Source organism: Rhizophagus irregularis, chromosome 4 (assembly GCF_026210795.1).
Source record: "Rhizophagus irregularis chromosome 4, complete sequence".
Taxonomy (NCBI): Eukaryota; Fungi; Glomeromycota; class Glomeromycetes; order Glomerales; family Glomeraceae; genus Rhizophagus; species Rhizophagus irregularis.
Genome location: NC_089432.1, coordinates 3,063,450 through 3,302,451, shown reverse-complemented (window position 1 = coordinate 3,302,451; position 239,002 = coordinate 3,063,450). Strand labels below are relative to the sequence as shown.

General features: G+C 26.3%; 45 protein-coding genes across 45 annotated transcripts; 18 read left to right on the top strand and 27 right to left on the bottom strand.

Moving 5' to 3' along the window:
* Positions 1-10,670: 10,670 nt before the first annotated feature.
* On the bottom strand, positions 10,671-14,766 carry OCT59_024030 (uncharacterized protein; the record flags this gene model as incomplete). The annotated part of the gene is made up of 12 exons (XM_066135124.1): positions 10,671-11,568; positions 11,659-11,727; positions 11,822-11,889; positions 11,992-12,206; positions 12,306-12,408; positions 12,491-12,634; positions 12,735-12,906; positions 13,003-13,351; positions 13,462-13,558; positions 13,631-14,079; positions 14,191-14,305; positions 14,410-14,766. 12 exons carry the CDS (start codon positions 14,764-14,766, stop codon positions 10,671-10,673), a joined length of 3,036 nt encoding a protein of 1,011 aa, XP_065991178.1.
* A 9,434-nt stretch (positions 14,767-24,200) lies between these two features.
* OCT59_024029 (uncharacterized protein) lies at positions 24,201-24,497 on the top strand (the record flags this gene model as incomplete). The annotated part of the gene is made up of 1 exon (XM_066135123.1): positions 24,201-24,497. One exon carries the CDS (start codon positions 24,201-24,203, stop codon positions 24,495-24,497), a length of 297 nt encoding a protein of 98 aa, XP_065991177.1.
* Positions 24,498-24,734: 237 nt separating this feature from the next.
* Positions 24,735-25,434, top strand: OCT59_024028 (uncharacterized protein; the record flags this gene model as incomplete). Its single annotated transcript, XM_066135121.1, has 3 exons — positions 24,735-24,818; positions 24,903-25,096; positions 25,266-25,434. The coding sequence occupies 3 exons, from the start codon at positions 24,735-24,737 to the stop codon at positions 25,432-25,434; spliced, it is 447 nt and encodes a 148-aa protein (XP_065991176.1).
* Positions 25,435-25,859: 425 nt separating this feature from the next.
* Positions 25,860-28,732, top strand: OCT59_024027 (uncharacterized protein; the record flags this gene model as incomplete). Its single annotated transcript, XM_066135120.1, has 17 exons — positions 25,860-25,982; positions 26,275-26,352; positions 26,471-26,512; positions 26,588-26,626; positions 26,709-26,773; positions 26,993-27,057; positions 27,133-27,189; positions 27,271-27,313; positions 27,399-27,439; positions 27,525-27,540; positions 27,871-27,913; positions 28,012-28,052; positions 28,116-28,155; positions 28,239-28,275; positions 28,350-28,390; positions 28,463-28,494; positions 28,582-28,732. 17 exons carry the CDS (start codon positions 25,860-25,862, stop codon positions 28,730-28,732), a joined length of 954 nt encoding a protein of 317 aa, XP_065991175.1.
* Positions 28,733-33,774: 5,042 nt separating this feature from the next.
* On the top strand, positions 33,775-35,016 carry OCT59_024026 (uncharacterized protein; the record flags this gene model as incomplete). Its single annotated transcript, XM_066135119.1, has 5 exons — positions 33,775-33,783; positions 33,855-33,989; positions 34,059-34,170; positions 34,618-34,911; positions 34,994-35,016. 5 exons carry the CDS (start codon positions 33,775-33,777, stop codon positions 35,014-35,016), a joined length of 573 nt encoding a protein of 190 aa, XP_065991174.1.
* A 1,175-nt stretch (positions 35,017-36,191) lies between these two features.
* OCT59_024025 (uncharacterized protein) lies at positions 36,192-37,707 on the bottom strand (the record flags this gene model as incomplete). Its single annotated transcript, XM_025329371.2, has 3 exons — positions 36,192-36,244; positions 36,324-37,167; positions 37,249-37,707. The coding sequence occupies 3 exons, from the start codon at positions 37,705-37,707 to the stop codon at positions 36,192-36,194; spliced, it is 1,356 nt and encodes a 451-aa protein (XP_025171413.1).
* Positions 37,708-39,276: 1,569 nt separating this feature from the next.
* Positions 39,277-40,911, bottom strand: OCT59_024024 (uncharacterized protein; the record flags this gene model as incomplete). The annotated part of the gene is made up of 1 exon (XM_025332485.2): positions 39,277-40,911. The coding sequence occupies one exon, from the start codon at positions 40,909-40,911 to the stop codon at positions 39,277-39,279; it is 1,635 nt and encodes a 544-aa protein (XP_025171412.1).
* Positions 40,912-43,124: 2,213 nt separating this feature from the next.
* On the bottom strand, positions 43,125-45,272 carry OCT59_024023 (uncharacterized protein; the record flags this gene model as incomplete). The annotated part of the gene is made up of 5 exons (XM_025332484.2): positions 43,125-44,092; positions 44,171-44,516; positions 44,616-44,800; positions 44,883-44,946; positions 45,030-45,272. The coding sequence occupies 5 exons, from the start codon at positions 45,270-45,272 to the stop codon at positions 43,125-43,127; spliced, it is 1,806 nt and encodes a 601-aa protein (XP_025171411.1).
* Positions 45,273-47,873: 2,601 nt separating this feature from the next.
* Positions 47,874-50,527, bottom strand: OCT59_024022 (uncharacterized protein; the record flags this gene model as incomplete). The annotated part of the gene is made up of 5 exons (XM_025331198.2): positions 47,874-49,336; positions 49,411-49,741; positions 49,810-49,994; positions 50,107-50,179; positions 50,303-50,527. The coding sequence occupies 5 exons, from the start codon at positions 50,525-50,527 to the stop codon at positions 47,991-47,993; spliced, it is 2,160 nt and encodes a 719-aa protein (XP_025171410.2). The 3' UTR covers positions 47,874-47,990.
* Positions 50,528-51,104: 577 nt separating this feature from the next.
* OCT59_024021 (uncharacterized protein) lies at positions 51,105-51,436 on the top strand (the record flags this gene model as incomplete). Its single annotated transcript, XM_066135118.1, has 2 exons — positions 51,105-51,130; positions 51,193-51,436. The coding sequence occupies 2 exons, from the start codon at positions 51,105-51,107 to the stop codon at positions 51,434-51,436; spliced, it is 270 nt and encodes an 89-aa protein (XP_065991173.1).
* Positions 51,437-54,759: 3,323 nt separating this feature from the next.
* Positions 54,760-55,408, top strand: OCT59_024020 (uncharacterized protein; the record flags this gene model as incomplete). The annotated part of the gene is made up of 2 exons (XM_066135117.1): positions 54,760-54,924; positions 55,046-55,408. 2 exons carry the CDS (start codon positions 54,760-54,762, stop codon positions 55,406-55,408), a joined length of 528 nt encoding a protein of 175 aa, XP_065991172.1.
* A 3,149-nt stretch (positions 55,409-58,557) lies between these two features.
* OCT59_024019 (uncharacterized protein) lies at positions 58,558-60,866 on the bottom strand (the record flags this gene model as incomplete). The annotated part of the gene is made up of 5 exons (XM_025332483.2): positions 58,558-59,687; positions 59,762-60,092; positions 60,162-60,346; positions 60,453-60,525; positions 60,651-60,866. 5 exons carry the CDS (start codon positions 60,864-60,866, stop codon positions 58,558-58,560), a joined length of 1,935 nt encoding a protein of 644 aa, XP_025171409.2.
* A 3,529-nt stretch (positions 60,867-64,395) lies between these two features.
* OCT59_024018 (uncharacterized protein) lies at positions 64,396-67,803 on the top strand (the record flags this gene model as incomplete). The annotated part of the gene is made up of 6 exons (XM_025327418.1): positions 64,396-64,780; positions 64,908-65,168; positions 65,244-65,276; positions 65,352-65,612; positions 65,691-65,723; positions 65,816-67,803. The coding sequence occupies 6 exons, from the start codon at positions 64,396-64,398 to the stop codon at positions 67,801-67,803; spliced, it is 2,961 nt and encodes a 986-aa protein (XP_025171408.1).
* A 752-nt stretch (positions 67,804-68,555) lies between these two features.
* Positions 68,556-69,004, top strand: OCT59_024017 (uncharacterized protein; the record flags this gene model as incomplete). Its single annotated transcript, XM_025327417.1, has 3 exons — positions 68,556-68,615; positions 68,690-68,869; positions 68,951-69,004. The coding sequence occupies 3 exons, from the start codon at positions 68,556-68,558 to the stop codon at positions 69,002-69,004; spliced, it is 294 nt and encodes a 97-aa protein (XP_025171407.1).
* A 344-nt stretch (positions 69,005-69,348) lies between these two features.
* Positions 69,349-71,779, bottom strand: OCT59_024016 (uncharacterized protein; the record flags this gene model as incomplete). The annotated part of the gene is made up of 5 exons (XM_066135115.1): positions 69,349-70,598; positions 70,674-71,004; positions 71,074-71,258; positions 71,364-71,436; positions 71,552-71,779. The coding sequence occupies 5 exons, from the start codon at positions 71,777-71,779 to the stop codon at positions 69,466-69,468; spliced, it is 1,950 nt and encodes a 649-aa protein (XP_065991171.1). The 3' UTR covers positions 69,349-69,465.
* A 6,212-nt stretch (positions 71,780-77,991) lies between these two features.
* On the bottom strand, positions 77,992-80,310 carry OCT59_024015 (uncharacterized protein; the record flags this gene model as incomplete). The annotated part of the gene is made up of 5 exons (XM_025331197.2): positions 77,992-79,139; positions 79,214-79,544; positions 79,614-79,798; positions 79,906-79,978; positions 80,083-80,310. 5 exons carry the CDS (start codon positions 80,308-80,310, stop codon positions 77,992-77,994), a joined length of 1,965 nt encoding a protein of 654 aa, XP_025171405.2.
* Positions 80,311-84,733: 4,423 nt separating this feature from the next.
* On the bottom strand, positions 84,734-86,569 carry OCT59_024014 (uncharacterized protein; the record flags this gene model as incomplete). The annotated part of the gene is made up of 8 exons (XM_066135114.1): positions 84,734-84,939; positions 85,041-85,340; positions 85,414-85,531; positions 85,612-85,740; positions 85,825-85,955; positions 86,090-86,168; positions 86,262-86,321; positions 86,531-86,569. 8 exons carry the CDS (start codon positions 86,567-86,569, stop codon positions 84,734-84,736), a joined length of 1,062 nt encoding a protein of 353 aa, XP_065991170.1.
* Positions 86,570-92,510: 5,941 nt separating this feature from the next.
* OCT59_024013 (uncharacterized protein) lies at positions 92,511-94,677 on the bottom strand (the record flags this gene model as incomplete). The annotated part of the gene is made up of 6 exons (XM_066135113.1): positions 92,511-93,514; positions 93,585-93,933; positions 94,039-94,223; positions 94,315-94,366; positions 94,447-94,466; positions 94,533-94,677. The coding sequence occupies 6 exons, from the start codon at positions 94,675-94,677 to the stop codon at positions 92,511-92,513; spliced, it is 1,755 nt and encodes a 584-aa protein (XP_065991169.1).
* A 5,964-nt stretch (positions 94,678-100,641) lies between these two features.
* Positions 100,642-102,501, bottom strand: OCT59_024012 (uncharacterized protein; the record flags this gene model as incomplete). Its single annotated transcript, XM_066135112.1, has 5 exons — positions 100,642-101,441; positions 101,516-101,759; positions 101,848-102,032; positions 102,113-102,176; positions 102,268-102,501. 5 exons carry the CDS (start codon positions 102,499-102,501, stop codon positions 100,642-100,644), a joined length of 1,527 nt encoding a protein of 508 aa, XP_065991168.1.
* Positions 102,502-104,779: 2,278 nt separating this feature from the next.
* On the bottom strand, positions 104,780-106,603 carry OCT59_024011 (uncharacterized protein; the record flags this gene model as incomplete). The annotated part of the gene is made up of 5 exons (XM_025320413.2): positions 104,780-105,534; positions 105,612-105,855; positions 105,952-106,136; positions 106,210-106,273; positions 106,358-106,603. The coding sequence occupies 5 exons, from the start codon at positions 106,601-106,603 to the stop codon at positions 104,780-104,782; spliced, it is 1,494 nt and encodes a 497-aa protein (XP_025171401.2).
* A 3,339-nt stretch (positions 106,604-109,942) lies between these two features.
* On the top strand, positions 109,943-113,235 carry OCT59_024010 (uncharacterized protein; the record flags this gene model as incomplete). Its single annotated transcript, XM_066135111.1, has 9 exons — positions 109,943-110,163; positions 110,557-111,928; positions 112,260-112,386; positions 112,554-112,653; positions 112,724-112,751; positions 112,835-112,856; positions 112,938-112,995; positions 113,076-113,117; positions 113,202-113,235. 9 exons carry the CDS (start codon positions 109,943-109,945, stop codon positions 113,233-113,235), a joined length of 2,004 nt encoding a protein of 667 aa, XP_065991167.1.
* A 580-nt stretch (positions 113,236-113,815) lies between these two features.
* OCT59_024009 (uncharacterized protein) lies at positions 113,816-115,939 on the bottom strand (the record flags this gene model as incomplete). Its single annotated transcript, XM_066135110.1, has 5 exons — positions 113,816-114,888; positions 115,093-115,204; positions 115,292-115,476; positions 115,553-115,619; positions 115,706-115,939. 5 exons carry the CDS (start codon positions 115,937-115,939, stop codon positions 113,816-113,818), a joined length of 1,671 nt encoding a protein of 556 aa, XP_065991166.1.
* A 2,546-nt stretch (positions 115,940-118,485) lies between these two features.
* On the top strand, positions 118,486-118,967 carry OCT59_024008 (uncharacterized protein; the record flags this gene model as incomplete). The annotated part of the gene is made up of 3 exons (XM_066135109.1): positions 118,486-118,496; positions 118,688-118,895; positions 118,965-118,967. The coding sequence occupies 3 exons, from the start codon at positions 118,486-118,488 to the stop codon at positions 118,965-118,967; spliced, it is 222 nt and encodes a 73-aa protein (XP_065991165.1).
* Positions 118,968-119,229: 262 nt separating this feature from the next.
* On the bottom strand, positions 119,230-119,587 carry OCT59_024007 (uncharacterized protein; the record flags this gene model as incomplete). Its single annotated transcript, XM_025327413.1, has 2 exons — positions 119,230-119,507; positions 119,575-119,587. The coding sequence occupies 2 exons, from the start codon at positions 119,585-119,587 to the stop codon at positions 119,230-119,232; spliced, it is 291 nt and encodes a 96-aa protein (XP_025171397.1).
* Positions 119,588-126,007: 6,420 nt separating this feature from the next.
* On the bottom strand, positions 126,008-126,928 carry OCT59_024006 (uncharacterized protein; the record flags this gene model as incomplete). Its single annotated transcript, XM_066135108.1, has 1 exon — positions 126,008-126,928. One exon carries the CDS (start codon positions 126,926-126,928, stop codon positions 126,008-126,010), a length of 921 nt encoding a protein of 306 aa, XP_065991164.1.
* A 7,772-nt stretch (positions 126,929-134,700) lies between these two features.
* Positions 134,701-135,118, top strand: OCT59_024005 (uncharacterized protein; the record flags this gene model as incomplete). Its single annotated transcript, XM_066135107.1, has 2 exons — positions 134,701-134,764; positions 134,928-135,118. 2 exons carry the CDS (start codon positions 134,701-134,703, stop codon positions 135,116-135,118), a joined length of 255 nt encoding a protein of 84 aa, XP_065991163.1.
* Positions 135,119-135,886: 768 nt separating this feature from the next.
* On the bottom strand, positions 135,887-138,112 carry OCT59_024004 (uncharacterized protein; the record flags this gene model as incomplete). The annotated part of the gene is made up of 5 exons (XM_025330657.2): positions 135,887-136,959; positions 137,023-137,359; positions 137,467-137,651; positions 137,727-137,790; positions 137,870-138,112. 5 exons carry the CDS (start codon positions 138,110-138,112, stop codon positions 135,887-135,889), a joined length of 1,902 nt encoding a protein of 633 aa, XP_025171395.1.
* A 1,398-nt stretch (positions 138,113-139,510) lies between these two features.
* On the top strand, positions 139,511-141,026 carry OCT59_024003 (uncharacterized protein; the record flags this gene model as incomplete). Its single annotated transcript, XM_066135106.1, has 4 exons — positions 139,511-140,079; positions 140,148-140,520; positions 140,590-140,826; positions 140,904-141,026. The coding sequence occupies 4 exons, from the start codon at positions 139,511-139,513 to the stop codon at positions 141,024-141,026; spliced, it is 1,302 nt and encodes a 433-aa protein (XP_065991162.1).
* A 32-nt stretch (positions 141,027-141,058) lies between these two features.
* On the top strand, positions 141,059-143,315 carry OCT59_024002 (uncharacterized protein; the record flags this gene model as incomplete). Its single annotated transcript, XM_066135105.1, has 5 exons — positions 141,059-141,322; positions 141,392-142,331; positions 142,401-142,649; positions 142,717-142,863; positions 142,939-143,315. 5 exons carry the CDS (start codon positions 141,059-141,061, stop codon positions 143,313-143,315), a joined length of 1,977 nt encoding a protein of 658 aa, XP_065991161.1.
* A 2,512-nt stretch (positions 143,316-145,827) lies between these two features.
* On the bottom strand, positions 145,828-148,046 carry OCT59_024001 (uncharacterized protein; the record flags this gene model as incomplete). The annotated part of the gene is made up of 5 exons (XM_025332480.2): positions 145,828-146,867; positions 146,943-147,288; positions 147,392-147,576; positions 147,649-147,712; positions 147,804-148,046. The coding sequence occupies 5 exons, from the start codon at positions 148,044-148,046 to the stop codon at positions 145,828-145,830; spliced, it is 1,878 nt and encodes a 625-aa protein (XP_025171393.2).
* A 717-nt stretch (positions 148,047-148,763) lies between these two features.
* On the bottom strand, positions 148,764-151,081 carry OCT59_024000 (uncharacterized protein; the record flags this gene model as incomplete). The annotated part of the gene is made up of 11 exons (XM_025320410.2): positions 148,764-148,889; positions 148,973-149,124; positions 149,198-149,354; positions 149,427-149,567; positions 149,641-149,813; positions 149,894-150,005; positions 150,082-150,270; positions 150,344-150,438; positions 150,507-150,648; positions 150,731-150,807; positions 150,907-151,081. 11 exons carry the CDS (start codon positions 151,079-151,081, stop codon positions 148,764-148,766), a joined length of 1,539 nt encoding a protein of 512 aa, XP_025171392.1.
* Positions 151,082-160,274: 9,193 nt separating this feature from the next.
* OCT59_023999 (uncharacterized protein) lies at positions 160,275-162,427 on the bottom strand (the record flags this gene model as incomplete). The annotated part of the gene is made up of 5 exons (XM_025323690.2): positions 160,275-161,281; positions 161,351-161,702; positions 161,782-161,966; positions 162,043-162,106; positions 162,182-162,427. 5 exons carry the CDS (start codon positions 162,425-162,427, stop codon positions 160,275-160,277), a joined length of 1,854 nt encoding a protein of 617 aa, XP_025164166.2.
* Positions 162,428-169,754: 7,327 nt separating this feature from the next.
* Positions 169,755-170,363, top strand: OCT59_023998 (uncharacterized protein; the record flags this gene model as incomplete). Its single annotated transcript, XM_066135103.1, has 2 exons — positions 169,755-169,944; positions 170,218-170,363. 2 exons carry the CDS (start codon positions 169,755-169,757, stop codon positions 170,361-170,363), a joined length of 336 nt encoding a protein of 111 aa, XP_065991160.1.
* A 519-nt stretch (positions 170,364-170,882) lies between these two features.
* Positions 170,883-171,655, top strand: OCT59_023997 (uncharacterized protein). The gene has a single exon (XM_025320409.2). It carries the CDS (start codon positions 170,953-170,955, stop codon positions 171,481-171,483), a length of 531 nt encoding a protein of 176 aa, XP_025171391.1. The 5' UTR covers positions 170,883-170,952; the 3' UTR covers positions 171,484-171,655.
* Positions 171,656-186,762: 15,107 nt separating this feature from the next.
* Positions 186,763-187,038, bottom strand: OCT59_023996 (uncharacterized protein; the record flags this gene model as incomplete). Its single annotated transcript, XM_066135102.1, has 1 exon — positions 186,763-187,038. The coding sequence occupies one exon, from the start codon at positions 187,036-187,038 to the stop codon at positions 186,763-186,765; it is 276 nt and encodes a 91-aa protein (XP_065991159.1).
* Positions 187,039-187,104: 66 nt separating this feature from the next.
* Positions 187,105-187,440, bottom strand: OCT59_023995 (uncharacterized protein; the record flags this gene model as incomplete). The annotated part of the gene is made up of 2 exons (XM_066135101.1): positions 187,105-187,225; positions 187,307-187,440. 2 exons carry the CDS (start codon positions 187,438-187,440, stop codon positions 187,105-187,107), a joined length of 255 nt encoding a protein of 84 aa, XP_065991158.1.
* Positions 187,441-191,348: 3,908 nt separating this feature from the next.
* Positions 191,349-191,768, bottom strand: OCT59_023994 (uncharacterized protein; the record flags this gene model as incomplete). Its single annotated transcript, XM_066135100.1, has 1 exon — positions 191,349-191,768. The coding sequence occupies one exon, from the start codon at positions 191,766-191,768 to the stop codon at positions 191,349-191,351; it is 420 nt and encodes a 139-aa protein (XP_065991157.1).
* A 5,015-nt stretch (positions 191,769-196,783) lies between these two features.
* Positions 196,784-198,286, top strand: OCT59_023993 (uncharacterized protein; the record flags this gene model as incomplete). Its single annotated transcript, XM_066135099.1, has 1 exon — positions 196,784-198,286. One exon carries the CDS (start codon positions 196,784-196,786, stop codon positions 198,284-198,286), a length of 1,503 nt encoding a protein of 500 aa, XP_065991156.1.
* Positions 198,287-199,998: 1,712 nt separating this feature from the next.
* OCT59_023992 (uncharacterized protein) lies at positions 199,999-202,281 on the bottom strand (the record flags this gene model as incomplete). The annotated part of the gene is made up of 5 exons (XM_025328181.1): positions 199,999-201,077; positions 201,148-201,499; positions 201,633-201,817; positions 201,897-201,960; positions 202,039-202,281. 5 exons carry the CDS (start codon positions 202,279-202,281, stop codon positions 199,999-200,001), a joined length of 1,923 nt encoding a protein of 640 aa, XP_025167735.1.
* A 3,472-nt stretch (positions 202,282-205,753) lies between these two features.
* On the bottom strand, positions 205,754-207,879 carry OCT59_023991 (uncharacterized protein; the record flags this gene model as incomplete). The annotated part of the gene is made up of 5 exons (XM_025332746.2): positions 205,754-206,724; positions 206,797-207,139; positions 207,221-207,405; positions 207,488-207,551; positions 207,640-207,879. The coding sequence occupies 5 exons, from the start codon at positions 207,877-207,879 to the stop codon at positions 205,754-205,756; spliced, it is 1,803 nt and encodes a 600-aa protein (XP_025167736.1).
* Positions 207,880-211,687: 3,808 nt separating this feature from the next.
* On the top strand, positions 211,688-213,380 carry OCT59_023990 (uncharacterized protein; the record flags this gene model as incomplete). The annotated part of the gene is made up of 4 exons (XM_025330839.2): positions 211,688-212,206; positions 212,298-213,165; positions 213,246-213,284; positions 213,367-213,380. The coding sequence occupies 4 exons, from the start codon at positions 211,688-211,690 to the stop codon at positions 213,378-213,380; spliced, it is 1,440 nt and encodes a 479-aa protein (XP_025167737.2).
* A 5,666-nt stretch (positions 213,381-219,046) lies between these two features.
* Positions 219,047-220,835, top strand: OCT59_023989 (uncharacterized protein; the record flags this gene model as incomplete). Its single annotated transcript, XM_025329523.2, has 1 exon — positions 219,047-220,835. Exon 1 carries the CDS (start codon positions 219,084-219,086, stop codon positions 220,833-220,835), a length of 1,752 nt encoding a protein of 583 aa, XP_025167738.2. The 5' UTR covers positions 219,047-219,083.
* A 3,988-nt stretch (positions 220,836-224,823) lies between these two features.
* On the bottom strand, positions 224,824-227,030 carry OCT59_023988 (uncharacterized protein; the record flags this gene model as incomplete). The annotated part of the gene is made up of 5 exons (XM_025309600.2): positions 224,824-225,882; positions 225,953-226,304; positions 226,394-226,578; positions 226,649-226,712; positions 226,782-227,030. The coding sequence occupies 5 exons, from the start codon at positions 227,028-227,030 to the stop codon at positions 224,897-224,899; spliced, it is 1,836 nt and encodes a 611-aa protein (XP_025167739.2). The 3' UTR covers positions 224,824-224,896.
* Positions 227,031-230,498: 3,468 nt separating this feature from the next.
* On the bottom strand, positions 230,499-231,247 carry OCT59_023987 (uncharacterized protein; the record flags this gene model as incomplete). The annotated part of the gene is made up of 2 exons (XM_025311850.2): positions 230,499-230,756; positions 230,846-231,247. The coding sequence occupies 2 exons, from the start codon at positions 231,245-231,247 to the stop codon at positions 230,499-230,501; spliced, it is 660 nt and encodes a 219-aa protein (XP_025167740.2).
* Positions 231,248-235,843: 4,596 nt separating this feature from the next.
* Positions 235,844-238,254, bottom strand: OCT59_023986 (uncharacterized protein; the record flags this gene model as incomplete). The annotated part of the gene is made up of 5 exons (XM_025328184.2): positions 235,844-237,114; positions 237,200-237,524; positions 237,614-237,798; positions 237,895-237,967; positions 238,036-238,254. The coding sequence occupies 5 exons, from the start codon at positions 238,252-238,254 to the stop codon at positions 236,045-236,047; spliced, it is 1,872 nt and encodes a 623-aa protein (XP_025167743.1). The 3' UTR covers positions 235,844-236,044.
* Between the last annotated feature and the right edge of the window lie 748 nt (positions 238,255-239,002).

The window sequence follows — 239,002 nt, the reverse complement described above, 5'->3', positions numbered from 1 at the left end:
ATGTATTTTGCTAGATTACTGCCATGTTCATCATGAATAAATTCAGCAAATGAGGAAATTTCTTTCTTTGTAAAAAGACATGAATGAGAGATATAAGTTAATCCACTTGTTTAAGACAGTATTGAGTGGTCGAATGAGAGCATCACAAATCAAGAACTTTCATTTTATCAAAACTCTACTTTGATGATGTAATTTGTTAGTATACATTAAAAAATAACAAAAAATTTTATTGAAAAAAACGAGAATTTACCAACAGCAGGAGCTATATTCTCCTTTCATTATGCTTATTTTTTTTCTTTTTTTGGACTCCAGACTTTAGTATGATTCCTCTTCCAGAATTAGCATGAGAAACTCATAGTAATGTGACTGGATGCTCTCCCCATATCTGCAGTATACGGAGCATATTATACTTACTATGTTTGTTACTTATGTCCTTCTTTCATTTTTTATTTGAACAACACTTGCAAGGGCACTGTAAGACTACAGCTTTTTTTCATTTGTTTCATTAGAGCATTTTTTAAGTATTTAAGTAATACAAGTCCCATGAAACCACTTCCCCCTCTTTACTTCCAATATTTGGCATGTTGAAGTTTCTTTAGGATTTTTTCTGTTAACATCATTAAAAAATAACAGTGACTCGTGCTATCAATTGTTGCGTCTGGGAATACCTGATCCTTTTGGCTTTTTACCATTTATTACCAATGCAAGTTCTGGAACACAATATTTTAGTGGCAGAAAATTTTCCACAATTACCTGAAGTACAGGCTCATCTGTTGAAGATAAAGACATTTGTGACCTTGTCAATAAAAAGGTTTTTAGAATTTTAATGAAAGGTACAACATTGCCTGCAATAAGGCTTTCATATGCTGAAGCAACAAGAAATTGTGTTTAGACCCAAAATATGTACTATTATTTCAAAGTTCGTTTGATGTTACGAAAATAAGCACTCCTTAATTTCTTAAATATAACAAAAGGCCTCAGGTTACGTAATCCACGCAAATCATTAGCCTGACTTGATATTTGATATACTGATATATATTAATAAATTTTTGAAAAGAATAATTATTAAAAATTTATTTCAAAATATTTTTGAATATTTTGATAATTCAGTAAAATTTTGTTGAATTTTCAATACATAATTGAGATATCATTTACATGACAAATAATTAATATAATTAATTTTTCATACAAAAAACCAAGCCATTAAAATCATTAAATAGAATATAAATAAACTCATGGCTGATTGACCTGATTTTATAGTGTGATCATGAGAGTCTAATAAGTCCATATAATTTTGTGTTCATTAAATATAAGGGTATCGGAATATCTCTCCTTGTAAAAAAGTCAATTCGTTTTTATATTCCATCTTTTTCCGTAAAAGGCTCATATTTCCGGAATTAATAACCTTATATGATTTATATATCATGTTTGAATTATCCACATTTCCGTGAATGGATCCTTGAAAGGCTCATTTTTACGAAGTTTTTATAGAAATTACAGATAAAATTTTTTTAGTCGGATTAAAAGGATCTTCCTTGGCTTCTAAACATAGTTTATAACGCGAATAGAAAACATTTGACAGTGACACATTTCATGACTGTTAAAGTTTCATCTTTCAGGATCTCATTTTTCTGAATACAACTTTAAAATCTCAAACGGAAAATGTACAGTACGTGAATTCTTGTATTTAAGGTTCCATGTTCTCCAAAAAAGTGTCATCGCCTGATCTGTAAGAAAAATTTTTACCACAACTGCACACAGAACGAGTTCTACTTATTCCCTATTTTTGTATCCCCGTATGCGAGAATACAGGTGATTACCAGAACATAAGTCAAGGAGAACAAGTTGTTTATAGCCACGCTTAAAATTATTCATTTCATTCTATGATTTCTTAAAAGCACATCCCGAACTGGTATTCTTTCGAATATTGAATGAGATTCATGTAGTAAACCTCCACTTTTTGTCTCTGACCGACGTCAAAAAGGTACCAAAAAAAAAGCAATTATAACATGATCATAGGCTGATTTATGGATTGTATTTCGTATCAATACTTGTTCCTGCGTTTTAGTCTGAAAATTAATTTGAAATTTTGTTTTCAATGCGAAGAATTTTAAAATCTCAAAAACATAACTAAAATGTCAGTACTTAACGTATGTTGAAAGGCAACGGACAGAGACCGACAGACTATTTGGAAGTCACAAATTTAGTCTTCACAACTTCTACCATAAGAGCGTCATTTCCGGATTAACAAACTCATTTTCCTATCTAGTATTTTTTCAGATTCCACTTTTTTTACACTTTGTATCTTAAGAATTCTTTATTAATACAAGTAAAAAAATCCAGCCAATAAACTTACACGAAAAGAGTGTAACGTGACCTACTGCGCCACTACGTCCTCCAAAATTTTTTTTTTATTCATAATTCCGGAATGACTTAACTAATATTAACCAACGTGATCAACATTTGTGTAATGCGCGTAATGATTAATTGATTATAACGCGTAAACAATTTTACATCATATAATCACAATGACTTACAGTATATATTTTAATGATTTTTCCCATGAGAAATAAAGTCACTTTTTCTTTTCTCTCCGTCTCCAAATTTTTTTTCCTTTTAATATTTATTATAACTTTCTCAAACTTATATTTTATATACAAGATTTTTATTCTTATTCATTTTTGTAAAAAAAGCCTTGGAAGACTTTTACTTAACATCAAACAATGAAAATAAATATTCTTGGACTTTTTATTATTTTGGTAAGTGGAAATGACTAAGCTGGGATGTATAAGGGAGTTGTGCACCTAGAGTGCTTTGGTTATCCTCCTCTTCTAGAAGTCTGGTTACCTTAATGAGAAAAATAATGGAAAAATAATAATAATATCTCAAGCTATGTCGCAGACTTCTGTATGTGGGGCCCTTCCCTTTGGTGGTGGGTCTCATGTCTTATTATCAATGTGGCAGTACCTCTGCACGAGTTTGATCACTCACGATATATCGTTAATGTCAGTTGATAGTAGGCATGGGGGCTTGAATCTGTCTTTTCTACAAAGCTTACTTATCGAGTACTCGAGTCTTCTAACATATTTTTTACCGTATATTCTATTTTTTAGATTCCATGATTTACATAAAGCTTTAACCTTCAAATCTTGGAAATTTATATTTGATCAACGGAAATTAGCAGTGATAATTTATTGATTTTTTACTAATTTGGTAAGTGGAAATGACTAAGCTGGGATGTATAAGGGAGTTGTGCACCTAGAGTGCTTTGGTTATCCTCCTCTTCTAGACGTCTGGTTACCTTAATGAGAAAAATAATGGAAAAATAATAATATCTCAAGCTATGTCGCAGACTTCTGTATGTGGGGCCCTTCCCTTTGGTGGTGGGTCTCATGTCTTATTATCAATGTGACAGTACCTCTGCACGAGTTTGATCACTCACGATATATCGTTAATGTCAGTTGATAGTAGGCATGGGGGCTTGAATCTGTCTTTTCTACAAAGCTTACTTAGAGTACTCGAGTCTTCTAACATATTTTTTTACCATTTAATCTATTTTTTAGATTACTTAGGCAATAAATAACCTAACAAGAAAGTTTTGGAAATCTTTCTAAATTTGAGGAATAGTTATTTTACAAAAAAAATGAATTTTACTATTGAAATAATGTGAGATTTTTTTAAAAAAAATCGTGCTTTATTTGTAATTATTAACATATTAATAAATAATTCAAATATTATTTTAATATTCATGCAAATTTTTATTCATTTTCGTTCTGAAAGATTGCAATTTACAACTGAACGTATGTTTAATTTGTTTATGCTCATGATTTTATGATAATAAATATTAAATATGTTAATATGAAGAAATATTAATATAGTAGAAGCCGTAGCAATTTGCTGTATGTATAGTAGCTTAAGAGAACACTACTTCAAAGTTCTGTAAATCTAAGTTTTATAAAGTTTTCTAAATATTGTTATATGTCAGTTCTTTGTATGCTTAAAAATAAGCGGCAAATTAAATGTAAGCAGAAGGATTAATAGGGTCGGAAATTAACAGGATCGGCGTCAATCTTATACTAATTTTATTAATTCAATGTAAATCCAACGTAAAATCCGATCAAATGCGAATATGGTATAGCTCTCCAAATACTAGCCTATACGATCAGTCGCAAGTAATGGATTAAGCTAAACAAATATAGACAATGAATACAAAAAAAATGTATAAGAAATAGCAACACGAAAAATAAAGTGTATATAAAAAAAATAAACTTTATTAAATGTTTGTAAGGACTGTTCGTTAATTTTTATTATATTCTAATTGTAGTTATTATTTTCCAAAGCGCATTTACGCTGTCTTTTTATAACAAATTTTTCTAAAAAAAATTATCTAATAAATCCGATAGATGATATATATTTGATAAATGCTATATATTCGATAAATGCTACATATTCTACATATCGAACATATCGAAGTGTCGAACATATTCGACATTTGCGACATTGATCAACATCACGGGTCCGATTATACCACGTGATAACTGTGTGATATTTTACTGCGTAACAATATTCAAGCAATTTTTATGATCGTTGACTGCGGCGATGATACAGTGGATTTAGCAACACGTGAATTAGTAGAAAAAATTCAATTAAGTGGAAATTGGAATTACTGAATGAGCTGGAGACTTTTGTAGTATTTTCATTGATAAAGAATTTATTGAACTACTTAAACGTGAAGTTGGAAATTCAGCTATTGATTTGTTTAGTGATAAGCATTATGGTAAATTAAAATATTTAGTTTATGAATTCTGCCAAATTGTTAAGTTACCATTCTGTAGAAATAATCTAGATTTTAGTTATTAAATTAATCTCGAAGCATCTGCTTCATAAAAATCATATTTATGATGGCCATTCTAAATAGTTTTAGTTCATTTATCGAACTTAAACTCGTTAAAAACATCGGTTTATGATTCAGTTTCGAGTTATACAGAAGAAATTCTTCTATTAAGTCATTAAACCTTTACTGACTGATACTTTTCACTAATTAATCTTGCGTTCTAAAATTTGTAAATTTATCTTATAGTCAGTGAGAATCCTTCTCACTTTGAAACTTGGAATCTTAGTCGAGCTTTTCAATAAAACAAACGAAAATGTTTCCGAATGAGACATAACTCAGATTATTTAACTGGTATTATATTCATCTCAACCTAGATGTTTTATGCTCATTGACTGAAAAGAACATTGCATTTTTGGATTAAAGCCTAAGAATCTAGTTTTAAAGGAAATTAAGCTTCCAGGCTCCTGTAAGGAATCGTTCTCTTCCAAAGAACTCCGGGTTTAAAAGATTGGACTTCATAACGGTCCATAAGTTACTAAACATTTCACTTTACGTTTTGATAAAATTAATTCAAAAATCCAATTAATAATCGGAGCATTGATGCAAAATATTATCGCACGGTTCTATATATAGGATCATGCTGATTTTATTTGACCGATATTTTCATTATCGTACAATGTTGATATTAATAGTTTATTTGCTATTTGCGTACAATATTGACATATATCAATAGTTTATTTTTATATACAATATTGATGTTGTGCCCAGAGTTGTGATCTGTCCAAATTTAATAATATGTTATTGAACGCTTGTACCATAAAATTCCATTGTTTAAAGAAATTCATTGATTCCGACGTTTTTGTTACAAACTCGTGAAATTTTTTCGACTTTTTACGCCATCAATAGCAGAGTGTAAAAAAAAAATGAAATCTCACCTACTTTTTCCTTGTCTAGAAACTGCATTTGGGACGTTTAAACCTTTACATAGAAAACAAACGTTTATAAAGGATACAGAGAGGGACCAAGTAAAAATATGTTTTCTTGCATTCAGTATTAGCCTTAACTTTCCGATTCATTTTTCGGATTTCGAATTAAAGAAGAATCTGTTTAGGGATTGGGATCGATTCTGCCAAAATCAAATTAATCGAAAATCCGATCAGTCGATTATCGCTGTTTTCAATTTGGTGTGATCATAGCGTAACACCCCTAAAAATTAAAAATTTGTGAATACCCGTGATTTTTCTAAATGGTTGATTACCTATGATTACCGGGGGAAATTATGGAAAATTCCAATTATTTGGGTAGTTTACTTATAAGTAAGTTTTTAACTTTGTGTTACAATAACAGTTTTTAATAAGTAAATTTACTCGAAAAAATAAGATTTTTCACTGGTATTCACAGGTTATCAACTATTTACTAAATGATTTTTTAGAAAAAATAATGGGTATTTACAAATTTTTGATAATCATATTTTTTATAGGAGTGCTAGCTTTCATCGCACTAAATTGAAAACAGAAATCGAAACTATAGTGCCGGCCCGAATTACGAAATTATAAATCACGTGACATTGTGTTACACTAAAGTTTTAATTCCGACCGGAATTATAAGCTTGGCCAGAGTTACTGCCGATCACTGATAAAAACGTTTATTTTAAATACAAAATCATAAAATTTTAAATTTGTGATATTGGAAATTTTACTGCCACAAATTTAATGATGCACAATCGATTAGAAACGATTAATCGAAATCGAAAATCGAATTTTAGAATCGAAATTTGAGAAAATTCTAATTATGGGAATTGATTCCAATCCCTAAATCTGTTATTGCTAGAATACTATAGAAACGAAAACATAAATTTAACGATGACCATTGCAAAGAAACGTGTTCGGTATTTGCTTTTTAGAAATAAGGGCATGTCCGCAGATTATTAATTCGTAATTCGTTTGTGAAAAGATAAAAGCAAATCTGAAACTTTCTACAGGAACAATGGAAATCCAGATTTGGCTCTTTCAATCTTTAATCCGGTTTATGAGAATATGAGAAACATGTTAAATAAATTTTATTTACGTTTCTGATAAAAATAAATAAACTGTTTTTAGCGTTAAAATTCCGCAAAAATTCCTAACTCTAAATCTACACTAACTCCAAGTTTATATTAATTCCAATTCTACACTCTTATCTAATCTATTAACTAATCAAATTAAGTTATGAACCCTAACGAATAGAAAACAAACAAATTTAAATGAATCTTAACTTTTCTGGCAAAATTATCAAACCAGATTTCAAACTTGTAAATGTAAGCCCTATTTTTACCAAAGCCACTGTAAAAAATGTTGATCCGTGTTTATATTTCCTCTCTAACACGGATATCCGTGAATGTATCATTTTCACGGAATTTTTACAAACGCTACGGAGAAATAATGGAAATATTCGGATAAAAATTTTTATAGAGAAGGGTCCTCCATTTCTTCCTATCAATTCGTTTCATCACTTGTACTGAGATTTTATCGAGTTGAACACGGTTTATATTTCATGTATCATTTAACGACGCTAAAAAAGTATGTCAATATAAAAAGCGAGATAAAAAACGGTAAAGGAAAGATATGAAGGTATTTGTTGATCAAACCAAATAATATTTATAGTTTATACTATTTTTACTACATAATAATAATCATGTAATTAATTCTTAAATTCTTTTTTGCGCAGTAATTAACACGTGATTAAATAAACTATAAATATCACATGATACGACTTAGTATATGTGAAGAATAAATATAGCTTAATTAGTTTTAGTATGAAGCTTTTCATACAGTATATTAGACATATTAAATTAGGAATCTTACATTTCGATGTGAGTATATCTGATATGGTACAGTGAGTTAATCCTATTTAATTTTTATATTAATAATAGTATTAATTCCTATTTGTCGCATTAACTGAAACTTATTTTAATGGATCTTTGACCAATATTTTATTCCACCCAATAAATAAACGAACGTGGATTATTGAAACATGTTTCAGAACACAATTTAACACATTTGTAAAAGGATTCACTTTTTTTTATAATTATTTTGACAATCAACAAAAGTAAATCTTACAAAATTATTCTCAAAATATTATTTATAGTATTAGTTTGCGTTTGAAATAATGATAATCCAATAGATTACAGTGCTTACAACATCAGATGATAATTTAGTAATAATTATTTAGTCTTCGTAATCATCGTTTAATCTTTCTTGTTCTACTGTTAATCACAATACTAATATTTCTCGTGCAATGATACAGGTAGGATACAAATAGATTCTCAAATGATATTTTATGGCTTAATAATACTTGGATCTTTGGATGAATTCTTTCAAAGATACGTTTCACCATAATGGTATACTCGAATACTACCCGGTTTGCTCAAAACTGACTTGCAGAATAAAAGCTTTGTTAATCTGCCAAGATTGGAACAATACCCATCACTTTTTCCTTCGTATTAATCGTCGAACCCCGAAAATTTCTCAAAATTTTTTCCAGAATCAAGTGAAGTTAGAATTGTATTAGATGAACCTAATTTTTGATAAAGTTAATTAAATGAAATCAACATAAAGCAAATAAAGGGAATTTCCTAAAATAGTGAATTTTAAATATTTACATTTTTGTTAGTTTGTACTTTGTAATAGTTTAAGTAAAAATTGGTCCGATGATTATTAACAATTTAAAGTTCAAATTTATATATTGAAACATTATATTATAAAATAAATATTATTTATGATTTTTTTTTATCAAACACACCAATAGTTTCCTTTCGATAAACTAAAAAAATAAACTAAATAAAATATCCAACCATAATTAATTTATTTGATTTGTTGATATATCCAATCATAATTGAATTTTTTTTTATTTCTTTGAATACAAAAATAAAATAATTGGTCCCTCTTTTTTTTTCTACATCTTTTGTAATATAAAAATTTTAATTGTAAATTTTTTTTTTTTTTACCTCTTCACAGAGTCACCAGACCAAACTTTTTCGTTAAAAAAGAAAAAAAAAATTTGTAATTTGTCAAAAATAATGATTTTCATTGGACAAAAGTTTGTTTTAATGGCGTTTAATAAATGTTTATCCGTTGAACTTTAAAAAAATCGTTCACATCTGTGTACGAATGTGGTGCGTACTAATTAGTTAAAAAATCTATCATGATTTATATTACCTGTTACAATGCAGTAACGATATTATTAAAAACACGAAAAAAAAAATAAATAAATTATAGTGAACTAATTATGTAGTATTTTTTTTTACCCGCAGGGTAACTGGTAAACTGGGTAAATTTATAAAAAAAAAAAATTAAAAATTCAAATATTAAAAAAAATTCCAAATGTTAAAAAATTCAAAAAAATTCCAAATTTAAAAAAAATTCAAAAATATTAAAAAACTCAAAATGTTAAAAAAATTTTAAAATATTAAAAAATTTCAAAATGTAAAAAAATTCAAATAAAAAAAAATAAAATATTAAAAAATACAAAAAAATTTGGGATATTCGGTTTAAAAAAAATTTCAAATGTAATAACTATTATAGTTACTATAATTTTTTTTAATCGATAGTTACCCGATAGTTACCCGTATCCAAAAGAAACCATTTTTGGAAATAAATTGCATAAATTGGCATAAATTATAGTGTGTGTTACGATTGATAAAAAAAAAAAATAAGGTTTATTACTGATCTACGTGATCGTACAAAAAATTCTTGGCAAAAGGATACTTTTTTTAAATTAGTATTTATAGGTTGAACTTATATAGGTTTAAAGTTCTGTGCGCAAAAATGATTTCTATAAGTTGATAAGATCTGTAATGTTGCAATACTTGCACACTAATCACCAGACAATTGGAAAAAAAAGAAAAACATCCCGCAGATCGTGTTAAACTATTTTTGATATACAATAATCATTTTAAAAAAAAATTCGAAGATTCAAATCATATACATCATAAAGATATTATTTCAAATTTATACGAGAAAGCTTTAAATAATACTATTAGTTAGACAAAATGAAATTTTTTATTCCTGGTGAGTGATGATTGGTTGATTTTTTAAAATCGCGTGAATAATAATGATGTTATACAGTATTTAAAAGTCACGTTTATATGAGAATTTTTTCCTACAAAAAAAATACACGAGAAAAAAGATTGGATCACAGAAAGAAAGGCTGTGATGCATTTTGTGGCTGACGATATTGACATTAATAATTATTATTACATAAAACTATCTTTCAATTGTTCAAAGTCATGGTTTGCACGATCACAATCGGATATCGTGATCAAAAGCTTCATTATTGATCGTGAATTTTTTTCGCTTTTTCTTTATTTATACAAATAAAAAAAAAAATTTGATATAAAATCGTTAATTTCGTTTAAATGGCCTTCAAAGAATTTAAGAAAAATTAAACACGTTAATATAATGTACTATATGATTGTATAGATGTAATGGATTTATCAAATTTCTTTATTTACTGCAAAAATATTCAATTATTTTAATTATTTACAAAATAATAATAATAAAAAAATAAAAAAATAAATTATTATAATGCAAATTACATACATTATTGTATATATATATATATATGAGTTTTCTATTTAAACTAAGAATTTTCTAAAAATAATATACACAAAAAGTCTTAGCGGTAAGTAGAATATAATAAAATTTGAGGCAATTAATTAATTAGACCTCATGATATTAAATTTTATTCTTTTCTTGTTGAATTATAGGTTTACAATTATCCCATACCGAAAACAAAACAAATATTACTTTTAAGCAATTAAAATCCTTTTTTTTTTCTATTTAGTTTAAATCTTCTCTCACCCAATTCTATTATTTATATGTATTGAATTTCTAGCAGCGCTCGACGAGTCCAAAACTACCTCCTCTTGTTCATCTTCAGTTAACCATTCTCCTTCTTCTTCTTCGTCCTGTATAGGATGGGAATAATTAGGATTGGTTACACTGACGGGAGATATTGGACTAGCCACTTGCGTAGCTGGTTGTGAAACAATGTCTTGTGATAATGGATTATAATTTTGTTGAGATGGTGTTATACCCATCACATATGACCAATTATTATTTGACCTACCGCTACTAGATTTGTCATTATCATTATCATTATTATTATCATCCTTTGTAGTGGAATTACCTTTTTCTTGTGGAATCACCTCCAACTCTTTACGTCGAGACTTTCTAGGCTTTCTCTTTCTAATGTTGTTGTTATTGGTCCGCGTCGGATCCATATACATAGTGGTATCAGGTGGAGACTGCATAATAGTAGTAGTCGATATCATATTTGCAGAAGGAGGAGGCGATTGTATAAGTATAGATGATTGTAATTGATCATTCGTTTGAATATTTGGTCTATGTTGCATATACGGCACACCTGGTGTTGATGATTGTCTCATAGCTTTTGGTCTTTGCGGTTGAACAAACGATTGTAATGTTGTTAATGGTTGTACATTGCTCTGCAATAAAGGAACTTGTTGATTATTGTTAGATGTCTGAGGTTCCGGTTCATCATCATCGTCTAATATTATTATAGCAGCAGAAGCTTTATCTGACTTTGACGATGTTGAAGGAAGTGATGATCTCTTGGAATTCGCATCAATTTGCATAACATCATCATCGTCAGTTGTATCTCCGCCGTCACCTTCATCTTGTCCTACAACTGTCCATTTTCCACTAGAATCCATCTCAACAGTATTAACATTTCTAATTTTTTAAAGGGAACGAAAAAAAAAAAAGATTAATTATATAAAATAAATCTCTTTTCGATCAACGTGATTTTGGATTATAACTTACCCTGGTATCTGTCTTAATAAACTTTTGAAATATTCATCAATTCGTAATGTCTCCGACGTTACTCTATCACTAAATTTATTAAATAATTTAATATTTAATATATACATACATATATCATGTAATCCAAAATTATAAATAATTATTGAAAAGAATTTAAACATACTTGCACTCGGGACATCTCCATTTGCAATTTTTCTTATTCACGTCAACGTAAGTTTGCAAATCAAAGCACTAAATGATAAAAACAAATAAATAAATAAATAAACATATAAAATATATATATTTTTACGTTCTAATTTAAATGACGAGTTTTATGAATCTTTTTTTACTTACACCTATGTGACGACAATTTTGTCCTTTCGCAGGTTCGGAAATTCTTAATAAACTTAATGGACAACGTAAACTAACTTTCATTTTATTAACCGTTATGTCACAATCATCATCAATTAACATAGCAACATTGTTCTGACCTGTTCCAATCGATGAAGCTGGACTCGTTGGTTGATTTTGTTGATTTGAGGAACTTGGACCAGAAATTAATCGTTTAACTGATTAAAGGGTAAAAAAAAAAAAATTTTTTTTTAAATATTAAGAAATTATTAAATAATAAATCATACAAGGATAAAAAAGATTTTTCAATAATTTACCAATTTCCGTTCCATGTTCTATGGTAAGTGTTTGACTACGTGCATTACGCAACACTATTTCTTCCGTTTCTTTCGCCAAAATTTCTATCGACAGTATATGTTCCTATAAAAAAGGATGAAGATTATTATTGTTATTCTCTTATGAATGAACTAGTAATAAGGAAGGAAACGTTAAAATGACTTACACTTAATTGCTGTCGACATGGTTCACACATACACTGGGTGATTTTAATCCTATTGACTCCTGCAACCAAGTATTGGACAATATCGACCGGTTTATCAACTCCAACGAACGAATACTGGTTTTGCTTGATAGGAATTCGTTGTTTCTATCGAGAAGAAGAAAAAAAAAAAAAAAAAAGAACCGATTTTAATTTAAATATTCAATAAAATATTTTTTTCAAAGTATAATTTATTATGAAATCATACTCTGCTCAATTTAATTTCCGAATCATTGATATGTATTTTAAAAGTTGCTTCCTCTGGAGGCCAATCGCACTTGTTATCTTCATCAAGATTACTGGGTTTACGTGATATTAACCTGTAACTAATTGGTAATTTATTTGGATGTACGTGAACTGGCGGGAAAGGAGTTTCTGGTCTTTTTTTTTAAAAAAAAAAAGAGAGAGAGAGTTAGAAATATAAATTACTTCTGTAAACTCAACAAAAACACAGAAACATTGAGTAATTTACTAACCTCCATATCCTTTCGAACTTTTCGTGAGGGACATAAAAGGAATTTATAAATTCTTGTTGAGATTGATGTTGATTGATCATTTGCGATTCATAAGGAAGCATAACATGACCCCAAGCTCGATCGATTATTCTGGAAATCCAATTTGCATTCGCTTTTTCAATATCTGTAGAGGGTCGTTGTTCAATTCTTGGTTGGCTTACAGGAACGCTTATTTGCTGTTGTTGTTGTTGTAGTAACACTATTTGCTGTTGCTGTTGCTGTTGTTGTTGTTGTTGTCTTAAAAGATTCCTTGTGCTAGAACGTTGAGAGCTACCAGGTTTGACCTCATTGTTCCATCTTTTAATATGACCTTTTTTAAGAAAAATATATATATATATATATATATTATATTAATATCTGATATTTTTTATTTTTTATTTTCAATGACGCCAAAATAAATAAAATATTTAAGACACAAACTTTGATTGTTTAGATTAAATCTGCCGATATTAATCATAGCACTCTGAAAAACTTTTGATGCTGCCTCAAAACCATACGAGGCTCTATTTTTTACACACTAATAATATATATATAAAGAATTAGAAACGAGTTTAATTGATTCATTTATATTATATATACAAATACGTACCCTTAAACACTGAACCAACAGTTCTTGATATGAATTATATACATTTCCATCTTGCAAATAATTATAAAGTTCATCACAATTAGATTGAAAATAATCTTTATTGTCTAAATCTACCTTTAAACTCTCTAATCGTTGATAGATATGTTGTATTGAATCTTGTGTTGATGAAATATTAGGCGTAGATATGTTATCACTATTGTACATTGGATTATCCATTATTGATGTATGAAGAGGTTGCTGAATCTGTGGTATTGGATACAAAGTAATCTGACCGGATGTTGAAGGCCTCAATATTTCTAAAGAAATTTGTTGCATTTGACCTTGATTGTTTCCGTGCTGTTGTTGTAACATTTGTTGTTGTGATATTTGTTGTTGAGTATTATTATTACTAATTTGTATCTGGTTTTGAAAGCCTATTTGTTGTGGTATAATTTGACTTGAAACGGGAACTGTATAAAAAATTAAAATATCAACAATTGCGAGTAATAAAAATCATTAAAGAAAAAAATAAAATAAAATAAAATAAACATTTCAAAAAAAAAAATAAATCAAATCTTTACCATGATGATTATTTTGATTTGAAATAACCTGATTGGAGGATTGCAACGCCTGTGGCTTATCAGAATTATTAAAAATGTTATTATTTGAAATTGTATGGGATTGTGATCTCTGACTCTGATTTTATCGCAAACGAAATAGTTTTTGTCATTTTTATTTGTTATCTTTAAAAAAAAAAAATTTTTTAACAAGAAATTTAAAAAAATAAATTTAATACATACTAAAGCATCGGCAAATGTTAATGGTTGAGGTCGTAAAATACTACTATTATTTCGCACCGTTATTGGTGGATTTATACTTGTTATTGGACTAAAATAAAGTGATGATGAAGGTTGAATGAAATGATACGGTCCTTGTTGCATATAAGCTTGATCGGATTGATGAGAAGGAGGATTCACATAAGTACTACCACCACTCTTTCGTCTCTTTGCTGATTGATTTCCTTGATCCAACGTAAATTCATGTGGCATCGTTCTAGTAGTAGTACTAGGTCTTTGTAGTATATTATTAATACTAGCTTGATTCGATGATCCATGTTGTTGCGCGTTTTGTTCCGGAGATGTAACGTAATTATGCATTTTTGTCCGAATTGTATATTATTAATCAATTAAATTCTTTTGTTTTGTTTTAATGAAATATGTACAACGATGATTCTTTTTTTTTTGCTATGATTTTTGAGTATTGTTCCTTTAACCGTTCAAAAAAAAAAACCTAATTGATTGATTGAAAAAGGAAAAAATGTGTGAGAAAGAAAATAAAAAATTGATAATTTGATATATTGATATATATATATATTGATTAATGATTGAGAAGGTACACGTCATCCACTTTAATTGTGATTGTTAAAATGAAATCACATTAACAATATTATAAAATTAAAACATCACATTTGATCGTCACTGTTCCACAAACTTTAGCTAAAATGAGTCATTAGGATGATCAATTACTTTATATATACCTTTTTTGTAATTCCCCTTTTTTTGATTCGCCCTTTTTTTTTCTAGATAAACTATTTACAAAAAAAAAAAATTTTCGTACAAATCACTAAAATATAAAAAAAAAATCAAAAAAAAGAAAATTTTTTTCAAAAAAAAATTAGATTTTATTTAAAAAAAAAAAAAAAAATGATTTTTTTTTTTGATCCTTTAAACGGATTATAACCCGCAGCATAAAAAAAAATATATATATAATAAATTTTTTTTTTTTTTTTGTGGCGCCAAAATATTGGATCAATATAAAAAGAACGCCAATTATTTACAAAAATGACAAAGAATATAAAAAAAAAAAAAAAAAAAAAGACCCGGTTTAGTTACCGGTTTATTTGCCGGCTTTTTTGTATTTATAGCTTTTTATATAAATCCAGTTTTTTTTTTCTTGTGAAACACGGCTGATTTTTTAGTCGGATGAAAAAGAAAAAAAAACGAAAAAACTAATATAAAGCCGTTCACTCACCCTATTTATACTTTAGAAAATCATTTCAAACCCTTTTTATGAAAAAAAAAAAAAAAAAATATTTATTGTGTGTAAAAAAATGATTTATAAAAAAAAGCTGCGATTGAAAATGCTGGACAATTACAAAAATGTAAAACAAGTGTCTCACAAACCCCAACAAAAAGCATAAACAAATAACACAAACGGTAAATAATCGTCAATATCCAGCCAAAGTTTCCTAAAAGGGAAAATTTCATATGAAATTTACCAATATGGGATCATTATGATTGATTATTGATGTTGCACGAAATCATGTAATATGCAACGATATGTAACACTAATGTCACACGATTTCAGCCCAAGGTCACAAGGTCAAAGATAACGCCAAATTTAGCATTTTTGTTTTTGCCCCTTTAGAAACAAATGCAATCTTGCAGCCCCTTCTTGTGAAACTTATGTAACTGTAACACATCATTCTGTGAAACGGTAACACCTTTGTGAAACGGTGACACTTGCAAATCTACTATTCCAAGTAGAAGCTGATGATCCGCACAACTTTAAATAAAGCGCGGGAAATTTCCTAAAATCTTAAATAATGGTTTTTTTTTTTTAATCGACAAACGCAATTGGTATTTCAATGAACTGTAACAAAAATAAAAAATAAAAAAAATAAAAAATAAAATAAAATAAAAAAAAATATTTTGAAAAAAAACAAATAAAGATTTATCATTGACAGGGCGTCCCAAATTTCCAAAAATAGGACAATAAAAAAGAGTTTCTTTACCATCTACGCCGATAACAAAAGCAAAATCATAAACGTTACCATGAAAAAAAAAGAAGAATAAAATTAAGTTCATAAAAAAATGAGGCGTTGATATTTTTTACTTTTTATCATTATAATAATAAAAAACCCGAAAAATTTTCAAAGCCATAAAAGTTATATGAAATGACGGGATGTTTCGTAATAATTAAAATGGGTAAAAAATTCTTTGTGTTAAATTAGTAATAATAACAATAATAAGCCATTTTGTTATTTTGTTTCATTTGTTTTTGACAATGATAAAGATTACGGTACGCCAAAAAAATAAGTATTTAATTTTAATATTAATTAAACGATAAAAAATTTTGAAACTTTACTTTATACGAACTAATGATCTCTTTTTTTGGCCTTTCCTTTGAGTCAGTAACATAAATTTCCGAAGTTCATGTTTATTCTATTTTTCCCCTTAATCTCCTTCCAGTAATATTCTGCATAAATTATAATTTATGCAAGTGATTAATAATCAATAAAAATAATTTACACAAAGAAAAATGATCCTATATAAAAAAATAATTAAACCTTATTAATGATTATCATTAAACAAATGAATATTGTATTATAAATTCAAATAAACCAATGAAATTTATTGTTTGACAAAAAAAATCTTTTTTACCGTTTAATATTCGGTTAAATCTCGTGAATTTCCCGTGTTACTCTTTTTTCATGTTGTGCATTGACCATGTGATCAACTAAGATGATTACACGAAGTTTGAACTATAAATAAAAATAAAATTATCATTTAAACTAAAAATAATAAACTTTTTGTTATATAATTTAATTTGGAAACAAGTTAATCGTCTTGAATTTTATCTTTTTAAAAAAAAATTCTTTTTATAGTTTTTTTTTTTTTTAAGATTTACTTTTGAACTTATATTGCAAATAATTACAATTATTAATCGATAAGCATTATGCTTTTGTCGCTCGATTTTTTCATTGTCTTTCACCGGGCGTTGAATCGCCAAATTAATCTCTAGTCCCACCTTAATCAAATATACTGTATTTAGTAAAAGCATATGTCAAAAATGCAATCCAAATTTTTAATTTATTATAATAAATTTTTTTTACATGTATTATTATTAAAAAATGTTCTTAAAATTTTTTTATTATTTTTTTTTTAAATATTATGTTGTTTTTTTTTTGTTTTTTTTTAAAAAATTATTTTTTTTATCGTAATTCCCCCTTCTTCTTTTTATTGTTAAAGACTAATGAAAGAAATGGTCATCATTTCCTCATAGAAATGAATGAAATATGGATGTATTTATATTTTTTAAATTTTCTGTGTAAATGTTTTTTTTGATCCGCTGATTGTTTGTTGTACTATAATATCATCTATTCATATTTTACTAAAAATTTTATATCGCGAAACGAAACTTGCAGCCTTTCCTTTAGGGGCAATTTAACAATCATTTAATCCCATTACTTTTTTACTATATTAAAATATATAATAGAAAATTCTATTATAAAAAAAAATCTGATCATTTCTTTAAATGTAAAATAAAGGATTACATTATGGCGTGCATTAAAAACTGATTCAAATTTCCTTTAAATTGAAATATTATTTTTTTTTCCTGTATAATAAATAATACCTGGTACAGTATTAAAGTTATGATGCGGCTATATTTGAACTAATCTCAAAATGATTTACTGCACATATTAAATCACGGACTTCTGCACTTCAGCCTGGCTCCGATTTTTTTTTTTGTGTAATCACGTGATTATATAACTTTCTCACGCGTGATCTGCTGAATCCGCAGTAAGTTTATTTTACAAAAGTTCATTATAATACTTGATAAAAAATATAAATTTGAATGGCGCCATGTGAAACAATCAAATGTTTTATTGGTATACCAACCAATTATAATAAATCATATATATTATAGTCTGGATAAATTAAAGATTATCCTTATATAATAAAATTTTAACAGAAATTATTAAACAATTTTTTTTTTGTTTCAGTCATTAATTTAACTATCCAGTTAATTATTTATCCATTATACTTATATTATCTCTTTTAATAAAATAAAATAAAAAAATAATATATTATTTGAGTTTTGTTTTTTAATATATATATATATATATATTCACATCTGCAATACATAAATTTATACATTACACCCTAATTACCCTGGGCAAAATTACGTAATGCCAGGCAAAATTAAAATATGTTAAAACATGTGACATTTAACTATTAAAGGTGTGAAAAATGGATTTTTTACAACTGAAAAAATTCCGTTTCCAGAATACATATAAAAAATGAAAAGAGAAGGGGTGTGACACAGATGACAAAAAAGGATGTGATGCATCACAGGTGTGATAAATTATAAAATCCACATTATTTATATTTATAAGCAAATTTTAGATAAAAATTGAAATTATAATATTATAATATATATTAAAGTATTATAATTATAATACTTTTTATCACAAAATTTCCATTATTATTTTATAAAAAAGATTACTTAATAGTATATATGTAGGATATTTTATGACTTATGAGTATGACAAGTAGTTTCAGATTAATTATATTAGAATAGTTTTATAATTTTATATGTATTTTATGTTAAATAAATTGTTTTAATAAATTTATAAATGTATTGTGATAAAACTTAATTTTAGTTTTATAATATATATCTTATATTTTAGATAAACTTAATTGTAATACCCTATTATATATCTTATTTATAATATTTTAAAATAACATTTTCTTCATATGGGCCGATCCTTGGAATCTAATTTTTTTACACAAAAATAATTTTATTAAAGCAAATATAAATTATCATTTATATAAGAATAATAAATTTATACCAGATAATGCAAAAAAAACTAATTAATTATATAATTTTTAATTTTTTTTTAATATAAGATATCATTAAAATTTAAAAGATCAAATATAACTCTCATGACAAAATCATTGATAATTCTTCGTAGAAATAAGCTATACAAATAAATTTACATTCATTTGAAAGAGAAAATCGAGATCTATCTAATGAATCTAAAATCAAGTGAATTGAATCACTAGTTGTTCAGTAATCACGTTCAGTATATTATTGAATTTTATCTAAATTTGATCATTAATTACTTCACATATAGTGATTCAATTTGAATGATCTTTGCTCCCTAAGGTGATGCCAACTTTTATCTTTAAAATAAATTTAAAATAATTCGTTTATTATATGTAGATGTTTAGGAATCATCAATTATATTATTAATATAAAATTTTATAAGTTTGATAAAATCTGATATAAAAAAATTTATTAAATACCTGTAGATGCAAGCTACACGAATGAAATTATATTCATTTGAAAGAGAAAATTGAGGTCTATCTAATAAGCCTAAAATCGAATGAATTGAATCACTGGATTGTGAATAATTACGTCTAATATATTTATTTTTAATTTTTAAATTTGATTTGACTTTGATCGTTAATTACGCCTCATCCAGTGATCCAATTTTCCTGATCTTTGATTCTTACGATAGAGCAAATTCTCAGCTTTCAAATGAATGTAAAATGATGACGTTAGCATATCTCCAGGAATAATAATGCACGATTTTGTCACCTGCATAAAGTCCGATCTGAAAATTTTATTTCTTACCAAAAAATGCTTTCATAAGAGAATCCCAAATTCTTTTACTTTATTTAAAAGATTTTATTTGCAATTTAAGGATTTTAGTAGAATAAATCTAATAAAATAATTTTAAAAGATAAAAAACAAATATATAATTAGTTATTTTGAAAAAAAAGAATATCTTATTATTCATTTTACAACTATTTTACATCATAATTATTTTTTATTTGCATGTATTTTTTACAAAGAAAAAACAATAAATTAAAGCTAAAAATTATGAAAAAATATGTCTTATCTATGTATATAAAATATTAAGTTTTTTCTTTTACTTACCACTTAAAAATAACTGCTATATTTGCTTATAAACTTTTTTGTCATATTTAATAAAAGTGAATAGAAAAATGATGGAAAAGTGATGGGAGTGATGGGGAAAAAGAAGTGGTTATTACCGTTATTTTTGAATATTGATTAAAAAAATTTTTTTTATTTTTTATTAAATCTGAGTTACGTAAATATGTAACACATATTTAATTTAGATTTGTGTAATGTTAATCTTACTAAAATATTAAATTTTTATAAAAATCTTAATTTAGACTAATTCCAAAAATCGGCACATATGTTGCCAATTTTTTGAAATATTTTTATAGATCTAGATACAATGGCTTTCAAAACAATTGTACAATTATTTTGTAAAATTTTTAAAATATATTAAAATATATTTAAAGTATTTTTGAAATTAAAATATTAAAATAATATCAAAGTTAATTATATTATAATGATAAAATAATAATAAAAGTATTAAAAAATTATTATGATATTATTTTGAGTTATTTTTATAAACCTAAAGTTCTAGATACAATATAATTACAAAATAATAACAAAAGTATAATAAAAACATTTTGATGTATTAAATGTATTTAGTGTTCCGCATGAACCAAATTTCTTCTCTAAAATTTGATTCAATTTGGACTTGATTCGAACTCAATTCAACCTCCAAAAATTATTATCTTAGGATCTAGCAGTGATGTGTATTGGAAGATTGGAAGCTATTGGAATCTTTCAATTTTTCCAATTCCAAGCCTTCTAATGCCAACAAATTTTTGTTGAAAGCTTCCAGTATACATAGAATATATACAATATACATATATATATAAACTAATATGTATTGAAAATTATTGGAATATTGGAATCTTCCAATTCTTCCAATTTCAAGCCTTCCAATTCCAATAAAAAGTTATTGGACGCTTCCAATGCACATCACTGGATCTAGTGATCCAATTTTAATAATCATTTTTTTAATCGATGGGTCTCGTTGACCTGATCAAAATAAAAAAATCATCAAAATCAGACTGCTAGATCAAAAGTTATTCGCAAAATATGTTTTTATTATTCAGAAGCAATCAGGGTCACACCGTATCATGAATCGATTCGTGTGGAATACTAAATGTATTTTAGTAGTATTTTAAAATTATTACAAAATCATTTTAAAAAATTGGCCATTTTTAGTAAAGTTTTATTGGTCAATTTATGTTATGTAATATTATATAAATCCCAATAAGAAAATTTTACTCCTAGTAAAAATTGAAATTTAATAATAAAAAATGGTTTTTATCAAATAAATCAAAAAATGACATTTAAAATCACTTTTATTATCTTAAGTAAATTTAAAAAAAAAGTAAAAATACATTTTATTACATTATTTTTTAATATTATATATTGATATAAATTTTTTTTGTAATTTTATTTTAAAAAATATTATAAATAAGATATATATATATATATATATATATATTTGTTGCAACACATTTAATAGTTTATTAAAAAAAATTTTATATTAACACAATATATATAATCAAATACAAAAACTAATCTAATTTATTAACTACTAAACCACTTGTCATTCTACAAGAGGATCTTACATGTATATTGTCAAATGAATTTTGGAATAAGAGTAAGTTTTATGTAAAATATAAGCTTTTTTAAAGGGAAATCTTTTCTTTTAGTCAACATTTTGGGAAAAATCCAGTAAAACCTACTGCAAAATAACAAAAAAAAAAAGGATTTTAACAAAAAAAATAGGGTAAAAAAAAGGTTTAATAAATATAAACTAGGTAGCGAATACTTTACATCCTAAAACTTCATATTTGGTCCAGTTCTCCTATCAGTTAGCCATTGATTTTAGTAATACTCAAATTTTAGCCAGAATTGTAAGTTTGTCATTGTCATCAAAGCTTTTATGTCTTAAAGTAAATTGCTTCTTAATTTCTAAAGACTTTTCCCTTCTGTTTCTGTCTATCAGTAAAAAAATTAGTCCACTCATATTATATCAAATCATGTGATTTATCCTGCTTTAGATGATTCTCTTTTTTGAAAGTTTGCATAATGTCATATGATATATTGATATTTTTCGTTAGGACGGACTGCAAATAAAATGACGCAATTATTAATAATTATGTTACAATGATGATTAGATCGCAAAAATTACAAATGGAAAGGCAGTTTAATGGAAAACCTATAAAAAATAAAAAAAAGAAATGTTAATATTAAAGAAATTCCAAATAAATACCCACCCACACATACCTATATCCTGGAGGAATTAGGTCCTGGAGGAATTAGGAAGCCAAAACCTACAGAGAAATAAAAAGAAAAAACGTTAATATGTTTCTTTAAAGAAATTATAAAAATAACAACACACAGAGCATACTCATGTCTTAGAAGAATCCAGGAAGCCGAAAATGTTTCCCTACAAAATATAATAAAATAAACGTTATTAATCTCTAAAAAAAGCAAATTTTAAAAAATCTCTTACCTTTCAAGTCGAAATTCCAACCCGAAAAAGTACAAGTCCTATAAAATAAGACAAAAGAAACGTTAATAACGTTTTTAAAAGTAATTTTTTTTAAGAAAAAAGGCAACTTACCCAAGATCCGTATTCTTGATCTTAAAAAAGTTGCAATTCGGACTTCAGAGTAAATAATTATAATAAAAAAAAATAATTTTTAAAAAGAAAAAAAAATCAGTTTAAGAAACCGAAATGTTTTTTTAAAAAAAAATATAAAAAATAAATATTTTAAAAAACGAAAAAAAATCGGTTTAAGAAAACTAATTAATAAATAAAAAATAAATAAATGATTTTAAAATTTTGAAAAAGAAAAAAAAATCGGTTTAATATTTTTTTTTTTCAATTGGTCTGAAAAAATATATCTTTCTTTTAAAAAAATTGGTCTGAAATATCGTTTATTTTTTAAAAAAAAAAATAAATAAATCAGTTTAAGAAACCGAAATATATCATTTTTTTAAAAGACGTTTAAATTGTTTAAATTAAAAAAAAAATGAGATCGAATTTATGGATCTGTGATTTACTGATTTGTAATCATCGGAATTATTTCATTATTCGACGTAAAATATATATATATATATATTTTTTAATAAAATGAATAATTAATGGTTTACGAGTCAATTTTAATTGGACGTAATTAGGAATTATAAAAATTGGGGAACGTCGCCGGGGTGATTGTCGCCTGGTTTTTTTTCAAATATGTCACATGATGTACAATATATAGAGTAAATTTATTAATCAGCTGAAGGCTGATTTTTTTAATTTGGCTAATTTTTGATCGGTTAAACTCAAAATTTTATCGACAAAAGATATTTTAAAAAAAAACTTTTTTACAAATATATTTATTCAAAATAATCTTATTTAATGAAATTTTATTTGCAAATATGAAAATTTAAACCACACATTTACGATTTTAAAGAAAAAAATCACCATATTTATTTTTAATGAAGTGATACAAATAAAGAAACAATAACAATAAATAAAAAAGATAAGTAAATTACAATGATCAAGGAGAAAGATGCTAATAAAAAAAATGAAATAACAATGGAGTAATGAAAAGTAATAGAAATGGAAGAGAGTAAAAAAGAGTAATGAGAAGTGATAGGAAACAAAAAGGAGAAATAGGACATGAGAGTGATGGGAGACGAAAAGAAGTGATGAGAGACGAAGAGGAGTGATGGGAGATGAAAAGGAGTGAAAAGAGTGATGGGAGACGAAAAGAAGTGATGGAAGACGAAGAGGAGTGATGGGAGATGAAAAGGAGTGATGGGGGACGAAAAGAAGTGATGAGAAGATGTAGAGGAGTGATGGGAGATAAAAAGGAGTGAAAGGAGTGAAAGGAGATGAAAGGATGTGATGGGAGACGAAAGAAGTATTAATTTTCTACCGTATCCGTTGAATACTCCAGCTCTTAATACAAAGTTCTTTAACCTTTTCCTAGGATTTTTGGCGAAACTAGGTTTCTCCTATTTCCTCACAACGCCCTGTGAAGCTTGGGATGCTCTTAGGTATCATGAAGAATGGCGTGCGTCTAAACTTCCAATGAACAAGACGAAGATTACAACATCACTTTACAAGCAACTTGACTGGTTCGAAAATGAGGGCTCGGAAGAAGAAAGGAAATCAGCAAAAAAAGATGTTGCAACAATTTAAGGTAAAGTCATGCTTTTGCGAGTTATGTGGCGATTGTGTGACAGGAAGCATAGGGGACTACGGTTCCACCCTGTTACAACTGGGATTGAGCAAAACCACTAGACTACGGTTCTTGAGTGGCGATGGTCCTTTCATAAACTTACAGAAGTGTGGCTACCTCTATTTGTGGTTAATTAAAATCTATTAAAAATTTTTTATGGCTAAAATCGATTCTTATACAGGATGGTTTAGATACTGATGGATGCATTTATGAGTTTTCGATGGCTGAGACATACAAACTTAGAAGAGGCAAAGGTTACTACAAAAGTTCATGGATTACAGGTAATGGAAAGTGTTTCTCTTCAACCTTCATTTATAAATTTCTGGCCATTTAATTCTGGTCCCTTCTTTGTTTCCTATGAATAGGCAGAGCAACATTTAACATTCACAACTGTCGCAACAAAACAAATGAAACATTACGCACTATCAACAACTCGCGATAGTCATGTAAAGCAGGAAATCATCAACTCTTTAGTGGACCATGAATATGAAATTGATGACGACTTTAACAGTGCAAAAAGATGTTACGATACAAGCTCATTGTCTCTCTCACGAAAAAGGTAATGGCTCAAAATTCGCCTCCCATCTACTACAAATGGATGGACATCTATCATGTAAGTTGCGGTCGAAACAAATGTTGTAAAGAAAAACAAGATTAATGAACTTTTTGATGACATGAGAAATCGATATATATATATATTTTATGCGAACCGTTCAGACCATTATCAGAAACGGACGCGGAGGACCGTTCGAGATGATAGCTCAAAACACTGCTGTTGAGGTTGATCTTCCTGAAGATATCAAGGAATATCTTCATTGTTTGCTCAGTGGAAATATTAAAAATGCATTGTCAGAAGTAGAAAAAACACTTGATGAGAGACGGCCATTGATGTTATGAACGAGAGAAGTCTGTCGATATTTTTTGTTTTACTACTACTATGATGGCTTGCAAACAGACAGCGATGAAAAAACTTGGTCCAACCAAACGGTCTATCGAATTTTGGATCTATTTTCGATGTTTTTTGGATTTTTTTTTAATAAGATTTTAATTTAAATTAAAATTGACATCAGGAATTGCCTTGTAAGCCTTTAATCTTGTACTTTTTATTTTATGATGAATATGATGAATTGATACATATCTTTGATTTAGTGGAGAAATCATAAACAAAGCACACAAAGATAGAGTTTATAACATAAATGTTGACCAAAAACCATCAAATTCAAGAGAGACGATAAGAACGATGCTGTCTTATATCAGGATGATAACGCTACAATTCTATATGAATAGTCCTTTGGGCCCACGGAATTTACTCGACACATTATATGGGAGATATAACGAAATTAGCACGTAATGAAGTGGATGATTTAAATTATCACTTCTTACAATATTGCAAATGCTCCGTAACAACAGCGAAGAAACTCAAATCTGTGGCATCCATGGATATAGTAGGTATTTTCCATTTTTTTTTGCTTGGGGTGTTTTACAGTAAAACCTAGCCAACTTCTATGTTTTTAGAATATTTATATTAATTTACCTCACGGGCCTCATTTGTATGAAAACGTATAAAATATATGAAATATTTAAGTGTAAAATTCCCAACGACATATACAATCGATGGCTCCTAGCTAAGTCGTAATAATAGGAGTTCATTTGGAGGTATTTCTATACTAGACTGTCTAGACATACAAATGCATCTCATTTGCTATTACTTATTGTAGGTTCATTTATCTTTTATAGACACTGCCTACGGTAAGACTGTCTGTGAAAGGGGAAATGGGCATGGAAGACACAATCAACGATGATGGTCCTTATTGTGTACGTGATTGGAGTAATACCAGATAACACTTCAGAAAACAAAAGAACAAAATGAAGTCAGATATGTTATATTTCGTAAAAAAACTTTTTTTTTCGTAAATATTTCTTTTTTTTTTAGGTAAAGGAAGCCGAAAACGAGTTCCGGACTTCCATATCGAAGGTAAAAGCGATTATTTTTTTAATTAATTTTTATTGAACGAACGTTAACTAACGTTCGTATTTCTTTTTTTTTTAGGTAAAGGAAGCCGAAACGAGTTCCGGACCCATATCGAAGGTAAAACCTTCGAAAAAAATTAATTTTTTTTTTATTTAATTTATTGACGAACGTTAGTAACATTCGTATTTCCTTTTTTTAGGTAAAGGAAACCGAAACGAGTTCTAGACTCCCACAAACGGGAAGATTGGCAATTTTCTCCCTCCAGTAATAAAAGACACTATATTTGCCAGATCGTATGATTTTGAAGTATTTCCCGCATATTTGGATGTTAATACCATGGATGCATTGGTATCACTTGCTGGAAATGCTAATAAGAATTATAATCCCGACAGAACTGCATATCTAGGAATTCCCCTTTGGGGTTCTCTTGCTCAAGCGGGTGTTAGTCTTATAAACCTTATTCATCTTTCTTCGCAATTTTAGCAAAAACGACAAAGATTATCTTGCCAACTTTGCATGTACAGCCTGCACCATAGCCCATATCGAAGGTAAACCTTCGAAAAAAAGTTTTTATTAATTTATTTGACGAACGTTAGTAACGTTCGTACTTCTTTTTTTTTAAGTAAAGGAAGCCGAAAGACAAGTTCCGGACTCCCATATCGAAGGTTTTCATATCGAAGGTAAAACCTTCGATTTTTTTTTTTATTATTTTATTTAATGAACGTTACTAATGTTAACGTTCATTTTTTTACTTTTCGTAGGTACAAGAAACCGAAAGGCAGGTTCCGGTCTCCTATTTCGAAGGTGAGGCTTCGAAATTTTTCATTTTACTTTTTTTTCTTTTATTTTAGCGTAATGTTTACCAACGTTTCGGCTTTCTCTTTTGTAGGTCCACGGCTTTCCGGACGCTTCGTGGGCTCCATTTCGAGGGTATATCCTTTATATCCTTCGAAAGTGTTTTTTTTTTATTAGATTTTTTTACGAACGTTAACTAACGTTCGTTTCATTTTTGTAGGTCCAAGACGCCGAAGGTACGGGACTCGATTTCGAAGGTAAATAACTTAAAAAAAAAGGAGTCTTTTTTTTTTAACGAACGTTCACTAACGTTCGTTTTTTTCTTTCTTCGTAGGTCCAGGACGCCGAAGGACTTAATTTCAAAAGTAAACTTCGATTTTATTTTTATTTTTTATTTATTTTTTGTTTATTTTTACGAAGCGTTATTAACGTTTCGATTTTCTTTTTTTATGTTCTGGCTCTCCTGAACTCTCCTGGACGGAATTTCGAAGGAAATTTTTTTATTTTTTTTTGTTTATTTTTTACTTGAACGAACGTTGACTAACGTTTCAGTTTTTCTTTTGTAGGTTTCCAGCTTTCCAGTTTCGTCTGGACAGAATTTTCAACATGGTAAGTTTCGTAACGAACTTTTCGTTACAAAACTAATATTTTTTTTATTTTTTAAACGAAACGTTATTTAAAGTTTCGTTTTTCTTTTTTTTTTGTAGATTTTCGGCTTTCTTGGTGCCTCTTGGACGGAATTTCGAAGGTAAAACTTCGAAATTCTACATTTTTTTTATTTTATTTAAACGAAACGTTTTTTTTTTGGTAGGTTTTCGGCATTTGGTCACCGCCTGGATGGGATTTCTAATGTAAAACTTTGAAATTCTTTATGTTTGTTTATTTAACGAATGTTCACTAACGTTCGTTTATTTATTTATTTATTTTTTTGTAGGTCTACGGATTTCTGGTGCTTGGATTGAATTTCAAAGGTAATTTCTTTGAAATTTTTTGCTTTTTTTTATCAAAATGATTTACTAACATTTCGATTTTCTTTCTTTTGTAGGTTTACGGGTTTCTGAATGCTCATTAGACGAAATTTCGAAGGTAATCTTCGAAATCTTCATTTTTATTTTTCAAAGAAACGGTACTAATGTTTCTTCCTTTTCTTTTTGTAAGTTTCAGACTTTCGATAGTGGAAAATCGAAATGGTAAGTTTCGCAATACTTTAATGTTGTGAAACAATTTTAAAATTTTTTTTTCAAGAAACGTTACTAACGTTTCTTTTTATTTTGTAGTTCTAATATTCTGTACTCTAGTGAATGTGCGCAAAGAACTTTGGATTTTTTCTATTTTATTTGTTGTTTGTTGGAATCGAACCAACTGGAACAATGTCCCAAACCATTAACAACATATGAATTTGATGTAAAGAAGACGACGGAACTTTGATTTTAGTGCATTTAATAAAATCTTTTTTTTCTTTGATAACTTTCAACATGTAATATGTACTTTTTTGTTAATTTTGTAAATATTATTAAATACAGTTTAATAAAAAGATTTCAATTTATAAATGAATTAATTAATGCAGTGTCCAATACTAAATTTTTTAATATTCTGAAGAATTTCACAGATGTATTTTAAAAATTCTGCGCAGATTTTTTTAACACTTGCAGATCTGCGCAGAAATTTCTTCGCAGATTTTTACCTTAAAAAATTTACCAATAGTCATTATAATTCATATTTAAAATTGTGTTTAAATAAAATATTTTTAATAAATATATAAATATATTTTTTTATAAATGGTCACAAAATAAATTGCTTAGTAATGTAGAAAATCTTAATGTCATAATAAGAATTTGCTTAGCAGGATTGTAAATAGTTTGAGTAAATTTTGAAATTTTCATCTGACCTATATACACTAGAGGTCTGCATTGACCCCTATTTTACAACCCGGCCCGGCCTGCAGGACCGAACCTGGATTATTATTATATCATTTGTTGTAAAAACAACAAAAATCGGCCAACTTAATTTTAGCCCAGTTTAATTTCGGCCGGAATTAAGACGATTTTGGCCAGAATTACAAAAATCTGGGTTTAACGAAAAATCATGTGCCGGCCCGGACCCGGCTTGGGTGAATTTTGAAGAAAGTTTGCCGGCCCAAACCCATCTAATATACTGTGTATATATATTGTTCAGGATTCTTTTACAGTACTAATCCAATTAGTTTTACCAATATTATACGTATGTGAATATTCAAGAAATTTAGTTGTTTGATTATTATTGTTTAGAATAATAAAAAATTATAGTTTTTCAAAAAATTAATTAATAATTAATTATCATTAAAAAAGAAGATGGAAATCCAGTGTCTATTGATTCAATTAAATTCCATTGCTTTTATTAGCATTAGTAACCAATAATCAGAAATTCACATTATTTTTTATTCCACAATTTTTGACAAAAAATAATATAAATATAAGTACCAGTTGATCGTATGGGTGGATGACCCCAGCATTACCCAAAAATTTTCACCTATATGACTTAATGCCTGAATTGTCAAGCATTTATTAATTAAATTTTGAAAAATATTTTTATAATTAAACAATTCATGATCTTACCGATCAGTGACAAAATGATTAATTAGTATGTGGACAAAATTTTACTGAACACTAATTAAATTTGGAAAATTGCAAAAATTAGCCATTATTAAACATGATCTATATTTCTAAAAAGGAGGTGGCTGAAATTCACATATAACACCATAACCATGCACCTTAATTGGAGTGTTTTTTTTTGTTTTTATAACTTTATATTTTATTTATTTTATTTCAAACCTTTTTTAATAGTGAGAAGATTGGCAAATTATAAATATTTTTTTTTTTTTGTTTCAAAGTGCTATAATTTATTTAAAAACGATATTAACAAAACTAATATGAATGATAATCATTTCATTGGTGCTTAATAATTACCTAAGACGAAAAGATTAACCAGTTACTGCGATTTTGTAATAATTGATATACATTCCGGTTGTGCAAAATTTGTTTGTCATATATGCAATGATGCAATGCTTGTAATTGTAATTAACACAATGTATTTTGTATAAATATTGTTACCATATTTATTTATACTAATAAATAAAGGCATTTTAAAAAAAAGAAAAAAAGATATTTACTTCTTTTCCAATTAGGGAGAATTTTGATATAGTAATGGATCAACGTATTAAAGGTATCAAACAAACTCAAACTGAAATATTAAGTTTTTATTTATAAATAATTCATGTTTAATATTTTACATAGTTCAACTAATTATATTTAACTAGATTGTAAGTAATATATATATAATTTGCATTTATATTATCTTTATATCTAACTAATTAATAATTAATAATACTATAGGGTGTAAGTTATATGATATCTATATTTATATTATTTATATAATTTAAACTAACTAATTTCTTTATTTAAAAAATTATTTTATAGATGGTAAGTTATTTATTTAATTCTATTATTACTTATAATTTAAACTAACTAATTTCTTTATATATTTAATAGACGGTAAGTTATTTATTTAATTCTATTATTACTTAGTGTTATAATATTTACATATAATTTAAACTAACTAATTTCTTTATTTATTTATTTAAAAGATGGTAAATTATTTATTTAATTCTATTATTACTTATTGTTGTAATATTTTTATATAATTTAAACTAACTAATTTCTTTATTTAAAAAATTATTAATAATATAGCATGTAAGTTATTTATTCAATTCTATTATTACTTATTGTTATAAAATTTACATATAATTTAAACTAACTAATTTCTTTATTAGATGGTAAATTATTTATTTAATTTTATTATTACTTATTGTTATAATATTTACATATAATTTAAACTAACTAATTTCTTTATTTATTTAATAGATCGTAAGTTATTTATTTAATTCTATTATTAATTATTGTTATAATATTTACATATAGTTTAAACTAACTAATTTCTTTATTTATTTAATAGATGGTAAATTATTTATTTAATTTTATTATTACTTATTGTTATAATATTTACATATAATTTAAACTAACTAATTTCTTTATTTATTTAATAGATCGTAAGTTATTTATTTAATTCAATTATTACTTATTGTTATAATATTTTTATATAATTTAAATTAACTAATTTCTTTATTTATTTAATAGATCGTAAGTTATTTATTTAATTCTAATTATTACTATTTAAACTAACTAATTTCTTTATTTAAAAAATTATTAAATAATATAGGGTGTAAGTTATTCATTTAATTCTATTATTACTATTGTTATAATATTTACATATAATTTAGACTAACTAATTTCTTTATTTATTTAATAGATTGTAAGTTTTTATTTAATTCTATTATTACTTAGTGTTATAATATTTTTATATAATTTAAACTAATTAATTAATTTATTTATTTAATAGATAGTAAGTTATTTATTTAATTCTTATTACTTATTGTTATAATATTTACATATAATTTTAACTAATTTCTTTATTTATTTAATAGATGGTAAGTTATTTATTTAATTCAATTATTACTTATTGTTGTAATATTTACATATAATTTAAACTAACTAATTTCTTTATTTATTTAATAGATAGTAAGTTTATTTATTTAATTCTATTATTACTTATTGTTATAATATTTACATATAATTTAAACTAACTAATTTCTTTATTTATTTAATAGATCGTAAGTTATTTATTTAATTTAATTATTACATGTCGTTATAATATTTACATATAATTTAAACTAACTAATTTCTTTATTTAAAAAATTATTAAATAATATAGGGTGTAAGTGATTTATTTAATTCAATTATTACTTATTGTTATAATATTTACATATAATTTAAACTAACTAATTCCTTTATTTATTAATAGATGGTAAGTTATTTATTTAATTCTATTATTACTTATTGTTATAATATTTACATATAATTTAAACTAACTATTTATTTAATAGATCGTAAGTTATTTATTTAATTCTATTATTTTTTACATGTAATTTTAATTAACTAATTTCTTTATTTAAAAAATTATTAATAATATAGGGTGTAAGTTATTTATTTAATTCTATAATTCTATCATTACTTATTATTATAATATTTACATATAATTTAGGCTAACTAATCTCTTTATTTAAAAAATTATTAAATAATATAGGGTGTAAGTTATTTATTTAATTCTATTATTGCTTATTGTTATAATATTTACATATAATTTAAACTAACTAATTTCTTTTTTAATAGTTCGTAAGTTATTAGTTATTTATTTAATTCCTATTATTACTTAGTATTGCTATAATATTTACATATAATTTATGCTAACTAATTTCTTTATTTATTTAATAGATCGTAAGTTATTTATTTAATTCAATTATTACTTATTGTTATAATATTTACATATAATTTAAACTAACTAATTTCTTTATTTATTTAATAGATCGTAAGTTATTTATTTAATTTAATTATTACTTATTGTTATAATATTTACATATAATTTAAACTAACCAATTTCTTTATTTAAAAAATTATTAAATAATATAGGGTGTAAGTTATTTATTTAATTTAATTATTACTTATTGTTATAATATTTACATATAATTTAAACTAACTAATTCCTTTATTTAATAGTTCGTAAGTTATAAGTTATTTATTTAATGATTCCATTATTACTTATTGTTATAATATTTACATATAATTGAACTAACTAATTTCTTTATTTAATAGTTCGTAAGTTATAAGTTATTTATTTAATTCTATTATTGCATATAATTTAAACTAACTAATTTCTTTATTTATTAAATAGATTGTAAGTTATTTATTTAATTCTATTATTACTTATTGTTATAATATTTACATATAATTTAAACTGACTAAATTTCTTTATTTATTTAATAGATTGTAAGTTATTTATTTAATCCAATTATTACTTATTGTTATAATATTTACATATAATTTAAACTAACTAAATCTTTATTTAAAAAATTATTTAAAAATATAGTGAGTAAGTTATTTATTTAATTCTATTATTACTTGCTTATATAATATTTACATATAATTTAAACTAACTAAATTCTTTTAGATCGTAAGTTAATTATTTTAATTCTATTATTACTTATTGTTATAATATTTACGCTCATATAATTTAAACTAACTAATTTTTTTATTTAAAATTATTTATGATCTAGCTTGTAAGTATCTCTATCATTATATATTTTATATAATATTTATTTGATAACTGAATTCTTTCATTTGAAAAATATTTGTTACTTTAGTTGGTAAGTTGTAAATTATAGGTTGTTATATGTATTTATCCAAAAATTAAGACTTATATTATATTACGTTAAATGCCTATTTAAATTTTAGAGTAAGTAATAATTTGTTTTGTGCAAATTATAATACAATCTATATATAATATTTATAATATAATTTTAATTATTTAAATTTATAGATATGGGAAAAGTGGAAATACAATTATAGATGATTTTATTCTTGAAAAAAAATTAAGATGGATTCCTTATAACAAATTTAAGAATGTTGAATATCTTAATGAAGGAGGATTTGGTACTATATATAAAGCTACTTGGTTAAATAATAATAAAGATGAAGAAGTAATTCTTAAATGTCACAAGAATTTGAATGAAAATTTAAATGAATTTTTAAAAGAAGTATGATAGTATATTATTTTTTATTTTTAATTTAAACTAAAATTAATAAATTATTATTATTTTTTTTAGTGGAAATATCATACAAGCGTTTCAAGTTCGGATGATATTATATTTTTTTATGGATTTACAGAAGATCCAAATATTTCAAAATATATGGTAGTAATGGATTATGCAAATAAAGGTAATTTAAGAGAAAATTTAACAAGAATAGTAAAAAATAATTGGAATCAAAAATTATATATGTTGTACGAAATTATTTCTGGACTTAGTGATATACATGAAAAAAATCTTATTCATTGTGATTTTCATGATGGTAATATTTTAAATCATAATGATGATGGCAATAAGGATAAATTTTATATTAGTGATTTAGGATTATGCCAACCTGTAAAATCATTTTTGAAAAAGTATGATATTTATGGTGTAATTCCATTTATGGCTCCTGAAGTTTTAAGAGGCAAATCTTATACTCCAGCTAGTGATATATATAGTTTTTCTATGATTATGTGGGAACTTACATCCGGGATACCACCATTTAATAATAGAGCACATGATATTCAACTTAGTTTGAGTATTTGTAAGGGTGTACGTCCTGAAATTCTTGAAAATACTCCACAATGTTATGTAGATTTAATGAAAAAATGTTGGAATGAAGATTCATCAAAAAGACCATCTTCTAAAGAAGTGTTAAAAATTATTAAAAATTGGATTTTCAATTCTTATGAAGACAGTGAAGAATTAAAAAGCAACATTATGGAATTTATAAATGCACCAATTGGGCAGCATAACAACAATCTTGTTACTGAATCACATCCACAAGCATGTTATACAAGTCGTTTACTTGATTTTACTAGTAAAAAATTGAATGAAATGATAGCAAGTGAAGATTTGAGTGGATGTATGGTTAATTTGAAGTCATTAGGTATGTAATATAGTATATAAAAAAAATTAATCTTTCAAATTATTTATATGAAATTAATTTTATTTAATATTTAATTATTTAGATATTAAAACAGATGAAAATTAACTAATCATTGTTTGTTTTTAAAAAATTTATAGTTTTAATTTTTAAGTGATATTTGATATTACACATTCAAAAGAAATTGTTTTTCATTTTATTCTTTTTAAATTTATTTAAACACTAAGGCTAGAGTAGTAAAATATTTTACAAGTTTCTTAGTTTGTAATTTAAATAATTCTTTTTTTTTTAGCTTATATATTTATATTCACTTTTTTTTTATTATACTTAGAATTATTTAAAACACTAAGATTAGAATAGTAAATATTTTACAAGTTTCTTAGTTTGTAATTTTAATAAATCTTTTTTTATAACTTTTCCAATTATGAGTTATAAATTATCAAAATAATAATATAAAACCATTTCCAATGATAATGTAAAATTTTTATACTTATTTCAATAGCTAATCTATATTTGTTGACTTTTATTTTAAATATAATGCATCAGTTATTTTTTCTTCTTGATAAACTAAAGTTTTCTAACTTTATTCTATTTTAATGTAGTACATGCTAAAATGAATATACATATTAATTTATTGCTTAGTATAATCAAATAAAAAAAAATCAAATGTGCAATAATTACTATGTTACAAATCACAGTAAACAATCCACTTGTTTAAATTAAGCAAAGTTATGCTTAACTGCAAGCTCTATTTTAAGTATAATCTGATGATAGTATTTAATAGCAAAATTATCTATATTTTGCCCAATATTAACCATAAGTTACAAAAATAATATTTTTTTTTGAAAAATAAATATTAAATCAAAAAAAAAAGCTTTAAACCAAGATGATTCTAATGATACTAAAATAAAAATCTTAATGATAAGGAGTTAAAAATTCACAAAAAGTTTCCCCACTCTCACCTAACTTTAAAATCAATTATAAATTTCTTTACTATTGGCAAAAAAAAAACAAAATCATACCAAGTTTTGCTTAAAAGTTCTAAACACTTACACTTCTCTCAACTTCACTGCATGTTAAAGATTTTATGAAAACAAAAATAAATAGTTCCTAATTATATTTAATGTGTAAATAGCGTGAAATTGTCACCTATACCAAAACCATTGGAATCTTAAAAATCGCATTGTTTATGAGCATATTTTTTATTTTTTCAAGTATAAATTTTTTTTTTTTTTTTTTTTTTAATCGGTCACCATGATAAAGATAGTAAGTTATATTCACCTTTAATTTAATGAGCTAGAAATCTCTAAGCCAGCTAATTGAGAATCCTGACAACCTATTATAATAAATAAGATTTAGTTATTATTATCTTAATTATTTTATAAAATTTAAAAATGTAATATAAAATGCAATACCTTCATTATCTTCTTCATTAAGATATATAGTAGCAATAAAAGTTGAATTAATTGGTTTTAACAAATTTTTAAATGTAAATGCTCTACTAGTATAAATAGCATCCGGATCTTTTTCATGTAAGGTTGAAATATTTGGTATTTCCTTATTAGCTTTTTCAAATGCAATTCTAACCTCCTCTCCTTTATATCCATATTTCTCATTATCATCATAATAATACCAACATTTTAATATTTCATATAGTTTACTGGCTGTTGGTCTTTGATTTGGATTAGCATCCATACATCTATGTGCCAATTTCTTATAAATTTTAGGAGTTCCCTTTCCAAATTCTGGTCTGAGACCATTATATATTTCTAATGCTAAACTATTATCATGTTTTCTTTTATGAAAAGGTGGTTTTCCAGATGATAACTCAGCCATAACTACACCAAAACTATAAATATCTGAAGGTAATGTATATGGTTCTCCATTTAAAACTTCTGGGGCAATATATGGCAAAACACCATATATTTTATCTAATTTTTGTTCATTTGATGGTTTAGATAATCCAAAATCTGATATATAAGAAGTTACACCAATATTTAATATATTTCCACTATGAAAATCTTTATGAAAATATCCTAGTTTATGTAAACTTTCAAGGTCTTGTGTTGAATCCAATAAATAACCAATTTTCTTATCCCAAAAAATGTTGTTAAAATTACTTGAAAGAACATTTCTCAAATTTCCATCTTCTGCATATTGCATAATCATCATAATTTCTTCAGTTTCTGGATCTTTAGTTATTCCATAAAATGTTAAAGAACTACCTTGTAAGAAATTTAATTTCCAATGTGTTTTAAGCTATTATTCAAATTAAAATAAATTTAAATATATTTTCAATAGTTTATAAGATTATAAAATAAGTGCATGTGAAAAAAATACCTCATTTAAAAAATCAGCTGATATATTTTGTGATCCATTCAACCTTTTCAAAGCAACTTGTATGGATTCAGGTTCTCTTTTTATCCAATTTCCATCATCTTGTTTAATATAGTTTGTTATACCATCAATCCAAGTTGCAGAATAAACTTTTGCGAATCCACCTTCACCTATTTGTTTCATATCTTTAAATCTATCAAATGGAATCCATTCAAGAAAAAATGGATAAATATAATGATCATTTGCATTATAAATCGTATCCTTGATAAATTTATCAATATCATCATTTCCACTGGTCCATCCTTCAACTATGCAGCGAGGAACACATTCTTTACACCAAAATTTTTTATTATCTGGGTCATAACAATTTTTATGATTAATTTTCACGGAATTAGAATCTTTATCAGAAATATTTAATTTATTAAATTCGTATACTAATTGATTTTCATTAATAAAGCACATTTTATAATATAAATTCTGTTAAAAAGTTTGTAAAAGTCGGTGTTTAATACATGATTTAATTTGGATATTCAATGAGGACAAAAAAGGAAACAATAGTTTGCGTAGAATCAACAAAACTACGTGTAGATCCTGAATAATGCCAGGCAGCATTATGTAATTCTGGCCCCGAAGAGATTCGTAGAGCTAATAGTAAATGGGTTAAAAATAGAAAGTTTAATTTATTATATTAACTTCCGGAAAAAATTATCTAGAATACACAACCTGAAACATGAACCATACAATACATACAAACTAATTTTTTTTTATTTCGTAAGCAATTAACGTCTTTTTGTGGAAAAGTAGTTATATTCTTACTATAAAAATTGATGAATTTTCGTTAAAAAATAAACTATATTTATAATAAATTTTCATTTAATATTTTCAAATAATTTTTCTTTTTGATGGACAAATCTAAAAAGCATTTCAAAATTTAGCAATAATTACGGTACAGTATTACATAAACTTTGCAAAATTTGCTTAAATGTTTACTCATTTAAATATTCCCACTTATAATAGTAAAAATTTTGTCGAATAACACATTTTTAATAAACTTAGATTTTAATTCTATATATAAAAAACTAACTCCAACAAAATTTTAAATACAGTAGATGAAATAGATAAAATTTTAGGTTTCTTTTTTAGTTATATGAATATGTTAAGTTATCAAAAGCTCAAATAAATCATAAACTTGTATCATCAATTTGAATTATTCAAAAACTCAATGGTCTATTTTATTTCAATTATTATTTAAATGCCATATTTCAATCCATCAATCCATTTTGCTCTATTACTTTCATATACATTTTGCAATTTTTTAATATTATAAAAATATCATAAATTAATCACTAATACAATTAGTACAATACTTCCCTAGAGCTTAAATCTTTTTGTCGATTTTTGATTTTGCGTACATATTTAGTTGTCGGTATTAATGCTGTTTTTAATAAATAGTATTATAAACTTGAAGTTCTGGAACACGTAATCACGATTCATGTCACTGGGACGCATTATATAAATTTGACCAGAATTATGGTCAAATTAGTTTTAACCGGTTAACCTTGATTTTAAGATTCCTTAACCGGTTAATTGTCTTAATTGGTTAATTAACCAGTTATCATTAATCCGTTGTGCTAAAATAAAATTAAGATAAATAATTTTAAATTACGTAAAATAATGATCAAAAAAAAAAATGTATAATGCTTTACGTTTAAGTCTTTCATATTTATATTTCTATTGATTAAATGATCAATCCATATTTGATATTCATATTTAATATTTTTGAATTTTTTTAATCTTTCATCAGCTTTATTACATTTAATTAGTAAATTGAATAAAACGCATTATTAATATTTGAACGGAGAAACTTTTCTCAATTTAACTTTATTTTTATTTATTAATGTTTTTCTACAAAAATAATTCTTTTATACTTAATTATACAATATAACTAGAATATGCGCACTTCATCCCATGATTATACAGTATACGTATATGTCATAATACTGTAAATTGCATAACTATATTACTATATAGCTAATAAGTTTCTATTATAAAACTATAAATATCAATAACAAAATCATCATAATTTAAAACTTGAATACCATATAATTCAAATTCCTTTACTTTATCTTTCGAAAAAAATAAGTCTTCACTTTTACTACAAAGAATTTCTCTAATAGCTAAATACTTAATTCGTTTCTTTTTCATAATATATTCTTTTATATATGGAAAAATATTATTTTGACAATTTTCATTCATTGTATTTTTAATTAATAATTTTTTAATAAAAATATTTTGAGAATTTTTTAAAAAGAATCTCAAATCATTTGTATTAATCAAATTAAGACATAAATTCAAATATTCTAATTTAAAAGGAAGAATTTGTCCTAAATTTTGTAATATAGTTGAACTAGTATTATGACCGCGATGATCAATTGAAAGATAATTAAGATTTTGTTTAATATTTTCAATTATATTGAATAATAAATAAATAAACTGATTATTCGTCCAAATAGGAAATAAAAATTTAATTTTGTTACAATACTTAATAATTAATTGTAATAATTTTTGTGATCCATCGTGATAAAATCCAAAACTTTCTAAATAATTACCAGACTTTTGCATTAATGGTTCTAATAATTCATAATTCACTCCATCCAAAAATAAAGATTTCAATTTAAATGGTTTAATAATATTATTAATTTGTTGAATAAATTTAGAATCTAGATGATAACAATAAACAATATGAATTGATTCTAAAACATTTAATTGATTAAATACTTCACTTAATACATTTATATTTTTAAAATTAATATAATAAAATATAATTGTATTTAATGTATTTGAACAATTAAGATTATTTAAAGATAATAAAGGATGATATAAGGAGCATCCATAACCATAACCAAATGAAATCTTTTTAAGATTTTCTTGAGATTTAATTATTTGTGATAAATATTTTTCAATTATTGGATAATTATTATATGAAGGAAGTGGAAAATAAAGGGATGAAATTGAATTACAATTAGAACAGAGAAATTCTAAAAATTTTATTATGTTATCATTTGCTTTATCAAGTTTAAGTGCTAAATTTTTAATATTATAAATGAAATTACGATTTTGTAAGATTAATTCAATAATCTCATTACTATATCCAATACATGTTGTAACTTTAAAACTATGCAAATTGGCTTCATTTTTAATGAATAATAGAATTAATGACCAAAAAATTAATTTTATAATTTGTGAAAGTGATAAATTTGCATTTGTTATAGAATAGTTTGAATGTTGCTCTTTAATTGTTGAATTCATAATAGTTTTAACCCATTTTTCGATAGAATTACTAACTTTATATGCATCTAAATGTTTAATAAATCTAGGATAATTAAATAATGTGTTTAAAGGAAACAATTCATTATGAATTATATATTCATTTAATTTTACTTTATCATCATCATTCAAATTATTCAAATAAATTTCAATAAAGTAATAATTTTTAGGAAATTTAATTGAAAATGGATCTTCCCATAATAATGGGATTGCTAAACGACACCATAATCTATTAACAAATATACATGAATGTAGTGTTTTATAATCATAATGAAAATATTGAATAATTTCGTTTATTAACTCTGGTAAATCTCCTGAAAATAACTTTGAACATGCCATATTGAGAGTGAGGGGAAAAGGGGAAAGGTATTGGAAGTTACGTCAAAATATGGTAAATTTATTATATAACTCGGAGCGACAATTCATATATATATATATATATATATATATATATATATCCGTTGGTTGCACAAAGTTATTATGGGCGTAAAAAGAGAGATTGAAATGATTAGATCATTTCCAAATATATTCACTTTTTCGCTCAATTGGGATATTTGTTGTACATTGATATAAGCACAGAAAGGTTGATGAAAAATCATCATGATGCATGATGATTTTTCACCATGTTGCATAATGACTTTTCATCATATTGCATGATGACTTTTCATCATGATTAATGATGACTTTTCACCATGTTTATGTGATGACTTTTCACCATGTTTAGTGATGATTTTTCATCATGATTTATGATGACTTTTTACCATAAGATGAATAATTTTCACCATGTGACAAATAATTTTCATCATGTTTTGTTCAATAGCCAAAAATAGCTTACCATATGGAAAGCCATCCTTGACAAAAGGTTGATATCCAGACATCATGTTGGATAATGTGTCTTAGACATCATGTTATCAAATATAGTAAATTTTATTTTGTGTACTTATAAAATATACTATATTTGGTAATTTGATCAGCACGATGTCTAGACATCATGTTAAATAATGTACAAACATCATCCTACATATATCAAACATAGGGAAAGCCATCCTTGACAAAAGGTTGATATCCAGACATCATGTTGGATAATGTCTAGACATCATGTTTGATATATGTAGAATAATGTTTGTACATCATTCAACATGATGCTCAAGCATCAACCGACATGATGTCTTAGACATCATGTTACCAAATATAGTAAATTTTATTTTGTGTAACTCATAAATATACTATATTTGGTAATTTGATCAGCATGATGTCTAGACATCATGTCGGTTGATGTCTTTCACATCATGTTAAATAATGTACAAACATCATCCTACATATATCAAACATGATGTCTAGACATACCATCATGATGTCTAAATATTATATTTCATGATGTTTGGATATCAACCTTTTGTCAAGGACGGCTTTCCATACAAACATGATGTCTAGACATACCATCATGATGTCTAAACATTATATTTCATGATGTTTGGACATCAACCTTTTGTCAAGGACGGCTTTCCATAAAAGGATCGGTAAATTTCCAAATTTGTAAAAGAAAATCTTAAAATTTACTAAATTTGCAATATAAAAAACCAGTGGCATGGTAAGCTATTTTTGGATATTGAACAATTCTGTATTAGGAAACATGATGAAAATTATTCGTTACATGGTGAAAGTCATCATAAATTATGGTGAAAAGTCATCATTAATCATGATGAAAAGCCATCATGCAACATGGTGAAAAATCATCATGCACCATGATGATTTTTCATCAACCTTTCCGTGCTTACGGCGGGCCATACATTGATAATTCAATCTAGAAATTATACATTATAAAAAAGTTTGTTCTTATACCAATGCGACCATTTGTGCCACTATCGTTGAGCGATCAAATAGGAAGAATTTTATGACAGATTGTGGATCTTTAAAAAAAAATTAGAATTATCAAAAGAATTTTATTGAATATATTACTATTTTATTTAAATTATTCCGTGTAACAAACTTTTTTTTTTATGCTTTTTTTTATTATAAAAATCCGGTAGAGCTCCGAACAGGTTAAGGGCTCTGATCAATAAAGTTTTTACATTGATTTGTTAAATTTTTTAATTAATTAATAAAAAGTTTTTTTTTTTATTTTAATAAAGAAAAAGGTCAAATTTTTTATAAATATAATAAAAAGAGGGTTTTTTTATACGGTTTAATAAGTATAAATAACCAAGGGTTAAAAATCATGTTATTACAAAAAAATTGTCCAAACCTGTGGAGTTGATTTTTAGAAAGCGTGGAAACTCATAATTATAAATTATAGATATAAAAGTTAGCAAACAACTTTTAACCAGATAGTATTAAACTATTAACGACCTAAAATTCCAGCCCACACTTTCAAAAAAAATTTTATAATTTAAAAATTATATGAAGAATAATAAAGTGGATCCTAATCGCAAACCATCGAAATCATGATGACATCATACCGGTTGATTTCTAGACATCATGTCAGATATAATAATTTGTCAAGATGGCTAAATATCTTTTAATTTATTATAAACCTGTAATTTTTAAAAATTTTACAAATCTAGTAATAATTCATTTAATTTAATTTGAGCATCTAGATCTCCTTGTTCAGCAGATTTATTATACCAATAAATTGCTTGATTTATATCCATTTTAACCACTTCACCATTTTCATACATTAAAGCAAGATAATATTGAGCTTCATTATCACCTAAATTTGCTGCTTCTTGATAATATTCAAATGCTTTTTGTTCATTAATATTAGTTCCAATACCATTTTCATAACAATAACCTAAATTACTTATTCCAAGTATATTTCCTAAACTTGCAGCTTCTTCATATAATTTAAATGCCTTATTATTATCAATAATAGAACCAAATCCATTTATATAACAAGTACCTAAATTATTCATTCCACGTGGATTTCCTAAATTTGCAGCTTTTTGATACATTTCAAATGCTTTTTGTTCATCAATATTAGTTCCAACACCTTTATTATAACAATATCCTAAACTAGTTATTCCAAATACATTTCCTAAATTTGCTGCATTTTGATATAATTCAAATGCTTTTTGATTATTAATATTAATTTCAATACCAAAATGATTAAATACTCCAAGTAAAAAAATTGAATTTGAATTATTCTGATCATTTAATAACCAATTATAAATTTCTTTTGTAGTTATATTATGATTATTAAGATAAATAATAATTTCATATTTTTTTCTTTCTATTACTATATTTTCAAGAAGAAGAATCATCTCAATAACTATTAATTCAAAATCATCTATAATTAAATTTGATGAAATTGAAGGTTTTATTTCTTTTACATTTATCTTATTAAAATTTTGAATAATTTGAGATATTTTCCCATTAATAATAGTATTTTCAGGTACTTCAATATTTGATTTAAGTAGTTCACTTGATAATTGAATATCTTCTACATTAGAAATAATTACGTTTAATTTAGTAACAACTTTGTTGATATTTGGACGATCATCCGGTTCATTATTCCAACAATCTAAATATAATAAAATAAATCTGTAAATAATAATAATACTATTATAATTAATCATAATTAAATTTATTTGTATTTTACCAGTATATATTTTTACATAATCTTTGGGTGTATTTGGAACAGATGATTCTCTGAGACCTTGTAATATTTCTGTAGCCAAATCAACAACATCTGGTTTGTTATAAAAAGGTGGTCGTCCACTAGATATTTCCCATAAAAGTACGCCAATACTGTATATGTCGCTCTTTTTATTTAATGAATATACTTGTATTTGGTTATTGCTGTCATCTTTTCTATTAAACATTTGTGGATCAATGTAGGCGACCATTTCAAATAAGTTTAGATTAAGTAATTTTTTAATCCTTTTTGACAATCCAAAGTCAGCCAATTTGATTGTATTCTTATGAACTAAAATATTATTTGAATTCTATTATTAAATATAATAAATAAAATAAATAATTGTATTAAGTATATAATCTTACAATGTAATATATTAAGTCGTAAATAGGTACTGTATATAACCTACCAAATCATGATGCATGATTTCTTTATCATGTAAATATGATATAGCATCAGCTAATTGAAATGCCAGATTTAATTTATCATTCCAAGTGAGATTTTCAAAACGTTCACTTAAATAATTTCGAAGGGTACCACTATCGGTATATTCCATCACTATCAAATATTTTTTTGAATTATCACTTTGGTTTTCTTTTGAAAAAAAAAAAATAATAATTTTAGATTTTATTCATCTTTATAAAATAATGATTATAATATTTTTGTAATACTGTACCTGTTGTAATACCATAAAAATGAATTATATTTTCATGAAAATCCACTTCACGCTGAAGTTTAAACTAAAAAACAAATAAAAATTGTAATTAGAAAAGCAATGTACATTATCATATTATAAAGATAGAAATATTTATATTATAGTTACTTCATTAACAATTTCCTTTGCCGTGATATCAAATTTAAAAAAAGATTTTAACGTTAAATAATCATTAGAATTTTTCCAATTTGCGCGATAGACCTTTCCAATACTTTCAGAACCAATTTCTTGAATATTATTAAAATATTTATAATCGTAATATTTAATTTGTTCTTTCTCAATAGATTCATCAATCCAATTAATCCATTCATTTGAATTACCAATAACTTCTTTAAGTTCAGTATTAGACATTTTATGTTTTGTTTAAGTATTTAAGTATAAAAAAAAAAATTATTTTACTGTGTAAATTAACTTTATAAAGAAAAAAATAATTTGTACTATTTTATAAATATTCAAGTTTGTGTTAGTGGCACAAATTTCACAAAATTTAATTTGTGTAATTTTTTGAGTCACGCTTATGCAGCATAAAATAATGATTACGTCATATCGTTCGTTAAGGCAGATGATGCCAAGAAATTTTTAAATTTTTATCGTATTAGGCAGGTATGTGTCGATCATATATTTACATTAAACGAGATTTATTTCAATATTTAGTAGTTTCATTAATAACATCGAATTCGTTATTGGGAAAATTTAAAATTTTTTTTTTTTATATTGTAGCTAATAGTATTTACATTTAATTGTTTAAAAATCAAAATATTATTCGAACATCTTGAAATCGTATATGTCATTATTTCTTAGAATCTTTTTTGTTTATGTTTATATTTGTACATGATGATATTTTTCTCTTGCTTTAATAAGTTTATATAATATACTGGTAAGTTTATATTTAAATAAATAACAATGGAATCATTGATTTTATTCGTTCTAATCTAAACCTATTTTCATTTTCTTTGTTTATGTACGCCGTAATAGTTGCCGCCGTGATAGTTATGATTATAATCATAACGGTTTATTACAGATACTGAACGAGAAAAAAATCTACCACGAACCATTTAAAATATAAATAATCTAAAAATTGGAATTGTAAATTGAAAAAAAAAGTACGTGACAGTATATTTTCATTTAATTTAATATTGCTAGTATTATATTATTAAAAATATTTTTAATAATATATTAGTTGTAATCTGTTGCGTTTCAACAGGATTAATGAATTTAATCAACATGATGTAATTTCTGATATATATTTAGGAAAATTGGTTATTACATAATGTTAATTCAAAATTTTCATTTATTTATAATTATAATGTGAATGAAAAATAAAAATTGATTAAAATTTTATTATATTAAATAAATAAAATTATATAAAATATATTCATTTAAAAGAAAAAATTATTTCGATTACATCGCAACACTGGACAGATCAAACCTAAAGCAAAGAACAAAATAAAATTAGGAAAAAATAAAATATTAGTAAAAAGGTGCTTTCGCAATACTACATTATCGATCCGATCATGATTCAAATTTAAAGAGTTACTATATAGGTTACAAAGGGAAAAAAATTAAAAATCGAAATACTGTATTAAAAGAAAAATCGAATAAAGAAAAGAACCTGAAAAAAAACAAAAAAGATTTCGGTTTTAAAAAAAGCGAAATTTTTTCACCGTTCTTGCTACGGCCGATCACATGATGAAATATTAATAAACTAAACTTTTTCGTTAGAAAAAATCCGACAAAATTTCATCACGTGTACATAATAAACAGATTTAAATTATTTACGTGAAGTATCATACCAATACATTACTAGGTTAATTCCTTTTTAACTCATCCTAAAATTATTTAAAAATTTTGTCTTATACCAGAATTTATTGGTGAAATCTTAATAATGGACTAAATTCCAAATCAGTTAAGGTAAATTAAATGGTTTATTTAAAAATTTAACATTATGTAGATTTTTTACGTTACAGTATATTATCGAAAGTTTTCATTGTAATTGATAACCTGATATACAGAATTTTTTGCTTGAAACAATAGTTATAATAAACAAAAAGTCACAGTGTAATTATCGATTTGCATGAGGCTTGCGTGGAAGTTTATAGAATGAACATTAACATGCAGCAGAAAAAATTCAGTAACTGTGACATCACGTAAATATTTATTTTTAAAAAATTGTTAAAGAATTTTGACTAATAAACTTTTTACAACACAATACAATATATAATTCATTATAAAAAAGCTGTTCAAAGTAAATTTATTTTGTTATATTATTTCATTCCGATAAATTATTGTCATTTAAAACCAAAAATTTATGTTATTATATGTACTTTAAATTGCTTTTCAATATAAATATGCATCAAAGTCATAATCGGTTATGCTGTAATTCGCAGTTTTGCGAATACAATTAATATGTTAAAGTTATCATTGTTGAAAATAAAATTACTCGTGATTTTTTTTTTTCATACAAATTGAATTTAACTGAATTACGTGTTGCTTACATCATACTTGATTGTCATTATTAATACTAAATCTATTACGGTATAATATATGAATTTTGACCCAAAAAATTCAACCAAACTCTACTTATTGAAATGGTCCTGTAGAATTATTCGCTAATAAAATAGTCAAAGTAAAAAAGTTGGAATTTCGGGAAATGCTATTGTTGCACATTAGGTGCTTTATCTTTACATCTTTATATTTCAAGATAATGTGATTATTGTAATGTAAGAATTTTTTAAGAATATTAAAGATATGTAATCGGCTATTTAGTTAAAAAGTAATGAAGGTATTTTGTAAAGATATCAGAGGTTTTTCACAAAAAATAATTAATATTTAATTAAGGCTAAACAATTTTTTTTTTTTGAGGAGTACAATAGTTTTAAACGTTTAACTTTAACAAGAATACACATTTATTATATTCAATTTAATATTATAAAATTTAATACTACGTAATTTAAAAAATACTAATGTTTAAAATTACCGTGTTTATTTTCCTATGTAATGGTACAATTATAAATACAATAAAAAAAAATTTTTTCTTAAATAATTTACATCATAAATTTGTTTAGAATTCTAATTTTTCTTGAGTTCTTTTAATCTAGTTTGAGCATCTATATATCCTTGTTTAGCTGATTGTTCATACCAATAAATTGCTTTATCTAAATCTTTTTCAATCCCAACTCCTGCTTTATACATGTTTGCAAGATTATATTGAGCTACCTCATGTCCTAAATTTGCAGCTTTCTGATATAATTCAACTGCTTTTTGTTTATCAAAATTAATTCCAATTCCATTATCGTAACAATAAGCTAACATCATTATTCCACCTGAATGTCCTCCTTCAGCTGATTGTTTGAATAATTCAAAAGCTTTTTGATTATTTTTATCAACACCATCTCCATCTTTATACATGTTTGCAAGATTATATTGAGCTACCTTACTTCCTAAATTTGCAGCTTTCTGATATAATTCAACTGCTTTTTGTCTATCAATATTAATTCCAATTCCACTACCATAACAATAAGCTAACATCATTATTCCACCTGAATGTCCTCCTTCAGCTGATTGTTTGAATAATTCAAAAGCTTTTTGATTATTTTTATCAACACCATCTCCATTTTCATATGAGAGGCCAAGGTTATGCATAGCTTTTAAATGTCCATTATCTGCAGCTTTTTCATACCAATACACAGCCATTTTTAAATCTTTATTGACACTTACTCCATTTTTATAAAACCAACCTAATTTAAATTGTCCATTTGCATAATCTTTATTAGCTACTTTTTCATAATATTCAAATGCAAGTTTTTCATTTTTTGTAATTCCATTTCCAAATTGATAACATAGTCCAACACAATATTGTGCTAATGTATGATCCTGTTTTGATGCATTAATAAATAAATTAAATGCTTTCTCTTCATCTTTGGTTGATCCAATTCCCACATAATTAAAATAACCAAGTAAAAAAATAGATTCTGAATTGTTTTGATTATTTAATAACCAATTATAAATTTCTTTTGAATTTACATTATGATTATTCAAATAATCAATAACATGCTGTTTTACATTCCTATTATCTTTAATGTTTTCTTTAAAAATAAGATCAACTATTTCGTTAATCACAATGCTAAAATAATTCTCAGACGAAATATTTTCATTAATTTGTTCTTTTGTAGACATACTATCTATTTCACTTGTATTCATATTAGTGAAATTTTGGATCATTTTGGATAATTCTCCATGTGATGAATTTCCTGCACTATTTGGAGTTAGATTTTCATTTGGCGTAGGATAAGTTTGATCAGATATGTCATTCTGTTGATCAATTGTTGTGCTATTTGAATCTGGAATAAATACTCCTAATCTATTAACAACCTCATGCATATTTGGTCGTTTACTTGGTTCATTATTCCAACATTCTAATAATTAAAGAATTTGGTTAAAATAATGACTTTAATAAGTAAAACAAATAATATAATGAAACAGTATTTACCAATGTAAAGATTTGAATAATCATTAGGAGTATCAGGAATAATTTCTTCTCTTCGTCCTTGTGAAATATCATAGATTAAGCCAATCCTATTTTTCTCTTCATGAAATGGTGGTTTCCCACTTGATATTTCCCATAATAAAACGCCGATACTATATACATCGCTCTTCTCATTTAATTTTAAATTATTGCTATTCATCAATACTTTCGGATCAATATAGGGAACCATACCAAGTAACTTTGACTGTGAATTCGATGCTTCATCAATTCTTTTTGATAATCCAAAGTCCGCCAACTTGATGGATTTCTTATGAACCAACACATTACAAGAATGCTATTATAATATACAAATAATATTAATTTAGTTCGTAAAATATTTTAAATACTTTATAAAAAAAATACCAAATCTCGGTGAACGATCCCTTCATCATGTAGACATAATACAGAACAAGCTAATTGATGAGCTAAATTATACCTATCATCCCAACTAAGTCTATTGAAGTTTTCGTTTAAATAGTCACGAAGGGTACCACCGTTAGCGTATTCCATTACTAACAAATAATTCTTTGTTTGGTCAATTTTATTTTCTGATAAAAAAGAAAGAATCGATTATTAGTTTTTACAAAAAAAAAAATAAATAAAAAAAATAAATAAACATAATTTTATTTATTATGATGATATTTATATATTTACAAATACCTGATTCAAATTTTGTGATTCCATAAAAGCGAATAATATTGTCATGAAAATCTACTTCTCGTTGAAGTTTAAGCTAGATTATAAACGCATAATAATTAGAAAATTAAGAAAATAAATAAGTAAATAAATACGAAAAAGAGTATACGAAAAAATAATTTTTTTTTTAAAAAAAAATGAAATTAAAATATTTGATTACTTCATTAACAATTTCTTTTAAGGTAATATCGTTTAGATTATAAAATGATTTTAATGCTAAATGACCAAAATTTTTCCAATTTGCACGAAAAACCTTTCCGAATGCTCCGGAACCAACTTCTTGAACATTTTTAAAATTTTCATACTCATAATATTTAATATGTTGTTTAATAATAGCCTCCTCAATCCAATTTGTCCATTCATTTATATTTTCGTTATTTTGCATTTTTGTTATTATTTTTATTATTAGAAATAATAAATGAAATAAGAATAAAAATTTTTTACGGTGGAAGTCCGGAATAAAAAAAAAATTCTATTTATGGATTTGTGTAAATCATACAATCACTCGTGTGACATAGTGTGGTAAAAAAAAGATTAATTGTCAGTATTATTTCAGGATATGATCATCATAAAAATTATGAATAATTTTGGTAACCATAATTCCCAATTTGAACGTAGGAACCTTTATATATTGTTAGTATAGATGAAACTAACCTTTTTTTGTTTAAAAAGGAAATCACTTGCTATTTTTAATTTAGCCTTTTCTATTTTTGAAATAAAATAAAATTTAAAGATCATTGATTTTATCATTTTTTCTTTTTTGTAAAAAAAAATATTCGTCTCAATTTTGTTAAAAAAAAAATTGGAAATCAATTTCCATTTTGAATTCATCTTTTTCTCTTTTTGTAAATTAAATTTATCTGAAAAACTCTTTCTTGTCGATCCTCTGACCAAAAATTTTGCAGAGTGAAAGACCAAAAAATATCACAAAATAATTTAAAAAATTTAAATAAATATAGAAAATGGACCCTTATTTAACACCGAAAGAGTTCGTTAACACTTATTACAAAGATATATTTAGTTTCTTATCAAAAAACTTTAAACAGATAGGTACAAGAAGCCGACACATATTCAAGAAAATGTTGAACGGGTGTTTAAACAAACAACAATGAGCAGAAAGGTTTTTGATACCATAACTCAAGAAATAAACATTCCGGTAGAAACAATAATGCTTTTATTAGAGAGTAGCGTGGAAGTTGCTCATAAAATATATGTGGACAATATGAAATGCATAGGCAGAGAAAATGAGAAATTGCAAGGACGGGCAAAGCGAATGCACGGTCATGTAAGATGATAGCGATACAGGAAGGTGTGATAAAAGCATAGAATGAATGGTTGAGCAGTTGCATGGTACAATATGTCGAATAAAGCAAGTTAAAATGAGTTGGGGAAAAACTTTAAAAAATCAAGGCTGATAAGAAGAGCACATTTAAAAAATCAGAAAATAGATGTCAGTCTTCAGAAAAAGGGAAGAAGGCGCCGATTGTGGAGATTCCAGCGATAACAGAGAAAAAGAGATAGTACGGGACATGTTTTTTTATGATATTCTGCGATATTGGAAGGAAGAAGTATTTCGTATTCAAGTGAAACAACAACACAAATATAAATTTGCAAGAACATATTCTGTTGAACGAAAATTTTGAGAAAACTTGACAGAAAGGTTCTTTTGGAATAGGTATTAGTAAAACTTTTATATAATAGTACGATGCCGCAGCAGGTCTCAAAGCTAGGCAAGAACGTGACAAATGGCAATTAATAAGAGACTTAACAGAGGATGAAATGAAGGAAGTTACGAATTCATTAAAAAACTACAACAAAAATACACTATCGCTTTTGCCAAGGTCATTAAATATCAAAAGAATTGGAAAATTATAGCATATTTTATTGATTCTAAAATTATGGAATTAGCGGTAGAAGCTTCATTTAAAGAAAGAGATATAAAGAGAATATGGAGTGTACGTAATTTTAAGACGATTTTCAGAGGAATAGAAACGGAAGGAAGAAAAGAGATTAACAAGACGGTCAATTCATCTACGGTAAATTCTACACCGCGAACGCCTCAAAACGTGGGGTTAGATAAATTGCAGATAATAGAATTAAAAACAAAACGGTAGAAAGATTGAAATCACTGATAAATGAAGAAAAGGTAGTAGATTTGATCAAAAGATGGAGGGTAAGAGAAACATCAGAAGAATCAGATGCAGATGAGGTTAAAAAAGCAGAGCTGGCACTTATGAACTTGTTGAGATAGACAAGATGATATTATGTCCTACGAATGTGAAAAAAATGGTAATTCACAAAAAAATGTTCTAAAACGGGATAATATAGCGACCGAAGAAGTAGTTGAGGTTATAAATAAATATCGGCAGACGAAAAAATAAAGTATGAACAATATAAAGACCCCGAAAATATGGAAGAAAACACAGAAATGACAGAATCAATTAATCGAAAGTTAGAGAAGTTGGGTGATATTTTCAAAGCTACCTCAAAGGAAATAGAATGGGAGACGATCAGAAGCCATCAAAGACATTGGATAGGCGTATGGACTTGAGAAGATAAAGTATTAGACTGGGTGAAACAAGGAAATCAATATAATGTATTAGGTCGTAATATCATAAGTTTAGTGGAAAAAGTGATATTTTGAAATATTACACCATGCTAAATGAAGACTTTACAAAATGCCTAAAGAATGAAAATAAAGTGATGGATGGAAAAGACATTGGTGATAAGAGAGTCAAGAATAGCCTTCTGGTGAAAAAATTTTAGAAGCGTTGGAGAGTAGAGGATAAAGTATAAAGAATCTTAGGCCACGCAAACTAATATTTTTGGTTCACTTCACCCGGCCGGGTCACTTTTTCAAAATTTGACCAAAAAATTTTTATATGTAAAATTTTTTTTCACGTGTTTTCAAGTGATTTTATTGGTTAAATCTTAATTATTATGATTTATGAATAGTACTTTAAAATCTGCTTCCCAGAAATTAGATGACAAACATGAAATTGATATATCATTAGAAAAATCCTTCATTTTTGTCTCTTTTTCAACTGGTAAATCTTCCCAATCTTTTAAAGTTACAGAGTTGTAACTTATTCGTACATGTACAGTATGATAGGTATTTTTAACAAACTGGAACGAAATTCATCTAATTATAAACTAGTAAGTTACGTGACTTATAATAAAAATTTTTTTTTTTAATAAAAAATAAAACCCGGGTCCCCGGGTCAATTTTAAATTTTAATGTTACGTGAACCAAAAATATTAGTTTGCGTGGCCTTAGAGAAGTCACGTGATTTTACGTAAAAAATTTTCTGGTAACAAATTCATTTCACAATAGTTAGTATTTAGGTTTTTTTTGTAGTTTATGATGTAGATTTGTTTATTTTAATTGTTATATTAATAGGATTAGCTAGCCACGGGATGATAAAGCAGGGTCGAGTATTGGGTCGAGTTTAGTTTAGTTATTTTACATACCGTTAGGTGTACTTTATAACACAGCATAGAGATAGAGCTCATATAGGATTTGCTGCTAACACGGATATCCGTGAATGTATCATTTTCACGAAATTTTATGAATGCCACGGAGAAATAATGTAAATATTTGGATAAAAATTTTTCATAGGGGCTTGTCATGATAAAAAACCTTCTAGCTTCTCAATAAACCTAGTTCTTGTTAGCTTGAAGATAAGAATGCCGAAAAGCTTGTGTAATGTGTTTAACTTTAATAGTAGTATTGTTTTAATAAATTTGTTGATCATACTAACCATGAAATTCAATATATGGTTAGTTTGATGCCCAAATTTAGCTTAAACTTTTCCAGCATTTTTATATTAAGCTTGTGAAGCTTGAAGCATATACTTAAGTATAGGCTTAGGCATAAGTTTCAAGCTTCAAGCTTCAAGCAGTTAGCTTCTCCACGGATGGCAAGTTAATATATATTTTTTTTTTAAAAAAAAAAAAACGTGATTCTTTTCAAAAAAAAATGACGATCATCATGTACGTAACAAAATGGTAAAAGTGATAAGCGTAATTATTTATTAATAATAAATTTACTATGATAAATAAAAAAAAGTTTATGAAAGTTATCAGAAAAAAATATATATTACCATAAAATAATATCATAAAAAATTATCTCAAAAAATATTTTATTTTTATTAATTAAAAAAAAATCTTTATCTATTCTTTTACCATTATTGGTTAAACAAATGAAAGATTACGGTAAATGTCAATCATTATGTAATCAAAATTTCCCATTTAAAGTTAAAAAAATTCGGAGAAATGTTATAAGATTAAATAAACAAATAAATAATATATCTATAAAAATAAATAAACGTAAATATTTGATCATAAAAAGTAAAAATGATTTTATTTTTTATGAAGAAATATTGACTTCATTTTTTAACTCTTAAAAAAAAATATTTAATAATAAATATCTATTTTTTTTTTGAAAAGAAAAAAAATATCGTTTAAGAAAATAAAAAAAAAATATCTATTTCTCTACATAATAAATAAAAAAAATAAATAAATACTATGCCAGCAAAACTCACTTTAATTTGTTTAATTCATTCAATTGTTGAATGAGAAAGTAATAATTTTATTATAAAAGAAACTATTGGTATTATGAGAAAAGAAGATAATACAACAATGAATATAAAAATAATTGCCTTTTTTCCAAAAAATCCATCAGTTCCGAAATGGATTCCCGATTTTGCATCTGGCGATGTAGTTAGGTTTACAGGAAAATTTTCTCTTAATGAAGAGCTTCCTCATGATGATATTTTGGAGGTAATTTTTAATGTATTATTTATGTAAAAAAAAAAAATAATACCCGAGATAAAAATAATTATTGATTCTTTTTTTTTAAAAAAAAATAAAAAATAAAAATAAAAAATAAACTAGATGACAGCTAATGTTGAACCTTACGAAAGATAATCTTCCGATTAGTTCAATCTCCGTTTTTTTCATTGGTTACATTATAAGACAAGTACAAGATGATGATGATTTATTTAAAAGTATCAAACTTAATGTTAATGAATTTGTTGGAAAGGGAAATGTTGCTGACAAAATTAATATAAAATGTAGATACTTAAAAGCAATTGATAATAAAGTGAAAAAAATCAGAAAAAATTCAAATGTAATGATGTTGGGAGAAATGATTTTTGTTGATTCAGAATGTCAAATCGAAATTCAGGATATAAATTTTATTACTATGATGAATACAAATATTGGAAATTCAACAGATGATTCAATTTCTTCTCTATACACTTGATCAACAACATCTTCAAAAAGATTATCAGCTCAATCAATAACTAATAATCGGACTGAAACTCTTACTGATACTACATTAGAAGAAATATCAAATTCTAATAATGATATTAATAGTAAAATATAAATAACGATGATGATCTTCCATCAAATTATGATGATGATAATAATAATAATAAGAGGAATAAAAGAATATCGAATTCTAATAATAATGATGACGAAAATATAGACAATAATGATGATTTCCCATCAAAATATCGAAATAATAATAGAAATAAGAATAAAAAAACAAGAAAGTCGTAATTATACAGTAATATAAATTTATATAATATCAATTTGTTTTATTTTTATACAATTATTTTTGATGATATTAATTATTTTAACAATTCTTTTAAAATATTTTTGTATTGTTCCTTTTATCATAATTAATCAATAAATTTATTTCTCTCTATATATTTTTTAACTAAAAAACTAATTTGCATATAATATTAAAATTTCTCTCTAATCTTATTCAATTGAAAAAATTTACATATATAACGTTAACATTTTATTAAATAATCATTTATTACTAAATTTTATTATTAATATTTTTTATTATAATTATCATCTAATTCTATTAATAAAAAAAAAATAAAAAATCGTACAACAATCAAAAAAAATATATAATTTTTCCCAAACTAAAAAAACTAATTTACATATATAACTTTTATTAAATAATCATTCATTAGTAAATTTTATTATTAATATTCATTTTTATAATTATTATCTAATTATTTTTTACTAATAATTATTATCTAATTAATTTTTACTAATAATTATTATCTAATTAATTTTTATTAATAATAATTATCTAACTATAAAAAATATACTATATATACGAAAAAAAAAATATACAAAAATAAAAATTCCTTATCAGTTATTTACATATAATTATTTTAATTTATTACAATATAATAACAAATAATAAATATAATAAATAATAAAAAAAAATAATATCAACATAAAATCTTATTCTTTTTTACATTACTTTTTTAAATAACCATGTCTAATTTTATATACAATGAATATTACATAGACCTTCCTACGAAAATATAATTGATCCATTTTCAATTACTTCTAATAACACATCAGAAGAAATATTATTTTCCCCTGATCAAACAAATAACTCTCAACAAATTCAAATTACCCCTTTTACTCCTAATTTATGGAGACCAAACCAGTCTTTTCAACGTACAGTATATACTCTAAATTTCAATCTACTTTTTTCAAAGAATATCCCAATACTCCTTGTGTTTACTGTGGAAAATTATTATATAAAGATAAAGCTACTTGGATTCAATACAGCCCTTCATCAGATCTTTATCCAATAGAAGAATCAAATGAAATTAGTGTATTAACTTATGCTACAATCAGATGCGGAATCCTTAAAATTCCCACATGTTTTTCTTGTCCACGCCCAAGAAATAGATTACAATTTCCAATATTAGCGAAAATCCCTGAAGAAATTGAAGCCCTTCCTTTACACCGTAAAAAATTTTTATGCTTTAACTGTTCATAAAACTCAAGGTTTTACTTTATACTATATAACTATTAGTTTAGATGAACAAATATTTGCACCTGGTCAAGCATATACTGTTTTAAGCCGATGTCCTAACTGGGATAACATACAAATAGCAGCACTTGATAAAGCTGCTTTTAAAACAGACCCAGATGTAATTAAAGAATATGAACATCTTGAAATACTAGCTCAAAATCCTTTACCAATTTAATATTAAATTATATAATTATACCAAATAAAATTGATCTTTAATATATAAAAATAAGTATAAATTAAATTTATTAATAATAAATAAATTATTAATTTATCATTAAATAGTAATACAAATAAATATATAAGTTAAAAAAGTTTTTCTTTAATATAATCAAATACATGAAAAAAATCTATAAAAAAATTATTTTCTCGATATATTACAAACAAAAACATAAATACACAACTCATAATAAATAACATATTAACTGAAAAATAAAAAGGGTGTGCCAACTAGATTCCTACGCCACCCTAGTTGATGAATTACTTTTTTTTGAAAAATAATTAGGATCTCATAAGTGTCCACACAATTAAAATTAGTTTGGTTATTACTCAGTATCATATAATATAAGATTTAATTGGTCCCGGACTGCTGATTAACATTTAATTACACAATGATCTAAGATGTCCCCATATTAGTCTTGTCACATGTTAAATAATAAATTATTGCTTCGTGAGTCCGGACTTAACAATTTTATGGCATGAAAATTTTATTAAAACCCCTGAAAAAAGGCGCATACCTAACCAAATTACTAATTTTTAAAAATACTGATAAGCGATTTAATGAGCGCAAACATGCAGCGTATATTGCTTATAAGCGTCAAACATCAAATGCTTTACTGTCATGGTATCATTATCGATTATTATAGGACTTCTCGTTTTTACTATTATTGTTTCAGTTTTTATCGACTAAATGTTGAAGTAAACTTAAGATAATTATGCTAATAAAGATAAAATTTTACATTTTAACTACACCACTTTCGTTAAATGTATTTTTTTATCTGGGTTCAACAAATGGAGGTAACGTATATTTTTGGATAACTGCTTTTGGCCAAAAGATCTACTTCGACGGCCTTATAGAATTAGCCGAGTCAAAGTAAAAAATTGGAATTTGGGAAATATTATTGATTGCATATTATGTGTTTTATCTTTATATCATTTTGTATTAAGATACTAATGTGATTATTATGATGTAATAATTTTTTTAAAAAATTGAAGATATGTTAACCTGCTATAGTTAAAAAGTAATGAAATACTTTATAAAGAAATTTTGTCAGGAGATTTTCTCAAAAAATAATTAATATTTAATTAAAGCTAAACAATTTTCTCAACAACTTTTAATCATTTATTCCTTTTTAAGAGGTACAATAATTTTAAGCGTTTAACAAGAATACAACATTTATTATATTATTCAATTTAATATTATAAAAATTGATACTACGTAATTTAATAAATACTAATGTTTAAAATTACTGTGTTTATTTTCCTATGTAATGGTACAATTATAAATACAATAAAAAAAAATTTTTCTTAAAATAATTTACATCATAAATTTGTTTCTAATTCTAATTTTTCTTCAGTTCTTTTAATCTAGTTTGAGCATTTTGATGTCCTTGTTTAGCTGATTGTTCATACCAATAAATTGCTTTATATAAATCTTTTTCAATTCCTTCTCCTTCTTCATATATAATAGCAAGATTATATTGACCTACCTTATGTCCTAAATTTGCAGCTTTCTGATATAATTCAACTGCCTTTTGTTTATCAATATTAATTCCAGTTCCACTATCATAACAATAAGCCAACATCGTTATTCCATCTGAATGTCCTCCTTCAGCTGATTGTTTGAATAATTCAAAAGCTTTTTGATTATTTTTATCAACACCATCTCCATTTTTATATGAGAGGCCAAGGTTATGCATAGCATTTAAATGTCCATTATTTGCAGCTTTTTCATACCAATACACAGCCATTTTTAAATCTTTATTGACACTTATCCCAATATCATAAAACCAACCTAATTTAAATTGTCCACTTGCATAATCTTTACTAGATACTTTTTCATAATATTCAAATGCAAGTTTTTCATTTTTTGTAATTCCATTTCCAAATTGATAACATTTTCCAACAAAATATTGTGCTAATGTATGATCCTGTTTTGATGCATTAATAAATAAATTAAATGCTTTCTCAAGATCACTAATTGTTTCAATTCCTAAATAATTAAAATAACCAAGTAAAAAAATAGATTCTGAATTGTTTTGATTATTTAATAACCAATTATAAATTTCTTTAGAATTTACATTATGATTATTCAAATAATCAATAACATGCTGTTTTACCTTCATATTATCTTTAATGTTTTCTTTAAAAATGAGATCAACTATTTCGTTAATCACAATGCTAAAATAATTCTCGGACGAAATATTTTCATTAATTTGTTCATTTGTAGACATACTATCTATTTCACTTGTATTCATATTAGTGAAATTTTGGATCATTTGGGATAATTCTCCATGTGATGAATTTCCTGCACTATTTGGAGTTGGATTTTCATTTGGCGTAGGATAAGTTTGATCAGATATGTCATTCTGTTGATCAATTGTTGTGCTATTTGAATCTGGAATAAATACTCCTATTCTATTAACAACCTCATGCATATTTGGTCGTTTACTTGGTTCATTATTCCAACATTCTAATAATTAAAGAATTTGGTTAAAATAATGACTTTAATGAGTAAAACAAATAATATAATGAAACAACATTTACCAATATAAAGATTTGAATAATCATTAGGAGTATTAGGAATAATTTTTTCTCTTCGTCCTTGTGAAATGTCATAGATTAAGCCGATCTTATTTTTCTCTTCATGAAATGGTGGTTTCCCACTTGATATTTCCCATAATAAAACGCCAATACTATATACATCGCTCTTCTCATTTAATTTTAAATTATTGCTATTCATTAATACTTTCGGATCAATATAGGGAACCATACCAAGTAACTTTGATTGTGAATTCGATGCTTCATCAATCCTTTTTGATAATCCAAAGTCCGCCAACTTGATGGATTTCTTATGAACCAACACATTACAAGAATGCTATTATAATATATAAATAATATTAATTTAGTTCGTAAAATATTTTAATTACTTTATTAAAAAAATTACCAAATCTCGGTGAACGATCCCTTCATCATGCAGACATAATACAGAACAAGCTAATTGATGTGCTAAATTATACTTATCATCCCAACTAAGTCTATTGAAGTTTTTGTTTAAATAGTCACGAAGGGTACCACCGTTAGCGTATTCCATTACTAACAAATAATTCTTTGTTTGGTCAATTTTATTTTCTAATAAAAAAGGATAGAATCGATTATTAGTTTTTACATAAAGAAAAAAAAATTAAATAAACCTAATTTTATTTGTTATGCTTGATATATAGATATTTACAAATACCTGATTCAAATTTTGTGATTCCATAAAAGCGAATGATATTGTCATGAAAATCTACTTCTCGTTGAAGTTTAAGCTAAATTATAAACGCATAATAATTTAGAAAATTAAGAAAATAAATAAGTAAATAAATATGAAAAAGAGTATATGAAAAAATAATTTTTTTTTTAAAAAAAAAATGAAATTAAAATATTTGATTACTTCATTGACAATTTCTTTTAAGGTAATGTCGTTTAGATTATAAAATGATTTTAATGCTAAATAATGACCAAAATTTTTCCAATTTGCACGAAAAACCTTTCCGAATGCTCCGGAACCAACTTCTTGAATATTTTTAAAATTTTCATACTCATAATATTTAATATGTTGTTTAATAATAGCTTCCTCAATCCAATTTATATTTTCGTTATTTTGCATTTTTGTTATTATTTTTTATTATTAGAAATAATAGATGAAATAAGAATAAAAATTTTTTGCGGTGGAAGTCTGGAAAAAAAAAAAAATTCTATTTATGGATTTGTGTAAATCATACAATCACTCGTGTGACATAGTGTAAAAAAAGATTAATTGTTAATATATTTACACGTAAACAATTTAATACATTTCAGGATATGATCATCATAAAAATCATGAATAATTTGGATACCAATTTGAACGTAGGAACTTTATATATTGTTAGTATAGATGAAACTAACCTTCTTTTAAATTTTTTTTTGTTTAAAAAGGAAATCACTTGCTATTTTTAATTTATCCTTTTCTATTTTTGAAATAAAATAAAATTTAAAGATCATTGATTTATCATTTTTTTCTTTTTGTAAGAAAAAAGATTCGTCTCAATTTTTATTAAAAAAAAATTGGAAATCAATTTCCATTTTGGATTTATCTTTTTCTCTTTTTTGTAAATTAAATTTATCTTAAAAATTTTAAAAATTAATACATTTTATTCTTAGCAAAAGAAACTTTTCAATGGTTCATCTTAATGTTACGTTAAATTTATAGTAGTTATTACGATTAATTTTAATTTAGAAAAGATACGAAAAAGATCTTAGTAAAAAAAGGAAGAGAACAATGAATTTATTATTTCTTGATTTCTAAATTAAATAATATTAATTTAAATAAAAGTTTTAGAGATACGCAGTATTAAACTTTTTTTTTCATATAGACCATCAGTTATCAAAGAAACTATCAAATGGATATCATACTATTAAAAAAATTTCAAATACACCAAAATAAAAACAGTTCTATTAAAACAGAAAAAAAATATCAAATGGATTGCATCAAAATAATTATCAAATCATTTCATCCTATCTTATTTATAATATGAACTGTATATAGAGATGGGGGAAGTTCAAAACATAGCGGTTCTGAACCGGCTCTGGATTCTGGAACCGATTCTAATTTTAGCAGATTCCTGAACACGAAACACTCCGGGAACTGTTCTAAAAATCGAACCAGAACCGGCTCCGAACCGGTTTGGAGCAAATCGGGTTGTCATCAAAATTATAACGATCACGGACAAACCATCGTTTGATGACCAATCTAAATTTTTCTATTCGATCTTCATCACATGCTCTATCTGCGTCTTAAATTTGACGCATGTAGCTCATATTTTACTTAATGAGAACCGAAGCGGAACCGACGAGAAATAGAACTGACGAACCAATCCCAATCCCTAGTCACAATATACAGACTGTATATTGTGAGCATTAAAATGTAGTGTCTGAATTAAAATTGTGTATAGGAAATATTCATGCTTCAATTTTATTATAAATATATCAGAATTAAACATAATTATGCATTGCTTCAGTTGTCATGATAAAAAATCTTCTAGTTTCTCAATAAACCTAGTTCTTGTTTGATGAATTACTTTTTTATGAAAATTAATTAGTATCTCATAAGTGACTACGCAATTAAAATTAGTTTAGTTATTACTCAGTATCATATTTTCAGAAATATAAAATTTGATTAGTTCAGGACTGCTGAATAACACAGAAAGTTCACAGCAGCTCGCAATACTCTTTAATTACAGTATTCTAAGATGTCCCGTATTAGTCTTTCTAGTGATTGTATCCGGATTCAGCATATCCGGTTAAGCTAAAGGATATCCGATAAAAATGGATATCCGGATAGATTTTTTTTTAGTTGACGGGTATCCGGAACTACCCAGTATCGCCATAAAATTTTTTCACCCCACGTGATTTTGTAGCGTCTGAATTTTAATTGGCGCAATGTTTATTTCGCATTTATTATAACGTTTATCTTAGGAAAAAAAAATCGAAAAAAAAGTTGAAAAAGTCAAAAAAAAAAGAAAAACTGATATTTTCCCGTTATGCTCATGATGAGAGAATGTCTCGAATAACCTACTACACCGTGAAAATTCTGTGAATAAAATTAGGAACACATTGCTTCGCAATGCCATGAGCCTCTTGCCCTACCCTCCTTTATAATTAGGAACACATTTCCTAAGACCTTTTAGCGTGGAAATAATTCTTCTCACTTTATCAAATTTAATTTTAATAAACAAATAAATATTTATTGATATTTAGAGTCAATTGAGTCAAGTACACTATTGTAAAAAATGCTAATTATTCCATAAATATTAAAGCTAATTTAATAAAAATCAATATTTAAGTAATCCTACACCTGCTAATAACTTTACTTAATCTCTAAAGGCTTGTTTCATTTAACAGAAGTACCAAAATTACGCTGTAAAGTGAAAAAATCAACCGCGTGCGGCACAGTAGTTTCCATACAAAAATATCATATTATTGCAAATATTAAAGATATCTCGATAAAAATTAATATTTGAGTGGTTCCATACCTGCTAAACAACTTAGCCTATGCTACCTAAACCTATTACATTTAACTAAAGTCCTGAAATTACACTCATATAAATACTATGATTTATCCGGATTTTACGGATCACAAATCTGGATTTGTGAAAGAACTTACGGATTATCCGTTCACGGGACACTAAGTCAAATATAAACACCGCGCCACCCAAGTCACGTGGTGTGGAAAATTTTATGGCGAATACGGCGATTCACGTCATACGCCGATACGGTTTAATTTGATTTGGTGACTCAGAATCACATAATTCATATCTCAAAGGAGATATTTTAATACCCGATCACTGTTTCAAATTATAAACTTCCAGTTTTTGGGTTAATTTTTAATTTTTATTTTTATGAGCCTATTTTTTTTTTCAATAGTAATATCAAAATCACCTCTATCCTACATCATAGACATCTCCTTATATGGGTCGTTTAATTGATTTTTTTTCGATTGTTTTATGTTCGTTTTCATTACCTCTTTTTTTTTATTTCCGGGTTGGCGGGGAGTCCCGGGGTTGATTTCGAATTTTGATTAATTTAGCGCCTCCTCTTTTAATTTTCTTTTGCCTTTTTGTTTATCCATTTCATTAAAAACTAGGAAAACGGAAACCGTTTAAGTCCTTCGCGTTGCATCTCGCAAAGTGTTACGTGATCTACGTGCTTATAGTGCCATATTTCAGGGGGTCATATAGGTAGTGGTATAATCTTACCACACCACCTCGCGTGTTACGAATATTAATAGTGTTGGTTACACTAGTGTATTCGACAAAAACGGGGGCTAAATCAAATTAGTCCTTTCGGACAATAAATCTGACTCATTCGATTTTTTATGTACTATAAAAAAATTGATGTGATACAAAAGGATTATTGCCCAAATACGGTCACGACCGAAAAATTGCGTAACGGTTAGCCAATACTCTGATTTTTTTCATATAAATCTACTGATAAATTGATTGATATTTTTTTCGGAGTATCAAACACTGATAACACTGATCAAGAGTTTATTATGAATCACGATGTAATGCCCTCAAAAACGCTTTCAAATTTCTTTCTTCAACCTTTTTTCTTCTTTTTAACTTACTTATTTATCACATTTATAGCAGTATCTCCTAATGGATCGAGCGCTTACTTGTTTACTTGTAAACGTAAAAGCAAACACTAGAAGTTTCAAAGCAATTCCTATCTACAAAAATGCAGATAAAAAGATCGTCCAACTTCATGGACATCTAATCCAGTTAGACCAAATAACGATTATGCTTTTAAGGGACCTTATCTATGAACACTACGATACGAAACTTTGGAAAGTTAATCTCGATACTGCTGATATCGAAAATAAAAAAATTTCTACTAAAGATGACATTATCAAACTCGGCGGAAAAGAAATGACACCTAGTGATATGTTAGAAGTATATATTCAAGATGAACTTAATAGTCTCAATTTTATGCCAAATAAGATCCACATCATCGCCATCGACTACACCACACCCACCATCGCTCGTAAGTATAATATGCTTCCTGCGCTGTATCATATTCTTTTCATATCTTCGTAGTCCCATCTTTTCGTTACTTCTACACGAATTTTATTACGAAATGTCTTAATACTCTTTACTCACATACTATCTAGCTGAAAAGAAAATATGGGTTTGTTATGATCGATGTCCCATTGCCTTTAGTAAAGAAGAGTTGGAATCAAAGGGAATTTGTGACGTAGATGATCTTAAAAGAGAAATCAGAGATAGATTGAGTAGCCTCAGCAATTATACTAATGATATGCTCTCCCTTCGCAAAAAAAATGAAACAGAAATCTTAGCTCCCACTATTTCTATTGATAATCTATATAGTATGGAATTTATGGAATTAGATGTTATTGTAGACAAAGAAAATTGTATGGGATTCGAATATTTCAAAATCTAAATACAATTCTGACATTTTATTTACTTGCGCACTTTCTTCTTTTTAGACCGTCCAAACAAAAAGGTGAAGCTCGAAGAAGGTAGTTAATTGTTTTGGCCCATATACGAATTTTATCACGAAATGTCTTAATACTCTTTACTCACATTCTATCTAGCTAAAAAAGTTAAGAAAATATGGGTTTATTATGAAGAATTTAGTCTCACCTTTAGAAAAGAAGATTGCGATTCAAAGGGAATTTATGACGTAGATGGTCTTAGAAGAGAAATCAAAGATAGTTTTAATACCCTCAGCGATTATTCCTATGAGATGGTCTTCCTTCGCAATAGAAATGAAACGGAATTCTTGGATCCCGCTATTTCTATTGATGTTCTGTATGGTATGAAATTAGAGGTTATTATTGTAAACAAAAAAAATGGTATGTATACCATGGTTGGATTCGAATATTAAATATATTAAATACAATTCTGACATTTTATTTACTTGCTATCATTAGATAACAAGAGCACATCAAGTAGAAAAAAAATGAGTAAGAATGCATAGTACAAACTGTTAGTGTTCTGCATTTATAAATCATTATTTATTTTCTCATTATACTGTATATATTATTATTTTTTACAGATAATATTGAATCGAAAAGAATTGAAAAAGCATTCCAAACTAAATACCAAGGCACTGTTCTGGAAAAATTTTACATTCGGCTAAACTTTTTTCATGAAATTTGGTTGTCAGATAGCAGATACGTCCCTTATTTAGCAATCATACAAAGCTCCGGTTCCGGTAAAACGCGGCTTGTGGCGGAATTGAGAACCAAGGGGATCTATGTCTTGTACATCTGTAAACGTAGTGAGGATAGTACTGGATACCCCAAATCAACACCTTTTGCTCAAAAAGTTCTGGATACAATTCGGGATGATGAATTTGGGGCTCTTTTGTGTGGCGCAATCGAAGAAATTAAAAACAAAGGATGGAGCGCAGAGGAGTTTTGGGATATTCAAGTTAAAGGTGATCACGAATGTGAGGAATTCTGGAATGTAGTTTTGGGATCGTTGGATCTTGAATCTTCACAATCAAAATGCAATAACGAAGAATTTGTTAAGGATTTATTTCCCCAAATAGGTATCTCTGTAGTTTGTTGTATTGACGAGGCACATGAATTAATTACGCAGAGAAATAGTGGCGAAACCTGCTTTGTTAAATGGAGACGACAAATTAAGAAAATTTCATGGAAAGGATTCTTTAATGTTGTTCTCAGCACAAATGGGAAGATTGGCAATTTCCTTCCTCCAACGATAAAAGATACCGTATCTGCCAGAACAACTAATTTCCAAATATTTCCTGCGTATTTAGATGTAAGTACCACGGACGTGTTAGCATTACTTGTTGAAAACGTTGGTAAAGAAAACTTTGATAAAGATTACGATCTTAAAAGGGCTGTATATCTAGGAACTCCCCTTTGGGGTTCTCTTGCTCAAGCCGGAGAAAGTCTTAAAGATCTTATTCTTCTAGCTTCAGAGAAGATCCGCAACTTTAGCAAAAAGAAGGATGATTATATTGCTAATCTTGCATGTATATCTTGCACCCTGGCTCTTGAAGTTTCTCCTCGAATTGCAGAAGTAGACAATCTGATAGCATCCCATATGGCTACTGCTATAGGGATTTCACCTGATCGTACAAGCATTCTTTGCACATATCCTTCTGATGCTATCCTTGCATCTGGTGCTCTAAAAGGAATCATTAATGTTGGTTGGGAAAACTGCTTGGACACATTGGTGGAACTGCTCAGTCGTGGGGTAGTAGAAGTGGGAGAAAGAGGAGAACTTGTCAATCGCATCCTCTTTTTGATGAGATATGCAGTTGTTGCGAGAGAAATATTTTTAGGATCAGCTACATATTTGGAGAAAATTCCCTTAAAATTATTTTTAGAAAAAATTGATGGCCATAGTATGCTTCTTGACGAATTGAAAATAAATGATGCAAAAGTTGGATTTAATCATTGGATATCTTTGCTGGCTACCAATATGGATTATGTGAATGAATCTGAAGGGAATAAATTCCTAACGGAGGATCTTGTCAAAGAAGCTTATCACCGCCATGCTGCCATCAGGATGCCATTTGGGTTCAAAGATATCGATCATGTCATTCCATTTAAATACTCTTCTGATTATGGCGTCATTTTAATTCAAAACAAGAATGCAAAACAATCAACCTATAAATCGGTAGACAATTTCGCATTAACAAATCCAGCAAGTGTTGGTATACGGCAGAAAGATTATAAGGTTCTAGGTATCTATGCTGATTTTCATCAGGGAGAACTCCCATACAAAGCAACATCAGAAATAAAAAGCATAGATTATATATCTACACGATCGAGACCGGGAGAAAAAGCTAATATTATGTATATTCGAGGTGTTGAAGCGTTTGAGTTTGATAATGAAATTAATAAACGACTATTTAAAGTACTTTATACACGACCTTGGCCATTAGATAGATACTGGAGCACCTTTGGTGAGAACGAATTGGTTAGGAAAGATGAAATAAAATCTTTTTTACCTATTATATTTAAACAGAATAAGGGAGAGTCTTTGATTGATAAATGGAAGATGTAACGATGATTAGTGATTTATTACTGATTAATGGGAAAAGTATAAATATTCAATGTATATTTTTTTTAAAGACTGCACTGCGTATAATGTATACTTTATTACTATAGAATGAAAATGTAATTATATATAGAATACAAAATGTAAATAAAAAATTTTTATATTTTTTTGCATTTTTTCACTTCAGAAAATTTTACAAATCTCCTAATATCACAATAATCCTAACCCTAACCATAACACCCTAAGCGCGTAGGTCTTAACCCTAAGTGGACAGACCAATCAGAAGTTTTTCTGCTTCTGTCATGTGCTTTAACCCAATCAAAAATATATCCGTGTGATCACGTGATCAAGCAATGGGACAAAAATTTAGCCAAAGATGCAATATTACTAACCTTAACTGGCACAAGAAATTGTAGCGTAGTATGAGGTTATGTTATATAAAAGACCAGTCAAGTATGGTAACATTTAGCAGTATATAACATAAGAGGTGTGTGTGAAGTATACTTAGGTGATGAATAACAGCTCAGCCTACTCTGAATTTCGTAATAATAGTAAAAAAATTTTTCGTGTCAAGATACCTTTTATCGAAACTCGTGTTAAACACTTTTCATCTACAAAAAATTTTCGTGTCAAGATACCTTTTATCAAAGCAATTTGATTTTTAAAGAAATAATCATTTACAATAAACTTTCGTGTCAAAATACCTTTTATCAAAGTTCACGTTAAACAAATTGTTTTTAAAGAAATAATTATCATCTATGGATACTAATTTTGTTAATGAAGAAGATATTGTTTATGAAGAGGACCTTAATATAGAGGTAATATAATTTTAAACGTATAATTATTAAGTAAACTACATAGTAGTAATACACCGTTATATTGTATAATTTAGCCAAATAATATATCTCCACCTGAACCTAAGGATGATGAAATATATATTACAAAGTCTATGACTGTTAAAACAATTATTCACTCATTAACACCAGTTGAATACCCACCAACAAGCGAAGAAGGTGTTGCAATTATTTACCAAATTCAGGGATGGAATAATAAAGAAGCGGCATTTACAGATGTAAATATTAATATTAATACAATATATTACACAAATTACACTTAAAAATTATATATATAATAATTAATTTGCAATCCTTAGATTCAATATTCCATGCCAAAAGATCTACCTCGATTAATTCAACCGGCCTTATAGAATTAGCTGAGTCAAATTAGAATTTTGGGAAATACTATTGTTGCACTTTATCTTTACATCATTTTGTATTAAGATACTAATGTGATTATTGTGATATAATAATTTTTAAAAAAAATTAAAGATACTTTATGTTAACCGGCTATTCAGTTAAAGAGTAATGAAGTAGTACTTTATAAAGAAATGTTGTCAGGAGATTTCCTCAAAAAATTCAAAAAATAATTAATATTTAATTAAGGCTAAACAATTTTTTTTTTAAGGTTTTAAGTGTTTAATGTTTAACTTTAACAAGAATACACATTTATTATATAAAATTTAATATTATAAAATTTAATACTACGTAATTTAATAGATACTAATGTTTAAAATTACCGTGTTTATTTTCCTATGTAATAGTACAATTATAAATACAATAAAAAAAAAATTTTTTTTAAATAATTTCCATCATAACTTTGTTTTTAATTCTAATTTTTCTTGAGTTCTTCTAATCTAGTTTGAGCATTATGATGTCCTTGTTTAGCTGATTGTTTATACCAATAAATTGCTTTATCTAAATCTTTTTCAATGCCGTCTCCTTCTTCATATATAATAGCAAGATTATATTGACCTACCTTATGTCCTAAATTTGCAGCTTTCTGATATAATTCAACAGCTTTTTGTTTATCAAAATTAATTCCAATTCCAAAATAATAACAGTTTCCTAACATTATCACTCCATTTAGATGTCCTTCTTCAGCTGATTGTTTGAATAATTCAAAAGCTTTTTGATGATCTTTATCAACACCATCTCCATTTTTATATATGAGGCCAAGATTATGCATAGCTTTTAAATGTCCATTATTTGCAGCTTTTCCATACCAATACACAGTCATTTTTAAATCTTTTTTAATATTTATTCCATTTTCATAAAACACACCTAATTTAAATTGTCCCATTGCATAATCTTTATTAGCTACTTTTTCATAATATTCAAATGCAAGTTTTTCATTTTTTGTAATTCCATATCCAAATTCATAACATTGTCCAACAAAATATTGTGCTAATGTATGATCCTGTTTTGATGCATTAATAAGTAAATTAAATGCTTTCTCAAGATCCACTGTCGTTTTAATTCCTTGATAATTAAAATAACCAAGTAAAAAAATAGATTCTGAATTGTTTTGATTATTTAATAACCAATTATAAATTTCTTTAGAATTTACATTATGATTATTCAAATAATCAAGAACATGCTGTTCTACCTTCATATTATCTTTAATATTTTCCTTAAAAATGAGATCAACTATTTCGCTAAGTATAATGCTTAAATTTTTCTTACTAGGTGAAATATATTCATTAATTTGTTCAATAGTAGACATACTATCTATTTCATTTGCATTCATATTAGTGAAATTTTGGATCATTTGAGATAATTCTCCATGTGATGAATTTCCTGCACTATTTGGGGTTAGAATTTCATTTGGCGTAGGATAAGTTTGATCAGATATGTTATTCTGTTGATCAATTGTTATGCTATTTGAATTTGGAATAAATACTCCTAATCTATTAACAACCTCATGCATATTTGGTCGTTTATTTGGTTCATTATTCCAACATTCTAATAATTAAAGAATTTTAATTAAAATAATGACTTTAATAAGTAAAACAACCAATATATTAAAATCATATTTACCAATATAAAGATTTGAATAATCATTAGGAGTATCGGGAATAATTTCTTCTCTTCGTCCTTGTGAAATGTCATAGATTAAGCCAATCTTATTGTTTTCTTCATGAAATGGTGGTTTCCCACTTGATATTTCCCATAATAAAACGCCGATACTATATACATCGCTCTTCTCATTTAATTTTAAATTATTGCTATTAATTAATACTTTCGGATCAATATAGGGAACCATACCAAGTAACTTTGATTGTGAATTCGATGCTTCATCAATTCTTTTTGATAATCCAAAGTCCGCCAACTTGATGGATTTCTTATGAACCAACACATTACAAGAATGCTATTATAATATATAAATAATATTAATTTAGTTCGTAAAGTATTTTAAATATTTTATTAAAAAAAATACCAAATCTCGGTGAACTATCCCTTCATCATGTAGACATAATACAGAACAAGCTAATTGATGAGCTAAATTATACCTATCATCCCAACTAAGTCTATTGAAGTTTTCGTTTAAATAGTCACGAAGGGTACCACCGTTAGCGTATTCCATTACTAACAAATAATTCTTTGTTTGGTCAATTTTATTTTCTAATAAAAAAAGTAAGAATCGATTATTAGTTTTTACAAAAAGAAAAAAAATTAAATAACCCTAATTTTATTTGTTATGCTTGATATATAGATATTTACAAATACCTGATTCAAATTTTGTGATTCCATAAAAGCGAATAATATTGTCATGAAAATCTACTTCTCGCTGAAGTTTAAGCTAAATTGTAACGCATAATAATTAGAAAATTAAGAAAATAAATAAGTAAAATATGAAAAAGAGTATACGAAAAAATAATTTTTTTAAAAAAAATGAAATTAAAATATTTGATTACTTCATTAACAATTTCTTTTAAGGTAATATCGTTTAGATTATAAAATGATTTTAATGCTAAATAATGACCAAAATTTTTCCAATTTGCACGAAAAACCTTTCCGAATGCTCCGGAACCAACTTCTTGAATATTTTTAAAATTTTCATACTCATAATATTTAATATGTTGTTTAATAATAGCCTCCTCAATCCAATTTGTCCATTCATTTATATTTTCGTTATTTTGCATTTTTTATTATTATTTTATTATTAGAAATAATAGATGAAAAAAGAAATAAAAATTTTTTACGGTGGACAGGAAAAAAAAAGTATTCTATTTATGGATTTGTGTAAATCATACAATCACTCGTGTGACATATTGTGGTAAATAAAGATTAATTGTCAATATATTTACACGTAAACAATTTAATACATTTCAGGATATGATCATCATAAAAATCATGATTAATTTGGTATTTTAATTATGTTAGTATAGATGAAACTAACCTTCTTTAATTTTTTTTTTTTGTTTAAAAAGGAAATCACTTGCTATTTTTACTTTATCCTTTTCTATTTTTGAGATAAAATAAAATTTAAAGATCATTGGTTTATCACTTTTTCTTTTTGTAAGAAAAAAAGATTCGTCTCAATTTTATTAAAAAAATTGGAAATCAATTTCCATTTTGGATTTATCTTTTTCTCTTTTTTGTAAAAAATTTATCTTAAAAATCAATGCATTTTATTCTTCTTTTTGCAAAAGAAAATGTTCAATATTTCATCTTAATAAATTGTAGTTACATTAAATTTATGGTTATGATTAATTTTAATTTTGAAAAAAAATATGACGATTTGATCTGAATCCAAATTAAACAATGTTAACAATACTTAGATAAAGAAAATTTTCAAGTATAGAGAAATAGTCTGAGATTTAAATAAAAGTTTAGAGATACGTAGTATTAAACTTTTTTTTTTCAGATAGACCTTCAGTTATCAAAAAAACTATCAAATGGATATCAATACTATTAAAAAAATTTTCAAATACATCAAACAGATTCTATTAAAAAAGAAAAAAAAAATATCAAAAAAATTATCAAATTATTTCATCCCATCTTATTTATAATATGAAATGTACATTGTGAAGCTGTGAGCATTAGAATGTAGTGTCTGGATTAAAATTGTGTATAGAAACATTCATGCTTCAATTTTATTACAAATATATCAGATTTGAACATAATTATGCATTGCTGTCATGATAAAGAACCTTCTAGTTTCTCAATAAACCTAGTTCTTGTTTGATGAATTACTTTTTTATGAGAAATAATTAGTATCTTATAAGTGACTACACAATTAAAATTAGTTTAGTTATTACTCAGTATCATATAATATAAAATTTGATTAGTCCGGGTCTCCGGGACCACTGAGTAACACAATGATCTAAGATGGTCTTGTCACGTGTTAAATAAATAAATTATTGCTCCGGAGTCTGGGCTTAACAATTTTATGGTATGAAAATAATTTTTTGCTTAATAAAATATTTGAAAAAAACCATATCTAACTAAATTACTAATTTTAAAAATAATGATGAGCGTAATGAGCGCAAACATGCAGCGTATATTGTTTTTAAGCGTCAAACATAAAGTGTTTAAGTGCTTTATTTACTGTTTTTCCTATTATTGTTTTATTATTTAAAAAAGTTTTTATCAAGATAATTATGCTAACTAAAGATAAAATTTTACATTTAGTATATCATAAACAGTTGAACTACGCCACTTTCGTAAATAGCATCAGGAGGTTAGTATATTAGGCTAGTATTAACGTAAAATTGTCAAATATGTGTAATACCTGGAAATTATACCCCGTAAAAATCTATAAATATAATATTTTGCATAATTTACACTTAAAAACAGTTATTTAATAAGGCGGATTTTAAAAAGTTGTTTAGATTCTACATGAATAGGTAGTTTGAAAGTTTTACATCTTGAAATAATTTCATAAATACATGATTTTAAGTAACTTACATATAAAGACATGATTTAAAAAACACTTTAATGATTTTGTATCCTAAAAGTTATGTAGGTTTTCACATCTTGAAATAATTTCTTAAATGCATGATTTTAAGTCTGAAACGAACGCAACAACGGTAGGAAAAATATAGGAAAATTAAATAATCCAAAAAACAATAATATAATACAAAAAGAATAAAAAAGAAATTATTACAGAAAATATAGCTAGTAATAGTAAATAATTTTGTATCTAAAAAGTTGCGTAGATTCTACACGAATAGGTAATTTCAGAAATCTACATCTTGAATAATTTCTTAAATATAAGAACCTACACATAAAATTCACTAGTAGAAATCATAACTTTTGACTTTAACAAAATTTCAGCCAATTCGGTCAGGTGATTCGCCTAAATTTCAACATAAATTAAGGATCACGCTAACGTAACTTTTTTTAAACTTTGATTTTTTTTCAGACTTTCTTTCTTTTTTGTACATAGGTTCCCACCAGTTTCAATTTTGGCATAACTGCATTGGATATTTGAGTAGTTTCGAAGTTATAAAATTCAATTTATTTTTTAATTCTTTTTTTACAGAAATGTTTATGCTTTACTTCGGTACTGAACATTGAGTAAGTTTCAAAAATTGAACTTAAATTTTTTTCAATTTTTTTAAGGTAGGTAATGTTTCATTACTTTCTTTTTGTAAGTTTTAAGTGTCCACTGAAATGATTTAGTTTTGTATGTTTCATTATGAAACTTAAATTTTTTTAACTTTTTTTATTAGAAACATTATTAATGTTTATTTTTTTCTTTTTTGTAGATTTCAGTTTTTCGATCTTGACTAATTGGGATGATAAATTTTATAAATTCTTAGTTTTTTTATGTATTTTTTAATTAGAAACATTTGCTAACATTTCCCTTTTTCTTTTAGATTCTGGCTATAGGTTTTTCAATTTCGAAACCAGTAAGTTTTGTGATGCTTTATTATAAAATTTAGTAGAAACATTTGCTAATGTTTCTTTTTTCTTTTTTTAGGTACTGGCATTTGATTTGGCATTGGAACCTTGGTAAGTTTAAAATAACCAACTTTGAAGCTTTTTTAATGAAACTTTTTACCATATCGGCTGATCAGAAAAGCCTCCCATAATTTTATATGCTAAATGACAATAAGTAACCCATCAGTTATATAATGAACCATCAACTGAGCTTAAATATTAATTGGCTCGATTTTTCCAATCAGCCGATATGCTAACATTTTTTCATTACTTTCTTTGGCATTGGATCTGACATTGAATTGTTCTATGCAGTAAGTTTCAAATTTATAACTTAGAAACTTTTTATTTTTAATTTTTTTATTAGAAGCATTTTCTAAAATTTTTCTTCATTTGTATACTCGGATTTCTTGATTTGAGCAATCAGAAATAGTAAGTTTTGTAATTTTCGTTATAAAACTTTCATTTATTTTTGCCTTTTTTTCTAATTAGAAATGTTTCACTAACATTTCTCATTTACATATTTTTCTTAGATTAGGGATACTTGGATAGGTATTTCTTTTGTAAGTTCATAAGTCTTTTTAGGGATAATTATCGTTTCTTTACTTTCGTTATTTCTAACTTTTAGATTCAGTTAAAATATTTCATGTGATCTTATTCTTATATAAATGCGTTTATCTAGTCATTTTAATAAATAAATAAATTATACCGATTTTATATTATTATAATATTACATGATTTTATATAATTAAATAATTACGCCATATTTTACTATTAAAAAAATGCGCTAATATTTTATATTATTGAAAATTTTTCTAAATTTTTCACACTCGTACATCATCGCTAGTGGTGTAAATTTATATAGTTTTTCACATTTGTATTACACAGGTGATCACAATAAATCGGATTGATTTATTCCAGAGAAAATATCCGGTATATCAAGATATCCGATATAACAAAAAATCTTCTTATACTGGATTTTATATGAAAATTTTGATTAAATTATTAATATAAAAAAAAAGAATGGTAAAATTGTATGCAATATTCGTAAAGAATTTTGGTATAAAATTATTAATTTTAATTCTGTTAAAAATTAACCATTTCGGCTGGAATCAAGCATTTTTTTAAAATTACAATAATATAAAGGTATGCTAAAAAGGATACATTAATGCTAAATTTGGAAAAATTCAATATATCAAAATTTTTTTGATATAACTGATATAGGACTTATGAAATATTGCGACTTTACTAATAAAATCTGGTATCACGATTATTGTCCGAAGCGTAAGCGTAGGACACTTCCATACTACTCCAAACCATGCAAGTGTTGTCTGTCCGCACACGTGTATGACCAATAAAATTTAAGGATCAGGTGTAACCTTAAATTTGTTTACGTGTACAACACTTTTTGTTTATGTCCCCTGATTCTAAAAATATCTTTATAAAGTCACATGACTACTGTTTATACGTTAAATTTAAAAATTTTTTTATCCCTGATTTAAATTTTCTTATTTCTTAAAGTTTTTTATGGCATTCAAATAATAAATTGATTTTTTTTTACTCATAATTTTTACATTTTGTATTTTTTTTAATTAAATGTTAACTTTTTATTTTTTTTTTGACAATCATGAGAATAAATTAAAAATTTGCAAAAATAGTACAAAGTATGAAAGTATGATAATAAAATGACATTTTTTAGTGATACTATTACTTTTTTTAGCATTTTTAGTGTGATATTTTTAGTGTTCAGTTTAAATTTATGAACATGTAATTTATGATGCTTCGGACGCACCAACGGTTACCGTTTCCTAGTTTTAATGACAGATTTGGTTCCGGGAGAAAAATCTGAAATAACACCAAATTAGATCCTTAAGATGGATTTAGACGGATTGTGTAATCCGGATTAGCGGATTGGACGGATTGTAATCCGGATTAGTATATAAATAGTTTAATACTGATTTACTATATTAATAATCACTATTTACTTGTAAACAAAATTCTTTACGTCTCACTTAAGTTATTGTAAACAATATAAACAATAGAAAATAATAATATTGAAATTGATTTGGATAATGAAGAATTTCCTAATAGAAGTTTACAAAGCCCTTTAAGTTCAAAGAATTACAAAATTAGCGACTACTGCCTATGAAATTAGAAGAAAAGGTTGTAAAATAATTCTTTTTATTAAAAAGAATAAAAATTATCTTTTTTTTAATTAATATTTATAAAAGAGGGCAGTGCTAAAAGAAAATATACAAGTATCACACATAGTTATTTTACAAAATGTTTTGATGTTAATGGAGAACTATGCATACGTACATTCTTGGATGAAAGGGAATAGTGACTAAAATGCACTTTTTAAAACAAAATATGAAAGTTATGGAAGTTTTCACGCCAGATTGGAATAACTAGAAGATGAAGCATATTAGAAATATAAGTGTAATAAATTTATATTGCATACTAATCTTATTAAAAAATAAAAAAAAAACTTATATAATATATAATATTTTATATTAAATAATTTATTGATATATAATTATCATAAGTCTCATTCAGATTTAATCTGGACAATATAATTTACAGCTGTTTTCATAAGACCTGGGACAAAATAAATTTTTGAACCCGACCACCGACCCACTGACCTGCTGATCCAGTATTTTTCGCTAGGCATGTAATCCAGATTTGATAATTTGATTTGTAAAGCAAATAACAACTGAACCAGATTGGTGGGTTGGTGGTCGGGTCCAAAAATTTATTTTGTCCCAGGTCTTATGAAAACAGCTGTAATCTGTATTTTAATCCGAATTACAAGTCTTAATCCAGATCTAAATCTGAAATACAGATTTCAATCCGGATTCTAATTCAGATAACAGATTGAAACCCTACACCAAATCCGGTTTATCAAAGATCCAATTTATCACGATCACCTGTGTATTTATAGAATTACACTAATTTTATCCTCCTAATGAGATTTTTTTATCTGGATTCAACAAATAGAAGAAATGTTAAGATTTACATTTTAGATACGACAAATTCTCAAGTATATTTTTGGACAACCTGCTTTTGGCCAAAAAAGATCTACCTCGATTAATTAAAATTGCCATATAGAATTAGCTGAGTCAAAGTAAAAAATTGGAATTTTGGGAAATATTATTGGTTGCATATTAAGTGTTTTATCTATACATCATTTTGTATTAATAAGATACTAATGTAATTATTATTATATAATTTTTTAAAAAAATTAAGATATATTACTGGCTATTGAGTTAAAAAGTAATGAAAGTACTTTATAGTATATCATTTATTCCTTTTTAAAAGGTATAATAATTTTAAGTGTTTAACAAGAATACACATTCATTATATTCAATTTAATATTATAAAAATTTGATACTACATAATTTAATTAATAAATACTGATGTTTAAAATTACCATGTTTATTTTTCTATGTAATGGTACAAATAATTTACATCATAAATTGTTCCTAATTCTAATTTTTCTTAGTTTTTTTAATATATTTTGAGCTTTTTGATGTCCTTGTTTAGCAGATTGTTCATACCAATAAATTGCTTTATTTAAATCTTTTTTAATTCCATCTCCTTCTTCATATATAATAGCAAGATTATATTGAGCCGTTATATGTCCTAAATTTGCAGCTTTCTGATACAATTCAACTGCCTTTTGTTTATCAATATTAATTCCAATTCCATTATCGTAACAATAAGCTAACATCATTATTCCACTTGAATCTCCTCCTTCAGCTGATTGTTTGAATAATTCAAAAGCTTTTTGATGATCTTTATCAACACCATCTCCATTTTTATATATGAGGCCAAGATTATGCATAGCTTCTAAATCTCCATTATTTGCAGCTTTTTCATACCAATACACAGCCATTTTTAAATCTTTATTGACACTTATTCCAATATCATAAAACCAACCTAATTTAAATTGTCCACTTGCATAATCTTTATTAGCTACTTTTTCATAATATTCAAATGCAAGTTTTTCATTTTTTGTAATTCCATCTCCAAATTCATAATATTCTCCAACAAAATATTGTGCTAATGTATGATCCTGTTTTGATGCATTAATAAATAAATTAAATGCTTTCTCTTCATCTTTGGTTGATCCAATTCCATAAACATTAAAATAACCAAGTAAAAAAATAGATTCTGGATTGTTTTGATTATTTAATAACCAATTATAAATTTCTTTTGAATTTACATTATGATTATTCAAATAATCAAGAACATGCTGTTCTACCTTCATATTATCTTTAATATTTTCCTTAAAAATGAGATCAACTATTTCATTAATCGTAATGCTTAAATTTTTCTCAGGTGAAAGATTTTCATTAATTTGTTCATTTTTAGACATACTATCTATTTCTCTTGTATTCATATTAGTGAAATTTTGAATCATTTGAGATAATTCTCCATGTGATGAATTTCCTGCACTATTTGGAGTTAGATTTTCATTTGGCGTAGGATAAGTTTGATCAGATATGTTATTCTGTTGATCAATTGTTGTGCTATTTGAATCTGAAATAAATACTGTTAATCTATTAACAACCTCATGCATATTTGGTCGTTTACTTGGTTCATTATTCCAACATCCTAATAATTAAAGAATTTGATTAAAATAATGACTTTAATAAGTAAAACAAACAATATATTGAAATCATATTTACCAATATAAAGATTTGAATAATCATTAGGAGTATCAGGAATAATTTCTTCCCTTCGGCCTTGTGAAATGTCATAGATTAAGCCAATATTATTTTTCTCTTCATGAAATGGTGGTTTCCCACTTGATATTTCCCATAATAAAACGCCAATACTATATACATCGCTCTTCTCATTTAATTTTAAATTATTGCTATTCATTAATACTTTTGGATCAATATAGGGAACCATACCAAGTAACTTTAATTGTGAATTCGATGCTTCGTCAATCCTTTTTGATAATCCAAAGTCCGCCAACTTGATGGATTTCTTATGAACCAATACATTACAAGAATGCTATTATAATATATAAATAATATTAATTTAGTTTGTAAAATATTTTAAATATTTTATTAAAAAAAATACCAAATCTCGGTGAATGATCCCTTCATCATGTAGGCATAATACAGAACAAGCTAATTGATGTGCTAAATTATACCTATCATCCCAACTAAGACTATTGAAGTTTTTGTTTAAATAGTCACGAAGAGTACCATCGTTAGCGTATTCCATTACTAACAAATAATTCTTTGTTTGGTCAATTTTATTTTCTAATAAAAAAAGAAAGAATCGATTATTAGTTTTTACAAAAAAAAAAAAAATTTAAATAAACCTAATTTTAATTTGTTATACTTGATATTTATATATTTACAAATACCTGATTCAAATTTTGTGATTCCATAAAAGCGAATAATATTGTCATGAAAATCTACTTCTCGTTGAAGTTTAAGCTAAATTATAAATGCATAATAATTAGAAAATGAATAAATATGAAAAAGAGTATACGAAAAAATAATTTTTTTTTAATAAAAATGAAATTAAAATATTTAATTACTTCATTAACAATTTCTTTTAAGGTAATGTTATTTAGATTATAAAATGATTTTAATGCTAAATAATGGCCAAAATTTTTCCAATTTGCACGAAAAACCTTTCCAAATGCCCCGGAACCAATTTCTTGAATATTTTTAAAATTTTCATACTCATAATATTTAATATGTTGTTTAATAATAGCCTCCTCAATCCAATTTGTCCATTCATTTATATTTTCGTTATTTTGCATTTTTGTTATTATTTTATTATTATTAGAAATAGTAAATGAAATAAGCAATAAAAATTTTTGACGGTGGTTAGTCAGGAAAAGAAAAAAAATTCTATTTATGGATTTGTGTATATTTATAGAGTTACGTAACAAACATTAAAATTAGTTGCCGATCAACCGCGGTATTTGCTTACGCATTTTTTTTTTTTAGTTAAGCCTCAATTAAAAAATAAAAATAAATAGTCTTATTAATACCAAAAATATTCCAGTAAATTCGACAATGTAAACAATAACAATTAATTAATTCAGAACGAAATAAAAGACGCTGGGTGACACAAAAGTGTCATATGATCACAACCCAATAAAAAAATGGTAGCCCGGATTTGTTTCCAGGTTATACATGATCTGCATACATGATCCCGGGTCCGGATGATCGGTGTAATGCCGTAGTCCGTAGTATACATAGTAAATTTACTAATTGTGGGGCGCAGTATTATATTTAATCTTAGTATATAAAATTTTAATTTATTTTTAGTTGTATTTATTATTTGTCCGAAATGACGTTAAACTATTGGTTACAAAAATTTGGGATAATTATTGGTCCGAAATGACGTTAAACTATTGGTCATAAAAATTAGGGATAACTATCGGACCGTGAAGTCGTTAAACTATTAGTCACATGATTTAAGGATAATTAGTGATCCGAGAAGTAGATCATTACGTGAAAGGTATTACAAATCATAATTAAGGAGTTAATGATGATCTTATGGAAAGTAGGAAATTGTAAATATTTTGTGGAATTATTTTGAAACAATGGAAATACTTTTAAAATAATGGAATTACTTTAAAGATTAAGATCCATGAAGTAAATTATGAATTTGGCGAAGTATAAATAGGCGTAATATTTTGGTTTCCTGAAAAACAAGTTATAATTTCGGACTTTAGGAAATAAAAATGGTTAAGTATTATAAATTCATTCTAATAATAATAATAACACGAATCTTTTAGCATTTTTCTTATGATGAAAAATTGCCACATTAAGTAAATTAATAGAATTAAAGGTTACTAATATGGAGAAATTATCGCACTTTAAAATTTTAATATAATTAACTTATTTATTATTTAACAGTATTAAACCAAGCATATTATTGTATTTATTTATATCATAATTAAAGAGTTATTTTGTTAATACCTATGGTGGCAACGTATTTTATTACGGGCATAGGTGTTACATCGGCAATCAGGAATTCGGCTCCGTTTTTCGGCTACACCATTATGATTATTTTCGGTAATTATGTTACGACAGCATGACGCCATGACAGTGTATTTCTTTATTAACAACTAGATTGAATATTTTATGATTATTTTTTTATTTGTTGAAAAGACTTAAATAGTTTTTTAGTTATAATTTATGAATTCTATTAAATATGCTACAATACTATTCCGAATACATTGTAGTATGATTAAAAATTATTCAAATTCTTTCGTTGTTCATCTTTTACAATAATTTGAAATTGGGACAAATTTTCTTTTACTATAAATGACCTTTTGACTTATTATGTAATTCTTCTAATAATTTCTTAGTCTTAAAAATGTAATAAAAAAAAAAATTAAATTGTAATAACATTGTTAATAAATAAAATATTAATTCCAAATGAATCTTTAATATTGTTTTGGCATTTGTAACATTTTTTTTTTAAAATATCTTCTCTTTCATTCAACTTTCTCACATCCTTATTTTTTTGTTGGACACGTTAAAATTATTAAAAGAAAAGAAAAGTTGTGTAACGCAAAGAATCGATTAGATCAATAAAAAGTTTATAGTTTGCCGAAAATATTCATCCGGGTCATGTGTGGAGTTTAGCTTATTGTGTGAATATAAGTTTTTTTTGTTGGTTAAAAGTTAAAACTCTCGAAAAAGAAACATAACTAAATCTTTTCTTTTGCTAAATTCACTTGTTAATAAAAAAAAATGCCGATAAGTAAAATATAATAAGCTTTCAGAATTTAGGTATACGTTATCGATATTTGGGTGAATCGTTACTTTACCATCATTGTATCATACACTATAGGAATAATCATTTCTCTTTAATCTTAATATTGTTTTCATTATGTAATAAAAGAACTTTGCGAATTAATAAATAAATAAATAACTTATTTCTTATATTATTAAATAATTTTTTAAAGTTTAATTTATATGTAAATATTATATAAATATGTGATAAAAATATTTTAATAAACTTCTAAAACGAAAAATGTATTAAATCATTAATCGTGAACTATAATAAAGAAATATTTTGGAAGGATACTATTAGAACACTCGCATGTGATATTACAAAATTATAATAATTCTGGAAAATCGGTAGATTAATTGGAGCTCAAAAAAACTTTAAATGTTTTATAATAATAACAAAGAATTAGGAATTTCCAATGGATATACTTTTCGGTTGTGAACATTGAAATGTAAATTTGTGTCATTTGGAGAAATATCTTTATCTAGCTTAAAACGTCTTAAAGCTAATATTAATTTATGTTTATTAGATTAATCAAAAGAAACAAATGTGCAACTAGTAATAACTGTAATTAGTATTCTTCCTGACAATATTTTTATGAAATTGATGATGTCATAAGTTTTATCAAATTTTAAGTATTTAATCTTAAGGTTATTAATTAATTCTCGATATTTAAATGTATTGGCCATAGATTATTTTTTTGATAATCGGAAAGGCAGACATCCTTATCAAAAATATGAAGCAAAAAGTATGTTTCTTATATTTGCCATAACTAGTACAATTTAATAGATTTATCAAAATTTAATTGTGGAACATTATAAACTTGTCAACATAATTTTTAATGTTATTTATTATTGCTTAGTGTTAAAAATACAGATTCAAGTTCCTAATTTATATAGAATTATTTTTTTTGATATAACTAAACAATCCTAAAGATAGCAAACATCAATATAATTTTAATTTTTAAATGTTTTATCGTAATAAAGAAAATATATTTCTTCAGTTATTAAAATAATTACTATCTGACATTTTTGTTTATAGAAAAAAAATGATTGCTTAGTACCCGTTATTTTACAATGAAATTTTTGAAATTCTTCTTATTAATTAACTTCAATCATTTTTGAATATATTCAAAGTGAGAATAAAGCTGTATAATATTTCAAAGGCGAGTTAGTAATTATAACTTATTGGTTAAAATGTAGTTGATGATAAAGTTATTTCTAATGTAGTGTCACTTAAATTAAATTATATACGAGAGTAAAGCATAAGTGTATAATAAATTGTATAATTAAATATTGTTATATATAATTTCTTTTTTAAATACTGAGGAAAGAAGACAGACGGATATTTTCATAATTTGAACAATTTACTTCTTTTTCTTGTCGTTATAATTAAATCTTCAAAAATTAAATAGTTTTTTTTAAATTTTATAATTAATTGAATCACATAATAACATGTGATATATAGCAAGTCAAAACACGCATAAATGTATCGCAGGATACTACGAGATTTACATTTTAAATGCATCAAATACTTAAGCTATACCAAACTCAACTTATTAAGATGGCCCTATAGAATTAATCGATCTTGAAGCAGCCATACAAAATAAAAAAGTTTACATTTAAGATATAAATGTGATATAAAATTTTTTTAAAAAATATTAATGGTTATTTAGCTAAAAGGTAAGGTACTTTATAAAGAAAAGTGTTAGGGATTTTTCTCAAAAAATAAGGATTAAACCTTATTCATTTATTCCTTTTTAAGAGGCACTATAGTTCTAAATGTTTAACAAAAATACATCATTCATTATACTTAATTTAATAATATAAAATTAATATTACATAAATAATTTTAATGAATTCTAGTGTTTGAAATTGCCATGCCTATGTTCCTATATAATAGAAAAATTTACAAATAAATGGAATATTATTAACTAAATTACATAGCAAATTATTTCTAATTCTAATTTTTCTTGAATTCTTTTAATCTTTTTAGGAGCTTTTTGATGTCCTTGTTTAGCAGATTGTTCATACCAATAAATTTAAATCTTTTTCAATTCCATCTCCTTTTTCATACATAACTGCGAGAATAAACTTTGCCATCATATCTCCTAAATTTGCAGCCTTCCGTTGTAATTCAAATGCCTTTTATTTATCAATATTAATTCCAATTCCATTACTGTAACGATAAGCTAACATCGTTATTCCACCTGAAAATTCTCCTTCAGCTGATTGTTTGAATAATTCAAAAGCTCTTTGATTATTTTTATCAACACTATCCCCATTTATATATAGGTGGCCAAGGTTATGCATAACTTTTAAATTTCCATTGTTTGCGGCTTTTTTATACCAGTATGCAGCCAATTTTAAATCTTTTTTAACTTATTCCTTTATTATAAACCAACCTAATTTCATTTGTACACTTGCAAAATCTTAATTAGCTGCTTTTTTATAATATTTAAATACAAGTTTTTGATTTTTTGTAATTCCACTTCCAAATCTATAACATTCTCCAACATAATATTGTGCTAATATATAATTATTTTCTGATGCATTAATAAATAAATTGTATGCTTTCTCTTTATCTTTGGTCGTTCCAATTCCAGTATAATTGAAATAACCAAGAAAAAAGATGGATTCTAAAGTATTTCGATTACTTATAATCGATTATAAATTTCTTTTGAGTTTATAATATGATTATCCAAATAATCAAGAACATTCCGTTTTACCTTCATATGACCTTTATTAACTTCTTCAAAAATGAAATCAACTATTTCGTTAATCTCAGATGTAATGTTTTCATTAATTCGTTCATTTGTAAATATCCTATCTACCTCACTTATATTCATATTAAATAATTCTCCATGCAATGAATTTCCTGTACTATTTGGGGTTGTATTTTTTTCATTTGGTACAGGAACAGATACTATATCATTCTGTTGATAAATTGTTATGTTATCTGAATTTGAAATAAATATGCTTAATTTATTAACAACTTCATGCATAGCTGGCTGTTTACTTGGTTCATTATTCCAACATTCTAATAATTAAAGAAATGCATTTTATTAGAATAATAATTTAATAAATAAATCAAACAATACATTTATATTTACCAGTATAAAGATTAGAATAATCATTAGGAGTATTGGGAACGGTTGTTTCCCTTCGACCTTGTGAAATTTTATACATTAAACTAAAATCATATTTCTCTTCATGAAATGGGGTTTTCCACTTGATATTTCCAATAACAGTACACCAATACTGTATATATCACTCTTCTCATCTAATTTCTTGCCATTCAATATAAATACTTTTGGATCAATATAGGGAACCATACCAAACAATTTTGATTGTGATTTAGATGCTTCATCAATCCTTTTTGATAAGCCAAAATCCGCCAACTTAATAAAATCTTGATGAATCAATACGCTACAGGAATGCTATTATAATATAAAAATAAGAATAAATTAATTATACAGTAATTGTTGAAATCAATATATTATTAATACCGGAAAATGAAATACCAAGTCCCGTTGGATAATTCCTTCTTCATGTAGACATAGTACGGAACAAGCCAACCAGTATGCCAAGTTGTATTTATTATTCCAAGTAAGTCTATGAAAGTTATTTTTTAAATAATCACGAAGTGTAACCACTGTCAGCGTATTCCATTACCAACAAATAATTTTTTGTTGGATTAAATATATTTTCTAATAAAATAATTATTATTAATTATTCATCTTTATATGTTACAATCGTTATTAATTTTTTTTTTATGGATATTCTTACCAGTACTTGACTCATGTTTTGTAATTCCATAAAAGCGAATAATATTATTATGAAAATCTACATGTCGTTGAAGTTCAAGCTAATGGAACGTACAATAATTAGAAAAAAAAATCAAAAATAAAATACTGTATTCAATCGAATTTTTTTTTTTAAATAAGTATAAATGTAATACCTCTTTAACAATTTCTTTTAAGGTAACGAAAGATTTTTCCGAATGTTCCGGAACCAATTTCTTGAATATTTTTAAAATTTAATATGTTTTTTTATTAATGGCTTCTTCAATCCAATTAATCCATTCATTTATATTTTCATTATTTTGCATTTTTATTATTATTTTTACTAATAGAAATAAGTAAATGGAGTAAAACAATAAAAAATTTTTGACGAAGGAAGTAAAAAAAATATTCTATTTATGGATTTGTGTAAATCATACATATATACTAATCTATATCTAAACATTGTGCGACGGTGAAGCCGCATAATCTAAATTGGATCGTCCAGGATTCGGAGTGGCACATCATTAGTCATATAAATTAGCTTAATTGGGCAGGCCCTAATCTCAATACAATTTTGAATTAGGCTGCATAAATAGAACAAATTTATAGCAACGAAATGAAACTAATCCGATTGGTAATTGCAATATAAAAATAAAAAATTTATTAAGCTATAAAAATAATTTAATTATGACAATGAAATTCTTCATATGAGAAATCATCATTGCTTTTTTTAAAAAAAATTTATCAGTTTTTTGGATTTCCCATATGACGAATTTTCTTTTTAAAAATCAGTTTTTTTTGATTTTCCCACGCACACGACGAAAAAAAAATCACTTTCTTTTAAAATAATTTTACATTTAATTTTTATTTTCTAATGCCTGCGCAGCTTTCAACAATTCTTTATATTTCAGAATATAAGGAAATGCCAGGTGAATTCTTCATAGGAATGGCTACTGGATATACAAGATTTGAAGGTGACTCAAATGCTACCCAAATATTTAATATTATAGTGTTTTCCTCTTAACAAAGAAAAACCATTCTATGTATCAAAATTGGAAGAAGGACAAGTCTTATCTATTACAAATTCAAAATTTGGCATTGGACTTGTTTATAATCAAATTGATGTAAGAAATTAAACTTTATTCTTAATTTTTTTTAAATACATTTATTATTTGTTTTAAAATTAAATTTCACACTAATATTATAATTATTATTTTATGTGATTTTCATATTATCTACATGAGGACCCAGTTAATCTTAACCTCTGCCACCATTTTACCTATCAAACCTGAAGATTTACCAATCCATCAGATAAACGTTGTAGGCAAGCTTTGATATTAGATTCAGTACTTTTTACAAATCTTGGTACACAATTTGAAAGTATCATCTCATCAGACTATATGGCTAAAGATAAACTAACTGATATTCCAATCACATTATTCCATTCAAATGGAAGCTGCTTAAAAAATCATACTACGTTGTTAAAACATGGATCTTCCATTTTTTTCATTTTTTTTCAGATGCTTTAACATCAATTGAGGGAAAGTTTTATTTAGAACTACATAATTTTAGTTTTATTTGTATTAACAATCAAATTTTATATCAAAATCTACCAAGAAATGCCCTGGCCTTCTACATCATCATCATCATCACCACATTATCACCACATTATCATCATCATAACCACATGAGTCACAAAATCTGCAATCCATAAAAAAATTCAACAGCATTGTACTAGGAAAACACGAAATTACCACAAAAAAATTTCAGCCAACTAAATTAACAAAATTATCAAATATTGCATCAAATGCACTCACGGTTAGCAGGCACACATGAAATGTGGGCATCAGGATAGAAATTATTTGTTAATCTACCGCAGTATATTTATTAATTGATTACTTCAGATAAAGTAGATTTGTCCGGACAGGGACGATAATTTTCTGTGTTTCACAGAATTTCACAGAAAAATGATGATAATTTTCGCCTGATTTGCAATCATCATAATGCTGGCTGATATTAAGTTTGGCCAGAATTTGTGAATCGTAATGTTGGCCGACCTTGCATAATTCTGACAAAATCACAGAATTTCATATAATTAACCTTTATTATACGCAGAAATCATCCTTAATCACTGGGAACTGCTGAGTAACACAAAAATGTCATTCTTATGATGTCTCATATTGTTAGTCTTGTACAAGTTAAATAAATAAATTATTGCTTCTGGGCTTATTTATATGTGAAATTAGAATTTTGTTTGGAAAAATCTCCTGAAAAAATATATACTGTATATCTAATTTTTGTCTTTAGAATAATCAAAGTAAAAAAAGGTTTGATTTTGGGAAGTATTATTATTGGTTGCACATAAAGTGTTTTATTTATATCTTAAGATAATTTATTGTGATATATATTTTTTAAAAAAAACTAGTAATAAAGGTTAGTTAGTCAGATATTAAGTTAAAAGTAATAAAAGTACTTTATAAAAAAAGGCGTCAGTCAAAAAATAATTAATATTTAATTAAGGCTAAATTTAATAGACACCATAGTTTAAATGTTTAACAAGAATACTCAATCATTGTACTCAATTTAATATAAATCAAGTTCACATGTAACAGTAAAATTTACAAATAAATGGAAGTATTATTAACTAAATTACATAGCAAATTGTTTCTAATTCTAATTTTTCTGAAGTTATTTTGAAATTTTGATATTCTTGTTTAGTTGACTGTTTCATTGCTTTATCTATTCCAGAAAATACATTGACCTTTATATGCTCCAAAGTTATACTAGACAATAAGTATGTAATCAGTAAGCAAGCAATACATATGTTAAAGAAGCAAGTGAAATTTACTAGAAAATTAAGACAATTTTCATCAAGTAACTGTTGCATAAACCAAATGCTTATGTTGCCTTTCCAGATGCTTGTGAACCCATGAGCAACAGAAATTCATCAGCCTTAATATCAAAGGAAATTTCCCATAATATTTGTTTTTGCCAGATCCACGAAGTAAACAGAAGGTACTTGATCTGGTATCTCTTTTTGGTTAAGTCTGGACTGATGATTTACTTTTTCATTTTTTCTATCAGAACCATTGGTCTCTCCATGATTTAAGTTCGTTGAACTGTTTCTGCAAAGCTTGTAAAAATATTGCTATCATATAAATTAATGTATTTAATAATTGAATTTTTATTTATTTAATATACCCAGATTAGGGATGGCAACGGTCGGTCATGGTCGGTCATCGGTCGGTCATGACCGGTCAAGAACCTTTGACCGACCGACCGACCGTTTGACCGACCATTTGACCGATCATTTTTTTTATATTTTCGCAGTGTTTTTATTAAGGCAATTGAAAAAACGTGCGAAAACGTTTATTTTTTATTAAATTATTAATAAAAACGTTTTCACAACGTTTTTTGTTAAAATGATTAAAACGTTTGCAAAAAACATTTTTTTTTAATTAATTATTAATAAAAAACGTTTTCGCGACGTTTTTTATTAAATTTTTCATAAAAAAATTTGGTCGGTCAAACGGTCGGTCAAACGGTCAGTCAAACGGTCGGTCAGAAGTCTTGACCGACCGATATCGGTCACGGTCATGACCGGTCATAATCGGTTAATGACCGTGACCGTTGCCATCCCTAACCCAGATAGGAAAATGGCTATTAAATATTTGTCCTTATGTTACAATGTACCAAATAAAATGAGAGGATAAAACTAATTTGGTATTTTTAAACATTATTATAATGATGGCAATTGAAAGAATCACAAATTTATTTCTAGATTCTAGTAATGCAAAAAGTAAGATAGTAGCAGATTTCTCCTTCAGTATCAGCAGATCTAAATAACCACATAGTAAGATGTGTATATAATGAGAATTTATGTCTGGATGCTCTTCTTCCCTATATGCAAGAAGCTGAGAACATGAGATGTAGCATGTTCACTACTCCCTAAGAATGTGTAAAATACTAACTTTCGATTGACACTTTAATGTTGACACTTTCTTCGCTTCCTTCGTCTCAGATCCAATTCTTTATCGGAAATATTGTTCAAAATAAAAACCATCCCATGTAGCTATTCTCCATTGCGTATATGGTTTTTTTACATGTCAACCTTTTTATATGAATAGTTCTGATAAATATTAATAAAAAATCAAAAATATATTTTGTCAATAAACAACAAGTGATAAATACTTAGTTTGTTAATAAAACTCTAAGTATAAATACAAAATAAAATTAAAAAATATTTTTTGTTTGAATAAGTTAAAGAGTTCAAAGAAATATTCAAATAAAAATTCAAAAACAAGACAACTTGAAGGTGAGTACCAGAAGGAGACTAGATAAGTCCAGGGAATCATTTCCGCATAGTTCCTGTATGGCCAATGCCCTTGACTTTGAATTATTGTTTAAAGAAATAATTTTATAATATTATTATTTAAATACAAAAATGATAAACTCAAAAATTGATCATTTAAGATATTTGACACGAAAATGAGTCTGATTGGTTATGCAAAAGAACGGTAAAACCAATAACTAAACTTTAAACGCCATGCAATAATTATAATGACTCAAGAAATTATGCATTTCAGACATTGAGTATTGACACAAAAATAAGTATCTCATTTCTAAAGTCTGATAGCCAAGTGAATAAAAATTAATAATAATAATGTGAATCATGATTCAGTCAAACAACTTTATTTTAAAAGAAATTTTTTAGAAGAATCTCATGAAAGAGACATTAAAATAATATTAATTATATAAATTGAAATAGCTTCATAATTACTTAAACTGAATTTTTATATACATTAGTTTATGAATATAAACTCACCAAAAAGTATACTATTATGGGAAGTAATATGAACTGTAATTTTTCCTTCTATTGAATTTCACATGAAAAAAATATGATATAGTACTGTATATAAACTTCAATAGAAATGTATGGTGAATTAATGAATTATCCAAAAAGCCTACTGGTTTTCGGGATTGGAATCGATTTCCATAATTAGATCATTAATTTTTGTAACAGGAATTTAACATATTATTAAATTTTATGAATTTGCATTTAAAATAAAACGTTTATTGCACGTGATCGGACTGATCGGTGGTAACTCTGGTCAAAGCTTATAATTCCGGATTAAAAACTTTTTGTAATGCAATTCAAAATTTCGCATAATGCAAAGACATGATGTCACGTGATTCATCATTTCGTAATTCGGGCCGGCACTATAGTTTCGATTTTTTATTCGATAATCGAGATTAATCGATTCTGATCGAATTTTCGATTATTGTTATTGTTTTCAATTTAGTGCGATGACAGCTAGCACAGGACCCAGAAATATATATACAGGGGTAGGGTACACAGATGCGTCGCCATCATAGTGGAATTAGACGGAGTAAAGTTTTGATTTGCGTACAATTTTAGAATTTTTCATCTATAGTTAGGTCATCAAGATTGCGTATTTTTTATCAAAATTTTTATATGTAAAAAATTAGTTTGCGTATTTTTGGCCTAAATTTGGCTAATCTTATTTATAAAATATTTTTATTGTACGTACTTATTTAATTAACCGCATTGTAATATTTAGTATTAATTGAAAGAAATTTCTAATGGTTAAAAGTGTAATTTTAGAAAAATATTATTGAAAAATGGTAAATTCTATTTTTTCACATTAGTATTTGGTTTTATAAATAATAGAAAAGCCATGATAAAATAATTAATAACTTAATGTCTGAAATTTTATTTGCGTATTTTTGCAGGATTTTCAATATCAGGTGTCAATTATGCGTACTACTCATATAAAAAGTCTCTGCGTACAGCTCATAGTAAAAAAATTTTTTGCCACCTGACCCCTATATATATATTTCTGGGTCCTGCTAGCACCCCTATAAAAATATGATTATCAAAAATTTATGAATACCTATTATTTTTCTAGAAAATGTGTACAATAACAGTTTTTTATAAGTAAATTACTCAAATAATTGGGAATTTTCCATAATTTCCCCGAACTATTTTCCAGATAATTATTTAAAAAAATCACGGGTATTCACAAATTTTTTAAAAAATTGATTATTTTTAGAGGTGTTAACAGCGATGTTCGATTTTGGCCAATAATTTGAACAGTTTCATTATGCATTACAATCTGACGTCTTAATAAGTGGAATAATAATAAAATATACTCATTTATTACAATTTTTACTTTTGTTAATAAGATTTTATACATTTTGATTTAACCAATTTTGCTTGGTAATAATACCATTATTATAAACCTGTAATTTTTTTTCCTAGTTAAAATTTTAAAATATAAAGAACTTATTATACCGCTAGATTTTTTTTGTTTCTAAAAATAACCAGGCCAATAATTTCATAATTTCATATTGTATTTCCTATAAATTTTTTTCTAGATTTCTAAAAAGAATTTATATACAAATTAATACTCTTCACTTATTAATTCATCGTACTTTTCTTGAGCTATTTGATCTCCTTGATCAGCAGATTTTTGATACCAATAAATTGCTTGATTTATATCTTTTTCAATTCCTTCTCCATTTTCATACATAAAACCAAGATTAGATTGAGCAATACAATCTCCTAAATTTGCTGCCACTTGAAATAATTCAAATGCCTTTTGTTTATTAACATTTGTTCCAAGTCCATTTAAATAAAAATGTCCTAAATTATTTATTCCAAGTAAATTACCTAAATTTGCTGCCTTTTGATATAGTTCAAATGCCTTTTGATTATCAATACTAGTTCCAATTCCATTATTATAACAAACTCCCAAATTATATATTCCACGTGAATTTCCTAAATTTGCTGCCTTTTGATATAATTCAAATGCTTTTTGTCTATTAACATTAGTTCCTATTCCTTTCTCATGACAATATCCTAAACTAATTATTCCAGAAACATTTCCTGAATTTGCCGCATTTTGGTATAGTAATTCAAATGCTTTTTGTTTGTTAACACTAATTTCAATTCCAAAATGATTAAATAATCCAAGTAAAAAAATTGAATTTGAATCATTCTGATTAATTGATAACCAGTAATAAATTTCCTGTAAAGTTATATTATAATTATTCAGATAATCAATAATTTCATGTTTTCTCCTTTCTGTTTCTATATTTTCGAGAAAGAAAATGATTTCAATAACCATTGTTTCAAAATCATTTATGATTAGATTTGTTAAAATTGAAGGTTCTATTTCTTTTATATTTATCCTACTGAAAGTTTGAATAACTTGTGACATTTTTTCATGTAATGAATTATCTATAATTTTTTCAGGAACTTCAATATTTGATTTAAGTAGTTTTTCACTTGATAATTGAATATTTGCATTAGAATCGTTTTGCTTAAAATCTGAAATAATTGCATTTAATTTAGTAACAACTTGGTTGATAGTTGGGCGATCATCTGGTTCATTATTCCAACAATCTAAATGTAAATATTTGTAATCAATAAATATTATTATGAATATAAACCATAACTATTCAATTATATTTACCAGTATATATTTTTATATAATCCTCGAATATATTTGGAACAGGTTTTTCTCTGAGACCTTGTGATATTTTCATAGCCAAGCCAACATCATGTAATTCATTATAAAAAGGTGGTTGGCCACTAGATATTTCCCATAAGATTATGCCAATGCTGTAAATATTACTCTTTTTATTTAATGATAATTTAATTTTGTTGTTGCTATCACTTTTTCTATTAAAAATTCGTGGATCAACGTGGGTGATCATTTCAAGTAAATTTGATTGAAAATTAAACAATTCCTTAATCCTTTTTGACAATCCAAAATCAGTCAATTTGATAGTATTTTTATAAACTAATATATTGTTAGAATGCTATTATTAAATGCAATAAAGAAAACAAATAGTTAGCGATATTAGATATATGTAACCTTATGGTATAAATCATTAAATTGCAAATAAGTATTGTAAATAACCTACTAAATCATGATGCACGATTTCTTTATCATGTAAATACGATAAAGCATCAGTTAATTGAAATGCTAGATTTAATTTATCATTCCAAGTTAGATTTTCAAACCGTTCACTTAAATAGTTTCGAAGAGTACCACTATCAGCATATTCCATAACCAGCAAATATTTTTTTGAATTATCGTTTTGGATTTCTTTTGAAAAACAAAAAAAAAAATTCTTAGATTTTGCTTAGCTTTATTAAATAAAACAATGCTTTTAAAATATTTATAAAATTGTAAATACCATAAAAACGAATTATATTTTCATGAAAATCCGCTTCACGTTGAAGTTTAATCTAAAGATAAAATAATATGGTAAAATTAGAAACGTAATATACATTAGCATATTTTAAAGACAAGAAATATATATAGTTACTCCATTAATAATTTTTTTAACTGTAATATTAAAATTAAAAAAAGATTTCAACGTTAAATAACTATAAGAGTTTTTCCGATTCATACGATAGATTTTTCCAATATTTTCAAAACCAATTTCCTGAATATTATAGTCATAAAATTTTATTTGTTTTTTCACAATAGATTCTTTAATCCAATCAATCCACTCATTTGAATTATCAATAATTTTAAGCTCAGTATTGTTAGACATATTATATTATTATTTTACAAAAAAAAAATTATTTCTTACTGCGGAAGTCGAAGAAAAAATTTATACAATTTATAGATATTTGTGTTTGACACAAATCCAAAAAAATGAATTTGTGTAATTTGCAAGCCAACAGAAAATTTTAAACAATGGATTATGTCATACTATTACGTATTCCACTGTTTATATTTAATTATTTTGTATAACGCTGCAATGCAGACCAAATCACATGATTATCACTTTTTTTCGCCCATGGCTTAGGGTACTATGATTTATTTGATTTATTTGGTATTGTACTACATAGATTTCAAATATTATTGATTTTTTTTTCTCCATATAACTCAAAAAAATATTCATGAAAATATATTGAAGATTTAAGTATTATAGTTGATGAATTGGTTAATCTAAGTTTTAAAGAAGTAAATGAAGGAAAGAAGAATTCGAAAATTATAATATAAATTACAAGAAATTTATATTTGGTTTTTGAACAATTAAAATGATCCAAATTCTATTTATTTACTTGGATGTTCTAATTATCATGAAATTGGAACCAATCTTGATAAAAAAAACATTTGGATTATATAATTAAGCAGCAATATTAGAAAATAATTTGGCTCAATTTGGACTTGCATATATGCATAAAGAATTAAAGATGATAAAGATTTTAATAAAACTTTTGAATTATCTAAAAAATTAGCTAAAGATGGACATTCAGGTGGAATAAATCTATTAGGATATTGCATACCACCCAGTGATTCTTTTAAGTAGAATCACTGGTGACTTAGATTAGGTTATGACAGTAACTTCATAACCTAGTGGTGGCTTCATCCAATGACATAATTTATAATAATGGTAACATCATAATCTAACATCATAATCTAGTGGTGACTTTATAATCTACTGGTAACTTTATAATCTAATTTTTGGGTAACTCTACAAGGCTCTAGATATTATTTTAGTTAATTCCTGCTAAATTATGATATGTAATGATTTAATCTACAATAACTTCATAAACTAATGGTGATGGTAACTTCATGGTGCCATTTTTCTTCTTTCTCTTCAGTCTTTTGATTTTTGATTTTCAAGAAACTATCCATATGTTAACTTATTTCTACAGCTTTTTTATTTTGTAAACCACCCATTGGTTTTACTCTGTGTGCTAAGAAGTCACTTATGCAATGATACATAACTAGCTGCTAGTTCACCTGAAGGTGTACTAACACCTACTATTTACCTACTATTTTACTGTGCTCTAAAATATTATCAGTCGTAGAAGTTTCCTCAAATGTTATCATAACATAATTTTTTGGCTTTGATGCACAATTTTGGTATTTGTACATGTGCTTGCATGGTTCAGTTAGAATGTTTCAATTTATTTATTTTTTTTGGTACTAGTAAAATATGAAGTGGATATTTTGTATTATAGCCCTACAAAAAAATTGGATACGTTTTTTATAAAGTTTTTATACGATTTTTTTTCCTTAGAAATAACGTATCATAATAGGATACGGAAAAATGCACAATTCCGTATCACTAAAAATATGGTTTGGATACGGAATTTGCACGGAATTCATATGGAATTTACATGATTTGATCACTGATTTTATCACGAAATTTATACGATTTGGTCACTGAATTTACTATTTGTATTACAGTTTACTATAATTATATTTATATAAATCTAATTTTACTTTATTAAATTAAATAAAAAATAAAAAATAAACAAAATACAAATACATTATGAAAATTCCCTCCTTATTAAAGCCACCTATTGCAACCAAAATTATCTATAAGTTCAGGTTCATTTGGAGTCAAACAACCTAAAAAAAACAAAAAAGAACGTCTAACTTAATTGGAAACAAAACCCCCCTTCATATAGTATCTGCAATCGTCCAAGTCACCAAAGGTCAGTATTCCTACAAAAAAAGAAAGAGAACTCCAGAATGTCTGACCTACATAAATGAAAAGAATTATGAAGCATCTGATGAAAAAGAAACCAAAACAACAAAATAAATCCAAAACTGACCTACAAAAAAAGAAGACTCTGAAGCAACAAAACTGAAACAACCTACAAAAAGAAAAGAATCTGAACCCAACTTACAAAAAAAAAAAAAGAAAATTTGAACTGACCTAAAAAAAGAAAAAGATCCTGAACAATCCTACAAAAAGGAAAGGACTCCCAAACTGATCTACAAAAAAACTGAATCTTCTCACAAAAAAAAATCTGCTGGCCTATGAAATAAAAAAAGGGATAAATATAAATAAAAAAGAAAGGGGAATAAAGAATAAATCAAAAAAAAATATTTTTTTAAAAAGAGGGTAACGAAGTTAGGAGAGTTAAGAAAAATTTTTTTTTTAAAGGGAGGACGTCAAAGTTAGAAAAATAAAAAATTTTTTATAAATAGGAAATAGAAATAGAAAGAAGAAAATTTTTAGAAGAGTGGGAATAAAAGAATAAAATCAAAAAAATTTTTTTTTTTTAAGGGAGTGACGAAAAAAAATTTTTTTTTTAAAGGAGTGATGAAAAAGAAAAATTTTTAAAGTGAGGTACGAAAAAAAAAATTTTTTTTTAAAAGGGGGGGTGACGAAAAAAGAAGAAAAATTTAGAAAAAATAACAAAAATAAGACGAGAAAAGAGAAGAAAAGGAAAGACAGAAAGGAAGATCGGAAGATCAAACTCATCAAAGTAAGGGTTTATATAAAAACAAAAAACGTATCATAACAAAACAATAAACAATCACGTGATCTCGTGTTATGATACGAGATTTTTGTAAAATTATTTTCTAAAAATATTAAGTTTAAAAATTCCGTATACATTCCGTATGATTAATTTTTTCCGTATACATTAGTTTTTTTAAAAAATGTTCAAAAATGAATTGCTTATTAAATATACGGAATTTGTATACGGAATCTATAGAAACGTACATAAAATGTATACAAAACGTATCCTTTCCGTATACATATTTCTTATAGGGTAGTATTTGACTTTTGTTATACTTATACTTCTGTAATTATAATAATACGTTAAATAATATAATATAAACAAACTATTAAATAGAATTCCTGATATTATAATTGCATAAAACAAAACAGGTAAGAATATTTCAAACTTTTAACACTGTAGGCAATTTTTTTCGTGTACAATTGCAATATTATTGCAATATTATTTATAAATGATTGATCTTGGGAAGAAACAATTAAATCACATGATTTATCATTAATACAAAATTTGGGATCAGCACGATAAAGCAAACGGATTATACTAAAACATTTGTTGAAATTCTTTTGTAAAAGAAAAATATTCAGTCGTGTTATTATTTAGAGTCGTTCAATTTGTTTTCAATTTTTCTTAAAAAAAAAAAAATTTTAATTTTTTCATTTATTGCACGCGTTATTATAAAACAATATAAATAAAACTTCAGTTAGAGTAATAAAATATTATTATTAAATTACCGAAATATTTGTTTAAATAATTATCTTTAATTGATAAATGCCCCAAAAGAAAAGAATATTTGGTAAGCACAAAATTAAATTCTTAAAATACTATTGTTTATTTCCTTTATATTAACTAACAGACTTTAGTATTAAAAGTCCCAAAAGAGATAGCTAAAGATATTCAAATACAAGATGATGATCTTCTGATAGTAATAAGGAAATACCACATCTGCTGTAAAAAATACAAAAAATCGAATAAGAAGCAGCAAAATAACGAATATAATGAAGAAAATGAGGAATTTACACTTTCCACATCTACAAAAAGGACAAGATCCAGACAGCAAAAAACAAAAATGAAGATACTAATGATCTAATAATAACAGAACTGCCGAGTAAACCTAGCTCACTGAAAGAAGCAGGAAACAAATACTGATAGTAGTACAAGGGATACTCCAGAAATAATTGATGTTGATTCAGCTATATATCATATTACATGAGCAGCAAGCGGATATTAAAACTATTATATCCAGTGTTTCTAAAATGACCACTATGACTTATATGACCTAGTCAAAAATGTGATGAACACAGCCAATACCCAACCAAACTTGGAATAGTAAAATAGTAAAGGTGCTACCAGTGCAAGATCTATTAAACTATTAGAATGATGTTTCAGTGCAATTAATTCTGATGGAAATTATTATTAGAAATTTAATGATTAAATGCAATTGTAAATTTCTTCACCCAAAAAAATCATTTGTATATTTTTCTTTTTCTTTTTTTCCTTTTAGATCTACAAATACTTCCAAAAGAAGCTTTATCATAGTTTTCAGAATAATATATAAATTTTAATAAAAAGAAAAGAATATTAATATTTGATGCCATCAGTGAATAAATTTCTAAAAGGTAACAAATTCGTAATTGAAAATTTGAAATAATCATGATATTACCAAAAGATTGTAATAATATTTTTATATTGAAAATATGACTATTATCTAATGGCGCAAATAAAGTTGCTAACATATTTTACTATACTATATAAGAAATAATAGAATATAGATCGATAGGTTTAGTTCACAAAAATTATTTAGTTAGAATTTTTAATATAGATTACATAATAAGTATAAATATTGAAATTATACTTAACTTTAGATAGATAGGTTAGGTATAGGGTTATTAATAATTAATTAACATTACATCTAAGTATCTTGTATAATTATGTAATCTTTTTTTTGATTTAAATAATTAATAAGCGTAAATCAAGGAAATTACGAACATGTTTTATACACTCATAATTAATAATATAATATGCTGTATATTAAAATACTTTTATTATATATCGAAAATATGATTGCTATCTAACAATTATGTGTTTATCATATTTATAAAAATTGAAGGTTTCTGTAAAGTAATTATAGGATTAATTTATTAATTCATAAATAAAAAAAAGACTGAATCATGAAAATATTCTAATATATTTAAAATGTCATATACTTATTACGAAAAAGAAAATACTATTTTATGGAACCAGACCAAAAAACCTCAACCGGTTAAAACTTAATTCTGACCGGCATTAGAATTTGACCGGAGTTAATATCATATGCAAATTTTAAATAATAATTCAAGCAAGAATTAAGCTCAATTTATTGTTAATTAACACTTGTTGAAGTGTAATTTTAATATAAAAAATATGTAAAATATTAATTATATATATAACCTTTTTCGTTAACAATTTTACCTTAATGTTAATGCTTGAAAAGGGCATTTTAACCGAATAAATTAACCGGCTAAATTAACCATTTTTAACGGTTAATAACCTGGTTAACCTTAACTGACTCCAAGCTCTAGTTTATTATACTGTATCTATCTTATATAAATAAAATATTAATAAAAACATGCAAAATATATTCATGAATAAGATTTTTTTTTTGCGATTTAATTAATGAAATTATCATTTACAAAGTATACTAGTAGTTTTATCTTATACTGTATATGTGTATAACCAAATAAAGTAAGATTAAATTTTATTTACCAATTCGAAAAATTTATTTTTCAAACAAATATCCAATTATAAAATCCTTTAGCATATCGTCATGTTTCACATGAAATGAGAAGTGATTGGCTGGTAGTGACCACTGTAAAGAAGTGTACTAGTTAGTTACTATATCAATAATTTAAAGCAGAGATGTTCTACACATTCTGCATAAAAATGAACTTCTTTGGTGGTAAACTTTATTGAGTTGGATAATGTCATTTGTTACAATGTTAGTACCATATCTTTATATTTATTTTAGAGTTAAAAATACTGTGATCTTTTTTCTTATTATAAAGCTAATAATATCATACAAATATTAATTCTTTTAATTTATTAATCCAAATTTCCTTGTCCAGCACATTTATCATTATTTATATCCTTTCAACTCCTTTTATTTTCATACATAAAAGCAAGATTCCATTGAGAAAAACAATCTCCTAAATTTGCAGCTTTTTAACATTTATTTCAGTTCCTTTTCCATAATAAATATCCTAACTGACCTAGTTATCATAAATTGCTGATTTTTGATATAACTCATATGCCTTTTGTTTATCAACACTGGTTCCAATCCCAAAACTATAGCAATATTCTAAACCAGTTAATCCGAGTACATTTCCTAAATTTGCAGATTCTTGATATAGTTCAAATGCCTTTTGATAATCAATACTAGTTCCAACTCCATTATTATAACAAACTCCCAAATTATATATTCCACGTGTATTTCCTAAATTCGCAGCCTCTTGGTATAGTTCAAAGGCCTTTTGATTATCAATACTGGTTCCAATTCCACAATGATAGCAATATCCTAAACTAGTTATTCCAGATGCATGACCTGCATTTGCTGCTTTTTGATAAAATTCAAATGCCTTTTGTTCATCAATATTAATTTCAATTCCAAAATGATTAAATAATCCAAGTAAAAACACAGAATCTGAATTATCTTGATTATTTAATAACCAATTATAAATTTCTTGCGAAGTTAAATTATGATTATTAAGATAATTAATAACTTTATGCTTTTTGTTTGTTGCTTTTATATTTTCAAGAAGGAAAATCATTTCAGCAATCATTATTTCAAAATCATTTATAATTAGATTTGATAAAATTGAAGGTTCGATTTCTTTTATAATTACTTTACTAAAATTTTGAAAACTTTGAGACATATTCCCATATAATGAACTATTAGTAATGTTTTCATGAAGTTGCTGTTTACTTGATAATTGGATGCTTTCTTTTAGAATAAAAGCATTTAATTTTTCTACAACCTGGTTGATAGTTGGACGATCATCTGACCAGCAATCTAAATAATATAAATTAAGCTTAAAACTAATAATATTGTATTATAAATTATATTTTAAGCATAATTGTACTTGCCAGTATATATTTGCACATAATCTTCAGGTGTGCCAAGACTGACATCATGCAGTTCTTTACAAAAGGGTGATTTGCCACTAGAAATTTCCCATAAGAGTATGCCAGTATTGTAAATATCGCACTTTTTATCACTATTTATAATAAAAATTTGTGGATCAACATAGGCGACCATTTCATTTCTATTTGACAACCCAAAATCAGCTAATTTAATTATATTTCTATGAACTGAAATACTATCTGATCGCTATTATAAAATATAATAAATAAAATTAATATTGTATTTGGTATATAGTCTTATATTAAAATGTGAATAAGCGCCGTAAATAACATACCAAGTCATGATACATGATTTCTTTATCATGTAAATAAGATATAGCGTCAACTAGTTGAAACGCTAGATTTAATTTATCGTTCCAAGTGAGATTTTCGAAGCGTTCGCTTAAATAATTTCGAAGGGTACCACTATCGGCATATTCCATCATCAGCAAATATTTTTTTGAATTGTCACACTGGATTTCTTTTGAAAAATAAAAAATATCTTAGATTTATTCACTTTTTAGTTGTTAAATACTAAATTTTTTAAAATATTTATAATACCCGTTGTAATGCTATAAAAGCGAATAATATTTTCATGGAAATCCACTTCACGCTGAAGTTTAAGCTGAAAATAAATAAAATTAGAAATTAGAAATGCAATGTACAGTATATTAACGTTTCTAAAGAAAAAATGTTTATATTAATATTATATTTACTTTATTAACAATTCCTTTATCAGTGATATCGAAATTTATAAAAGATTTTAATGCTAAAAAACCATGAGAATTTTTCCAATTTGCACGGTAAACTCTTTCGAAATTTCCGAAACCGATTTCTTGAATATTATTAAAGTGTTTATGATCATAATATTTAATTCGTTTCTTAACAATAGACTCTTCAATCCACTCATTTGAATTATTAATGACTTTAAGTTCAGAGTTGTTGGACATTGTCTACTAAGTACAGCTTTTCTGCAGAAATTAAAAAAGTAAAAAAAAAAATTTTATTCTATTTATAGAAGAAATTTATGCTATTTATAGAATTGGCGTTCTGACATTTCCAAAAATGAATTTGTGTTACGCTCATGCGGCGGAAAAAATTTAATTCAACGTTGTCCTACGTTAGACTGTTCGTAAATACTTTTACTTAACATATAATCCGTCCTGAAATTTTTTTTTTTTTGCATGAAACATAATACCATGAAATTTAACTTCCTTATTTCCTTATATCGAATTTATCATTTTAAGTGAGATTTCTTTTTTATACAAGTTTATAAAAATTTTAATTCCTAAATTAATTACTGTACGATCAATACATATATCTTTAATACGCTTTAGAAATCGTTAAATTGTTAGTAGCCAAAATTGGATGACGACTTTATCTAACAGATTCAATTAATCAAAGTTCCAGAAATCTTAAAATACCGTATAGCACTGCCTAAGATATATCAATTTCAGCGATTTAAAAATTGAATTATACTCGGGTGTGTACGTTCATCCTGTCAGTACAAGACAAATTTAATATATGAAAATTTTAAATTCGATTTATAATATTAGTCTACTTCAGAATTGTGATTTTTGATCGGTTACACTAAAATTATGATCAACAAATTTTAACTGTTAGAATGATCAACTGACCGTTCAACGTGAACCACCAAAAACGTAGGTCTTTTTGGTCGAGTAGATAAAAACATACTGACGGAAATAAACAAAAACAACAAAACACTATCTAATTGGTTGGTTAATAGTTTATCACGATCAATCAATCATCTGCTCAAAATTGAACTTTAATCGCAAATTTTGGTTGGTTTTTATTTTTTGTGATCAAAATGCCGATCAATCAATTCCTATTGATTAAATATTCTAATTTTAGGAAATAAAATAGAGCTACATATCACATTTTTGGTATATCAGAGACGGTATTTTATATGGTACGCCAAAAAGGCTATGCGGTACCTTTTTTTCAAGAAAATTTTTTTTTTTGAACGACATTAACCAGAAAGGTAATTTATTCAATAAACTTAATCTTATGGAAACTTTATTTTGTTCAAATGTATATACTATACAATATAAATGTCCTTTTCGGTTTATTTTCTTTGTATTTATTGTTTTAATATGAAGTTATAAAATACCGATAAGCTAGTAGCTTTTCAGTTAGATAGTGATTTGTGGAATTGTTGATTCATATTCTCTAAAACTTTTTGTTATAAACTCATTTGAATAATAGAATTTATATTTAATTTATATAACGGATATATACATTTCTAATAATAGGGAATATATTAACCTCTTCACAATAAATCTTCAAGATAATCCCAGAAATAATTCATATATAAAATAAACCGAAGCTAAAAGTAAAATTTAGCGTTAGCAACCTTCCTATTTATAAATAATAATCATATACTAACGTTCCTTTTGCAACTACAATTATTGAGATTATTATTCATAAGTACTAGATTTATCTTTATATTGCATATAACCAAATAAAGTAAAGTTAAAATTATAATTTACAAACTTATAATAAATGTATTTTTCCAAAACAATTAGCAAACATAAAATCCACTACATATTATCGTGAAATAAGAAGTGCGTATGACTGTAGCGGCTACTGTAAAAAAATATACTAGCTAGTAGTTACTATATTAACAATTTAAATACTTAAACCAGAAATTACTAGTATAGTAATAACTTGCTTGTATTCTACACATTTTGCACTTCTATGTTTGCCAGTGAATTTTAGATTGGATTGGATAGTGATATTTGTTATAGTGTCAGTGTCATAACTTTATGTTTCACTTTAAAAAGTAAAGGATTTTTTTGGATACCATCGAATACTTACATTAATATTTTAACAAGCAATAAAATAAAATAACCTGTAATTTTTTTTTTGCCATGAAGCTAATAATTCATAAATAATTTATTATATATTCAACTCTTTAACTTATTAATCAAATTAATTTATAATGAGCTTTCAGATCTCCTTATTCAGAACATTTTTTATACCAATAAATTGCTTGATTAATATCCTTTTCAACCCTTTTCATTTTCATACATAAAAGCAAGGTTACATTGAGAAAAACAATCTCCTAAATTTGCAGCTATTTGATTTAACATTTGTTACAATTCCTTTTTCATAATAAATATCTTAATCTAGTAGTAGTTATACCAATTACCAAATGTATTTCTTGAATTTCTTGCTTTTTGATATAACTCAGATGCCTTTTATTTATCAAAACTGGTTCCCAAACCCATAACTATAGCAATATTCCAAACCAGACATTCCAAGTAAATTTCCTAAATTCGCAGATTCTTGAAATAGTTTAAATGCCTTTTGTTTATCAATACAAGTTCCAACTCCATTATTATAACAAACTCCCAAATTATATAATCCACGTGGATTTCCTAAATTTGCAGTCTTTTGGTATAGTTTAAATGTTTTTTGATGATCAATATTAGTTCCAATTCCATAATGATAACAATATCCTAAACTAGTTATTCCAAATGCATGTCCTGTATTTGCTGCTTTTTGATATAATTCAAATGCTTTTTGTTTATCAACCTTAATTTCAATTCCAAAATGATTAAATACTCCAAGTAAAAAAATAGAATTTGAGTTTTCCTGATCATTTAATAACCAATTATAAATTTCTTGTAAAGTTAAATTATGATTATTAAGGTAATTAATAACTTCATGCTTTTTCCATACTGCTCCTATATTTTCAAGAAGGAGAATTATTTCTTCAATTATTATTTCAAAATCATTTATAATTAGATTTGATGAAACTAAAGGTTCTATTTCTTTTATATTTACTTTACTAAAATTTTGAACAATTTGAAACATTTCTTCATGTAATGAATTATTAATAATATTGATATTCTGTTGTTTACTTGATACTTGAACATTTTCTTTTAGAATAATTGCATTTATTTTTCCTGCAATCTGGTTGATAGTTGGACGATCATTTGGGTCATTGTTCAAGCAATCTAAATAATATAAAATAGGCTTAAAATTAATAATATTATATTATAAATCATATTCTAAACATAGCAATTGTACTTGCCAGTATATATTTTCACATAATCTTCAGGTGTGATAGGACTGACATCATGCGGTTTTTTACAAAGGGGTGATTTTCCACTAGAAATTTCCCATAAGAGTACGCCAGTACTGTAAATATCGCACTTTTTATCATTATTTCTAATAAAAATTTGTGGATCAACATAGGCGACCATTTCATTCCTTTTTGACAACCCAAAATCAGACAATTTGATTATATTCCTTTGAACTAAGATATTATTTGAGTGCTATTATAAAAATATAATAAATAAAATTAATAATTGTATTTGGTATATTGATATAGTCTTATATTAAAATGTAAATAAATACTGTAAATAACCTACCAAGTCATAATACATAATTTCTTTATCATGTAAATAAGATATAGCGTCAGCTAATTGAAATGCAAGATTTAATTTACCGTTCCATGTGAGATTTTCAAAACGTTCGCTTAAATAATTTCGAAGGGTACCACTATCGGCATATTCCATCATTAGCAAATATTTTTTTGAATTATCACATTGGATTTCTTTTGAAAATAAACATATCTTAGATTTTTTCGTTTTTGGTTGTTAAATAAATTTTTAAAATATTTATGATACCTGTTGTGATGCCATAAAAGCGAATAATGTTTTCATGAAAATCCACTTCACGCTGAAGTTTAAGCTAAAATAAATAAAATTATAAATTAGAAACGTAATGTGTATTAGCATATCATAACAAAAATGTTCACATTAATATTATATTTACTTCATTAACAATTTCTTTAGCTGTGATGTCGAAATTTATAAAAGATTTTAATGATAAAAAGCGATAAGAACTTTTCCAATTTGCACGATAAACTTTTTCGAATTTTCCGAATCCAATTTCTTGAATATTATCATAGTGTTTATGATCGTAATATTTATTAATTTGTTTCTTTGTAATAGATTCTTCAATCCAATTAATCCACTCATTTGAATTACTAATATCTTTAGGTTCAGGATTGTTGGACATTGTTTAAGTATAGAAATGTTTTTATTGTAAAATTTAATTTACGTTAAAAAGTTTAAGAGAAAAAAAGATTTTGTACAATTTATATTTTGTACTATTTATAGAAATTGGCGTTCCGGCATTTCCAAAAAAATGAATTTGTGTCATTCTTGTATAGAAATTAGAAAGAGATCTGATAAGTGCGTAACGTAAATATTCATTATGTAACGTAAAGTGAAATTTTTTTCATCTTAACGTAACTCACTTTATACAAGTCACGTGCTTTACACAGAATCTTGTGACTGTTGTTTATCGGTACAACAAAAATTACTTAAAAAAATTCCCTCCACTTTCTGTCCGTTTTATTAGAAATCCGCAGTAAATTTTTTACAAAAACCTTTTTTACGTCGATTCCTTTCAGGACAACCAAAGGCGATACCGTCTCCTTTGTGTTTTGGTTTGGGCTTATAGTTTTATGCAATTTGTACTGTAGCTTAGTTCGCTTTGAAAATAAAAATAAAAATAAAAAATAAACAAAATTATTTCTCCACGAACTCTTCTTTTTTTTCTTTTTCCATATTAAAATATTAAATTTTCTTAAAAAACTTAACTATGGAATATTATTGTTAAACTGCATGATACTATTTTTGTTTATAATAAACGCATTTTTTTTATAATACTTCAAGTTTAATGAAAGTCATATAACTAGTATGGAATACAAATAATTTTATTAATATTGTTGTTAAATTGTCATAATACATTTATTTTCAATTTTATAGCACGATTTCAATGTTTTTGTTAGAAGCTTAAGTGAAGTTTGTTCAGCAGGTATGGAACCACTTGAGTATTAATTTTATTAAACAACTTTAATATTCATAACAATATTATATCTTTTATGTTAAATTACAGTGTATTTTTAACCGAAACAAGTCCTTGGAATCATTTAGCGGGTGTTGAGTTGTTTTAGGCATTAATTTTTATGAAGTAATTAGTATTTTTTTTTTACACGTATTTAAAACTACTGTATTTCATCAAAAATAATGTTTGTTTATTTGCTTATTGAAATTGATCTTAATTTATTGCCTTTATAACAGAAAATTTAAAAATTAGTGCTTTTACGCTTTATTACAATAATTATTTATATAAAATAATTTGTTTTATTTATCTATTTTATGTCAAGCAGGCAGCAGTCTAAGTAAAACTATAATACAATCAAAGAAAGTATAGTGCTACAGCAGGACGGTTATCATCTAGTAAAAACTACTTAGATTCTCACTTGTAATGAGAAACCTCCTGTTCTCTACCATGACCAATAAAGAACAACAATAGTAAACAATGAAACCCAGGCGAACAAGAAAAAACAAAAAAAGAATTCAAGCCAATTCATCCGTATTTTTCTTTTAACTAGTTACTATACGTAAATACTGTCAAGTATAGAATGATGTAGTTGTTATAGGTCCATAATTGTTTTTATATTTTGGGATGTTCTATTTAATCATGTGCCGGTGTAGCTGGGAGGTGTAACTTTTGTATTTGATGATGTCAAAGCTTGAGGATGTTTTGACGCGATGGAAAATTCGTCCCCATCACGAAAGGGTGTTATACTGTACGTCTGAAAGAATTGAAGGGTTATTAATAATATTTTGATCTTGATTTGATATTTGGAAAAATCCTGAGTTGTTTGCTTTATGACTGATGTCTTCGATGTAGCTAAGGCTTGAGCGTCATTGCTGAAATTGTTTGTAGCGTTCAACGGCTTTATTATAGCCGTAATTGTACTGTAGGCGTGAACTGACGTTAAAACGTCGTCTAACTTTGTTGTCAAAAAGGTCAATATTGTAGGTATTACAACCCTATAAAAAATTTTTTTCCGAATATTTCCATTATTTCTCCATGTCTTCCATAAAAATTCCGTGAAAATGATACATTCACGGATATCCGTGTTAGTGAGATGAAAATTTCCATGATTTAAGGCTATAAATTCCATGAAAATGATACATTCACGGAAAAACATGGAAAGATAAAACACGGATCAGATTTTTTCAGGGCAATAATATATGTGAGGATCGCCTAGTAGATTAGGTGGTAAAGGTGGTAAAGGTTTTTTCAATTTGTTGCGTTTTTTGGTTCGACGTCCTATTATATTTAATAAATAAAAAATCAATAAATGCATACCAAATAATATATAATTTTTTTTTGCGATTTAATTAATGAAATTATTATTTATAGAGCAGATTTATTTTTTATACTGTAAATAACCGTCAAATAAAGTCAAATTAAAACTATATTTATCAATTCAAAAAATTAATTATTTTTTCAAAACAAGCAGCAAATAATAAAATTCCTTAGCATATTATCACTTTTCACGTGAAATAAGAAGTGATAGTCCTGTAATATGGCTGGTAATGACGACTGTAAAGAAGTGTGCTAGTAGTTAGTTCACAATAATTTAAAAACTTAAAACAGAAAAGACCAAACTAACTTTAGTAAAGAAACTTACATTCTGCATAAAAATGCACTTCCATATGTTTGGTTGTGTTAAATTGGTTAATGTTACTTGTTACAATCCCAGTAAATAGTCATCGTTTATAATTTATATTGTATTCATTTGGAATTTATGTATATTGTTAATTTTATATACTAAATTTGAGCCACTTAATAAAATTTAAAAAAATTATTTTTTAATAATGTACTAAACTTGTACTATTTGCTTGGTTTTGTACTAATTATATATGTACTAAATTTGTGTTAATCACTCAATTTTATACTCGTAATATGCTAAATTTGTACTAGTTGCTTAGTTTTATACTAGTTTTATATCTATATTCGTATTAATTACACATTTTGAATTTTTTTTGAACCATATACTAAATTTGTACTAGTTATGGTTTTTTTTAATTATATACTAAATTCGTACTAATTTGGCAGTATTTCTTCATGTAACATTTAACATTTATTCTTTTTCTGAAATATATAAGTGCTCTTATCTGGATTATCGACCTTATCAATAATATAGTAAAAATTTACTACTACTAAAAATCCTACGTAACGATCAAACACATTAAACATTTTTGAAATTGCATATCACGTGTATGTGTATCACGTGAAATATTATTATTAATACTGATCTCCGATCTCTTTTTTAAACTTTTTTTTTTTTTTTTTTTTTTTTTTTTTTAGATAAAAAAAAAAAAAACTCTTTCCCCTTTTTCTTCATTTCGGTAATTTCCCGCAGTAATTTTGCGCAAGTTTATTTTTTTTAGTTTCTATTTGAAACAACTAAAGGGAAGAGGCCCCAAAGGGCGCCTCGGGCATAAGACGAGGTTTTATTGTTCTCATTATACCCATATTTAAGGGTTGGTTATGTCTTATTTTCCAAGAGCTGATGATTTTGCTCTTGCACCCGGATACAACTATACACCTGCTGGTCCTGATGACTTCATTTTCAACCATGATACTTTACAAACAGTACCTCCTATTGATGACACTTTATCGGATACACCTTCATTTCATAACGACTTTGATGATATTAGGCCTTTTTCTTCGCCTAACAAAACTTATATTTTTTCTACAAAATACAAAAAGTTCCACGTGACTCCACACCATAGAGCCGGTTATAACAAGATTTACAATTTTAGGCGCTCAAAAAGTTTCTTTTTTGAGCTGGTTGATCATTTACCAGACACCAATCAACTTCAATTGAAGATTTACACAAATGATTATCATATGTCCTCTAACCCGATTAATCACGATTCCACAAGCTGACTCCCTAATTTCAAATTTCAAATATCGAAACAGCTCACGCACTTTTTTTCAACACAAAAAGTTATTCCTCGAAGATTGCAAGAAAAATTTTTTACATATATTCGTAAAAAACTATTGGAGCGTTTGGATTTTATAAGATCACGTGCCCAAAAAAAAGACAAAAGCAATCACATGACTAAAACTTTTTTTAATTTTTCGTATAAAAAATATAGATTTTATTTTGGAATTTACCTCCCATGTAATCATACTCATACAGTAGGTTTACTTCCCAATACTACTGCGACTTGCTCCATTCCGGTCCCCTTTACAATGTCACATCACCGTCATGCCTGCATCATACACCATAAGAATCTAGTTCTATACTGTATCTCGAAGGACAACAAAATTCCTGACTTTAGTCGTTGTAAAACATTCAAAGATTTTCACGCATCTCGCCTCTACAACAGATGGACTAAAAAGAAATTTCATCAGAATTTTTCGAACCGATTGGGAATCTCTTTCACCACATCATACCACGCATATAACACTAACGTCGTCGCTACAAAAGGATTTGATTTTATTTATGGCAAAACTTATGGGAATCTTCAATTTACTCCCAGTTCTTCTCCAAAGGTAAAGAAAAATCAAGAAGCACGTTTTAATGCTCTGGTTAGACACACTTTTCACAACGCCAAGTTGGATGACAATGCGCTAACGGAAGATAAACTCCAAGTTGCACGACATCACAAACTATTATTCCACGAAAATCAAAGTTTTATCACTCCCATTAAACACCTTCGATACAAGAAAAGATTTGTCGTACCATCAAAAGGTTATTATACCTTTCCGATCCCTTTTCATAAACCAAGGACTGTATCTGTACCTGCTATAGTGGAACCGATTTGCATCGATAGCTCTGTTGCGTCTACATCATCTAAGAATTCTAAATCCCCAGTCAACACAAACAATTGGGAGAATGTACCTGAACATTATATTCCTTTGATCCCTCCATTTCCCATTTACGAAGGTGGTCGATTGAATCAACCTTCTCGTTTAAAAATTCAGACAAAACAACTACAACCACTTGCAGTTGGCAGTGATGGCTGGCTAGCCCTCATGAAAGAAATTTATGATGATTACATATCATCGACAAAATATGAACAAGGAAAAATCGATGCTGGAATACAATGGGAAACTACCCCCGATCAAGGTGAATATCGGAGAGATCTTTGCGATCTTATAATGCAAGTCACAAACAACAAACATGAATATGAAATGAAATTATTAGAAATTTCATCGTCAGTACCTCCTGAATTACCAATTGTAACTGGACCGATTAAAAACAGCGAACGCAAAAAACGCGAAAAGCGTCACTCACAAAAATTGAAAGAATTTGAACGGAAAAAACAGGAAGATACTGAAATCTTAGCAGACTTACATTCTAGGGTCATCAATGAGGATGATATTTTTTACATGGAATACTATAAGAGTGATTATAGTCTGGCATATCAGCCTTGTGCTATCATGGACGATCGACCGCTTAAACGAAGTGCCAGAGATAATGGCAATTTAGATACTCATTATAGCTATCATATAGATAAAAAGGTTTGTATATTATCCGCCTCGATGGATTTAGAAAACAGTTCCTCTACTCGTACTACTTAAGAATTTGTTAGTCATTTTAATATAACCACTTATACATATATTAGTTTCTTTTTGTACATGCTTTTTAGCATTTTGGTTCTTTTTTTTTACGTTAGATTTTTCACAACCTAAAATAGTGTAAACCATTCCACCTCTTACAGTATTTACAGGTGGCAACCCTTGTGGTTGAAAGAAAAATACGGATTAATGCTCGTCAATTAATTGAATTTAGCTATTTATAATGTTTAGATCGCCACAACTTCTTATTATTTCGTTAGGGTTCTTTATATAGTTCATACTTTTTCTTGGACATTGGTCCCTATTCGGTAGCGGAGGGGATCAATCTGGTTCGATGGATTCAAAGAAGTTCGGGTCCGCCCTAGGGTGGATGATAGCTAGATGTAAGGTAGCACCGTTAGGTATATGTCCTGTTAATAGCCTATCCGTCTTCACATAAAATAAATAAATAAAAAAACTTTTTTTTTTTAACTTTTTTTTTAACTTTTTTTTAATAAAACTTTCTCTTTCGTTTTTCCTCCCTCCTCTCTTTCTTCCTCTCTTTCATTCTTCCCTTTTCATTAACTAGAAACATCAAAATTCCAAGAAAACTATTTCCCAAGAAGAAAAAAAATAAAAGCTTACCAAGAATATGGAAAACACAAGCTTTCCAAACTGGAGACGGCCAGGTGGGTGTTTATTTTTCTTTTTTTTTCTATTTCTTTACTGTTAAAATTGTTAACATCATTTTTTTTTTAGGTTTCATTTTTATTTCATAAAAGTGGAGGTAGCACTTTTTTTTATTATTTTGTTGTATTTTTTTGTTCATGTGTTAATTTTTCTTTTTTTTAGATTTTTTCTTTGTTTTAGCCTTCGGACATGTTAGATTTTGGTAAGAAGAGGAGTTTTTTTTAATATATCTCTTTTAATAAAATGTTTCAGTTTCTAACATTTCATTCATTCATTTTTTTAGATGGGACAGAGCATGGAACTCAGAATTCAGCAATTTTTGATCTGGGGATTTGTTTTCTGTGGGTTTTTAATGGACTTTTTATTATCATTTTTTAACGAAATTTTACTTATATTTCGTTATTTTTTTTCTTTTTTTTAGAAGACCGGCTCTTCTGATTTTTAGACGTTTGGAATTTTGCATGTGGGTTTTTTCTTTAAGTCTTTATATTAATGAAATATTTATTAACTAAAATTTTGTTCCTTTCTTTTTTGGGGCGTTTTATAGGAAGAATACAGCTTCGAACTCTGAAGAAACCTAATATTCTGGTACTTAGGTTATTATCATGTCAATAACTTCTTATTTTTATAAAAGTTTAATTATTTGTTTTCTACTTTAAAATATATTAAACATATGTAATACAAATAGATTAAAACTGCGTGACACAAATATAAAATTTGTTAATACGTACATGTACAAATTTATATTCAAAATAGCTCATAATTGGAATATATTTAATATAACTACATATAAAAAAGTGGCTCATATACAGATTTATTTGGCACAAATTTAGATATAAAAATGGTATAAATCTATATACAAAAATAGATTAAAGCTGGACTACAACTTGAATAAGCTTAAAATAAATACAGTACAAATTTTGTGCCAAATGGGCTCACGATATAGTGCATAACTTATGGATATAAATTTGGTACAAATTGATGCGAAAACTTTTTATTGGGAATGTTAGTGTCATATATTTATATTTCATTTAAAAAATTTAAGATTTTTATAAATACTTATTTTATTGTTACTTCACTGCTTTAGCGGTAATATAATCAATAATCTTTTTTATTATAAAGACAATAGTATATAAATAATTTATTGTATATTCAATTCTTTTAATTTATTAAATCAATTAATTTAATTTGAGCATCTAAATTTCCTTGTTCAGCACATTCATTATACCAATAAATTGCTAGAGTTATATCTTTTTCAACTCCTTTTCCAATTTCATACATATAAGCAAGATTATTTTGAGAAAAACAATTTCCTAAATTTGCAGCCTTTTGATGTAGTTCAAATGCCTTTTGTTCATTAATACTTGTTTCAATTCCATTTTCATAATAATATCCTAATCTAGATGTACCAAATATATTTCCTGAATTTGCTGCTTTTTGATATAACTCAAATGCTTTTTGTTCATCGATACTGGTTCCAATCCCATAATCATAGCAATATCCTAAATAAGATATTCCAAGTACATTTCCTAAATTTGCAGATTCTTGAAATAGTTTAAATGCCTTTTGATTATCAGTAATAGTTCCAATTCCATTATTATAACAAACTCCCAAATTATATATTCCCCATGAATTTCCTAAACTTGTAGTCTTTTGATATAGTTCAAGTGCTTTTTGATAATCAATACTAGTTCCAAATCCATAATGATAACAATATCCTAAACTAGTTATTCCTGATGCATGTCCTGTATTTGCTGCTTTTTGATAAAATTCAAATGCATTTTGTTTATCGACATTAATTTCAATTCCAAAATGATTAAACACTCCAAGTAAAAAAATAGAATTTGAATTATCCTGATTATTTAATAACCAATTATAAATTTCTTGTGAAGTTAAATATTGATCATTGAGATAATTAATAACTTCATGCTTTTTTCTTACTACTTCTATATTTTCAAGAAGGAAAATTATTTCAGTAATAATTATTTCAAAGTCATTTATGATTAGATTTGATGAAATTGAAGGTTTGATTTCTTTTATATTTACTTTACTAAAATTTTGAATAATTTGAAACATTTCCTCATGTAATGAATTATTAATAATATTTTCATGAAATTTAATGATATTCTGTTGTCTACTTGATACTTGGATGTTTTCTTTTAGAATAATTGCATTTAATGTTGCAGCAACTTGATTGATAGTTGGACGATCATCTGGGTCATTGTTCCAGCAATCTAAATATAAAATAAGCTTAAAATTAATCAATAATATATTATAAATTATATTTTAAACATAATTGTACTTGCCAATATATATTTTCACATAATCTTCAGGTGTGCTAGGATTGACATCATGTAGTTCCTTACAAAAGGGTGGTTGACCACTAGAAATTTCCCATAAGAGTATGCCAGTACTGTAAATATCGCACTTTTTATTACTATTTATAATAAAAATTTGTGGATCAACATAGGCGACCATTTCATTCCTTTTTGACAACCCAAAATCGGCCAATTTAATTATATTCCTATGAACTAAAATATTATTTGAATGCTATTATCGAATATAATAAATAAAATTAATAATTGTATTTGGTATAGTCTTATATTGAAATGTAAATAAGTACTGTAAATAACCTACCAAATCATGATGCATGATTTCTTTATCATGCAAATAAGATATAGCGTCAGCTAATTGAAATGCTAGATTTAATTTATCATTCCAAGTGAGATTTTCAAAGCGTTCACTTAAATAATTTCGAAGGGTACCACTGTCGGCATATCCCATCATTAGAAAATATTTTTTTGAATTATCACATTGGATTTCTTTTGAAAAATAAAAAATATTTTAGATTTTTTCATTTTTCAGTTGTTAAATAAATTTTTAAAATATTTATGATACCTGTTGTAATGCCATAAAAGTGAATAATATTTTCATGAAAATCCACTTCACGATATAGTTTACGTTCCTAATTTATAATTTTATTTATTTTTAGCTTAATGTGCAATAGCGTATCATAAAAACAAAAAATGTTTATATTAATAATATATCTACTTCATTAACAATATCTTTAGCAGTGATGTCGAAATTTATAAAAGATTTTAATGCTAAAAAGCTATGAGAACTATTCAAATTTGTACGATAAACATTTCCAAAATTTCCGAATCCAATTTCTTGAATATTATTAAAGTGTTTATGATCATAATATTTAATTCTTTTCTTTACAATAGACTTTTCAATCCACTCATTTGAATTATTAATGACTTCATGTTCAGAGTTGTTTGACATTTTTCAATTTTTTACTACAGAAGTTAATTTTACGTTAAAAAAAGAGAAAAAGAAGGATTTTGTATTGTTTATAAAAATTGGCGTTCCATATTTCCAAAAAAAAAAATTTGTCATGCTCATGCAGCAGGATTACGTCAGACTGATAGTAAATAATTTAATGTAGCATAACGTCTGGAAATTTTTTTTTGTAGGGAATATCATATGATACTATGAAATTTTGACTTCCATATATCGAATTTATTATTTTAAAGTGAGATTTCCTTTTTATTAAAAGTAATTACAATTACAAGCCTACGAAAATTTTAATAATATATTTAAAGAAATTGATCAACACATCACACTTTTGGCAGTTGTTAGAATTCAAAATTATTTTGGTGGAAAACTTTATTTACTAATCCAATAATAAGACAGGTCCCCGAAATATATAAAAAGGCCGGAGGCAACCAAAAAATTTTCACTATTACCTGCATGCATTTTTTCAGTTCTGGAATTTCGGTCAGTATCCAAAAAAATTGCACGTCTGAAATGTGTCAGGTTGACGGCGCAGTGTGGCGCAGTAATTCAAAAAAATCTAAGTTGAAGATTTTCTTTTTAATGTAATGCTTTCAAATTTACACATTAGATGTATTTTCATCTGTTTTACAAAATTCACTTATAAACGGAAGGAGGTTTTGGACGTAGATTTTGACTTTAGTATATAACAATTGATTTTATCGACTTTGCCGATCATTTCCAAAATTGGATTTGTCAAAAAAACGGTTTTTGTTAAATAACTCGAAAATGGCCTTCTAAACCGCCCGTATATACTCTAAGTAAATTTGCAGAGCGGACGAAAATACATCTAGTGCAGTAATTTAAAGGTTTTATTTTAAATAAAAAAAATTGCAATTTAATTTTTTTTGGAAAAATCGCTGCGCCACACTGCGCCGTCAACCTGACACACATTTCAGATGTGCAAAAAAATTATCTTCAGTATAACGAAAGAAAAGATTTTGATTTTTTTTTTCTGGTTATACGCAAACTCTTTTATGTACTGTATATTTCGAGTCCTAGTAAGATTAATTTAGCGTCTCAAAAGTCAAATAACCTTTTTTATTTTTTTTTATTAGCAATATTTTGAAAATTTCAAATGAAATCTATATAGACAATTTTTCTTAAACATAACGATAACAAATTAATTACTGATTCGGCTAAGAATCATGAAATTGATGGTTGTATTATATATAAACTCTTTTTTTACAATATTAATTCGTGATAGTAGTGAAAGTCACTATTCAAATTCGGGGAAAATGAATAAAATCTTTTTTGCGATTTTCTCGTGATCCAGTAATCCAATTTCGATGAACATTTTTATGTTGTGTAGTTCTTCAAATTGGACCATAGATCGTACGATAATTATGAAACGATTTTTTTCGGAACGTGGCTAGATTCCTCACGATATTCTCCGAATAAATCAGTTTTGTAATTTATCACACGATCTATTGGTCCAATTTTGGTGATCTTTTTTTTTTATTTTGTAAAGGGTGTATAGAGCTACACAACAAAAAATTGTTCACCGAAATTGGATAACTGGGTCACGAGATATTCTGTTTCTTATATTTTTTACATATGTGAAAACAAAACATCAATCGGTTTTTACAAGCTTATATTGAAAAAATTGCAAAATAAAGTGGAATTTGACGTGCGTGCAGTGTAAAGACTTTTTTTTAGTACAATTTTCTAACTTATTCTTTTTCCTTATATATTCATCATTCGTGCATACGTGGTATGATTTTTATAGTATATAAATGAGTTTTTATTTCTTTTAGTATACACTAATGCAAATACTGTGAAATAAAATGGAATCTGGCGCGCGTGGAATGTTTTATAAAAAGAGTATTCAACAATAAATATGCAAATTTTAACCTATTATAATTTCTCAAATTTCTACGTTCGTCTTGTAATTTTTACAGAATATGACTAGAACCCTGGTAATTAAAACTACTACTAAACTACTATAAAAAGAAAAAAATTATTATATTCCTATAAAAAGTATCAAAAGAATCGAAACTAGAAATATACGTGGATCATCCACCAGCGTGAAGGTAGTTAGAAGTAATATAAATGACCCATAACGGGACAAAATGTCCTTGACGAAAAACACTCAGTGTTCGTCGGAGGTGTATGTTGTGTAACCTGACCTGAATAATAATTAGGTTGGGCGTCGTTAGTTAGTTATTGTGACGACTGTGACGTGACTGTTTTTGCCTCGCTGAAAAGGTATTTCTATTTGAAAAGTTTCGTGGATATCGAGTCTCGTCACGTTTAGTGACCTTGACACTTTTTTTCCCAAGCTTTCAGGGCATCATTATTTACATGCCAAATCGCTTTAGTTGAGAGAAATCATACAGTACTTTTATGTACAGATTTATACATGTTTCATTGTTTCAAGTAAAAAAGCTAAATACGTATGGCCATGAATATTTGACATGTGTTTCAATAAAAAAACTTAATTAAAAATTCTTTTTTTATGTATGTACAACCATGCATATTTACACGTGTTTCAAATGAAAAAAAAGTATATAATCACAAATGGACGATATAAAAGAAATAATTTCTTTGGTAATAAATTTATATGTTTATAAGCGATTACCAAATGAGTGACAATTCAGTAATCGAAATTAACAATCGATGTTGATAAAAATGATGTTAACAAGATATTTATCTTCGATGATTAACGACATAATGGTAAACCTATTACTATGATAGAAATATCGCAAATGAAAAATACCTTATTACTTATAGTGAAGAAGGTCGTACAATTGTCGGTTGGAATGGTGAAGATATAGATAAGGTTCAACTTAAATTTCATCAAGCTGTTAAAACTAATGAAGAAATCAAAAGTTTATGCTTTGCTGATGATAGAAAACTTGCTTATATTAATAGCCGTCGTAATAATTTTGTAATACTATTACTGGTAAGTAATAATTATTTGATTATGTAATTATTAAATTATGGTAATTGATATTTTTTAATATTTTTTTAGTAATCGATATGAGTTATTGTGCCTTTTAATTTAAAAGGTGAATTTATTTTATATAGTAAAGTTTACAGAAAATTTAAGATTCAAGTGATTACATTTATGAATGGAATATTAATACTGAGAGAGGTGTAAAAATATTTGGGAATAATAAGGATGAGGTAATAAATATTATAAAATTTATTTTCCAATCGATATTAAATTATAACTAGAGAAACAGATTTAATTAGTTCACATCTTCAACATACTGAGATAATATCCAAATAAACGATTAACAAGGTCTTTGAGTAAATTTCCAATCATCTACAGTGCCATGTATTCTAAAACAGGTATCTCCATTAAAAGGTCCTCGTACTTTCTGTTTCTCGAAACTAGCTTCAACTTTAGCATGAACCGTGTACGTTTGGTCTGGAAAACTAAATTTTGTATCTTCACCCTCACTACAATCATGGAGGCCTTGGTCACCGGCTAAGTAATTACCATTTGAATCCTCTATCCAAACTCTACAACTGCAGATAGTCAAATCCATAAACGTGATGGTACTAAATGCTATACATTAAACCAAAAAGTTGAATCATTAGAAAAGAAAATGGAGAACATATTGAATGGACTTTACCTTTAATGTCCATTATATAGAAACACATGAAAAGGACTATAAGAAGGAAGCTTTGAAGTTTCATATTAGTTAATGTTGTTCGAAAGACCTGAGGGAGTAGTAGTTTGGGTAGTTGTCAATTTGGGAGTTTAAAGTTTCAATTTCTGCTTCTTTTTCTAAGCGAGTAAGTCGATTCTGTAAAACAAAATTTTGGTGACAGTGGTTATATAATTTCAAAACCTAGATTTTCAATGATTTTCTGCCAAGAGCTATGACTTGGCTTGATTCGCTTTGTTCATTTGAATCAATCTATAATTGACAAAAAAAAATTCGCACATCCCGTTCAAAAGAGTATAGAGTTCTTTTTTAAAAAAATAGATTTATCATAATATTTTAGTTAAATAATAATAATTAAATAAGTAAATCTAATTTAATAATCCTATTCTGTTCTATTTCTTTTTATTCATTATTCTGTGCTTATTATTATTTATTATTGTTTTTTTTTTTAAGAAATAGGAGGCGAACAACCTTGCCACGTGAATAAAGTTAGCCTAATATTAACCAAAAATATTAAAAATAAATTTTCTCTCTATCTATTACCCATTGATAGTCTCACAAATATCAGTAAAAAAAAACGTTTCTTTTATGAATTTTACTATATTTAGGATATCAAAATTTTTTTATACTCATTTAAATGATTTTAGTTTTACGATACTGACAGCATTTTACCGACATGAAAATTACCTTAATAGTTCCTTACTGCGTTTTAATTTCAAATTATTTGATTACAATTCACAAATATGCATATTACACTTCGTGATTTCGAAGTTAGTTTTCTTTGTGAATAGGTCAAAATATAACATAATCGATACATTACAAAGAAATCACTTTTCAAGCATTTGTTATTGATAAATCAGATTTTCCTCTTATTTTTAAGGATTATGGTGCCTTTCCGAAAAAAATAATCCCGAGTCATCAAATTATCACGAACCCACATAAAGTAAATATGCATTTTATACGAACCGAAAACAAATATTTTGTTTAGTGTATTTTTCCTCACCAAAAACGGTTAAAAAAGTGATAACAGTTACCCCTATTAAAACGAAATGTATATTTGTGCTTGTGTAATAAATGTCTAAATAAGCACCATATTGTCGCAAAATGGTGCTTTTTTAGACGTTTTGTACACATGAACATAAATATGAAACGAATTAGGGTTAGGCTATCCGATCCAAACTTTTCGCTGAAATCTATTTCACAGAAACGCATTTTGCTGAAACAAATTTCGCCGAATGCATGTTTCGCCGAAATGCCATTTTCCCGAATAGACATTTTATCAAAGGACATTTCGCCTAAGCCATTCCGGCGAAAGGACTGGAGTTTGAAACCGGTTGCACAAACCGGTTGTAACTTGTAAATTCGGTTTCCAACAATGATTCGGTTATATATATATATATTTTTTTTGAACCATAATCACGTGATCATTTGTGATCGACATAAAAATTCCTAATTCGGAATTTGTTAAACTACGTATAAAAAAATTGACCCAGAATTATGAATTTGGCTGAAATTATGGTTTGCTTTGTAAAAATCGGGTTGAATCGGGTCAAACCGGCTGTACCCATTTTAAATTTAGTTTGCGAAAATACAACTGGTACGTTTTTAAAATAAATTAAAACACGCGAAACTCGCTTCGGATCCTCTAACGGTTCCCGTCATTAGTTATTAATTAATTCTCAAAAGTTATCATATTTATTAATAAAAAAATCTATTCTATTCGTCTATTGTATCCTTTTTTAATTGTTTAAATTTTTTCAAAAAAAAAAGATCTTTCATAATTGTATGGTGTATCATTTAGTCGAAAAAATGATCTCGGATAATTACGCATTTTGTTTATTTTACATTTAAATAAAAAAACTTAGATGAATTATTGTTTGTACTCTCTTTTTAATTATTCAAATAATTGATTAAATACATTTTCTTAAACAATAACTTGATCATCATACAAGATATAAGAAAAAAATCATATACTTTTTAAACATCATAAATTTTTTATATTCTATTTATTTATTTTTATTTATTTTTTGGTGAAAAAATTAATTTGATCTTATTGTTTTAGCGAAAAGTACATGCTGATCATTTTCATTGTTTTTTTAAAAAGAAAGAATTCATATCATTTTTTGGTTTAGTTAAGGCCATTCCAAACTAATAATTAGTTAAACGTCTTTTCTGACTGAAAATTTGAGGGGGAGGGAACAATTTCAGGTAATAAATAGGGTATCTTTTCGCTGAAGTTCCATTTCACCGAAACCATTTCGCTGAAGGGATTTTATCAGTTTCACCGAAAGGATATTTCGACAAATGGACATTTTGCCAAATGGACGTTTCACCGAAAAATTATTTATTCCATTTGGCTATTTTATTGTTTTTATACTAAATACATAAAGAAATCTTTTCTAGAAAAAATTTTGAATTAGTTAAATTTTATTAAATTTGTCTTGTTGTTTATAATATATTAATCATTTTTTACTGAATAAATGTTTCAGGGAAATAAGTAATTGTTATCGGTCATGTTGTAGATGATAACTGATAATAAAGTTATTGGATATGTATGACGTAAGCAACTGAGACCTTTTTCGTGTATCTTATGCTTAACAATTAATATCAATTAATTGAATGTTAAAGTGATAATATCCTGGAAAAAAAAATTCTCTAAAAATAATTTAATTTTTATTTTAATTGCGCCATGAATATTTTTTATAAAAATGTTAACGCTACAATCTTCGGCGAAATGTCCATTTGGCGAAATGAGATTCAGTGAAATGGAATTTGGTGAAATGGACGATTTGGTGAATGGATTCGATAAAATGCACTTTTGGCAAAATATCCTCTCAGTGAAACATCACTTAATTGAAACATCCCTTCGGCAAAATGGTTTTGGCGAAATGAGTTTCGATGAAAGGATTTCGGCGAAATATACCGTAACCATTAAATAATATAGTATTACAATAAGTAATTATGTTTAACTATCTTGAAATTGCCTTTGTTAGCCTTTATTCAAAACGTGAATATTAATTAAACAACAAGTAATTATAGAATTTGTATTTTTTTTTTATGTAAAATGTGATTGGCTTATTAAATTAATTATCACGTGAAATCAGAAATTTTTATTGGTGATCATCATGTGAAATCTAACCAATAGACGGATTTTTAACCATGATAGGATTCAAGGTGGTGGATTGATTTTGCGTCACATATAATTTTTTTTACCATCGTATTAATTATATAATTACATGAACATGTTAAAAAAGAATTATTTAATAAAAATATTAGTAAAAATTAAAAATCATTTAAAAAAAAATTGTTGAACACGATAAAAAAACATATCAGATATTCTGTTGTATCTTTTTTTTTGAATAGCAATTCCTTGTAATCCATATTCGGATAATATTAGTGTCTATGCGAAATGTCATCTCTAAGATCAACTATGGAGTTAAAATAAAATAGTACGATCAGATAATACGATCATAAAATTTAATAAACCTTACAACCCTATTAAACTTGCCCTAACTGAATATTTTTTGATCTACTATATTTACAGTAATATTGGACTTACAATAAAAATATCGTTTAATTTTTTTCTTTTTTTTATTAATGACGTATTATAAATCTTTTTTGGTAACTTTCCGAATGAGAAAATAAATACGGGTATGTTAAATCTAAATAAGTTAAGTATATTTTAGTAATTTTGAACATTTTTGCCAAGCGGAAACATTAGAAGAAAACTCCAAATGGAAATATAAACTCCAAATAAGGAACACTCAAAAGTTAAATCCCAAATGGAAATCGCTCAAAATTATTTTTACTTTAACTGTTATTCTAGTTACTTGAAGTTGCCATTATCTATTATAATAAGGGTAAATCTTTTTAACTTCTTTGATAAAATGTTATTAGGGATACATTTTGAAAATATTAATAGTAATTAATACATAATTTGAATTTTTTTTAGTAAAAAAATTTCTCGCTGTGGAGAAGAAATGCATTAGTATATAAATTAAAACAGATAAATCTGAACAATAAGAAAATGAATAAATACTCAGTATTTACATTTATCATTAGGTGGCTCTTTCTTGGCATAGTGATGCAGTGAAGTGCTGCTCATTTAATAACACTATTCTTGTGGCTGATAGAAAGATAGATGATTCTCCGATTATTATCAATGCTGGTTAGTCCATGAAACCATCAATGTTATGCTATTTAATCTAAAAAAAGAAAAAAGTAAGTACTATTGAACCAAACAACATGAATGTTTGGCATGGTAACAGAACAAATTTCTTTGCAGGTAATGCCTATGCCTAGGTTTAGACACTACACTCTTCAGGTTTTTCCCATAACAGAAAGCTAATTTCAACCCTGTACCAAGTACTCTTACCCTGATGCCTGTTATCCATGCAGCAAAACCAAGACACACAATTTATTTGTGCTACTAGGAATTCCTGAAATCAGAGAAGGACGTTCACAGTAGGCTGTCTAAGACTGCGTAACTGTGGCCACGATGTGCTTCCAGTTCTCTGATAATATATATATAAATGTATATATATATTGAAACTCCTAATAAAAATAAATCCATTAGAAGATATCACAGTGTCAGAGGTTCATAATTGTTCCTCCTTCAGAACAAAAGACCTCACATGACCCGTGAGAAAGGTACATAATTATTCCTCCTGTAAAGAACAATAGTTCTCACATCTTTGTCATGCTATGGTGGTCTGGGAATTGCCTTCTCAAACAGCATGAAGTTTAAAGATAAATAGTACCTTGATCATTATGGTTCTTCAAGTCCAACAATAAGAAAGATTTACAGAGCTAAAAGATGGTGAGATCTTTGTTCACCACCCTTTACTTCCTCCACTTGTTCTTAATTTCACTGTTTCATCACTTTCTCCCCTCTTTGGTTGTTGATGCTATATGAAGTGATGCCTAGGGAGAGTTGCGTAGCATAAAAGGACAGGTTTTGTGGGTAAGTTGTCTGAAGTAGAAACATACTGTTTGTTTGAAATTTGTTTTTTTATTATTATCAAGTATTTCAAAAATTTTCATGTAATCTATACTAATAATACTATAGATTTAATTGTTAATAAAGAAATGCGCTACTGCTCCATTTATAAAAAAAAAAAGTATGAAAGCAAGTGTAAAACGCGAAACGCGTAAATCAAAAAATAACATCTGGAATTTAACGGAGTCAGCCTGACCGCGTGATAGCGTGATACATCCAATCAAAAAAAAATCAATTTCAGACATGCACTCACGTGCCATTTATAACATATAATGAGTCGTAGACGTGACTTAAATAATCGCATACGTCAATTACGTCATACATAATATGAAATATTAATTTATGTAAAAATCAAATATACTATATTTATACTCACAATATACTATAAAACATTGTAAATGGCAGGGAATAAACCAGATATATGGCTCTCAGTAGCCAGCCCTTACTAAGAGTTTGATATATACCATAAATTTTAGCACTTATTTATAGAAACAAAAGTATTGGTAATATATAATTTAATATTTAATTTTCATTTAAAATAAATAAATAATTTAATTTATTGTTTTTGCATTTCGATTTAATAATCTTGTAATTGGCTTTAAAAGAAGAAATATTATGAATTTTTTTAGGTTATAAAAAACATTTAATAAATTTTTTTTTTAAAAAAAAAAATTTCGGTTTCTAATATTAAAACTTTATTTTTTTACATGCGCAGTAAAACTGTATATTGTATGAAGAATATTTTTTTCGGTCGATTTTATTTTTACATGTTTTTGTTCTAGTAATATAAGTTAATTAACGATATGTTATTTTTTAATTAAAAAGGTGTTTGTTAAATTGATTTTATACTCCCTAAAATTTTTGTTATAAACACTTTTGAATATATTCATTTTTATTGCATTGATTTATTACGACGGACATATGCATTTCTGTCATTAGGAAAAAACTTTCTATTAGTCCCGAATCCAAAGGTAATTGCATATAACATAAACTCCGTAAACTTGCTAATTATAAATAAACATTTTCTAACATTCTTTCGCAACTTCAATAAATGAAATTATTTTTATGAAATAGATCTATCTTTTTACCGTATATAAACAAATTTCACATCAAATAAAAAGTGCAAAAAAGTGGTATAGTAGTGACTACTGTAAAGAAATACACTGGCTAGTTTCTAAATTAATAATTTAAACTTTAACAGAAATAAACCAAATTTAATATAAAGACCTGGATTCTATGTATAAAAATGCGCTTCTTTATGTTTGGCAGTGAATTTAGATTGTAACAATGTCAGTATACTTTATATTTTATTTTTAGATAGAAAGTTTTCGCATCTTTTATTTAATTGCTACTTAATTGCTCATGAATTAATATGAACAATAAATTTTATTAAATGAATCATATATGTATATCTAATAAATATAATTTATTTAGAGCATTTTCATCTCCTTGATCAGCACATTTTTTATACCAATAAATTGCTTGATTTATATCCTTTTTAACTCCTTTTCCATTTTCATACATGAGAGCAAGACTAAATTGAGCAAAACTACCTCCTAAATTTGCAGCTAGTTTATATAATTCAAATGCTTTTTGTTGATTAACATTGTTTTCAATTCCTTTTTCATAATAATATCCTAAACTAGATATTCCAAGTACATTTCCAGAATTTGCTGAATTTTGAAATAACTCAAATGCTTTTTGTTTATCAATACTGGTTCCAATTCCATTATCATAACAATATCCTAAACTATATATTCCAAGTACACTTCCTAAATTTGCAGCCTTTTGATATAATTCAAACGCCTTTTGGTTATCAATACAAGTTCCAATTCCATTGTTATAACAAACTCCTAAGTTATATATTCCACGTGAATTTCCTAAATTTGCAGCCTCTTGATATAATTCAAATGCTTTTTGTTTATCAACATTAGTTCCTATTCCTCTTTCATGACAATAACCTAAACTAATTATTCCAGAAACATTTCCTAATTTTACTGCATTTTGGTATAATTCAAATGCTTTTTGTTTGTCAACACTAATTTCAATTCCAAAATGATTAAATACTCCAAGTAAGAAAATAGAATTTGAATTATCCTGATTATTTAATAACCAATTATAAATTTCTTGTGAGGTTAAATTATGATCATTAAGGTAATTAATAGCTTCATGTTTCTTCCTTACTGCTTCAATATTTTCTAGAAAGAGAGTCATTTCAATAACCACTATTTCAAGGTTATTTGTGATTAGACTTGATGAAATTGAAGGTTTTATTTCTTTTATATTTAATTTACTAAAATTTTGAAAATTTTGAGACATTTTCAATGAAATTTAATTTGTGATCCGTCTTCAAACAGTGAAATCTACCAATACACTTTAGGAATTATATTTGTAAATGGAATTTAGATAAGAGCAATGGATATAGCATGCAAGATATGTGATATGAACTTATGAAATTAGTAGAGAAAGGTAGTTTAGGAGAAACTGAGTATCCACTATTCAAAATTGGATATGCCGCTCAATATAAGCAAATGTGACACAATAAGCTAGACAGCCTGTGATAGAAATGAATGATTTTAAATTTTTTTTCACATCTTTTAAAACAAATTATTTACCAGCGTATATAAATAACATTTTAATAAAAAATACTAACTTTGTGATTGTCACACTTCTTTGTAATTGAATAGTATAGCGTTTTTAACAAGAAAAAATTAAAAAAATTTAGACGAACCTTTAAATTAAGCAATTGGTTACACTATTTTTCAGCCAAGTTGTGATACAAACACTTTTTAAGCAATATCATCAATTTGTGTAACATCATAACCTTAAATGGTATGTATATGTCGATCAAACTTGTGAAACTAAAGCATCTCCGTTTTGTGGGAGCGCAATCAGGGGGTACGAAATTAAAATATGATGACGCAAATTTATCAATTTCTTTAGCAGTGATGTCGAAATTTATAAAATATTTTAATACTAAAAAGTCATGATAATTTTTCCAACTTGCATGATAAACTTTTCCAAATTTCAGAATCTAATTTGTTTTTTTACAATTGATTCTTCAATCCAATTAATCCACTCATTTGCCCTATAAAAAATTTTATCCGTTATTTCTATAAAAACTCCGTAAAATGAGCCTTTCACGGATCCATTCACGGAAAATGTAATTCTGGAAACATGAGCTTTTATGGGAAAAAAGATGGAATATAAAAAACGGATCGGCTTTTATTGAATACTACCCTATAAAAAATTTTTGTCCGAACATTTTCGTTATTTCTCTGTGGCTTTCGTAATAAAAATTCCGTGAAAATGATACATTCACGGATATTCGTGTTAGAGAGATGAAAAGTTCCATGATTTAAGACTATAAATTCCATGAAATTGATACATTCACGGAAAAACATGGAAATAAAACCACGGTTCAGGATTGTTGGACATTGTTTAAGTATAGTAGTTTTTCTGCTGAAATTAAGTTAAAAAGTTAATAATTTTATACTATTGGCGTTCTAGCATTTCAAAAAATGAATTAGTATCATGCTCATGTGGCAGAAAAAATTTAATGAGCAACAATGTCCTGTTCGTAAATAATTTTTGACTTAGCATAGCGTCCGGAATTTTTTTTTTTTTGTATAAGACATATAATACCATGAAATTAACTTCTATATATCGAATTTATCATTTTAAGTGAGATTTCTCTTTTATGCAAGTCTATAAAAATCTTATTTTCTAAATTAATTACTGTACGACATATATCCTTAATACACTTTAGAAATTGTTAAGTTGTTAGTAATCAGAATTCAATTTGGGTGGCGTCTTTATCTACCAACTCAATTAATATTTTTGTTAAGACTAATTTAAAGTCCCAGAAGTCTTGGAATACATTTTTTTTTAAGAGAAAATTTTTTTTAAACATAACAAATTAAAGGAAAAAATGCCAAATAAGCAGAAAGTTGGTTTATTGAAAAATTGCGTCTCAAAGTATAATTTTGCAATTTTGTAATTTTGTATTACTCTTACGGAAACGTTGTATAATAAAAATATCTTTTTTCGGTTTTATTTTTGTTCTAATATAAAGTTATATACTAGTAAGCCGCTTTCTTTGGCCCTTAAACTTTTGTTATAAACTTTTTTAAATAGACGGACATATGCATTCTTGAGGTATCCGGACTTTTCACCGAAATCCATTTCACCGAAACCCATTTCACCGAAGCCATTTCGCCGAAGGGATATTTCACCGAAGAAATGTTTCGCCGAAAGTGCATTTTATCGAATCCATTTCACCGAATCGTCCATTTCGCCAAATGGACGTTTCACTGAAAATGGCAGCGATTGACATTTTTATAAAATATTCATCACGCAATGAAAATAAAATTAAATTATTTTGGGATTTTTTCTTTCCAGCATATTATCACGTTAACATTCAAGTAACTGATATTAATTGTTAAGTAATAAATTAATAACTTTATTTTCCTAAAAACATTTATTCGCGAAAAAGTAAGTAAAAAAACTTAATAAAATCAGCTAATTCAAACATTTTTCTAGAAAATTATTAGTATAAAAACGAAAATAAATATTTTTCGGCGAAATGTCCATTAGGCAAAATGTCCGAAATGTCCATTTGGTAAAATGACTTCGGAAAATGGAATTCGGTAAAATGGAGTTTCGGTGAAATTGTATTTTGGCGAAACGTCCTTTCGGCGAAATACCCCTTCGGTGAAATATCCCTTCGGAGAAATGACTTCGGCGGAAAGTCCGGATACCATCGTAGAACAATAGTTAAGGGAGTTAAAATAATCTTACTTGAATATTAATTTGTATTAAAAAGTCAAAAGAGTAAAAAATGGCGTGTAAGATATTTTTATTAATACGCTAGATTCTAATATAATAATTTATGTATTAAAACTAAAAATTCTGTTTAAATCCAATAGCTTTCAGATTAAAGTAACTTTAGTATTTTATAGTCATTATTTAAATTTACTCAAATAGAAGACTTAAAATTAAAAATTAATAATCTTTACTTATGAGAAGAATATTTCACGAAAAAATGCGATAATGAGGAGGAAGCTATTAAAACTACAGGTTAAGAATGAAAAATGATTGAAGTGATTCTTGGAAATCATCTAATCTTTTTTACGTTATTCTCAACTTCTTAAGAAGCCATTCGGATTACAATACTTCACTCAATATAATTAAATATTTTTACTATTAAAAATTTACTACAACATATGTTAGCGTTAGAGGATGAGACAACCAAAAAAAAAAAAAACAATTAAAAAAATTTATACAAAAAAATAATTAAAAAAAAAATTTTTCGGTATTGAAACAAAAAAGTTGAATTCAAGAAAAAAATAAATTTTTTTCAGTTTGAAAAAAAAGAACCGAAAGAAAAATAAAAAAAAAAGGTAATGATCTGCCGCGGCTGATCGCATTCATCCGAAAATTATTTTCGTTAGTCAATATTCATATTACTGCTGGAAATCTAGTGGGAAAACCAGGACCCAGAAATATATATATAGGGGTCAGGTGATGAAAAAAATTTTTTACGCATTTTTTCAGGGCCGGAATTATGATAATGTCAGTCGGTTACTATATTAGGAAATAAAATTCTAACCGGCATTATCAAAAATTATCTAAAAAAGGAAAGATTTTCATGATTTTTTTTAGTTCAAAATACGCAAACTCAAACTATATATTTCTGGGTCTCAGTTAACATACGTAAATAATATATCAATATATATGTACATCATATTTATATACACGTAATTAGCTTTTAATCTTTCAAAGAATTAAAATCGTTTTTTTTATATAAAAATTATCAGGCGCAATTTTTATACGAGAGGGTAATCTAAACATCACCGAATTTTTTTTAGTTATTTAGATTCTTTGAACTTCATAAACTAATTGTTTTCCTTAAACTTTCTTGTTATAAAAATATGTCTTTTGAATATTTTCAAGATCTTTCTAATGACTTGAAAAGGTTACTTACAACTGAAAAGGATATGATGTCATTATCTACGTTGGTTATAAAAGAATTTCATGCTCATTCGAATATTTTATGTACAAGATCGCAGTATTTTTGTATAGAGTTCTCTAATGAATGGACCAATAAAAAAGATGGAAAATTTATTTTGAAAAATCAAATATTTCTCCTCAAATATTTAAAATTATTTTAAGGTAACGTAAAATTATGCAATAGGGGCTAGTAAAACCAATAACTTGAAAATTATTATATTATCTATCTTTGGTATTTTTTATTGCAGAGGATTCATTACATATATTACATATTCATAAAACACAAGTTAATAAAATTTTCGTATATGAGAACATGCTTATTTGCTAAATGTAAGTTGCTAATACAAATAATAAAATATCTACAATAACAAGAATAGAAGAGAGAAAATTCAGCTATTGTTCTAACCTTTCCACACCATATGCAAGAAGTCTTAATGTTAAATGTAATGTTATACAATTCCTAAATAATTCTCCTTTACAGTAAATTAAAAACATTTATATTGTTACGGCGTACTTAATCAACAACGATACCATATCTTCAAAGCCCTGAAAAGCTTCCTTAACGGTTCTTCATATTTTTCCATCTCGCCAGAAAACTTCATGCTTTCAAATCGGTTTCTTGCCTCCGCCAAATTCTTTGCCTTATCGTGAAATTGAACGTTACTTTCATTTTTCATGTTATATAACTGCTCGAAAACGTCGACTGTCATTTGTACTACGTCTAAAATAATTTCCAACTGCACAATATATTCATTTTGTTGGCTTCTGAAATTTACCTTTCCAGAAGCCGACTTTTTATCTAAAGCACCTAATAATTTTGCCCAATTTGCCCAACCACCTACGTCATACCTTCCTTTTACTTGAGTAAAAAATTTTTTGATCCAATCTCTCAGGTAATAGATTTCTTTACTGTGTAACGAATCTATTACTTTCTTAGTAAGCTCATGAGTATCGTCTATGACTTGACTTTGATCTCTGATATTCGGCCGTAGTTAGTGTCTAAATCGTTTAAATCTTGAACGTTTTCAGTATCACAGTTGATGACTTTTATTATTTGTATAATTCTTTTGTATTCACCGTCCTCAGTCTTTAAACGTTTATTAACGCTTGCGTTTCTTTCTTTCAAAATATTAAATTTCTCACGGTAGCTGTAGTAGACATAGTTTATCAGATGTGAAATATATTTCAGATTTTGAAACTACAATATCCAGGTAGACTTTAGTTTGAAGAAAATATTTATAACATTTATTTTATTAACTGAGAAAAAAAGAGGTTTGTGAGTATATATTTCCGTGACCGTATTTGACTAATATGGCTTCCAACACGGTAATTACTTATTTATTACAATTACAACACCCTTGTGATTACGACTACATATGAGTACGCATCACATAGTTACGTAATCACGTAGTTATGTAGTCATATGACTTGAAATTACCACACGAGTACGTAATACAATCGTTGTATACCAATCATTAATTGTATTAGTTGTATAACGACCAGTTTCGGCAAATTCGTTTAGTGTATTTAATTTACATATATTTTTGATTTATTTATTGATTTAACAAAATTGCTGGGCCCCGAAGTATTAGATATTTTGATGGCATTAGATGAACTTAACTTCAATTCGTTAATCCATCATGTTCGAGAATACTTGATTAATCATCAAGATATATTTTTGCAACAAAATCCTATTGAAATTTTCGAAACAGTTTATCAACACGAATCATTCACAGATTTATGAAATTATTGTCTTGAGAAGATTTGTGAAGAACCTGAAATGTTATTTAATTCTGATAATTTTATCAATTTAAAAGCGCCTTTATTGAAATTTATTCTAAAGTGAGATGACTTGATTTTAGATGAAATTAAAATTTGAATAATTCATTAAAATGGGGTAATTGCAAAAAATCCTTCGATTTCACAAGATGGAGCAATGAAGATATTACGATTTTATTCCAATAATAAGATTTTATCATATTTATCTGATGATTTTCTTGATAAAATATATCCTTTAAAAGAATTACTACCAAAAGATTTAGCTGATGAATTGGTGAAATTTAATATTGCACGAAATAGAAAACCAAATATTGACGAAATTAAACCTCCTAGAAGCACAAAGCCTATTTATGATTCAATTTTAATTAGAAATCGTTATTTTGCTTTTTTGCTAGTTGGATCGATAAGAAAGAAAATTTACATTATAATAATGTGAGGAATATTCCTTATAATTTCAATTTACTTTATCGTGCTAGTAGAGATAGTAATACACCTGCAGAATTTCATGCTAAATGTGATAATAAAGGAGCTACTATAGTTGTTGTAAAAATTAAAATTTCAGAACAAATGGCGGATATAATCCACTTTATTGGAATTCAAGTGGATTATGGAAGTCCACATTTGATAGTTTTAAATATTTTTTTGCAGATGTGAAGCCGGGATATAGAAAATGCAAAAGTAATGGAAATCAAAATTCTATAGGAAATAATCCGAATTATGCACCATTATTTGATAGTGGTTGGTATTTATATAATACAATCATAACGAGCTTGGTGTTTGGTATAGTAAAAAATTTGGAAGTAATTGATGGTATGCCAATAGGGAAATTTAATGTAAACTGAATGATTATGAAGTATTTTAAGTAATTAAAAAATAAATTTCTCGAACGTATTTAAAAATTAAACATAAGTAAAAATATTTTTCTTGTCCATTAAGAGCGCAATATTTGATAATTAAAAGTTTGATAAAAAATTGTTGACATAACTTCATGAGTGATATTGTGATCTAGCTGATATTTGCATTAAAATACAAAAGTTGTTGTTTCGTCCATTTATTATATTAGTAAAGAGTTTTGAAAATAAATATCATTCTTAGTTATTTTATGTAAGCAATAATATAAAATTTAATTTGATGATGAAAACAATTTTAGATAATTAAATGAAAATATGAAAATAGTCACTTTTTTTTAGTATATTTCGTTTAATTTTATTAATACTGTATATTAATAATAAAATTAACAATATCATACAAATATACTTCACATAATATACTTTGCAATAAATAAAGTCTAAAGTGGTTATTTACGTTGGTGTTAAATTTTTAAAAGAAGGATTTGCACGTATTTACTCATCAACTTATTTTTTTTGAAAAAAAAAGTTCATTTACTATAAAACCACGATATAAATAATATCAAAATGCAAAAAGCAGAAAATACGAACGAATGGGTTTGAATGCAAATATTTTAGTAATATTCAAGAAATTGGATCCGAAAAGTTTATCGTTCATTGTAAAAGATCATTCATTAGTTTCTGTCATGTCATTCAACGAACGATCAAATTTACCTATGTCGATCCAAAAAAGATTCACTAATCTGTTCCTGGTACGCTTGAAGATTTAATATGTAGAAATTATATACCGGTGAGTAAAATATTAAACTAACTAGTTTTCTTATGATTTCCTTTATTTTTTTAAAAAATATTTTTTTCGAGAACAGAAAAGAAATAATAAATCCAAATTGAAAATTATGGTTAGTTTAATTGTGAAATCTAAAAACTAAAAATATGACAAGATCGCATTTTAGGAATATGATATCCAGAAAATATGTTAAAGTTATGATTGTAAAATTTTAATTATAATCATCAAACACTTGTCACGCTTAAAAATTTTCAATATCAAAAGTTTTTCGAAATAATTCATTCGATACTATAAGTATGATAAATACTTTTAGGAATATAATTCATAATAATTTTAATATATTTGGTATTAATCCCAAAAAATTTACACCGCGCTAAAAATCACATGTTGGTCTGCTGTGTAAAATGAAGTAGATCGGTCATCATCTAAAATTAATCGTCCATTTTAATAATTTAGAAAAAAATGAAATCTTTTAATGAAACTTAGAATACTGTATTTTGTTCTTCATAAAAAGGAAGTAACTCTGAAATCAAGCTATTAACAATTACATTATAACGAGATATTTAATAATATTCATGAAAAAAAAATACCTCCAAATAAATATTTTCAAGATGAACCGAAATTTTATTTTTGTCTTCATTTACTTGATAAATTTTCTATGATCAATGTCGTTCCACACCAACTTCGTAAAGAAGAAACTAAAATTTGATGCATGTCAAGATGCGAAAGGTGTTGACTTACTCACTGTAACAGTCCATCTGACCCTCCTGTTTCTTAGAATTCTGCGAATTTTACTGTTTCCGGTAAATTAAGTAAAGATGATATAACCATAGGAAAAACCATCCTTAGAATTGAATAAGATGAAGCAGTATATCTCCTAAAACTCCTTTAGGCAACATCTATTATCAGGCTTTAAACCAATCACTTAAAGCAGGAGAACAATTTACTATTGCTGCAAATGATATCATGACACCTACTCTTCTTGGGCCATATAGTATTGAAGTTGCTGTTGTAGACCAACCTAGTGATCCAAAAAATTCATATGAGGTCCATGCTTGTGCAATTACTGTGGTTTTACCTTGAACGAAAATGTAACCCACCCTATCGCTGGTTTTTTATTAAAAATATTAATCGCTACCATTTTTGGCGAAACTTCCTTTCGGTGAAATATCCCTTCGGCGAAATGGCTTCGGCGAAATGTACCGTAACCCATTCTTGATAATAGAGAAAATACGTATATATACAGTATATATACTTGTCATATGTTCATTTGTACTGTACCTACTACCTTTATTTTTTCCAATACAACAAATAAATGAATGAATATACAACTGACGCGATTTATTTATAGAATTAATTTTCTTAGCTCAAGAATCGAATCTTGGTCCTAAATACTTATCTATTAGCAGTAGTCCCGAATTCAGAAGTAATTTCACATACTAACATAAACTTGATAAACTGATGTTAAAAGTAAAATTTAGCGTTAATAACTTACTAATAGTAGACATTATCTAAAATTCCTTTCGCAACTACAATAAATGAAATTATTTTTATAAAGTAATTATCTTTACACTGTATACAGTATAACCAAATAAAAGCAATACTATGTTTTTCCATTTGCCTCTCTGTTTAACAGAAAAGCGAAGGTTGAATAATGTTAGTTGTTACAATGTCAGTATCACATATTTCATTTTAAAAGGCTTGGATTTCATAAAATACTATTGTTAAGTAAAACTTCGTATTTTTTATTTAATTGTTACTTTATTGCTCGCTAATTAATATGATAATTGTTGTTAAATGAATTTTGTAAAGCTAATATTACATACTGTAATAATTTCTTACTCAATACTTTTAACCTATTAAAGCAATTAATTTATCTTGAGCATCCAAATCTCCTTGTTCAGCACATTTTTTATACCAATAAATTGCTTGATTTGTATCCTTTTTAACTCCTTTTCCACTTTCATACATGAAAGCAAGGCAATATTGAGCAAAAATACCTCCAAAATTTGCAGCTATTTGATACAATTCAAAAGCTTTTTGTATATTAACATTGGTTTCAATCCCTTTTTCATAACAATATGCTAAACTAGTTATTCCAAGTATATTTCCTGAATTTGCTGCCATTTGATATAACTCAAATGCCTTTTGATTGTTAATACTGGTTCCAATCCCATTACCATAACAATATCCTAAACTGGATATTCCAAGTGGATTTCCTAAATTTGCAGATTCTTGAAATAGTTCAAACGCCTTTTTATTATTAATAATAGTTCCAATTCCATTATTATAACAAACTCCCAAATTATATATTCCACGTGAATTTCCTAAATTCGCAGCCTCTTGGTACAGTTCAAATGCTTTTAGATTATCAATACTAGTACCAATTCCATAATGATAACAATATCCTAAACTAATTATTCCAGATGAATTTCCTGTATTTGCTGCTTTTTGATATAATTCGAATGCTTTTTGTTCATCAACATTAATTTCAATTCCAACATGATTAAATACTCCAAGTAAAAAAACAGAATTTGAATTATCCTGATTACTTAATAACCAATTATAAATTTCTTGCGAAGTTAAATTATAATCATTAAGATAATTAATAACTTCATGTTTTTTCCTTTCTGATTCTATATTTTCAAGAAGGAAAATAATTTCAGTAATAATTATTCCAAAGTCATTCATAATTAGATTTGATGAAATTGAAGGTTCGATTTCTTTTATAATTATTTTACTAAAATTTTGAATAATTTGAGACATTTTCCCATATGATGAATTATTAACAATATTTTCATGAAATTTCAAGACATTCTGTTGTTTATTTGGTACTTGGATGTCTTCTTTTAGAATAATTGCATTTAATTTTTCTACAACCTGGTTGATAGTTGGACGATCATTCGGGTCATTGTTCCAGCAATCTAAATATAAAATAAGCTTAAAATTAATCAATATTATATTAGTAGATTATAATTTAAATTTACCAGTATATATTTTCACATAATCTTCAGGTGTGTTAGTAATAGGTTTCTCTCTGAGACCCTGTAATATTTCTATAGCCAAACTGAAATCATGTGGTTCATTACAAAAGGGTGGTTTGCCACTAGAAATTTCCCATAAGAGTATGCCAATACTGTAAACGTCACTTTTTTTATTTAATGAATATACCACTTGTATTGAGTTGCTGAAAATTTGTGGATCAACATAAGCGACCATTTCACATAGATTTGATTGGAAATTAAGCAATCCTTTAATCCTTTTTGACAATCCAAAGTCAGCCAATTTGATTATATTCTTATGAACTAAAATATTTTTTGAATGCTATTATCAAATATAATAAATAAAATTAATTATTATATTGAGTATATGAGTATATAATCTTACAATGTAAGGTATTAAATCGTAAATAAGTATTATAAATAACCTACCAAATCATGATGCGTGATTCCTTTATTATGTAAATAAGATATCGCATCAGCTAATTGGAACGCTAGATTTAATTTATCATTCCAGGTGAGATTTTCAAATCGTTCACTTAAATAATTTCGTAGGGTACCACTATCAGCATATTCCATCACTAGCAAATATTTTTTCGATTTATCACTTTGGATTTCTTTTTAAAAAGTAAAAAATACTTTAGATTTTTTTTCGTTTTTATTAAATAAAATTCTTAAAACATTTATAATACCTGTAGTGATGCCATAAAAGCGAATAATATTGTCATGAAAATAAATTTCACGTTGAAGTTTAAGCTAAAAATGAATAAAATATAAATTAGCGTACATTAGTGTATCATTAGGATAAAAATGTTTATATTAATATTATATTTACTTCATTAACAATTTCTTTAGCAATGGTGTCGAAATTTATGAAAGATTTTAATGCTAAAAAATAATGAGAATTTTTCCAACTTGCACGATAAACTCTTCCAAAATTTCCGGAACCAATTTCTTGAATATTATTAAAGAGTTTTTGATCATAATATTTAATTTGTTTTTTTACAATTGATTCTTCAATCCAATTAATCCACTCATTTGATTTACTAATGACTTTAAGTTCAGGGTTGTTGGCCATTTTTTTAAGTATAGTAAAGTTTTTCTGCAGAAATTAAAAAAGCTTGAGAAAAAAAAAGAAATCTTTCACTATTTATAGAAATTTGACGTTCCGGCATTTCCAAAAATGAATTTGTGTCATGTCATGTGGCAGAAAAATTGATGAACAACAATGACTTAACTTACTACGTTAGACTGTTCGTAAATAATTTTTAATTTAACATCTATATAACAAAAAATTTGTCTGACGTTTGGATTTAGTCTCCATATAAATAATTTTTAATTGTGTAACTTGAAATATCATGCCATATAATTAAAACCCGTGACATGCCTCCGCCTGATCATCTTCCCCAGCGTCGCCCAAAATTTTTCACCCCACGCGACCTGCATAAAATGTCACCCCGTGTCACACTCCACCGTTTTCATTTTTTCATAAAGTATTCAAGTATTCTGTGGTGAAAAAATTATTTTCACGCCCCTTTAAACATCACTGGTCACGTGGGAATAGAATTTTACTTAGAACGATTCTGGGGTAAATCCGCCTGATCTACTTATGGTCAAAAACTATTCGATCCGATCCAAAATTTTACCTTATCGGAATTTTTTTTTTTGATTAGTCCTTTTATTTTAAAAAATTTTTTAAACCGAAAAAAATTTTCTCTCCCTTTTCTTTCAAACCGAAAAAATTGTTTTTCTGTTTAGGTTTAATTTTTTTTCACTCTTTTTGGATTTGATTATTGTCCTTTTTTTTCGGAATTTTTTTTCGTACTTATTTTTTTTTCGGATCCTTTTTTTTCGGAAATTTCTTTTTTTTCAAACTGATTTCTTTTTCTTCCCCAAATTTTTTTTAAATTTTTTTTCTTTTTCTTTTAATTTTTATTATTATTAAATAAAAAATAAAATATTATATTAAATATATTTACAAAATTATTATTTTTTTTAAAAAAGATCAATATAACATATCAGATATAGAAAAATTGACCGACGTTGATAGAAAGATGAGTAAGATTTTTTCAATTAAATTGAACGCTGGATAAATAGTTTTGATTTTCAAACTCATAAAAATCAATTAATTAATTATAAAATATGTAAAAATATCAATTCTTTTTGAAGAAATTGTTGATTTAATAATAGATTATTATAACCCAAATCCATATCCGAATTCCGAAATTCTCTAAATAACCACCAGATTTTTGAATAAAGTTTTTAATTCAAATGGTTTAGTTAAATTAATAATTTATCGAGTAAAATGAATAATAATAAATGAAATGAATAGATTCCAATACATTTAATTCGTGATCCGTATATAAAGTAGTGATCGACATATATAAAATCCGGGGATAATACGCATATGCGATTTCGCGTCTTTTAGAATCTCGCGTTTTTTACATACCCAACTTCTTTTTTAAAGTCAAAACATATGAGTAAAAGTAAAGAATACATTACAACACTTATTTCCCCAGGCAAAATTGTAGAAAATTTACATTTTGGTCCATTTTGTCATAACTGGTGGCTTGCGCGACCAATAAATAAGAATCCTACGCATACTCCTCTCCTTCCGATTCGTTTAGGAATGAAAACTCATACAGTTTTAAAAAAATGTGACTTCATAATTACCGTTGTAAAAGATACTCAACATCCAAATTCTCCTGGATTTTTGTGTTTTTCTGAAGAATATAGGTCAGGTGTGTGCAGTTCACCAACAGAAGCTATTAACACCTGCTATGAAAAAGTTTTTCGTTCAAATGCAAAGTTCCCTGGTCCACAAGTTATGGGTTTTGACAATTCAAATATTATACAACAATTACTTGATGATATTATATTTCGTCCATATATGATTAGTCTTGGAAAATTGAACGTAATTGTGCTGGGAATGGGAAAATCAAAAAAACCAGAATGGAATTATGCAGGAGAAGGATATAAATCCGTCTTTCAATCCCATTACAATGGTATAAAATCAGCTTTTATTCAAGAAATAGAAGATGAAGAGTGTGTAGTTCAAATATATACTAATGATACTTTGATAAAGACGTATAATGCTATTGATCCTAATGAAGTTTGGTTATGTATTGGCAGACTTTCAAATTATTCTGGAAAAAAATTTTTGGGTTAGAAAATCCGTATACGCAAATTTGTATTCAACAAGCACAAATTCCTTCTTGCACGGTATTGGACTGGACTTTAGAGGGAGTGTTAGAAAATCTTTATAAATATCATTTGAAAAGAAGAATTTCACGTGAGGTCAAATGGCATGATTTATTTAATAAATGGTTAAATCAGAAAAGTGATATTTTAGAATTACGGAAAGCTATTTTAGATTTATATCCATCTGGTTATGAAATTAATGAACGAGAATGGCGTGCTTGGAGAGCATTTGTTCGAAATGCAGGATGTACTAATATCACCCCCTTCAAAAATGGAGAATCTAAAGTTAGTAATTATGCAAAAAAATGAGTTGACTTTTTTATTTATTATTGACAAATAATTTTTTTAATTTAGTTTGAATTTTGGACGAAATCAGATAACGTTCAAAAAGATAGTACAACATTACAAATACTTTATGAATCAGGATTCCTCCAACAAAATCCATATTATCAAGAAAATCAATCTCTTACATTTTGGCAAGCATTTCGTAACGCATTGGAAAATACAAATAGAGGTCCAAATGGTCAAAGACGAATTCTTTCAATTATTGCTACAAAATTTACCTATCAAGAACTCAGATCAAAATTAGGGGTAAGTGTACTGTTAGTGTATACTACTACAATGCATGTTATCAAAATAATTGAACTAATAAAAATATAAACTTACAGGTAGCTGCAAATACAGTATCAAGAGCCCGCCAATATGCGCGTATTAATGGACCAGGTGCACCTCAAGCACAAAAACCTATTATTGTCAAAGACAAATTAGGACGGGAAAAAAAGAAAATTTAGAACAATTCTTTTCTGATAAGGCTAATGTAATAATGAGTTCATACAAAACAGACACCATTACGCAAGAACCAGTTCATTACCTCAAAAATACGAAACAAGATCTGTGGGAAAAGTTTCATGAAAAATATCCAAGTGGAGTAAAACGAACAACTTTTTATAAGCATTTGCAGGGCAATAGATATATTTATCGTGAGAATCTTGGTGGTTTGTGTTCAATATGCAACACATATGGCTATGAAACATTTGATGAACTTACCAAACTCATTCAAAATCACGTTAGTAATCTTCATATCCAGGTAATATTTTTATTCCTATAATTGATAAAAAATAATTATATAATATTAATTTCTAATAATTTCATTTAGAATCAATTATTAGATCAAGGAGAGAAGTTAAAACGATATCTGAAAAGGGAATATGAGTCACATTTGACTGTAAATTCTGATGGTACAACAGCACATAACCAATGTATAAACCATTGCCTTCCTTTTGCTTTTGGTATATGTAATGAACAACATACTCACACATGTTCAGATTGTGATGCACTTTTTCAATTCTTCATTGATATTGAAAAAAACACTCCAAATAATATTCACGAGGAAATTTATGAATTACGAGATCAAATTTTCTATTATTTGAGTCATCAGACGCGAAAGGTATTTCTAAATTCTCAATTTAACGCGAATCTATTAGATTTAGATGAAAAAGGAGCTATAATAATAGTTGATTATAAGATGAAAATCTTACCCAAGAGCGCAAGAGAAACAAAAAGTGCTTTTTTTGGGAAAAAAGGATGGGCTTTGCATTCAATTCTTGTCTATACACGAAAATCTGAAAGTCATCAATTGGATATTCAAGTATTTGATCACTGGTTGGCCGATACATGCCAAGATGCATGGTTCACAGCTTCTTCACTACATGCAGTTATTGAATCGCTTGAAGTCAAACCAGATTGGGTTACTTTTCTTTCTGATAATGGTCCACATTATCACAATGCGGACCTAATGTTAATTCTAGGGCATTGGAATGAATGGTACAATATTTCAGTAAAAAAATGGGTTTTTTTAGAAGCTGGAGAGGCTAAAACATCAATTGATTCTCACCATGCCCAAGTGTGTATTGATTGTTCAAATAATTTAGGAAATCACCATTATTATTTATTGAATCATTGGTTACAGATTTCACATGCGATAAATCGTTATGTTCGATTGGGGTTTGATATCAATGAAGGTGTAGACATAGAGAATGCTATTCAAGGGATTTGTGGTACTTCAGTAGCACATTTGGAACCAGAACGGAAAAAGGGTATATGTGAGAATACAATTTTGAAGTTATGTAATACTTATTACTGAAAGCAATTACTATGATTTATAGAATCAGGACGAAAAAAGAAAAATTCAATACCAGGAAATTCCAATTGGTATGAGTGGTCCTGGCCGACAGAAGGTGAATATGCAGGATTTATTCAGGCTCGTGCAATGCCTAATATTGGAACTTGGAAAAATTTTGAGCCGGCTAAAATAGCACAATTTGAAAAAAGACCTCTTGAAAAACCTAATCCACAAGTTTCAGATCACTCAATTCCAACTTCCAATTGGAATATTCCATTACCTCATAGATCAAGTATGTAATAAATTGATTTTTTTTTCTTTTTTTGCAATTGTTTTACATTGATTTTTTTTTATATTAGAAATCAATACAAATCGTCTTACTATTGAAGAATTGAAAAAACAATTGAAGGAATATGGCGTTGACACAGATGTAAGCAATAATAGAGTTATATTAGCAGAAATTTTACAAAATAAATTGAACGATGAAATATCACCACAAAATATAGGTAAATCATTCTTACCGTAAAATTGTGATTATATTATCTCAAAACTAATTTTCTTTTTTTCTGAACGAATAATAGACGTTTTGAATACTGAAATTATTGATACTGATTTGGGTTCAAGGCAAGTTTTGAATCACACATCGAATTTTGCATTATCAAGTGGATGGGCCTTAAAAGAAAATCAGAAATTTGGTAAAAAAGGAGGAGGTAAACGAATAAGCAAAAATGTTATTCCATACCTTGAGGCATATTTCTTGGCCGGAGATATAAATAAAAGTGAAAAGTATACAGCTCAAGAGATGCATAATGAACTGAAAGGTTTAGTAGAAGAAGGAGTTTTAGAAGAAGAGGAAATTCCAAAAATTTCTACAATTAGTAATTGGATTTCTCGATATGCACAAACTCATCGTAAATTGAAAGCCCAACAAGCTTTAGCGCTAGTTGACAGATCTTAGTAAATAAAGAATTTGACAAATGAATAAAATTTTGTAAATTTTTGAAAATTTTTGACGTTAAAACAACATTTTTTTAAGTTTTTTTGCCATAAATTTTATAAAAATTATTGAAATTGCGAATTTACTTACTATATTTATAGCCAGGAATCTGACGACCCGGCTAGTAAAAGGTTTTTTTTTGTTTACAAATTCAGTACGAAAATGCAAGAAATTTATTCATATAGTATTCTATTATTAGCATATAAAATATGACGTTTAGGTCGTACAAGATGGTGGTGCTAGCTCGGTCCAAAATAGCTGAATTATGGCTAATTTACTATATTTATATATGATCGGCACCCCACATCGGAATATCGATATTCTCTACTTTATATGCGGATCACGAATTAATTATTAAAATATTTTTCCTAAGTTGGTTATAAGTTTAAGATTGACGTAATATAAATAAGAAATAATTATAGAATTTATAATTAATTAGTAAAAACATTTGTAGTATTTTCATAATATTAAAGTTTTTTCGAAAATACTTCTAAAAATTAATAAAAAAATGAGGGTGAATGAAAAAATAGGGAGGGTAAAAGGGAAAGGGGGAGTGAAAGAAACAATAGGAACGAAAAGATCAAGCGGGAACTAATGAAAAAAATGAAAAGAATGGAGGGGACGAAATAGAGCAAAGAGGAATAAAGGAACAAAGGGTAGTGTAAAGAGAAGTGGGAATGGAAAAAAAATGAAAAGAACAAAAGATATTGTAAAGGAACGAAAATGATGAAGTGGTAAAAATGAAATGAACGAAGGGTAGTGTAAAGGAATGAAAAAGACAAAAGGAATGAAGAGGAAATAAAAACAATGGAAAAAATGAAGGAAGGGAAGAATAAAAAGAGCAAAAGAAATGAAGAGACAAAAAAAAAACAAAAAAATGAAAATGAGATAAACAGATGGACCATGTAAAAACCAAACCCATGAAATTAAAAGAAGAAATAAAGTTAGTAGGGAACGGAAATTACATGTAATAAATAAACAAAAGCAAAAAAATAAAAAACATACCTTAGTAGTTACAAAGAAGAACCGAAAGTATAGGTGTCGTCGAAATGCCATATTTATAATTACGGCATTACGGCAAAATGGGAATTTGGCCTTAAAATATAAAGGTCGGCATTCAATAATTTATAAAATAATTACGGCATAATTGTGGTAGAATGGTATTACGGTATAAGCTTCATATGCCGTAATTAATTTCGACGACACCTATAACTGAAAGACCTAATTAAATTCCTAATTATAAACAAAAAACTACTGTAACCATCTTTAATTTACTTAGTATTACATTATAATAACTAAATTTTTCTATTTAAACAAACTCATTGGTCCCGGTGCGAAGCAACGGGTGATTGCTAGTAACGTTCTGAATTTTTTTGTTGGTATGAAACATATAATAACATGAAATCATAACTTTCGTATATCGAATTTATCATTTCGAGTGAGATTTCTTTTTTATACGAAGTCTACAAAAATTTTAAATTCTAAATTAATTGCTGTACGATCGACACATAATATATCTTTAATTCATTAATACACTTTAGAAATTGTTAAATTGTTAATAATCAAAATTTAATTTGGGTGGCGACTTTATCTACTAATTAAACTAATACTTAGTTTAGTAAGATTAATTCAAAGCCCTAGAAGTCTTAGATTTTTTATTTTTAAAATTTTTTCTTGAAAAAAAGGGCATTTTAAGAAAAAAAATGCCAAATACTAAGCAGAAAGGTGGTTTTATTGAAAATCGCGTTTCGCTTATGGAAGCTTTATGTAGTATATATTGTATATTATAAAATCTCTTTTTTCGGTTTATTTTCTTTGTATTTTTAGTTCTAATATAAAGTTATATCTACTTTTTTAGTTAAATAGCTACTGTATATGTGGGATTATTACAGATTATTGCTCAAAACTTTTTGTTATAAACTTATTTAATAATTGAATTTACAATACATTGAACTGAAGCTAAAAATAAAATTGAACGTTAGTAATAAAAACAATCATTTTCTAACACTCCTTACGCAACTACAATTAACGGAATTATTATTTCTTAATATTGTAAATAACCAAATAAAGTAAAATTAAAATTATAATTTCAAGCTGAAAATAAATTATTTTTCAGAACAAATAGCAAATCATAAATTATCATGCAGTACTATTGTCATTTATCGCGTGAAATAGGAGTGATAGTTTTGTGATATGGCTTTGATACTATTTAATTTCTATAGGTAACAATCTAAAAACCTAAAACAGAATTGATGTAATTAGTATAGGAACTTGTATTTTGATAGAGAATTTAGGTTGGGTTGGATAATGTCATGACTATATTGTATCTTTATGCTTCATTTTAAAGAGTATACTAGGATTTTTTAAAAATGCCATTGAATACTACTTATTTTATTGTTACTTTATTACTTGTTAAAATATTATTAATATAACCTGTAATCTTTTTCCAATAAAGCCGGTATTACAAAATTCTTTAATTCATTAAATTTATTAATTTATTTTGAGCATTCACATCTCCTTGTTCAGCACATTTTTTATACCAATAAATTGCTTGATTTATATTCTTTTCAACTCCTTTTCCATATTCATACATAAAAGCAAGACAATATTGAGAAAAACTATCTTCTAAATTCGCAGCCTTTTCATATAGTTCAAATGCCTTTTGTACATTAACATTTGTTTCAATACCTTTTTCATAAAAGTATCCTAAACTAGCTATACCATATATATTTCCTAAATTTGCTCCTTTTTGATATAACTCCAATGCTTTTTTTTTATCAATACTTGTTCCAATCCCATGATCATAACAACATCCTAAACCACATATTCCAAATACACTTCCTAAATTTGCTGATTCTTGAAATAGTTCAAATGCTTTTTTGTAATCAATACTAGTTCCAATTCCTTCCTGATAACAGTATCCTAAAAAATTTATTCCACATGAATTTCCTAAATTTGCTGCTTTTTGATATAGTTCAAATGCTTTTTGATTATCAATACTAGTTCCAATTCCATTATTATAACAAAATCCCAAATTAATTATTCCGGGCACATGCCCTGTATTTGCTGCACTTTGATATAATTCAAATGCTTTTTGTTCATCAACATTAATTTCAATTCCAACATGATTAAATACTCCAAGTAAAAAAACGGAATCTGAATTATCCTGATTATTTAGTAACCAATCATAAATTTCTCGAGAAGTTAAATTATTTTCATTAAGATAATTAATAACTTCACGTTTTTTCCTAACTACTTCTACATCTTGTAGAAATATAATTATTTCAATAATCAATATTTCATAGTCATTTGTAATTAGATTTGATGAAATTGAAGGTTCAATTTCTTTCATATTTACATCACTAAAATTTTGAATAATTTGGTGTAATGGATTATTAATGATATTCTGCTGTATACTTGATACTTGGATGTTTTCCTTTAGAATAATTGCGTCTAATGTTGCAATAACTTGGTTGATAATTGGACGATCATCTGGGTCATTGTTCCAGCAATCTAAATATAAATAAAATAAACTTAAAAATTAATTAACACTGTTAAAAAATTACAATTCAAATTTAATCGTATTACCAGTATATAGTTTCATATAATCATCAGGAGTATTAGTAATAGGTTTCTCTCTAAGACCTTGTAATATTTCCATAGCCAAACCGATATCGTATGATTCTTTACAAAAAGGTGGTTTCCCACTAGATATTTCCCACAAGAGTATGCCAATACTGTAAACGTCACTCTTTTTATTTAACGAATACACTTTCATTGAGTCGTTGCTATCACTATTTCTATTAAAAATTTGTGGATCAACATAGGCGACCATTTCAAATAAATTTGATTTAAGTAATCCTTTAATCCTTTTTGACAACCCAAAGTCAGCCAATTTGATTGTATTCTTATGAACTAAGATATTATTTGAATGCTATTATCAAATATAATAAAGTAAAATAGTAAATATTTGTATTAGATATATAATCTTACAATGTAATACATTAAATCGTAAATAAGTATTGAAAGTAACCTACCAAATCATGATGCATGATTTCTTTATCATGCAAACATGATATAGCAACAGCTAATTGGAACGCTAGATTTAATTTATTATTCCAAGTGAGATTTTCAAATCGTTCGCTTAAATAATTTCGAAGAGTACCACTATCGGCATATTCCATCACTAGCAAGTATTTCTTTGAATCATCACTTTGGATTTCTTTTGAAAAATAAAAAAATATTAGACTTTTCTTTATGTTATTAAATGAAATTTTTAAAATATTTATAATACCTGTTGTGATGCCATAAAAGTGAATAATATTTTCATGAAAATCAACTTCACGCTGAAGTTTAAGCTAAAAATAAATAAAATTTAAAATAGGAACGTAATGTGCATTTAATAGCGTATCGTAAAGACAAAAATGTTTATAATAATGTTATATTTACTTCATTAACAATTTCTTTAGCAATGATATCGAAATTTATAAAAGATTTTAAAGCTAAAAAACTATGAGAATTTTTCCAATTTGAACGATAAACTCTTCCGAAATTTCCGAGTCCAATTTCTTTAATATTATTAAAGTCTTTATGATCATAATATTTAATTTGTTTTTTTACAATAGATTCTTCAATCCAATTAATCCACTCATTTGAATAACCAATAACCTTAAGTTCAGGGTTATTAGACATTTTATACATTTTATAGTACAATAGACAATGTTTGTGCAGAAAAGTTCTTATTGTAAAGTTATTATGCTATAAATGCTATAAATGTTTTAAAAAAAAGAAACAAAGTTTATATTATTTATAAATATTGACATGTTACACATTCCATAAAATGGGTGTGTGTAATAGTGTAATATTCTCATTATAATGTCCTACATCAGACTGTTTAACTACCAATAAACAAATTTTATGTAACGTAATATAATGCATTTCTTTTTTTATGATGTAAAAGGCGAGCCATTAAAAGTGATTTTTAATAATAAAAATTTGTACAAAATTTTATAGGTTCAGCCTCTTTGCGTGAAATCAAAAAAAAAAAAAAAAAATTGAAGTCCTTTTCCTTAAACAAACCGAAATATTAAAATTATATTTAATTATTAGATAAAATTATTTGTGAAATAATTTAAATAAGCTTATATGTTAAAATAAATTAGAAAGTTTTTTAATTCTATTATGCTTTACATGTAATTTGATCTAATTAGATTCTTATTTAAAATATATCATACGTAAAAATCATTAATATAAATTGTTCAATGATACTTTGATATCGTTATAACCTTATATTTCGCAAATAATTTTCAACACGAGTTTGTTCACAAAATAAAGATAGTATTAGCACTGTATTAATACAATTTTATATTAACAAAAATAATAAGAAAAAAAAAACTTTTTATTATACTATTAATTTAAATATTTTGTTAAAATATCATTCACTAATTTAGGATTTGCGTTACTTTTGGTTTCTTTCATAACTTGCCCTACAAACCAACTAAATATATTTTTATTTCCTTGTTTATATTGTTGTACCTAATAATTGTAATGAAACATTACGTTATTAATCAACATAAAATAAGAAAATCAATTATCAATAAAAAATAAGAATAATTAACCTGTTTAGGATTTTTTGATAAGATATTTTTACAAATTATTTCTAATTCGTAAGTATTTGTTAGCTGTTTCCATCCCTTTTCTTGAACAATATCATGACAAAGACGCTTATCACCCAAAACCATTATAGTAAGAATCTTTCTTCCCGTTTTAGCTTTATGTAGAATAAATAATTAATACTTAAAATTTTATTCAAACAAAAAAAAAATATTCATGCTCAAAGGTACCTGTAATATCATCCGTTTTAATAGAATCAATTATAGAACCTAATTGTTGTGTTGTTACAGGATTGTGATTGAATTTAATATTATTAGTATTTAAAAGACCATATAAATCATGTGTAATCCAATTTACAACATGATGAGGATTTCGATTTTTTGCTATCTATAAATAATATAATAAAATAATTAAATAATTTACATAACAATCAATAGTAAGAATAAAGATAAATCTTACTTCTTCAAAATATTCAACACCACCATCTTCGTGCATTAATGACATAACATCACGCAATGAAATATTATATTGATTCATTAGTCTTTTTTTAAGATCATCAGGTAATTCTGGTAGTTTATTATGGATGCCCGTAAGGTAATCCTAAAATATTAATAGTTCTATTAAAATTTAAGCAATTTAACTAATAAAGTTTGAAAATATAGTAATAATATACTTCAGTAATTATTAATGAAGGTATATCAGGTTCAGGCATGTATCTATAATCAGCAGAAGTTTCTTTAGTTCTTAATCTAAAAGTTTGATTAGCAGCGACATCATATCCTCTAGTTTCTTGAATAATAGAATGTCCCTTTTTCAATTCAGCTATTTGACGTTCAATTTCTACATCTATTAAGCCAAACTCATATGTTGATGTTAGATAAAATAAAATATTTTATTTAATATTTAGCAAAGTTTGAATTAGTTACCAACAGCTGCCATTAAAAATTTGATACTATTCAAATTTTTGATTTCGCATCTTGTACCAAAAGGAGTTCCTATTTCATGCACAGACACATTTACATCACATCGTAATGATCCCTAAATTAAAATAAAATTAATTACAAAAAATTAATTACAAGGTTTTTTTTAAAAAAAAAAAAATCACAAGACTTACTTCTTCCATGTTGCCATTTGATGATCCTAAAGTTCTGAGTAAGGTCTGCAATTTACGAACAGTTAGACCTGCTTCTTTTGATGTTCTTATATCAGGTTCTGTTACAATTTCCATTAAACCAGTACCAGAACGATTTAAATCTATTAAAGCCATTCCAGGTTTTATATCATGTATACTTTTTCCTGTATCCTATTAAAATAATAGCTAATAATTTAGTATATTATATATACTTTTTTTTCTAATTTTAATATTTTGACAATACTTGTTCAATTTGGATTTGTTTTATTCTAACATCTGTTTCATAATCAAGTCCATCTAAAGGTGATAATGTTATTTTTCCACCAAGGGATATTGGAGCTAATTAAATCAAGATGTAAAAAGTTAAACATGTGGCATTTAATCTATTATAATAGATGTACTCTCACCATAATGTTGTGTTATCTGATATCCAGCCGGTAGATCCGGATAAAAGTAATGTTTTCTATCAAAGAATGAAACGGGTTGAACATTTCCCATTAGTGCTAAAGATGTTGCAACTATAAGTTGAACACACTTAGAATTTATGCGCTTAACAAAAAAAAAAAGTTTTCATTAATTATAAATATTCTCATTAATCTATTTTGCATTAAAATTTAAATTCAAGAATTACCGGAATAGTACCCGGAAAAGCAGCATCAATGACTGATACATTTGTATTAACAGGTTCATTAAAAGACGTGGATGAATCTGATTTTTAAATTTGAAATTTTTGTTAAATATTTTTTATAATAAATACATACAAATTAATTTTTTGAATATTAAATAAAAAATTTATAAATCACCTACTAGAAAACAACTTTTTCTTTGAATTTATTTGAGCGTGAATTTCCAACCCAATAATCGCTTCCCATTTTTCTTGGTAAAGGTTGTGGGTAGAAAATTTTTTTACATAAATTATATTATGTCGAAAAGATTTTAAAACATGGTTGGGAGTTGAAACAATTTTGAAAAAACTCCACATTCTAAATAAAAATGCTCAAAAAAAGAAGAGATCAAGCAGATCGACAAATCGATGTTCATTATATAACTTTACATCACGAGATCAAAGTTTTGTGACACCAATCTATTTAAGGATGATCTTTTTTTTTATACATCTAAATTTTGCGATCAACATCCTATAAAAATAATTAATTTTATTTTATATCAATAAAACTTTAGAAAACTGTAGAATAGTTAAAAATATGTCTATTTCAAGATTTTTTTTGGTAAACACGCAGTTTTTTAATTAAATCACGTACCACCTTCTATCCGCTCTAATATTCACTGAATTTGAAAGGAGATTTTGAATACCGATTTTGACGTTAGTGAATAAAAACTTATTTATCGGTAGGTAACGATGTGCTAAAAATTTTTTTATAACATGAAACAGTATCAACTTCAATAAAGTTTGCAAATGCAAATGAACATATAGATTATTTATATCGATCTGGTCTCAAATTCTTCTCCTCCAATTGAAGATTCTCTAAAGAATGCACGATAATTTCCTGAAATTAAAAAATTCTTAACGCAAATTCTTGAATTAATAGATTAATACTTTGAGTTTTAACGTATAATCCATTAATGAAGGAACGGTGATTTCTCTAATATCTTCTAATTCCTTCTTATATTTTCTACATATGCAATATAATGTTTTTCTCCCTCTATAATATTAATTTTATAATTATCTAACCATGCTACAATAAAAGATATATTTATTTATATCAAGGCGTCTACGTACATTTCTCACATTTATAAAATCAATAATAATTTTCATTATATGATAGCCTGTAGAATGGGTATTGTTATAATCATCCGTTTGAATTATCATTCTCAATTTAAGTTCGTTATTTCTACCAGAATCTTTAAACATTAACAACTAAAAAATCACATATTCATTGCGTATTTCACCCTTCTTTCTATATTTTCTATCTTTGAACGCTATTACTAAATTAAATTGTGTCTTTCCATACGACACATTATTTTCTTCAAAAATACTATTTTTTATAAAATTAATAATATTTTCATTTCCTTTTATATAATTATCTAAAGCAGCTATTCCATTATTAAAATAAAAATCATTTTCTTCGTTTACACCTACTTCTATTATACTATTTTTAACTACTGTGTTACTGTATGTCTAATAATGTCCTAAGGCATTAAGCTTTTCATTAAAGTTAATAATTATCAATAAATAATTACATGTGGCGTAACGACGTAACGTAACGACGTAATTAAATGTGATTTTGATCTATCTGTTATACAAAAATACAAAATTTTATTTGTTACGGAGTAACATTTTGTTAAGCCTCCTTGTGGCATAGCAATTTTTTTTTAAAAAATTAGTAAAAGAATAAATATAATTATTGTATTCTTTATAGATAATGTTTTTTATGTTTTAATTAATATGTTTTACATTGTATCTATCCAACTTTTAGTAGTTTTGGTAAAATAAAGATACGCAATTGGATCAAACTTAATTTACAACTCATATTATTAACCCTATTAATAGTTACTTTGAAAAGATTCTAACAAAGCTATATTTAACAATTTCAAATGTTCATCTATTAATCTATTTCAGGTGCATTCCAATGGTATTGTTAACCAATGAATCAGATTTCATTTACAAAAATATACATTAATGACTTATATATTTGTGCAATATAGTATTACTTTTTGTTTCCTATCATATGTGAAATGTAACCAAACTCCAATAAGATATCTAAAGCGTTCAGTCAATAGATTATAAATAATATTAAATTATTTATTTGCAATATACGACATGTTAGCAAATGTTAAGAAAATTTGAACTAGAATTACAATATCCATAATAGCCATAATTGTTTCTACCATCAAAAATAATATTCTTTCTTAAGGTCTGATATAATTTATTGAATTATCTTTTTTTTTTATACTAGCTATTTTTTTTTGTTAGGTAGTGCAATTTATGAGTTTGCTAGGATATTAGGTATTTTTTTTAATTCAGTATTTAGTGAATTTTTATAAATTAAGAATTTTGGGTTTATAAATATTATTATATTTGTTATTAAAAGTTAATATATTGATTTTATATATTTTGAGCCTGGGCTGTGATAACTTTGTGTAAGATAATCTAATCATGATTAAGTTACTTCACATCAATTTAGTCTATTTCTGTTTAAATAAAATATATAAATTTCATGTTTAATTTACTAAAAGATTGAGATTTTGTGGCTATGATTTAGATATTTAGAAAATCCCGGATCACATTTCTGTTTTGTGGCTATGACTTAGTTATGTGGTAAAATTCACATGTAGCAATCTCCCAGTAAAAATAAATATAAGCCCAAATTTGTTTAATCCTGATTATTTATCCCTTTTTTTCTTTCCCCTCTCTTTTACTGTATAATAATTTTTTACATAAAGTATATTATTTTATAATTTTATAAATGTATACACTGTTTATTATTTTATTCTCACTTTCTTTTTTTTAAAGAAAAATTAAATTATCATTACATACTAGTTATACTTTTTAGAAGTAAAATAAACTTCATTAACAAGAGATTTTTATAACTCTCGTGACTTATCTTATTATGAAATTTCAGCTCCATTCCTATTTATTACTAAAAATTTTACATATGATTTAAATTATTTGACATATATATTAAAGTATCAAATTTATGTTATTATTATACAAATGCATATTTAAGAATTATGACAATACTTTCATAATAAGATAATTTATCATGATTTTTCACCTTTGATTCCTTACAAAATTTATTCCTATTCAGCCATCATCTTTCAAACTTACTGATATTTAAAGTTGAAATTATCAGTGCACAAACCACACTTTAGTATTTTCTTAAAACAATAAAGTTATTTCCAAAGTTGCTGTTAGAGTGAATAATGAAATAACTAATCAAACATAGAAAAATTCATATAGATATGTTGATGATAGAAAATGAGCAAAATGAGGATCTTATTACAAAATATGGACGAAATCAAAAACATAACAGTCAATCATTTAAAATTTTCTGGTACAACGAATAGGCAAATAATGATAACAGATTTTTGGAAAGAAGAGTATGAACCTATAAATATAATAAATGAAAATTACTTGACTTTTATAACTAACACTACTTAAAAGTAGAAAATAATTCTTTCTCTCTTTACCAAATTAAATAATTTATATACCATCAAAATTTGCATGATAAGAATTTTGTAATTTATCTTTATTGAACTAACAATAAGTACATTTGAGGCTTAAAAACTAAATATCATATATATAGGATTATTTAAGATTATTACTAAAAAAATTACTAGTTTTAGTAAACATTTCATTTTGCCTCAAAATCATTAAAATGTAAATACTACTATTAAAAGCCAATTTTAAAATTTCAGATTTATTTTAATATTATAGTATTACTGAAGTTACTGAAGTATGCCTTTTACATGCTTATTTTTGGATAATTATAATTTTAATTGCTAGATTTCATTTTTTTAAACTTAATAAGAAATAGGATGAAATTTCCTTGTCAAATTTTCTCAATTGTTTTTATTCAGATCATGAATACTGAAAGAAAATAATTTAGATTTGTAAAAGACCATAAAAACAAAAAAAGATTTGACTTAGGGAGAAACCATAGAAATGCAAAGGACAAAAAGAGCTTAATTGAATTATCAATTGTTACAGAATTTGGTCCTAGTCAGATTTAGATATTTTATTAAATAAACTAGTATTACATTATATTATTTGACTTACATACTGAAATTTAAATTTTTATTATCCAAAATATAAGTTGTCTAGAAATTTTAGTTATTATTCTATAATAATATATATATTTTCTCTTTTTCTTTTATATTTTTTTAATTACTAACTATCTAGTAATTATGATAGTATAAGTATTTTATTAAGATACAATGAATTATTTAAGTTTATTTTGGTGCTGTAATCATTGATCATTATTTTTTAAACTCTATTTGTGGTTAAACTTATTTTTTCAAATATTTGGGATATCTGGTGTTTGTGAGATTGGAACTTTATTGAGTACATTATTAAGTGGATTGCTGGTGTAACAGAAATCTCTTCAAAGTATCATGTTGATTGTTGCAACAATAACTGCAAAGTTTTAAAATTTACAATATCAAAAAACAAATATTAGTAAGGCTAATATAAGAATGCAAATCAATTAGTCTCAATAACTCAATTAAGAACTTGATATAATTTTACAGCCAGATTATTCAATAATACTTAAAAGATTGTAATAGAGATAAAAGATAATGAAAAAAATAACAGAGGATACAAGGTTCCTTTTCTTCATGAGATACACTTTACTAGACTTTGTTTTAATGTTTAAGTTTCTGTTATTGAAGCATGTTCTTCTCATGATTATAATTCTTTACCAATTAGTTTTTCTTACTTTAATATTTCTACAATTTCTTATTCTCCTTTATGGAAAAATATTATTATTGAATGTCATTCACCAATTCTTCATATTTTAAATTCCTTTACTAATATAAGATATGAATTGATTGAAAAAATGTCAGTTCAATAAAATCCAATATAAATTTTTACCATCTAAAAAGATTTTGAGATGTCACCTGATGTATATAATACTAGAAGCTCCTAAAAAATTGGAATCAGTAGAACTAGAAACGATTTTAAGCATTAATAATTCTTTGAGAAATGCAAACAGGACCTTCAGCTATCAACAACCAAACTATCTGGGAGGAATGGAAGATAAACATCTATTTCATTAAAAAAATCCCATCAATTTCCAAAAAGTATAAGGAATGCATATCAATTATCTATTAGAGAGATATTACTGTTCCTTAATATATGTACTTTGATCCTGGTATTGATTCTGAAATAAAAAGAATAATGGCATGGTACATTGTGGAGAGAATCACCACTTTTTGGGAAAGCAAATTCCAAAACATATACCAAATATAAAATTTATACTGATGGTATTGTATTGATCATTTAATGTTTGAAGTATTCTTATATTAGATTATCAATCATATCAGATCCCATAATTTTCTCAATCTTGAAAAGGTAAAAGGTGCAATACATTTTTTTGAAGATTGTCTCATATTGAAGAATACTGGAAGGAAATCACTGGGAACAACTGACCAAGTTTACTTAGTTATTTAAAGTATCAAAAAACTAAAGTTGAATATCTTGAAAAGAGAATGAACTTTCAAGATACTGTCAAAATTTTAATTGTATAAAAGCTTACTACTATAATGGGTGGATACAATGCAAATTTAATCAAACTAATATATTGAAGACAACTTCAAGGTATGAGCTTTTCTGCTGGGTAACTTATTGTCAAGTATCGGTTAGTATCCTTTGTAGGTTAATTATTACTACCTCACATTCAATTATTGATTTTTCCTGAGGGCGTAGGCAGAAGTGAACTGCTTTGGAATACTGTAAACTGCTTGTAAAATGAATCAAATCATATCATAAAGACAATTTTACAAAACAGGAGATGAAAAAATGGAAACTGGATAAAAATGTTTGAAAAAGTACACAAAGATTTATATAATCTTATACATTATTTAACAAAATGAAAAAGAGTGTGTGATATACAGTATAACCTCAAAAAACAGATTTGTTAATTTTGAGATTATTTGGTATACTGAAATGCTAAGACTGCTTTTGCTAGAATAGGAATTCATTTCTGAAAGTCCTTTGAATACCTGAAAATTAGACAAAACCAAGATATCAAATATCAATAGTTTAATGATGTCAGACTATTTACAATTGACTATGATATTACCATTATTCACTATACTACTGCCAGTGTTATGCCTAGATTTCATTGCATAGCATCAATGATCAACATTGTATGATGATTTATGTTAGAAATGTTAAATATATTGAATATATTTATTATATTGCATGTCATATTAAATATAATAAACATAGTAAATATAGTTAATATATAGCATAAAGGAAATATAGCATTCATATTTAATAACTTTTATATTAGAAAGTTAATATAAATACAAAGTTTTGTAAAGATTGAAAAAAAAAGATATAACCTAATATTTTTATATTAAAAAATTTACTGACACTTTCATACCCAGTTATTTCATCTTCCTTTTTATTTTATTTTTGTTACATTTTTTCTTGTTTATTATTCTTTATTTGTGTCTGATTGTATAGCTATACCTTATTCACATCTAATTGGATCAATGTTAAATTTTAGTGATTTACATTTATTTCATTGATTCATTTTAACTGTAATTGGTTTGCATTGATTAACTTAAATATATACACTTTATTTACAATAAATTTAACCTTCTGCTTACATATCAATAAAACATATAGTTTAATTTTAATTAAACACAAAGAATTGACATTAATACTAGTGAACTGTAAATTCAGCAACAAATTTGGAGTCAACATCCAGCAAAATGGTTATTGATTTAAAATTATTTGTGTAAAAATGGCCAAGGTACGTGGAGGACTCTTCTTTAAATGTAATGTTTCTTATCTATATACATAAACTAATAGACCGATAAATGTAGATGCTATCCCAAGAAAATGCTTTAAGTGTAAATGTCAAAAATTTGAAGCATTAATTACAAATCAAGAAAAATGCGCTATATGTGGAGATGATGAGGGAGAACACGATCAAACATACAAGGGGAAAAGGGGATTTTTATTGCAGGCTTATACTAAAGCTGTGGGAAAATACAACTACTTTGTAACCAGAATAAAAAGGCTGACATATATAACTGTAAATGAGTAGAGTTGGTATGTTTCAATCTGTCAACCAGTCCAACCTGATTTAGTGAGTTTTCTTCAAAAACATCTAAATAAATATGATAAAATAAGAGTATTATTGTACTGCTAGTGTGCACAAATTAATAATTATCTAAATATAACAATCAAAAATAAATTATAAACAATATCAATAAGCTTTATTTGAAATTTTACAATATATAGGGCAAGTACTGTAATAAAGTGATTTATTTGGATGTAGAAAGATGTCTTTTTGAGACCAATTCAAATTGTGGCACATATAATGAAATTATTTTATGTTACTTTTCTGTTATTTCTTTATTAACTAGCCAGTACTTCAGTTTATCACCAGTACCCACACCATGCACATTATACTAGGAGGGATTGTTATGAAAATTAAACATGAAAGTATTAAAAAAAGTTGTGGATTGACAATTTATGTTAGAGGTAGTGCATTATTTGGTTGTAGGAACATGAAGATTGTTAGGCAAACGTATACAAATTAGTCAATTTATTTTAATTTATTAGGAATTTTATGTAATAAAATGAGTATATCAAATTTTATTAGAGTATATTTAATATGTAATAATAATAAGTTTTTATGAAACAAATTGAAAATAAAAATTGAAAATAATAAAAATAAAGGTTGTAAGCAATAGATTACTTATTGTTTATTATGTTTAAGACATAGTAAAATTCAATAAATTCCTGTAAAAGCTTCTTGAATACTGTACATCATGATCATCAATTACTTATATGAAGCATGTAAGAAATATACTACCAGGTTTCCTCCTTTACCTTAGGAAATTCTGCACAAGCGGAAGTTCCTGTCACCCATCTATCTTCATTATTAAGAGATGAAATTAGCGAAGAAAGAGATAATCATTCACATATTGAAAAATTTGGATACTTACAGAGTACCACCTAGAACATCCCACAAACTTTCTTTTGATATATATCAGTCAGATGGAATAAAAGCCTTGACCTTAAGATAAATGACCTTGATCACATCATTATCATTAGTTCTTGAATTTCTTTGACCATGTAATCTTGAGTCAGAATCATGTACATAGGAAATAGTTGAGATTTTAGCAAGCATAGTGGGAAGTTAGTGAATAATTGAATGGTAAAAATAGGCAGTACTTTTTTATATTCCCTTTTTAATTCTTAGATAAAAAAATTTTTTTCACCATTACTATCATTTCAATACAAATACATATTTTACATTTTATTTACATTTACGAAAAAGAAAAATTTTTTTCATGTTATTTATCCATGAAAAATAAAATTACAAAATATCATACAAAAAAGATGTTATTAAAAAAAAAAAAAAAAAAATAGAAAAAAAGAAATAATTCTTAAAATAGGTCAAATTCATATAACTTATAAGTAAAAAGCAGGTTAGTTATATGAAAGAAAGAAAAAAAAAATACTGTTTGGCATTTTTATTTACAATGGGCTTAAATAATCGAGGCACTACATATCATTCCTAAATCCTAAGGTAGAAATGATAAGATGATTTTTTCCAAAAAAAGTATCATATAATTTTATTTATACAAAAAAAAATTCGATTCTTGATATACAATATAAAAATATATATATATTTTTTTTTTATTTATCCAAATGGAGTAGAAATCCTAATATTTAAACAGATTGGCTATTTTAAGGAATAAGAAATAAATTTTCACTGAAAATTTTTTCAAGAATTTTTCATGGCAAAAATAAAATGATTTACTTTTAAAAAGAATTGTAGGACAATGCGCAGTATAATACAAAATAGGAAAAAACATATCAAGTTTTTATACTACGATGAGTTAATCAAAGAAAAAAAATGCAAGCTGCATGAAGATTTTTTGATTTTTTTAGAATATTTTAATTAATGTAAGAAATTTCTTAATAAAAAAAATTTTTTCATTTAATATTTAATAAAAAAATCCGAATTCAGTTTTTTTTTTCAAAAACCAATTTTGGAAATTTTTTCAGAAGCATGATTTATTTATTATTTTTATTTGTTATTTCAGCCACATAAAAATTTTTTTTTTTATGATCTACAAAAAATATATAAATGTCTCCCATTCACAGGAAGGGAGGGTAGGCGTTATATTCTTAGATTTAGGATTCATTATTCTTAAATCCAATAATCAAATTCTAAGATATTAAATTCGCGGGCAAAGTTTTCATGTAGATCAAAACCAAATAAAGAGTATACGTTGTCTAACCTTTCTTTTCTCTTATTATTAAGTCACTATGTATTCAAAAAAGTGCCGATTTGTTAGTACAAATTAGAATAGTTATTTCATTAGCAAAGATTCCCATACATCATTACACATGAATTTTTTACTTAGCATAAGAATTAGACTGAATATTTTCATTATAGATCTGTAACAAATCAATGACTTTGCTAGTACACAATTAATAAAATCTAGAAATTATACAAAATGTATTACAACTTAATATCATTATTTATTAAATTATTTAATTCATTTTGAGCATCTAGATCTCCTTGTTTAGCAGAAATTTTATACCAATAAATTGCTTGATTTATATCCTTTTTAGTTCCTTCTCCATTTTTATACATACAGGCGAGATTATATTGAGCTACATGGTTTCCTAATTTTGCCGCCTCTTGAAATAATCCAAATGCTCTTTTCTTACTAACATTCGTCCCAAATCCATTTAAATAACAAGATCCTAAATTATTAATTGCAAGCATGTTTCCTAAATTTGCAGCTTCTTGATATAGTTCAAATGCCTTTTGTTCATTAACATTAGTTCCAATTCCACATTCATAGCAAGATCCCAAATTATAAATCCCACGTGAATTTCCTAAATTTGCAACCTCTTGATATAATTCAAATGCCTTTGGTTCATTAATATCAGTTCCAATTCCCTCGTCATAACAGTATCCTAAACCAATCATTCCATAAACATTTCCTAAATTTGCTGCATTTTGATATAATTCAAACGCCTTTTGCTTGTCTACATTAATTTCAATTCCAAAATGATTGAATACTCCAAGTAAAAAAACTGAATCTGAATCATCCTGATTATTTAATAGCCAATAAAAAAATTCTTGGGAAGTTATATTATGATTTTTAAGATAATTAATAATTTCATATTTTCTTCTATTTGTTTCTATACTTTCAAGAAGTATAGTTATTTCATTAATAACCATGCTAAAATTATTTATAATTAGATTTGATGAAATTGAAGGCTCTATTTCTTTTATATTTATCTTAATATAATTTTGAATAATTTTGGATATTTTTTCGTGTAATAAATCATTGATAAATTTTTCAGGAATTTCAATACTTGATTTAAGCAGCTGTTTATTTGATAATTGAATACCTGCATTAAAATTGTTTTGTTGTAAATCCAAAATAATTGCACTTAATTTAATAATAATTTGATTAATAGTTGGACGATTATCTGGTTCATTATTCCAGCATTCTAAATAAAAAAAATAAACTTTTATTAATTAGACCATTACTAACTATAATAAAATTTAGTAGCATTTACCAGTATAAATTTTTATGTAGTTTTCAGGTGTATTAGGAATGGGCTTCTCTCTAAAACTTCGTAGAATTTCCATGGCTAAATCAACATTATGTGGTTCATTATAAAAAGGTGGCCGACCACTAGATATTTCCCACAAGAGTACGCCAATACTGTAAATGTCACTCTTTTTATTTAATGAATATACTTGAATTTGGGTGTTATTGTCATCTATTATATTAAAAATTTGTGGGTCAACGTAGGGGACCATTTCAAATAAATTTGATTGAAAATTAAATGATTCTTTAATCCTTTTTGACAATCCAAAATCTGCTAATTTAATGGTATTCTTATGAACTAAAATATTATTTGAATTCTATTATCAAATATAGCAAATAAATAATTAATTATAGTATATGATCTTACCATATAAATTAAATAAGTAAATAACTTACCAAATCATGGTGCATGATTTCTTTATTGTGTAATAATGATAAAGCATTAGCTAACTGAAGTGCCAAATTTAACTTATCATTCCAAGTTAAATTTTCAAAGTGATCATTCAAATAATTTCGAAGGGTACCACTATCGGCATATTCCATCACTAGCGAATATTTTTTTGAATTATCATTTTGGATTTCTTTTGAAAGAAAAATTACTTTAGATTTTGTTCATTTTTATTAAACAATGTTTTTAAAAAATTAATAATATTGTACCAGTTGTAATACCATTAAAGCGAATTATATTTTCATGTAAGTCCACTTCACGCTGAAGTTTAATCTAAAATAATAAATAAAATTATAAATTATGAAATAATGCTATCATAATGATAAAATATATATTTTAAATAATTACTTCATTAACAATTTCTTCAGCAGTGATGTTAAAATTAGTAAAAGATTTCAATGCTAAGTAACCATGGGAATTTTTCCAGTTTGCACGATAAACTTTCCCAAAACTTCCAAAACCAATTTCTTGAATATTATCAAAATATTTGTAATCATAATATTTAATTTGCTTTTTCACAAGAGATTCTTCAATCAAATTAATCCACTCATTTGAGTTACCAATAACTTTAAGTTCAGTGTTATTATTAGACATTGTAAATATTAAAAAAGTTCTTGCTGTAGAAGTTAATTTTTGAATTACGAAGTTTAAGAAAAAAAAAGAAATGAAAATAGAAATTTGTACTATCTATTTTATATTAGTGCATATATTAGTGTTACTGTACATGTGGCATTACAAACAATGAATTTGTGTGAAGTAACAATCATGTCTGTCCTACGTTATACTATTCATTAATTAGCAACAATATGATGTCAGACCATGCGAATGATGCGTCAAACCAATGAGATTTTAATGGATTATAAAAATTTTTTTTTTTTTTTTTTTTTTTATAATAAACGAATTTCCTTTGCTTTATTAGTAAAAAGTACGACAGAAATTTTGCACATTAAACATAAAAGAGAAATACATTGAAAACTAACATAAAAAACCACATTTTTACATTAGCTCTCTCCATATTACAACTTTGCCACTTCAAGCAAAGCAAAGACTAACGTAACCAGAGCGCTATTCGCATTATAAAATTTCTTTCGTCCAAACATATAAAATCTAAACACTATGTAACTAAACTATATCTAATCTAAAAAAACTATATACGCTATCCTAAAAAAAAATTTTTATTATTTATTTTATCAAATATTTTTCTATTATGTTTTTGTTATTTTCTAAATTAACTACCAATACCTGATCGTTCCTCAAACCTTTCTGTCCTCTTTTGTTTATGTAGTCTCGACGACGCTGAACTTGATGATTATAAAAAATACTTACATTTTAAGCTGTATGCATACACATTTTATATACAGTGTAGAACCTCTATACTAGAAATTTAGAAAATCTTGAATAACTTTTGACTTATGATTAGATTTTGACTAGGTAAAAAAGTAAAGTTTTATATGTAAAAAGGAATCGATTTATAAAATAAAAAATTCTAACCGTAAGAGCCAATCATAAATTAAAATTTATTCGATCACGTGACATTTAATTTAGGCCGGCATTATATAAAATTATAATTTAGCCAAAATTAAAATCTTGGCAAAAATATAAATAAAAATCTATAAGATAAAAAATCCATTACAATTGTTAAAAGGAATATTAAAAAAAGTTTTATAGTTTTTATCAAATTTGTTGAGTTTTGTCCTGTTTTACTTAATTCTTGAAATTTTTATTTTTTATTCCACCCAGAATAAGAGAAAAAGCAGATACATTAGTGATGTCTTTCTGCTCCCTAAAAATAATAGATCAATAAAAACATGAAATAAAAGTTTGATTTGGTGCAAGTCCCCATTTAACACATAATTCTTATCTGTGATTTATGAGTTGATGATTTTAGATATTGCCGAAACTAATTAATTACTTCATATTGTTTAATGTTATTTATTTCGCCTTTAAGAAATTCTGTTATTTTTGCAATAATTTATTTTAACAGGAAGTAGGCAACACCAGAGTTTAATAACTATTTATCTGTGTTGGAAATAATATTGCCTAGTTCTCAATCTTGTAAATTGACTATTCCATCAATTATTGTCACAATGAATAACTGCAAGTCCAACAATTTATTTATAAATTATTAACCACAACCATAATTAATAAATGTGAATTTTTAACACGAATGTATTTAATTTTTATAATTTCTTTAATCTTGCCATACGAATAGTTCTAATAGAAACAATTTAAGCTGAAATAATTATATCTTTTTAATCTAAAATCTAAATGTTTGATTGGCAGGTTTAGTCTAATAAATCTCTAAGTGTAGTTTTTATAATATTATGAGCATTAGATTAATTATTTTTATGAAATTATGCAAAAGATTTACAGACAAAGATAAGTAACATAAAATAATTTTCAATCAGATATAAATAAGGGGTTACATCAATATTGGCACATCAAAGAAATGATGCCTTATTAAGGCGAATCAGGAATACCAATAGGAAACTGGGGTATAAATTAGTAAAATGAGAAACGCCTGGCTCACTCAACTCATGAGTTTATGATTACTTATATCGGTCATATGAATAAAAGCTACTTACGCGAAAATTATCTTGATGTGACAGACAAACCTTGCATGATATAAAATGATAAAACATGGTTTATAATCACACTTTTTGCTAATTTTTTTTCTTTCATTTATTTAAGAATATTTTTTAAAATTAAATATTATGATGTGGTTTTGATAAATAAAAACGAAACTTGGTCCATTTTCTCATTAGAAATTTATAAAATCCTAAATAAAGTTTGGCTTTTGATAAAAGTATTTGCTTTTTGCCCATTTTTTATAAGGCATGTTAATGAAATTTCTTCATGATATGAATACTAACTATTTGTTAAGTAATATAAATAATATTAGTATATATAATTGCATAACATATTACATATAATTGTTATTATTCAACTTTGAACAACATTTAATGCTTTCAAAACATTTATTTTTATATTTATATATTAGTGTTAGGAATTAATAAATCTCTAAAACTTTTGTCTATTTATAGTTATATTATATATATATATTATTAACTTTGAATTTGTTTTGAATTTTATTTGGTAATATAGTTTGTTCCAAACTATTATAAGTATTGTTTGGCAAGAAGTAGAAAGATATTTAAATTTTATTCTTTGAAACTTAACCAATGAAAATTGGAATAGATCAAGGTGATATTATTTCACCTCTGTTTATGACCGAACTTTAAAGGCTAAGTTTATTCAACTAATGGGAATTTAGTAATTTCTGAAACAGAGGTATTTAGAAAGAGATTAAACAAATTTTTGTTTTGATAAAACATGTTCATATAGTATATACATAATTAATTTCTTATTACTTATTTTAATTAGTATATGTAAAGTTTTGCATGTTTCATCCTTATTGCGATAATTATTATATTTAATCACATGTTAGTAAATTAATTAGAGAACTGAGTTATCCCATTTCTATAAAAGACATGTGTTACGTAAATCCTCTGATATAAAAAATAAATAAAATAATTAATTTATCATTCATTTAGACAATAATTTACTTGTGTAACTAGGGATGGCAACGGTCACGGTTATTAACCGGTCATGACCGGTTATGACCGTGACCGATATTGGTCAGTCAAAAACTTCTGACCGACCGTTTAACCGACTGGTTTAACCTATGGCAAGCCGAGTTGGACATAATTATCAGACATTGTGCAATAAAATATCAAGCATGGCTTGACAAAATGTCACCCCGTGTCTGACATTTTACCTGTTTATGCTTGATTTTCATCTGTCCCGTGCTTGATATTTATCTGTACGTGCTTGATATTTTTATCTGTTCGTGCTTGGTATTTTTATCTGTCCGTGCCTGAGGTTTTATCTATCTGTACTTGATGTTTTTGTCCAACTGTATTTGATTTTAATTTCATCTTGTCAAAAATTAGTTTCTTTGACAGCACAGGGGTGATATTTTGTCAATCACGTTTTTTAAGTTTAGCATAGTTTTTACACGAAGTATTTTTTTTTTTATTTTATTGGCTTTTTTTTTAATAAACGATTTTTATAGAGATTTTTATTTTTATTATAGGCAAAGGCTTTTTTTGATAAAATTCTTTTGGAATTTTTTTTAATAAAAAGACTTTTTTTTTTGATAAAAAATTTTGTCAGAGAATTTTTTTTATTGATAGGGACATTTCTGAGTTTTTTTTTCGATGGATAATTTTATTAAAAAAATTTAAATTTCATTGGAGAATTTTTTTTTAATAAGATTTTTTTTTTGGACATACCTGATTTGTTGGACCAATTTTTTTAACAGGATTTTTTTTTTCGATAGAGAATTCATAGAATTTTTTAGATAGGAAAGATTTTTTTTGATAAAAATAATTGTCAGAAATTTTTTTAACAAATGAGATTTTTTTTGATAGAGAATTCGTTAAGAATATTTTTTTAATAGGAGGGAGTTTTCCTTGATAAAGAATTTCTTTTGAGAATTTTTTTTAATAGGTGAAAGTATTTTTTGACGGAGAATTTATTAGAGAATTTTTTTTTTGATAGAAATTTCATCATAGAAATATTTTTTTAATAGATAAGATTTTTTTTTTGATAGATCAATTCGTTAGGCATTTTTTTAACAGGAGAGATTTTTTTTTTTGATATAAAATTTCGGAAAAGAATTTTTTTTTTAATAAGAGGGAAGTTTTTTTTTTGATAGAAATTCTTTTGAGAATTTTTTTTTTAATAGGTAAGAATCTTTGAATTTTTTTTTAATAGGGAAAATGTGTTTTTTGATGGAAGATTTTTGCTAGAAATTTTTCTTAATCAGGGATATTTTTTTTGATTGAGAATTTCATTAGAGATCTTTTTTATAAAATTAAAAAGAATATTAAATTACATTAATAAGATTAAGATAAAATTAAAAAAAACTATGATAGAATCCTAAATAGCATAGTAAATTAAGCAAATTTTATATACTAGTAAAGCTCCACATGAGCCGACATAAATTAAAAAGTTAATAATGTTAACTTTAAAAAAAGTATATAGCAGAAATTTGTTTGAAGTGGTTTTCTTTTTATCATTAATAATAATTTTTGAAAATCTACTATTTTAAATACTTTTAATATATATAGTAAATAAAAATTGGGATTGCTAAAACGTCGCCTGGGCGATTCATCGCCTGGATTTTTTTTTTCCAAATATGTATCTAATTTTTGTTCAGTTATTATTGCAAAAGATATTTTTTTTAAATTTTTTTTTGCATATTTATTCAAAGTAATCTTATTTAATGAAATTTTATTTACAAATATTAAAATTTAAGTCACATTTACGATTTTAAAGAAAAAAATCACCATATTTATTTTTATTGAAGTGTACAAATAAAAGAAACAATAACAATAAATAAGAAAGATAAGTAAATTACAATGATCAAGGAAAAAGATGCTAATAAAAAAATAAAATAACAATGGAGTAATGGAAAGTAATAGAAGATGAAAGGGAGTAAAAAAGAGTAATGAGAAGTGATAGAAAACAAAAAGGAGAAATAGGACATGATGAGAGATGAAAAGGAGTGATGGGAGACAAAAAGAAGTGATGAAAGACGAAGAGGAGTGATGGGAGACGAAAAGGAGTGATGGGAGACGAAAAGAAGTGATGGAGACAAAGAGGAGTGATGGGTGACGAAGAGGAGTGATGGAAGATAAAAAGGAGTAATGGGAGACGAAAAGAAGTGATGGGAAGATTAAGAGGAGTGATGGGAGATGAAAAGAAGTGATGAAAGACGAAGAGGAGTGATGGGAGACGAAAAGGAGTGATGGGAGACGAAAAGAAGTGATGGGAGACGAAAAGAAGCGATGAGAGTGATAGGAGACGAAAAGGAGCGATGGAAGATTAAAAGAAGTGATAGGAAGATGAAGAGGAGTAAAAATTTATTAAAATTGTAAAATTTAATAAAAAATTTTCCAATAAATTTTCAATCAATTTTTTATAAAAAAAAAGATCCCTAATGAAATTCTTTATTAAAAAAAAAAAATTTCAAGCCAAAATTCTCGATACCCTTATTAAAAAAAAACTATTTTCAATAAAATTTTCTATTAAGGTTTCTAAACAAAATTCTCCATCAAAAAAATAAAAAATCTTTCAACAAACAATTCTCTAATGAAATTCTCAATCAAAAAAAATATCTCCGATTAAAGAAAAATTCAAAGATTCTTACCACCTTATTAAAAAAAATTCTCAAAAGAATTTCTATATCAAAAAAAAAATCTCCCCTATTAAAAAAATTTACACTAACGAAATGATCTATCAAAAATAAAAAATCTTACCTATTAAAAAAAAAATTCTATGATGAAATTTCTATCAAAAAAAAAAAAATTCTCTAATAAAATTCTCCGTCAAAAAATACTTTCATCTATTAAAAAAATTCCCAAAAGAATTCTTTATCAACCTCCTATTAAAAAAAAATTCTTAACGAAATTCTCTATCAAAAAAAAATCTCACTTGTTAAAAAATTTTCTAGTAAAGAAATTATCTATCAAAAAAAAAATCTTTCCTATTAAAAAAATTCTTCAAATAATTTTCTACTAAAAAAAAAAAATTTCAAAAAAATCTCTCCTGTTAATAAAAATTGTTCCAACAAATTAAGTATATGTCAAAAAAAAAAATCTTATTAAAAAAAAATTTTCCAATAAAATTTCTATCAAATAAAAGTTTTTAACGAAATTATCATCAAAAAAAAATCTTACTTGTTAAAAAAATTTTCTAACGAAATTTTTTACCAAAAAAAATCTTATTAAAAAAATTCCCAAAGAAATCTATCAAACAAAGCCTTTGCCTATATTAAAAATAAAAATTCTCTACAAAATTTGTTTATAAAAAAAAGCCAATAAAAAAAAAAAAATTTTTTTAAAACTACGCTAAACTTAAAAACATGTGACCGACAAAATATCAACCCTGTGCTGACAAAGAAACTAATTTTTGACAAAGATAAAATTATCGAGTATAGTTGGATTAAATCAAACACAGTTGGACAAAAACATCAAGCACAGACGGACAAAAATATCAAGCACAGATGGATAAAAACATAAAGCATGGACGGATAAAAATGTCAAGCATGGTCGGATAAAACCATCAAGCACGTACAGATGAATATCAAGCATGAACAGGTAAAATGTCAGGCACGGTGTAACATTTTGTCAATCCATGCTTGATTTTTCACCCGCCCAATGCCTGATAGTTTAGTCCAGCTCGGCTTGCCATATTAACCGACCATTTGACCGACCGTTTAACTGACCGTTTAACTGATTATTTAGCCAAATATATTCACTTAAATCTTTTTTTTACGAACTTAATCAATAAAAAAAGTTAATTACGTTTTTTTTTGATTAAATTATACTTTTTAACGTTTTTTCTTCGTTAAAAAGAAAAAAAGTGATCAGTTAAATGGTCGGTTAAACGGTCGGTTAAACGGTCAGCCAAAACGGTCAGCCAAAACAGTCGGTCAGTCAAAGGCCCTTAACCGGTTATGACCGACCAATAACCGACCATGACCGACCGTTGCCATCCCTATGCGTAACTATGCAATCTTTTTTTTTTTTTTTGAAAAAAAACTTTTTTTCAAAGGTCAAGGGGGGCATGCATCGTTAGTTAATCAAAATATAGTTAGTAGCTTAGAAAACTATTGTGTTACATGATTATCTGGAAAATGTTATCAGTCATGTTGTAGATGATAACTGATTTACCGAAGGCCACATGATAGAGTAGCGTAAATTGACCAAAATTTATGTATCGCTATTATAAAGTGATCAATAACATACGTGAAAAATGCCCAGTGCTTACATAGAACATATACAATAAAACTAATTTATTCAATATTTAAGGGCTCGTATTAAAAAATGTCCTTCAACGTAAGGCGAGTGAGATGGAGGAAGAAAGTGTGTTTACGGGCAGGACCTTCGGAATTATCACAGATGCAAAAGAATGGTATTTTATGGAGTGCTCGCTCGATGATCAGGACAGGATAAGATTCAAACTGTCGAAGCCGGTAACTGCTGTATATGATAGTAAGAACATGGGGATAACGTTGAAAGAGTCCTCAGGCATATTTCATGGTTATTGGAGGAGGTGCAGAAGCCAGATTCAGATTCTCGAAGTGAAGAGAGGGTAATAAAAAAGCCTAGGTCATCAAGCAATCTTACAGATAGTGTAGTTAAGTCTTGCCCCTGAATTTCGAACCTGTGCAAAGAAAGCTACGATTCAAGTCGATTCATTCACTTCTACCGGCCGATTTGGTGTACGAATCTTAACCCTATCACAAGCATTTGCTATTATTACACTGGAATTATATAGCTTTGTCACTTAATACGCAAAAAATAATGTGCAAGGTGTTGCAGGTCTTGATGTTGCGGATGAAGATATAGCTCTCGGAATTTTTGATGTAATTCTAGATCTTGGAACTGCAGTATGTCTTGGAACCCTCGATGGGTGCACTAATCCTAGGGGTGTTTTTGGCCCACCTACATTGGTGTGAAGCCGTCGCTAAACTTACCAATTCTATTATTTATCTGGAACAATACGACAATACATCTTTTTCACATATTCATGTGTCTTGCAGTTCATCTAGAATTTTTCTGTAACATGTATTACACTTTCAAAATCATGAGCGATTTACACATTAATGTGATCTGATATACAACCAAAAAGGCATTATCAACATTATCGGCACATTTTTTGGGGAAAAAATTATAATGTCACACAAATGATTCAGACAATCAGACTGCGCTTTATTATTTCTTAAATAGGAATAAATGGTATCTTTTGTGCGGCAAAATGATTCAGACAATCAGACTGCGCTTTATTATTTCTTAAATAGGAATAAATGGTATCTTTTGCGCGACAAATGATTCAGACAATCAGACTGCACTTTATTATTTCTCTTTTGCGACGACAAAATGATTCAGACAATCAGACTGCGTTTTATTATTTCTTAAATAGGAATAAATGGTATCTTTTGCGCGAATATAAATCCGAGCAAATGAAAGATCCAATAGACAGGAATTTTTCTTAATCCATTTTTTTCCTGATTTCTATACATTAAATATCTTTCGTTATATTTTCAAATGGCGTTAGAAAAAAAAGCACAGGATGAAATATCAACCTTCAAAAATATGGAGGAAGACCTCAATTGGATAACTCATACTAAGTGTAAAGCACATGGGTTTTCTTGTGGTGGCTCTTTTTCACAAGAAGTTGCATCAGGTGTTCATGTTATTCAAAAAGACAATGCCGCCAGTTTCGGTGAAAATCATTTCAGTTATCTTGATCAGAAACCTAAAGAAATTCTTAAATCAAATCTCAAAAGCTTGTTCGATACCGAAGGTTCTGCTTTTACATATAAATATATAGATATTAAATGCGGTGAGGATAATGTAGACAAGCCTATCACTGGAGGATTTTATTTCATGTATGCTAGTGCTGATAATGGTGGAAAACGTACAGTTTTTATAGGATTAGTTCAAATTACTAAGTCACCAGCTTCCGGCCATTATTTTTTGAAAGATTATTATGAAGGAAATGATGATCGTGTTGAAAAAGCACTAAAGTATATAATGTATAAAGATGTGAAAAGTAAAAATCTTTTAAGCAATTAGTTTTTATTCTTATGTTACTTTACAAATTAAGATTTTTTTTCTTCGATTTATATAATTATTTTATATTTCAGCTACATAACAAATAAATTTACATCATAAAATCAATGAAAAATCATTCTTTTTCCTTTATGTTTAATATGAACACTTGCGGAAAATAAAATAAAAGTAAATGTAAAAGATATCGGAGTAGCGGATGTTTCAAGGGAGGAATGTGCCCGCCCCTAGACGCTTTTACGTATGTAAAAGTAATGGCGCTACTACATACTAACTATTGCTAATTTCGTCATCATCGTTGCTACTACTGATTGCAAAACTAATTATCCTTTTCCCTTCTCTCTCGAGCCATAAAATTATTTTATCCATCGTAGTCTTTCTTGGATTTGTTCTGTGATGATATAGGCTTGGTTAATGTGCCAAGACTAAGTCCGATCTCATCAGATAATATATTGTACATTTGCGACTTACGGAAGAAGAAATGAGGCGCAGGTTATTATGAACGTCACTGCAATGAATCATATGGACTGCGGACTGCGGACTGTGACGTGCATGATGCTTACATTGTGATATTGCATCATTCTATCCATTCGTTTTCAGTGCGTATTCTTTGAATTTCATTATTTAGCAGGACTTCTTTCAAGTTCATTATTTGCCCCAGGCTGACGAAAAAAAGATAATGCAACGACAAAAATTTGGCGATCACGTGATTTTTTCTCTGTCACATCACATTTTATCATCACATTGAAATTTGTAATACGTTGATACTGATTGTCACAAATGCGTAACGACCGTATAACACTTAGAAAAAAAGTGAGTTTTTTTTCATAACAACTTAGAAAAAAAGGAAGTTTTTTTTTTATAACAACTTATAAAACTTCCTTTTTTTTCTAAGACAATTATAAAAGAACAAGGTAATATAATAAATGAATTTGATAAATTTGTTTTTCGCATTTTTTTAAGAAAAACTTGACTGTTTATTTTATAGGAGCAGCATACATTAATTACGAGAAGAAAAAAAACATTCTAAACGAAAGTATATACTGTACAATACATACGTTACTCATAAAACATAGTATTATTATTATGTTCTTTCCAAGTTTTTGGATTGGTAATTCTATTATTATATCTATTAATATTATTAACTATCTTTCTAACATCTTCTGTATTTTTATTAAAAGACTTTGCCCATCGAATGTTTGATAATGCATGTTGTTCCCGAATGGTTTGCAGTGCCCTTTCTAACGTATTTTCAATCTCAACAAAAATCTCTGTTGATTCTTCTTCTTGAAAATTATCTATAATTCAATTTAATTTAGTTAGTTAATTGTATCTATTTATCATTTTTTTATTTAATAAATCTTATACCTGAAAATTAGATACTCTTGTAGTTCCAGTCGTGATATAATATTATTTTTTTTTAATGGCATCCTCAATCCAATCTATTGAAATATTTGTATTTTCATTATTTTCAATATCGTTTTTAAATAAGTCTGAATTTTTTGCCAATGGAAAAATTTGATATTTATTAAGGGACATTTTTTATTTTCCTTATTTTTTTTTCTTTTTTCATATTTTGCCGGCATAATCTATTTATATTATCTAAATATCTATTGCCTTTATTACGTATTCAAAACAAAAAGGAGAAAGTAACAAATGAAATGAAAGGCGAACAAAAGCTTTATTTGTGTAAGTTGTGGTCAGCTGCCAAGTTTTGCAATCACCGCAACTGTATAAACAGAGTTCGGCATAAACTAAATTTAGAAACTTCTTGAATGACGGGAAAAACTATTTTATCAAATTTAAAAATTTCAATTTCTGGAATATTTCTACGAATTTTATGGTTTACAATTTTTGTATTATATTACGTTTTATTATTAAAGCGAATCAAATTTTTTTAAAATTTGATTACATAAATGTCTTATCCCTTAAACGGTAATGCAAGCAAATTTGCCTGCAATTTTTTAAAATAAATTATATCCAAATACAAACTTTGTCAATATGATTTGGATTATCCTATAATTCCGCAGTTATATTGATCTACATTCTTAGCATCAATTGTATGGTTCGATATGTGGCTAATCACCAAAATTAGACAGAAAAAATAACATCGGAAATTTTATATAATAAATTAATTTTCTTTACCATAATATTCTGCTTCATTACAAAGCATTTTAATATACTTATTTATTTTTATTATGAAACTTCAAACCCTAATGAACAAAATAGAGATGATAAAATTTAACTTTGCATTTTTTTACAAGTTCACAAAAATAATTCTTTTTTTAGGGTTCTATGTAAAGTCAAATTGCCAGTTCTAAACATTAAAAATCATAATAATAAACATTGTTCCCCATAGCAAATCTACATATTCTATTAAGCTTTAATATAGCCATAATCAAATTCCAATGAGATCGTCAAAGTTGAATGCAAAATTTTTCAAAATTTTTTGTCATCTAAAAAATACAACTTTTGACCAATAGTTTAATCTTCAATTTTTTTTTTATAATATGAAATTAACAAATAATAATTTTTGTCACATAAATTAAGATTTAAGCTCTGCAAAAAAAAATTTTATTAAAATAACTTCGTTTTTTATAAAATTAAATGAGAACTGAATTTTCGGTAAAATTGCAGGCAAATTTGCCTGCAGTGTCTTACCGTTTAAGGGATAAATCTATAAATAGCAATAGGTATGTTGTTGAAAATTTAAATGAAAATTTAAATGACTATTTTTTCAAAGGACTTACATAAAATCATTGATAGAAATTATTTTAAAGTACAATAAGTCCTTTCCGGTTAGAATTTAACCAATTAAAAAATCATTCAAACTAGACAATAAAGATTACCAGTTAAATACTATTAGTTTCTTTATAATGACATAAAGAACGGACCTTTTTTTTACCATAATAGTGGGATATATTTATATTTATACTCTAATGTTCTACAAATCCTCGTGCGACAATATTATGTGTTAATTTTTAATTTTGGCGTTTATAATCTGAATGAAAAAAATGATGATTAAGTCTCTTGACATAGAAGTATATAAGGGAAATTTGCAACTTCCGCCTCACGTTTACATTTTTGTTTAATGTTGTTGTTGGTCAAAGGCCATGTAGTGCATGAATCAAAATAGTTGAAATTGATGTCAATCAAGCAAGGTGGCGACAAAAAACAAAAAAATAAATTTTAAAAACACACATAAGAAAAATACATGTAATATATGTAATATAATACAAAATCAGAGTTATTAAATCTTATTACGTTCTAAAAGGGGCATAGTAGAATATTACGCCATTGTTAATCATTTGGTTTTTGTATCAACTTCAAAGCTTTTCTGTGTTACATTACATGCATTACGATGATTACACGTTTTTTATTTGTCTCTACCTTGCGACCTTGCATGACCAGTCGGAAAATTGGCAAATTTATTTTATCTTTTTTATCTTACTGTTACCAAACTATGGTTTTAAATTATCGGGGCAATGATTTAACAATTATTAATTATTAGGTATATTTAATTATTCATTTATTTATTTAGCAGATAAATCATTTTTTGTTCATACTTTTATTTTACTATGTAAGGAAAATTAGCAAATTTCAATGTAAATGTGAACTTAGTGTAATATGTAACTTAAATAATTGCTTCATAATATCAATATATTTTTCTTCAACTATAATACTGTTCTTTTTATCGTGATAATTGATATAGGTCATACCATCAATACTTTTACCCCTTCGAAATCTTTTTCTTCATCCACAAATATTACATGGTCATTATAATTTTTTGCAAATATAAAATCCGTACCAAGAAATCTGACTTTAACCCTTCGCCACTAATTTCAGTTCCTTAAATGATTGTTGCGATCGCCACCTTCCATAGCTTGAACTTGTCTGCGGAAAATTCTTTTCTTTAGTTCACTAATAGATTCGTCCTACTTATTTTAACAGAGAAAGCGTAGTGCTCCGAATGATACGAGTCGACCCGGGTTAATTTGACCCGACTTGACATTTAAATCGGGTCAGTACTAACGATTTTTAATGACCCGTGACCCGCATGACCCGCATGTAAAGATGTGATATGTAATTATTTTTAGAAGGTTGTAAGGTTGCAACTATTACAACATACATACAACACTTTTGTTGTAATTGCAATACAATATTATAATTATTATATAGTATTATAATACTATTAAAATTGTAATTATTATATAGTGTTGTAATTATTTTTAATTATACAAATATGTATATTAATATATTAATTATTTCTTTTTATGATGATATTTATTCTATAAAAACTTATTTTTGTAATTTTTATTTTTCAAAAAGAAAATTTTTGAATAATCATAAGTGTTGTAATATTACAACACTTTAACTTTAAAAGTAGTAATAGATTGCAACCCTTACTATTACAACATAAGGTAGTAATTATCAATTACATACTACATCTTTACCCGCATGACCCAACCCGCCAGGTCAGGTTATAAATTTCCTTGACCTGGGTTTGACCCGGATGTTTTTAATTCTGGCAAAATTATAATTTTGGCCAAAATTAAGCCAAGAATTAGTTTTAACAAATATTAACATAGCTTAATCAGAAAAATAAAAAAATTAACCTTTAGCTTTTGAGAATAATATTTTTCTGATAGCTTTAGAATTCCAATTTATCTTTGATTTGAATATCTGCTAATTATTTTGCCTAATTCTTTGACTTTTATTATATTAAACCAGGTTCAAAATTCGTATTTTAATTTTATTTTAGTTAATTAGCCTAGGAGAAAAATAAGAGCTAGTGTTACATGTTTTGTATAACCATTCATGATACAAATTTCAGGTGGCTACTAGTGGTTAATCACTAAGTTGCCTTTTTTTCAAATAAAAGGAAATTAATTTTATTATTATTAGAAGAAAATCTCACATAATATAATAAGTTAGTACCCATTTTACTTAAATGTTCGGGTCTAACCCAAATTACACGAGTTAAATTATACTCGGTCGAGTCAAGGGTTGGGTTACGAAAATATGAGACCTGAATAAATACGAGTCTTATATTTTTTTATTCAGATCAGGTTGAATATTTCCTCAAAACCCGACCTGACTTGACCCGGTAGGAGCACTAAGAAAGCGTATTATTTTTGATGAAACAGAATAAAGTGATAGACATAGCGCAAAGTGAAATTATTTGCGTGAGAATTTCTCCTGTATCACACGAGACCTGTCATGTGATCACTTATTTTAGTTAATCAAAATCAAAAATTTTTTTCAGCGTAACTTAAATTACAATCATTGCTTAAAATGATTGGTCAAATAGCCAATCAAATAGTCAGTCAAATAGTCAGTCAGGTGATCGGTCAAACTGATTGGTTGGTCAAAAGTCTTTTACAGTTATAGCCCATTCCTATTTATTATCTATAACTAGATTTTATGGGTTTCAAAATTTTCTCCTGATATAAATAAAGCTAAAATTACATGGTTTTTAGTTTCTTGGAGTTTTATTAGTAAAAACGCCCATTATTTCTGGTGATGTCTAGGTTTTACATCTGGTCTCTAGTATAATGAAGATGTTGTACTTTCTAGACCATATGTGATTGTCGACAACCTTGATTTATTAGATACGTAGTAAACCATACATAGCATATGCCCTTGTCTTCTGGCTGGTCCCTCTGTGTTTGCCGATTGGTGTTTAAAGTCATAGCTCGCTCTAGTTAGATTCTTTCATATTTTAAAGTGTTTCTTTCCTATGTGTTTAAAGATGAAGCAAACAGATTTTAAATCTTATCCTGGTGAGAGCATGTCTGTTTTTTGGCAAGTTCAATTCTAGTCTAAGTTCTAGTCACTTGCATTTTAAATTTTTTTTATTGAATATTAAATTTAGGATGAAACGTTCAGGATTTCAGTTTAAATCCACAATATATTTATGATAATTATGACAATTACGATATGTTTGTATAGAATCCATACAAAAGTGAGCCTTGAACACATTCAGTTACAATTAGTTAACTCCTTATTTACTCTTTTTATGTATCACATATTTACTAAGATAATTAAAAAAATTTGATGTACTTAAAGATCAAGTTTAATCAAATCAATTGAAACTTTGCCAATGAGTACGAACTCTTTATTATTCTTAAATTAATATCTTTATCCTTTTAAAATCTTTCACAAGTAAAGCAATACTACTATAACTTATCATTCTTCAATTTCTTAGCGTTGTATTACGAGTTTGAGTCCGATTTGTGCCTTTAAAAAAGGTAGATCAGTACTAAATTTATTTCTACTTGTAATAAATTTCCTATTTGTTTTATTTGGTAACCACTCCATAAGAGATCGTTAGAAAATTGTGAAACAAATAAAATATATTGTAAAAATTTCTTTTTTATCTGCTTTATGTTTATATACAATATTAAAATTAACATTCTTCCAAAAAATTTGGTGTAGCCATTAACTTGCATTGCAAAAGAACCTGAAATACATCAGAACTAAATAAATAACAAATTGATAAAAGTTTTAATCTAATTGCAGATCTTAAATTACGATAAATATTATTTTGTACTGTACATTCAAAATATCAGCATTGATGGAAACTTATATGAATTATTCAGAGTCCTATCGATTCGTAATCAATATATATTTTTCCTTATCATGTAATTTAAATATTGAAAAAATTGAAATTATTATCTTGACTTCAATATTCGTCCTACTCCAATTCAGAAATTTCATAATGCAGATTTATCTCATATTTTCAGAGATAAGGACAAAATGAATTGATATACGCCCTACAAAATTTTCAAAATTTTTAGTCACTATCACCTAATACCATATAAGATTTACCACCATGTTAACTATGCATAAGCAGGGAACCCCAGGACACCTATGTGGCCATCATAGGATCTATGGCAATCTCATATAGTATTTAATAATAACAACTAAGTAAATGTCATGAGTCATGGCATAGAAATATGTATCATTTACACGGGCACCACGGCCTACCCTCCCATATGGATCGGCTTAGGGATCACCTATGTGGCGTCATTGTAGCTACGACTTGTGCACAAAGCAGATGACTACTAGCCAGTAGCAAATGGTACATACTACAAGCACATAAACCTCTATGTCAATCATAACAATCCACCATCCGGAAGACTTTCTGCGATCCCTCATCCGGTGAACACGTACTCGTACTTCCATCCAGCAACTGTTATTTATACACCATTTAATGATATGACCCAGCCTCATTTAGTGTTAGCTTGTCCTCTATCACAAATAGATACCAAATTTGGCATTATTTTAAATGTACCGTTTCAGTTGATCTGCCTAAAAAATTGAAAGAATCAAATGTGTGATAGACAGCAGAAAACATGTAAAAAAGAACCACAAAGCATCTAAACTGAAAAGAGTAGTTGGAGTGCATGGTTTTTCACTTACAAAACAAGTTTCCAATAGCTAGTGAAACTCATACCCATATGTTATCTAAAGGCAGTTCCGCAAGTAAATACAGTTCTTGATGTTGATATATATATTTTTTCCGCCTTAATATTTATTTACGCATGAAAAAAAAGTATTTATATACGTGTGAGAAAAAAAGTATTTATTCACGTGTGAAAAAAAAGGTATTTATTTGCACGTAAAAAAAGGTACTAATTAGATATTTAATTGAAAAGAAAGTATTTATAAAAAAAGTATTTAGTTGTGTCTAAAGGAGGAGTGAAAGAGATGGGTGTATTAAAAAAAAAAGAAAAAGACTGTATAAATATTATTTTTTTGTTGTACAAGCTTTTTATATAAGTATAAATGATATCAACACGCAACAATATCAAATATGATTATATTGTAGCTTTTAATTACCTAATCATAACGTATTTACCTTCTTTTAGTATGTTTATTGTTGGATCAATGTTTGATTCGTCAGAGTTTTTTTAGATATAAATTGCAAATTTATCTATACGAAGATTAAACCAAGGAAGATTATATTACGCAACATCCAGATTATTTTATATTAAAAAAATAGATTACTTTATCGATATAACGATAAATTTTTTGCGTAATATTTAGAAATCGGCGTTCGACCTTGAACAAAAATCATTCCATAAACAAATCTCATGACGTCATTGTATATGATGATGTGCAACTTTTCATTGGTTTTTTTATTTTTCGTCAAACCTGTTATTATTCAATATGTTTGATATTTATTGATAATAATATCAAAATGCAAGATACAGAGTATACAAATGAATGGGTTAAGCTGTCAATAAAGAATATTTCAAATTTTATGAATACAAACAATTACAATTTAACAATATGGTACCGGAGGTTTTACAAAAATTTATCGTGCAAATTTGTAAAAAACAGAAAACAATTCGCATTAAAATCTTTGACAACATCAAATTATTCATGAGGTAATTTAACTTAATAATAATAATGTTTTTTCATCTATGATCTTTAGTATAATGGTGTAGTTAGCCAAAAAATTCAGAGTAAATTTTCGGCTAACAACACCCAGCTGAAAAAAATTCATGTTGATCTTAAATATTTTATTGGGTCAACATCTACTATTTTTGGCTGAATATTTTTGGCTAAATACACTTTTTTTAAATAATAGTGTAGTTAGCCGAAATATCCAAATAGCGATCATTGCTCATGTAATCTCCTAATTCACTTTATTATGGTCAATAGCACCCTCTTCCAATATATAATACATTTGTAAAGTTTAAAATCAATCTAAACTTGTTTAATTGTCTAAATTAATGATTTTCAAATCCATAATTCTGGCTGAAATTTTCTTAATTCTGACCTAAAATTGGTTAAATTTGAAAATTCCAGGTAAAATGTAACATCGTATTTATACAAAATAATCTTCAAACTAAATATTGAATATATAACTTCTTGTCAGTCTCTAAGTGTTTATTTACTTTATTAAAATATTTTTTCAAATGCTTTTTGTTTTTTGAGTTGGATTTTAGCTAAAAATTAGTATATTAAAAATAAAAAGAATGCAAAAAACTTGAAATTTGTCAAAGATAGTTGAACACTAGCAAAGGGGCTCAACTTATTCTTTTCTTTCCAACTAATGCTGTACCATCGTGGTATGAATAAGGACAAAAAAAGATTTAAAATAAAATAACCTCTCCCCAGTTTATTCTGTTGTGAAGCACGATTGTTTATAGTAAATTCAGGAAGTGGAACTACTCGTAAAGCTAATGGTGGCTTTCAACATCTTTATTGACCAAGTCTTCTAATTTTTTATATATTGTATTCGTAATAGATTTGTATGTTTCCCAAATCATACTGTACCATTTAATTTTGTTAGAAGGTAAATTGACTTCAAACGCTCTAAATTTAACTATTCCTTTCTTGATATTTTACTGGAATAATAATATTGTGTTTTTGTATTGAAAGGTAATTTTGATTTGCAAAACATTCTTTTACAAAACAATTTTCTGATATAATCATCTATAAATAAAAAAATTACATGTAAATCGAATCCTTTCCAAATCTTAAAAGAATTAAAATAATGAACCATAATTGTATTTAAATAATAGAGGAAGCATCTTAGAAACAGTACTCATCCAACTTGCATAATCTGTTGCATGTCTAGAATAATATTCCAAAAGGTAACAACAATAATAGTACCTTTAATTTCACGACCTAAATTGTAAAAATAAAAAATAATTAATTAATCCACTTAATGATATATAACCGATAATGCTTAAAAATTATTAATTAATCAATACTTGCTTATACAATAATAGATTGCTAATTCCAAAACATTCTTTATTTCATGCTCTTTGGTGTTGTGAATTTTAGCCTCCTTCTTTTTCCAAAATGTTTTTTTGGTATATGTAACTTATTGGCTTTATTAACATCATCATCATTTCCAAATAATATAAATTTTATCAAATGATCACAATTACCAAGAACCAAATTTTTCATAACATTGCGTTATTTGATAAATCTCCATATTATACAATTAAAAAAAAAGTAGGAAAATATGTTAATCCAGTTTTTTGTTAAGAAATATATCGAATTCGTAAAATAAATAGTAAGCACTTATGAAATGTTCTTTAGTGTAATTTACAAGAAATTTCTTACGTTTATTAATAAATTCCAATGCTTTACACATATGTCTAACTGCACTAGCTTTATCAAAAATATCTTGCTGTCGAATAATTTTTTCCATTTCAATTACAGTATCACTTCGCTACCTTTTTTCTTTTCCGTTCTCTCCTTTTCCATTCTAATAATTTCAATATCATCTTTTTCTATTTTGAGTTATCTAGTTCATCTTTACTCCTGTCCTTTGAAACTTTTTCATACCAATAAACTTTCAAACAAAAATCATTTAATTTAAAATCATTTAATTTACTACTATATTTAAATTCTTCAATCCGTATTCTTGTCTTTTCTCTTTCTTGATTTACAGGAATACCATTTATCCATATATATTCAAGAAATGGTTTTCCTTCGTTAGGAAGACTATCTTTGTTTTTATTACCATCTTGGATTTGATGCCAAATTTGAACAGTGGACCTACCAACAATAAGTTGTAAAGTTTCTACTTCTGTCCCTTTTTGGTTATGATAAAGGCAATAAGAATTTCTTTCGTAATCACTTGACACTAGGGATGGGGACGGTTCTATCAGTTCGGTTCTGGTTCTGCAAAGCGGTTTAACCGGTTTTGAACCAGTTCGTTCAAAAAAGTGGTTCTGAGCGGTTCAGTTCTTCAGGTCAGTTTGAATTTTAAATAATTAACGGTATGTCATCTGATCATCTGACAAGCCACAACTTGTTTGTTAATATCGCAGTTTAATTGGTCTCTAGTGTATGCGAAACCTTGATTTTAATTTTTTAAGGTTAGTTTCTTTTGTGCACTTTATAAATAATTGAATATTAAATAAACGCGAATTTTTTTTTTGAGAAAAATGTATAAAGCTAAAATTAAAACGTTTATTGCAGTATTAATAAAATTACTGTAAATGTACTTCAACAATTAAAAAGAAAAAGTTTTTTATAACCTTTTTCTCACTAAAACCTAAATCACACCTCCCAAGAATACAAATATACAATTATATTGTTCTTTCCATTATTTATTAATATAATGTTTTTTTTTAAGCATTATTCAATATAAAAATTACTAATTATTATTCAATCAAACCCTTATCCATCCAACTTTTCACACACAGACATGCTCTTGCTGTCTCTGGTAACAAACGATTTCGGGTTTTAGTAATTGTGTTTCCAGCAACCGAAAATGCTTGCTCTGATGCAACGCTAGTTGCTTGAATAGGGAGAAAATCTCGCGCAATATTACATAAAACTGGAAATTCATTATAATGCGCTTGCCACCACATAAGAGGGTCAGTTCCCACATCAACTGGTAATTGGAGATAATGATCCAGTTCTTCCAATTCTATTGTTGAAGTAAACATTTCTTCATTAATTCGGTCTACTTCATTTTCTTGTTGGAGTAGTAAAAAATACTGGCGTTTGCTATTAGAAGCATATTGCACTATATTCATAGGTGTGAATTGCTCTTTGTAAATCTTGTATATGTCTTGGATATGCCTGAGAGCATTCAACCTTGATTCTTCTGGGAAGACTGTAAGTTTATTTCGAGGGTCTACAATTGCAGAAATTATTGAAGATTCGTCCATAATCATCCAATATTGTCGAATTTTCCTATATATTGAAGATGCCATATCACGTTGAGTAAAAGTTTCCTTTTCTATATATTTTATTAAATGTGCTTGGATTCCTGAAAAAATAAAATGAGTTTCTCCTATAGTTGGATAGGAAGATGCAGATAAATACTTGGTAGCTCTTTCCAGGGGTTCAAGAAGTAAGAGTGTATCCTAGTTTAAAGGTAAAGGAAGTAATATTAGAAAATTGAATAAAAATTATTTTATTATTTAAATGTTTTTATTTACTTTGATAGCAATCCAGTCATCATCATTTGGATAATAGATACTGATTGATCGATTATCAGCTACCAGTAAGACTAATGCTGGTTTAAGTACTTCCAACCGTCTTAGCATATAAAAGGTCGAGTTCCAGCGAGTAACTATATCAATAAGAGGTTTAAGGTATTTCATATTCTTTAAATCACATAGGAGATGAAGCTCATCACACAAGCGAGTTGAATTTTTGATACTCTTCATAAGTTTACGCGCTTTTTTAACAGAATCATCAATAAGTTTTAATCCTTCCTGTACGCCCAAATTTAGGACATGCGCGGCGCATCGGCAATGAGAAAAAGTCATGGAAGAAATTTCATCTTCTATAGTTAAAGCTATCTCTCTTCCACAAACTATCATAGTGGACTCATTATCTGTTGTGAGCGTGATAATTCTATCAAAAATATTGAACTCCTCCAAGGTACGCTTTATTTCTTGTGCAATATTTGTTCCGGTAGTAAAGGGCTGGAGATCACATATCAACCAATTGGTAAGGTATTTATCGTGAATTTTTTGTTCATCATAGTTGAAAGGAATGCCTTTTTTAGTCAAGACTTGATATTTCTTCATAGGTGCTCGTAATTGGTGTTTATTAAGATGTTTTCGTAAAGTACTAACACCCGTTGTTATTTTATATCTATATGAACACTTTTTACAGACATTATAGCCTGGTGCGTATGATGGGTTCTTATCAAAGTATAATCATACAGTACTTCCTAACGTATTTGATATGTCCAAATCACTAAGTTCTGAACAAATTTGCTCCTCAGAACCTTTCCACTCTTCAGTGTCATATTCTTCTAGATTTTCTTGGTCGGGGTTGAATTCTTCATCGCTTGACATTCTTTCAGAACATCCATTCCGAAAAGAGAATATTATTCTTAGATCATCAGTATTTATTTATGAATAATCCAGTTATCGGCTATTACACAAGGAAAGTAGATTCTTTTTTAGGTTAAACATCACATTGTTTATATTAATATATATTATCAATTTTTACTTTTTTGTGAATTATGATCCGGAATTTTGTCATAGTTAGAATTCAATCTTCATGATAAAATCAATTTCTCACGGATAATTCCGTTTATATTTTTATAGATATTTTTATATAATTTTTTGTACTGTTTGTACGTATGATAGAATTAATTTCATAAATTAAGTTCAAATACTCAAATGTTTTTATAAATTATTTAAAATTATTTATTTAGTGTTATATTTATTAATAACGAATACATATAAAAATATATAGCAAAAATATAATAAAGTATGTATCGGATCAACGTAAATATAATGATTATGTAATCAAATAAACTATAAGATTTACATTACTTACATATTGTTCGATTTTATGTAATTCCGGCGTGATACAAAATAACGTAATAATAACCTTATATCCCGGAATTTATCGAGTTATTTACATTTTCAGTGAATGGATCATTGGATCCGTAAAAGGCTCATTTTTACAGAATTTTTACAGAAATAACGGATAAAATTTTTTATAGGATAACTATAATAAATCATATGGGCCGATTTGTCTCACTTCAATTATGTCACCTGTGGGTTGTCGATCATTGTCACATTTATCACCATAGCTAAAGTCCGTTTATTGGTCAAATTTCACGTGCGTAGTGATCAATAAATACGAACTTTAAAAAAATTTCGTTAAAAGAATTCAAAGAAAAAAAATTTTATAATTTTAATCACACAAATTTCATAATAAATAGAATTATTTTATAAACCACTTGAAAACAATCATTATATCTATTTTTATAAAGTAAAATTGTTCAAAATGAATAACAGGAGACCAAGAAATCACGAAAACTATAAATAAATGTTATAATATGCTCAAAAATTATTATCCAAGCTTCCTATAATCCAATTTAAATAATTTTTAATATTCTAAGAGGACAAACAAGACTCTTTCTTATAATACAAAAATTATCTAAACTCAGCATGTTTATCTATAGCTATAACTCTTTAAAGATATGGTACATAATCTCATCAAGGTAGTAAATAAAATAACACAGAACGTCCAAAAAAACCTGTAATAAAATAAATAAGAATTAAAATTACAATAATAAAAAGATTTTTTTTAAAAGCTTTAATGTTTCTAATAAATATATGGGAACGTATTATTTTTGTTTTTTTCTAACGCAATAAGAGTTATTTTTGCCATTTTACCAAATAACCTTTCTATTAAATAATTTTACAATACCACTTACCATTTCCAAAAAAAATAAATTCCTTCCAAAAAAAACCAATTCCAAACCAATTCCCGACAGGTTTTGACATTGAGAAATCAAGTTTTGCAAGCGTGCGAAGTCTTTGACAATTGGCTTAAAAGCAAAATCAAAATATACGTCATCATGCATTATTTGATATTATCACTATTTTCACTATTTTTGTATATTGACATGTCGATCAAATTCACATTTATCACTTTTATTTATTAGTGATATGAGCCAAATCGGCCCATATGTTTATGATCAAATTATTGATCGGCACATGTATTAACAAATCGAACCGAACCGAACCGAATGGTTCAGACCGGAGGGTTCAGTTCTAGAGAATCGAACCGGTTCTCAGGTCCGGTTCGGTTCTTGATTCTAAACTGGGTTCGAACCGCTCATTTTGGGAACTTCCCCATCCCTACTTGACACCCATGGTTCTTTGTCGGTAACTATTGGTCCGAAATTAACTTTTTTCTCGTAATGTACAATGTGACTAATTAGGGATGGCAACGGTCGGTCATGGTCGGTCATCGGTCGGTCATAACCGGTCAAGAACCTTTGACCGACCGACCGTTCTGACCGACCGCTATGGCTGACCGTTTGACCGACCGCTTGACCGACCGTTTGACCGACCGTTTGACCGATAACGTTTTCGCAACGTTTTTATTAGGGCAATTTAAAAAACGTGCGAAAACTTTTTTTTTAATAAAACATAATTAAAAAAACGTTGCGAAAAACGTTTTTTTAATTTAATTACTAATAAAAAACGTTTTCGCAACGTTTTTTGTTAAAATAATTAAAAAACGTTGCAAAAACGTCTTTTTTTAATTAAATTACTAATAAAAAACGTTTTCGCAACGTTTTTTGTTAAAATAATTAAAACGTTTGCGAAAAACGTTTTTTTTTATTAAATTATTAATAAAAAACGTTTTCGCAACGTTTTCTATTAAAACAATTAAAAATTCGTACATTTTTTTAATTGCCCTAATAAAAACGTTGAGAAAACGTTATCGGTCAAATGGTCGGTCAAACGGTCGGTCAAACGGTCGGTCAGAAGTCTTGACCGACCGATATCGGTCACGGTCATGACCGGTCATAATCGGTTAATGACCGTGACCGTTGCCATCCCTATGACTAATATCTGGTTGTCTATTTGATTTTTTACCATATTTTTTAAGTAATTCATTTTCTAGACTTATAGCCTTATTTAATTTTTCCTTTTTCTCTTCTTCCTCTTTTTTTTTAACCTCTTTAAGGACCGATGAAACTTTTTTATCATTATCAATTTGGAAAATATTTCCTGAAGTTCTGGCTAGATGAGTAGCAAGAGTAGTAAGATTATCAAGATTATCTTTCTCAAGATCTTTCTTTAATTCCATCGCTGTTTCAATATCTCTAAAATTATTATACATGTCCCAGATTATGATTTTCAGTTTTTTCTCTTTTTAGATACTACCCACTACAACTAGTTTCTTATCTTCTTCAATGAATTCTAATAAGTGAATTTTTTCAATGCTATCAAATTTCTTTGATGTGGCTTCCAAACCATTTTCCATAAAGTATAACCTTAAGAAATAAACATATTAAATTTTAGTTATTTAATACTTTTATACGAGATTTAATGTGCAATATACATGAATTACTTACTTGACAGATTGAAGCTCTCGTGTAAAGCAGAATAGTTGCTTGTTCTTACTGATCGAGAAATTATTTCTATTATACTTTCTTATAAGTTTATCCTGACTATTTTTGACCCTTATTGTAATAGTATCTAATTTCATTTTTCCTAGGTTATAAACTAGAAAAATTAAAAAAAAAATAAATTTTATTGTATATAATGTAATAACAGATTTGTAAAATTTTAAAATTTAATTATTACCTTCAAGTAATTGTACGTTTTCTTTGTAATTTTCAACCAGAAAATATTTAGTATAAATACAAGATGAAATTAGGTTTATGCAATCTCTGAAGAATCTAATGCCTCTAATTCACGATCGATACATTGCGAATAACCAAATTTTTTATATAAACTAAAATTATCTTTACATTTAAAACTATATATACCACTGAAATTCAATATTACGAATCTTAAAGTAAAACATTCTTCTATTTTCTGAACTAGGAACTTCATTATTGCTTTTGGACACATGTATAAATTTACATATTCCTGAAATACTATAAATATGATGGAAATCAGTCTTACACTTAGTAGTAATAAAACATAATGGTTTCCTTTTTTAATTTCTAGTCCAACGCGGTAGATGGTGGTCCTAGTTTCTTTTTTTCCCTTTCTTTCTTCTATTTTACTCTTCAGTCCTTCTTATATTATTTATATTATTCATTTATAAATTTGATTAGGTTGACTGCGGGCAAATTTAGCATGACCCTGCTGTAAGGTATTGTTATTATTTTATTGTTATTGAACAATCACAAAAATCACAATTTATTTTTTTTTTATTTTGAAATTCTGAAATTCCAAAGAATATGAAAACCCATTTATTACAGATACTTAGATCATGATTTTTAAAATTATATCATTTTTTTATTTATTTTATTTCGTATTATGTAAAAATAACAATAAACAATATCTGCTCGTAAGTATTGTGATCAAGACAGGTAATTATGTGATTTACACGTATCTGAGCTTCTGAGCTTATTAATCAGATTGTTTTTCGCGTTTCAGAAAAATCTGAAAGTACATGAGTCATTCCAAATAAGTTATGAGTCATTCCGATTTGATTTGAATCTTTTGGTATTCAGATAACAAAAAAAATATATAAAAGACCCTACTTCCTCTTTATTATTTCTTTAGTCTTTTCTTTTTAGACTTCACTTTTTTTTCAGTCTTTCTTTTTAGGACTTCTCCCTCTTTTTGTCTTTTATTTTTGGTTTTTTCTTTCTTTCGGTCTTCACTTTTTTTAAGACACCATCTTTTTTTTTTCTCTGTCTTTTTTAGACTTCACTTTTTTTTCGGTCTTTCTTTTTAGGACTTCTCCCTCTTTTTTTTGGTCTTTCATTTTCGGTTTTTTCTTTCTTTCGGTTTTGTCTTTTCTTTTTAGACTTCACTTTTTTTCGGTCTTTCTTTTTAGGACTTCTCCCTCTTTTTGTCTTTCATTTTTGGTCTTTTTTCACTTTTTTTAAGACACCATCTTTATTTTTTCTAAGTCTTTTTTTTTGTCTTTTTAGGACTTCACTTTTTTTCAGTCTTTCTTTTTAGGACCTCTCCCTCTTTTTTTTTGATCTTTCATTTTCGGTTTTTTCTTTCTTTCGGTCTTGTCTTTTCTTTTTAGACCTCACTTTTTTTTTTGGTCTTTCTTTTTAGGACTTCTCCCTCTTTTTGTCTTTCATTTTTGGTCTTTTCTTTCTTTCGGTCTTCACTTTTTTTAAGACACCATCTTTTTTTTTTCTAAGTCTTTTTTTTGTCTTCACTTTTTTTTCGGTCTTTCTTTTTAGGACTTCTCCCTCTTTCTTTTGGTCTTCATTTTCAGGTTTTTCTTTCTTTCGGTCTTCCCTTTTTTTTAAGAAACCGTCTTCTTTTTTTCTAGGTCTTTTTTTTTTTTAGTGAAAATTAAGGGCTTGAGGTGCATTTGCGAAATCAATACTTGGGTTTCAAATTTCAATATTAAAGGTATGTTAAACCATTTCCCTTGTTTCTGGTGAAGGTGAACAAGTGGATGCAATGATCAAGGAAGTTACGGCAACCTTGTGAGTCTGGCAGGTCTATCTATGATAACTCTGTTAACTGACGGACCTGGCTGAGAGATACGGATCAGATCTTCTCAGTGTTGAGGTCTACTATTCCACAATCAGGAATAGTTATGTGCCTTCCTCAACTTCTCTCATGCAATAATTTGTTCTCATTGAGGACTTTTGGATTCAGAGAACTGGAAGCACTTCGTGGCCACAGTTTTACTGTGAACGTCCTTCTCTGTTTTCAGAATTTCTGGATGATAATAAATCTTTGTGTGTCCAGGAGAGATGTCAGTGAAAGGACACAATAACCTAAAGCTGTGTTTTTGTAAGTTCTTTCAAACAGATACTTGTAGCTATACCTTTTATTGTGCAGTTTTCAGGAACGGACGGTGAAAATATCGACACTAATATATAGGAAGAAGATCCGAACTACTTCGTTATGTTACTTGATACTTTAGAGGGATACTGCCTCACGTCACCTACCAGATAGCAGGATGAAATTTTTGAGTACTTAGCAAAAGCTAACCATCCCTTTTAATTTATAGATGCTATATGTAAATCACGATGGGTCATATTAATTCTCATTAAAGACCTACGCGTTTGACGCAAAATTTCACTAGAACATATTTCTGCTGTTATTCTACTATTATATTCATTATGATCTCTATGATTTCTTTACTCCATATTACGAATCTATATGAAAAGAAATTAAGTAATTATTATCATTATATATACGTAATACAACTAATATACCGTAAGTCAATATATAATATGTAACTTACCATTATTTTATCTTGAAAATTTCTTCTTAATTCTAATTATTCATGAAAAGTCTAGATTCTTTTTTAAAATTTCTTTTATATTATTAAATGACGATTATAATATTGACGAATAGATGGATGTTTAAGTTGACAAAATTTTTTTCTACAATCAACCCATACCAACACATTCCATCGGGACTTTGCATATGATGTTCAGGCTTATTATTTTTATAACATTTTCTTTTGATATTTTTTGAAAATTTTGAAAATTTTTCTAGTAAATTATCATTAACCACCGCAATATCTGTAACTTTCGGAACCTTATTTTCGTTTTATTTTTTTTTCTTTCCTTTTTTCTTGTTAATTTTATCAACTTTTTTATTTTCTTATTTAGAAATTTTGCTTATCAAATCATTTAATTGACTACTTGCATCATTAATTCTATTTTTAAATGGAGGAATTTCTTTTTTATTGTTACATAAATTTTAATTTGTGCTGGAATTTTATTTGTATCAACGTGGATGTGTGTACCAGTTCTTTCTGCAATGGGTTTTATATTACGACCAATTAATTTACCAATTAAAATATTTTGAGGAATTGGAATAGTTAAAGTTCTTGTATATTTGGAGTTTTGCATTTTTATTTTTTTTTAATGAAGAGAGTAAGTGAGAGAAAGAATGGTTTTTAAATTTTTTTTATTAGGAAATTAATTTCCATATTCGTAAACAAAAAAAAATGCGTGTAACACCTCATGACCTCGAAAGCCTTTCGGCACAATATATTAACCATGTGGTAAGTACTGAAGTATATCATGAGTTCAATCTTACGTCATGAGATCGTCAACAATTACTAGACATTTATTACTTATTGTTATTACATGTAAAAAAACAAAGGAGTATGTTAAACGAAAATATTTGTTAAAGGCAGCCCTAATTCTATAACTAATCTAATTTTTTTATAATTGGATAAATTATACATATATTATAAAAAAAAAATTTATAATTTAAAAAATATATATATATATATAATATATAATTGATAAAAAATAAACGGATATATATAATTAATAATAAAATTAAATAAATGAATAAATGACTAAAAAATATATATATATTGTATATTTATATAAATGATAATTTGTATTTAATCGTAATATCTGTTTCGTGGCTAAATATTAATCGGAAAAATGACAAAAAAATATTTTAATTATCAAATAAAAAAAAATATTAACAAATTTATATATTGTTAAAATATCTTACTTGTCGTGAATTTGTTGCATAAGAGGTTTCTTGATTAAAATTATTTCTTCTTTCCTTCGAATCAAAATCTCTCTGATTTCTTGGTGGTGTTCTTGGTGGTACGTGTTGATGATTATCGTCATCCGAAAATCTAACTTTCTTTTCTTCTTTTTTTGATTGCATCATTTGATAAATTGCTTCCTTGATCCTCTTGTCAGATGAATCATTTTCTACTTTAACTTGAATTTTAATTATTACTAGCTCTTCATTTTCTTTTTTGTCCACGTGAATGTTTGTACCAGTTCTTGTAGCAATGGGTTTTAGGTTACATCCTTTATGACCAATTAATTTACCAACATCAACAGGGTTGGTAATTTCAATAGCGGTATAAACCTTAAAGGAGCTTTGGTTTTCCATCTTTGAAAAGAATATGTGAAATGATTTATTGTTTATTATTATTATTATTATTTTTAGGAAAAAATATTTTTTGGTTTGAACAATATGAACGCCAAGGGGGATTATTTATAATTTTGAAGCTAACGCCAAAATTTCCTTTTTAACGAATAAAAGGAGTTTACAAACAAAAGCAAATTTTTTATTAAATATAAATTTTATTAACAAAAACCATAAAAAATAGGGATGATCGGACACTGGTTTCTAGATCATCGGATGAATTTTTTGTCTTTGTTACCAAAACTCATGCATATCATACACGTGATAATCTCCTCATTTCGTTATTGGATTTTATGTTTGATATATTCAAATCAGTTTTTTCAGCAATGGGTTTTAGGTTACGTCCTTCACGACAAATTAATTTTTTGGAGGAATAAATGAATTATTTTTAATATACTCATTTCAAAAGAAAAAAATTAATAATAATTTATACAATTTATTATTATAATTTTTTTTTCTAGTTCTGAAATTTTAATATTTTAATAACAAAAAAAAAAACATTTCTAAATAATTTTACGCAAATATAAAATTTTCATTATTAAAAATGATATTTAAATGAAATTAATTTAACCTAACCTTAACCCTAACCCTAACCCTAACGAACAAATAAAATTGATTCGTCTTTTCTCATTAAAATTATTATATATTATTTTTCTATTATGCAGTCAATGCTCAATATTTTTTTTTTAATACTAGATAATGATATATATAATAGTTCTCTTTATTATCAAAAAGATTTTAAAAGATATATAATTATTAATTTATTATTAATTTATTATTAAGATTAAATTGTTTAATAAGAAAAATTATGCTAAAAATTACTTCTTTAAATATGTTTTTTATATATAGTTAAAATATAAGTAAACGTTACAAAATTTCTTTCAATATAAAATTTTTAACGTAGAATATTCATATATGTTTTATTAAAATAAAAATATTATTAAGTTTATAATACTTGAAAAAATTAAATACAATACATGTACAGTATTACATATATTTACTGTTTTCTTTATTTAATGTATATGTATCACTGTAATATACGTATTTTATTAAATTATCAAATTTGATATTGGTATCATCTGACTAAACAATATTAATCTTAATCAAAATGTTCAGAATTTCCCGACTAGAATTGTCAATTATTCTACGCAATTCATCACTTTACCTACATAAGACTCATAATTTACGTTTCTTAGTTTATAATAATTGGATAAGTTCTGATAAGTTACAAATAAAAAGAATTACAAACTAAGAATACATATATTTAATAACTGGATATTATATATTCGTAGTTACACAGAAAATAAGATTGTGTCGACTAAGCACACAGATCACATCGTCAAGCAACAATTGATTTTTGATCGGTTACACTAAAAATTTCAATTAACCGATTAACGTGAACCATGCGGATATCTGTCAATGAAATGAAAAACTAATCACGTGATTTTTTTATTTTAATTGTGTAATTTACTGTTATATCGATGTCTATAATGTTATAGACTAGTAATTTTAGTTAAAAATTTTTTTCGTTATAATCGTTATAAAATAAAAACATACATAATTTATTATTTATTCTGCCAATCATACATAATCTGATTGGATGACTAAAATCATAGATTAGCCAAAAATTTTGTAAAAATGTTGAGGACTAATACAAAATTATTACGTCATATAAAAATATCAACTATGTTGTGTACGGTATACCAATACAGTCCATACTGGTTTACCATACTGAATATGAATATATTATTATGATATTACTTAATTTATTTAATATTAATAATTATATTTACATTAATAACATTATTAAAATCATTATTAAAATTAAATAACTGAATTAAATTCACTAAAATATGTGTGTATAGAATTTTTTAAAAATGGTCTTTTACAATCAAAATCAATTTCAGGACCATCACGTTCGTATAACCCAACATGAATTTCATGTATTTATGTAGATTTGTTGTTTAAAAAATCAAATATTATTTTACATAATCGTAAATTTGATTCACATTTTAAAATTGCGAAGCGAAGAATTTTTTTTTCCACGTGGATAAAGTGAAAGAACTCAAACAGTTGGAAGCTCAAGGCTTCAGGAACATCTTTTAATATAAATACAAACTTGAGCGATTGAGTTGTATGATTTATATCTACATGAGGACGGGCATTCAATAAAGAGATTATTTGAAAAAAAAATTGAGATGAGTAAAATAACGAAAGGATAATTTATGAAGGAGTATTAAATGTAATTGAATAACGAAAAATGAAAGAGTTCAAGTATTAACGATATGATGATCACAAATCACAATATGTCTAATTGTTTGAAGATTTGGTCATTAAAATTCATTATAAATTAGTTGAAGATATTGTAATAATAATAAAATAATTTCTATAAACTGGTATGAATTTATGACTATTCATTATTGTATATTAAATTACATGTATAAATACAATTTGATATTTATAAAGATTTTGTATTATCATTTAAAAGTTGTGATCATTTTCATATATTAGTTGAAAGCCTTCTTTCAGATGTTTTATTGCAATTATCAGTTCAACTTGTCACTCTACATAATATAGTTTTATTCAGTTATACTTTCAAGTCAAAACTTCTAGTCATAAAAAAATTATTATTCTGACATACTTGAAAATATAACATGATCATATTTAGATGAGAAAAGTAAAAGGGAAGGAAAAAAGAGAGAGAACAACAAAATTTAAAGCTAATTTATATTTAATAAGTATTTTTCTTATTAAAACAATCACAAATTCAAAAATTATTGTACTAATCATAAATTCTTAACCATAAAAGTCATGAAATTACTTTATTACTTCTTTAATATTATAATAAGAAAAGCAATTACCATAAAATAAAAAAATATTCTATCAAAGCTCAAAATCCCACCAAAATCATACATACATACATGATAATTTACAAAAAAAGAAAACAATTAAAATATTCGTACAATAATAGGTATAGCCAAAATAATTATATAGAATTACTTATATGTAAATCTATTTACTAGTCTTGTATTGTATTTTAGTTAATAATTACTAGTATTTTAAGAGAAGAATGGAAAATAATGATTCTTATTTTCATTAAAGAATTCTAACTTATATATCCTATAGCATACCTGCAATAGTTAACTATCCCACTAGTCGTTATATCATGTAATTTAGTAATAATTATGCAATAGCAACAATTTTCACCTATTGAAATCTATTTCATGTAGTCTTGTTGAAACAATAAATAATTCCAATTAAGTGGTAATGAAGCGTCATATGATTTGTTCAGTCTGTTTGTTAATCATTTCATCCTTTGGAAACCCTCTTCCTATTTTGAGCAAACGAAATCAATAAATTTTAATTATAGCGACATGCTATCTATAGTTGCTAAAAAAACTATCAAAACTTTCACTTTTTAATGGGCCAAAATAGCAAATTTTCTACACATATTTTAAATTTCACATAACTTTGTGATGTCGCATTAACAAATTTTGTATACAGCTTAGTGTGGATATTTTCAATGATATTTGAAATTCAATTTAGTGAACCAGCTCCTAACTTTCTTCAAATAGGCCATAGATTTAACACTTGAATTTTGACGTCTCTTGTTACTCTTCTGTTTCTTTTCCTTTGACTTTTAACCACCCACACTTTTATACTATCGCATTTTTATCGACAGCTTCTTTTTTTTACGAAAGGGGGATCATATTTTTTAGTATGAGCGTTTAATAACAATTAAGATATCGCTTGATACATTAATGGTCTAGTTTTATCTCTTATATGTGCCTATATTATTATTCCACTTTCTTTTAATAAAGTAAATAACATAAAATAAATAAAATAAATCAGTGATTGAATGAAATAAACATGTCTTATTGCTTTTACTATCATAATAATAATACAGCGAAACAAAATACCTCTAAAAAGAACAAAAATTTGTGGTAATTCATCACGAGTTTAGTCACTCTTTCTCTCAATGTAAAATCTCAGAAGATAAATAATAGCACAGACTTTTTTAGATCGATGCATATTTCTGTTGAAAATACAGTAAGAAAAATATAAGGTGAATAACTGAATTTTGAAATTACGAATAAAGTAAGAAATGTAGGGCATACAATTACTACATGATTCCGATGAGGAACCTTAGATCACCGTGGAAAGATATTTCTTTGATTTATTCGTCAATTATCTGTTAACATTATTTCTTGTACTTTCCCGTAATATACATATGTCAAACCTATTCCAAGATCACGCAATCTATATCATTACAAAGTGTATAAAATGGAAGAGAATTTCGACGATTAGTCCCATTTATCACTTCATGCAGGCAAAACAGGAATCCAAGGAACAATAATAAAATTTATAACAAATAACTTGACTTCTACATTAAATATCATCAATTGAACAAGTATTAATAAAGGAATAGGTTAGTTTAAAGAATATCCTAATATTGCTAATCAAATATATTCTTGATATTTGCTGTCTTGTTGGCATAGTAAATTTCTGTGCTTATCACTAAATTTTCACATTGTGGATATAAGTAATTAAAGCATTGAGAAAATAGTATGATAAAATAATTATTAATTCATTATAATAAAAATGCCTGTTTTATTAAATAATATCGTTGGACTGAATTATGAGTATTCGCAAATGTGTACACGGTTGTATAAATTAATAATGCTGCTGAAGTTTTTATAACATAAATGACATCATATTTGCGTAGTATTTGTTTATTTATTTTTGCTATTGTGATTTGTGAAACATTGCTGATCAAAAGTTAATGGTCGCACAGAATAATCCAATTTAGGCAAATTGATTGGAGTTGGATTATTCTATAAATAGCTTTCGTATATTTCTTTTGTTTCGAATGTTTCATACTTTGAAAATATATTTTTTGAAAATACCTTTAGAAGTTTCATGGTGTAAAAACAAAAAAATTTTTTTAAGCCATTTTCATTTTTTCTTTTGAACATAGAATGTCCGAACTCAATAAAGATATTCTTTACTTAATATTTGAAGAATTACAAGAAGATTCAAAATCTCTCTTTCCGTGTCTAATGATAAATAGACTTTGGTGTGAAACCGTGATTCCAATTTTATGGAGGAATCCTTGGTGCTACAAGGGTATTAATTATAGTAATAAAATCTCATTATTCATCATTATTTCTTGCTATTTATTTGATGATATCAAAGAGTTCGTAACAAATCAAAAAATTCAATTACCTTCGGGTTTAAACCAATCACTCTTATTTGATTATTTTTCTTACTGTAGAAGTATCAATATAGACACTATAAATATTATAATTTCTATTGGAACATCTTTAGCTTATAACCAATTTTTTATACAACAAAAATTTTATAATCTCCTTATGAAAAAATGTCCAGAATTGAAGTATTTTGATATGAGGACAATTAAACACCAAATATTTTATTTTCCGGAAGCTAAGGTTCGTCTTGAATCACTTTGTGAATTAGAATGTGATACATCTATTGATTCTTCATATTTTTATGGGTTATCGCAATACTGTCAATATATACAGAGACTCATCATTGTTAATATGAGCCCAAAACCTAATCATGGAATTGCTAAGTTAATTGAAGTTCAAAAGAATTTAAAGCATTTTGAATGGAAGGATGATCATTATGATGATTTTCTTACAGAAGATCCTTATGAGAAGATTTTTCTTGCGCTAGAAAAAAAGGCAGATAGCCTTAATCGTTTAAAAATATATTTCCAATATATGAATGGCACATTACTTCAAGAGATACTTCCAAAATTCTATAAACTAAAAATATTGGTAATTGATGACTTTCTTTTTTTTACTGAAGAACAATTAGAGCAATTGAGAATAATGGTTTACCATGAACTTGAGGTGGTTAATATAAATTTTAATCAATTAAATGTAATTTCTAATATAATTGAAAATAGTGGGAGATACCTCAAAAAAATTTTATTAAGACCCTATGAAATTGTTGATCTTGGATTTGATGACTTTGACTTTAATGAGAATTCTCTCAATTTTATTTGCAAAGTCTATGAAAATTGTCCTTCTATTGAGCATTTATCAATTGTATTTCCACCATTAAAGAGGCATTTCACTGAGTTTGAAAAATTGTTAAAAATTTGTCAAAATTTAAAATCATTATTAATAGTTTTATCAAATACTGTAGATAACGAAACTCATGAAAATTTTTTAAAAAATGGGGAAGAATTATTAAAAGTATTAATTAATTCAGGACCAATTAATTTAAAAGAAATTAGATTTGGTAATGGATTCCGATTTTCTTTAGGAAACTGGGAAGAATTCTTAGAGAAATGGAGAATTAGACGTGCGCTTTCTATATTTACTGTTGATCGTATATATATGAGAGAGGATTATACAAAACTGATCAATAAATATAAAGGTGATGGAGTAATCAGAAGTTTTGAATATTTACGTCATGTAGATTTAGATAATTATTGTATTAATGACTTGTAAGTCATAATGTTAACATTTAATTTATGGTATTCTTTGTAAAAGATTGTAGTCTATGTATATTATGATAATGTATAATTTAGCTATTATCTGTTATATCGAAATAATATGGAGTTTCATGGATATTATATCTGATTAGTTAGGTTGATGTGTGGCAACTTAGTCGCCACTAATAAATGCAATTGAATTAACACTTATTTTAAATTTAATTTATATTTTAAATAAAATTACTTTGTTTGCATTACATAATTTGGTTTTTGTATTCCAATACAATGTACAGTGGCGAATTAAACTTCAATATATTTTTAGTTAATATATTCTAATATCCATTCCAGAAAACTAATCTTTGAAAAAGAATTTAGTTTTTTATAACTTTATCTTATTATAAGTAATCTGAAAAATACTTTAAATTTGACATTAAAATTCTTTTAATGGATATTCCCTTGATATTTGTTGTCAGAAAATTGCTAGAACAATATATTAATTTGAAATCACAAATTTTGGTTCTTTATTTCTTGATTATTACCAAAAAATATTTGAAATAACATGATTAAAGTTAAATATCAATTATATTCCTACCGATTTTTCAAATAAATGTTTATAATAAAATGACTTATTAATAGTTGTATGTTTAAAAATTTTTTAAAGAAAAAATTTGATAAGTAAAATATAAATATAATAATAAAAAGCAAGTGGTTATATGATTAAATTTATATTCTAAGTTGTGGCTGTAGAATTAAAGTTCTACTACTTCATCATATAACAAATTTTTTTTCGAAATTGCAGATTAGTAGAACTTGCAGATTATGTTGTTGACATATTTAATAAGCTGTGTTGCAAATTACGAACCATCGTAGCAGAATACAATCTGGTCATTTTATATTCTCAATCCTAATAGAACCTTGAAATTAGAATAGTTTAATTAAAAAATACTCACTGAGAGCAGTAAATTTATTAGGAAATAAATTACGCCTAAACATAAATTAAACCCATGCTATTACTTCATCCAACCATCAGACGTACTCAGAGAGTTAAATAGTATAATTAGTTATCAAAAAAAGATAAAATAAAAAATCAAACAAAATATCACTTACTGATTTGTCACAGTACAACCATTTTATCTGAAAGCTTCCAATCGGTGTCAAATCAAAAAAAAAAAAAAAAAAAAAATATTGCCGTCTGATTACCAATTTACCAATTACGGCACAATTTTACTTTTTTCGCAATTTAAATCAATACAGATGAAAAAATTTATTATATTAAAGTTACTATTGTCGTATTCATTCGTTACACTTCGGACTAATCAGGTAATTAACGTCAAATATGGATATGTTGCGAACAAGAACGAGTTGGGGAAATGATCAATATCTGATCAAATGTTAGATTTACCTAAAAAATTAAAAAATTTAAAACTAATTTACATACTACCAGAATTTCTCAACCCGAAGCCTTTATTTCAGACCTAAAATATTCAACCTAAAAAGGTACCGAACGATCCTAACCTAAGAAAAAGATTTCCTCTAAAAATTAAATCCCCGCACGATAATAATAACCACTAAAAAAATTATCAGTTGTACAATATTTAATGGTAGATCCCATTACACAAATACTGTATATTATTTTTAACGTAACTTTTTGAGTGGTGGACTGGCAAATACTGAATAACGCTGTATGTTTTATTAATTAAATTTATACATAAATAATTGTAACAATCTTTAATAATTATTTATTAACTCATTTATTTTGTCTTGAGCATCTTGATCTCCCTGTTCAGCAGATTTTTTATACCAATAAATTGCTTGGTCAATATCTTTTTCAATCCCTTTTCCATTTTCATACATATAAGCGAGGTTATATTGAGCTGAATTATCTCCCATATCTGCAGCATTTTGAAATATTTCAAATGCCTTTTGGTTATCAACACTTGTCCCAAGTCCATTTAAATAACAACACCCTAAATTACAAATTCCAAGTACATTTCCTAAATTTGCTGCCTTTTGATATAGTTCAAATGCCTTTTTCCCATCAACACTGGTTCCAAATCCTTTTTCGTAACAATAGCCTAAACCAGCCATTCCAAGTGCAAATCCCTTACTTGCTACTTTTTGACATGACTCAAATGCCATTTGTTTATCAACGCTTATTCCAATTCCATTTAAGTAACAATACCCTAAATTATATATTCCTCGTGAATTTCCTAAATTTGCTGCTTCTTGAAATAATTCAAATGCCTTCTGTTTATTAATACTGGTTCCAATTCCTTCACCATAACAGTACCCTAAACAAATTATTCCATAAACATTTCCTAAAATTGCTGCATTTAGATATAATCCAAATGCCTTTTGTTCATCTACACAAATTACAATTCCAAAATGATTAAGAACTCCAAGTAAAACAATAGAATCCGAATTATCCTGATTATTTAATAACCAATTGTAAAATTCTTGTGAAGTTATATTATGATTTTTAAGATAATTAATAATTTCATATTTTCCTCTATTTGTTTCTATATTTTCAAGAAGGATAGTTAATTCATTAACCACCATGCTAAAGTTATCTATAATTAGACTTGACGAAATTGAAGGCTCTTTTTCTTTTATATTTATCTTACTAAAATTTTGAATAATTTGGGACATTTTTTCATGCAATAAATTATTATTATTTTCAGATATTGTAATACTTGATAATTGGATATCCCCAAAATTATTTTGCTGAAAATCTGAAATAATTTCATTTAATTTAATAATAATTTGATTGGCAGTTGGACGTTTATCTGGGTCATTATTCCAACATTCTGAATAAAAAAATGATAAACTTAATTAATTAATAATTATATATCATTATTAAAATTTAATTATACATACCAGTGTAAATTTTTACATAGCCTTCGGGTGTATTAGGAATGGGGTTCTCTCTAAGACCTTGTAATATTTCCATGGCTAAATCAATATTGTATGATTTATTACAAAAAGGTGGTCTTCCACTAGACAATTCCCAAAAAAGTATGCCAATACTGTATATGTCACTTTTTTTATTTAATGAATATACTTGATTTTGGTTGTTGATATCCCCTTTAATATTAAAAATTCTTGGATCAATGTAAGCGACTATTTCAAATAAATTTGATTGAAAGTTAATTAATTTTTTAATCCTTTTTGACAATCCAAAGTCAGCTAATTTAATGGCTTTCTTTTGAACTAATATATTATTGGAATGCTATTATTAAACGCAATAAATAAATTTTTTTTTATCGCGAACGCGACATTAGATAAATAAAATTAATGAGTATATTGTGGGTATATAATCTTATAGTATAATTTAATTAAATGCAAATAAGCAAATAACTTACCAAATCATGATGCATGATTTCTTTATCATGTAACCATGATATAGCATTAGCTAACTGAAGTGCCAAATTCAATTTATCATTCCAAATAAGGTTTTCAGAGTGTTCACTTAAATAATTTCGAAGGGTACCACTATCGACATATTCCATAACCAGAAAATATTTTCCTGAATTATCACTTTGGTTTTCTTTTGAAGGATAACAAATATTTTAGATTTTTTTTTCATTTTTATAAAAAATTATAAGTTATTAAAATATTTATAATACCTGTGGAAATGCCATAAAAGCGAATGATATTCTCATGAAAATCAACGTCACGTTGTAGCTTAAGCTAAATCAAAATATTATTATAAATTAGAAACGTATTGTACAAGCATATTAAATATTTTTTATGTTACAGTATAATTACTTCATTAACAATTTCTTTGGCAGCAATGTTGAAATTAATAAAAGATTTCAATGCTAAAAAATCGTGTGAATTTTTCCAATTTGCACGATAAACTTTTCCAAAACATCCAAAACCAATTTCTTGAATATTATTAAAATGTTTATAGTCATAATATTTAGTGTATCCTTTTGCGATAGATTCTTCAATCCAATTAATCCACTCATTTGAATTAGCAATAACCTTATGTTCAGTGTTATTAGACATTGATTAATTATTACAGTAATGTTATAACCGCGAAAGTCAATTTTTCATTAAAAAAGTTAAAAAAAGAAAAAAAAATCTATTTATAGAAATTGGCGCCATTGATATGAAACAAATTCCAAAAAAAGAATTTGTGTAATTGTAACGGTAAGTCATTCCCATTTGGTAGAAAAAGACAATGTCCTACGTCAGACTGACTTACCGGTTAAATTAAACCTGTTTAAACCGATTAACTGTTATAATTAAACCGGTTTAAATGGCACCAGAAGGGTGTTGTCTTAGGGCGGCTTTTCATTATTTTTTTTTATGCTCTACTTGTAGGAATTATTTTATAAAGTTTCTTGTTGATTGTACTATTAAATGATGGTTCTTTTGTGAAGATAAAATTATGGCAGCAGATATGGTTAATATTAAAAATAGATAATAATTAAAAATATATATATATTAATTTGATATGAAAATTTCTTAAATATACACGGGTGTTTCAAAACATATACCACGTGACAATCGTGACCTTACAACAAAAATTTATGGAAAAAAAATTTAATAAGTATAAACATTTAAAACAACGCACAGCAAATACATTTTTTCATATTCTGCAAGTTTGCTTAAAGTGTAAGGATGGGTTTGAATGTCATTTTTGTATCTTTTCATTTCTTTTTTTTTTGTTTAAACTTAATTCCGGCCGACATTAAGTGATTGGCATAAAAATTTACCTTTTTTGGAAACCCGTGTTTGAACACTTCGTGTACGAATAGAAATTGAAATTGAAATATGTAAATAAATTATTTTTTGTTTTACACATAAATAAATATAAAAAAATTATGAGAATAAATGATGGCCTTACACATTAAATACTTAACTAACCACAGTATTAAAAATACAAAATATTATTGAACGTTAAAATATTAAAATTGTAACAGTAATTTTTTATTAAATTTTAAAACTAACTAATTAGTTATATTTTTCAATTCTTTTTGCTTATTAAATAATTTAAATTGTTCAGCAGAAATTTTGTACCAATAAATTGTACATTTAGCTATATCACTTTCTAATTTTTGCTGCCTCTTGAAATAATTCAAATGCTTTCATCAACACTCCTTTTTTATAACAATAACCTAAACCGGTGACTCCACCTATTTTCTATTTTTTGATATAATTCAAATGCCTTTTGATCATCAACGCTTGTTTCAATTCTATTTAAATAATATATCCTAAATTATATATTCCTCGTGAGTTTCCTAAATTTGCTTTCTTTATATTATAATTACTTCATTAACAATTTCTTTAGTAGTAATGTTGAAGTTAATAAAAGATTTCAATGCTAAATAACTGAGATTTTTTCCAATTTACACGATAAACTTTTCCAAAACTTCAGAAACCAATTATAATCGTAATATTTATTTATTTTTTTTTAATAGATTCTTCAATCCAATTAATCTACTCATTCGAATTACCAGTAACATCAAGTTCAGAGTTAGTATGAAACATTGTTTAAGTACTGAAAATTTTTGCTGCGTAAAGATGTTGGTAAATGTTTCAGTATATAAACAATTTAAAAAAAGTATTTCTCACACGTAGCATTAATCCATAAGTTACAAATCAGAAAATAGTTTAAAAAAAGGAAAAAATGAGTTTGTATTATTAGTAAATCTATAGAAATTGGCGTTTTAAACAAAATCAGTTTGTGTAATTTGTAAGTCTTTTGCATGCAACAGAAAAAATTTAGTAAGGAACAACAATGTCTTACGTTGCTAATGGTGTAACATTGGTAAATTTTTTACGTAGGATCATTTGTGAGACTATAATCAATATGCAAATGTGACTATCAAAATAATTTCTATAAAATGAGACTTCAGCGTAAATTGGATTTTTTGGAACTAGTCTCCTTGAATAGATTAATAGTTGTTTCCAACTTTGTCTAGGTAAAATACCGTATTATTTATGCCAAATCATAACTTTTACAATTTAAATTTGTCATACGAGAACCACCATGTGAGTACGAATGGGTATGATGCTCATTTAATAATAGTAATATTCTAGATAATTATTAATTAAAAAGATGTCCGAAGTTAGCGCGGAATTTTGATAAATTCTTAAAGGAATTGTGTGAATAAAATCTCTGTTTTTCTCGTGGTTCCTATGAAAACTTTTTTTTTGTTTACATATATCATATGAAAATATATGTACAGTATATTGCACAGTATAGAATTATCTTTTCAGTTATATTTTCTTTAGTACTTTCTTTTTTTGCTCTGATAAAGAGTTATATACTGATAAGTTTTTTTTTTCAAGTTAAAAATTGGTTTTTATTGGTTTTATAACTCTTGTTACAAACTCATTTGAATAGATTTATTTTATTCTCAACATCATCCATATTTTTATAGTGAACAGAAGGTAATTATTAATATTATTGTAATATTAACTGCTTTGACAATCACAAAGATATGAATTATTACCAAAATATATGAAAATAGACAAAATAGAGTACGGTAATTACTTTTATTATAGCTAATAAAACAACGGAGTGGGCTATAGTCTAGATTAGGGCAAAACATGATCCCCCCTATCGCGGCATTTTTTTTTTTTGATCCGCTCTTGTGCAAGTTTGAGCCAATGAAAGGTTTACATGCATATAAAAAGTTGTTATTTGAATTGCTAAATATATTGACTAAAATTTTCAAAAATGAAAATTCCTAATGAAATAACGTCACTTTTATAGATGAATAGGAAGCTATAATAGCTATAATTTGAGCTTTATAGAATCTGTAAAAGTTTTTCATGTTGTGTCACTTGTTTGATGTAAAATGTAATCAAAAAATACGACTTATTAACAATGAAAATAAGGTCAAAATTAGGGATAGCAACGGTCACGGTTATTAACTGACCGATTTCGGTCAGTCAAAGGCTTCTGACCGACCATTTGACTGGCCGTTGTCATCCCTAGTCAAGATAACACATTAAAATTAATATTTCTCAAGAGTTTTGTTAATAAAGAAATAAGCAAAACCGTATCTATTAAAATAAAGAACTTATTAATAATCAACCAAAATAATGTGATTATGAAAAACTTACAGGTTAAGAAGGTTAAGAGGTAATATGGAAGAATTTAACGGAATGACAAGAAAGTTAATCAGTAAGAAAGTAGGTCTGGTTTTTTAACAGCAAGTACATTCTTTTATGATAAAGACTTTAATTAATCACAGGATTTAAACATTAAAAATTACATTTAAATCATTAAAATAAATTATAAAAAAAATACTGGAAAAACTCCGATAAATGATCATTTTTCTGAAAAATTTTTTACAGGGAAATGTAAAATATTCAAAATTTGTCAATATTTTTTCATACATTAATATTTAATTGCAACTTATTTGCTTAGAAATTCTACCAGCAATATAAACCCGTATGTAATCTTTATCGGTTAAAGCATTATGAAGCTGACTGGATAATACAAGAAAAATTTAAATATATTTCAGTTCTTTTTATTTATTAAAAAATCTAATTTACATTTAGCATCTTTCTCTCCTTGTTCGGCAGATTTCTTATACCAATAAATTGCTTGATTTATATCTACTTCAACACCTACTCCGTTTTCATACATACAGGCAAGATTATATTGAGCTAAACTATCTCCTAAATTTGCAGCCCTTTGATACAATTCAAATGCCTTTTGTCTATCATAAGGTGTTCCAAATCCATTTAAATAGCAATATCCTAAACTAAATATTCCATGCGTAAATCCTAAATTTGCTGCTTTTTGAAACAATTCAAATGCCTTTTGTCTATTAACAAACGTTCCAAATCCATTTAAATAACAGGTACCTAAATTATTTATTCCACGTGGAATACCTAAATCTGCAGCCTTTTGATATAGTTCAACTGCCATTTGTTTATCAATACTGGTTCCAACCCCACTACTATAACAATATCCTAAGCTAGTTATTCCAAATGCATTTCCTGAATTTGCAGCATTTTGATATAATTCAAATGCCTTTTGCTTGTCTATATTAGTAACGATTCCAAAATGATTAAATATTCCAAGTAAAAAAATAGCATCTGAATTACCCTGATTAGATAATAACCAATCATAAAATTCTTGTGAGGTGACATCATGATTATTAAGATAATTAATAATTTCATGTTTTTTCCTTCTTACATCTATATTTTCAAGAAAGATAGTTAATTCATTAATCACCATGCTAAAGTTATTTATAATTAAGTTTGATGAAATCAAAGGTTCCATTTCTTTTATATTTATCTTATTAAAATTTTGAATAATTTGAGACATTTTCTCATAAATAATATTTTCAGAAATTTCAATATTTGATCTAAGCTGGATATCTGCATTAGAATTATTTTGTTGAAAATCTAAAGTAATTGCATTTAATTTAGTAACAATTTGATTGATAGTTGGACGATTATCTGGTTCATCATTCCAGCATTCTGAATAGAAAAAAACGGATTAGGTCGTTATAAATCATAATTATCATAATTGAAATTTAAAATTGTATTTACCAGTATATAATTTCACATAGTCTTCTGGTGTATTAAAAATAGGTTTTTCTCTAAGACCTTGTAAAATTTCCATAGCCAAATCAACATTGTATGATTTATTACAAAAAGGTGGTCTTCCACTAGATAATTCCCAAAAAAGTATGCCAATACTGTAAACATCACTCTTTTTGCTTAATAAATATTGACTGTTGATATCCCCTTTTATATTAAAAATTTGTGGATCAATGTAGGCGACTGTTTTAAATAAATTTGATTGAATATTGAACGATTCTCCAATCCTTTTTGACAACCCAAAATCAGCCAATTTGATGATATTCCTATGAACCAATATATTACTAGAGTGCTATTACAAAGGCAATAAAAGAACAAATAAATGTATTAGGTATCATAATTTAATAAAATGTGAATAAGTAAAATAACCTACCAAATCAAGATGCATAATTTCTTCATTATGTAAGCATGATATAGCATTAGCTAACTGAAGTGATAAATTTAACTTATCATTCCAAGTGAGATGTTCAAAGCGTTCACTTAAATAATTTCGAAGGGTGCCGCTATCGGCATATTCCATCACTAGCAAATATTTTTTTACATTATCACTTTGGGTTTCTTTGAATGGTAAAAAAAAAAAAATATTTTAGAACTTTTTTTTCATTTTTATCAAAATAAAGTTTTTAAAATATCTAAACACCTGTTGTAATGCCATAAAAGTGAATAATATTTTCATGAATATCAACCTCACGTAAAAGTTCAAGCTAAACCGAAAATAAAATTGTAAATTAGGAACATAATACACAATAACGTATCATAAAGACAGAAATATTTATATAATATTATAATTACTTCATTAATAATTTCTTTCGCAGTGATATTGAAATCAAAAAAAGATTTCAACGCTAAATAATTATGAGAATTTTTCCAATTTGCACGATAGACTTTTCCAGAACTTCCGGAACCAATTTCTTGAATATTATTAAAATGTTCATAATCATAATATTTAATTTGTTTTTTTGCAATAGATTCTTCGATCTGATTAATCCACTTATTTGAATTATCAATAACTTTAAGTTCGCTATTAGACATTTTTTTAAGTACAGAAAAGTTTTTACTTCGTAAGTTAATTAATTTTATTTTGTACTATTTATAATCCAAAAATATGAATTTGTGTAAATTTGTAATCAAGTTTTTTTATTAGGCTGATCGTATGTCGCACCGGAGATAAATTGTACTATACATACAAATAAAATGATCAACATCCATAATCGTTTTAGCGAAAAATTGTGATACACAATTCAAATTAATTTACACAAAATTTTTTTGTTATATAGATTGAAAGAACTATAATATACGATAGATTTTTTAAAGTCCTCTGAAATTAGAATAGATTATTATGATTGAAATTCTTAATATTCAAAATTAATTTTCGTTAAGAACTTTGTCTGCCAGTTTAATATTAATTTAGTAACATTAATTTTAACGTCAAAGAAGTTTTAAAATACCATTTTTCTTTTTTTTTTTTAAGAAAAATTTTTTTTTGACAAAGTGATGGATACAATATAATGATGATAAATTAAAAAAAGAATTGTAGTAAAAATATGTAATAGTTATGTAATAGTTATTTCACGAATAACATTGATTTTTACGGCTGTGCGGCTGTGCCGTGAAAATCATTATATTTCCCATATTTATATCACAAAACACTTTTTAATATACCTTTTTAAGCTAATAATGATGGATTTATTGTTCTAATATTGATGGATTTTTTTATCCATCTTTTTAAATAAAAATCATCTGTGAGACGTGAGAATATCATGAATTGTAATTGGTACTTTAATAATTATCTTCTGATATAGTGTTAGGATGTATTGTTGATGTTCTTTGTATATCAAATGAATATATGATGTCATGATAACTTTAAAAAAAAAAAAAAAATTCTTAAATAATTTTTTTTTAATTTTTTTTCAGTTATCACAATTTATTCCTTATTTTCATTTTTGAGGCACGTTCTGAAATTCATCGCAAATTATGTCCGAAATTTAAAAGCGCAATTTGCAATATATATGGAAAGTTCATGAAGATTGGAAAATTCACCAAACATAAAATGGGCGACGTTTATTCCTTTTCACATAAATATGTTTCTTAAATGACGTCTTAAATTTTCATAAGCAACAATCTTACGAAGTTATTCTTTACTACACTTTAACATTATAACATCATTTACTTCAAAGGAATATCAAAGAACATATAATATACTTAATGGGTTGAACGAAAAAAAAAAATTATTTTTTTAAAAGGATTTTATTAATAGGATTTTTAACAAATTGCGAAAGGTAAGCAAAGGATTTTTATTTTTTATTTTTTATTTTTATTTTTATTTTTATTTTTGACTTGAATGTTATTAATATTCCTTTTTGGTTTTCTTTAGGAACAGCTTGAATTGAAATACAGAACGACATTTTGGTTATATAAAAGAATTGGAAAGAGATAATTGCAGATCAAAAAAAGGTGAGTGAATTGATTATTAAAGCTTTTATGTGGTAATTGGATAATCTATTAACTAAATATTATAAAACAGGAGCAGAGTTGAAATCAAGGATGAAAAGGAAAATCATAGCCCCTGCTTCTAGTGGTAAGCCAAGAACAATTGTAATCATATATATTTCTGGTTAATTATGTTTTGAAGCATTACTTTACCCATTTATTTATATTAGAGCTCAAAGAGAACTGTGTTGATATTTTTAGGATTTTGTTGAATAGAGGTCAGCGTTATTATTTTGATTTCAGATCCAGGTTCTGGGAGCAACCGAAGAAACATGTTGAGATCAAAGATGAAAGGAAGTTATGGCCCTAATCTAAAGAAAAATACTATGATCATCACCAAATCAAGTATGGATAATTAAACATATAATACATGAACACCAATGAGAGAAACTACTTAATACAAGAAGAACCAACTGGATAGAGAGTGATACATGCACCCATATCTGGTTAAGATTTCTGATATATAGAAAAAGATTTTATTTTGATTGGATTTATACAGTGTCATCATTACAACACAATACTGATATCAGATGACACTTGATAATGGGTCAGATTATGAAGAAACTTTAAAGGAGACCAAACAAAAATGAAGGCAAAGAAAAGAGATGATTAGAAAAGACATCAATGATGAAAGACTACATTCTCACAAATCTTTTTTTGAATTGAATGTAAGTTTTAATGTTTTGAACCTTTTTCTTTTTTAGCAAACATTTTGCTAATGTTTTCTTCTTTTTTATAGATTAACTTCATTTCTTATAAAATGATTTGCAAGACTTAATGTTAGATATCTTCTACAAATCAGGTGATATACCATGGTATGTTTTTAAACAAGACAGTGAAAAGAAGGTAGTCTTGGAACAAGTAAAATGTATTGAAGATGCTCTTAAAAATGTTAAAAACTTCAATGACCTTGTATGGTGTTTTGCTGAATAGCAAATTAGTATTATGTAATATTAACTGGAAATTTGCACCCAAAAGACACCTATTTCTCATATTTATGATATCAATGATATCAGATTGTTTGCAATTAGCAATGATATTTCCTTTATTCTAAATAGTTTCTTAAAGCATCAACATCTCAAATAAACTGGTCAACAATTATTAATATTGGCATATCTGATAGCAAAATGGAAAATGGCTCTTTTAATCTATAATAATGTATTGCAACAAATTTTCCTGCAAATCACCCCGATTTCAGAAGAAACAGAGGTATATAAAACAAAAATATGTTGCTAATTTGCTAAAATAAAGTACACATTTTTATTATTATGGTTTTTTTAAAGCCTGGTGTAGGCAAAGACTTCAAAATTGACTCCTAACATTGGGCTGGGCATTAAACATTCAATACTCTAGATATTGGAGACCTGGCATTTACAAACGCATTTAACTTTATAATGGATGCCATATGGAATGAGAAGAATACATGTGATGAGGGCCATTCATGAATATAGCCTCTATTGATTTGTTTTAATACTGTATTAATGTACTATTTAAATTTAAATGGTTTTCTTTTTTGGTTTGTTTATCTGGTAAATTTATAGCCAAATCATTACAAGAAATATTCATCTAAAGTTGAATTCACTGAATCTACTGATGGAAAGCTATTTGTTATTTATGCAAAATAATGTTCTATGTGACTTTTTGTTATTCATTGTTTAATAATAATTAAAAAATTATTTAAATTTATATATGTGGATTATGGTAAGACCTCAAAGCATATAAATAATACTGTAATTGTAATATATTATATGGTTGAAATTGTATAATCAAGTTAGATTATATTATCAATAAAAGGATATTAAAAAATGAATAATTTCTTTCTTGAAAGAAAACTGTTAATTTATTTTTATTCTAAAATTTCGTGATATGAAAATTGTACCAAAAAAGAATATTGAAATTAGTGGATTTAATGATTTAATCAATGATTGATCCAAAAAAATCACGTTTAATTAGTCACATTTATTATAATTGATTGGATATACACGTGATTAGAAATCATTCACTAACAGTGAAGCATAAACAGGTAAAATGTCAGACACGGAGTGACATTTTGTCTAGCCATGCTTGATATTTTATCGCACAATGTCTGATAATTTTGTCCAACTCGGCTTGCCATATAACAAATAGTAATTTTGGCGATTATTTTTGTGAATTTGTATTACGTAAAATATAAAAAGAAATTTCTTAACGGAATTATTTTCATCAGCTGATTTTTTGAACGCCCAAGGTTTGTCGATCGCTGCTGTGCGACTGTAATACGTTTTATAATGTCGTGTTTTTTTTTTTAAAATAAAAAATCTTTTTACTCTGTTTAAACATAAAGTTAATATCACTTTTATTATCCAAAAATATGGAAGAATTTATGCTCTGTGGCGATGTAATTGAGCAAATAAAAGATTTTTACCATCGGGAATTAACGGATGAACAAAATTTGCTAATTGATAAGCTAATATTAAATGAAGAATTAAAAGAACGTTATAAAAGTAATGGTTTATGCAAAGATGGTAAGCAGCCTAAAATTACTGGTGCTTGGTGTCAATGTAAATTTCAACAAAATTTCAAAAATTGGACTAGTGGAAATAATGAAATTGATAAGCTTATTCAAAAAGCACAACTTAAAGCTAAAACAAGTGATAAAATTTTGGAGTGGATTGAATATGATAGATTTGAAAATGTTGAATATTTGGCCAAAGGAGGATTTGGAACTATTTATAAAGCAATTTGGAAAGATGGTTATATAGAAGAATGGGATTTTGAAAATAATAAATGGATAAGAAGTAAATATTGGGTTGAGAATTACGAAAATTTTCCAGTTGTCTTAAAATGTTTACATAATTCACAAGATGTTACAGTTGATTTTTTAAGAGAAGTAAGTTATTTATTTATAATTTTTTTAGATATTTTCCTTTTGTAAGTACTAAACTGATTATTATTTGTTATTATATACGAATCATTTTTAGATTGAATTACATACTACGATTTCTTCGCGTAAGGTAACTTTTTGTTATGGTATTACTAAAGATCCAGAATCTAATAATTTTATGATGGTAATGCCGTATTCAAAAGATGGCAGCTTAAGACAACGTTTAAATAATAGTTTTAATTCAATGGAATGGAAAGTAAAGTTGGACTTTTTAGAAAGGATTGCAAACGGACTTAAGGATATTCATAGTCAAGGATTAATTCATCATGATATTCATTGTGGCAATATATTAAATCATGATGATTATATTCGTATTACTGATTTAGGATTATGTCGACCAGCAAATGTAAAATCTTCTCAAGATGAGTATAAAAAAGTATATGGAGTATTACCTTATGTAGCGCCTGAAGTTTTAAGAGGAAAAGAATATACTCAAGAAAGCGATATTTATGGATTTGGAATTATTGCATATGAAGTCTGTACAGGGCTTCCTCCTTATCATGATATTGCTCATGATAAAATCTTAGCAATTAGCATTTGTAAAGGGCTTAGACCAAAATCTGATTACAAAATTCCTCAACTAATTTTGGACATAATTAAACAATGTTGGGATGCTGATCCTTTAAAACGACCTAAAGCAGAAGAACTACATGTTTCATTAAAGAATTTATATAATTCTTTTTTTTCAGATAGGCGTGACCATGAAATCAATAAGCAAATTGAAGAAGCAGATAAAATTAATGAAAGGTTTACTTCCTCTTCATTACCATATAATGGTACTACTCTTTCATATACTACGAACCCTCAAGCAGTTTACACGAGTAGACTTTTAAACTTTAAAGATCTACCAGAACCAAAAAATGCTGTTGATGACAATGATGATGATAATTCATTTGAATATTCAGGTAATTAATGTCTTAGTTTATTATTATAAAATTCTTAAAATTCTTGAAACTATTGATGTAAAATTATCTTTATCATATAGAATCCATAGAAGCAATAGATTTCACTAAACTCAACCTAGGTACTCATTTATATTAATTTGTTTCCTACATGTATAATTTTACTAATAATATTAACAATTTGTTTAATAATTCATTTTATAGATAAAAATAGCTAAAGAAAAGAAAAGGAATATAAATTTCTTTATTAATATCTATTGTTTACTATTTATTTTCTTTATTACTACTACAGTATATGTATTTTATTGGAATACTAGTATCGTGCCGTTGTTTCGCATCGGGACTAATGTTTTTAATCAATATTATGTATTATAAATTATAAGCATTGGTATGAATAAAACAATCTATAGATTCATTATTTACTAGTACTATTTGTTGAAATAGTTTTTTTATTTTATTCAAATTTAAATTTTAAAACTGATTTTTTTTTATCTTTTTTGTATTGATCGCTTTTATCGTAGTACAATTTGTACATTTATAAAGACAATAATATCATATTATCCAATACAAAAAGACGTAAAAATGTAAAACAACTTAATATCATGTGATTATTTCTGTGACCAATATATTTTTATCTATACGAATTTTTAATTAGCTGTTATTTCTTGTGAAGGACGTTAATTACGAGATCTCGTTGATGGTACTATGAGTATCTCCTGGTGAGGGATACGACATTAGCATTACAAATTCCTTGACATTTTGTCAAGTTTTTCCTTTTTTTTTAGGATAATACAATATGGAATTTCTAGGTTTAGAGGATAGTAGAATAGATATATATAGCATAGTTAGATGGTCCTTCTCCTTATCCGTCTTAGACGTAGTTAGTTACAGAGTATATTGTATACTGCTAAGTACTTCTAATCTATATTTATTATCCATTTTGTTATCAAAAATATTAATAAAGAAATGCGTTACTAGCAAAAAAAATTAGCTGTTATTATTTCAATTCATCATTATTTTTTCTTTTTTGAACTTTATATATGATTACAAAAATATCTTCCCATTTCGTATTTCATTACTTTTTGCAGATGTCACTTTTTCCAAGGTTCTGAAAAATATAAAAATAAATTTTCATGATACAGTGTTTATTCAAATTTTCAAAATAAAAAATATATTAAATATATTATCAGTTATTATTTTCAATTTTTAATTTTATTCAATATTATCATAAATATCAATTATATATATAAATGGTGATTTATTTCTTTCTTTATTAAACATTTTGTTCATCAAATGTGTAATTATTTAGTTTAAAAAGAATATACAGTAACTAAAGATAGTATTGCAATTTTAGTAATTACCTATACCTATATTAATCCGTTAAAAATTTTTACTATCTTTATTATATTTTAATAAAATTATTAAACAAAAAATAAAAGATATAAAAATCACAAATAATCATTTTCTTTTTAAAAAAAAAGATTTCTTCATTTGATCTTCAAAATTATTTTTCCAACTTTTCAATTCTCTTTATTGTGAGCCGTTTTCTTTAACATAATTTTTGAATATCATTCACTATTATTTGTTTTTTTCTTGTTTTTTTTTTATTTTTAATTTCGTTGGTAATAATAAGAATAATTCTGAAACTTTTTACTCGTTTTTTTTAAATTTTTTAAAAATGGAAAAATAAAAAAATCCAAACAATAAATTATAGAATTTGACATACCATAAAACATTTTTACTATTGTAACTAGAGGATTCTAATGTGCGGTGAACTTAACATTAATCATGCATAAAAATATACAACTACTACTTTACGATTGAGATGAATCAAATAAGCTGCATTAATCCTTCTATAATCACTGATATTTAACAAAATGTATTTTTTTTTAATTGTCCGAAGCGGGATGGAGGACTTTTACATTCTACGCAAAAGCATGCCTGTCCCGCACGTGACTTATATACACGTGACAATATATAACAATGCACTGATGTTGTGGCAAAAAGGTCAAATAATAAGATTATAGGTGTTACAATAATTTGTGACGTAATGAAAGTACTGTTAATTCTGGTAAATAATGTAAGGGTTTCTTGAAAATAAAAACTTATCAAACAGATAATGACAAAACACAAGGTAAAACAAGTAAAACACGTGAAAAGTTTACTGCATAAACTAACAATTAAATCATATAAAAAAAACCAATACTTCGGATAACATAATCTAAACTCTCTGTTAGATCTACCCAGGTTTTAACGACTTTTATTCAAAAGCCCTATATATGTTTACATTTTCATACATGACTGTTTGAACTTATCAATATTATCCTAATTATATTAATATGATTAATCAATCAATTGTCGCAATTACCTGCAAAAATCTTTCTATTACTATTTTGTATAAGTTCTATATGTCTATATGATTCATCAACTATGTAAATCTCAAGAAACTTCTCTAACTAACTAATAAAGCAATTTACTAATGTTATAATAATTAAACTGATATAATTAAATATTTATGAGTCAAAAGCAATAATAATACTAAAAGTGGTTAATTAATGTAAGTAACTAATAAAACTAAAATATATTATAAGGAATGTTCCATATTGTAATAAACTCAGCCACAATCATGGGATTTCTGCGCACTACATCATGTGACTTGTTCGATCTTCAACTATTTCCATGGGTAGCCCTAACAATAATTTTAATTAATTCTATCTTAAACTAAAGTTTAATAAAGTCTAATTCGTTACCAAAATTTTTGCTTAAGTATATAATAAATTTAGTTGTTTTTAAACTATTTCTTCATGTAATTTAAGATTCATTAATAATAAACGAAAAAACATAATAAATGATATCTTGTGTAATTTATTTTCGTTATTAAAAGCCTAACGAAAATTGTGCCAATTTCCAGAGACCGTGCTCTTAATGATGTACTTTTTAAGCCATTTTCGTTTGAATGAATACAACGCATTAAAAAAATGTAAGAGGTTACAAGAGAGATTGTCTGAAGAAAAGCGATTAATTTCAAATATTAAATCTTAACGAAATTTTATTTATTATTACAAATAGTCTAAAATTACAAATTATTTTAATTTCAGTATTTGATTTATAATTATGTTGAATTATTTTATTAAACTATTTATCAATAAAAAACTTCAACAATTGGTTTACAAATCGTTACAAAATATAGTACTAATAAGATTTCACTTTGGAAAAACGTGCAGCGTGATGCCACCATCGGACATTTAATGGTCACCGTTACCTAGTTTGTAGTACCTAAAATATACATGATTTTTGTAAATTATATATTTTTTAAAAAAACTTTAATCTAATGTATTTCTCATGTATTAAAACATTTAATCATTATCTAATTAAACATATATTTTATGATATAGTATATGGTACAGTAAATGATGGTATAGTATATGAAAATATTAATTATTTAGTATATGGAAATCAAAGAAAAAGATATAATAAAAAAAAAATACTATTTAATAAATTTAATAAAAATTAATTATTGTTATATATCTGATATTTTCTTTAAAGTCTAAAATGGATGCTATTTCAGTTTGGTCTTTCAGTAATTTATACAAAGAAAAAGTAAATTCTTTATATAATAATAGTTATGAAAAATGTAATTGTATGATTATTTAATTTATTAAATACTATTAACTACTATAATTCTATAATAATCAGAAGATATAATAAGAGAAAAGAGTTATAGATTTAGCTGTAATGAATTATAATTTTTAAATCGTAATTGCTACTGGATCTTATTTATGTCCTTAATGCACCTGAAAAATTCTTGTCTTCATATGAAAAATAAAAAGTAATAAAATTACTCTTTATTATATAATATTTTAATTGTTTAATGTATACAAATAAGTCTTTCATTAAATCACATCAAAAAAAATATTTTACTTAACTTTTGATGTGTTAATTTTTATTTTATTTAAGTATCATGATTTATTAGTACTATTCCTTTATCATATATATATTCATATTTTTGTTTCTTGAATTATATGTTTATTATGATCTTTCCATGTTCATGGATTATATTCTGATTTTTATATAATTTAATATTAGTACTTATATATTTTTTACAGATTTTTCCTGATGGATATTTTTTTTTTTAGGAATAGTAGCAAGTATACTTTATAGAATACATTCTTGTAATATTATAAGGTTGTTTTCCTTGATGCTGAATTTGATAAAAAATTTTGGATAATTTTAAATTGGGATTGTTTGACTAGATGTTTATATAAAGAAATGATTTAATAAAAAATAAGGGCAACTGCATATCCATTTTTCTGTATTTGTTATATAATTTCCCTTGATATCTCTTTTTTCCAATGTAACCATTCTTTTTTAAAATCTTTTTACCATGACACTTTTTCTCTTTTATTAATATATTTATTATGTTGTTATATATAGATGATAAGGAATTAAATAGGAAATAATTATGTAAATAACGAAATCTAATTCTGGGTTTAAAATTTTTGAAAGATAATAATGCTTGAGTACTTTCCATTGAGACTCAATAAGCATTGTGATATGAAAAATATAAATTTCTATTGATAATGAAACAAGTCCACAAGATCCACATTTCTTTTTGATACCAATTTGTCCACAGATATGCCCAAATATATTGTAATTATTATCAAAACAAAATTGGTACCAAATTTCCTCACTAGTTGAAAGTTGTTTATTGACATTTTAGGAATTAGTGGATGCTAGTGTAAATGCTTTTCTAATAAATCAATAATTTTTTGCTGTAATTGGGCAAAAGGTGAAATTTCATCTTTAAATATTTGATACTTGATGGGTCACGGCAAATTTAATATGATTTTAATTGTCTACTAATAAATAATGATTTTTCTTGAAGGCGGTAACATTTGAAGGTTATTTGGGGTCATAGGATATAAAAATAAAAATTTTATTTTCAAAAAACAAAAAATTGTTGGTATGATATATTGTGTGACTGCGAAAAAAAGATCGATAAAAATTAGGAACAATCAGTTTGAAGTTCCTTTGTAATTAATCAAGATATTCATTTATACAAATATAGTAAATTGATTTTTTATTTTCCTTCTTGATCATTCTTTTATATAAAATCATCTTAAACGTAATTTGATTCTAAACAATTGAAATAAAAAATTAAAAATCACATAACCGTTAAATTATAATAATAATATTATAAAATTAAATATTATTAAGTATAATTAGTGATTATTAATTAATAAATAAAATAAAAATTAACGCGCCAAAAGTTTGAGTAAAATTTTTTTTGGCTAAATTTGTCACGTGTCAGATCACTATCTTGTGTGATGGAATATTAATCATCAATAGCCTTTGATGAGATTGCGTATTATTTCTCTTTCAACTTTATATTGACTGAAAAAATATCGTGAACTAGATATTTAATTGAATGAGTTAGCAGGATAAATTAATTTATTCTACAGCCAAATAGGATCATGCTTTTTTCATCATGCTGATATTTTTTTATTAAGCTATAAATAAACTACCATTGCATAATTATTATTGATATTTTTGACGTTGATTAATCAATAGTTTATTGTATTTATAAGATGATCATTGGCGGCTGCAGAATAACACAGTTATTTGATAGGGGGGTTAAAATATCATCCGAACTGCTTCGCAGTTCGGTGATATTCTAACCCCCCTATCAAATAACTAATATTTATGCTTTATCAATAAGCACCTTATATCTATGTTGAAATTTAGAACTGTTTATAATTTATTATAGATATTATAGATAAATCTTATTCGAATGATACAATTGATACATAATGACATAATGATACTATATAGTATAAGCCACATGTACTGTATATAAAGCATGATAAGTTTGATCAACATAATCATTTCTCCTTTTCTTTCTCTTTCTCTCTTTTAAAACAATGGCATGTTCAAAAATATTTTCTGGTGATATACCAGAAGTAATGCAAAATATCATAGAAAATCTTCGTGATGACATAAAATCACTTTATTCTTGTATTTTGATAAATAGAAATTGTTGTTTTCTCGCGACACCTTTACTTTGGGAAGATCCTTTTTCTGTTAAATATCGAAATAATTTATCACATCATTTTATTGACACATATTTTTCATTTTTAAATGAAAATGACAAAAATAAAGTTAATAAAATTAAATTTCACAAGTCAGATATAAAAAGTTCATACAAACCTTTATTTAATTATCATGCTTTAATAAAAACTTTAGATACTTTCAGAATGGAATTACATATTATATGTTGGCTCAACACTACGACTAATAATGATCAAGGAACTTCAAACGAAAAAGCTTATGTTCAATTAATTACGCTTCAAGATGAATCTAACGAAGAATTCAGATTGGTCAAAGCAAATAAACGGAATAATGGAATTCAAACAATTTGTACAATTTTATTCAACCTATTTGTAGAAAATAATGTTATTTTAAACAAACTACATATAACGTTTACTTTTTATAATAAACAACTTTTAAATTCTATTTATAAGTTGATTTTAAATAATCCAACGTTCATATCAAATATTAAAGAATTTACTATTCATTTATTTAATTATAACAAACAATTCAGTATAATTAAACAATTTTTATCTTCTCTTCCATCAAATATTAAACATATTGAATTTTTTCTTAAGGATGAAAATAGTGAAGAAAAAGATATTATTACAGATTTAATTAAATCACAGTCACAACTTTCTTCAATTAAAATGAGATTTTCTTATAATATATTAAGTCATTCATTCTTGGATTCTTTAAAAAATTCATCAAATACTTTAACATCATTATATTTTGGCTCAAATAATATATCTGATTTGAGTTATGATGCACTTTCTAATCTTACTCAACTTAAATCTCTTCAATTTAAAGATTGCGATTTGAATTCAGGTATTTTTCGATCTTTACTTAAAATTAAAACACCATTGAAGATCAAAACTTTTGCCATTAAAAAGATTCATGTTAGAGAAATTGTCGAAATAGAATTATTTCTTCAAAAAGTTGGTTATTATATAAAAAATTTGGTTTTGGATATTGAATATATTTATAGAAATGACAACCATTTTAAAGAACGTTTATTTGATGCCATTATTAATTATTGTGAAAAAATTCAATTTCTTCATTTATGTCATATTGATTATAATGATATTCCTAAATTATCTAAAATAATTCCAAATTTTAACAATACTCTTAAATTTCTTACCCTTGAAGTTAAATTTTTTAATTTTGAACATTTTTCTTATAATATTAGTATTAATAATGATGTTGATGAATTGAAAATTAGTTCAATGATTTTAAAATTATTATGTGATTCTTTACCTTCTAATTTATGTTATTTAGATTTAAATCTTGTGATTAATCCTGATGATATAAAATTACTTTTTGATAATTGTGATCAAATTGATCTTAAAAGATTATTAATTAGAAATAGAAGTTCTCATAATTTAGATGTTACTTTAAATGTTATAAAAGATTTCATTAAGAATAAGAATTTGGATTATTTATCTTATTCTATTAGGAATGATCCTAAATTTCGTAATAATTTGGAATTATTATTTAAAGAAATTCAATCATTTGTTAAAATGAAGAATTATTATGATTTAGCTATTAAATTGGATCATAATGGTAATATAAAATTTAATTATTGAATTAATTGAAATTTCAATTTCTAATAAAGATATAATTCTTGCAAAACATGATAAATTATTATTCATGGTTGTATTGATTGTATTGATTGTATTGATTGAAAATTATCTAAAATATCTCCGGATAACAATTTAATTTAATAAAATGATGTAATGTAAATTTCAAAAAGAAATGATTCTTGATCATCTTGATTTCTACTCAACTCGCCCTCATTTAAATAAACATCATCCGTAAATATATCAAGAAAAAAAATCATGATTTATTAATGTAATATATCATTTAAGTATTAAAAACTTTTTATAAATAATTCAATGATTGATTTGTTGTGAAAAGGACGGTACTTTAATGGAGAATGTTTGCGGTACCGTAATACAAAATTCTAGTTTTTTTATTTACGAAGTATATCAAATAAATACATGAATTACATGATGTCATGATTACAGCACCTGTCATATGACTTGCCGAAGCTAATTTAACAGGATCATTTAAGACCTTTTTTTTTTAAAAAAAAAAAATTCTTTAAATTCTTTATTTTTTTTAAAAACTTTTTTTTTTCTTTTTTTTTCATAATTTTTTCCTTATTTTCATTTTCGTTTATTCTATTCACATCAATATATTTCTAAAATACCGACATGATTTTTCTGCAACAATCTTACGAACTCGTTATTTACCACACTCAACATTGTAACATATGATATTATTGACTTCAAAGGAATATCAAAGAACATAACATAGACTTGATGGATTGAACGAAAAAAAATTTTAAGAAAAGGATGATTTCTTAATGAATTGGCGAAAGGTAAGCAAAGAATTTTTATTTTTTTTATTCTTATTTTTATTTTTGACCTGGAATGTTATTAACGTCGTTTTTTCTTTAGGGATAACTTGAATTGATGGACTCTGGGAAACTGTAAGTTGCTAGAGAGGGGGATTTTTCTTTGACTTGGGAACATTGTTAATAATGTTCTCTTTACTTTTTTTTTCTTTAGGGACAATTCTTGTATTTAGAGTTCCAACTTAAACTGAAATTGTAAGTTGAATTGTGGGATCAAAAAATTTGCCCTTTTTAGTTTGAAAATATTACTAACATTTTTTTTTGTTTTCTTTTTTTAGGGATGGCTTCTGGATTTGGAATCAACCTCTCCTTGGAATAAATATATAAGGTATAGTTGAATGGATGTACAGCAATGTAATGTGTAATTGCATCTTTTAAAGTATGCTTTCTTTTTTAGTCCTCATCTCTTATATGCTGAAAATCACTCTAATTAAAGAGTATAGTATGATAAAATTGATGATTTGCCATCCTTGATGAACAAGTGGCATGACCTTGATGATTCTTGACCCAATTGATTTTTGGAAGAGGAAGCTATTATAACCTCTACTTCTAATGGTAAGCCAAGAATAATTGCGAACACATCTATTTCTTATAATAATGTATTAAGACACTAATTTACATATTTATTTATATTAGAACTCAATAAATAGAAGAAGCATGTTGAGATCAAAGTTGAAAAGGAAGCTATAGTCTATGACCCTAATATCATAGGAAAAGTATTACAACCTCCAAGACAAGTACAGGATGCACCCTATTTTCAGTTAAGAATTGTATTTCATTTGTTAAGAAGATCAAATCTTATCAATTCAATAATAGCATTATATGATATTCATGCTATTATCCAAAAAATATAATCAAAGTTATAATATGTCAAATGAAAAAAATATTTGAGGAGTATTAAAGAATAATGTACTTGACAACCTCCATATTATTACAATTCACAAAAACCAGTGGAGGATATCAAAAAAAGATGAGATCATCAGAAAGTCCAGCTTTATTTATAAGTAGGTTGAAAAGTTATTATTAGAGGTTGAAGACTTGAAGTAAAACTTACAAGGTCTTAAATTTAGATATTAGTAAACTCTTCATAAGATTTGGATAGAACATATGGTGAAACAGTACCTCTATACTCTGGTGAAGGCCACTTTTGTTGTTAATATTTAACAAATTTACGGATATCTATTTGCTAATGAATTGCAATATGGAATTCTTAAACTTTTAACCAGATCTTTCAAAGACTCAAGAGTGAACCACATGCTCTCCTACCATTGATATTAAATCAAAGAATCCAACATTATTCCAATATTATGCATTCATTTAGCATTTGACTAGAATATATATTGTGAAAGAGGTTTTGATTGGTAAAACAATTAGTGTTGCTGTTAATGAACTTTGGACAATATTGAAATGTCATAAAACCATCAAAATATCTTAGTTTGGGAGAGTCACCATTATCTATCATCACTACAATATAATGCTGATAATGCATCAAATAAAAACACAGATTATAAAGAAACCTTAAAGAAGACCAAACAAAAATATAAAAAGAATTAAATAATTCAGACACTTTAGTTAATTTTCTAGAAAAGATTTTAAAGATTGTGGTAAATTTGTAATCATCAACAACTTTTAAACAAGAAGCCATAAAAGTGTTGGAACCAGTTATCAAAATCAGATTTATAATCAGATTTAATTGTTTTGGATTCATAACTGGTTGAAATTTTATCAAAATGATAAACCAGTTTTACTATATCAATTTATCCAGTTTTTTTTTTAAAATTTGTATTACTGTACAGATCTCATAGTGTAGAACTCAGAGAATAGTAATTCCATTTGGAACCATGGGCATTATGGTCCCACCTTTTTGTCAACCAATTCTAATAGTAACAGTTTGGGACATAGTGGGCTTATTATAGACTCACTATTTTGCTTATAATAATAATCATTTAATAATAATAGTAATAATAATAATATAGTTCATTAGCTATTTTAAAATATTTAGCATTCCAATTATAATAATTAATAAATAAATAAATAAAAATTAAGTGAAAGTAAAAGTGTGTTAGTAAGTATTAACTGTTAAATGTGATGTAAAAGTAATGTCTTATATTAATACTAGTTTAATCAATTAAACTGATTTCAGTATAATTGCTGGTTTATCTGATTTAACTGGTTTTAATATATAACTGTTTTATAACTATTTTCAATTTTTAAGAAGTTAATAAAACTGGTTTTAATCTTTAGTGCAAGAAGTAGAAAAGTGCAAAAAATGGAAAAAAAAGAGCAAAGAGCAGAAATGAGCAAGAAAAAAATCAATAAAAGTTTGATGTATTAAACAGGCAGAAAATCCTTTCATGATTAGAATTTGCATTTACATTTTCACAAACCTCTTTTAAGATAATATAATAAAATGAGAGTTTTATTAATGCTTCAAGCAAGGCTTATTCCTTTTTTTTTTGAAAACAATTTGCCTTCATCTTTTCTTGTAAATTTAGCATAGCACTCTATAAATTTATTTGTAGGACTATTCATATATTAAGTGGAAGGGTAATATATCAGACATTTATAAAGAAAAATTTATTTAATTATAACTAGACTCATAGTATTAGGATGGTACTGACCAGCTTTTTAGAAGTATTGTCATATAAATAACTTTTTAATTTTATTAACTAAACTAGAAATTGTATTCTAACAAATCAATCTAATTATAAATATAGAAAAGCTCTACAGTATAGTAAAAATAATAGTATAGATTTTATTATTGATAAATTGATAAATTACAATTGAAACTGACTGACTGACTAGTTATAGATTTGAGTAAATATTAAAAATTTGATTATGACAAAATGATATTTGGAAAATTTGTTAAACTTAAGCAAAAGCTTTATTACATTTATTAAGATAATATATGCAATTAATTTAATAATATAAAACTTTTTATCTATATCTAACAATGTATTTCAAAGTAAAATATTACAATATAGAAGTATATATACAGTATATAGTATTATATATTTTAAAAAACTAAGGATTTTTTTTAAAAAAATACTATTTAATATTGAGAATGTAAAAAAACCTAGATTTAAAAACGAAAAATATTTACTATTAAATTACCTTGCCAATATTCTTTTATACATTTAACTAACATATTTTTTGTATAATCATTCAAATAATATAAATCTGTTATGTTTTATTAATAAGAACTTAATTTAAAGTATATTTATTATCTTACATTTCATTTGTTATTAGTTCATTTAATTTAATTTTAGCATCATCATTTCCTTGTTCAGCAGATTTTTTATACCAATAAATTGCTTGATTTATATTTTCTTCAATTCCTATTCCATTATCATACATCTTAGCAAGGTTATATTGAGATAAAAAATATCCTAAATTTGCAGCTTTTGCATATAATTCAAATGCTTTTTGATAGTTAACATTAGTACCAATACCTTTTTCATAGCAATATCCCAAATTATTTATTCCAAATACACTACCTAAATTTGCTGCAGCTTGATATAATTCAACTGCTTTTTGATAATTAACATTTGTTCCAAATCCATTTAAGTAACAAGTACCCAAATTATTTATTCCACGTGGAATTCCTAAATTTGCAGCCTCTTGACATAATTCATAAGCTTTTTGCCTATCAATACTAATTCCCATTCCTTTACTATAGCAATATCCTAAACTAGTTATTCCAAATGCATTTCCTAAATTTGCTGATTTTTGATATAATTCAAATGCTTTTTGTTTATTAACATTAATTTTAACCCCAAAATGATTAAATATTCCTAATAAAAAAATAGAATTTGAATTATCCTGATTATTTAATAACCAATTATAAATTTCTCGTGAAGTTATATCATGATTATTGAGATAATTAATAATTTCATATTCTTTTCTTGTTATTACTACATTTTCTAATAAATGAATTATTTCATTAACCATTAATTGAAAATCATTTACATTCAGGTTTGATGAAATTAAAGGTCCTATTTCTTTTATATTAATCCTATTAAAATTTTGAATAATTTGAGACATAGATTCTATATGTAATGATTTATTTATTGTTTTATTAGGAATTTCAAAAATATTCTGTTGTTCATTTGATAAATTTGATAAATTGGTACTTTCTTTTTTAATAATTGCATTCAATTTCTCAACAACCTGATTGATAGTTGGACGATTATTTGGTTCAATATTCCAGCAATCTTAATTTAAATAAACTTGTAATTAATAAAAATTATTATTAATAACCATAATTAACTTAACTATATTTACCAGTGTATATATTAACATAATCTTCAGGGGTATTAGGAATTGGTTTCTCTCTAAGACCTTGTAATATTTCTATAACCAAATCATCATTGTATGATTCATTACGAAAAGGTGGTTGGCCACTAGATATTTCCCAAAAGAGTATGCCAATACTGTAAATATCACTCTTTTGATTTAATGAATATACTTGTATTTGATTATTGCTATGACTTTTTATATTAAAATTTTGTGGATCAACGTAGGCGAACATTTTAGATAAATTTGATTGAATATTGGTAGATTCCTCAACCCTTATTGACAATCCGAAATCGGCCAATTTGATGATATTCCTATGAACTAATATACTATTAGAGTGCTATTATTAAAGGCAATAAATAAGTGTGTAATATTAGGTATATAACTTTAGAACATAATTAACAAAACGAAAGTATGTAAATAACCTACCAAATCACGATGTACAATTTTTTTATTATGTAACCATGATATAGCATTAGATAACTGAAGCGCCAAATTTAACTTATCATTCCAAGTAAGATTTTCAAAACGTTCACTTAAATAATTTCGAAGGGTGCCACTATCAGCATACTCCATCACTAGCAAATATTTTTTCGAATCATCACTTTGGTTTTCTTTTGAGATAAAAAAATATTTTAGATTTTTTTTAATTATAATATAAAGTTATTAAAATATTTATAATACCTGTTGAAATTCCATAAAAGTGAATGATATTCTCATGAAAATCAACCTCACGTTGAAGCTTAAGCTAAACCAAAAATAGAATTATAAATTAGCAACATATCATATTAAAAGAAGGAAATATTTTTATAATTACTTCATTAACAATTTCTTTAGCAATGATATTGAAATTAATAAAAGATTTCAATATTATATAACCATGAGAATTTTTCAAATTTGCACGATAGACATTTCCGAAACTTTCAACCCCAATTTCTTGAATATTATTAAAATGTTTATAATCATAATATTTAATTTGTTTATTAACAATAGATTCTTCAATCCAATTAATCCACTCATTTGAATTATCAATAATTTTAAGTTCAGTGTTATTAACGTTAAACATTGTTTAAATATAGAAAAGTGTTTATTGCGGGAATTTTTTTTTTTATAGTTTAAAAAGGAAAAAAAAAAAATTTTCTTACTATTTATAGAAATTGGCGTAATGACTAAATTTGTGTAATTTGTAACACGCAGCAGAATGTCCTTACGTCAGATTGTTCGTTAATAATGTGGCGTAACGACTCCTAAACTTTTTTTTAACTCTCATGTATCGAGTTTATCAATTTTTTTTTCTTTTTTAAGTCTACAAAAAGTTTAAACAAAGTGTATGTACAGAAATATGTCGATCGCAATAATTTTTTAAAAATCAGTTTAATAAAAGATTTCATTTCACAATAGAATTTTCAAACAAATATCTTTAAATAGATTAATATGATTGAAATTGTTAGTAATTTGTGTTGACAGCTTTTTATCCACCAGTAATTTAGTAATATTATTTTAATTCCATTAAATGTCATTTGTTTTTTTTTTACGAAAAAATTGAAGCTTTTTTTTTCGTAAAATTTTAAAAAAATGATGCTGAGATGTATAACAAATTAAATAAAAAAGAGAAATATTACTGTAAATTTAATTAATTACTTAAAAGTACTAACCGGTAACCGTTGAAAGTCCAGAGCGAAAGATAAAACTAAAATTAGCGATTTCATTGGATGACGTCACGTGAGGGACAGACGAATTCACGTGGTCGATCATTTTTCATAGTACATATATGGTCTTTCGCTTCGCTACGGACAGTTAACCTTTTACAATTTAAATTTGCATCCAAGAAGCGTCATTTAATTATTAAAACAGAAACATGTGAAATTTTGAGAAATTCTTGAGTGAATTGTATGCTAATAAATACAATTTACGCTACTTCTCATGATCTTACATACTGCGCAGTATAGGTCGGTTTATTTTCTTTAATTTTTTTTTTGTTCTATCATAAAGTTTAATATTTATTTATAGATGAAGTTATTTAAGTTAAATAGTGAATTATATGCTCATACTTTTTGCTACAAATTCACTTGAATAGGTTCAAACATCATCGCCTCACAGAGATACGATCTTGAGACTAAAAATTGTATACCACATATTTTTAAACAACAGAAAAAAAAAATTTAGATGTAAAATAGTTTTAACAGTAATAATTTTTCTTTGGAATGGAATATAAGGCCTATGAGAGGAATTTTATTGGTAATAATAATGATGTAATGTTTTGTTTTTGGTGTATATATACAGTATATATATTATATTTTTGTTAGTAACGCGCATTTCTTTATTAACTTTATATATCAAAATAATACAAAAAGTATACAAAAGAAATACATATAGTCTCTTAACTCCATAGTTAAACTTTTGGATGCGTTACCAAAGCAACACTACAGGGCGACTGAATGAAACGACTACTCCATGTATATATATTAATAAGAAATATCTATAAGACTATAACTAAACTAAATAATCATCACCGCTAACCCTATAAAAAAAGAATGTCCGGAAATTGTAGCTGAAAACGTCCGGAAAATGTTTATTTGTCTGGAATATGTCCGGAATATTGCAATATTCCGGACGTTGGAAAATTTCCATTTTCCGGAAAATGTCCAGAAAATGTCTAGGAGGGTTCAGACCCAGCGTCCAGAAAGTGTCCGGAATATTGCAATTTTCTGGACGTTTTCCGGACACACGGACATTTTCCGGATGTTTTTAGCTACAATTTCCGGACATTTTTTTTTTACAGGGTAAACTAAACTAACCTAAATAAAATATACAAAAATAATAAAAGAGCCCACTCCAGTTCCCGAGTCACCGTAGCCGAAACTACTTTATAAGGTTACTTGAATCACGGTTCTTAGTCCGCAGTCGAAGGGAATGCCCTATAAAAAATAAATGTCCAGAAAATGTCTTTGAAAATGTCCAAAATTGTCCAGAATAAATCTGGCATGTCCAGAAATTGTCCGGAAAACGCCTATTCTTTGCTACAAATTTGATACCTAAAATTTTGACATATCCGGACTTTGTCCAGAATATATCCAGAATTTGTCCAGTATAAAATTTTGGACAAATTCCAGACAGATAAACCTGAACAAATTCTGGACATAGTAAAAATTCAGATAATTTGAACTGGACAAATTCTGGACGCTACTTCCAAAAAAGGATAAATTAATTTTGTAAAAAAATGCAAAAAGCACAAGACTGACATTCATAACCTTCTTTGTCATACTAATTAAATTTGCTGAGCAGGCAAAAATACTATATATCTATGATATAAAACTTTAGATTAAAAGCAATTATAATGATGGTCACCTGTTGATCATCTTTTTGTGCCAAATTTTATGAAAAAATATTTCAGGTCAATTTCTGGACAAATTCTGGACAAAATGAGTGTCCGGTAACGAGTGTGTTTTTGGAACAATTTCCGGACATGGTACCTGGCATTTTCTGGACATTTTCTGGACAATTATTTAGACAAATTTTCTGGACAATTTCTGGACAATTTCCGGACACTTATTTTTTATAGGGATGATACTCTTTCCATATCCTAACCCTCATAAACTAAATCTATGTTCATTTATCAGAATTATTTCCTGGCAACATTACGATATCTACGGCGTATATCCCTGAAAAATCCAATTTTCGAAAATCCGGTAATAATTATTCAAAGAGTGCGAAATAAAACAGCGATTAATTAAATAGAACAATGGTTTATCGCACTTTTCAAAATTGTGCTACCCCTATAAACCATCTAATAAAAAAACTATTAGATTACAGGACGATTACCGGACAAAAATTGGACAATGTTGTCCTGTAATCGTCCTGTAATCGTCCTGCAATCATAATCACTCAATCATCACAATGTACATAGAATTCTGAAAACTGCGATAAATAGGATGCCAACGATGTTTTTTCGATGTTTATTAGAACAAGTATACTTGTCTATATTTATTCATATTTGGTGTATATATACAGTATATTGTATTCTTTTAAAGATTAAAATTATATTCTAATTTTGAAATCAAAGATCACTCGAGATTGGTCACTACATATGGAGATATTAATGGTCAAGCTAAAAAAAATAGAGAATTAATAGGATTAATGTATTGGACGAAATTACTCATCAATCAGTGATTCTAATCATTGGATAGGTATCATTTCAGTTAGAAACATACTCATATATATGTCAAATTATTTATAAGAACTATATTTGAATTTAATATTCATATAGATGGTATATATTAAAGTCCCTCAATTTTATTTCCAATTTTAATAAAATTTTAGATATATAGATATACTAAATCGTACCGAGAAATTTATTATGTAAGATTATATCTCTCAAGTTATTTGTATCAAAAAAAAAAGTCTAGATAACATTAGATCAAAAAGTCATTACATATGAAAGATAAGTAAATAATAAATGGATTTAATATTAAATTCAAAATAAATTCAAAAAAAAAAAAGTGATAACTGCTTTCATTACCGTCATACTAACAGGTTAAAATAAATAAGGAATAAACCTTTTTCTTTGTTTTGAATACAAATCCCATTCTTTTCCAAACCTTTGTTTTAACACTTTCTCTTCACCTAAAACTCTGTGCCTTCCTAAATATAAATATATGAAAGCCCATGCAGCATAAGTATACCAACTATATACGAAAAATGAAAAATCGACGGGAGAATAAATTGGAATATAATAATGAAGTTGATAAGTCACATATAAAACAATAGGTGTCATTAACATAATTGCAGTATACTAAAAAAATAATAAAAAATAATAAACAAAAAATATTAATAAAGTTACATTATTGTATTATTGATAAACCATTTAAAAATATAACTTACCGAAGGATGAATTAATAGAGCATAAGGACCTGTATCAACTAATTTATGATTTTTGAGAATGGTAACATTAAACGTAAAATATTCTCTCAATGTGTAAAAACTCCATAATCTTAAAGAACACCCGAGAATGGTTATTATATAAAATACGATGTCATAAAATGACCATTCGCTAAATCGAACATTTATAATAGCAACGCCATCATTTTCTTGTTGATACATAATGTAAATATAAGATAATATACATAATGACCACATGATTACAAATGGATATGGAAGAGATAATAATACTTTTTCTGAAAAAGTAGTTTTAATTTTTGATAAGTTTGGGAGCGGAGTTGGTGGTAATGAAGATTTCATTACGATACAATAAAGAAGTAAATATGCGATAAGTTTTGAAATCATTTTTTTTTTATGATGAACTTTCTTGAGTCGTTTTTTTTATGGTGAACTTTATTGAATCTTGAGTCGTTTTTATAATAATGTGAGAAGATAATTATAATAAAGGTCATATGCGAAAAAAAGTATATTATTTTGCATTTTTAAGACTTTTAAGGTATTTTAAGTAAAAATCACATTTAAGTAAAATTTTAAGGTCAAAGAGTATGACATACGCAGTAGTAGTTTGTAAAGGTAGTTAAATGACATTTGCAAATACACAGAAAACCTCAAATGTACATAATTTTGATGATAATAACAACAATAAAGAAAAAAAAGGAAAAGAAAATCACTTACAGAATAATAGTTAAAGAACATGAACTTAAGGAAACGATCATGTAAACTAATCAACGTGAATTAAATCTAAACATAAATAATTCGCTATTAATATTATACTTATTTTAGACGTTATACATATATAACTAAGCATAATAAATTCTATAGTCCTAGAAATGGAAAGACATTGTATTTATTTATAATTTAGATTAACGCTTACAGCTAGTACTACATACAAGATCGGCTTGCTAACGCAATTTATTATAGTCGATCACCGATGCAAATTAACTAAAATAAAATAGCTAAAAAAATAAAATTTAAATAATTTTCAAATTTTTTTTTTAAAAAAAACATTAAAATATTAGTAAAAAACCGGGAAAAAAGGTGCTTACCATAAAAAGAACGATTTAGCTTAAAAAAGAAGGAAAGAAAAAAGAAACGTTCTGCTGCGCCGATCGCATGCTAAAACTTTTTCGTTAGTATTAGCCATCGAACGTGCACGTGACCCCAACAAGCCAACATAGAATAGATCGAGCACTGACTTTCCATCAAATTATTTATAGAGTAGTCTAATTATCAATACTTCCTTTAAATAATATATTGTTTAATTTTAATCAAATTAATAAAACGGAGCTTTTCTTAATACGAGATTTTGTTTACAGGATTTTTGATTTTTTATTTTTTTTGCTATTATAATTATATAAAAATTTTTTAATTGTTTTATTTGAACGTTTTCTTCTTTTTCTCTATCCTCGTTTAAGCAGAATAAACATATGATAATTATTATTTATGATTTGATTTTATATCGATGTAATAATTTCTTTTGAATTTGCAATTAAGATATTTTAAACTATTTCTTAAATAGTTTTACTAAATTTATAAAGATTTAATGTAAAATATAAGTAATGAGAATTTTTTCAATTTTCATGGAATTTTCCAAATCAGTAAAGAATATTTTAGGGGTTCAAAGAGGAATATGGAGATCATTCAAAAAAGATATAGTGGTGATTTGTGGAAGGTCGCTTTGCATGGGATATACAAATTTTACATTTTCGTCTCCAGAGATAGTCCTCCGCTTTGCTCCGGACAATAAATAAACCTTATAAAAACCAATCGAAAAACTTTTCGCATTCTTGGAATAGTGTTCTCTGAAAACAAAGCATGCTGTTACGAGATGATCGAGAATAAGACCCGAAGCCCAACCACTCCCAAAAGTGTAGACATAAGAAGGCAAATAAATAAAGCAGTGTAACTTATCTAAATAAAACTATATAAAACTGTAAAATTACAAACCGCCTAACAAAACTAACCTAAAGTAACATTAATATGATATTTACTACGTTTATGTTTTTTTTTTGTAACCATTTATTAGTATTATAAGATTTATACAATATAAATGATTATGACATAGACGCAAAAGCATAATATCAATAAGGTATCTATCTAAAAACTTTTGAAACTATACCATAAAAGACTAACTAAATAGAACCCCATTTAATAAAGCGCTAAAATCATACTATATTGCATATTTATTCACTCCCTTCGCTATTATCATCCCCTCGAGAACCTTGAATTTGCGCAACACGTTTCTTGTTTTCATTAGTATTATCACCTTCCTTTAATAATTTACCTGTTTATTATCATTAATTTCCTTAATTCTGTCACTAAAAACTTCATTTAATTTGTTAAAATCATCAATCCTGTCGTTCAAATCTCCTTTTGATCTGTTAGACCGTCCCTTGTATCATAAAATTGTTCGTCATCCGACTTCTCCGATACATTATTGTTTGGCCTCGTCTTGTAGATCCTCTGTGACTTGAAATTGCCGTCCTTCCATTAAGTTTGTCTTGACTTTTTAATTGTAGCCCTTGCCCTATTTCATCTTCCATTCCCGATTTGTAGACCGCGTTCATTATTTCATTTTCGTTGTTAAAGTATAAAAGGATATATTTAATTTTGTTAATCCTAATAACTTTTCCGAAAAATCCTCAGTATTTCTTAATATTTTTAATAATTTCTCCATCAGTGATATCATTTCCTGCTACAATTTTCTTAACTGCTCGCCAACTAAATTTCTTAGTTCACGTGGCGTTGAATCAGGATCAAACATCTGGAAAAAATATTGACGACCGTTCCTAATAATTGTAATATTAGCCCATCCTCGAGTCCTCGCGTGTAAGTATTTTAATACTCTTTGGTAAACGAAGCTTGATTCGTCTTGTACTTATAACTTCTTTTGATCGTAATTTTCTCCGCGTAATCTCAGTGATCATTCCATTTGGGTAATTTTGTGTATCTGAATTTTCCGACTTTTACGCCTCCTGCTTGAAAATTTTTCTTTGTTTGACCCGAGTTATTCTTAACTTTTTTGTGAGATAAACTCGTGCCTTGTTCTTTCTTCTTTTCCTTGAATTTTTCGGTAATAATTCTAACTTCTTCTTTTTCTAATTTCATTCGTTCCTTGACCGTTACATCAACTTCTAACTCCCTAATACGTCTGTAATCGTTTCTTTATATTTTTCTAATCCTCGTACCCTATTTTCTAAATCCAGTATGGTCTGTTTTAAATTTTCTACTTTTTAAAGCAATATTATTCGTTCTTTCTCTGATAATTCAGTTGCCATTTTGTTTAATTTTTCTTCCAAACAACGTAACTCTGAGTTTTTGCTGCGGCCCCCTGGAAGAGACGAAAAGTTTTTTTCAAAAGCTTCGGCATTATTTTCCTAATAACTTGACCACCCATAATATTAAAAAGGTTCCTATATGTTACGACTGGCGCGGACGCAAACCTGGTGAAAATATTATTCTAGACTACTGCTCGTTCGTACTTGTATAATAAAACTTATGCAAACACTTGTCTTCTATACCCAAATACTTCTTGTAAATCTCTTCTATAAATTTGTTAGTAACCTCTTCCTGCGTTGAACTTGTGTTTTTAGACATATTTGTGTATTATTTAATAAAAATAAAAGCTTGTTCACTTGGAACAGATGTAGAAGGTATACCTATATAATCACGTGCAATTTGGATAAAAGTGGATAATGTGACTTTTCTTCGTAAAAAAATGGCGCTTTTTTTTCGTAAAAGAAAAGAAAATATTTTTACTTTTATTATAATCATGAAATTTTCTATTACTTAAGAGGAATAATAATTATAACTATTATTATAAATGAATTTGGATTACAAGGAGTTAAAATATTAAAAAGCTATGTAAATGTAATAATTATTTAAAAAAAATCCGTTGTTCCCTATTATTCCCTATTTACTTAATAAAGCCTAGTACAATAAAGAAAATGAAAATTAATGACTAATGCTTGCTAAGTAACTAACTAAAGTTTGTGTTCCCTGTAAAAAAATGTTGATCCATGTTTTATATTTCCATGTTTTTTCCGTGAATGTATGAATGTATCATTTTCACGAAAGTCACGGAGGAATAATGGAAATATTCGGATAAAAATTTTTTGTGCAATGATAGCTTGTTTCCCATTATTTAGTTGTTATAGGATAATACAAACGTTTTTATTAGATTTTCCCGATTACCAATATGTAATGATCTACTATATTAAAAACAGTCTTAGGATTTTCCATCGTCACAGACTTTACAGAAACTTCAAGATCGTAGCGATGGCTTAATGCGCAGTAACTGCGTTATAAATACATAGTGACCGCATTATGTAATCGTAAAGAAATTACATATATGCAGTTACTGCGCATTAAGCCATCGCTACGATCTTGAAGTTTCTGTATAGGATTTACAGTTACAGATTTACAATTATCATAGAGAATTCAATCCCGTAAACTAAGAAGGATGAATTTTTATGTGACAAAGTCGGGTAGATCCGAATCGGCCCATAAAGTGACAGAAAAAAGTCCAAAAGAAATAATCTGAAAAAAAAATCAAACAAACAAGGGTACAAACCGTCTGAAAGCTGATTGAAATAAAAAAGATGATCTTATAGAAAATATTAGCTGGAAATTCGATTTGAGTTTTTAAGAATAAAGGTTGAAACAGTCCAAAAAAACCTTAACCAGTTAATTAACCGGTTAATATGAAATTTTTTTTTGCTGAAATTATCAAGTCTCTGGGCCGCATTAAGTAATCCGACCAGAATTATGGATTTATGGTCAAAATAGTTTTAACCGGTTAAACATTAACCGGTTCCAACCTCGTGTATTAAGAAATTTTGCTCTAAAAATTTGAAGAGGCAGTAATGTAAACTTTATAACACCCTTAAATACTACAAGTTTTGCGCAACTCAAAAAAATGTGAAACATTCAGCTTTTTTTAATCATATTATAGTACGCTTACAGGATTTTTTTATTTTATTTATTTTTTTTAAAAAATTTACTTATTGCCATTACATTATTATAATATTCGAGATGAAAATTTTTTTTTTTTGTGTAGATTTTTTTAAAAATCATTGCATCATAATGCACTTTGGTCATAGCAATTACAACAATACGGGAAAGTATGTACAAATTAGACTTTTAAATTATTTTGCATGAAGAATTTTCTTTTCTTTTCATAATTTTCCTAAGTTTATCTAATTGAGATGTAGCAATTAGATTACCTTGTTCAGCAGATTTTTCATACCAATACATTGCTTGATTTATATTTTTTTTAACTCCTTTTCCTATTTCATACATAAAAGCAAGATTACATTGAGCTATATTATGTCCCAAGCTTGCTGACTCTTTAAACAATTTAAATGCGTTTCTGAAATTAACCTTAGTTCCAATTCCATAATAATAACAATATCCCAACATTACAATTCCACCTAAACATTCTCCATCAGCTGATTTTCTAAATAATTCAAACGCTTTTTGATAATCTTTATCAATTCCATTTCCGTTTAGATATAAAAGACCAAGATTACACATAGCTATCACACTTCCATTACGTGCGACCTCTTCGTACCAATGAAAAGCTATTCTAAAATCTTTTTTAATATCTGTTTCTCTATCATAACATTGAATAATTTTTAATTGTCCCGTTGAATAATCTCTATTAATGAATTTTTCTAAATATTTAAATGCCAATTTTTCATCTTTTACAGTTCCAATACCAAATTCATAACATTTTCCAACATAATATTGTGCCAACAGATGATCTTGTTCGGATGCATTAATAAATAGACGAAATGCTTTCTCTTCATTTTTAATAGTCCCAATTCCTAAATAACTAAAATATCCAAGTAAAAAAATAAAATTTGGATTATTTTGATTATTTAATATCTTGTTACGAATTTCTTCTGCATTTATATCAAAATTACTGAGATAATTAAGAAAAAGGTAAGGTTGCTCTTTCCCTTCATTTGTTATTTCACATATTTTCATTAATATATCATTAACCATTTCACATAAATCTTCATCAACAGTTGAATTTATTGATGTATAATTATTAATTAATGATTCTTCATTTAATGAAGTTGAATTTTCATTTGATATTTGGTAAGTTATATTATCAATATTTTCATTTTGTTGATAAATAATTGTTTTTAATCTTTTGACGACTTCGTTAACAGACGGTCGATTGTCCGGTTCACCATCCCAACACTCTAAATATATATCAAAGTTATATGAAACATAAAATTTTATAATAAATTTAGTCATAATATTTTTAAATTTTATCGTTATACTTACCAGTATAAAGTTTCTCATAATCAATAGAAGTATTAGGAATAATTTTTTCTCTAAGACCTTGTAAAATTCGCACGGCTAAATTGACATCAGACTCGTCTTCAAAAGGTGGTTTACCACTTGATATCTCCCATAAGAGTACACCAACACTGTAAACATCGCTTTTTTTATTTAATGAGTATGATAGTATGTTGAATTTTTTTGGTTCAATGTAAGGAATCATACTAAATGATTTTGTATGTGATTTTGATACTACTTCAATTTCTTTTGATAAGCTAAAATCTGCCAACTTTATAGAATTTTGATGTACCAATATATTACAGGAGTGCTATCATAAAATGTTTACAATATTTTAGTAAATATACGTCGATCAAGTTAAATTCACGATGTTTATTTTAATATGCATTAATTATTTACCAAGTCACTATGCACAATATCATCATCATGTAAAAATGATATAGCACAGGTAAGCTGGTATGCCAGATTCCATTTATCATTCCAGGTAAGACCTTCAAAGTTTTTTTTTAAATAATTTCGAAGATTACCCCCGTCGGCGTACTCCATTACTAATAAATAATTTTTTGATTGATCAATTTCATTTTCTAACGAATGAGAAAATAAAAAATATACATATATTAGCTTTTTTTTATAAAAAATCAAATAATCTAACTAATTTAATTTAAATTAATTTATCTTACCCGAATTAAGTTTTGTAATCCCATAAAAGCGAATAATGTTATGATGGACATTTACGTCTGTTTGACGTTTAAGCTAAATTATGAATAAAATTTATGATTTACGTGCTTGAATGTGTATAATAAAAATATATATATAAATACCTCACAAACGATCTTTTCTAGAGTGAATTCGTTAAAATTAAAAAAAGATTTCAACGCTAAATAATGTTGTGTATTTTTACAATTAGCACGAAATACTCTTCCGAAATTTCCGATACCAATTTCTTCGATATTATTAAAATTTTCATATTCATAATATTTAATAATTTTTTTTGAGATGGCCTCCTCCACCCAATAATTTGTACTCCTAGCATTATTCATTTTGATGTTATCAATTATGTGTTTGTATTAAAAAAATTTTAAAAGACTTACGAAAATAAAATCCTTATTTATAGGAATTTTTTTCATTAAAATGTCGAACAAATATGATCGGCACAAAACTATTAATAGCTAAATTCACTGGTAAATCAAGAGCTTATAAGGAAATTAATAAAATGCGCTATATTGTATAGTATCATTAATTTATAATTAGAATGAATAAAAAGGTCGAGGTGTTTCAAGTTATAAGCGAAATTATTGCATATAATGGTCTCTTTTATTATTTCCTTTTCTGAAAATTAAGAACTAATTAAGAAAAAAATTATCGGTAAAATCGGAAAAATCGGACGTATTCCGCATGATCATCTCGATTTTGTTCTTATTTAAATAGTGAATCAAAGTTGAAGCAGAGATAATGATTATTAACAATCTGGTAACAATGAAACGAGTTTTAACTGATATGTTTGAATATATCTAAAAAAGGTAAATAAAGAAAATCCCTCTGGTTGGACCTTTCATTTACTAATCAAAATGTAATGTGTTATTCAACAAATTAATATATACTATAAAGTTATAGTTTAATACATGAGGTAATCTTGGCACACTTTGTTGAACTTGAGTCCGCGCAAAGCAAAATGACGTTAAAACTAAGTTAGTACTAAATGATTTTCCATTCACGTGTTTGTGATGTATTTAATTTTACTGGCAGGAAATATATATTTAATTAGCTAGTGTATTATTTTCTGGTGAC

Bases quoted from the DNA above. Each gene is read 5' to 3' on its own strand.
- OCT59_023997 (XM_025320409.2), top strand. From the start codon at position 170,953: ATGGCGTTAGAAAAAAAAGCACAGGATGAAATATCAACCTTCAAAAAT.